Genomic DNA, 270937 nt, shown 5'->3' on the forward strand with positions numbered 1-270937 from the left:
TTGACAAAAACAGGTCATAAACGTTTCATTAATGTGTTCGACTGTGGGGAAGAGGGAGAATATGTGCCCTTTAAGATATCAGAAAAAAGAATAAAAGTTACCAAAGATGAGACCCTTGCAAAATATATCACTTCATAAATTAAACATTAAATGTACAGCATACAACTATGTATAAAGAAATGCAATGTGCATTATACTTTAGTTATTATAGTAACACATTTTCCTGTTTGGATCATGTTGAGTAAATGAATATGTAAAGTCATATGCTAGTTTGGATATCCCTGGTCAAATTATGTTATTTTATTTTTTTAAGAAAATATTATTGTAAGTTTGCGTTATATAAAATTATAGGATATTTAAAATGATATTTTTCTAATGTACATAGAGGATGCATACAATGCAAACAATACAAGTGCAGACTCATCTCATGGGTATTCGACAAAGTGCCGAAGTTCTCCAGAAAATGCAAACCTTTGTACACATGGTGCACACCAGTCAAAGTACAGACTGCCTGAATACATATACATACATACATACATATATAATATGTTAATCAGAAATGATTGTCCTTACCTGTTGGTGTATTATGGACTGAAAATATATGTTCCTGGTCAGTAAGTATTCAGGGTGTTGGGGCTGTAAAGCCTTAGGATGTTGTGGAGATGCTGTGGGGGTGACCTAAAGGGCTTTGTAGGAATATTAGATTATTGCACATGGGCATCATGATGACATCTGAGACATTAATGACCATCGTCTAATAGGATTAGAGCAGGAGTTTAATCAGCTTCACGAACCTGTCACAATGTGGAGATGACTGATGGGTCATATGGTTGCATGCATCTGTTAATCTACTGTAAATGTAGTTATGCACCATGTCTATTTATTGATAGAAAGTGAAAATATTAAATGTGACTTGTACAAAGTAAATATAGTCCAGGAATTGTCCTCACAACACTTTCTGGGAACCTGACCTTAAAGTAGACATATTATAAATATAAAATAAAATTTGGCCAGTGCATTAATGTGTGGATCTGGAGCCAATCCATACACTGTGAAACAAGACCACCCAGTCAGTTTAGAACTTTCCCGTCATCTAGGTCTCTCCAGTCACAGCACTATACTCGTGTTTACGTGAGAGTGCAAAGACAAAGTTAAACAGATACAAATTATGGAAAAATAAGATCACTGAGTAAAAACAGAGAAAAAAGAGAACAGAGCAAAAATGGCTAAAAAAAAAAAAGAACGGTAGTAGTAGGAGTAAAATTAGCTGCAGTAGATGTAGTTGTAGTAGCAATAATAGCAATAAGAGTAGTTCTTGTACTAGTAGCAGTAGTGCCAGTTATATTATTAGTAGTAATAGAAGTAGTAGCAGCAGCAGTTACAGTAGTAGTGGTTGTTGTTGGAGCAGCAGCATTAATAAAATTATTATTTATTATTATTATTGTACTAATATTTTGTGGCGGCACGATGGCGCAGCAGGTAGTGTCACACAGCAGTGTGCAGGTAGCAGTCACACAGCTCCAGGGACCTGGAGGTTGTGGGTTCGATTCCCGCTCCAGGTGACTGTCTGTGAGGAGTTGGTGTGTTCTCCACGTGTCCGCGTGGGTTTCCTCCGGGTGCTCCGGTTTCCTCCCACAGTCCAAAAACACATGTTGGTAGGTGGATTGGCGACTCAAAAGTGTCCATAGGTGTGAGTGAATGTGTTTGTGTTGCCCTGTGAAGGACTGGCGCCCCCTCCAGGGTGTATTCTCGCCTTGCGCCCAATGATTCCAGGTAGGCTCTGGACCCACTCTGAACTGGATAAACAGTTACAGATAATGAATGAATTTACAATATAATCATTCTCAGTTTTGATTGAGTACAATATAGCCACTCTGTGTTGGGACAGATAATTCTGGTGTAAGTGAACTTTCTCATGGCGATCACTAGATGGAGGTAAAAAATCAAGTATAGCTGATTGGCCAAGGTTTTTTTTTTTTTTACTAACAAAAGGGAAAGAGAGATATCCCTATCCTAAGCTGTGTGTGTGTGTGTGTGTTTAACAAGCCCCAAGGATTTTCCTCAAGGGGCAGTGAGTCACATTTACTTGATAAATATCTTCCAGAAGGGATTCCACACACTGTCTGAGGACCATTTCCCCCTCAGCATTGCGTAACCCTGCAAAAGTGTCAATTATGGGTCTTAAATGGAGGCGGAAATTATGCAGATGCCACATCCCAGAGGCCACTGCACCTGGCTGCCCACGTTTCTGGTCAGTTTACTTATGTTACAAAAGCAGCTGGAGTCCAAGTGGTTAACATTTGGTTCAGCTACTGTAAAAATTCCTGAAGCGTTTGACCCGATTTTACCCTGTTGACGCAGTAGTCTCCTTTGTTCTGCTCACATTTGTTTCGCAATACTCAGTGAAAGGCTCTGTTTTTTTTCTTTCTGGAACTCTCCAGGCCATTGTCGCTTTTTTCGGGTGGAAGAGAGTTCTCCTAGTTTTATTTCCTCCTCACTTTCCTCTTGACCTCATGTGGATTCCACCATTACTTCAGCATCGATCATGAAAGAGCATCCATCAGTGTTTACAAAACAAGAAGGCCTGCACAAACTCCCAACTTCTTTCCCACTGACTACCATTGTATTTTTTGTTTATGGAAGCCTGTTAAACCTGTTAAATCTTTGGTGCTCAGAACCCCCTCTGGACCACCACTGAGCAGGCCATAAAATTATGTACACCATCCAACCAAAACATGAAAATATCCTTGTTTCTACACTCATTTTCAATTCTTTCAGCTCTAATCACAATACATGAGCACTTTGTAGATTTGCAGTTACAGACTGTAGTCCATCTGTTGCTCTGCATACTTGTTAGTCCCCTATCACTCTGTTTTTCAATGCTCAGGACGCCCCCTACAGAGCAGGTATGATTTGGGTGGTGGATCATTATTAGCGCTGCAGTAACACTGACCTGGTGGTGGTGTGTTAGTGTGTTGTGCTGGTGCGAGTGGATCAGACTCAGCAGTGCTGCTGGAGTTTTTAAACTCTGTGACAAATATAAGTTATGATAAGAGGAAAATTCATGACCTATGTAAAAATGAAGTATGATTTTTGTTGGTACACAGAATTGAATATGAACTTGAGGTTTTGTAGTAACTGTCCTTTCATTAATATCTTTTATTTGACAAATAAATATGTACAGTTATTGAAATCAGTAAGAACCTCAAAACATCAGGAGCTGGATAATAGAATATGGGCTCTATAAAGTTTTCTATTTATTCTAAAAACAAATTCTACTGCCCTTTATTTATCTTTCATTAATAAGCTGTATTTTTCTACATCACATTTTTTTCACATCACATCACGTTTATATAAACGTGTCTGAGCTCCTGCTCTGGTCGGATAAAGCAGGAATTCTCATGTTGCTTATCTATAGAGCGGCTGGTTTCCTGACTGTGAGGCTCAGTACCTGGCTCGGCATGTCTGAGGAATGCAGTCTTGTGGTGTTGTGTAAGAAAAGAAAATCTGAGGAAGTGAAGAGTTGGTCTACTCATTAAGAAAAAAAGCTTTCCCTTAGCCATGCTGTGAGCTAAGTTGCTGATGGAGTTTGAATGTTTTTGGACCCAAACTTTTGCGGAAATGATGCTCTGTTCTGGTGAGCTCACTATTCTGGACACTGAGCAGTGAGGGATTCTGTGGTTTCTTAACGGAAATGACTGGAAAAAACTGGTTTGTTGCTGTTCACAAACACTGAAAACGTCAACTTTAAGGCGTTGACAGATCATGACACTTTAAATCATTTAAAAACACAGCAAAAGGAAATGAGGCCTAAGAACCATTGTGGAATAAGTGGAATTGTGTTATTTTGGAACTACTAATACATTCTAAATTATTAATGTCATTTAAATTATATTAAGTTACATTTAAAATATACATAGTATACTAGTCATTTGTTATTTTTGCCACTGAACTCTCTAAAACACACGTGCTTAACTTATTTAAAAAAAATTTTAAATGATATGTAGTATTACAAATTACAATACTTGTAAATTAGTATATGGTTCACACAATAAACATATCAATACATTTACACTTTTTCAGAAATGTGGTGAAAATAAAACAAGTTTAAAACAAGGTGGCAATAATGAAAAGCATTCTCAGTATATATTAAGTATAACTTAGAATTATTATATATTGATAGTGATTTAGTACAAATTAGTGTTTACAAAATACCATAAGTAGAGTTTTTATTTTCGCAAGGGCAGGACTTACAGGACAAAAAGACATACAGGTTTTTATGAAAAATGATATGTCTGTCATTTAAAAATTATTTTATTTAATATTAATGCCTTCACTGTTGTGTTTAAAGTCTACACATTTTGTAGACATTGCTAACTTTGGTCAAGGAAAGTTACAAAATAGTTCTTAAATTCTTGACATGAGCAATGGAAAATAATAAAATCTGTGTTATCTTTAATTAGACAAGCATCTCTCCCATTGGTCAGGACTCCAGGAGCTGCACCGGACACCTCATATCTCACTGCATATTTAGGACATGACTGTGGAATCAACAGTATATGCATTTCATACTAATAACTTACTGGAAATTCAGCAGCAGCTTTACTCTTTACTAAAAGAGACGCTGGAAAAATGTGGCACACAAAAGGGAATATACTGTATGTTAATATAAATCTGTGAACCTTCATGTGGATAATGGAGTGTCTACAGACTTTAGAGTTTAGTTTCTTAACGTCAGACATCCAAAATATATTCACTGAAATTTTTATTTGTTTAGAGCTAACACATACCACTAAAATTGCATGGGGGTAGAATTTAGCATGATCATAAAGTATTTTGTTTGTAGTAATGTAGTAGTAGTAGTAGTAGTAATGGCCAAAACTGAAGGCCTAGCGCTAATTATCAGGAACAAATAATAAATAAACGTTATAATATATTATTATTAATAATAATTATAACAACAATATAATTGATAATAATATTATATTAATATATAATATTAATAATAAAACTATATCTGAACTTATAAGCCAATTTCCCTGAAATGTGACACGTTAGGTCAAAAGCCGGGCTCCTTAAAAATTTAACGCATTCCTCATTCAAATCCACACTAGTCTTCCAGGTTTTACCATGTTTTAATAGTCACTGAAAACCAGGCCAATACTTAATTTAATTTCATTCTGTTTGTACTATGGTTATTACAACAACCCAGAAGTGTAAGTGTAGTATTTTAAGCACCGCCACTGGAAGCAACATCCGTAAAAACCCCCTTGGAGAATGTGGAAGAGGAACCAAGGCTCAAATGAGGAACTCCTCTTCATCTGGGCTACACCCAGGAGCTGGCAACTTCATCAGCAGAAATCTGGAAGTGTCTTTTGGCAGAAGTCTGAAGGGTGAGCATCAGACATTAATCTCACTTTTCATATAATATATGAAAATGTCTGTAATATAATGTCTGTAATATTTCTTTCAGAGGGGGCTCCCTTTAGATCTTTAAACTGAATTAGTTTAGTTGTTTGGTTAATTTATTTGGGCTCAAAGATGAAGAGTGTTCTGAGGTTTGAGTGGGTGCAAGTAGCAGTCACAGGGACAATCAATTAAAAGTGATCTGTCATAGGTCATCAATCACTGGATAACACTTCATGTGGTAACTAATCAAAGAGTAACCAATCACGTAATAATCATTTACAGGATAATCAATTACAGAGTAACCAATCACAGAATAACCCTTATGGGATAAGTAATCACAAAGTAACCAGTCACAGGACAGTCCTTCATGGGATATACCACTATACTAATGGTAATACTATTTGGGATAACAATCACAGGCTAACCTTTCACAGAGTAACTAATCACAAATTACCAATCACAGGTTCACCTTTCAGGAGGTATCTAATAACAAATAACCAATCACAAGATATCCCTTCATGGCATAACTAATCACAAATAACCAATCACATGAGAATCATTCATGGGATAACTAAGCACTAATTAACTATTCATGTGGTAACCCTACCTGATATTAATAAATTACACAGTAACCAATCCCAGTATAACCCTTCACGAAGTAACTAATCACAAATTAGTGAATCACAGGTTCACCTTTCAGGAGGTATCTAATCACAATCACAATGTAACCAGTCACAGGATTACTAATCACATGATCATCAAAATAGGATAAAGCTTTACAAGGTAACCATTCACAGGAAAAACAAACCAGAACAGTCAGTCACAACACATCCGAAGAACGAATATTGATTGTGTGTGACTCTGGTTGGGGATTTTCAGATGACACTTTTTCAAACTCTCTCAGCTGTGCTTTTTCAATTGTCTGTGGAACACATGCTCCGTGATGGAAAACCTGTTTAAAACACGTCACATTTTAACAGTGTGTTTAAAGTTTAAACATCAACAGTGTTTTGGTCAAATCTCCCATGAAATGTGTCCATCAATCATCTGTGGGGATTTTTACTGAACTATCGGACATTACCATATATGATTATATACATATACAGATATAAATTAATTGCTTCAGTCAATCATGATTCTGGCATGTTTGGAAATAAAGTGTGTGACCTGCTGAGGAATAACACGCTTATGTATTTTCTTGTATGTCGAAGAGACCTTGCAGTAAAAGGGGCATCATCATAATGCCCCTTTACAGAGTCTACTCTCTGGTCTGTTGTGTTTACCTAAAAAATGTATAGATCCATGAAATGAATATGAATATGAAATGTAGTCTCCAGAAGTTGATTAGCAGTCTGGATCATACCAGTAAGAGGGTGAGGTTTTTGGTAACATAAATGTGTGTATTTGGCAACGTAAATGTTAGTTAGCTAAATAATAGAATTGTGATTTTATGTTCTCCTGCAAGTGTGTTGAGATGTATTGTGGCATTGCAATAATGTCATTTTAGAATAAATTCCAGTAGAATCTGGAAGCAAGAGACTTTGTTGAAATGTTTTGTCCGGGTGGAGGAACTTATCTACAAAGTGTGTGTGGGGGCTTTACCGGGAGTAAAATCTCTGAGAGTGGACAATGCTACATGACCTGGACATTGGTTTTAAGTTGCCCAGATTAAACGTGAGCAGCTGCAGTGACTAGAGCCCCTCGGTCCAGGACGGAATGCAGGATGAGATAATGTCACTTCTTTAATGAAGTCATTTCATGCTTCAAAGACCAAAACAAAACACAATGCATTTTTCCCAAGGCACTTTCTTCATCTCTGCATCTGCCTTTCGGGGACAAATGTGTCTCAGCACGTCCTTCACTTCCTCAGAGCAAAGGCAAAATAAACTCATGGAGTCAACCAAGCTTATTTTATTCCTTGAATCAAGCTAACACTAAATCCTGGTTTTACAATACTGGCTTGCAAGAAAAACAAGCGCAGATCACTGTGTCTGAGAAGAGTCTATGTTCAGAATTCACAGGGATTTGCACAGTGATTTATAATTTTGCCCTGCTAGTAACAGATACTCTCTATTTATGTATTGCACATCAATAGAACTTGCTATAGTTTTTAGCAGAACATACAATGTTTACAGTAAATATCATACACACACACACACACACGCACACACACACACACACAAACACACAATGGATTGTTCAAACAGTGGCAAATAAGCTGGTTCAATTTCAGTGAGATTAAGTTAACTATTCCTTCCCATACAGAACATTTAAATCCTATCTGCAATTACTTCTGTTTGCATCAAAAGATTCCACATCTATAGATTCAGTCATCTGTGGATTGAAAATATTTAATTCAAAATTCCAAAAAAGCAAGGCTGGAATTTGCAGCTCTGAGCAATGTTCTATCTCTTTCCTTTAGAGAACATTGCTCTGGGTCATAAGCGCTTGTTCTTTAAATAATAATGAGCTGCTTACTGTTCACCCCGACCCTAGCGCGCAGCAGTGAGAAGCAGAAGCTCAGGTTTTGAGCCAATGTCTCTTCAATTTTTCATGCAAAACTATTATTTATCCACACTCTTTGTGTCTGTTTTGCTCCTCCTTGTACAAAAATACAGTATAGGCTATATCATAGTATATCAGTTTTTCCTCAGTTCCACTTCAACTGTTCATACTGAGTGACATTAAGGAGCTTGAGATATTAATATTCCTTTTTTAAAAAGCAAGGAATAGAGTGGTACACATTGTAGTTAGTTAATATACATTCCTCTGATTCCAGATATTTCTGGATTATTCCAGTTGGTTCATTTATCATCAACCGTTAATAGTGTAATAAGTGTCTGGATGGTGTGAAAACCAGAGGTGTGTTATTATGATGGAGACTATATATGACGAAAGTATGATCCAGAACAAATTACACCAGTGACCCCATATGTTCTGTGTTCTTGTACCGATACTCCCCTTGGGAAAGTGATACTACTCTATCTGTTCTATCAACACACGTCACTCTTCCACAAGCTGCTTAACAAGTCTCTCAGCATTAACAGATCATGATAATGTATGACAGGTGGAATGATACACTATGTCCACCGAGGGACATCATTCTGAAGAATACCTCAACATTAACTACAAGTTAAATGCATATTTCTGTGCTATGGAAAATGCCAATAGTGTTCTCTGGCTGCATGTTGGCACTGTCAACCATATACACTACACTGATCAGAGCATTTTATTAAATACTGCGTCTTAAGCATATGTAGCCCACATAATCACATTTAATCTAAATTTTAAATACACAGAATCATTATTTTAAATCGTTAAATACCATACAATTATAGGTAATCTTCTTAATATTGTAATTTTTTTTAGAAAACTGATCTGCTCTAATGACTAAGACATAATCGACAGGATTAACAGTGCACATTAGACCAGTTTTTTTTTTTAGCAAAAACAGACTATAAAGCAGCAAAAGTGTTTTTATTAAATCATGAACGTTGCCTTTAATTATTTTAACATGACTTGTTTAATGACATAAAAGTGACTCACTCTAAAACGTGTCTGTGTTTTCGGGGATAAAGTCACTGAGCTGAACTCCTGCACTATGTTTCAGCATCAGGGACATTCACCAGTTTTTTTTTTTTTTCCGTCTTTACTCTTGACTCAGGGAAAATCGGCTACGCAGCTGTGAGCCAGCTGTTTTTCCACAGCTTGTGATTTGTATTTGCGCAGTGAGCAGAATTCCGGCAGATCATCCGAGCATTCCCAGCTCACAAGAGGAGACAAGGCTTCATTCAGAGGCTTAAAAATACAGCTCAAAAACAAACACGGTTTTACTGGACATCTCTACACCAAACACATGGCTACAAATTAGCTGCCAGCACCCATGAGTCAGTGGGAAAACACAGTAGTAGCAAAGGGAAAGCAATTGTGGCTACGGTTTGTTGTTTTTGTGGTTAACCCAGGCAAAGAGTATGGTGTCCATGCAAAATGGTTACGGTCTTCTTTTATTGTGTAGATTTACATTTTCTTGCTTGTTATTTGTAGTTATGTCCGATCAAATATCTGCAAAAGTTAAACTTTAAACATAGTTAATCTTCTTCTCTAGGTCCCTAGTGGCCACTTTACCAACCAAATAGTAATCAGCTGAACAAATTAATGGGTAACATGGTGCTGCTTTAAGTGGTGCCTCTGCCACAGCTCCAGGCTCCTGGTTTCAGTCACTGTCTGTGAGGAGTGTGGTGTGTTCTGTCTGTGTCTGCATAGGTTTCCTGCAGGAGCTCAGGTTTCCTCCCAAAGTTTAAAAACATATCAAAGTCAGTTATAAACAGTATGCTACTTTAATAAAGTGGGAAAAATCATTTATCACATTGAGACAAGTACTGAGTTATATCCAAGTTCAGCTGATTGGTAATTTTGTTTTCAATTTTGGGCAGCACGGTGGCTTAGTGGTTAGCGCTGGGATCTTGGATTCAAGTCCTATCTAGGTGGATTTTCCTCCGGGGTTTCCGGTTTACTCCCACGGTCCAAAAAACATGGAGGGTAGGTGAATTGGCTTCTGTAATAAAATGTCCTGGTGTGTGAGTGAATGGGTGTGTATGTGAATGTCAGTCTGTAAGTGTGTGTGCCCAGATATGGATTGGCACTCTATCCTGGATGAAACCCTAGTGCCCAATGCAGTCCTCCAGGTGGACTGTCGTTCCTGGTCGAGGATACGCTGTGCGCATTTGGCTGCCGCTTCTTGCCAGTGTGTGTGTGGTTTGAGTGTTCTGAGCAGTGTGGATTGTAAAGCGTGCTTGGGTGTCTAGAAAGGTGCTATATAAGTGTAAAGATAGATAGATAGATAGATAGATAGATAGATAAATAGATAGATAGATAGATAGATAGATAGATAGATAGATAGATAGATAGATAGATAGATAGAAATTTGCCAAAATTGTCCATAAGGATCTAGATCATTTCTGTTTCCTTCATAACTTTGCGTGCAGTTACTAGCTTCAAGATAAGTGTTTAGATGAGGGAGAGTAGTGCATGTAGTGTAAACAATTGAATACAGCACTTTAGAATAATAGAAATCCAACAAACAGCTGAGAAATCTGTTTTACTTGGAGGATACAAAGGAGAGAGACTCAGGTGTCTATAAATCTCCCAAACTGAGTTTATTTTACCCAGTGTTTGAAGCCTGATTAATTTCCCTATTGCATTTCTTCCACATCCTATCGAGCTCTGTTTCTGTTTCAGTCTTTTTCTCCAGATTTAAAATAAATACAAAACCATTCACTTATTTTGTAAATTATGCTAATCACACAGTTTCCAGTGTTCACAGTTTGTCCTCAGACATTAAAGAAGCTTGCTTTGATTTGACATTACAGTAATATGAAATCTCCACTTCTGTTCTGGATTGTTCTGTATATATATATATAATTCACCCTCAGCAACAAACACTAACATACATCCCACTGTACTGATTTGTTTATGAATGAATATCAAAAAGAATGATCATATACAGTGGACAATCAATGAGAATCTTTTTCAACATTTACAGCCTACCCAGCGTGTGATATATTTATAATAATATATTACTTTTTTTTTTTTACAGCATTTTTAAGCATAGTGAACATGTTTGTATTTCTACCTTTTACACTGCTTGTTCCAACATTGTTTTCGCCATTGCTATGGAAACTGTCATATTGCAAAGCATTCTGGGCAAGTTCTAGTTCTTAAGTGGACATGTGTACTGACTTGTTCTCTCACCCTTCCCAGGGCTCATTTAGCACACTTCTCTTCCGGTAAGGCTCAAATGGAACAGCCCTTAAGGCAGAGTCAAGTATTCCCCAGAGAGGGGAAATGATAGAGGGCAAGTTACAATCAGAACTGAAACACAGGGAGAGAAAGGTGAGAGATTAGCATTATGAGCACAGCCAAACTTCTGACTTCACTACGCTGCCCCCTGGTGTTGTGGAAATCAGTTAATGTAAAAAAAAAAAAGTCAAAGTTCCGTAATTAATATTAGTTGACTCAAACATTTTAGGGGGGAGGGGGACAATTAAAAAATGGCCCCTCTTATTGCCCTCATCCACCTCCATCACCACCACCACTAAATGTAACCTGTGACCCATTAAATGAACAGTAGGTAGGATTTGGTATTTTTGCTCCGGGGCTCACCCTATAGTTGCAGAGCGTAATTCACATTTACGGCACTGTCCAGAAATAAAGGAAGAGGTGGGAGGGTGAAAGAGTGGTTGGGTTCCTAACTTCCTACAGAAGAGACATAGAGAGAGACATAGCGCAGTTTCTGAACATCGGAGCCTGGAGTAGCAAAGACAGAGGCTCCATTCTCCTTATTACTGCTCAGTGGAGCATCAAAATGATTATAAAGTTTTAAGGTATAAATAATACCTAGTGTTGCTTAAAAATGCTGTATCTATCCAGACATTCATAACCCTAACTACTGCTTTCCTTACTCACTGTTTATAAATTTGGAAATGTTCCATGTTAAAATGAACTTTGGAACAGGGCAAGATTTTCCAGCGTGGACATTTCCTGTGCTGATTCTACCAACGACGTGATGATACAACTGGCTTTTAACGTAATTCCCAAGACTAATATTTACATTGTCGTGTAAATAAAAGTGTTTAGACTTTAAAATGGCAAATTGCCACAGATTGACAGACTGAGTTATTTATTTGCTCACCTTAATTTTATGTGCACCTAAATCTTGTATCTGGATTTTGTCCTTTAATTTCCAAACACAGGATACTCTTCGGTCATGTTTCCTCAGCTACAGTGTAACTGCACTTTTAAACAAAGGGTTTGAACTTAAATGAATTAATCCTCATTCTGATGAAGGCTTTTGAACTGCAAAGGGTTATATTATTATTTATGCATAACAATGACAGCTGATGAATGCATAACAACGCATTACATCTTAAATAGTTCAGGGATTATTTTACTGCTCAGGGACATTTCAGATTTGAATGATATGGGCACAGTTTGAACAGTAAAACTGACATGTTTAACCAGAGGAGGATACACTTCACTGTCCACAACCTGAGGATCCAACGCACAGGAGGTTTGTCATGAGATGTCCTTTGCACTTATATATACATGCCAATATACATGCTCCACAACTGACTCAAAGCAAAGTCTCTTTACATTAAGGTACTTCAGAAGTGAACACTGAAGAAGCCATTTTGGAGATACCCATATTCTTGGACAGAGACCCTGTAAGTCCATGTTCAAAGCCCTGTGATGCAGATGTTTATAGGATTAGGTTGTGTAACCCATCCTCTGTCGTGTAATTGAAGGACTGACTAAGTGTGGATTTGAGTGGGTGGACCTGGTGCAGACAAGTGATGCAAGTTCAGTGAAGGTTTATTCCGTCTAAGATTTACGTCAGCTTTGACACTCCAGTGAAAACAAATAAACGTAGTGCGCTCCTAAGCAACAGGCCCCACAAGTCCCTCACATCCGCCTTACACTCGTCCAAATCCCACCCTCTCTACAGAGCTGTGGAGAGATTCACCAACTGCTTCAGAGCTTTACTACACACTCTGCTACGCTAGGAACAAGTCTACCACACATTCCTTTATCTAACAGTGGAAGTATCCATACTTCTACCTTTCCACACTGGCCAATTTATAGGAAACACCTCCACCTGCACTTCTGCACACTGGCCACTTTATTAGAAACACCTCTTTCTGCCTATAAACACCATCATTCTATTTCCTACAAAGACCCTTGTATTAGAGACACCCCACCACCACAGTGGCCACTTTATTAGAAACACCAACACTCCCTCCCCTATTTCTACCTCCACCTTACTGTCCACATTATTAAAATATTAGAAACATCCCCTTCCCCTTGCCAACACTGGCCACTTTATTAGAAACACCTAATATCCACTTATTCTCATTGCTCGCTTTACTAGTACCACTGCCATTCGACTTCAAATCTCTGGTCCTGAGATCTTTTCACTTTGTTAGAAATAGGCAGTGTGGTTCTGTGACCCGACAGTGACTGCCGATGAGCCACAGACTCAAACTGTACAACAACAATGTAGTGTACATCAGTACAGAGTGACTTGCTTTGAGTTGTGTGTAGTGATGTAGTGTTTGACTCAGTGGTGTGGTCTGTTTAAAGAGGTAATACATTGTTTTTGCAGAGATTTCTGTGACACATTCATTCACACATACACCTGTTGTGTAAATACATTCTTTCTCATCCAGCTTCCTTTCCCTTTGTTATGTATTGGCCGAGAGCTTGGTTGCCATGTGGTGCCTCAGTGTAGTTTGAAGTGACAGATGTTTTACTCATGTGCCACAAGCTGAGCTCATGCACAGGTATGAACTGTGATATCTGTGATGTATGTAAGTTTTGTAATCTCTGAGCTGAGTTCACACGCATGCTCTCTCTCTCTCTCTCTCTCTCTCTCTCTCTCTCTCTCTCTCTCTCTCTCTCACACACACACACACACACACACACACACACATAAATTTGCAATGCAGTTCTCCAGGGAAAGTTTCGGTGGCTGCTGGAGGTGCTGTTAATGGGGCCATCAGGGGGCTCTGGCCCTGTGTTCTGTGTCAATCCCAGTGCCTAACTGCAGGGACACTGTACTGAACAAATAGCATTGCTATTTTTTTTTGGAATAGAGTCTACCACTACTGCTACCAGAACAGTGTCTAATGCTTTCCATATGTCTTTCCACTGTATGGTACCTACTCCGCTCTTCTCAGCTCTGCTCGATTGGTACTGGGTTGGTTTTCCCCCTGTACAGCCCTTCTCGCCCCTTAAATGACATTGCAAAACCCTGTCTCTAACAGGAAATGTGATCTTTGGAAACCACAACAATGGCATTGGTAAGGCTAAGCGTTGTTTACTCACCGTGTATTGCCATGTTGATGTTGTTGTTGTTGTTTGGGACTGAACACCGCTCCGTCATCAGTTCAGACAGATTAGCAGAGTTTGCTTCTTCTTTGTTGCAGCGTCCAGCTCTCGCTGGATTCTTTCATCAGCCACCGATCCAAGAAGCGTTTGAACCTCTTCAAAAGACACATGGCATAATTTTACGAGCTGCCGTTGTGAGTCAGGTAAAAACAAATGTGATCTCTGCTGTAGCTGGAGATTTTACCTATGGAGAGTTTGTGCTGGATGTCTGCATTGCGTGGTGTAGAGTGACGACTCTCTCTGAGCAATCAGTGCTCTGCAAGGTTTACACTCCACAGTTTAATCAACACTTGCATGCTGTTCCAAGCAAGAATGAAAAAGAAACCTGTTCCATGTACCAGGTACCAGATTTACATAATGCAAAAGCAAAAAAGCCAAGTAAATCAGAGCCAATTTCTGACCTCCTCATCATCCCTACCATTAGTTACCTCAGACAAACCCTCTCATTTCCTTTCTACATAATAGCTGGTGTGTGGTTAAAATACTGATGCGTATTGACTGCCATTACATCTTCCAGATGGACACTTCACATTAGTGGTAGCTGTTGCAACTCCCTAATATCCTGAATCCCAAATGCTTTGGGGGTCTAGAAAATCACTGTAGAAGTGGAACTATCAGGCAGTCTTTCATTCCTGTGTGATATATGTGCTGTGATTTTCCTGGATGAGTATCACGGATTCTGACATATTAAACTGATTTATTGCAGCCTGAGGGCAACACTACGCTAGGTAGTGTTCAGGTTCTTTGACATATCCAAACTGAAGAAAGCCATGAGTTCCTGTGATTCATTGTTTCCACATGAATGGCACTGAATATAATTAACAATTAGAAGGTAAACTGTGTAAACTGAAAGATACAATTGTGTTGCTGTAATATATTTAATTTGGAAAAAGGTTACACATCACAGTCAAAGTTATTATTACATGTTGAAACAATTCTGTGAGGAACAGAGTGCATTCAACTGCATAAACTTTAGTGAGTTCAGGTACTGATGTTGGGTGATTTGTTCCGGATCAAACATCTCAATTCAAAGTATTGCATCAAGCTCTGTCACTCCAGAGTACCCAGTTGCACAGCTCTATAACCATCAAATTTACATATGACACAAAGAATTAAAGGCTTACATTCTTTTACAGCTGCTTCAGTGTCCCATTTCATGCTTTTCTAGTGTATGCAACTGAATATCTGTGTTCAGGGTGTATGCAGCTCACAGTTCCTGAATTCTCTAAATATAAGGGGCTTGTCTGCAGACGTTGTAACATAATGAAGGGGAATGTGAGAACCAACCCTGAAACTCCTCCACCTATACACTCCCATGCCTTCTAAATTTCTCTCCCATTTCTTTCCTATCACCTAAACCTTCACTTCCCACCACCACCCCATTTCTGAAAGCTTTCTCCTGCTAAGAGACAGAAGGGTCTGTCTTTCTTGCCCACAGCAAAACCACCAAGACCTCCCCACTCTCCTCACAGTTCTTAAGCTCAGTTTTGAGTGGGCCATGAACACAAATATTGTTTACAGGTGTGCACAAATTTGTTGTTACCCTTATTGCTTTGTTCCTCATGAAAAATGATGAACTAAAGTGCAGTGGTCTTTGAAAACCTCAGTGCCATTCACAATGGGAAGGAAATCATGCCAATATTAAAACAGACATGAAAACAATAAATTAAAATGCAAATACCTTTTCATCATTTCTTTGCCCATATGTGTGCACAAATATCATGTCAAAATTCAAATTAAATTAAATTAAAAAAGTGTCTTTTCGCTTAATTTTTAAAACTATGCTGGTAATGAAAAAGCTAATGAGGAAAAAGATATTAAACACTAGCTTAGCTTTTTTTAATGAACTGCATAATGAGTCAAAATGAGAATGAAAATGAAATATATATTTATTTTCAAATGCAGTATGCAACAGGTGCAACAGACAAAATTAAAATGAAAAATGAATAAATAAAAAAAGTGACCGTTTAAGATTCCATTTTCAGGTCTGTATGCATTTTCACCGAACAAAAGAAAATGAAAACAAAAAGCGCAACTTACTGCTGATGTAACTGTGTTTGTTAGGTAGTATCCCACATCTTGAATCTTATAATCATTCATTCAGTCATTCAGTCTTTTTAAATGAAGAACAGTAGTCAGTCTGCTGTCTGGTATCATCGTGTTCACCACACTGAACATAGGAGAGGCATGTCTGTAGACATCAGAGGTCAAATGATGGACAAGCATTTTAAAGGTAACAGCTGGAAGACCCTCTCCAAGCGGCGTGATGTTCCTTTGACACAATCAGGTTGTAAAAAGCGCTATTCAAATAAATTTCCCTTGATTTCACTACAGTTGCCGATATTCTTGAGAAGTTTAAGATCCATGGAACAGGACCCAAACTCCCTGGACATGGAAAATCAGCTGCAGATTGAACAGATGGTAGGGGTGAATGAAGAGCCAAGGAAAACTTCAAAAAAGATACAAGCTGACCTCAATGGTCAGGGTACATCACTGTCAGATCGCACCATCCATTCCTATTTGAGCAACTGTGGGTTCCAAGGAAAAAGACATCCAAAAACTTTGCATTAAAAAATATGAGCACATTCACTGTAGAGAAAAATTTAAATTCTTAAAATTAACAGAAAGTAACAATAAGTGTATAATAGTATATTAAAGTAAGAATTAAGAATATTATATATATATATATAATATATAATATATATATATATATATATATATATATATATATATATATATATATATATATATATATATATATATATATATATATATTGTTATATTGTTATATATAATGTTATATATATAATGTTTGCACAAGCCAGCGGTTTCTTTGGCTTCATAATCCTTCACAATATTCCTTTTAAATAAACAAGTAAACATGTGCACAATAAATTGTGTGTTCTCTGTGAAGGAAGCGTACTTAGGTTTGAAAAACATACAGCGGGAGATGCTAAACTAATGCATATGTCTGTAATCTGGGCTCAGCTATATGCCAACTTTCAGTGAAAGACTGAGGGCAGGACTTTTTGTTCCAGGTGGTTCTTTCTCAGTTTGACCTGTAACTGAATGTAAGCTTTGTTTTAGTTTATGGATGAATGCATCATCAGTAAGTCATAAATGTGATTTACCAGCGGTGTTTCAGGAAGGTGCGGTGTGTGAGGTTTCAGTTACTCACACTGCACTGAACACGGAGAGACAATGAGGCCAGAGTCTTATCTCACTGGGAGTGTATTGTGTGTGGGAGCATGTTTTGTATTTGTGTGTGTGTGTGTGTTGCCAGAGTTATCAATGTTGTGGTTGTGGTAATACAATAAAACATTCATTTCTTATATTGAATTTTAATGAGAAGACTTTACTATTTACAAATCCCAGTTCCAGAAAAGTTGGGACACTTCCTAAAAATGCAATAAAAACAAAATACAAAGCAAAAATAAAAATAAAGCTTTTATTCAACTTTAACAAAATTAGATTGATAGGTTTATAACAGTAACTTTTTAAGATATTGTTTGAGAAACTGTAACTCAACTGTGATGGACATAGCTACATGGGCTCAGGAGTAATCAGAAAAATTATGGTCATTTAACACAGTCTGCCTTATCAAAGAGGAAGTTATATATTCATTTTGTGCAGAACTGCCAAGTGAGATTTCTGGCCCAAAGTCATCTAAGATGGACCGTGAAGATTGGAAACCTCTTCTGTGTCAAACAAGTCCATGTTTCAGCTTGGTTTGGGGAAAAATAGACGTCAGGTTCTATGTGCAGACAATGACAAGTGTCACCAATGAAAAGTGCAAAAAAAAATCAGTGATGGCATGAGGGTGCATCAGTGCCCACCACATGGGTGATCATCAGATATGTGAAGGTATCATTGATGCAGAGGCTTATATTGGTATTTTTGAGAAATGTATGTTTTTCCAGGAACTACATGTCTTTTTCAGCAGAGCAATGCTAGGACTCATTCTGTACAAGGTACAACAGTATGGCTTCTTAGTCACAGAGAGCGTGTGCATGAATTATCGGCCTAACAGCATTCAAGATCTTCCTCCTACTGAAAATGTATGGTGCATCATGACGGGGAGAATCAAACAACGGCAAGTCTTGTAAATAACAAGAACGGGCAACATTTACACTTTAAAAACTGCAACAATTTGTTTATTCAGTTCCTAAACAATTAAACAGTATACTCCAAAGAAAAGGTGATATGACCAACATGCCTCTTTTGATGCCAGCTTTTTTTGAAAGTGCTGCAGGTAGCAGTTTATATACTATCAGAAAAACTGTCATTGTGGTGGGACCCTTTTCAGTGTAGTGGGACCCTCAAGAAATGGACCCATAACTTATTCTATCATAAACATACTGTATGGACCTATACATTATCTTATGCTACATTATTTAATGTGCAATATTGCTGATATACTAGATATAATAATTCACCCATCACAGTAAAAGTCAAAAGAGCAGTTATGTTTTGGGTGGTGGATCATTCTCAGTGCAGCAGTGGCACTGACTTTGTAGTGGCAATGTTAGTATGTATTGTATTGGTACCACACAGACAGAACTGGATCAGACACAGCAGTGCTGCTGGAGTTTTTAAACACTGTGCACCCTCACTGCCCACTCTAGACAAACCTGCCTTGCTGGAATACCTTGCTTTTGTAATCATTACAACCCTTATCATTGTCTTTAGCTACATGTGGGCATCAAATCTAACACTTTCAGGTAAATATTGTAAAATCGAACGAACACCTGCCACAAAGTTAGTTGTGCAACTAGGGAGCGGCGGATGTAGATATTACAATGGCTCAGACAGGGCTAGGCTCTTTATCTATGATTAAATATCAAGCATTCCTCATGCTACACTTGAGGAATGTAAACAACACAGATTGTCTGTGAACCATAACCAGATTCTGTAATCTTGTCTTAAAAGATTGTTTAACACTCAGTCACACGAACACGAAAAAAAGGTATGTTTTTAGTAATCTCATTCATTAATTTACCTTTTGTAATCATTTCAGGGCCATGATAGGTTGAGGGCCTCCCTGAAATCTTGGAGGACAGGGTGCCTGCATATCATGGTGCATTACACACTCATCCAGTCACTCACACACTCTGAACACCTGGAGACATTGAGTTCTCTGAAAACAGACAATCTGGACTGTTATCCGTGAAAGTTACAACTTTGTCTACTACAGAATATATGCAGTGTCTTCACAAAGAGGAGAATCAGACAACAGCACTTTTGAGCAGCTAAAGAGTGCTCATTTCACATCTTGACTTTACCCATCTGTTTTGCCTAGGGGTAGGGTGTTTTAATTCTTGTTGGAAAAGAGGGGTGGAGCTCAGGGGGAGGGAATTACACTCTTTCAAACTGAGAATTTTCAGGGGCACCCTTCAAACGAAGCACTATGAACATCTTGTGAATAAAAATGGACCACAAATGCAAGTGACCAAAGGAACCCACAAATGTTAGGATTTACTCCTTTAATAAACTATGATCACCAGTGTATTATTTTAGTTTCCTGTAGTTTCACTGCATTATGTCCCTATATTTCACAACAAGCATAAAACATTGCTAATATTTTGCAGATGTCTCAGAATTCTCATTTGCACCTTTCTAGCACCTGTGAATACTGCAAACTGTAAAATGGATCTGGAAGTTTCAAACAATAATGTTAAGAATAAGCACAGAGATTTAGGAGTGGGTGATAATATATTATTGTCCAGAAGCACTGATATAGCTGCTGAAGTGCTGCATTAGATTTTAAATGCTACACCCTATAACTCAGTTCCAAGGAGCAAGAAAACTCTCAAAAATGAGGAGAAAGGATAAAATTATGACATGGGATTCACCCAAAGTTGCTGCAAAAATTAGTATCCTCAGTTCCCAAACACTTAAAGATTGTCAGCCCACTTCTGTAGCAAATTTTGGAGCATGGTGCAGGCATCAAATTCTAAATTTGTTCATATTTATAAAATAAAATCTAGTTAAGTTAAAACACTGGAAAATGTTTATTTGTTCTTTGGTCATTAAACATATATTAAAGAGTATTAAAACATCAGAGATTCTTCTTTTTATTGCATTTTTACAAAAATTCACAACTTTTCCTGAACTGGGATTGTAGCTTATTGATCTCCTCCAAACTGGTAGCATTGTGTGACTGAGGGAGGGAGACCTAAATAAAATGTGAAAATATAGCCATGTGTTTAAGTAATACATGTCTGTCAGACTGGAAGCACGTGAGTGATGAAGGGTCTGTGAAATCACAGTGATTACAGCCACTCCTCCAGCTATTAGTGACTCATTCTTTTCTTTCTTATAACTCACAATCCACCTGATCCATCCATTACTCCTTTCCTCAGTCAACTTCTTCATGCATTCTTCTGTTATATTATTAACAGTTTGCTTCTGTATCCCTGCTATGGTAAAGAGCATAAAAATGTCTGTAGCAGTGCAGGCAAGACCGTGCATGCTTTTGGCACTGAGTCTAATGACAGGGCAAGTCCCTCTGTAACAGCTAGGGATGCCTGAGCTTTAATGGACCTTGTCTAACTGCCCTTTCTGGACTTTTTTTTTTTTTTTTTCAAACTCTCAGCCAATGATCCTGGTTTCCTGCCTGACCTCTTTGTCTGACTATGGTCAAGCCAAACCTAGCCCTCGTTATCTCCACAAAGCTCAGATTACATCTACCACAACATGATGTGGAAAAACTTAATGGAGAATTAGTGAAGCTCGACTATCAAGCCTTGATTCTATTGAATTTTGATGTAGTCCGAACTGACAAGCTGTGAAAAAACGTCCTCACTCATTAATCTCTGTTTTCCGCCTCATGTACTGGAGGGGGCTTTGTTCTTATCAAAGCTGGACTGCTTCCTGTCATTGTACATTGATAAAAAGTGGTTCAATTACGTCATTTGTACATCATTTCCACATCATGTTCATGACTTTTAAAGCTTATTCCTTACACAGAACCACTTATGATGTAATCACATTACAGTTATAGATTAATGTAATGTTATTTAATTATATTGTGTAGTATGGTAACTCAAGCAAGGAACTGAACCTTAGCCTTCTGCATACATTTCAAGCACCAAAAGAAGGACTCAGAGCAACCAGTTTCTGAAACTGAATTTGTATAAATGTAAATTACGCTTTACACAAATTGTTTCCTTTGTCGCGCAAGGCAGGAGCACACCCTGGAGGGGTGCCAGTCGTTCACAGGGCAACACATGCACACCTACGGACACTTTTGACGAGTCAATCCACCTGCCAATGTGTGTTTTTGGACCATGGGAGGAAACCGGAGCACCCGGAGGAAACCCACATGGACACGGGGAGAACACACCAAACTCCTCACAGACAGTCACCTGGAGGGGGAATTGAACCCCCAACCTCCAGGTCCCTGGAGCTGTGTGACTGTGACACTACCTGCTGTGGCACTGTGCTGCCTAAATAGAAACAATTGCATTATATATTTAAACCATCTTGTATTGTTCTACCACAGTAGGCTTCACAACCGCAGCCAAAAACTTTTCATGAATCTCATTCTTTCAGACCCTGTGCAGATTGCTCTTCAGTGAACATGCATCATGCAAGTTCAATGTATGATTTTTTAAGGAAATGTGAATTTTAGGGGCATCTGAGATGATGGTATCACCTGTTCTGCAACTAATTAAAATGCTGATTGTATCTGTGCAAGCCCGAGTATTTTAAAATAGTAATCAAGTGTAATAATGAGTAAAGAAATCTGCTGTATATTCAGTTATGTTTTAGCTGTTAATATTTTGACCTATTTCTATTTGGTGAAGTAGTTTTGCCAAGCAATAATTTGGCCACCCCAGAGCCCAGACCTCAGTGTCACTGAATGTGTTTGAGATTTTAAATTACCTTTAGTTGTTGAGGCTTCAGTGAAACTTTCTGATAAATATGTGTTCTCTAACATTCTTTACTCATAATGAATTTGGCTCTTTTGGCTGAAAATGACAAAAATGAAGGGTGGATTCGTAATCAGTGCAATATTACATAAGAATAATATGCATTAAATCAATATACTCATTGCCAAATATGCGTAGTGTTACATATTTAATTTACATGGAAATATAAGACTTGACTTTCTTTAGTATGCTGATGCAGTGTTACAGTAAATGTGAGCTTTACCAGCAGTGACGCATTGTTAAAACCATGTAAGGAAAAAGATTATTTAAACTGGAAAAGACAATGATACCGCAGTTATTTTCAGAAACATTCCCAACCACCGCTCACCACACAAGTAAATGTGAAGAGGCTCAGTGCCAAAGCCAAACTTAGTGAACAGCCCACTAATAAAATGTACTACTTCGATTTATCACCTCCCCAGTTTAAAGTGTCTTTATCTCTGTGATTAACACTGGGAAAGTGACCATGAATTGAACATTCTCTGTGTTTATACAAGAAATTCCACACCATATTCAGTCTCATAACTCAGATTGAAGGACAATCGATTGTGTTATAGACAAAACATTGTGAGCACCAAAGAAAATACACATGTATTATTAAGGAATGGTTTTAATATTACCTTATTTTGCATCTTTTTTGACCAACAATGTGATAAAGAATTGACCTGTATTGAATGGAAACGTATTCACTCATTCATCTTCTGTAACTGGTTCATCATAATCAGGGTCGTGGGTCCAGAGCCTACACTGATCACTGGGCTCAAGGCAGAAACACACATTTAAAAGGGTACCAGTCCCTCACAGTACATCACAGAAGAGTCTCTGCAGGTCAGGGTCTGGTCTGATAAGTCTTGTTTTCTTCTGTTTACACAGACATGTTTTACCTGGGTGGTTTGAAGGACCAGGGACACTGTGGGATGAAGATAAGCCAGTACAGGAGTGTGATTTACTGGACGATGTTCTGCTAGGAATCACAGGGTCCAAGCTTTAATGTGGAGGTCATTTTAATGTTCTGGTTTATCAGTGTAGATTTATATATTTTCAGTTTCATGCTCTTGTCCAGATTAAACTACACCCAACTATGTTGGTCCGGTCTCTCTCTGCTGACATCACCCTCAGTGTTAGATCTTTGGGCCTGGTTTGCATTATCCAAACACAGCTCCAATGAAATGGAGTTGGCTATGGGCCTGTTTGTTTTTTTCAGCCTGTTTTTTGCAGTGCAGTGTTGCCACTCCCTTTGAGCTTAAGTCTACATCCTGCAGATCTCATGCTGCTTTCTGCAGTTTCTGGAATAGGAAAAAAGCCCAGGTTTCTCCTTTATTCCATTTCTCTTCCAGTAATTTATACACACTAAGCCCCTTCCCAGAAAGTACCAGGCTTAACAGCATAGACACACGCACACCCCCACTTACTCACGTGTCTGTGATTGGATATGTTTTACTCAGTTTCACTTATGTAGTAGTCAAAACCCATGCAAATTCACAGCAAACAAGGGTTACGCTGGCCCCAGATTATGAACTTTTTGAGGGTTTAGGAACAATTATGTGTTATTATATAGCTGTTAGTTTTTTCCATACATTATAAAACCCTAATTAAATCTAAAGTTATATTCGAAAATGAGAACCCAAAGCAGTATTACAAATGGAAATGTATGTTATTTATGGGTTTTCATGTTTCTTCTTAAAGATCATCATCATCATCAGGTATGTCCTCATTTAAAGTATTTTATAAATCAGACCAATTAGTCACTCCGCACACAGCTTGGGGTCCTGGTTTCAATCCTCAATTTTCCACAGGTGTGAGTGACTGGGTGTGCGAGGCATTGTTCACAGATGTATGCAAGTGACTGGGTGAATGTGTGATGCAGTCCTGGAATGATACAGAATATTTTCCTGCATTAAACCTGATTATTCCAAGTCAGCTCCGGAATCAGTGCAGCACTGATCATAACTAATTGCCTAGAGATTATGAATGAAGGAATGTAATTTTTCAGTGCATTTTTCCCTTGCAGAAAAAGACTTGACATTCAATATGTAAGTTGTAAGTAGATTTAACTGGAATTAATGAAAGTTAGATTTTAGGATTTGACACGGTGCTGGACAGTATAACCAATAGTGTGACTCTCTTGACTGTGACTAAGATTGACTTTGACCATGTGTTTGCCATTTCCCAGTGAGCTTCTGTCTCATTTTTTCCAATCTCCTGCAGAATCCTGCAATTTCTGGCCCTGACTGAAAGTCTGAGATTTATGCCAGGAACTCATACATATTTACAAAACTCAAGAGACCATAAGCTAATTTTGGCCATTTATAAGTAATTTACATCCAAAGATTGAACATGCATATAGAAATTAAAGTTCATGAACAGATTAATTATGGTTGAAAAAGTCTGTTTATAATGTTGAAAAGTTCCAGTTTATAAAATGTTGAGAGCTGTAGAGATAAGGCCTCAGTAAGTACCTTAGTATTCTTAATTCCAATATGACTTTCTAGATTAAAACACTTAATCCTTAAAACTAATTATACCTTAACTTTACTGATATCTTAAATCCTCTGTTACATTAAATCTATTGATACATTAATGCTCCTTAATGCTCCTGCATATTTAATAACAGTGAAATTTAGACAGTCGTGTTGTGTTCTTCTGTTTGTTGCACTAACAGAAACTGCACCATGCTCATGCACATTTCAGCTTCAGTGAAGTTAACTTCTCATTAGTACTCTCCATCTTAAGAGGTGCAGTGTGCTAAGTGTGACATTAAATGAAAAAGTGAAAAAGTTAGGACACCCTATGCCCTTTAAGCTGGTAGTTCAAAAAGACAAATGTTTTCATGGGGTGTCCTAACTTTTTCACATGAGTGTATTATGCATTTGCACTCAGTGACAATGTGTCTGAAATGTAATTTTCATACTCATCACTTAGAAAGGTGGCAAAATTCAAATGCTAAGGGGAAACAGCACCTTTACAATTACATTACATCACCTCCCACTGTGCTCAGTCTGTGTCAAAATGTTTGTGAAAATGCAAAAAAGCTGATTGCATTTCTGCAGATTTCCACAACTGTCAATCATCCAGTGGACAAGGTTTCAGCTGAAAACAACAAAGATTTAGGTTCATTTCTATAGAACAAAAGTGAATGGAGGTACTCTATCCGTGTTGTCACTGGCTAGCCCCAATTGTATCCTGTTCTCCCATGGTCAGGACCACTACAGAGTATGTATTAAAAGTGTACATGATAAAGTGGACATTGTGCAGAATTTTCTTTGAATTTTGTAACTAAAACAAAATTAATACATATAATAAATATTTTTTTGTTCAACTGACAATTCTAATATAATAAAATATAGCACCGCTTTGTTTTGTCTCCTATACTGATCTGACTGTCCTTCAGCTCTATGCTATTTTCTGCTGCTGTTTTTCACTGAAGAGAATCTCTTCAGGAAAGAGAAGTCACTTAAAGATAACTTGTGTCATCTACATCATATCATTTATCCACAGCTAAACTGTGATTTGGAGCTGAGACAGCATTGCTATTTCTAGCAGGAGTTAACTATGGAATGTAAAGTGAAAATGTTTGTGCTGAACTCATAGAGAGGATTTTTTTGTTGTTGTCTGATTGTTTTGGCAGAGGATATAATTAGGGTTCAAGCACTCTAGTGCGTAGTTTAGTGTGGTTTCTGCGGTTTATACAGAGAGGCTCAGTTTAATTGGACTTCACAATGGACTTCCAGAAAGAATGCTGAAGCAGAATTACTGGGTTTTATTACTCACTGACCTTCCATATTATTAGAAACCCCTGCATATAAGTGATGTGCAGTTAGAGGCTGAAGCTCATCTGTTGATGCATCAGTTGTGTGGTTCATCGTCTCATTACTCACCACGGGTCACTTTCTAATTACAGAGCTACAGTTGTCTGGATATTTCTTGAATTTGGACCATTCTTAAGCTTAGTCATGAAAAAGTGTCTGCTGTGATCTGTTCAGCGGTGGTCTTCTAGTGGTCTTTTCCATTAAAGGGCTTATATTATGGAAAAATTGGAATGGATACTAAGCAACAAAATCATCATGTTTAGAATTCTTTTTGTGATGTTTTGATGTCACTAAAAGCAGTGTGTTTACAGTGATTCAGTCTGGATTGCTTTTTATCACAGCACAATATAAAGCACCCAGTTAACAAAATAACGTCTTTAGAATGTCCCAACATCCCTGAGACATTTGTTAAAGTTACAAAGATGTTGGGTCCCTGGGAATAATTTAAGGGATGTCTTTTCCTCTTCTCTCTATGGGCAGCAGTGGCCTACACATGTTTACATTTTTTTAACACCATCATGTTTGTGTTTGTCGCTTTCTGTCCCCTCAATGTCTGCAAAGAAACTTAGTCCTAAAATCTTGCACATAATTTTATACTGTCATTTGAATAACATGTCAGTGAATGATACAGGGACTCTTTAGCTTCCTACCAAATACCAGACGTCATATAAACGTTGAAATCTGAGCTCTCTTTGGTCCATCTGATTTGGTCCAAATGTAGCCCAAAGACAGATGCCTTTATTTTTTCAGACCATTTATTATATTTCAACCAGTTTTAGACGTAGAGGAACATCTTTTGTAGACATCTTTTCATCTTTCATATTTAACCAAATATAAACATAGTTGAGATGGCTGGCCAAATTGTCTTTTCAATATCTTTTCAACCTCTTTTCAATATCTTTTCATATCTTTTCAGTGTCTTTTCAATATCTTTTCAGTGTTTGCTGGGTGGGTTGGCAGCTTAAAACAAATCAGTTTATTTAGTATGAACAAAGGTGGGGAAGTGGTCATGGAAAAATGGATTGAAATGGAAAATCCAAGTGAATGTCATAAGTGTACCTCCGCAGTGCATACACATCAGAAAAAGTAAAGATGATTTAGCTTTGACAGAGTGGCTATTTCCATCAGGCGTAGGATGTAGACACTACAATCACCTCTTTTACTTATGATCCATTGTTGTTGGAGACTCATTGGCGCTCCATTATTCCAGGGAACATAGCCCAATGGCTCCTTAGCTCACTTTTACTCCTCTCTCCCACTGCATTTATCATGGTGAATTAAGATGCATGTGCAGGTGCTCCATTGCCCTCCATTGAATTCCTTCTTTCTATACTGAGGCTGTTTAACATGTTCAAGACCGTGTGAAACTCATTGCACAAAATCCAACAAAAATATGGTGGCCCTATGACAAAGTTGGATTCCAGCACATGTGGGATGTAGATGCTAAAATCACGTATAAAGTTTATACTTATGATCCATACTTTAATTATTTTACCCTTAGGCTCTGATTACAATGTGGTATCTTGTTGTTTATACCACAATGTCACTTAGCTCTGTAGCGTGAAAGTAAGAGTCTGGGGTTTCTGAAGAAAGTGAGCAGTATGCAACATGTACCTCACACTGGAAATTCCTTTATTACTACACAGGACAGATGTATGCAAGGACATGTCATGGTTTGGCAAGAGCTCCGGGAGCAGACAGACACACACAAGTACACACTCTTGTTCCATAGTTTCACAGGACTTTACATAGACTTCCATTCATTTTGTGGAGATACACTTCAACCTTTACAACTAACTACATTAACACACATTAAGAATGTTATGTTGTGGGTGCATTTTTTTTGCCTTCAGATGTAAAACACAATTGAAAATGCAATACATATCTGTATGGCAAACTCACACTAAAAAATTATCTCAGAAAGTGAGTCTAAATGGTACTTGACCTTATGCTTTTATTTGTTGCATCAGTGGCACTCATTTGGACCTTGGACCTGGAATTCTCTACAGCTGCTTTGTGAAACCAGTTGTCAAAAGCACTTTAGAAAACATAGAATTTTAAATTCAGTTGTGTTTACAGTGCTATTATTCATTCATTCATTCATTATCTGTAACCGCTTATCCAATTCAGGGTCGCGGGGGTCCAGAGCCTACCTGGAATACAGTGCTATTAATTGTTTATAAATCAATAAAATTCCTCAGAACTAAATATATTTCAGATTGGGTCAGAACCACACAAGAGTAGACAGCTTTCAGTCACAATGCCTGGGCCTGGAACAGACTTCCCGGAAGACACCAGATTCCACACCCCAAATACTGCAATCTTCAAGTCTAGACTAAAGACCTTCCTTTTTTCCTGTGCCTTTGAGTCGCGCTGCACTTAGAATCACACTTCACACTACGTCTATATTTTTTACATCTCTAATTTATTCTATTTCATTTTTCTTGTAATATTTTATTAAATGTCTTTTATTTTATTGCACTTTTATTTGTCTTTTATATTTTGTATTTGTTGTAATTCTTATTTGAATTGCTTTTAAGTTATTATCTTTGTACATTTTTTTTCTTCTACTGTAATTATACTGTTCTGTTATATAAAGCACTATGAATTGCCATTTTGTACATTTAATATGTTTATTTCATTTACTCATTCCCTACATTCTTCTATTTCTTTCCACAATGTCAGTAAAATACAGGGCCTGGAAACAGCAATGATGCAGCAACTGCTCCCACGCACTTACAGACAAACCCCTAATCATATCACAATAAGACACTGTTAGTTTGAGCATCAAGAACATTTTGTATGAAACTCCACAAAGGGTGAAGCTTATTAGGAGAGATGTGAGCTTGTGGATTTGCATCATTACCTGTATTTGTAAGTTTCTGTCCAGCACAAATATATATATAATCACAGACACACCTCCACAACTCCCAGGTTCACAAGGTCACTGCCTGTGAGGAGTATGGTTTCACTGCCTGTGAGGAGTATGGTTTCACTGCCTGTGAGGAGTATTGTTTGGTCTCCAGGTGCTTTGGTGTCCTCCCACAGTCCATAAACACAGGTTGTTATATGAATAGGGTGTGTGGCAGTGTCCACAGATGTGAGTGACTGTGTGTGTGTGAATGACTCTGGATGAGTGTGTGTGACCAGGTGAGTGTGTGGAACTATACACACTGTGTGAATTCTGTTAGGGCCAGTGAAGAACAGGGTGAAAACGTGTGCAGAGCAACAGAAGGATTACAGTCTGTAATTGTAGAACGATAAAGATGATCAGAGGAGCCAAAATGGGCTGATTGGTGTTTATTTTATTGTTTTTGTTATCTGTTGATATTTGCCTTAAGAAAACTCCTTAATCTGGTGAATAAAGATTCTGATTGATCTACTGTAATGATACATTTGCTTGTACAGGTTTAGGTTCCTCTGCCCACCTGTGTCTGTTTTTATAATGGAAAAGGGGACTTTGTAAAGGAATAATATATTAAAATTAATATCTAATATGCCCCCTCCTGGGTGTGTTCCCGCCTTGAGCCCAATGATTCTGTGTAGGCTCCGGGCTCACCACGACCCTGAACTGGATAAGCGGTTACAGATAATGAATGAATGAATGAATAATATGTAATATATTAATATCTTAATATGTTCACAGATGGATACGAAACAGCTCTTTTTATAAAAAACAAACATTTTATTGAAAACGTAATAGAATAGATCTTCCAAAAGAGTACAAATAATTTAGTAGAAAATTGATGGATTTATAAATAAATAAATAAATAAACAAATAAATTATGTCATAAATAACATTAATAGTCAGATTCATTTTGATCCCTTAGCAATATTCAAATAAGACCAAGCACTGTTGGTCATGCAGCTGTAATATTGCAGCGGTGAAATTCGTCACTTTCAGAGCTCAGAAGACCTTTCCTTTAGTAAAACAGTGGGATTGATTCCTCTGTGTCCAGCAGGGTCTGAGCTGGCGTTAACATTTGTTAAACTGGGGAACTGGATATCAGGCACTTTGAAGGACACAATGGGGCATGGTCCTTTAACATTGAGACACACTAGCTTCTTCAGTGAAGCGCTGTTGACAATATCGAAGCCCACTTTTCCGCCAAAAGTGCTGGGCATCCAGTACTCAGGGGAGCAGATGGGGTTACCCATCAGGCCTTTCAGGGAAAAGGGGGCACCCATTTCCACCATGGTCTCTCCAAACACAGCGTTAGGTCTGGGCTTCTCCACAAGGAGCCCAGAGTACAACTCCACAGCATCCACGTGTCCATACAGCTTCTCCAGCTCTAACGCCAGCTCTTTGTCTCCTAGAAGCAACAACAAATAAAAAACAACTTCAGTCTGGCATTCAGGTGCCTAATGAGTTCATAAACTTAGAAGAACTGACTAAGGAGGTTGTTTGAACTCACTGAAGATATGCTGATATTCATTATGTGACAAACAAACATATATATGTTGACTATGTTCTCTTTGGTTGGAGGGAAATGGTGACATAGGTTGTCAGAAACCTCTCACCTTCTATTCAGCTATCTGACCTTCAGACCCCTAAATCTCTTTGTTAGACTTGTATCCTGTACATACTTCACCCCCACTCTTATAACTCCACATTAGTTGTACATTAGTCACAGAATAACATGTTAATAATAAACCCAATATTCAAGGGATTTTGCACCATTTTGCACTTTGGCTAGGGTCAGTCTTACCTGTCAAGTCTTGGAAGGACATGTAAGGTCTCATATTGAACCGTTTCCTGTAAGCATTTAAGGACTGGTAGCGCATTTGTCTGCTCTGCTCCAGAACTTTAGTAGCCATCCCCTGAACTGCAGGAGGCAGGTTCCACCCTCCAGAAATCTGGACAGACACAAGAGAAAATCTGATATGAATACATTGCCAAAGTTTGAACACCCCTGGTCAAATTTTACAAAGAAAACAAACTTAAAATGACTTTTTGGTTTTGCTTATTTTAGCACACTGTGTCTGTTGATTTTGTTTTTAATCAGTGCTGATAACTTTTTAACTAAATTAATTGTCCTCTAACCTGTTAATTTATTAAATATCTGTAAATGTGGAATTATTTTCCACTTATAAAATGAACCCAACATGTCATTAGAACATAGTAAACATGGTAAACTAATAGCCAGGTGCTATTTTAATTCTGTTCTAAGTAAAAAGTGTGGGCACGCACCCTGCCAGCAGTCTGCTTGGTGAAGGACTCCACCAGGTTACTGATGCCATGCTCCGTCACTATGGAGTTGTTGAAGAGGAACTGGGGGAAGGAGTAGACCTGGTTCTGTATGTGAAATGCGTCGGGCATCAGCGGGTGCCAGTGGTAGAGTGTGTTGAACTCAGCGGCAATGCGATTCTGATACTGAAACTTCTGGTTAAAGAGGAGCTCTGGGTCAAACTTCAGCTTGAAGTGGTAGCCACTCAGGTGCTGGACGTAATCTTCAATCACGATTTTGATGGTCTGACCTGGAGGACACAGAAAGAGACCTAATTATTAAACTATTATATTTTGCTACTGTTTTGCTACTAATAATCTCCTCCAACATTTATGACATTGTTTATATCTCATACTGATGCCTGATAAAGGCAGAATATTGCATTATATCTTAAAAGGTTCTGGGGCTATTTTACTGCTCAGGGATATTTTTAAGAGCAGTACAATTCACTGAAACCAATTTGAAACATTCAGAAGTCCAGGTCTATGTGCGAGTGGTCAGTAGAGGCCGTATTTACTGACCGATGAGAATGAGGCGTGTGGTCTGGAAGATACGCTCATCGTCCCAGTCCGGATGCTCCTGCTTCATTATGTCACACACACGGTTGTGTTCTCTCAGCCAGAGGGTGGCATACATCATGAGGCCAGGGACCAGGCCGAAGGCTTCATGACCCACAGCAAAACGCTGCTGCTCTGAGACATGAGGAGGGTAGTGCATCTCAACTTGAACATCTTTAACCAGAGGAGGATATACCTCACCATCCACAACCTGAGGGTCCAACACACACAAGTTCAGTCAGATAAACGTACAGCATTTGTATTATAATATAATAGTTCTGTAAACAATCTCGATATAAAACCATAAAGCTCTTATTTTCCTTCTGTTACTTTCTATTAATATTTTTCAACCAATAAATAAAATAAATAAATTTAATAAAAGAAATAAAATTAGATAATGCCTTTTTGGCCTATTCCTATAAGCCACATCATTGGACAGCAACAATATACAAGAAAAGCAGTATTATACCTGATATTTCAGCTTTCCATCTTTAAAAAGCCTCAGTTTGTGCTGCTTCTCCAGGGTCTCGCCATAAATGTGACTCAAATCAACCTGAAACACAAGCAATAGTCAGTGGATTTTCTCCCCAATTGTTAGCACTTAACCTGTTATACTGTGGTCTGTGGATATAAACAGATTTTTCTTTCACAAGTATTTCCCATAGATTATAAGTGGAACTTACTCCATGGCCCAGAGATTTGGTGAAGGCAGGTCCTTTTTTCAAGTCAGATTTGAAGAACTGGTGAGTGAAATGCTGAGCAAAGAAAGCAAACATGAGGCTAGTGCCCTGAGGGTCTGGGGTGAACCTCTTCCTCAGGAGAACCTTCTGCACCACATCTTTAGCAGCTGGGAGAGCAGTTGTTCCTCCAGGGCAGTGTTTGGGCAGTGGTGGAAGTGTCCGAGTGTAGTACGACAGGTTTGAATACGCCTCCCAACTTTTGTAGTCATAATCTGAGTTGAACGTTGGAGGACTGTCGATCAAGTTGGCCCTTGCTGCAAATTCAGAAAAGTAAAGAAAAAAAAGTGAAACTATGAAGTAGAGGAAGACATGCTGGACAATGACAACATTTTTTTTCTGAGATAGTTTTAAAAACCTTTTAAAAATGGCTGCAAACTTTGGCTAATAAACTGTACATTCAAGGTAGACTAACACATTTTTTCTTCTATCATTCTCCTCTGATTCTGAGGTATCAGGCTTTCTTTGAATAAGAGAAGCAGAAACTACATTAACTAAACGTACATGTGAGCACATAACGCATTATAGCGTCTCTGATGAAGGAGATGTTGTTGATGATGTCCCAGATCCATTTGTAATGAGTCAGGATGTGATGCACCAGGTTTGGACTCGGCTTCAGGAAAGATTTGATCCTCGTGGACAGTTCAGCTAAAGACGAAAAGAAGCAAAATATATGACGTTAGAATTAAAATTTCCACAGTGAAGGTCATTGTTCACCTTCAATGGACACACTTTATGTGGAGAGAAACTTACGAATGGTGCAGTTTTCTCCATAGAAGCCTGTTCTGGTGCAGTCACACTCGTATGAGTCTGACCCTTTGGACAAACACACTCCTCTGTTCTGGCATGGCTGGACACAGCAAGGGTCCACTGCAAAAACATAAAATAAAATAAAAAGAAATTGGGTATCAGTTTTCAATTAATCTTTAGGAAATAATTATTATTTCTATAGTATATGGTGTCAGATAAGATTTTAATATAACAGATAAAATTAATATAGAAGGAAACAGAATGAAATAAAATGCGTATTGATATTTAAGGAAACAAAAAGTAGGAAAAAAATATAATTTCTGCCATCAAATGTTAAATGAGGCACATTGCAAATCTTTAGTCAAAAGAGAGGATATAAACCAATATAACAGCAGATACAATAAAATATTAAACTATATACTTTAAGGAAAAGAAAAGAGAAAGGACTTTTTCCTTGAAAGGAACCATATTATCAAGAAAAGAAACTCCAAAGACGTTTTTTTTCTTCAATATCAAATAATATGAAATTAAGGACATTTAAAAGTAATAGTAAAAATAAAGTGAGCACCAAAATGTGACTGTAATATTTAAGGTAAAATCAGGAAGTCCAAGTAAAAAGAAGCGGGAACAAAACGGCTCATACTCAGTGGATATTTAAGGTTGAAAAGTCGAAACCAGTCTACTTGTGAACAAAGAGATATAAAATGTAGTAAATATAAAGGCAGGTGGATTAACTTACGTCCAAAGCAGGAGAAGATGCTGATATTTAGGAGCAAGTAGAATAGAATGGTCTTCTTCATTCCTGGGAGAGGTTGTGGCTGCGCTGTGCAGAGAGCAGCTGTCTGTCTGTGGAGGGATCTCAGGGTCTGCGCTGCTGCGTATGCGTCTTCTGCTCAGAGCGCGAGAGCGTCTGCTTTTTAAAGAAGTGCTGTGTCGCGACGTCATCCATAAACTTCTGAGAACGTCACTACTTTTCACCCCTCCTTTCTGTTCATTATTTAGTTTTTCCTCCTCCAAAAATCTGTCTGTGTTTACTTAAGGTTTCCGTTCATTGCCCCGCCCCCTTCTCAACTACTACACTTTTCCATTCTTGCATAGTTACCAGTTATATCATTGTTATCGTTTAAACCGGTTAAAACTCCTCACTGAACACCAGAATTACAGACATAGAAAGACTTTTCAAAACATAAAAGTCTCTTAACACTTCATTCAGGACGTGCTTATCTTGAAGCCCCTTCTTGTGAGATGGCAGGATTGGTTTCTCAGGTCTATGATGTCAGAAACTCTGGCAATCAGGTTTTGCTTTTTGAGGCTGTATTTGAACGCTGTAATTGTAGAGGAAATGCTTAGCCATGTGGCAGAATGCCTATTTCATTTGGGATAGACATGCTAAACACCACCACATAAGCACAATGACACAAGGTCAGGCTAAACACTACCACACATATTCAGGCTAAATACCACCATATAGAAGGTGTGAGGGCGACACACACCCTCACACCTATGAACACTTTTGAGTCAACAATCCACATTCCAACGTGTGTTTTTGGACTGTGAGAGGAAGCCAGAAGCACCCAGAGGAAACCCACGCAGACACAGGGAGAACACACCAAACTCCTCACACACACAGTCACCCAGAGCAGGAACCCACAACCTCCAGGTCCCTAGAGCTGTGTGACTGCAACACGACCTGCTGCGACACCTTGCCGTCCCCATCAAAGAAATAAGTAAAATAAAAATAAAAACTGATTGCAAGACCTAAAATACATAGGTGCTAGGGTTAGTACCTCAATTTGAGTTGCAGTCACTGGTGATGTGAGCTCATACACTCCAGCAGTAGGAGTACCAGGATGAAGTCAAACATTACCTAGATATATTCACCTCTGCGTAAGTCTGAAGATGAATGACAGTGAAGTAATAAAACGTGAATCTGCAAGACATGAGTAGCGTCAGCCCTTCCAATTTTCCAAAAGACATACCTTATATGACCAAACTTTTGTGGGCACCTGCTGATCTATCTTTTAAAACCAAGAGTATTAAAAGTGTGTCCATCTTTGCTGCAGTAACAGCCTCCACTCTTATGAAATGCTTTACACTTGATGACAGAACATTGCTGTGAGATTTGATGGCATTTATTCATAGGAAAATGATTGCGTGAATGGTACAGTAACGTTATTGGTCACTAAAGGTACAAACAGTGTAAATGTATATTTAAAGGTACAACAGTGGCATTAAAGTCCAGTTGTGTTCCTTAAAGGTTCATTACATTCACTTCTCCAGATGGAGAGGGGGATATCTGTATTCTTAAATTATATAAATGTGTAAAATAAACAACATAATAAAAGTCCTGAAGATGAAATGGGGCGTATGAAATCAACACAAAATATACTATTAATATAGAATAAGGTACAATTATGTTCCCTAACTTAAGGTACAGAAAAGCAACAGTTAGGGTACCACCACAGTAGATCTGACTGTGTACAATGTATGCATATTAAAAAAGCTGGTTTAAAAGTTTGGCAATGGAAGAAAGTATAAATTTGACAAATGCCTTGAACCACGTGCGCCACACTGCGGTGAAAGAGTGAAGTGCAGTTGAAGTTAAGGGTACAAACATTTATAGGCAAGCGTATATATTCATATAAATGTTTGATATAAATATACTGAGGTAAAATAAAATTAATGAATAAATAAATAAATAAATAAATAAATAAATAAATAAAATAATTATTTGAAAAGAATTAACTTAAAAACGTTCACAATGTGACAAAGTTTCAGACATTTATCTGGAGGGTAAGTTTTTTTTTTTTACTTTTCAAGTCAAGGTAAACAACAATAATATTAAATTAACATCTTCTAAATGCAACAAACTTTTTTTTTCTGCCATTATATAATTAACTGAGCCATTTAAAGTAGATTTCCATTGAAAGTCCAGTGTTTAACTGAGTTGGGAACTAAATACAAACTCTAAAATGTTTAGGGATTAGGAAATTTGTCTTGTTGGAATAGTCTCTGTCTGAACAGAGATTAGTTTAGGGGTTTAGTCAATGACCAGAAGGGATTTTAACATTAATTGTCCATTACAATTTTCAAAACACAATACACTGTGTAAGATGTTATTTTACATTTTATTTGATGAGGTACATGTGTGTATAGGCCTTGTGTAAGCCAATTTTATGGTGTAAATTTTAAATAAAACTCATATTTAGTGTTTAAAGATAACTGCTTCCATAAAATACATTTCATGACAAATAGCAAACTACTAACAGTAGCACATTAATTAGTGTAGTGCATATTGCATGTATAGCATGTGTACTTTACATAAGGATGTGGTTTGGGATGCAGCCCATGTTCCTGTGTACAGTAAAAAAAAAAAGTCTGTTTCCTGTAATGCTCTTTAAAATGGGTGAATCAAAGTTTGGGCATGTCCCATATCTTTCATTATCACCACTCCTTCATTTTATTAAGTAGTTTTTGTCTCTTTGGCTTTTCTTCAATTTTCATATTTTATATGTTTCTGTGTGCAAGAGTCATTGTTTCTGGCTTATATTGCTACAAAAGTGTGTGGTGTAAAATTTAATCACTATTAAAGTTTCATTATAGATGTACAGGGTGTGTCAAAAGTCTCAGGACACACTTTTATTGCAGAAACGAAAGGGAAAATGAATAGTCCATATACAACCCGTATGATGAAAACAGTGGTTTAAAGTAAATTCTTCAGTCCCTCTAATTTTTTTTTACTTTCACCCATTCACACCAGTACATGAAGTTATTTGTTTTCCAAGAAAACAAACTCCCCTAATTCCTTAAAATGGTTTAGAAATAATTCCAAACCTTTACCTTCTTCCAGTGCATTGGGATCTATAAACATTAGCCCCTCCATCTACCCACACCTCTGCCACTCACCTGCAGCTTATGCTTACCAGGAAAGCCCCATGCCAACAACAGACCACATGCCTTATGTTTGTGATGTCAGAAATCCTGTCTATCTGAGTCTGTGTTTTTGAGATTGTTTTTAGTACTTCACAGTTTCAAAGTATTGCATGTTAAAGATGAATTTTATGAAATAAATAAAAAGAGATTTTAATGGCTAACAATGTATGTGTATTTCTTTAACAGGCGTGTCAGAGATAAAATGAAGGGAGGAGATATGAGTGCTGAGGGAGGAGTTAGAGTCAGGAGAGGTATTTTTTTCTCTGTATTTCTCCAGTTTGTCAGAAATTTTGGAGAGGAATGAGTTTTGCTCTAGGTCATGATTTTATTCCTCGGTAAAGGTACGTAAACTCGCGTGTAATTTATTAAAACAAACGCGTAAGAACATTATAAACCGTATTGTCTTGTTTTGGCTATTATGTCCGGCAAATGACTTAAACATCAGTTAACATGATTTCTTTTTGGAATTTTCCGTTCCATCTTAAATAGAGCGGCAGTTAACTTACAGGTAAAAGCAGCGCCATTTAAGGTGGAACGGGAAATTCGATTTAAAAAGCCATTTTCTGCTTTGTAAATATTATCAAATCTAGTTCGGAAGCATTTCGTGTCATATTTGTTTTATTTGTGGACCGAAAATCACCCATGTCGTGGAGAAATTTGCTTTAGTTAGGTTTTAAAAATGATTAGTTTTGGGTTTTTAACGTATGTCCTCTTTTCTGCTTTAAACTGGCTTTATTTCACTGTATAACCCTGGGTTCCGCACTAACCACTGAAGTTTGTTTCATTGCTTCACACAACCATCCACCTCTCTGCACAGAAACGCACTTAACAACTATATTAACTGAAATATTACGTCATTTAACTGTTTATCTGAGAACATTACGAATAACACAGGTGATCTGAAAGACCAGACATTTTTAATGTAATATTTATATTTTGTAGTCATTTTATGCATTTGAATTAATATGTCATTTAAGTACATAACACTTTCATTCATGTTTTCATTCACAGTGGTTGAATGTCTAAAGTTCAGTTTCAGAGAAAGTTACTCAGTCAGAATTAATCACACTAAGGGTGGATGGAATCAGAGCTCTGACTAAAAGTTCCTTAAAGAAAAGTATTAAACGACATATTTATAAATATTCTGATGCATGAGACATTGTTTTAAGAGATAAGGTTCAGGTCCAAACTTGATTTTTTTAAATCCAAGTTATTGGATTTTGTAACTTGTTTTAAAATTTGAAAATTAAACTGATGAATATATGATGACCATGCAAGATGATTCACTTCAATCCTCGAAGACACATCCCTCACTAAGTGCCATGCAGTTACACATTTCCACCAGAGAGGTCTATAAATCCTCCAATGTTACATGAAACAGTTTTCAAATAAATAGCAATAATTGCCAAAATGATATGATTTTACAGTATATTACAAGGCAGTTTGTTATATTTTTAATAGTGGAAACATAATCACCTTTTGCATGTGTAGTTTGTAATAAGATAAACTGGTGTTATTTTTTGTCTTACAGTTTCAAAGTAAAGATGAGATAAAAGCTCACACAAATAGTAAAAGAAAAACACAGTGTTTAGGGAAAGTAAAAAGAATAGACATGACTTATACAAGGATGAGAATGAATTTTTCTGTGAGAATTTCCTTTTCTTTTCATTAAATAATCTTCTCTTGTTTCCCCATACAGAGCTGACAGGTGCTTCCCAGAAGAATGAGTGGGGGCCTTTTCTGATTTCTAGATGCTTGATGTGATCTTTTCATTGCTGACAGAATGTCTGCCATAGATCCATATCAGTACATTATAGTAAGTCCTGAAATTTGTCTTATTCTCTGATGATTACTTTCTCTGCGTCAATGAGTCTAACAGGGGGATATTTCATTCTAAAGAGTCATTTGAGATTATACAGCATGCAGGCTGACTCAGAATTACAGTGCTCATTTGCATTTTCCTCTCAGAGTATTTTTCTGCACTTGGTCACACACATGGCCACAGTTTCCTGTGAATCTACAGTACGTTCAGATAGGCCAAGAGCCGTTTCCCAGCTGCTCCTTTCCTGGGATTCGATTGCAAATTCTAATTCTTGGAAATTCTTGGAGACTGTGCCTAGGAAATTATTCCCTGGTAGAATAAGTTACCACCCTATTAATGGCAAATTATACATGCTTCAGATTTTATACAATTTGAGGTCATGTGACTATTTGTTCGATAGATGTAATATATTTCAATGTAACCGTATATAATGGTAATAATATTTTTCTATTTAATTTGTATGTGTACATTATTTAACAGTATGTGTTTAATAAGATTTTGTATGTACACTAATCACTCAGAATTTTATAACCACCGTCTTGTTTTTACACTCATTTGCTGTCCATTCTCTCTACTCTACTGACCATACAAGAGCCCTTTGTAGTTCTACAATTACAGACTGTAGTCCATCTGTTGCTCTGCATACTTTGTTAGCCCCTTTTCACCCTGTTCTGGTCACCCTGGACCACTGAACAGCACAGTTGTGGTTTGTGTGATGGATGATTCTCAGCTCTGCAGTGACACTGACACTGTGACACTGTGGTGTGTTAGTGTGTGTTGTGCTGGTGCGAGTGGATCAGACGCAGCAGTGCTGCTGGAGTTTTTAAACCCCTCTGTGTCACTGCTGGCCTGAGAATAGTCCACCGACCAAAAACACCCAGCTGACAGCGTCCTGTGTCACTGATGAAGGACTAGAGGACGATGAACACACACTGTGCAGCTACAGATGGACTATTGTCTCTGATTTTACATCTACAAGGTGGACCAACCAGGTAGGAGTGTCTAACAGAGTGGACCATGAGTGGACACACACTCAGTCCCTCACACTAGTTTTTTTCTTTTCGTGTTGCCAGGTAGAGCACCAGTATTCACATAAGTTCCATGTGACTGTGTTGAGGGCAGAAAATGTCACTAAAGGAGCACTGGGAGACTTGTGTGAGTGAAGACAACTTTTTTGTTAGTTTGTTTGTTTTTATTAATATTATTATTATTTTCATATTTTACAAATGTGTAACAACAACCTCAAGATGCTTTATGTATGCATGTGTGTGTGTGCATGTGTCTCTGTGTGTGTTAGTTCCTATTTAGTATTTACTCATTTCCAAAAACGTTATCAATTTTCAGTGTACACTATGTAAGTATATACTGCTCTCTCTCTGGTATGTGTTTTTGTGTGTAGTGGACACACCGGATCCTTACGTGGAGCTTTCCATCCCCACGGCTCCGGAGTCGAGAAAACGAACACGTCACATAGACAACGACATCCATCCGAAATGGAATGAAAGTTTTGAATTCCTGCTGGACCCCCAACAGGACAATATTCTGGAGGTGAACACTCACACTCACACATCAAACAATGAGGAACAATATGTTTTTATGTGTTCTATATGATCACGTTATATAGGAGACTGACAGTCACAGCCACAGGCAAAAATGAATGTACGTGCATGTTAAGACACTAGTCGCAAATGTTTAAAAGGACTAGAAAATGACATTCTTTGTTGATTTTCCATATGGAAAATGGCTCATTTTCTGCAGGTAGCACATGTAAATATGGCATTTTCTGGAAAATAACATTGTGTTTTTTATGAACTGTAAATGGTAATCATGTAAATTGGGCCATAGCATATCGTCGCCTTCCAGTTAAAAACATGTAACTCCAAAAATAGTAACTTTACTGGAGACGGAACAACAAATTTTTAATTCATTGTAAGTCAATGCAAAAACATTTTATTTCAAGTAACTTTGGAGCATTTCTTTTGGTCCATTCATCTTGAAAGTTTCACGCAATGTGAAGGACTGATGTAGTAAACTAAATATCCACAAAAATGGAGACACGTTTTTTTTGGAACAGTATGTAAAACCACGTATAATACACAATGACTAATATTTCAATCGTATGGATTGACGTACATGCACCATACACCTCAACATACAGTGCTTTTTATACAGTGAATCCTGTGTGATCAAAATATCTCTCTTCCTTTCAGATGACATTAATGGATGCTAACTATGTGATGGACGAGACTCTGGGAACGGCTACATATTCCATCAACAACCTCAATATTGGGCAGGCAGAGACTGTGGCCATGCCTATAGGGAAGGTGAGCTGGAGAGTGTTCAAGGGGCAAAACAAGCATGGATAGAAATGCTTAAAAGCAACATCCATTATTTTAATCAAACAATACTTTCTAATAATATTCTGAGGATGTTTCCCTGCCATCAGCTGCTTTCCAGTCTGGAAACTGTTCTAATCAAAGCCTCAGTGTCTGTAAATGGTTAAAAAACAAAGGGTCTCTGGCTGATATACTAGGATTTTTCACTGCTCACAGCAGAGAAAAGTTATCCGGAGTTAATAAGCATGATCCGAGATGAGCATATAAGTCGGTAATATTGACTTATTCTTGCTGATTCAGATTACTTAATGTGGGCCTGACTCTAATTTCAAGAGAGTGCTAAATGCATGAAAGTAAACACAGAGTGAATATAATATAAAACTAAATAACTCAAGTTACATATGAGTTTCTGTGGTAATTCAAACAATGAATTAAAACTTACAGACAAGTTACACTTCAGCCACAGACAGTCAACAGTCATTCTTCCCTCAAATATACCGTTCCCCCTTAAAAGATATGGCTCTTCTGCACGTGAACAAACCTAAGAGAACAGCTGTTGCACAGAATTGTTGATGTAGCTGTTAATGCTATAATGTTGTATTAAGTGATGATCTTAATTTGCTTTTACTGAGGTTTTTTTTTTTTTTTGTTCTTCACCACCTTAGAAAATAACTGAGCTCCAGTTTCCATGAGCAGCTTGGCACAGAACAAGCTAGTCTAATATCCTTCAGCACAGATTCAACAGAGAACAAATAATGAAAGGACCTATTTAAGGTTTTTTTTAGAACTAGGCCCAATAAGATATTTTATAATGAGGTTATAGTTGGACAGAGTAAATCTTGCCGATTGCTGTGATGTATCTATTATGCCTATCAGGTAACGCCTTCCTGGGTTGTGAAGGCTAGACAACAAAGTGTAAACCTCAGGTTGGATCAAAATATTAAAGCACCATAAAGGCCACTAGGCTTCATCAGGGTGTATTAAAGTTTGTGAGGTTAGTGCCCTGGTCCAAGCCCTGAGGGAATGCACATAGAAAGAAGGTCTTAAAAACTGTTATCCTAGCATTTGGTTCTGGGGTGAGATGAGAAATTCTGCCAGTTATTTTACTGCAGATTTGAGCACTTGCCCAGTGAGAGGAGTTCCCAGATCACGTTGTGCTGGTACACGGACATGGTTCAATTATTACACTCACACAGTTGCTTAAAAATAAATAACACAATGCCACACTCAGTCCAAAGAGAGACCTGTGGAAAGTACAGCTAAAGGGTTGTAAAAGAAAATACGGAGTGCTAACATATTCCAAACTGGCACAGATACGTTGGCTGATCTAAGTAAACTATTGCTCCTTACAAGTTTGACTGTGGAAAGACCAGAAGATATATGGCACTGAGGTAAAAGCACAATGTTGCTGGCTCATTTTGTAAATCTAGACATGAACCAACATTTTAACGTTACTGTGCTACCTTGAAGGAGGAATATGAAAACCTCCCTTGCTTATTGCATGTTCACATTAATCTGTGAACCTTGAGTCCATCCAACCACACACTGTGAAATAAGACCATCCAGTCAGGTTCCTTAGTCAGAGAACATAATAAACAATGCATTCTAATTCTGCTCCGCTTCTGACGTCAAGTGCAGAGGTTTTAGAATTGCAGACGTTTCATTAAAGGAGCAATCTGTAATATATTTACTGTACTCAGTCATAAAATGTCTAGGGAGTGTGATCATAGATTAAGGAAACGGTCATAGCTAAAACACTGCTGCCTCTTATATAATTTCTGAAGCAGTATATTCTCTTTGAGAAGAGCCCAGTCTGGAGCAGAGCTCCTGTAATCCAGCCTTCTGTCCAATCATTTTACAGTCCAATCCCACCGCTGCCAGGTCTACAAACCTAGTGTCTTGGTGGAGGCAGTTTAGAAGCAGTAATATAGAACAGAGCCAGAGCTGGCTAATTTTCTCCTGAACAGGTAACAGCAAATCATTTCTGAAAAAAATATAGAAGTACAGACACCCATGTATAGATTAAAAGGTTATTTTAGGTTATGTGTTTCATATAAAAAGAGAGGCATAGCAACGTTTCAAAGGTGCCAGGACTGTGTTTTGTGTGTTTTATACGAAGAAGGTGAATAACGACATGATTAAAAAGTGTAAATTCCATGGTTTGTTTGTTTTAGAGAAATTCATGCAGATTCATGTGTGTTTCTCTGTGGTGTGTGTGTGTTTTAAACAAATTAAGGAATAAGAATTGTGTTTGAAAAGCCTTGCATATTCACCTATTTAAGGTGGAACAGAGAAATCAAGCTTGGCAGTACACAGCAAATATAAATGTTTCTCTAGTAAATAGTTATAGTGACATGATGTACACTTGGTCATGTGTTTTAAATGAATAAAAAGAGAAATAAGAAGTGTTTCAAAACGGTTTTTGTTTATAAAATCCAACGCTAGCATTTGCTTCACATAGCTGTTTATGGTGAAAATGAGTATTCAATAAGAAGTTGGAGAATAACACCAATAAGACTCTTAAACAGGTCCATTTAAGATGGAAATAAAAAGCTTGAATATGAAAATTTATGGCTGAAGAGAAAATAACACCAGCCTTGTCTAGTCTAAAATTTAAGGTGTTTTAGACAATAAATTCTTATAAATACAGGGAAAACGGCAGGGGCTCTTTCCATTTTTACATTTCACTTAGGTAAATATTTAGTGACATTACATATAATTGATTTGTGTGATTTAAACTGGTAAACTAGAATAGGAGTTGCTTCAGAAAGTTTCAAAAACTACAGCACTAGCTTTGGCTCCTAAGGTGGAAGGCCTTTAAGACACGTAGATGGACACGTATAAGGTGGAACGAAATTCACTACGAAACTGGACACCAGCCTTGTCTAGTCTAAATATTTAATGTGGATTTGGACAGTTAAGGCTTGTAAATGCAGGAAAATGGTGTAAATTTGTTGATTATGGCACTTTCTTCTTAGCTATTATGGTCCAAAGTTCTTAAACTTGTCTCTTGCTTTTTCGTTCATTTTTCTTAAACTGGCAGCCTGCTCGAGCTTCGAGTCGGGGAGGAGGCAGATAGCGCTCTCCATTGTTTTGAAACTGTATTATAGTTCTGGGTTTTAAGCGCTTGGTGTCAATGTTACAGATTGCTCCTTTAAGAACCAGAACTGTGTTCCACTGTGGAGAAGGAGGGGATGTGTGCCCTTTCTATTTTTAAGTAAGATTCTGAAAAAAATGGCCAAATATATTCGGTCAACTTGTGATTAAAAGTACATGTATTTCTGCATTATAAAGCAGTTAAAGGGTTGTTTGAATTAATTAAATGCCTTGGATTGTCAGTAGTTCCAGCTTCTAGTCAGTTTGCATTGCTTTAATTTCAGATTTTTTTTAGAGTTGAATAAACCTGGACCTCTAAGAGTTTTATTGCAATTACTAATCAGACTTAATATTTGTCTCTGTTAATAGCTTCAGAAATCAGTCAAACATTTCCTGAGTCTGCCCTTTTGATTCCAACTCATCAGCATATCATACACCAATCACATCCGCGGTTATGAGGCATTGAAGGCTGTATGTGACTTTGATGAATTTGTGTGTCCTTCTGCATTTTGTGTGAAACTGACCTATAGACACTCAGGAAATCACTAAGGTCTGACCATGTCACATCGTAAACCCTTCATTGTTTTTTTCACTTGGCTTTTGAGAAGCATGTGAAATTGTGTGCAGAAAGCTTGCTTCTGTAGCGGTTTTGGACAGTATCTATGAAGATATCAGGACTTTAAAGCCAGAGAGGTATGGTTCCTGATCATGGGGATCATGTTATAACTACATTTACATTTATGCATTTGGCAGACACTTTTATCCAAAGTGACTTACAAAAGAGGATCTAACATTCAAACTACAGCACAATTTATACAAAATACCTTACATTAAGTGCAATATGCCAGGAAGTAATAAGTGCATTAAAGAAACTCTCGGAAGAGCTGGGTCTTCAAGGATTTCTTGAATGCAGAGAGGGTTTCTGTTGCTCTGATAGTGCTTGGAAGCTCGTTCCACCAGCGTGGTACCAGAGATGAGAATAGCCTCGACTGACCTGTACGTGGAGTTGGTCGTGTTAGTTGCCGCTCCTTTGAGGAACGGAGAGGGCGGGCGCTAACGTAACATAACTATGTGCATCTAAAGACTTTCCTTGATGTCTAAAAAAATAACCACTGTATTTTTATGTTCCACCAGACCACCAAGGTGTACTTGGAGATGTTGCTGGAAGTGTGGTAAGTTCACTGTAATGTCTGTGTTCCATAAAAGTGATATAACAATCATTTTGTTAGTGACGTTTTTAATGATCCATGTCTGTTGGTGCCTTCGGTAGTTCATCCACTGACCTGCGCTTTAGCATGGCCCTGTGTGACCAGGAGAAAGTCTTCAGGGAAAAACGCAGAGACAGAGTCATGCTGGGCATCAAGGAGCTCCTAAAACATGAGAAACCAAGCTTCCTGCCCAGCTCGCCGAAGGAGGTGCGCTTTAATCAAACTTGAGTTTTTCTCTATTTTGTTTCATCGCACAAAGACGGTTTCCTACTAATCTTTTAGCTACAAACCACCGGCTGACTTTTTGGGTGAAGATTTCACAAAGAATGGATTTGTAGAAAGGATCCAAAGTGACTTAGAATACTGTCTAACAAGTGTCTAATAATTAATTATTAATATTTTCCTTTTCTCTGTTTAGTGGTAGCGATACATAGCTTTATGAGAGGAGAAGTTAGCAGACATCTCAGTTACCTTTGCATATCAACAGCTTATACCATGAAATATGGCATATAGTGTCACTGAAACAAGCATTGTATATAACATCCTTTGGATCATTTCCTAAACTTGAGTGAGTGAATGTGTCAATAAGCCAGTTCCTTGAAATGTTTCACATCTAAAAGCTCTTGTATTGTGAAGGAAAATTGTATGAATTTGACTTCACAATTACAGAATTTTTTATGGAGAGTCTATACAGTGTCGTTCAAAAGAAAATGTGTTTTTAAATCACCTTGTCTTAACGGTAAAGCTTTTTAATGTTTATATAATGTAGAAAACTGTCTTATATGCCTGATGTAACTGCCTAATTCTGAGTCTTGATACAGAAACAGAGTCATATTTGAGGCTTTCTGAACAGTATCTTATTGCAGCTCTGTTTGTACTCAGGTGCCCACCATAGCCATTGTGGGCTCAGGAGGTGGTTTCAGAGCCATGGTGGGCTTTTCTGGGGTCATGAAGGCTTTGTATGAATCTGGAGTGCTGGACTGTGCGACCTACGTGGCTGGACTTTCTGGATCCACTTGGTCTGTACTTTACAGTCTGTGTATATTTTGTTTTATTTCTGTGCTGCATTTTTTGCTGTGTCTTGAAGGGCCAGTTTTGCCGATTTTATATTTCTTGTAAGATAAAGACTACATGAATACAAAGAGTATGTTGCAGTACTTTCTAGTGGCCTGGATATATCAGAAATGTTTTAGTTTTAAACATACAGGGAACCCAAAGCAATTTGCTTCATTATACCTGTGAGCTTGAATTTAGAGAAACCAAATATAAAAATTAATGTTTGCTATGTTTTAGTGGTGAAAATGACTAATGTCCCCTTTAGTCCTGTCCTGAAAAGAGAAGCCAAATATAAACACATGAGAAACCTTATTCTGTGTTGCTGTGCTGCAAGCCAATACTGATAACACTATCAGTGTTATTACTGTGTTATTTCTGCATTCAGCCCTTCAGCTCACTTCCTCTTTCTCATCACTGCTTGCTGTGTAATGATAATACAGCGACATTACATAATACTCTGTCCATGACCAGCCAAATCTGACAGAGCCTGTTCAGCTGCTTTTTACTTTTTGCAAGAAATATTTTCAATGTTATACATTCATTTTGTTGCAGACATTTTTTATTATATCATAATAATATAGCTTTTATAATTTACAACAAAATATGTCTAATAATTTGTACAAATAATGTAAATAAGTTGTTTTGAATGTGCACAAAACTATGAATCATAATATACTGAATAGCATCAAGAATTATTTAATACATTAAAATCTATACATTAAAGTCTATAGATCATTAGAGTTTATTTAGCACTAAGTAACATTAGTTGTTTCCAAATAACCACGTAGTCACTGTACCTAAGTGTATGGTTTATTAGTTGTGAAAGTGTTTGAAGTGAATTGCATTTTCAGTGCTGTGTTCTCTGACCTGATATGGATCTGTGTGCGTGGGCATGCAGGTACATGTCAACTCTGTACTCCCACCCTGAGTTCCCGGAGAAAGGTCCTCGGGAGATAAACGAGGAGCTGATGAAGAGCGTGAGCAGCAGTCCTCTCAAACTGCTGATGCCGCTGCACATTAAGCGTTACATTAAAGCTCTGTGGAAGAAGAAAGCTGGAGGACAACCTGTCACCTTCACAGACATCTTCGGCATGTTGATCGGAGAAACTCTTATACCAGGGGTGAGATGTGCACACACGCAAACAGTCCAGTGCATCCAGTTATACGCAAAGATTTCTGTGACCCTCATAAAAGTGTTACATGCTTCATTGTTTCCCAAAGTTACACATCATTCTAAACTCTCTATGTCCCATTACAAGTATTGGTTAGAGATATATAAAGCCCCTTTGGACTGTGGAACAGTGGAACTGTGTTCTGTGCCCTGATTTAGCACTTTCACAACCTTTGGGATGATTTGAAGTGGCTTTTTTTTTTTTTTATCATTTTTTGATTTACTTATGCAACATCAGTAAATTACCTTACTGAAGCCTGTGTGGCTTAATCATATCATCATAGAAATGTTCCCACAACTAAGACTCAGATATGTAGAAGCTGTTATTGCTGCAAAGAAGACCAAAGTCCCAATTTGTACCCTTCCTTTCAGCAGAAATATTGGCTGAGCAAGTGTCTATAAACATTTGTGTGCACAAAAAATGGTAAGTTCACAAAATAAGTAAGAAAGCTTCTTGATTTTTAAAGCCTCAGCTACTCATTTTCATACTTGTCTTCTGACTGTTATCTCTCTGTGTTTGGTGCTGAACGAGCTTTGAAGATGCGCAGAGGGAACCACACAGGATTTTGTCTTTGGAGAGAATTTTAAAAATGATTTCTCTACAATTTTTTTTTCTCCTGTTTAAAGTAGTTTAGACCATTTATCGTGTAATGTTCACATGGCATGGAGGTCAGCTAATGTTTTAAAATTATATAAATAATGTAAATCAAACAGAAGATTGAGGCTGTGTGTATATACTACAATGCTGGAGGTTTCTGGACTGTGTCTGTGGGGAGGTTTATTTTGGGTACAAAGACTGCTTTGTACACCGTGAAAGATGCACTTTATGCAAATTACTGCGCTGGTACCTGGACGCCATTCATGTGAAAACGCTAGGCCGAAGATATCATTGAAAAGGAGACTGTGATATTTATATCTTTTCCTTTTTGCATGTGGACTGCTTTTCCTTCGTCTGTCAAAAACAATAGCAGTGTTTTTACATGGTGGTCATGGTGGAGCTCAGTTCCCTGTGTATTTTTGTAGAATGTAGCTGTTTGCATTAGGTTTTAATTTATGCTGTAAACGCAAAGTTGACGGACAGCTGCTTGTCCAACATTTCTTCTGAACGGAAGGGTATACACAGGTCATTTGTGTTTCTGCTCTTCTGGGAAGGCTTTACCCTAGATGCTGGGATGATTTGGTGGTATTTAGTTTTTGAAGATTAGTGAGGATAGGTCATCTAACGCTTTGTTCGTTTACAATACTGAGTGGGAACAAATTAGTTAATGTCTGTGTCTTCATTTCATTTATTAATCACTCTTTTTAAGTGCTGTCTACTAAGTTTTGGACATGCATTGTAGTTCCCAATGTCAGTTTAATGTCTTTCATAAATTTCTGACAACAGACAGTAATCATTAGAGATCCGAAGACTGCTTTTATAAATCTACAAATATTACTTATTATGGCTCAGTGTTTGATTTTAATTGATGGATTGCTGCAGTGCTGGAATAAAGTGCTGTTTAAAATTAGATTTATGGACCATGTGAACTAAAGCTGCAACAGCTGGAAATCATTAAGAAGAAGGGTATCTTCCAGGAAAATCTGTGAAGCTTTGCAGATAGCGAGGAAGAGGAATCCTCCTTTGAAAAGTTTTACGTAGGATTTTCAGCTTTGTTTAATGTTGAAAGTATTTCATTTGCTTTGCTTTATTAAATTTCTTTATTAATTACACTAATTAAATGCAATACTAAAAGTTTTTCAACATTTCTGCATAATTCAACCTGAAGTCTCCATGTTTACAGCCCAAATATAGCATTGTATTTACTATCCACAATCACTTGTGAACCTATAAATGTGTTCTGAGTTTATACAGGGCATGTCCATGATGGTTAAATAGTGGTAGGTATTAGGGCTGAAAGATTATTTATAATAAAGTTGCAATTTGTGATTGTGCAGTTTTATTTCCAGCCTGCATTAACAAGTTTTAAAACATTTGTGTACATGATTACAACCATAACGATATGACGGTCTGGCACTCTATATTCAGCGCTCACAGTTAAAGCCAGATATTCTTGGTCTTCTTGGTTGTAAAAACAGGCCTGGATCTTAATTTTAAGAATATATTTGCAATTCAAATCACATTTAGATTTGTCCCACATATTTTCAGCCCTGTTAGATATGAAAAACCTGCCCTGTAGCTTGTTACTGGCTTATAAGTCATATAGTACCTCGAGTATGTTTAACCAAATGCCCCACAAGGGGCGCTCCTCTGTGCTTTGCATCAGCGATACTGTGTGTCCTTGTTTTAGTTGTAGTCTGTTATCTCAATATTTAAAGTAGTTTAACTCAGACCTAAAGCCTTAAAAGTCCTGCGTAATATTTCTGCAATGTTTCCTTAACTTCACGTTCAGCTGTGGGTGGTTTTCACTGAACCTGCCAGTTTCGTTATCGCAGTGCAACAACATTTTGGCGTATCGGTGGCTGTACAAGCCTGGAACTCATCATTGTTGCATTATTTATATGTTTCCAGATTCTCAGCATCTGTAAATCAATATCATGTCACACATGGGTTTGTGCTGCTTAAAGTCCTCTGGTATTAAAAATGAATTTCCTCATCTGTTCCTGGTCCTGAAATATGTGGCGTGCTGACAAAATAGAGGCACACCCATGATCTCAGCTCATTTGTGGCCAGGAAAAAGCTGCAGTTTCAGTGTGTTTTGATGTGAGTTAGAAAAACATTCTTCATTCATTTACCGAACTTGTTCAAAGGCAAATGTATTTTTTTAGGCCTTATCCCTCAGAGTTAATGCTTCCTGATGTTGAACACTCATAACCTGGTTCAATACAAAGCTCTCTTATCAGTGTGGTCCACCAAAGGAAACCCTGTATCTCTAAAAAATAATCTGCTCTGTTCACATAAGTTCTTGAGAAGGTGTTTTGAGCTTTCCTTTACAGCCATAAATCATCTCGAGACAGGAACAGCGGAACTCTGGTCCTCCAGCAATGAAAAATGTGGATCTTTTAAAACTGGAATGACGAGACAGTGATGTTCTGTTTGCCGCGCGCGCATGTGTGTGTGCATGTGCGTGTGCGTGTTTCGTATGCTTGCCTCATTTTGCAGGAAAAGCCAAGAGAAAACAAAACCACTCAGTTTTAGATTCTGAGATTAGGTTTAAGATTATGATTATTAGGCTCAGAATATTATTCCATATAAATAAATATATTATTGCTTTTAAAGGTGACATTCAGTATTTAATTAAAAAAAAAACACTTTATTTATAAAATTCAGAAGATGTTTCTTCACAGTTTTCCAGTCTGTTTGTGTATTGGAAAATTGTCTAATGTGTTTATGAAATGGTAAAAAAAAAGACTCTCAGATCTGTCCAATATGCTAGGATTTTCTCTCTCTCTGCTCATGGCAGAGAAATGGCTAAGAGATCTCCAAATGTTGAAAATCATGAAAAGAGTTCTCCATAGGTGGGCAATATTGACAAATTTTTCTTTTTTAGATCATTTTTGTTGGAAATGAAATTTGAGAGGGTGCTAATTGCATAAAAGTATACAAAGACTGAAAATGCTACAGAACTAAACAACTCAAGTTACAGATGAGATTATGTGATAATTTAAACAAGTTAAACTTAATATATACCGTGTCACTTTAAAAGACGCTGAGCTTCTGAACGTAAACAAACCAGAGAGAACTGCAGTTCCTGTAGACATTACCTTTAATGTGAGTTGTAGATATGAGAGCTGTATTAATTGGCTAAAATAAAAATGAGGATGAAAGAGACCATTCATGAGACGATGTAGAATTTTGCACGAGACATATTTTGTTACTAAAATAATATATTCCATTTCCATTGTCCGTTTCCCTTGTCTACTTTGACAGCTTTTTCCTTCTTCTGTAAAATTACCATGACATATGCTTGTCTTTGGCGGCACGGTGGCGCAGCAGGTAGTGTCGCAGTCATACAGCTCCAGGGGCCTGGAGGTTGTGGGTTCGATTCCCACTCCGGGTGACTGTCTGTGAGGAGTTGGTGTGTTCTCCCCGTGTCTGCGTGGGTTTCCTCCGGGTGATCCGGTTTCCCCCCACAGTCCAAAATCACACGTTGGTAGGTGGATTGGTGTCCAAAGTGTCCGTAGGTGTGTGTGTCTGTGTTGCCCTGTGATACGCCCTCCAGGGTGTATTCCTGCCTTGCGCCCAATGATTCCAGGCGACCCTGAACTGGATAAGCGGTTACAGATAATGAATGAATGTTTGTCTTTGTTCAACAGCGGATGGACACAAAACTGAGCTCCATGCAGGAGAAGATTAATGCAGGTCAAAGCCCTCTTCCTCTCTTCACCTGCCTTCATGTCAAACCCAGAGTCTCTGAGCTCATGTTTGCTGGTAAGAAAATTGTTATTACAAAACATGTCATAAATTCTTTGGTTTTTATTCATTAATTCAAGTTCAACCTCTGGATTTCTACAGGTATTTCTGATTCTTTCTAAACATAAATATTTCAGTGCTATAACATGAATGCAGTATTCATTGCACAGTTCCATATGATTAGTGAATTATAGCAGCCTTTCACACAACAGAATAGAGTTCAGTTTCCAGCTCAGCCCGAAAACACAACATTATAGGTGTTAGTCATTACGCAAAAACCCTAACCCTGCATTAACCTACATCTGTAACATGACTCAGATTGAAAGTCATTCTGAATCTCTAATGTAGAGCAGTGGCCAATAACCATTTTACGTGCAAGATCACCTTTTGAAATCTGAACAAACGAACTATCTATCAGCATAGATAGCAGGTTTGAGCTACTTAAAATAAATAATTGAATAAATAAACATTGCTGTATATGTCCTCATAGACTCCAATAACATAAAATGAAACTATTTACTTTATTAATGTAATGCTGAGTGTTGGCTGTGGTGGTACTCAGTGCTTGAGGCTGTATACTGTCTGCAAGTTCTAAACAGGTGTTCTGACAAATTGTGCATGCTCATACCCACAATTTTGAATGTTTATATTGTTTTTCATAGTGAATTTTTTGTCCTTTTTGTGCATTTTACAATCGCTTACTGTTATTTGTTTCAGCATTCCAGGAATGTACATGCTGAATCAAATGTGCAAAAAATTATAAATATATAGCGTTAAACAATTTATTATTAAAGTACCTTATATTTGCCTTCATACAGGGATTTAGGCTCTCCTGCTTATAGTAGGAAGACACGCATCTTTTAAGTTATCAAAATATCCAACCTACTGTTTTTAGGTGACTGTACATATAAAAGTACACTATGGCAAGGTATGGCATTTCGACAAGGTAGCACAATTCAAAAGAACACCGGGGTGTAGTGTGACTCTTGCGTTATTGTAATTTGTAATCCGCATGTAATATTTGTATAATATCTCCCATTTTGAAACAAAATTGTTAGTGCCGCCACTGTGTTGGCTTAGACAGGGAAGAGAGAGTACAGAGCAGTAGCGTGTCATATTTGCAGACACATCCCTTTGTGACCGCGGCGTTATATGACCCTGCTCGATAAGCACTAGCTCGATAAACACGATTATTCTCAGCTTCACTGTACATCAATACTGGATTAATGAAGTCAGTTCAACTTGTTACAAATTCAGATGTGGTATGAAATATATGAGAAACACTAGAGTAAATGACTAAGACACCCAGACATTGGGCACGTCAGAATACTAAAGAAAATGCAGAAACGTCTGCTGTTCTGCTGTACCTTTATATGAAAATGACTTTAGTAAGTTACATAACTCATTGCTAGAAGCTGTCCATCATTTGCATTGTCAACACTATCCAACACAGGTCACAATACACAATAGAACTCTAGTATTGTCTCTGTGCATAGGCTCAGAAAAAACAACATAAAGTGAAAGTCCCAGTACTCGTTGAGATATCAGACAGTTCATCCTCCTGAGCCAGAGGAGATGCAGGCCAACCACATTTGTTTACATTTGTTTAAAGCGGTGGTGAATATGCAAATGCTGCGCATAGCTGCTGGAATAATGATTGACTTGGACATCTCCACTGACCCGAGTCGTCATCATCATCACACCAACTCAAATGTATCTATTATTATAGGAAGACTATTTTTAGAGTAGGCAGTTTGTCACACAACACTTTTGACTAAACAAAGTGGATTGTTAAGTTACAGTGGATTCATTAACAGACTTCATTCTGATGAATTACATGCGAGGCCCATTCAGCCCAATGAGGATAAATTCATAGGTTCATATGTTCATGTAAACATTTCCTTTTCTGGTAGAAACTGCAGGTGTCCTAACTTGATGTGTTTTTATCATCAGACTGGGTGGAGTTCAGTCCATATGAGATTGGCATGGCTAAGTATGGCACCTTCATGCCCCCTGAGCTTTTTGGCAGCAAGTTCTTCATGGGCAGCGTGGTGAAAAAGTATGAAGAGAACCCACTGCACTTCCTCATGGGTAAGAGTGCTGTTAGCCACATATCTGTAGCTCATGTCTGACCTTTTATTTTGTCTACAAAACAGCTACATCTACTCTGTTAGGGACTATGTGGGCAAAAACACAGCACACAGGTTTTATATTAAGGTCGGGTTAAACTGTAATTATAGTAGTAATCATAGTTTGGCATGAAAATATGTATTAATTAATATGTGAACATTAATTACTATGTGAATATTAATCCCCCCCCACACACACTCCAGATCTGGGTCAAAAGTCAGAAACAAAATTAATGGGGGGAAAAAAAACTTTGTGTGCTATAGTTTTGAAACTATAAAATGTAAGATCTGAATCTGAAAACATACAATTTGAAATATAAAAATAAAAATTAAGATCTCAAATATCAAAATCTCAAATGAAACTTAATAAAAAGAATAATTTATATTATGATAATATGTCATACAACCTTGCACTTATTTTAGCTTAAATACATCATGGTCATTTTTAAAGTTCAACATCAAACCTTACCATTTCCATTTCATATTTTGATTTTTCAGTTATTTTTTTCTCAAATTGACAACATTTTTGGCCCTTTTTTGTCTCCATAGTAATATACCTTTCATTCAATAACCATACACAGAATCATAAGTATGCATCATCTTCTCATATTATGATATCGCAGCTCTTAATGTGGAAGTCTTTAACCATCTGGCTGTCAGAATAAAGTGTTTAGTCATCCGGTTGCTTCAGGAGCATTTAGCCTGTGCAGACAGATATCAGGTATAGAGCACAATGTTTATAAACAGCCCACTGCACCAGGACCACTTCCATTACACTGAACCAAACAAGGCATTTCAGATCTGCATTTTAGGCGCCTGTGCTTTGAAAGTGTTTGTCCAAATGTAACCTTATCTGATTATCTGAATGACCTCAGAAAACCTAAACCTTCAAGTGATAAAGGAACAGCAGTAAAGTAACCATTCAGTAAAAATTTTAATTTCTTCTTAAATTAAGAGCAAAATAATAATAATAATAAAAATAAATGAATTGTTTCCTTTTGCTGCTTTATTTCCTCTGCTCTTTTGGGAAGGCTTTGCTCTTGATGCTGTTTGGATCTGATTACATTCAGTCGCATAACAATACATATTAGTGAGGTCAGGGGCTGATATGGCATCATTAGTTCTGGATCACAGACACCACTCCACTTCATCACGGTGCCGTGGGAGTTTTTATATAATCTGTTGGTCAAAATTGGTGCATTTCTCTTAATTCTTGTCCACAATGAGTGCACCTTCAAGTGCTTTAAAGGCATAATTCATGATTGGTAAAAAAAAATACTCACTTTATACAATTCAGAAGATGTTTCCTCACCATTTGTTGCTCTCCAGTCTGTTTATGCTGGAAATCGTTTGAATATATTTACATTTACAGCATTTAGCAGATGCTCTTATCCAGAGTGACTCACAAAAATGCTTAGCTTTCAGACAGAATATGTATACTAGCTAGTACAAATAATGTAGGGTCCAAGTTCTCTCTGAGCTCAGACCAGTGCTGATACTGAACATAACGTAGTAAGTGTAATAAACAATACATTCTACTCAGAGCTCAAACCTAGAAGGAAAACTAGTCAGTGCTCATACCAAGAAAGAAAGGCATTAAGTGCAGTATAATTGCAAAAACATGTTTACGAAGCCCCGGTGACTGGTGTTTAGAGAACTGGGCTTGTAACCGGTTCGATCCCCAGATCCTGCAGGGCATGACTAAAGTGCCCTTGAGCAAGGCTCCGAACTCCTAACTTCTCCCCAGGTGCCATGGCTAGGGCTGTCCACCATTCCGTCCACCAGTGAGCATATATGTGCTCACTGCCACCTAGTGTTCACTAGTAAATGTGTGTTTCAGTGCACGGATTGGGTTAAATGGGTTAAATCCTCAGTGTGCAATCACAGTGGCCAATAAAGTAATTCTAAATTCTGAGAATTTAGAATTGAGAATCACAGCAAGAGAAATGGATGTGAAGGGACAGTACATTCTTCTGAATTGTTTGTGTTGTGTGTGCATATATGTTGTAGGTGTATGGGGCAGTGCTTTCTCCATCCTGTTTAACAGGGTGCTGGGGGTAAAAGAGACCATAGACGGCAGCACGATGGAGGAGGAACTTGGTAAGCAGCGGTGTGATCAGTGATTCTCATCTCTTTGGAGTCGTTCTGCTTTTGGTCTTAAACTTGGATTCCTCTTAGATGATAATCTTTAAGACACAACACGCTTCTACAGTTGCATCTCCGGCATGCAGTTTTTATAAAATGTGACCTGTTAACCCATTAAATTGCAGGCTCTTAATCTCTGGTACCATTCAAGACACTTTTAGCATTGTTAGCCTCTATGGGTTTTTGAAAAGTGCTATGTAAATACAAGGAAACAATTATATTGTCATTAGTAGTAGTAGTAGTAGTATGATGATTCTATCACCTTAGAGAGCATATTATATATGTTTTTGCCTTTATTCCATAACCATTTTCAAAGATCTCTTTATCATTTAGAATCGAACACGCCCTTGTTTTGTTGCAGTGCCTTTAAGACTGATGTATGTAAATGAGATCTGTTCTGATGAGGCTGCAGTTTACAAGTTCTCTAGGTTAAAAATTGGATGTTTTGCCACCCTTAAATTTCATATTTAGGGGTTTATGGTTTTGATCTAATAATTATATAGTGCACCCCGTACTGTAGCTTGCTGCGATCAGCTGAAATCAAGCCAACTACTGAGTCCTGTAGTTTCCTTTTTCACTTTTTTTTCCCATTGCTGATACTGCTTCTGCTGGGATGTTTCACTGACATATCACTGTGATTGAATATTTTGTTATATATTATTATTATTATGTTAATTATTGAATGAGATCAATAATAAATTCCTGAGGGGCTTTTTACAAGACAATACAAAACAAGTAATATATATAGAAACAAATAAATGCCAGGGATGTCTCTTAAGTTTCTGAATGTCATCATCTGTTTTTTTTCTTGAATGGTGTTGGTCTTTATATTCTGAGCTCTGTCTCTCATATTTAGAGCAAATCAAAATGGAGCAGATTGTTGGAAATGACTCGACAGACAATGAAGAGGAACCACGTAGAAGTGAGCCACACAGAGCTATACACTATTATAGTTATATGTTAATTAATCTCTTGCTCTTGCTCTTTTTTGCACCTGTCAGTTTCTTGTTTTATCTGTTTGTCTCATTTTATATTTCTTGCATGTGATACTTTGTTTTTATCCCTCTCTTTCACCCCATTTTCTCTCTGCTGTTGCTCTCTCTCACTCTCTCTTTCCTTAATAATCAATAGTAATATCCTAAATACAATAATTTAATAAGAGTAATAACATGTAACTCATTGCAATAATCTCTCTCTCTCTCTCTCAGCTGGTACAGAGAGTGCGGAGGTGGAGGATGAACGTCAGCGTAATGCCCAGGCCAGTTGGGTTCAGCGGATGTTCTCCTCGATGGTTGGTGACTCGTCTCTCTTTAACACACGAGAGGGGCGAGCAGGGAAGGTTCATAACTTCATGCTGGGTCTGAACCTGAACTCCACGACTCCCTTTACTCCCTACAGCAGACTCATGCAACAGACCTCAGTCGAAGAGGAGGTGGATGCCATCACAGGTGAAAACAAAAACATTATTACATGAATGTTTAGAGATTTCTGTGTGCTATAATTTTGTCTTTTACTGGGTAAATTAAGTTGCATGCCATCTTTATTATTGGATGCACTGGGATAACGCATAACATATGACATTTCCATCCTGAGTGTTTGTGTTGCATTGATTACATTAAAATGGATCAGTACATGGAATTGAATCTCTCTGTGTTGTACAAGTTTATTTTAGCTCCAAATAAGATTGTAAATTATGCGCACACTCGCACACACAATTATTTGTATGTTAAGAAATCCATGGTCTTCTAAGTGTAATGCTCTTGCCGTTGGGAGGTCACGATTTGATACCCATTGACTCCTCTGCTATCCGAGGTCAGAGCCCTAGAGAAAGCCAATTTCCCTCTCTCAGGGTGAATAGGATGGTCCACGAACTCTCTCATCACACAAGCACAGCACAGATGATCGTGGGAGTTTGTTGTGACAGATCTGTAATGTTAGTGTTCTCACCCAAGCCACTATTAGCTGTTCAGTGACATTTGAAAAAAACAGTGGTTGGCTTCCTGTGTCTCAGAGTAAGCATGTGCTTGGCCTCACCCTCCTAAACTTTTGGCATTGTATTTGGGTTGGAAGGCCAAGCTTTCAGGGTAGTCATGTGACTACATAGTTGTGGTCACTTTTGTAAGTCACTCTGGGTAAGAGTGTCTGCTAAATGTTGTAAATGCAATAGTGTAGTATCAGTTTATATTTCTGTTTTCTATGTTTATTTATTCTTCTTTATCTGAGAGCAATCTGTATAATTTATTTTATGGTACTTTCCCTGCACTATTTTGTTTATTATTATAAGTTTTCAATAATGTTCTCAATTATTATAAGTTTTCAACAACATTCTAATGTATTGTACACAAAAAAAGGCTCAGAAATAACTGCATATGGTTTTATTATTATTATCAGTGAGAGTTAATATTACAAACCAAGTGCAATCCATTGACCTCCTGATCATTTATGATGCACATTGTGTGGAATCAGAGGAGTATCAAAGAACTAATGCAAGCGTAGGTGTAGAAAACCTGAAATGCAGCTTTGAGGAATAGTTTCTGGTGTCATTGGGTGGGTAAGGATTTACAGGAGATTATATTTAGAGTCTTTAATTAGAGACTTTAAACAGTGTAATGTCTCATTGCTGTTCATTAGCTCAAAACATGGTCTGAAAAATCCCAGAATTAGTTGATTTCTATTGTATTTGTACTACAAACAAGCATTAAAAAAACAACCCAGGAAAATGAATATATTCACACTGTGACATTTCATTGAAAATAAGATCACTAAGAGTTTCCAAAATTATGTAAATATAAAGATGGGTTTTATACAGTGATAGACAACACTGAGAAAGTTCTACACGCTATTTAAAAAGACCAAGACTTTGAAGTGGGATGTTCAATAATATAGTTTTCACATATGAGCTTTGGAAAATGTCAGGAAAATGAGGGCTGGACATGCACATGCAGCATACTTTGTACTATGGGGCTGGCAGGATGAATTCAGGTAAAGGTCGTTACAAATGTTATAGACGTTTGCGTTCACACACAACTCCTCAAGGGATAATGTCTAGTAATGTTCTGGGTTAGGGTGTTTGTTAGTAAGTGGCTTAAGACAAGGTTAAATGAGTGGTCATTAGCTCTTTTCTTCTGAAATGATTGATATGTATTGATATGTAGGTAGTTCTGCATTGCTTGCTGTTACAGTCCCTGCTCTTCTGGGAAGGACAAACTGATTATATTCAAACAATTAAACATTAGTGAGGTCTGTTACTAAGGTGTGCTGGTTAGTTCTGGCCTACAAACACAGCTCCAGATCCTAAATGTACTGGAATGAGCTGCATCTCTCCTGAGGAGACAGTTCTACTAGTCCTACATAGTCCAGTGCAAAGGGGTTTAAAGAACTCTAGCCAAAGATCGTCATTGAGCATGATGACCTTAGACTAATTACATACATATAAACAGGCTAGTTCTATAGAAGGGAAGTCAATGCAAGGTACATTTGAATTATGTGGCTGTTCTGGCTCATCTGCATGCCACTGCAGGTTTGGAACTATGAGATAGTTTCAGCTGACAGTAAGAAGTCAGACGGGGAGAGAGAGAAACAGAAGTCTGCTTCTCAGGGAAAAAAGAGCTGACATCTCAGACCAGGTCTGAACATAAATGAATATTTAAAACGGTCACTCTCTGAAAAAAATAATCATACCTCATACTTCCATTTTGCACTTTTCCATAGTTTGACCCAATTTACATGAATATTTCACTATAAATAAACCTGTAAAAAGGGTCCAAAAGCAAATTCAAATTTAGGCATGTAGGGCATGTCAAAAATGTAGTTGTCTTTTCCCTTTAACTACACAAGACTGAACACATCACAATAACATTTCATCCAATTCAAAAAATATTAAAATTTCTCCTTTTCTGCACACACACACTGTCTGGGAGGTTTAAAATCCACTCTTTCCACAGAACTCCACATAGTTTCTCAAACTGTGAGAAGAGTTTATTAAACTCCAAGAGATATTTTCCAGCTTATACGGTATAGGAAACTTGCACTGTATTTCTGAACGATTTATTCTTTTCAGTGAAATTGTTTTCTTGTCCAGTATAACAGTGTGTAGTTTTACACCATGCTATAACTGAGAAACACAGTCTAATAAACAGAAGAAATGTTGTGTCTGCACTGTGTCTGCTTTATTGTAAACAGAGGTCACCTAGCAGTTTGGACATAGTTTGTATAACGTTCACAGGAAGACATTAAATGAAATGTCTTTCACTCCAGTTCACTGCCAAGCATGGAATAGAAGGTAAAATGCCCCCACATTGGGCTGTGGAGCAGTGGAACTGAGTTCTCTGGAGTGATGGATGCCCAACAAAGGCCTTTGGGTTGAGTTGGAGTTGTTTGTAATCCAGAATTAATCATCCAATATCAGTACTCCATTTATTCTCTTGTGGCTGAAAGCAAACAAACACAGCAGTCTTCTCACAGCAATTTTCTCTTTTGGGAGAGTAGAAACTGTTACTACAGCAAAGAGGGACAATAATGAAGCAGTGTAGATTGGTGAAGAATATCAGTGTCAGTGATGCTTTCCTGATGCTTTGTCTCATAGATCCCAATGAATTTGAGAAAATCTACGAGCCTCTGGACGTCCGTAGCAAAAAGATCCATGTGGTGGACAGCGGTTTGACTTTTAACCTCCCATACCCACTTATCCTGCGCCCTCAACGTGGCGTCGACCTCATCATCTCCTTTGACTTTTCAGCTCGGCCCGGAGACGCCAGCCCTCCGTTTAAGGTCAGAAGCGCTTCCTCTTTTTTTTACTTAATAAACAACAGACTCAGTCACATAAATCCTCTGTATTGAATCTGACCTTTTACCCCTTAATATTAAAGGTACAATATGCCATTTCGCCACCACAATGTAGTCGTTTATTACTTTTAATGAAATAAGTTATTATTTTACATCACACTCAGATTCATATATAAGACCAGCATGGTGGTGCTGCAGGTTGTGTTGGATCCTTGGATCACTGTCTGAGGGATGTGGTGTGATCTCCCTGTGTCTGTGTGGGTTTCTTCTGGGTGCTCCTCCCGCTATTATGGGTTATGCAAAATTCTTGATATCTGTGAGTGACTGGGTGAGTGTGTGAAATGGTCCACAGGTGTGAGTGGCTGGGTGAGTATATGAAAGACTAGGTGAGTGTGTCTAATTGTCCACAGGTGTAAGTGTGTGATACACTGGGTGGGTTGGTGAAATTATCCAAAGGTGTGAGTGAGTGACTGTGTGTGTGGAACAGTCCATAATGAATGCGTGGTGCCCTATGATGGAGTGCCCAATGTGGCCTTCTAGCATTCACTCAGTGATTTGTTTTGATGTTGCAAAAGAACAAGGAAAGATTAGCTCTGTGGTATGAATGAACCAGTTTACGCTCCATAGAACCTGTTTAAAACAGGTTTGGTAGAGAATCTTATTCATCCAGACCACTAGGTGTCAGTTTTGCCACTGTTTACTAATGTGAAGAATAGATATCTCCAAATGCGTTGTTAGCTACATAAATCTCATTTATCATATCCAGTAACACAATTCATCTTACTTTTGTATGATCATAGGAATGACATATTTATTTTATTGTGAGCAAACACTCGAGTGTCATCTAAAGCATAATTGCTTTGGGCCATTAGACTCCCACCAAAATTAAATCCCACCAAATTATCACACTTTTAATTAAACATTATTATACTGTTTAATCAATTTAAAATTTCAATCATTTAAATCATTCATGCATGTCCTTAAACAGTGCTTAGTCATGGGGCTGTTCTTCACAGAATTTGTTCTACAGTCATTGCATAAAGAAGGAAGTTGAACAGTTTTCGTAACCACTTCCTCACATAAGCAAGAGCTTAAGTGTCTATGTTGTTTCAGAAATCAAGCAGCTTTTATTTCTGGTACATTTAGACTAGGACTAAGACCATAGCCCTATCTCAGACATGAGGACAGCTGTTTTTTTCAGCTGATGTTTCACAGAAGCCCTCCTCGTTGTGTAAGATGCTCAGATAGTGGGTATCCTATGAGTCTTGCAGTTCACAATCCTACACAGAGTAAAAACATATAAATATAGTGAATAAACAGCTGTAAGTGGCAAAGTGCTGCAGCACCAGAAGAAGATATAATGTGAAATGAAAATAATGAAATACATTTTTAAACTTTATGTATGTAGCACCTTTCTAAGCCAAGACTGCACAATGCGACAATGCAATTTCAATAAATAAAACAATAAGTAACACAGCATAAGAAACCCCTGCTCCAAAAGGTCACAAACACTGGGCCATGGGCTAGTACCAGGGTGTGGGTGGTTTGATGCAAGCTCCTCAAGGGATATTAGCAGCATAATTTTTATTGTTATAAATTTCAAATCCATAAATTTCAAATCTGTGTGTGTGTGTGTGTGTGTGTGTGTGTGTGTGTGTGTGTGTGTGTGTGTGTGTGTGTGTGTGTGTGTGTGTCTGTGTGTCTGTGTGTCTGTGTGTCTGTGTGTCTGTGTGTCTGTGTGTCTGTGTGTCTGTGTGTCTGTGTGTGTGTCTGTGTGTCTGTCTGTGTGTCTGTCTGTGTGTGAGAGAGACTGTATATGCGACTTATTAGTTTCTGAACCTCTCTCCCACTGGAACAAAAGGACAAACCACTGGAGCTAAAATGATGAAGGATTCCACTGTTAAAGTAAAGCCCTGCTGTAGTGTCCCTAAAGACACTGTGGCCATTTCTGCCCATGTATGTGTGTAAGGCTTGGTTTTCTGCTTCAGCAGACATCAAAACCAGGCATTGCGGTATAAATAAACTTGACGCTAAATACACACTGCACTTGTCACTAACAGAGTTAACACCAGTCTGTGACCACCTTGTCTCTGAAAATCGGGCCTAGGGCTCATGTTAGCACCGAGTTAACATTGTTGTGCTGCTGTATGTTGTGGCTGTAATATAACAAATACATTTGACAGCAGAATATAACAACACCCCACACTATATCTTTCTCCACCAACCCCTGCTCTGACAAAAAAATTCTGAGATTGTGTCCAGTCTGCAGTCATAAAACCATGGGAATCCCTGCCCTGCCCTGTCCTGAGAGAGACAGTACCAATAAAACACAACAAAGAAAATCAGACAAGGGAAACCCACACTAGTAGCTCATAAGAGCCCATGGTGACGTTATGTGCCACAAACACATTTACAGTGTAGTTCCCTACACAGCATTCTTCTTTCTTTTTTCTTTTTTTTTTGCATCACAATGTCTGTAAGTGACATTTACTGCAGATATTATGGAAAAATATTCCTCTTTCCCTGTGCTCTGTGAATCAGGAGCTGCTGCTGGCTGAGAAATGGGCACGAATGAATCACCTGCCATTCCCCAAGATTGACGTAAGAGTGTTTGACCGAGAGGGGCTGAAGGAGTGCTATGTGTTTAAACCTACAAAAGGAGAAAAACACTGTCCCACAGTCATCCACTTTGTCTTGGCCAACATCCACTTCAGAAACTTCAAAGAACCAGGTCAGAAATGTTTGCGAATTTGTCTTTTACTACCGCTTATTTTTTGTACTTCTGCTTAAAAATGATGCAACATCAGCTTCATCACAAAGGGTAGGAATCAAGCACAGGTTTGCTGAGTTAGTGATCAGGTGAACTAGCCCAGCCAGGAATTGAACACACAGAAAAGAAACAGAAACAGGGTTGATAGCAGAAAGTGGGGATTAGAATAATCATGCACAGAATTACAGGATTTACAACCAAACAAGAATTGCCAGTGTGTAAGTGCTCTGAGTCTGAGCTTAAAGCTAAATCAAATAGTCCTTGACTGCATCCCAATTGTGTACTTAACTCTAATTCTAACTAGTTTTTGAGTATGTAAAAAAGCAATTTAAGTGTTCTCAAATATGAGAACAGCGCATAATTAAAACCGGTCAGTTTGTGAGTGTATTTTTAATGGACACTATTGTACGTACAGTGCATTTCGAAATGCAGAGGGAGAAGTTACACACGTCTGAAATATCTAGAGAGAGAATATTATGAGCTGGTTTACAGGAGTTGTTAGAGGGTAGAATAAGTAAATTAGGTGTTAGTATATACAATAATACCTTGACTTACGAGTTTAATTCATAGTTTGCTCATATTTCAAATTATATTTCCCCCATTAAAATCAACTGAAATGCCAAACCACACCAATTTTTTAAAATGTTTTTAAATAAGGGAAATTGACTTTATACATAATATATATATATATATATATATATATATATATATATATATATATATATATATAAATACATGATAAAAGAGAATGTAAATAAATAAACTGGTTCTATTAAGTGTATTTACCTTGAAGATCACACAAAGATGTTGACAGAGGTGGAGGAGGTTGGCGGGGGAGATTGGGGGAGTATTTCTTTTCGTGCTCGCTTAACTTACTCGCTACACACTTAATGTGATGACAGAGATGCTTTCACGGTAAGTTATCCAAGTGAACTCAACCCTTGTTGGGCCAGCTAGGAGTGGGAGGCGTCATAAAGCTAAAAATCAACCAGGTGACGTCTTGTATCTCTGAAAATTCGTAAGTTGATTCACTAGTAAGTCATGGTTTCACTGTAGTATACTTCTTAAAGTATAAGTGCGTAATACCCAACTGGGACACCTTGACTGGAGCTGGGGTCAGGCTTAGACCTAAAACTCTGGTGATAGAGACTGTTTATTTAAACCAACACTAGGTAGTAGTTTTACCTTAAAATTACAGGTTCAAAATCATTGTGATGCTCCACTGAGCTGTAATAGGGAGAATAGAGCCTCTGTTTTTGCTACTCTAGGCTCAGCACTGCAGAAATTGTACTATGTAGCTTTAGAAGGAGGATAGGAAACCACACTCACACTCAAACTTGATTTCAGGAGAGTGATGTAAATGAGAATGACACTCTGCAACTGTAGGGGGGACTAGAAAAAAAATACCAATCTTACCTAATGTTTCTTTAACTCATATATTTTTAAATTAATTTATTAAAATAATAATTTTTTTTTATCTAGAAGACTGTTGTGCTAGCGTCAGCTAAACTGGTGTGTTTTCAGAGGCTTTGTATTTGAGGCAGACCAACATTACTGTAAACAATAAGCAGAGGCAAACGGAGCCTGAGGACATGCCCCGCAGACGCGTGGGGACATGTTTCTTTTGGGTTTGCAAAGTTAAAGCTCTCCAAAAGGTGTATGAGAGGGGTTTTTGATAACAACACTTTTAGTTAAGGTTAAAAAGAAACACCTCATATAGTTTCCTACACTGTTAGATGAGTAAAATATGTATTTAAAAAATATAATTAGAATTAACACCCTTAACCTCTGCCTTCCATGTCTCTTCTCTTAAAGGAGTGCCTAGACAGACGGATAAGGAGAAGGAGTTTGGTGACTTTGACATTTTTGATGATCCTGCGACTCCTTATTCTACCTTTAATTTCCAGTACTCCAACCAGGCTTTCAAACAGCTGCACGATCTGATGGAGTTTAACACACGTAACAACCTCGAGGTTTGAGCTTTTCCACTTTTCATGAGACATAACATATTTCTTAAAAGTAGAATAATGGATGTTGAATAAATGTGATTACTTTGTCTTAAGGCAGAAAGGTTTGGCAACAGGTAGAGTCGCTGTAACACAGCTCCTGGTCCAGGGGTGAGGGGTTCAATCCCTGCCTCAGGTCACTGCTGACTGGGAGAAGTTTAGTGTGTTCTCTTAGTGTCTGCATGGGTTTCTTCCCACAGCTCAAAAACACATGTTATGTCCCGGAGTGGTTTTATTCCCCCACTGAGCTTCTGGAGTGGGCTTAGTGAGCTTTTATTTCTACATGGAGTATACATATCGACCTTTATTCGCCCCATGGAGCTTGTGGAGCAAACTGAGTGAGGCTTAATCTCTCTTCAAGTCATCAACAAATAATTTTTGATTGATTATTGCCACTGAGTAGGTTGAATCGGTTTTAAAAAAAATAATATATATATATATTGAATGAAGCATATACAACCACTCTTTATTTTACGACCTGTTCTAATAAAATGTGAATGGCAGTGTGTCGTATTTTAGCATCATGAAATTACATGATCATTTGATTTTCTTCTTGTGATGTCCATTTTCAGGCTCAGAGGAAGAGCTTTGTGTGCTTTATTTGACAGGGTCAGATGAAATATTGCATGAAACTTAATAGATGTAAAATTTCATGCCTTCATTTGAAACACAGGATATTTCCCATGAGTCTAAATTACACTCATGGAGGTCTAATGAGGAGGATATACATTTTTACGGAAATATCAGTAACACTTGTGTGACAAAAGCTTTGGGCAGAACTAGACTTGCCCGGTCTTATTTAAAGTGAAGAAAGTGGGCGAAGTTTGAAGAGTTAAAACAATCTCCTCTTTCTTTGTATTGTGTTGCAGATAATAAAAGAGGCCATCAAAGAGAGCATACTACAGAGGAGGGAGAATCCGTCTCGCTGTGCAGTTTCCCTCTCGCTGAATGAGATTGAGAACAAAAGATTCCTGAAACGTGACAACAGCATAAAAAAAGACTCTTTGAAGAGATAACCCAAGAAAAAAGCTGAGTCACAGCTGTAGTGGGCTTTTACTGGACGATACATGACGAAAAACTGGATTCACACCTTTTAGGACACCATGTTGTTTCCTGAACACTGTCACATACACACTTTCTTACATACTTTATTTGTTTATTGCGGTGCATAGTCATTGCTTGGCATTAACAGATGTTTGCAGGACTTTGCACATCTGTGTGAGGGCATTAAGGACTGTTTTTTGTGTCTATGTGGCTACACAAGGAGGTTTGAGGAAATCATACATAACAGTCAATACATATATGCCCCATATATGCTGTGTCCCAATTGTAAACTAAACACTAATTGTGTAAACTGGAGAACAGAGTATATTCAGAAATGCCGACATGCTGTAACAGACTCTACCTTTCTGGGAAGCCTTGAGAAGTCTTTTCACTACATGTTCAAACATTGCTATTAGGATCTGATGCCATTCAGCCACAAGAGAATTACAGAGGTCAGGCTTAGGTGATGGATGAATAGATTTGGATCACACGCACCACTTCAACTCATCGAAAAGATACGATATAGAGCTCTGTCACTCCAGAGAACTCCAGTTCCACTGCTCCACAGCCCAAATGCTGTCGTCTGGGAGTTTGACACTTTATATAGCTTAGTTTATTGTTGCTGTCCAATTAAAAACATTTATCTCCAAAATAGCAACTTTACAGGAGGAAAAAACCCTTTTTAAATTTAAATGGAAAAAGATTTGACTTCTATTGGTCCATTCATCATGAAATATTTACACACTGTGAAAAACAGCAGCTGTATTCAAACGATGTAGTAAACTGAAAATAGAATAAAATGGAGATACATGCATTTAACTGGACAGCAACAATACAGAATACAGTTCTGTGCAAAAAATCAGAGCAACCCAAAACACGTTCAGTCCCTCATTCAGCTGTGTTTTATTTGCAATTGTTCTTCAATTCCTTTTCTCAGTTAGGTCTTCTCATCTCCATGAGCTGTTCTTTCAGTGGATGTGAGAGAGTGAAGCTTGATGTTTTAAAGGAATCCTGGTTTCTCTAGAGCTTATATTCACTTTTCGAACTTTGGTTTTGAAAAGTAATTTGGTCATCTCCATTCACCAATGAGCTGTAATGGGGAGATTAGAGCCTCTGTCGTGGCTACTGCAGGTCCAGCACTGCAGAAACTCCACTATGTAACTTCAGGAGGAGGGTAGGTAACCATCTCTCCACCCTACCCCTTGACTTACTAAATCTTACCTAGTGTTCATTTAGTCACCTCAGAAATATTTCCTGGAACATGACAGATTTGTACGTAAAGGGAAAGTCACAGTTCTCCCTGGTTGTTTACATTCTGAGGCTAAGCATCTGTTAAGGTGGAACGGTGGGTAAGGTGGAACGGTGGGTGGGAGAAAAACGGCAGTTGTTTGTACGTGGCCAAAGTGTAACTTGTCTGTAAGTTTTTATTCACTGTTTTAATTACCACAGAAACTCATTTGTAACTTGAGTTGTTTAGTTTTGTAGCACTTTCACAAATGGAGTTCACCGTCTCCCGAGTTTGGAGATATTTCCAACTTAACACAGGCATTCGAAACAGCTAAAATAAGTCAATATTACCCACCTATGGAGCAAGAATAGAGCAATATACCTAGATGCCTCTGCCAGAGAGAGAGCAAATGGTGAGGAAACATCTGAATTTTATAAAGTGTTTTGATTACAATCATGAACTACACCTTTTAATGGTGGTTTTGACTGGAAAATAAGTAAATAAAGGGTGGTCTCTGACTTCTGCACAGTGCTGTGTACAGTATTAGTGTTTAGTACATGGTTGGTACACAGCTGTAATAAGTTTATTATTGTTTACAGCACTAAAACCATGGGATTCATTTTGTAGCATGCAGTTATTCTGCTGTGACCTGGATTCTGAAGAAAAGAAAGCAAAGGTATTTGAAAAAGGATAGAATTACTCTGTGCCCCAAAGGGATGACTGGGAGAAAGAAAAGCACCGCCCCGGTTAGGGATGGGTTGAGAGTGATGGCGTGATGTGGCATGTTTAATACACATCACTTACTCTGCTCTCTCCATGACTCCCTGTTCACTGCCATTACACCTACATTCCTCCTAACACAGCGCCCTCTGTAGGTCAGACATATTGTTGACACCATCAGCCGCCCCGGAACTGTAAATGCCCATCTGCTTATCTTGATTTAACTGTATGATTATTAACTTAATATCCCTGTTTTTATGAAATGTACATGTTTTATACTGTAGACCAGTTCTGAATGCCATTGTACATGTATCCTTATTAGCAAAGCAATTAATCTTATTTATGAATCAATATTATTATATTATCTGTTCTATATGTGTAATAATTGAATTCTGTATTTGATTTTATGACTATATTTGTATATTTTATGATTATCACATTAATAGATTAAACACACGTGTTCAAAATTGTGTGTGTGTGTTTTTTCTGTCACACAGTCTGTATCTGAGAACAATTTAATGAAAAGTTTTAGGGAGTTGGCTGCAATAAAAGCTAGTTTTCTGGGAAAGCCCTATATTTTGGAACATTTCTGTGCAGATTTTATTGCGTTCATCCATAAGAGCATTAGTGAGGTCAAGTGACTTTCTGGATCACAAACACAACTCCAGAACAAATATTCAATAAAGAAGTCAATTAGATGAATAACTAGGATATTGGCCCTTTAAAACTGCACAGAATAGCAGAAGGTCATAAGTTACACTACAGCATTTAAAACATTTTAGTGCACCAACTGTGTTTGGTAGATTATTTCTTTGTTGTAACAATGCTTCTTGGCAATAAATCGTATACCTTTGGAAAGCCTGTTAATTTCCTTTTTAAATTGTGCCACATTTGTAAAGTACATGCATTTGTGGGATGAACAGCAGAGATGAGTATGTGGGTTACACCCATGAAAAGCTTGCCAAGTCCATACATTTTACAATTTTCCTTACATTTTGTGCTATTTTTATATAGTACACTACACGTGGGACAGTCTTGTTATAGTCATGGGTTTTTTTTAGATTGGAAACCTGAAAAACAAGGTTTTGGCTCCGCCCCGTGGTTAAAGTCCGGTAGTGCAGGATGATAAAGTTTGATTCACTATTCAGAATCGATTCTTTCAGTGAACCAAACTATCATTTAAACTAATTCATATTTACTATGGCGTGAAACGACTATTAAGCACTCAGCTAATTCGATACATTTCATGTCTCCCAAATAAAGATCGTTATTTTGCATTTACCAATCAAACCCTTTATTGAATCAGTTTTAAGTAACTTTCAATAATGGTGTTTGATGTACATTTTAGGCATAATTTATACATAAGATATTAAATAAATGACTTCCAACCCACATATTATTGACTGTTTTCCATCCTTGATTCATACAATGAACTTGAATGAACATGAAAAAATAATGTCTAATTTTCAGATTTTTTTGATTAACTCTATTAATAACATTATGTTTTGTGTTTAGCTTGTAATATCAGTAAATAAAAAAAACTGTTTTATGTCTCTCCCAATATTTTGGTCAACTCTGTTTCTTCTGTTTTGAAACCACAAAAGTCTGCGGTGTTCTAATAAAAAATCATGTGACCTGCACCCAGTAATGTCACTTATTTTGGTGGGCATCTGTTATAGCAATAATCTGATTTTTGAGACACTTTGAAAATAAAGAGATAATATCCGCAGAAGGAAGCTAAACGTGTAGTTTTTCCAAGGTATGGATGTTGTGTTCGTATTTCGCCATCTAGCGGCGACAGAATGCAACAAGTGCAGCATTTAAGGGGAAAGAGAAAATCCAAATGAATCATTGCCTATCCTTTGCTCTGAATTTTTTTCACTCGTATTTTGGCATCTGAATTTGATCTATCGAATTTGAGTAACTTCGAAATATACAGTTTGATTTTTTTTATCTGAATTTATTAACCTTGAATAATAACAGTGAAAACGTGTTCTTGAAAATTCACTAGTTCAATTCAAGAGCAATTATATTCAGATGCATAATTGCGAAGAAAAATATTCAGTGCCACAAATTCAGAGGTGGAAATCTAAAGACTTGAATTCAAAAGCAGCAAAATTTCAGTGCAAAAACTCAAAGGTGATAATGTTTCAAACTCTGATGAGACAGATTTGCTTCCATACATCTTCTGAATGTCAGTGAAGCATGTCATGCTTCTACTTTCATTATTTTGTACAGAATGTTGAGGATGCACCAATAGTAGATTAATTATTAGCTGAATTTGTTATTGTGATATTGCAATAAATCACCGTTTTTGTTTTAACAAATTATAATCTGAACAATAAAAACTATTCTGTCTGGACATGAGCCGTGGGGCTATTTACGGGTTTGCTCAGCGGACCAATCCTGCTTTAGGGTGAGATAAAGACCGCTCACTAAATTAACATACAGATGGAGAAATGTGGAAGTATGGAAATGTAGAATTGTGGAAATACAGAAATACACGTAGAGGGGTAATAATACAGAAAAAAATACTGAACAGGATAAGTGGTTACAGACAGTGAATGAATGTAGAAATAAAAATCAATTCAAGACATTTTATTTCTTATGCACAATTTCATGAAAAATATACAGTATGTAGTCATTTGTATATTTATTTTTGTAATATATTATTTATTTGTTCATTTTTCATTCTCCTTATATTTCTGTGTTCCTGTCCTGACATTTAACCTGAGGTACCTGTTCAACTGCATTTTACAATATCCAAAATGAAAAAATATCCACTGCCTCTCTTCAGTTTACTTCAAAAGCCATTCCCCCAACACATGACCTCACACTGCCAGACTACAGCTGGAGGAGTCCCAGAGTGAGAAAAAGAGAGAGGGAACACTGACTAAATGAGCATGGTTAATTTTTCTTCTACTCTATGTTAAGTTGTGAAATAACCATTACCATGGGACTGAGTGGAAGGACAAGAAACTGGGTCTGCCAATCACTGGATCACTCCAAGTTATTTGCACCCCAAGCGGATAAGTTTATTATATTTACTCCGCACACAAGAATAACAAAGTAAAAGAAAAAAAAGATACAAAAAAGAAAATAATAATAAAATATGCATATAGTGACATGCACTGGTTTCACAGCAGTCAGTAAGTTAAGGTTTGCAACTACTAGATTATTTCAAAACCTATAGCCCATAGACCTCTAGGACAGCTCTTTCCAGCCCCATCCCCTAATAACTCTACTCTTTTCCACTTTATAGGTTTTAGCCCCACCCCTATTTAGCCTGAGCCAAACCATTCTCCTCCTCCAGGTGGGACATCCTTGAAACTATGAATTCCTATTATCTAAATACACAAGATCTAATCAATTAAAAAAACGGTATATACCGGTATGTTTGTTAATGATAGATGTGTTTCTCCAGCAAATGTAGAAGATGAATATACTAAGCGCTGTCTTATCAAAAACTTTATTAGGGTAAAATTCCCCTCAGTGTCAGGAACACTGCATCTACAGAAGTGAAAGAGAAAGCAGATGGGAGCAGTGTCAACAAATATTACAGCCGTCAAAACATTTGACTCCTACTCTTTCGGTTTCAAACACCTCCAACTCATAAACACTTTCAGCATTTAAAGTCCGTTCTTTTCTCGTCAGTTTTTAAAGACCATCCGCTTCTAAACACCTTCAGCTTCTAAAGACCATCAGCTTCAAAAGACCATCAGCTTCTAAAGACCATCAGCTTCAGTTGTCATTTACTAAACACTGGGGATTTTTTGCCAAGCTGCAGAAAGTAGGTTTTACATTACAATTTTTGAAAATAGATAGGTATTTATTTAATATATTTTATAGTGTATTTCAATCTGAAAAAAATTGCAAAACTATTTTGATATTTTGTTCCGCATCAGGGTGGCACGGTGGCGCAGCAGGTAGTGTCGCAGTCACACAGCTCCAGGGACCAGGAGGTTGTGGGTTTGATTCCCGCGCTGGGTGACTGTCTGTGTTGTCCGCGTGGGTTTCCTCCGGGTGCTCTGGTTTCCTCCCACAGTCCAAAAACACACGTTGGTAGGTGGATTGGTGACTCAAAAGTGTGTGTCTGTGTGTTGCCCTGTGAAGGACTGGCGCCCCCTCCAGGGTGTATTCCCGCCTTGCGCCCAATGATTCCAGGTAGGCTCTGGACCCACTGCGACCCTGAACTGGATAAGGGTTACAGATAATGAATGTTCTGCATCATTTATTTGCACCTTTCCAATTTCTGCATATGTGGCACACAGATATTTCAAATAAAACATTTAATTTATTTAATTAATATAGGCTAACAGGAATAAAAAATGCAGCTTTTAAATATCACTCCATTTATTGAGGTTACACATTTACTGAAAACCTTTGAAAATCATTGTCGCCTTTATAGAGTTGTTTAATTAGGATACATTAGAAGGTAATTTAGCATGAACTACCCTTTTCAGGTCTTGCCAAAGCATTTCAGTTAGATACAAGTCAGGACTTTGTCTTGGCCACTCCAGAACCTTTATTTTGTTCCTTTTGAGCCATTTAGAGGTGGATCACTGTTCTGCTGCATGGCTCAACTCTCAAACAGATTGGTAGATATTGTCTTTCAGGATTTTCTGACAGAGAGCAGAATTCATTTATCTATCTAATATATCTCGTTGTCCAGGTCCTGCAGAATCAAAGCAGCCCTATACCATCACACTACCACCACTATATTTGACTGTGGATGTGAGGAACTTATATGAAAGACAGTGTTAGTTTTACACCAAATGTATGGAGAACCACGTCTTTTAGAAATGTCCACCTTTACCTCCTCAGTCCACAGAATATTGTTCAAAAATTTGGGGAGGTCACCTTAATATTTTTTTGGCAAATTTGAGACCAGCCTCTGGGTTCCCTATGTCAGGACAGGTTTGCACTTTGTAACTCTCTTGTGGATTCCAGTTCTTTGCCCATGCAGTGTCTTTCTTTAGGTGGACTGGTAGATTTATTTTTCTTTGTCAGTTGTAGTTTGTGAAAAGCTTTATTTAGTAGCTAATGGGACAATAACCTTCATATAGAGCCAGGGAGGACAACATTTCTCCTTCGATAGATGAAATAATCCTTTACTTGGTTTATTTTGTTTTAAAATTAGTTTAAAAAATGCAATAGTGACAAATATGCAAAAATAGAAGGGATTAGGAAAGGGCAAATACTGTCATTGCACTGTAACACATTTTATTTTTATTATTCTGTGTTTAAAAAGAATCCCTCAGTTACAGGAAGACCACACACTCCTGAATGATGAAGAGGCTACAAAACATTCTGGTAAGTAAATCTGTTTATTACTCAAACATATGAAATTATATATTCTTTAGCACTTCTTAATGTCACCATACTGAGGTCAATAGATTCAAGGGGGCTTAGTTTAAGTAATTAGTGGGAGTAATTAACATAAAATTCAGTTAAAGACTGTAGTCAATCTGTTTTTCCTTCAGAATTTCACCTTGTTCTTTATAATATATAAAAGTAATGGGGATAATTTAAACTTAGAAATTGGAATGATTATTTACTGAAACTGCTGTAAAACTGCTCACAGAAACTCAACCAGACAGTAAACTTGGTTTTACCAAGAAACACTTTCAAATCCTAGACTCACTGTTTTCATGTCACACATCTGATATTAATCTGTACTCACCTGGTATGAATCATGTTCATGTATACTTTGCTTATTATGAACTACATATTTATTAATCTACACCTTTTTTAAACATAAACAGAGAATCTGAATTTTGAATTCTGAACTGTAATTATCTAAAAGAGTTTAGACCATTTGACATATATATCATTATCTTGTGCTTCTGAATTTGTGAAGAGTTTGATTATACAACAACTAGTCCTACAGGTTTAACTTTCTGGGAAACACCTTGTCCTCACACAACTGATAGTCCAGTTCATTCAATCCACAAATGCCTTACAGTCTGTTGATCTCTAAGCAACAAGAATGTGTTCTCCATTTTGTGATGATCAAAATCCCCTTATAAACAAATACAAATGTGTAGAGTCATGCGTTCTCATGATTAAATAATCTGTAATTTCCTGATTACGCAAATGATTTTGCAGCTTTGTATTGTCAACAATGTCAGACATTTCTGTGTTTTGCAGATTATTAAAACAACTTTTACACGCTGAAATACTTCCAATACTAACAGCTGTCTGCACTTGAACCGGCCAATGTTAAATAAGGAAGCTGATAACAGTCATAAAATATAATAATTATATTATTTCCAGAAAGTTGCAACAAAATACAATGATGTGCAAAGCACTTAAACCCTACATTTTGTTTAACATATTACAAAGACAACATTTTTAATGTTGAAATTCAAAATGGGCAAATTTTGAAAAAAAAAATGTTGAAATATTATATTTGTTCTACTTTCATTTACAGAGTTTAAATGACTGTACACTGTCACATTATTTACATTTTGTTAAGTGTCCGAAATGTTCTGGAATTGGGGTTTGTACTTGTATTTTCAGACATTCCACCCTGCAAAAATTAATTTCAGAGTAGCCTTAAGACCCAAAGAAATAAATGGTTAGACTTTGCATTGCCCTCATAATTGCCAGGTTAATTTCATGTTTTCCTCCTAAATTTTTATTTGCAATAATAATAATAATAATAATAATAATAATAATAATAATCGCCTTGTGCCCAATGATTCCAAGTAGGCTCTGGACTCTGGACTGAATAAGCGGTTACAGATAATGAATAAATGATAATAATAATAATAATAATAATAATAATAATAATAATAATAATAATAATAATAATAATAATACAATTATATTCCTAATAATAAATAACACATATCCAGTTTCATAAAATTTTTCTTTCTGCATTAGGGGAGGTTGTTTGTGAATCTGAAGGGTCCACAGGGACAAGCATGTAAACATCAATCGAACAATGTGCCAGGTCCACCTCCTCCACCACCCCCACCATCACCATTACCACCAGAGCCACCCTTCTTTCCACCAGTGGGCCCAAGGTTTGATCCATGGCCTTATGCAGGGTCTGCATATGGAAGCAATGCCCCCTTTAGCCATTATAATGGTTATGGACACCATTTGCTTGGTTATGGGCAGAAGCACAAGCTTGGTCACTGGCATGTACAAGGACCATTTCACCATCATGGACAAGGTGAACATTAGTAGAAAAAGCAAAGCCAAGGTGAGAACACTAAGACTTACTAAATATTAATGAAACTACCATGTCCTGAAGAAGAATGATTAGCTGGATCATAACAGAGTAATCAGTGATTTATAAAAATAACCGACATGTATGTGATAAAAATTGATAAAACACAAGTGGCAGTTTTTGTTTTCTTGCATAATTTCAGAGATCAGAGGCTCAGCAGTGACTCCCACCAGACTGGATAAAGACACTCCACATATGAACTCAAAGCCTATCCTCTACTCTGACAGTGCTTTAACAATTTCCTTTTTCCTATATTGTCACTGTGCAATTAAAAACATCATTGTCTTTCATTCATTTGAACACAGCAGCTGTCCTTCACATTGTGTAAAATTTCATGATGAATGGACCAATAGAAATGCTCCAAAATTACTTGGAATATACTTGGAAATCTATTTGCACTGGCTTCCATTATACTTTAAGAAAGGTTTTTCCTCCTGTAAATTTACTATTTTGGAAGATACATGTTTTTCATTGGAGAGTGACGATATGTAAAACTGAATATCTATAATTTAGTGCAGAATAACCCATAACATCTATTTATAAAAAACGTTTACTGAAGAAAACTTTAAATTATTAATGAAAATCATCTGTATGTATGTAATTTTAATTTTACTAAATGTATATTTCTAAAATGTTCATTTTTTAAGCTTACATTTTTATCTTAATCACTCTCTTTGTACATAGCCCTGTAATATTTAAACAGCCAATCATTCATTAATCTTTACAGTAAAATCACCTGCAGCACCAAAATGTTACACCGATTATTAAATCTATATTTAAGAATGTCTCACATATAATACATTATTTTTGAATTATTGTATTTTTTCTTGTCTCCTTGGTATATAGTATTTGGAACATACATTTATGGTACCTACAATGGTACATATACAATGTAAGTTTTTCAGAAAATGTAAGGAAGTCTCTCAGTCCCCAAACTGGCAATTAACACAGAAAAAAACAAACATAAGAATAGGCTCTCTATTGGCTATTCTGCTAATGCAATTTATACAGTCATGGATATTTAAAATAGCTATATTCACAATATTTTGTGTACAGATAGTTGTGACTGTTCATAAACTAGTGCACAATCAGGTGTTTGTTGAGAGGTGGCAAGATCCTCCTATTGCCAAAACAATCTATTCCTCTCCACAGCAACAGCCTTGCTCAGATAAAGTAAACAGCAACAACTACAACTTTTTAGTATAATACTGTAGTGGAAATAGTATGCATTACTGGTGGCATTAGCACTACATAGCGGAATCAATGATAATTAATTATTATTTTATTAATAATTAATTATTTAATTCATTTTGATAATCTCCATGTTTGGGAGACATTAACTAATATGTAGTGTCCTTACCTGTCTTAATTTTAGCTTAGACAAGTAGGTCATCTTCACATATTATACAGCAGAATTAGCTAGAATTAATTACTATTAATGAATTATGCTCATTGACCCGCCGTGGGTTCTTGACTCTGAAATGGAATCTGAACTAGAAGTTATAATTCAATACAAGAAAGGTGCACACACAAACAAATAACCAAGGATTGTTTTTTTCACACAACTGGTTTATTAATTGTAATATCAAATAATGAATATTAATTAGACATTCATATAATAAAGTGGATTACAGCGAAATATGAGGGAACAGGGAGATTAATATATGAGGGAATTTCTTTATGATAATTATTACCCTAAGGTCTAAGAAAGGCTACTGTTTATCCCAGCAAACTTTCAGTACCAACCCATGAACCATGAGAGACGAGACCATGTGACCTTACGTATCCGGAGATCGACAGGGAGCTTGTTGCTGATGATGCCTTCCGGCACGACTTCCTGGAGAATTGCAGATGCGGGCCTTGTAGGTTGCAACCGCGAGCGTTCATTTTCTCCTGAGGCTTTCAGATGCAGCCGTCGGAGCTGGTGGTGTTCTGAAGGTCTCTGTGGGGATTCTTTGTTGTCGCTGATCTGCCGCCTTGTGAGAGAGAGACACGTCCATGCAGGTCTCTCCTAGGCAGGTTTCCTCATCTCAGAAGGTCATTCTGAGGGTGCGTGCAGCCGTCCTCTTCGTGGCGTTGTCGTCGTTTGGAGGGTCAGAGTCCTAAAGTTGCCTTCATGCTCTGGGTGTGGCGTTGAAATTTTGCGAGGGTTAAACTACAGCTTTTCTTAATCTGTAGTTTCTATCTGGACCACGCTTTAAAGACTGTTTAAGAAAGCCATGAGTCTGACGCCTGCAGAGTCATTTCCAAAACTCAGGTCATTTTACTCTTTTAGCCTTGAAAAAGGCTAAAAGAGATAACGCCCCAAGTATCTGGAGCCTTGAAGTGAAGAGTCGAACATCAGAGAAAAAGAGGAAGAAGCCTAAAAAGCTTAAAAGCTCAAAAAGCTAAAAAGCTTGTGTCATTTGGCCCCGAATACCTGACTCGTCCTCAATGATGGAGAATTGGAGCTTTTCTTGCTCCTGATTGGCTGTTATCTGTACCTTGGGAGTGGCATCACATATAATTTATGACACTTGACAAGACAAAGACTTGACCATCCCAACACAAAGTAATATCATTAAAAAAAAGACAACCATGTTCTATATAATTATTAACCAACTAAACACATAGTATGTGGCTACCTTGGTTCTACATAATTTCATATAAAACAAAAATGACTTTTAAACACATGTAAATTAGTTCCACCTATATTGATTGTCAAAACGGGATTAATTTCAAACAGTTGTGCACATATGTAACTTCAAATTGTTTTAAACCAATGGGAATTAAGGTTTGTGATTGTTTTGTTTAACAATCTTTCAAAAGGTGTGAGAGACTAGTTTTAATCAAGTTTGAGTCTGTTTGTCTCCGTGCATTTTGCAGAGATTCTCCTCTTGACCCTGAGACCTTGGGTCGTAAAAGTCCTGGAGTCCCTTCTTATAACAAATTAAATAAATCAGGGGCGGCAGGTTGTGGGTTCAAGTCCCGCTCAAGGTGACTATCTGTGAGGAGTTTGGTGTGAGAGAGAAAGAAAAAAAAACAGGAAGGTAAAGAGGTAGTTATGATATGCATAAATAAAATGTAATCTACATTTTGCACTCAAGAGTATAACACAGTGTATCACTAGAATAAATGATTAATACACTCCTGGACTCTGTAAAAAGAGTGAATTATGCGAGAAAATTTTGGCCAAATTTGATAATTTAGTTTAATTTGTTCTTAAAAGTTATTGAACTAAATTCCTGGATCTCTTAATATGTTCATTTTGACAGCATTAAATATATATACCTGTTGTAAATGAAAAATAAAATCAGTGTTTAAATATAATAAAAATGATCAAAAGCACATGTCACATAGAATACACATGCCTTATAACTAATCACATTTGAATATTGCAGCAGTGGTTCATTGCTCTCAAATAAAAACTTACCTCACAAAGCCTGTAAGAGTCTATCATGTGTCTGACACACTGTTGCCTGAAGCTGATGTATATCCTTCAGACCATCTCTCAAACCACTGGGATACTTTCTGGATAGATCTCTCGTTCTCATGTTCACAGTGTTCAGACAGAGCATCTGTGGAAAAAAGAATAGTACAAGACTTGTAAAACAGTTATTTAATCTTAACGTACCTAAACTTAACCCCTAACCATTAATACATTTCTATAAGTCGTTTATATAGTGCCCATGTGTGTAAAACTGAACATACTTCAATGTAAACACATTCAAAGCAACATCACACTGAAAAAAAAAACAATAATTATAATAATAATAATAATAATAATAATAATAATAATAATAATAATAATTAAAGATCTGCTGCTCACCACATCTGAGCTCACTCATCATTTCCAGAACTCTTCGCATTAATGCCTCTTCTCGTCTGCTCCACTCCCGATCAAGCATCTCTTTAATATTATCTTTCAGGGGCAGGGTACTTTTATCTGTATCATATAAAATAGCTAAAACATAACATTCTCTGGAGCAAATTAAGCAATTTAATACAAACACATTTACAGAAACTTTTTGTATTTTCTAACCTGGTGCTTCCTGCTCTTGTATTCTCTCCATCTCTCTTTCTCCAGCTTTCTCCCTCTCCCTTGGCACTGAGAATCATACACACACTCAAATATCAAATATCAATCAAATATCACAAACAAATAATAACGAGTGATTGAATTTAATAACAGACAAATAAATAGCATTTTTAAATAGAATCCTGAGCTGCTGTGGGTTAATCAGATTCAAAGTTGATAATTCTAATAATCTGTAACAATATTATGAATCATTTACAGATTCTGAGGATGTGATAGACACACACGATAACACAGGTGATAAGTGTGTTACTTTCATATTATACATATTAACAGCAGATATGATGGTATTAAAACTGCTAGACACACACAAGCATTTTTAGATAATTTTCTCCTCCCACAGCAGGTCATCTGGTTTAATATTAATTGTCCTCCTGGAAAAAGTCAGATATCTATTTAATCCCTATCTAGCATAAATAATATAAAGAGTGATGTGAGATTCAGTTCAATAAACATGATGAGTGCTATTAAAGATAATGTCAGACTGAAATTAAAATAATAATAATAATAATAATAATTAAAGATCTGCTGCTCACCACATCTGAGCTCACTCAACATTTCCAGAACTCTTCCCATTAATGCCTCTTCTCGTCTGGTCCACTCCCGATCAAGCATCTCTTTCATATTATCTTTAAGGGGCAGCGTACTTTTATCTGTGTTATATAAAATAATTAAATATTACTTTCCCCAAACCAAAAAAGTTGGACTTTTGTTAAATGCATAAAACAAGACTAAAGTTTTCCATCCATCCATCCATTATCTGTAACCGCTAATCCAATTCAGGGTCGCGGTGGGTCTAGACCAGGGGTGTCAAACCAGATCCACGGAGGGCCGTGTGGGTGCAGGTTTTCTTTCCATCCACGCAGAAGCCACACCTCATTCCACCTGTTTTTAATCATTGGATCTAATCAATAGATCTTGACTTTCAGTAGTGTGGGGCTTTTGCATGGTTGAAAAGAACACCTGCACCCACACGGCCCTCCGTGGATTTGGTTCGACACCCCTGGTCTAGAGCCTACCTGGAATTATTGGGCACAAGGCAGGAATACACCCTGGAGGGGGCGCCAGTCCTTCACAGGGCAACACAGACATACACACATTCACTCACACCTATGGACACTTTTGAGTTGCCAATCCACCTACCAACGTGTGTTTTTGGACCATGAGAGGAAACCGGAGCACCCAGAGGAAACCCATGCGGACACAGGGACAACACACCACACTCCTCACAAACAGTGTGTCTGTGTGTGTGTGTGTGTGTGTGTCACCCTGTGAAGGACTGGCACCCCTTCCAGGGTGTGTTCCCGCCTTGCGCCCAATGATTCTAGGTAGACTTGAACTGAATTGGATAAGTGGTTATAAAAAATGAATGAATAAACATCACAAAGAAAATATTTCAATCAACAGACAAAGTTGATTTTATTGTATTTATAAACATACCCTGGGAAAGAAGAAATATAAGAGTGAAGAGTATATACAGTGTTTTAGTTTTAACTTTTTAACCATTTCATTGTAAGCAGTTTAATACAAAAGTTATAAATGCATTATCCATCAAAGGGGGTTTAGAGAGAATTGTTAAACTATTCAACATTTCAAGATTGCAAAAATTTGACGGTCTCTTGTCCATTACACAGTGGAACATTCATGAATTCTGGAAAAAACTCTCAGTGACAACACTGGAAAATATTTCTTGGTGCTTGTTGTCAATAAACAAAATTTCAAGGGAATTAACAAATCACATTCTTGTTTTTAATGCATTTTACATGTCCCAACTTGGAAACATGATTTGTAAAATGTAGATATGAACTGATTTACTTACTGTGGGACACTGTTTGTGACACTTCTTCATCCCTGTGATCCTCTGTCAGAGTCCTTGAACTCGCCTCACTTACTACAAAGAACATGCCACATCTCTTATAACACTACAGGATATAACAAGTTACCACCGATGTCTGTAATATAAAAAACTCACTTTCAGGAGGGAAATCCATACTTCTATCTGCCCTTCTGGGGAATTCTGCGATCGTCTCTGAAACTCTGTTTAGAAACTGATTTTCTCTTCTTTTAAACTCTTCACCAAGTACCTGGGGCTCTGTGACAAATGGAATAAAGAGGTAAATCTACAATGAGAACTACTGGCTGTTTATTCTGTTAAAATAATCTACAGTCCAAAGGAGTGCTCATGACTATAAATGCTAGTGATATTAATTGTTTTGAAAGAGAACCAATCAGTTTAAGTGTACAGTCTTATTAAAATATTGTCTCTAATAAAATATGTTTAAAGATTCTCCCCTCACCACATCCTAGCTCGCTTAGTATTTCCTGGAATCTTGCCATTATCGCCTCTTCTCGTCTACTCCACTCCCGATCAAGCTTCTCTTTAACATGATCTTTCAGGTTCAAGGTTCTTTTCTCCTTTTCTTGACCTGGTCAAAAATGTACATGTTGTGACAGAATCAGATCGACATGTGCATGCAACTCAATTTAAGGATATCATATAAGGATTGTAGAAAACAAGACAATTCTGGACATGTTTCTGGATATCTAAATGTACAAATCAGATGGCAGTTTGATATAATGTAGAAGTGAACAGATTTACTCACTGCAGGACTGTATTTCAGACACTTTCTCATCACTGTGACCCTGCATCTGAGTCTTTGAACTCATCTCCCTTGCTTTAAAAACATGTTCATATTTTATTGTAGCAACACAGAATGTAATAAGTTAACAGATGACGTGTGTATTATAAAGAAACTCACACTCAGAGGGGACATCTGTAGACTTATCTGCTTTTCCAGCTATGAATTGTGAAAATCTGTTTAAAAGCTCCTTGTCCCTTCTTCGCCATTCTTCATCCACTAATCTGACAATATCCTGTAAATCTCTGGTGTCTGCCTGTGTGTCCACTTCTGGTCTTGCATTGATTTCATTGAATGTCTCTGTATTCAGTTGAAATGTACTGTTTCTAGCCATCATCTCATCAATCTTCTGGAGTAGCTCTGTAACCTGAACACGGTTCTCTCTGTCTTCATTGTTGAAGACGTGATATCTGTTCCCACATTTCTCAATCACCCACTGGAGAGCTTCTCCTTCGCTCTCAATGTGCTCCTCTATGGTCAGGTCTCCGAGAATGTCACCCGAGGTGAAAAGTACAATGGTGTTCCTCCACACTTGTTCTCCAAGAAGTCTCATATTTTCTTGAATGACTTTCCTCTGCTCCTCTTTAAATGAGGTGTCTGCAGGAATCACTAGGAGTAAGAAGGTTACGGCCTCCCCCACACTCTTCAGTATCTCAGACTTTATTGATTCTGGAGTGTACTGAGAGGGAAAGTACTTAAACCAGCTGGGTGTGTCCAGCACAGTAACTGGTCTCCTGTCCACCTCCCCGTGTGCTGTTACACATTTAAGAGTAGACTGACCAGTTAGAAATTCATTTCTGTTCAGGATGACATTACCAGCCGAACTCTTCCCAGAAATCACCCAACCCAGCAACGTGATCCTTAGCTCTGAGAGAAAAACAGGTACAGCATTAGAAAGAGATGCCTTTACCTGATTGCAAGTAAGGAAATCTTCTTCATTATGAATGGAAACCCTAATAAAGATGCATTTTAAAAGTTATAAACAATGTCAAAAGTGTTTTTATTTACAGTGTTATGAAAAAGTTTGGGCACTCCTGATCATTTTCAAGATTTTCCTCTATAAATCATTAGTCGTTTGGATCAGCAATTTCAGTTAAATACATCATATAGCAGACAAACACAGTGATCCAGCCTGGGTTTCTGGTCCTCAACTGGTCGCAGTGTGAGAGCATTCTATTTCAAACTCTGAATCCAAATCAATGCCCAGTCCTTCGGATATAATGTCTTGCTCACATATCATTCCACGTGTTTCAAGGCCCTCTTTCAATCCAATTAATTGCACGTTTCCGCTGACTCCTGTTCCCAAGGTCCTCAATATAAGTTTTTATAAGTTTGTCATTTCGTTAACTGCCACTCATCAGCCATGCAATAACATGCTCCATACCTGATAAACAGCCCTCAGCTTCTTCCAATCTTTCTTGCACCTCATTGAGCGTGATCTTTTTTAATTGGTTATGGATTAATTTATTTTTGATAATTGTGATGGAAATGTGTTTATATAAATGATTCATAATCAATAGAGATATTTAATCAGCAATGGCCACGCATGCTTGTGTAAACTAAAATTGTTTTATTCCTAATTCTCTGTGTGAGACCGCAGACTTATGTGTGTGTGTGTTTCAAATAACATATTGACACTTTACGTTCAATCAACTCCCTTTGTCTCCAGACCAAGGAGGTAGAGGGGGAGGCACAGGGCACGTCTGGAAAGGTGTTAGAAATACAGGAGATAGGAAAACTAGAAAACAAATAGTTGGAAACTCTGAGTTTTGGGAACAGGATACAGCGAAAGGTGACTGAAATGTAAAAGAGCGAACAGATGGTGAACTTCAAAGGGTTTTCCATGTATAAAAAGACACTGATCAAAAATGGTCAGCAGAGAGGTGTAAACAGCGTTGCGCGCACGTCCCTCTCTCACATTAATAAAAGCTGCCTTACTTGATGCCGACTCAGAGACTCAAGAGCTGTCTTATTTTCTGTCATGATTTTCCACCACATACATCAGTAGCCATTCCACATAAAGTGGAGTTAATCAGGTTGATTTCAGCAAACACAGTGTCCATATTTGTATATTGACTTGTCAGGATTTGTGGTGAGGTCTCGTTTCCAGCCGGACTTTGCCTCATGGCCATGTGACTCGAGTAAATTCATTAAACTACTAAAAAATATGGTCACATTTTTGTTCATTCACCAGGGACTCGAATTTGTTGCGAAATTGTGCAGTAAATAAACTTGATTAAATCATAAATTAACTGTATTGGTGGGTCTTTAGCTTTAAGGTGCTGCTAACTTGGTGTTCACACGTTACTCCGACATTTTGTTGTTTTATTTTTTCATGTTTTTAACCATAAACTTTTGGAAGTAATATTATGACAACAACAGATCCATTGTATCTTATTTGCTGGATCATTTGCCAGAGAGTGGGATGTTTTATTGGCTGCATCCACTGTGTTCACTCATAACATGTACCCACTTTATGGACAACTGAAGCACTGGGGAGGAAACCCTGCAGACAAAGGGAGCACAGGCTACACTACTCACAGATAGCAAATTCAAGGCAAGGTTTGAACCCAGGACCACACAGCAATTGAGCTGTTTGCTAATGACACTACCTGCAGTGCTACCATGTTGCACGGAAATAGAAAATTAGCTGAACATATTCCAAAGTGTGAAAAATATCCCTAAATGATTTCTTAACAACTAATTTGTAATGAAGAATATCAAAATGTTCCCTTTTTAAGACATCTGTGTAATTTCCAAGACATAGATTATTTTATGTCTTTCCTGATGCTGAAATGGAGGTGGATTATTTTATAGTATATTGATTTTTAAAACCCAGCTTAAAAGATATTTATGTAATTTACCCTCTTTGTTTAGATTTGTCCTTTGTTGTTGTAGTTTTAAAACTCTGGACTCTGCCTTGGCCGTCACTGTCTTCCTCCAATCATGAGCCTCCTCCAGTTTTTCTGCCTCAATTTTGAAGTAAGACCCATTATTTCTTCGTACAGTGTCCTCAATCTTCTCCAGCAGCTTCGTTACCTGAGATGTATCAATGTCTGCACTGTCAAACACATGATATCTGTTCCCACATCTTTCTATCACCCATTGGAGAGGTTTACCCTCTGTTTCAATATGCTCTTCTATTGTTCTGTCTCTAAGAGCATGGCCTCGAGTGAACACCACAAGAGCTTGAGTCCAGATCTGAGCACCCAGAAGTCCAAGGTGATCCTCTATAACTTTCCTGTGTTTCTCTGTGAATGGAACATCAATCTCAATGACCACTAGGACAGCGTGGGGCCCTGGATCACACAAAGAAACTCCTCGAACAAGCTCATGTTTCAGGAAGTGTGGAATGTCACTCAGGGAATAATGCTTCCACCAGCCTGGAGTGTCAACCAACGTCAGGTCTCTTCCATAAAGATTATCCCATACTTTCTTACACTGAGCAGTCCTCTTCTTATTTAGAAACAACTCTTTTCCAAACACAGCATTGATCAGCGAAGTCTTCCCTGAAAGCCTCCCCCCGAACACCACAACTCTCAGCTCTACAAAAAAGAGAACAAGTGATGGATGTTTAGAAGGATGAACATACACATGTTGTCGAAATGACAAGATTCCAGTGTTTATTAAATTCGACATATTATGAAAATATTATTTGTTTAATGTATGTGAACATTAATTTGGTGATCTAGATCCCATCAATCCACACAGTGTAAAATAATGAATGGTGCTTTGTGTCCGGCTCTAAACGACTTGAATTTGACACAGCTCAGCACACTTAAAGCCTGTCGCTTTTCAACTGGTAAGGCTTACCCTTGAAATGGAGTCGAAATTGTGATGTCGAAAAACCCAGTCTCTTACAGGAATCACTTTCTTTCAAAACCACAACAATGGCAGTGGGAAAGTTAGGCGCTGTTTACTCATTGTTCGTTTTTTATTATTCTTGTGTGGTTTTCGAATTTTGGACTAAACATGGCTCCATGTTCCATTTCTCACAGATCAATTTTACGTGTTGCACATTCATCTTTAACAGGAGCTTTTCGTTGGCCATCAGCCCAAGGAACATGCAAACCTCTTAAAAACAACCTCGAGATAAAGTTATGAGCTGCTGCTGTGAGTCCGATTAAAAAAAAAAAAAAAAAGTGAAATCTGCTGTAACTTAAGAAATTTTACAAGCAGAAGGTTTGTGCTGGGTTTGAATGAGCTCTGAATTTCATGGTGATAGACATGGCTCTGGCCAACCAGTGCTCTACAGAGTTTACACATCACCACCACTCAGGGAACAGGGAGCAGCCAAACCCTCTCTGCCAATGCCAAACAGCATTGAAGATTTTTTCATGGGCGCAACCCACATGCTCATCTATACTGCTCATCCCACACATGCAAGGTTCCTTACAAATGTCGCATCATTTAAAAGAAAAATTAACAGGCTTTCCAATAGTATAATATTTATTGCCAAGAAGCATTGTTACAACAAAGGAATAATCTACCAACACACAAATGTTCTTACTTTTTCTGCTATGCTTATAAAGTCAGCTAAATACCAGATATTTAATGTTCAACAGACATTCAGCAACTGAAAGGATCTATTGAAATGATCTATTTATGCACCTACATGAACGAGTGAACAAGAACAGCAACACACATATATCTTAAACATATAGGTGTAGTCTCCAAGAGAGAGATTAAACACAGTCCTCCTTTCAAAGAATATCACTAATAAACCACTGACATTTGGCCATTGGAAAAGCAAAAGAGCCATGCCAAGTTGAGTAGAATGGTCTAAGTTCCATGAAGTGGAAGAGTGCCATAAGACCACCAGGTCATTTGTAGGAAAGGAGTATATTATGTACCTTTGAAAGGTTTACAGGCTAACAATTTATAGACACTGTACCTGAGGGATTTCTCAAGTTTTTCTATTTGTGAAATGATTTTCATTCTATGGATGCATTTTGATTGTTTTACTTATGGCTAAAACAAAAATTTTCTTTTACAAATTTACATCAATGAGTTTATCTTCAGATTAATTTCAGTCTCAGAGATTTATAAAAAAGCATTAACAGTAATTAATGTGATATGTGGTTACTACGCATCGGTGGTGAATCCAATCAATATCAGATTTCTGTCCCCAGATTTTGATCAAGCTCTGTGTATCAACACAGCTATACTCTTCTATAGCTGAAGAGAACTACACTCTTCCATAGGATGCATTAAAGTTTGTGCTTGCGTCATAAATCCTGTAAACACAAGGTGAACATTGGTGAAACACAACTGAAAACTCTTAGGCACATGTTCATACTGAAACTAAAGCCCAAATATTCCATCCTGATGTTTGAATCACAACTAATGTTTGGCAGTGGATTATCAGTAACAGTGTATATGCAAATATAAACAGGGAACAAGCAGAACAGGTTCCAGTTGAATTTGTTAGGTTGCCTTCTAATATCCGCATAACATTAACTGTGAAATCAAAAAGCAACCTCACAAACAGCGCTGTAATCATGATTTGTGATTGCATGATGTAATCACATAAACATAGCACAAAAAACACAGGAAATTTGCGTTTGGTAGATTATTACTTTGTTGTAACAATGCATCTTGACACAAATATTATACCAGTGGAAAACAAGTTTAGCCTTTTAAATGGTGTCACATTTGTAAGAAACATGCATTTGTGGGATGAGCAGTAGAGCTGAGTATGTGGGTTACACCCATGAAAAATTTGCCAAACCCTCTCTGCCAAAGCTAAACATCTTTGGAGATTTTTTCATGGGCGCAACCCACATACTCATCTATACTGCTCATCCCACACATGCAAGGTTCCTTACAATAGTATAATATTTATTGCCAAGAAGCATTGTTACAACAAAGGAATAATCTACCAACACACAAATGTTCTTACTTTTTCTGCTATGCTTATAAAGTCAGCTAAATACCAGATATTTAATATTCAACAGACATTCAGCAACTGAAAGGATCTATTGAAATGATCTATTTATGCACCTACATGAATGAGTGAACAAGAACAGCAATACACACATATCTTAAACATAGGTGTAGTCTCCAAGAGAGAGATTAAACACAGTCCTCCTTTCAAAGAATATCGTTATTAAAAATGCTGTGTAGTCCAGGACTTGGCTTAATGCATGTCTATAAAACCAGCCCATAAGTTTAACTGTGTGCTTTTTGTGAGATTTGTTATTTAATAAAGATCCACCAAGTATTAAAAGTTTGTTTATCAAAGTTGTACCATTGAAAAGTGGTAGCTAGGGTGTTTTACTTCTTATTGATTAAACAGGTCTCATATTCTTATCTAATCTTATATAACTTTAGCAGTCATTGTACACAGGTATGGAACTTGCTAATTAAAGTCCACGTTTTAGTTACAAATATTTTAACAAATTTCAGGTGCTTGCAACTCAGTTGATATTTTCAACCGGTTATGACGAATGTGTACAAGAATAAACCTTTGTTAAAATCAATATAATGTAAACCCAGAGCGTATTATATGGGAACGTGTGTGCACTAATGTTATTCCACTGTAATCCCACTCACCCATTGATGTGCCTGGTCCACACTCCCCTCAGACCCCAGACTTCAGATCAAGTGTTCAGCACACAACGATCAGAACATGAACTTGTTTTCTGAATACTGAGAAGTGCGAAGAGTGACTGCGTCTTTGTGGTTTTCCTTTACTTTCGTTTCTAATTTACAGTAAACACAGATCCAGTTAATCAGGTTCACCTTCACCACCTGCTCCATCCTCGGCTATTCAACACAGAACAGTGTCTGAATGTGTTCCTGCTCTGTTCTCTGTTCTGCTCTGTTCTCTGTTCATTCAGAAATGAAAGCCCATATTTTCACTGAACAAGTTTCTAGAAACTTTATCCACTTTTCCTTCTGCAATCAAATGCATTAATATGGTATTTGTGCCCCACCCTTCCACAAAAACAGCCTCTGGGATGTTTAAATAACAACATTTATTTTTTCATTGATTATCTGTAATTGCTTATCCAGTTCAGGAATACACCCTGGAGGGGGCGCCAGTCCTTCACAGGGCAACGCAGACAGACACACATTCACACCTATGGACACTTTTGAGTCACCAATCCACGTATGCTTTTGGACTGTGGGAGGAAACCGGAGCACCCGGAGGAAACCCACGCGGACACGGGGAGGACACATCAACTCCTCACAGACAGTCACCCAGAGCGGGAATCGAACCCACAACCTCCAGGAGCTGTGTGAATGTGACACTACCTGCTGCGCCACCATGCTGCCCGAGACCAGGCTTTGTAAAACTAAAAAGCAAAAAGCAGATTTATTTACCATGGAGTGAACCAACTTACCTTACATCTAGCTGATAGAATGAGAATAGTGCAGAAATACATATACATTTATTAAATAAATATATAATACAGAAATGTATAAATGTGGGAACAAATATCAGTTCAAGACATTTAAATCTTGTGAACAATTTCATTTAAAATATGTAATTGTTTGTTTATTTATACGTTATTTATTTGTACATTTAATTTTTTTTTTATTTATGTCATTGTTCATATCCTGTCCTGACATTTAAACTGAGGTAACTGTTCAACTGCAGCCAACATTATTTAAAGCTAGAGTTAATAATTCTGTTGAAAGCAGTGAGTGGAAACTACATTTTAAAATATCCAACATAAAAATATCTGCTGCCTCTCTTTAGCTTTACTTCCAAAGACGTTCCCCCAACACATGACCTCAGACTGCCAGACTACAGCTGGAGGAGTCCCAGAGAAAGAGAAAAAATCTAAGAGCTAAAGAGTACATGGGCAGACTGAAAATCCCACACGTCTGCAAGTACAAAAGTGGGTATGAGGCAGGAGTCATCATACAAAATGTATTACATGTGAGTTATTACTTATTTTATCATACATTAGTATCAAAACTACAGGGTGGGCCATTTATATGGATACACCTTAATAAAATGGGAATGGTTGGTGATATTAATTTCCTGTTTGTGGCACATTAGTATATGGGAGGGGGGAAACTTTTCAAGATGGGTTGTGACCAAGCTGGCCATTTTGAAGTCTGCCATTTTGGATCCAACTTTTGTAACCCTCTTCTCCCACTCTTCACACTGATAGCAACACCACAGGAAAAATGCTAGCACAGGCATCCACTATCCAGGAACACTCAGATTAAAAATTAATGAAACTTCACATTCACAACAGAGAAATCAGTGACACACAGATAACAGACAATTACAGATGGATAAAAAAACAGGATAATCAACATGTATGACCTTGTATCATTTCAGAGACCAGTGACTCCCACCAGACGTATACATATGTACATAATAGTTTCAAATATATTTGTCTTGTAGTTCTGATAAACATTTGGAATATTTTATTAAAAATATACTTCCAAGTTTTGAGCAATATGATATATCTAAATAAAAAATTATCTACCAAAAGGTGATTATGTACTAATACAAATGTAACTTGTATGCTAAAGACACTTTAGCATAATTTCATCATAATCTGTAGTTAATGTATGTTATGCCCCCATCTGCAGATGTCCCTGAGGCACTTCCCTGTAGTTTTCCCTGTTGAGGACTGGGACTGTTTTTGGATTGGCATACTACGATACTTTATACTGCACTAGTATGTACTGCATACTACATACTACTTTTAGCCAAATTCTGTATGTGAGCAGTATATAGAATGCCATTCTGAATACAGCCAGTGTTACACAAAACAAAACACGGCTTTTCTAACTTTCTGTACACTGTAGTTAAATCTTCTGGTTAAGTTAGGGTTTACGGTTATGTTCAGGCAAATTTTTAAGGCTGCCTTAAAATAACAAAATAGTATACTATAGTACATTGATGTTAGTATACATATTACATATGTGAGAAATGTACTTCATCTTTACTTAGGTTTATTTAATAAACTGAATTTTCAGTTTACTTTATTTTGTAAATGCAGCAGGAGGACTCTGTGACAATCTAGGGTTTTTCACAAGAGGCGGCTTTATTTTTGAAGCTTCATGGCGTTATTTGCTTTGTTTGTTTGTGTACTGTATCACTTGCTAATGAAGAACAGCACACTCTGTGAGTGCTTTACGATCATACAATTAATTTGCAGATTTATTAAAAAACATTAATTAGTTAATTAATAAATTCATTCATTCATTCATTCATTGTCTGAAACCCTTTATCCAGTTCACACACTTGATGACTCAGTTCAGTTCCAGTTCACTCACACACTTACTAAAAAACACATTGCTTAATACATTTCCATTAATCAATCAGAAGAATAAACACAAAAAAATCTGTTGCCACTTACCTCCACAGCATAAAACAGACAGCAACAACCTCAACTTTGTTAATATAAAAAATATACAATTTTTATAACTGAAAAAAACAACAGCTTTTAAAGATAACAATTTGCTTCTGGTTTTGTAAAACATATACATATAAATTCCCCCAACTCCTATTAAAGAAAATGATACTGGTGGTTGCAAAAAATTGATAAATGATAGAAAGCCAAAGTTCTACAGTTCTGATCATGTTTGATTACTGCAGTAGTGGCTAAATGATCACATGAAATTTCACATCACAAAACCCAAAGAGTATGTCATGTGTCTGATACATTGCTGCCTGATATTGAAGCATATCCTTCAGAGCACCTGTCAAACCACTGGGACACTTTCTGTCTGGACCTCTCTTTCTCATGTTCAGATGGTTCTGACTGAGCCTCTGTGGAAATAGAACAAATAAAACAGTTTTATTCACACAGTTACAAACAGAACCACTGACTATTAATCAATTTCTATAATCTGTCATTTATAACATAGCTCATGTGTATAATGTTGAACATATTTCTATTTGCAAGACATTCAATCAACAAGTTCAGTATGATATAATAATAATAATAATACAATCCGGATTGCAAAAAAGTTGGGACACTAAACAAATTGTGAATAAAAACTGAATGCAACGATGTGGAGATGGCAAATGTCAATATTTTATTCGTAATAGAACATAGATGACAGATCAAAAGTTTAATCTGAGTAAATGTAACATTTTAAAGGAAAAATATGTTGATTCAAAATTTCACAGTGTCAACAAATCCCAAAAATGTTGGTACAAGTAGCAATAAGTGGCTGGAAAAAGGAAATTGAGCATATAACGAACAGCTGGATAACCAATTAACACTAATTTGGTCAATTGACAACATGATTGGGTATAAAAAGAGCTTCTCAGAGTGTCAGTGTCTTTCTGAAGCCAAGATGGTAAGAGGATCACCAATTTCACCATTGTTGCGCAGAAAGATAGGGCAGCAATACCAGAATGGTGTTACCCAGCATAAAATAGCAAAGACATTTAAGTTATCATCATCAACCATGCATAACATCATCAAAAGATTCAGAGAAAATTGCTGTGTGTAAGGGTCAAGGCTGTAAAACTCTACTGGATGCTCGTGATCTCCGGGCCCTTAAACGTCACTGCACCTCAAACAGGAATTCCACTGTCAAGGAAATAACAGAATGGGCTCAGGAATACTTCCAGAAAGCATTGTCAGTGAACACAATCCACCATGCCATCCACCATTGCCAGCTGAAACTCTACAGTGCAAAGAGGAAGCCATTTCTAAGCAAGCTCCACAAGCTCAGACGTTTGCACTGGGCCAGGGGTCTTTTAAAATGGAGCGTGGCAAAATGGAAGACTGTTCTGTGGTCAGATGAGTCACAATTTGAAGTTCCTTATGGAACACTGGGACGCCATGTCATCCGGACCAGAGAGGACAAGGATAACCCAAGTTGTTATCAATGCTCCGTTCAGAAGCCTGCATCACTGATGGTATGGGGTTGCATGTCTGGAAAGGCACCATTAATGCAGAGAACTATGTTCAGGCTCTAGAACAACATATGCTCCCATCTAGACGTCATCTCTTTCAGGGAAGACCCTGCATTTTTCAACAAGATAATGCCAGACCACATTCTGCAGCAATCACAACATCATGGCGACGTAGGAGAAGGATCCGGGTACTGAAATGGCCAGCCTGCAGTCCAGATCTTTTATCTATAGAGAACATTTGGCACATCATAAAGAGGAAGGTGCAACAAAGAAGGCCCAAGACGATTGAACAGTTAGAGGCCTGTGTTAGACATGAATGGGAGAGCATTCCTATTTCTAAACTTGAGAAACTGGTCTCCTCTGTCCCCAGATGTCTGTTGAGTGTTGTAAGAAGAAGGGGGGATGCCACACAGTGGTAAAAAATGGCCTTGTCCCAACTTTTTTGGGATTTGTTGATGCCATGAAATTTTGAAACAACATATTTTTCCCTTAAAATGATACATTCTCTCAGTTTAAACTTCTGATCTGTGATTTGTGTTCTATTCTGAATAAAATATTAGATGTTGGCACCTCCACATCATTGCATTTAGTTTTTATTCACAATTTGTTTAGTGTCCCAACTTTTTTGGAATCCGGTTTGTAGTAATAAACCGTTACCCCTATATGAATATTACAGAAGCTGTTAACACACATGCAAAGTGATGTACACCATTTCTAAACTGTCTTTGTTCATGTTGTAATTGTTATTTCATTTTGATGTCAAAGTAAAAATCAATACAAACACTGGAGAAGATAAAAAAACAGTTAACCATCTACTGCTCACCACATCGGTGCTCACTCAACATTTTCAGGAATCTTCCCATTAATGCCTCTTCTCGTCTGGTCCACTCCCGATCAAGCAGTGCTTTAATATGATCTTTCATTTGCAGGGTACTTTTATCTAAATTATAAAACACAGTTTAGAATACAGCAAAATCAGAAAAATCTTTGCGTGATATAACAAATCAAATTAGATGACATATTGATAAAAATCCATTTCCAGAAAAATGACATTGTCAAAAGCTCAAAGAAGAATCGGAATCATGTTTATGAATTATCATTATCTTCTTTGCCACTTAATCAATCTCAGGGTCACGGTGGCAACAGTGCGAGTAAAGCCCAGGCATCTCTGTTCCCCACACCAGAAGAACAACATCATCCGCATCCGGTTCTGGGAAATTGAACTTTGATCTTCCAGTCTCAAGTTTGCTTTTCTAACCTTAAGGCCATAACTGCTATATAAATAAAGATTATATATATATATATATATATATATATATATATATATATATATATATATATATATATATATAATATAACTTTATATATTTTATATATAACTTTATATAATTATATATATATATATATATAACTATATATATAGTTTTTTTCTGTATGTCTTCTCTTGTGCACTTTGTAAAGTATTGTGACACTACACTTTCCTTGTCTGGGATCATTAAAATTTTATGTTATTTTATCTTAAACTGAGAACAGGCAAATCTTCCACTTACAAAACAGCAGCAATTAATATCTTCAGTTCCCAAATACTTAATCAGTTTCACTAAAAAGAATAGAGATGTAGCACAGCTTGAAATGTATTTCTGTCCCAGTGTTTAGAGCATGTGTCAGGCATCAACATTTGTTTAAACGTTTTTATATTTCCAAAATACAATCAAGCTGCTCAATGACAAAATTGGAAATCTGCAACTAATCTTGAAGAGAATGAACACATCACAGATTCCTGTTTTATTACATTTTACAGTGTCCAAACTTCCTGGTGAAACGGTGTTTGTACAATGTAGAACTAAACTGATTTACTCACCGTGGGACTGTGACTCTATTTGAGACACTTCCTCATAGCAGTGATCCTCTGTCTGAGCCTTTGAACTTGTCTCACTTACTGCAAACAACATGTCATGATGTTTCTATTGTAAATTTAACAAGTTACAAACAGCTAATTATGTGGGTACTGTAAAGAAACTCACAGTTAAGAGGTTGTTCCATACTATCATCTGTCCTTCTGGGGAATTCAGCTATCGCCTCTAAAACTCTTTTTAGAAGCTCATTTTCCCTTTTTTTAAATTCTTCATCAAATACCTGGGCCTCTGTGAAACAGAAAAAATGTTAATAGAAAACCACTTGCTGCCTATTGCATTTGTATAATATTGATAATCCTGTATATATATATATATATATATATTTATATATATATATATATATATATATATATATATATATATATATATATTTATATATATATATATATATATATATATATATATATATATATATATATATAAATAAAGGTATCCATGAATATAAAAGCTGATGATGCTATAGGTTTTGCAAGGGATCTTATTGCAAGGAACAAAATGTTTTCTGTAGGAAAACAGCTGCTCACCACATCTGAGCTCATTAAACATTTCCTGGAAGCTTCTCATTACTACCCCTTCTCGCCTGCTCCACTCATGATTAAGCATCTCTGTAACTGGACCTTTCAGTTGCACCGTACTCTCCCCTTTTTCCTGACCTGGTGATGAAACACATATGACATATACTTGCCACACAAGAAGAATCCATGAGTTGCAAGTGACATCACTGTGTATTGTAGCTGCCATGTTTAGGATGTACTTACTACACATAAACACAACTGAAATAAAACCGATGTATAAATAGTTAGTGCTGTGTTCTGAAACCAGACAATTGGTATCCAACATACCACTAATGGAAAAAAAATCATATGACTTCACCCCATTGATACAAAAAAATTTAGAAATTTTTGGAAATCTTATTATCTAATTAATTAATCTAAACATAGCACAAAAAGGAAGGAAATTGTGTTTGGTAGATTATTCCTTTGTTGTAACAATGCTTCTTGATAATAAATCTTACAGGGTTGGAAAGCCTGTTAATTTCCCTTTTAAATGGTGCCACATTTGTAAGGAACATGCATTTGCACCCATGAAAAATTTGCCAAATCCTCTGCCTCTCTGCCAGTGCCAAAATTTGCTATTGACTCGTTTGTGTTTGGTGGATTGGATGATTGAAGTTTGAAGAAACAAAGAATTCTGGCAATTAAACAATGTATTCATTTAATAAACAAGAGCCTCAGCAGTGGGTGGAAGAATCATACACAGCAACAGCTTGGCACCTCCTCCTCATGCTTGTTAGCGGCCTGGTCACTCACTGCTGTGGGATGGTATCCCATTCTTCAATCAGCATTTGTCACACGTCAGCCAACGTGGTTGTGTTGGTCACGCTGCCATTAAAAGCACGTGCAAGCTGATCCTACAAGTGTTCAGTAGGGTTTAGGTAAGGACTGTTGGCAGGCCATTCCATCCTCTCCACTCCCAAATTCTGGAGGTAGTCTCTGACAAACCCAGCTCTGTGGGGGCGAGAGATGTCATCTTGGAGGATAGAGTAGGGTCCCAAACTGTGGAGATATGGGGTTGCCACTGGCAGAAGAATCTCAATTCGATATTTTCCTCCTTCCTCCTTTTTCCAGTGAGGGAGATGCTGCCCCACACCATCACACAAAATGAGCTGTTTGGCATTGGCAGAAAGGATTTGGCAAACTTTTCATGTTCCTTACAAGCTTGGCAAAGGGAAATTAACAGGCTTTCCAATTGTATAAGATTCATAGCCAAGGAGGATTTATACAACAAAGAAATAATTTACCAAACACAAATTTCCTTACTTTTTGTGTTATGTTAATTATTCAGATTAAACGACAATTACAGTATTCAGATAAACTCACTGCAGAACTGTAACTCTCTTTGGAACACTTCCTTATCACTGTGATTCTGCGTCGGAGTCTTTGAACTCGTCTCACTTACTGCAAAAACATGTCATGATATTTCTATTGTAACACTACAGATTTTAACATAATAAAAATGACTAATAGATGACGTGGGTGTTATAAAATACTTACCGTCAGGGGGTAAAGCCACATCTGTCTTTCTGGGGAATTCAGCAATCAACTTTAAAATTCTGTTATGAAACTCTTTGTCCCTTCTTCGCCATTCAATATCCACTAATCTAACAATGTCCTGTAAATCACTTTCAGCCTCGCTGGTGTCGGCCTGTGTGTCCACTTTTTGCCCTGCCTGAACTTCACCGACTGTCTCCGTATTCAGTTGAAATGAACAGATGCTAGCCATCATCTCATCAATCTTCTGGAGCAACTCTGTAACCTGAACACGGTTCTCTCTGTCTTGGTTGTTGAAGACATGATATCTGTTCCCACATTTCTCAATCACCCATTGGAGAGCTTCTCCTTCACTCTCAATGTGCTCCTCTATTGTCAGGTCTCCGAGCATGTCACCCGAGGTGAAAAGTACAATGGTGTGTCTCCACACTTGTTCTCCAAGAAGTCTCATATTCTCTTGAATGACCTTTCTCTGCTCCTCTTTAAATGAGGTGTCTGCAGGAATCACTAGGAGTAAGCAGGTTACGGCCTCACCCACACTCTTCAGTATCTCAGACTTTATCCATTCTGGAGTGTACTGAGAGGGAAAGAACTTAAACCAGCTGGGTGTGTCCAGCACAGTAACTGGTCTCTCGTCCACCTCCCCCTGTGCTCTTACACATTTAAGAGTAGACTGACCAGGAACAAATGCTTTTCTGTTGAGGATGACATTCCCAGCCGAGCTCTTCCCAGAAATCACCCAACCCAGCAACGTGATCCTTAGCTCTGAGAGAAAAACAGGTACAGCATTAGAAATCATCTTCATGATGAGTGGCATCCTTGATCAAGACTGATTAAAAACAATGTCCCTGAGGTTGAAAAGCACAGTCTTACACTGCAAATTTAAATCTATGACTTTACTAAAGTACATTTTGGGTACAAAAACAAAACACTATTTACATTCAACTATCATCATCTTCATCATCATATTTTGTGTTTAATTAATTTTAGTGTTGGGTTGGCAACAGGGCAACAAACAAAGATAAAATGTATATCAAAAAAAAGCTTCTCAGAACACTAGACTGACTACCCCAGAGAATATATTTTAGATATCTTGGAAATGAGAACACATAAGTAAACAAACAATTTTGGAAGTGTGTAAAAATATCTCTAAATGTTTTATGAAAAAACTGAAAGTAAAATTTCTCTAATAAAAGCATAAGTTTTAAAATGTTTTTAGCTCTGAAGGAAGATAAAGGTTACCGAGAACAATAAAAGGTAAAACATTTAGACTGATATGGACAATATTTATTGAGCTACATATACAGAATTAATGTCTCTCAGTATGGAATTTGGCCACCATATTTGCTAATGCAACAAGCCAGATGTCTTAGCAGGGGAGTTGTAGAGATTCCTAATGGTGCCCAGTGATAATCAATCCCATGCAGCTTGAATATTCTCATGCTTTTCCTACAGATTCTGCAGTACTGACAGCAAGTCCAACATCACCCCAACATTTTCAATCTGGCGAGATGCAGCTCGCCAGTATCTGTCTTCAAGGAAAGATACAGGGACAGAGACAGGGATGAGTGTTGTCCTGTTGGAATATCACAGTGGATTTTGCATTCAGGAAAGGTACGGCTACTGGTTGGTTGGTTTTAAAGGCAATCATTGTAGCCATCTGTGTGCATCTACCCCTACGTCTCACAAAAGCCTGCCAATGGTGCTGCATACAGATCATCACTGCTCACAGAAGGTTCGCAATCATGGCTCTTGGGTCACAAAGCAAATGTTACTGGTGTGTGTCTTCTTCTATCCGCCAATGGTGTAATATGACCATTATGATGCGCAAAATCCTGCTCTTAACCTGCCTAACTCTTTGATATACTATGACCCTATGCCCCCTCACACAAGCTCAGGGCCTTTAGATTCTTGTCTTCTAACTATTTCTATATTTATTTATTTGCATTTGTAAAGCAAAGTTGGGTTTGGGAAATGCACTATATAAGTGTAACCTATCCTTTTAACCCATCTTTAATATAAGTGCTAATGTTTATTGAGCTGTATGTAACTTACCCTCTTTTTTTAGATTCCTTTGTTGTAGTTTTAAAACTCTGGACTCTGCTTTGGCCTTCACAGTCTTCTTCCACTCAGCAACCTCCTCCAGTTTTTCTGCCTCAATTTTGAAGTAAGACCCATCATTTCTTTGTACAGTGTCCTCAATCTTTTCCAGCAGCTTCGTTACCTGATATGTATCAAAGTATGCACTGTCAAACACATGATATCTGTTCCCACATCTTTCTATCACCCACTGGAGAGATTCACCCTCTGTTTCAATGTGCTCTTCTATAGTTCTGTCCCTCAGAGCATAGCTTCTAGTGAACACCACGAGAGCATGTGTCCAGATCTGATCACCCAGAAGTCCAAGGTGATCCTCTACAGCTTTCCTGTGTTTCTCTGTGAATGGAATATCAATCTCAATGACCACTAGGACAGCGTGGGGCCCTGGATCACACAAAGAAACTCCTCGAACAAGCTCTTGTTTCAGAAAGTGTGCAGTGTCACTCAGGGGAAAGTGCTTCCACCAGCCTGGAGTGTCAACCAACGTCAGGTCTCTTCCACAAACATTATCCCTTACTTTCTTACACTGAGCTGTTCTCTTCTTATTTGGAAATAACTCTTTTCCAAACACAGCATTGATCAGCGTAGTCTTCCCTGAAAACTTCCCCCCGAACACCACCACTCTCAGGTCTACAAAAAAGAGAACAAGTGATGGATGTTTAGAAGGATGAACATACATATGTTGTCGAAATTACAAAATTCCAGGTTTTTTTTAATTGGATATATTATGAAAATATTATTTGTTTGATGTATGTGAACAGGGGTGGCATGGTGGCGCAGCAGGTAGCGTCGCAGTCACACAGCTCCAGGGACTCCAGGTCCAGAGCTCCAGTGTGTGTGTGTGTGTGTGTGTGTGAGAAGGACTGGCGCCCCCTTCAGGGTGTATTCCCGCCTTGCGCCCAATGATTCCAGGTAGGCTCTGGACCCCCGTGACCCTGAATTGGATAAGCGGTTACAGATAATGAATGAATGAATGAATGCATGTGAACATTAATTTGGGGATCTAGATCCCATCAATCCACACAGTGTAAAATAATGAATGGTGTTTTGTGTCCGGCTCTAAATGACTCGACTCGACACAGCTCAGCACACTTAAAGCCTGTGGCAAGGCTTACCTGTGAAATGGAGTCGAAATTGTGATGTCGAAAAACCCATTCTCTAACAGGAATCACTGTCTTTCAAAACCACAACAATGGCAGTTGTAAAGTTAGGCGCTCTTTACTCATTGGTCGTTATTTATTATTCGTGTGTTGTTTTCGATTTTTGGACTAAACATGGCTCCATGTTCCATTTCTCACAGATCATTTTTACGTGTTGCACATTCATCTTTCACAGGAGATCACAGGAGAAGTCTGCTAACTTAAGAGATTTTACAAGCAGAAGGTTTGTGCTGGGTTTGAATTTTGTGGTGATTGGCATGGCTCTGGCCAACCAGCGCTCTGCAGGGTTTACACATCACCATCACTCAGTGACCACAGAGCAGCCAATGCCAAACAGCTTTGAAGATTTTTTCATGGGCGCAACCCACGTACTCATTTCTACTGCTCATCCCACACATGCAAGGTTCCTTACAAATGTAGAATCATTTAAAAGAAAAATTAACAGGCTTTCCAATAGTATAATATTTATTGCCAAGAAGCATTGTTACAACAAAGGAATAATCTACCAACAAACACATTTTCTTACTTTTTCTGCTATGCTTATAAAGTCAGCTAAATACCAGATGTTTAATATTCATTCAGCATTCAGACATTCAGACATTCAGCAACTGAAAGGATCTATTGGAATTATCTATTTATGCACCTACGTGAATGAGTGAACAAGAACAGCAACACACATATATCTTAAACATATAGATGTAGTCTTCAAGAGAGAGATTAAACACAGTCCTCCTTTCAAAGAATATCACTAATAAACCATTATAAACCAGACATTTGGCCATTGGAAAAGCAAAAGAGCCATGCCAAGTTGAGTAGAATGGTCTAAGTTCCATGAAGTGGAAGAGCGACATAAGACCACCAGGTCACTTGTGGAAAAGGAGTATATTATGTACCTTTGAAAGGTTTACAGGCTAACAATTTATAGACACTGTACCCGAGGGATTTCTCAAGTTTTTCTATTTGTAAAATGATTTTCATTCTATGGATGCATTTTGATTGTTTTTCTTATGTTTAAAAACAATTTTCTTTTACAAAAATTACATCAGTGATTTTATATTCAGATTAATTTCAGTCTCAGAGATTTGTAAAAAAAAAAAAAAAGCATTAACAGTAATTAATGTGATATGTGGTTACTATGCATCGGTGGTGAATCAAATCAATATCAGATTTCTGTCCCCAGATTTTGATCAAGCTCTGTGTATCAACACAGCTATACTCTTCTATAGCTGAAGAGAACTACACTCTTCCATAGGATGCATTAAAGTTTGTGCTTGCGTCATAAATCCTGTAAACACAAGGTGAACATTGGTGAAACACAACTGAAAACTCTTAGGCACATGTTCATACTGAAACTAAAGCCCAAATATTCCATCCTGATGTTTGAATCACAACTAATGTTTGGCAGTGGATTATCAGTAACAGTGTATATGCAAATATAAACAGGGAACAAGCAGAACAGGTTCCAGTTGAATTTGTTAGGTTGCCTTCTAATATCCGCATAACATTAACTGTGAAATCAAAAAGCAACCTCACAAACAGAATGTTTACCAAATTTGCGTTTGGTAGATTATTCCTTTGTTGTAACAATGCATCTTATGCACCAACATTAATGAGTGAACAAGAACAGCAACACACATATATCTTAAACATATAGGTGTAGTCTCCAAGAGAGAGATTAAACACAGTCCTCCTTTCAAAGGAATATCATTGAAAATGCTGTGTAGTTCAGGACTGGGCTTAATGCATGTCTATAAAACCAGCCCATAAGTTTAACTGTGTACTTTTTGTGAGGATAGATTTGTTATTTAATAAAGAACCACCAAGTATTAAAAGTTTGTTTAAAAGTTGAAATGTGGTAGCTAGGGTGTTTTACTTCTCATTGATTAAACAGGTCTCATATTCTTATCTAATCTTATATAACTTTAGCAGTCATTGTACACAGGTATGGAACTTGCTAATTAAAGTCCACGTTTTAGTTACAATTATTTTAACAAATTTCTTGTGCTTGCAACTCAGTTGATATTTTCAACCGGTTATGACGAATGTGTACAAGAATATACCTTTGTTAAAATCAATATAATGTAAACCCAGAGAGTATCATATGGGAACGTATGTGCACTAATGTTATTCCACTGTAATCCCACTCACCCATTGATGTGCCTGATCTTCACTCCCCTCAGACCCCAGACTTCAGATCAAGTGTTCAGCACACAACGATCAGAACATGAACTTGTTTTCTGAATCCTGAGAAGTTAGAAGAGTGACTGCGTATTTGTGGTTTTCCTTTACTTTCTTTTCTAATTCACAGTAAACACAGATCCAGTTAATCAGGTTCACCTTCACCACCTGCTCCATCCCTTGCCATTCAACATAGAACCATGTCTGAACGTGTTCCTGCTCTCTTCTCTGTTCTGCTCTGTTCTCTGTTCATTCAGAAATGAAAGCCCATATTTTCACTGAACTAGTTTCTAAAAACTTTATCCAATTTTCCTTCTGAAATCAAATGCATTAATATGGAGTTTGTGCCCCACCTATCCACAAAAACAGCCTCTGGGATGTTTAAATAATGCTGCGTGGATCTATGCAATTAATCAAGGGTAGATATTGGTGGGAGAACATGTTTTCCGATATTTCTCAGGGTAAAATTCCTAGAAACCTCCCCGCTGGCAAACTTATTCCCTTACCAGTCCCATCTCTCCCATGGTCACATATAGCCGTAGATTTCATTACTGATTTACCCTTGTCACAAGGCCACACAGTTGTACTCACTATAATAGATAGGTTCTCACGTGGAGTCAGGTTTATCCCTTTTCCTAACCTCCCTATGGCTTTCCAAACTGCTGAGACTTTGTTTAACCAGGTCTTTCGTTTCTACGGTATCCCCAAGGATATAGTGTCAGATAGAGGGCCCCAGTTCACCTCTCGCGTGTGGTCAGCATTTTTTGAAATGTTAGGAGTGAACGTTAGCCTCACATCGGGGTATCGCCCCCAGTCTAATGCTCAGTGTGAGTGTATGAACCAAGAGTTCATAAAATTATATCTAAGAATATATTGTTTTGAGAATTAGGCTGACTGGTCCCAGTTCTTGCCATGGGCGGAAATTGTTCAGAACTGTCTAACAAGTTCTGTTACTGGTTTAACCCCGTTTCAGTGTATTTTAGGATTCCAACCCTTATGTTACGCTTATGGCCTGGACAGCTTCTCCCTCTGAGGTGCTTGCTGTAGATGATTGGATGCTGCGTAGTGAACAAGTGTGGGAGCAAACTCATCAGCGAATCGAGGATGCTATTCGCCGTCATAAGAGACAGGCAGACCACTGTCATGGTGAGACACCTGTGTATCTCATAGGGGACTGAGTCTGGCTCTCTCCCAGGGATTTCAGATTTTCAGAGGGGAGTAAAAAGTTGTTGCCCAAGTTTATTGGTCCATTTAAAGTAATTTGGAGAGTCAATGAGGTAACCTATAAACTTCACTTACCAGTTCAGTACCAAGTATCTAATACATTTCATGTCTCCCTTTTAAAGCCTGTGAACTCCGGTCCGTTAGACGAGTCTATGCCTGACAGCGTGCCTCCACCTGCAGCTAGTATTGAGGGGGCTCCTGTGTATGCGGTCCGACCGTTGCTGGATTCCAGGTGGAGGAGAGGTACACTCCAATCTAGTATATCCATCTAGTATATTGGGAGGGTTATGAGCCGGAGGAGAGTAGTTGGGTACTGGCTGGAGATGTGCTGGATCCTGGCCTGATGGAGGACTTCCACGAACGGCATCCAGAGAAACCTGGCCCCAGACCGAGAGGTCAGCCTTGGGGGCTTGTGAGGAGTCCCTCCGCGGGTTCCTCCAACATTTTTCCCAGAGGGTGCAATCCTAGGGATTCTTCTGATCCACACTGTGGGAGATCCACGGGGGCCCAACCGGAGGCTGCAGGAGGGGGGAGGTACGCTTGTCGTCTGCGTCCTCGTCTTTCGGTATCCTCAGACTCCTTGGGGGGTGTACTGTCACACCTATCGAGTCTCCTCACCTCTCTATGAACCCTTAAGACAGAGTGGACTTTACTTCCCATGATTCCACTTTGTCCCAAGTTCCTGTCACATGCCCGCGGTCAGCCAGTCAGGAGTGGCTTCCCCGTTCATCATCCCCTGAGTTCTCATCCATTTCACCTGTTTAACTCAGTTACAATGTATATGTAGGACAGAGTGTTATTGGCTCTTTGCGATGTGCTGTCTTCGGATGCATTAGGGAATACTGAGCTCCTATCACCGTGTTTCTATTGTGTTTGTACTTACCGTGTTCTCTGTTGTCTTCTGGGCTATGTAATTGAGACTGTTTGTTCTTGTCCTCAGTTCACCTGTGTATTGTGTTCTGCCTAGTCAATTTTCTTCCCCTTGTCAATAAAATCCTGTTTTCATCTGCAAGCGTCTGCAATGTTCCGGTTTCGTTACAGCAGCCAACATTATTTAAAGCTAGAGTTAATAATTCTGTTGAAAGCAGTGAGTGGAAACTACATTTTAAAATATCCAACATAAAAATATCTGCTGCCTCTCTTTAGCTTTACTTCCAAAAGACATTCCCCCAACACATGACCTCAGACTGCCAGACTACAGCTGGAGGAGTCCCAGAAAGAGAGAAAAAAATCTAAGAGCTAAAGAGTACATGGGCAGACTGAAAATGGCACATGTGTGTGAAAAGTCCAAAAGTGGGTATGAGGCAGAAGTCATCATACAAAATGTATTACATGTAGGTTATTACTTATTTTATCATACATTAGTACCAAAACTATTTATACCATCAGCTACGTAAAATTTTTGTTTATAAGTAGGTATTTATTTAAAAATATTTTACAGTGGATTTCAATCAGAAAGTAACTGCAAAACAATTAAAATATTTTGTTCTGCTTTGAACGTTTTCCCCCTTCCAATTTTCTTATATGTCTGCATATGTAACACACATGGATATTACAAAAATTACAAAGTAATTTTTAATTATTACAGTTAAAGTTCATGCAAATAAATGAAATGCAGCTTTTAAAATATCCATTATAATGGTCATGGGCACTACTATGGCCTTCAGCATCCTCTTGGTTATGGGCAGAGGCACGGGTTTGGTCACTGGCATGTACATGGTAATGCACAATTTCACCATCATAGACATGGCAAGCATTAGCAGAAAAAGAAAACCCAAAGAAGGAACACTCAGACTAAATATTAATGAAATTTCACATTCACAACAGAGAAATCAGTGACACACAGATAACAGACAATTACAGATGGATAAAAAACTTGTATGACCTTGTATCATTTCAGAGACCAGAAATCCAGCAGATCCCACCAGACATATACTTATGTAGATAGCAGTTTCAAATATATTTGTCTTGTAGTTCTGATAAATATTTGGAATATTTTATTAAAATATACTTCCAAGTTTTGAGCAATATGATCTCATATCTAAAATAAAAAATGATCTACCAAAAGGTGATTATGTACTAATACAAATGTAATTTGTATGCTAAAGACACTTTCCTTCATCATAATCTGTAGTTAATGTATGTTCACAAAGTGAGCCCCCACCTGCAGGTGTCCCTGATCCACTTCCCTGTAGTTTTCCCTGTTAAAGACTGCGGCTTTCAGATTGGCATACTACTATACTACGCACTGCATACTGCACTAGTATGTACTGCATACTACATACTACTTTTAGCCAAATTCTGTATGTGAGCAGTATATAGAATGCCATTCCAAATACAGACAGTGTTACACAAAACAAAACACGGCTTTTCTAACTTTCTGTACACTGTAGTTAAATCTTCTGGTTAAGTTAGGGTTTACGGTTATGTTCAGGCAAATTTTTAAGGATGCTTTCTAACCATTATAATCCATTACAATAATAAGTGGGACAGAAATATATAACTAATGTATTCTAGTTTACCTTTAGTGTTTTTGCAGTACAATACAATAAACCTCTCTTACACCTAAAATATATTTAAAGTGTAATTTTATAAACTAATTCTTTAAAAAAAATCGCAAAATAGTATACTATAGTACATTGATGTTAGTATACGTATTACTTATGTGAGAAATGTACTTTATGTTTACTTAATAAATTGAATATTCAGTTTACTTTATTTTGTAAAGGCAGCAGGAGGACCCTGTGACAATCTAGGGTTTTTCACAAGAGGCGACTTTATTTTTGAAGCTTCATGGCGTTATATGCTTTGTTTGTTTGTGTACTGTATCACTAGCTAATGAAGAACAGCACACTTTCTGTGAGTGCTTTATGGTCATGCAATTAATTTGCAGATCTATTTAAAAACATTAATTAGTTAATTAATTAATTCATTCATTCATTGTCTGAAACCGCTTATCTAGTTCAGGGGCGCATGGGTCCGTAACCTACCCGGAATCACTGGGCGCAAGGCAGGAACACACCCTGCAGGGGGTGCCAGTCCTTCGAAAGGAGACACACACTCACACATTCATTCACACACTTACTAAAAAACACGTTGCTTAATACATTTCCATTAATCAATCAGAAGAACATAAAAATATCTGTTGCCATTTACCTCCACAGCATAAAACAGACAGCAACAACCTCAACTTTGTTAGTATAAAAAATATACAATCCTTATAATTGAAAAAAAAAAACAGCTTTTAAAGATAACAATTTGCTTCTGGTTTTGTAAAACATATACATATAAATTTCCCCAACTTTCAGTATAGAAAACTATACTGGTGGTTGAGAAAAAGGGATAAATGATAAAAAGCTAAAGTTCTACAGTTCTGATCATGTTTGATTACTGCAGTAGTGGCTAAATGATCACATAAAATTTCACATCACAAACCACCAAAGAGTATGTCATGTGTCTGATACACTGCCGCCTGATATTGAAGCATATCCTTCAGAGCACCTGTCAAACCATTGGGACACTTTCTGTCTGGACCTCTCTTTCTCATGTTCAGATGGTTCTGACTGAGCCTCTGGGGAAACAAATAACAGAACAAATAAAACAGTTTTATTCACACAGTTACAAACAGAACCACTGACCATTAATCAATTTCTATAATCTGTCATTTACAACATTGCTCATGTGTATAATGTTGAACATATTTCTATTTACAGGACATTCAATCAACAAGTCCAGTATGATATAATAATAATAATCAGTTACCCCTATATGAATATTACGGAAACTGTTAACTAGAATATGCACACACACACAAAGTGATGTACACCATTTCTAAACTGTGTAATTGGTGCATGTTTATGCATGTGTGTTTATTTATGAGGGTGTCTTTGTTCATGTTGTAATTGTTATTTCATTTTGATGTCATTAAAAGTAAAAATCAATAAAAACATTGAAGAAGAAAAGAACAGTTAATGATCTGCTGCTCACCACATCGGGGCTCACTCAACATTTTCAGGAATCTTCCCATTAATGCCTCTTCTCGTCTGATCCATTCTCGATCAAGCAGCTCTTTAATATGGTCTTTCAGTTGCAGGGTACTTTTATCTAAATTATAAAACACAGTTTAGAATACAGCAAAATCCTAAAAATCTTTGCATGATTTAACAAATCAAATTAGATGACAAATTGATAAAAACCCATTTCCAGAATAATTGGACATTGTCAAAAGCTCAAAGAAGAATCAGAATCATGTTTATTAATGATCATCATCATCATCTTCTTTGCCACTTAATCAAACTCAGGGTCACGGTGGTCGCTGAAAGAAGCCCAGGCATCTCTGTTGCCCACAATTTCCTCTTCTTTTGGTCATTACCCAGAGCTCATGACCATAGGTGAGAGTGGTTATGTAGACTGACTGGTAAATTGAGAGCTGTGCTTTATGGCTCAGCTCTTCACCACGATGGTACACTACAGTGACGGCATCATTGCAGCCGCTGCACCTAATCTACCTCACAATCCCTCAAACTTCCCATCATTTGTGAACAAGAACCCGAGATTGGGGTAGGTTCTCACCCCCTACCTGAAGGGAGCATGCCATCTGTTTCCGGGAGATAACCATGGCCTCAGACTTAAAGGTGCTGATCAGCATACTGACCGCATCGCACTCAGCTGCATTTGTTCAAGTGAACATTGGAGGCCTCCATACAAAGAAGCCAGAAGAACAGCATCATCCAGTTCTGGGAATTGAACTTTGATCTTCCAGTCTCAAGTTTGCTTTTCTAACTTTAAGGCCACAACTGCTATATAAATAAAGATTATTTTTTATTATTATTATTAAGGGCTTGAGAGTAGCCCAAAAACCTGCTGTCACAGAATGCAGTCCTCCACAGACTGTTGACCAGAAGTCTTATATATATATAAGGTTTTTCTGTATGTCTTCTCTTGTGCACTATGTAAAGTATTGTGACACTACAGTTTCCTTTGGGATCAATAAAATTTTATATTATCTTAAACTAAGCACAGGCAAATCTTCCACTTCCGAAACAAAATTAATATCTTCAGTTCCCAAATACTTAATCAGTGTCACTAAAAAGAATAGAAGGGCAGCACAGTGGCGCATCAGGTAGTGTCGCAGTCACACAGCTCCAGGGGCCTGGAGGTTGTGGGTTCGATTCCCACTCCAGGTGACTGTCTGTGAGGAGTTGGTGTGTTCTCCCCGTGTCCGCGTGGGTTTCCTCCGGGTGCTCCGATTTCCTCCCACAGTCCAAAAACACACGTTGGTTGGTGGATTGGCGTGTGTGTGTTGCCCTGTGAAGGACTGACGCCTCCTCCAGGGTGTATTCCCACCTTGTGCCCAATGATTCCAGGTAGGCTCTGGATCAACTGCGACCCTGAACTGGATAAGCGCTTACAGATAATGAATGAATAAGAAGAATAGAGATGTAGCACAGCTTGAAATGTATTTCTGTCCCAGTGTTTAGAGCATGTGTCAGGCATCAAAATTTGTTTAAATGTGTTTATATTTCCAAAATACAATCAGGTTGCTCAATGATAACACTAGAAACCTGCAACTAATCTTGAAGAGAATGAACATCACAGATTCCTGTTTTATTACATTTTACAAAGTCTCCAAACTTCCTGGTGAAACCGTGTTTGTACAATATACAAACCGGATTCCAAAAAGTTGGGACACTAAAAAAAATTGTGAATAAAAACTGAATGCAATGATGTGGGGGTGCCAACATCTAATATTTTATTCAGAATAGAACACAAATCACAGATCAAAAGTTTAAACTGAGAGAATGTATCATTATAAGGGAAAAATATGTTGTTTCAAAATTTCATGGTATCAACAAATCCCAAGGCCATTTTTTACCACTGTGTGGCATCCCCCCCTTCTTCTTACAACACTCAACAGACGTCTAGGGACAGAGGACACCAGGTTCTCAAGTTTAGAAATAGGAATGCTCTCCCATTCATGTCTAATACAGGCCTCTAACTGTTCAATTATGTTCTTTATGATGCGCCAAATGTTCTCTATAGGTGAAAGATATGGACTGCAGGCTGGCCATTTCAGTACCCGGATCCTCCTCCTACGTAGCCATGATGTTGTGATTGCTGCAGAATGTGGTCTGGCATTATCTTGTTGAAAAATGCAGGGTCTTCCCTGAAAGAGATGATGTCTAGATTGGAACATATGTTGTTCTAGAACCTGAACATAGTTCTCTGCATTAATGGTGCCTTTCCAGACATGCAAGCTGCCCATGCCACAAGCACTCATGCAACCCCATACCATCAGTGATGCAGGCTTCTGAACGGAGCGTTGATAATAACTTGGGTTATCCTTGTCCTCTCTGGTCCGGATGACACGGCGTCCCAGTGTTCCATAAAGAATTGTTCAGCAATTGTTCCAGATTCTCTGAATCTTTTGATGATGTTATGCATGGTTGATGATGATAACTTAAAAGTCTTTGCTATTTTATGCTGGGTAACACCATTCTGGTATTGCTGCACTTTGATCCCACTCAGATTGCTGGGATCTTTCTGTGCAACAATGGTGGAATTGGTGATCCTCTTACCATCTGGGCTTCAGAGAGACACTGACACTCTGAGAAGCTCTTTTTATACCCAATCATGTTGTCAATTGACCTAATTAGTCTTAATTGGTCTTCCAGCTGTTCGTTATATGCTCAATTTCCTTTTTCCAGCCACTTATTGCTGCTTGTCCCAAATTTTTTGGGTTTTTATTGACACTGTGAAATTTTGAATCAACATATTTTTCTTTAAAATGTTACATTTACTCAGATTAAACTTTTGATCTGTCATCTATGTTATATTACGAATAAAATATTGACATTTGCCATCTCCACATCATTGCATTCAGTTTTTATTCACAATTTGTTTAGTGTCCCAAATTTTTTGGAATCTGGTTTGTAGAACTAAACTGATTTACTCACCGTGGGACTGTGACTCTATTTGTGACACTTTCTCATAGCACTGATCCTCTGTCTGAGCCTTTGAACTTGTCTCACTTACTGCAAAGAACATGTCATGACAATATTGTTGTAAATTTAACAAGTTACAAACAGCTAATTATGTTGGTATTGTAAAGAAACTCACAGTTAATATAGTGTTCCATACTATCATCTGTCCTTCTGGGGAATTCAACTATTGCCTCTGAAACTCTTTTTAGAAGCTCATTTTCCCTTTTTTTAAATACTTCATCAAATACCTGGGCCTCTGTGAAACAGAAAAAAATTAAATAGAAAACCACTGGCTGCCTATTGCATTTGTATACTATTGATAATCCTGTATATTATCCATGAATATAAAAGCTGATGATGCTACGGGTTTTGCAAGGGATTTTATTGCAAGGATCTTGTTAAGTGTATAGAACCAACAAAATGCTATCTGTAGGAAAACAGCTGCTCACCACATCTGAGCTCATTAAACATTTCCTGGAAGCTTCTCATTACTACCCCTTCTCGCCTGCTCCACTCATGATTAAGCATCTCTGTAACTGGACCTTTCATTTGCATTGTACTCTGCCGTTTTTCCTGACCTGGTGATGAAACACATATGACATATACTTGCCACACAAGAAGAATCCATGAGTTGCAAGTGACATCACTGTGTATTGTAGCAGCCATGTTTAGGACGTACTCACTACACGTAAACACAGTTGAAATAAAATGATGTATAAATAGTTATATTGGGGTTTTTTATGTCATTGGTGTGTTCTGAAACCAGAAAATTGGTATCCAACATACCGCTAACGGAAAAAAAATCATGTGACTTCACCCCATTGATACAACAAAATTTTGGAATTTTTGGAAATGTTATTAACAATCTTAAACATAGCACAAAAAGTAAGGAAATTGTGTTTGGTACATTATTCCTTTGTTGTAACAATGCTTCTTGGTAATAAATTTTACACGGTTGGAAAGCCTGTTAATTGCGCAATGCCAAAATTTGCTATTGACTCGTTTGGTGTTTGGTGGATTGGATGATTGAAGTTTGAAGAAACAAGACATACTAGCAATAAAAACAATGGTAAGATGGTATCCCATTCTTCAATCAGCATTTGTCACAAGTCAGCCAACATGGTTATGTTGGTCACTCTGGCATGAAAAGCACGTCCAAGCTGATCCCACAAGTGTTCAGTAGGGTTTAGGTAAGGACTGTGTGCAGGCCATTCCATCCTCTCCACTCCCAAATTCTGGAGGTAATCTCTGACAGACCCTGCTCTGTGGGGAGGGAGGGAGGGTTGTCATCTTGGAGGATAGAGTAGGGTCCTACACTGTGAAAATATGGGGTTGCCACTGGCTGCAGAATTCCAATTTGATATCTCTCTGCACTGAGATTGCCTCCAATGATGACATTCCTTTTTCCAGTGAGGGAGATGGAAATGCTGCCCCACACCATCACACAAAATGAGCTGTTTGGCATTGGCAGAAAGGCTTTGGCAAATTTTTCATGTTCCTTACAAGTGTGGCAAAGGGAAATTAACAGGATTTCCAATGGTATATTTATAGCCAAGGAGTATTTTTACAACAAAGAAATAATTTACCAAACACAAATTTCCTTAGTTTTTGTGCTATGTTAATTGTCCAGATTAAATGACAATTACAATATTCAGACAAACTCACTGCAGAACTGTAACTCTCTTTGGAACACTTCACCACAGTGACTCTGTGTCGGAGTCTTTGAACTCGTCTCACTTACTGCAAAAACATGTCGTGATAATTCTATTATAACACTACAGAATTCAACATAATAAAAATGACTAATAGATGACGTGGGTGTTATAAAATACTTACCGTCAGGGGGTAAATCCACATCTGTCTTTCTGGGGAATTTAGCAATCAATTTTAAAATTCTGTTATGAAACTCTTTGTCTCTTCTTCGCCATTCAGTATCCACTAATCTAACAATGTCCTGTAAATCACTCTCAGCCTCGCTGGTGTCGGCCTGTGTGTCCACTTTTTGCCCTGCCTGAACTTCACCGACTGTCTCCGTATTCAGTTGAAATGAACATATGCTAGCCATCATCTCATCAATCTTCTGGAGCAGCTCTGTAACCTGAACACGGTTCTCTCTGTCTTGGTTGTTGAAGACATGATATCTGTTCCCACATTTCTCAATCACCCACTGGAGAGCTTCTCCTTCACTCTCAATGTGCTCCTCTATGGTCGTGTCTCCGAGCATGTCACCTAAGGTGAAAAGTACAATGGTGTGTCTCCACACTTGTTCTCCAAGAAGTCTCATATTCTCTTGAATGACCTTTCTCTGCTCCTCTTTAAATGAGGTGTCTGCAGGAATCACTAGGAGTAAGCAGGTTACGGCCTCACCCACACTCTTCAGTATCTCAGACTTTATCCATTCTGGAGTGTACTGAGAGGGAAAGAACTTAAACCAGCTGGGTGTGTCCAGCACAGTAACTGGTCTCCCGTCCACCTCCCCCTGTGCTCTTACACATTTAAGAGTAGACTGACCAGGAGCAAATGCATTTCTGTTGAGCATGACATTCCCAGCCGAGCTCTTCCCAGAAATCACCCAACCCAGCAATGTGATCCTTAGCCCTATAGGGGAAAACATGTACAGCATTAGAAATCATCATCATGATGAGTGGCATCCTTGATCAAGACTGATTAAAACAATGTCCCTGAGGTTGAAAAGCACAGTCTTACACTGCAAATTTAAATCTATGACTTAACTAAAGTACATTTTGGGTACAACAAAAAAAAAAACACTTCTACACTATTTACATTCAACTATCATCATCATCATCATCATTATCATCATCATCTTATTTTGTGTTTAATCAATTTTAATGTTGGGGTGGCAACAGGGCAACAAACAAATATTTCTAAATGTTTTATGTAAAAACTGAAAGTAAAATTTCTCTAATAAATGCATAAGTTTTAAAATGTTTTTAGCTCTGAAGGAAGATAAAGGTTACTGAGAACAATAAAAGGTAAAACATTTAGACTGATATGGACAATATTTATTGAGCTACATATACAGAATTAATGTCTCTCAGTATGGCATTTGGCCACCATAGTTGCTAATGCAACAAGCCAGATGTCTTAGCAGGGAGTTGTAGAGATTCCTAATGGTGTCCAGTGATAATCAATCCCATGCAGCTTGAATATTCAGAATAAACAGATTTTGTAGTACTGACAGCACATCCAAAAGCACCCTGATATTTTCAATCTGGCATAGGTCTGACGATGCAGCTCGCCAGTATCAGTCTTCAAGGAAAGATCTTGAGACAGAGACAGGGATAAGTGTTGTCCTGTTGGAATAGCACAGTGGATTTTGCGTTCAGGAAAGGTAGGGCTACTGGTTGGTTGGTTTAAAAGGCAGTCATTGTAACGATCTGTGTGCATCTAGCCCTATGTCTCACAGCTGCCTGCCAATGATGCTGCATACAGATCATCACTGCTTACTAAAGGTTCGCAATCATGGCTCTTGGGTCACAAAGCACATGTCACTGGGTTTGTGAAATGCACTATATAAGTCTAACCTATTATTATTATTATTATTATTATTATTATCCTTTTAACCCATCTTTACTATAAGTGCTAATGTTTATTGAGCTGTATGTAACTTACCCTCTTTTTTTAGATTCCTTTGTTGTAGTTTTAAAACTCTGGACTCTGCTTTGGCCTTCACGGTCTTCTTCCACTCAGCAACCTTCTCCAGTTTTTCTGCTTCAATTTTGAAGTAAGACCCATTATTTCTTTGTACAGTGTCCTCAATCTTTTCCAGCAGCTTTGTTACCTGAGATGTATCAAAGACTGCACTGTCAAAGACATGATATCTGTTCCCACATCTTTCTATCACCCACTGGAGAGATTCACCCTCTGTTTCAATGTGCTCTTCTATTGTTCTGTCCCTCAGAGCATAGCTTCTAGTGAACACCACAAGAGCATGTGTCCAGATCTGATCACCCAGAAGTCCAAGGTGATTCTCTACAGCTTTCCTGTGTTTCTCTGTGAATGGAATATCAATCTCAATGACCACTAGGACAGCGTGGGGCCCTGGATCACACAAAGAAACTCCTCGAACAAGCTCTTGTTTCAGAAAGTGTGGAGTGTCATTCACGGGAAAGTGTTTCCACCAGCCTGGAGTGTCAACCAACGTCAGGTCTCTTCCACAAACATTATCCCTTACTTTCTTACACTGAGCCGTCCTCTTCTTATTTGGAAATAACTCTTTTCCAAACACAGCATTGATCAGCGAAGTCTTTCCAGAAAACTTCCCCCCGAACACCATGACTCTCAGCTCTACAAAAAAGTGATGGATACAGTTTTTTGAAGAATTTACAAGATTTCTGGGTTTATTAAAATGGACATCATATGAAAATATTACTTGTTCAATGTATGTGCACATTAATTTGGTGATCTGTAGTCTACTAATTCACACTGTAAAAATAGGCCACCCAGTCAGTTTTCTGTATGCTGCCTAAAACATGGGATAAAACAAGCCGTTCTGAGATTGCTCCACTACTGCCGTCAACTGCAGAGATTTTAGAACGGCCCCGCCCTGGGACCCATTTTTATGTGGGGTCCAAAAAAACAGAGCAAAACAGACACAATGAGTATGGAGAAAAAAGAACACAGAGTAAAAACTGAGAAAACAAGAATGGGGTGTAACTTCTAAAAACCTGAGCCTCTGCTCCTCGGTCCTCAGATCAAGGTGAAAAGCAGCTCATTATCATTTAAAGTAGGGGTATTTAATTGTATATGACTGTGGCTAAACACAGTTCTCTGTTTTTTTTATGGTCCAAATTTGGAATGGTGTGTTTGAGTAGAAATATTACTGTTTGTACATGAACTTGTCCTTAATTATATTTGATTTACTCTTTGAATTTTCCATTGAAACTCAGTTGTTTAGTTTTGTTGCATTTTCAGTAATGCAGTTAGGCATCTGCCAAATTTGGAGATATTTTGACCTTAAGTGATCCGAAACAGCAAACAAAAAAATAATAAAAACCTGTCCAGTCAAAAACCTGTACAGTATACTGTGTACAGATTTTTTTTTAAGTTAGGAACAGGGTGGCACGGTGGTGCAGCAGGTTGTGTCGCAGTCACACAGCTCCAGGGACCTGGAGGTTGTTGGTTCAAGTGCCACTCTGGGTGACTGTATGTGAGGAGTTTGGTGTGTTCTCCTTGTGTCTGTGTGGGTTTCCTCCCATGGTCTAAAAACAAACGTTGGTAGGTGTATTGGCGACTCAAAAAGTGTCAGTAGGTGTGAGTGAATGTGTGAGTGTGTGTGCTGCCCTGTGAAGGACTGGTGCCCCCTCCATGGTGTACACCTGCCTTGCGCCCATTCTGGGTAGGCTCCTGACCCACCCCGACCCTGAACCGGATAAGTGGTTACCAAAAATGAATGAATGAATGAATGAAAGTTAGGAATAGATTTTCCTTTCAATAAAGAACTACTGAATAGTAAATCATTGATATTTTCTAAGTGATTTATTTGAAAACATTCCATAAATTGCAACACTGCTACTTTAATTTACAACAACTATGATATGAAATTAGACAGCTTTACTTCATATTTATTAAATATATACCATGTCCTCTTTTGTAATCTGTTTTACCGGAATCAATGATTTTATAAATGTATTTATATAAAATATTTCAGACTGTAAAAATAAAATTGTTATTCTGGTGTGTTGTCAGTAATGTTCATGGGGCATTGGGGGGAGTTAGGTTCAGAAAACTTACACATTTAAAAATACTCAAACAGTCAAATACAACTTGCTGAATTTGGATACCCAAATGCAATTGCAAATGTGAGATTGATGTTGAATTATTATCAATGTCAGAGTTGTAGAGTTAATACAACGAGAATGTTAAATTAAAAATGTGTCATTTGTTTAGGTACTGAAGACTGTACAGAGAAATGCTAATACAAGTTTAGAATTTAAATTTGAATTATCTTTATGAATTTTGTTCACGAGTTGTTGGTGCTCGAAACAAAGTTTATATTTTCAAACTAGACTATGTTCTCTAATTTGTACAAAAGTAGGATTTATAAAACAGAACTGCTCGTGAACACGAAACGAAACCTAAGGCCCGAGTGCGTCATGTGAAAACTAACGACGATGTGAAGATCCTTCCACTGAAATCTTACCCATTTTATGTGATATTTCTGGTCCTCTCAGCCAAACCCCAGACTTCCGAACATATACTGGTCAGACGATGATCAGAAGCAGATTTAGATTCAAAACAAGGAATGAGAGGAAGGTGACCGCGTCTTCGTTCTTTTCCTGCACTTTCGTTTCTAAATTACAGGAAGAACAATTCCCTTTCAAAGCAGGAATCAGGTGCACCTTCACCTGTGCCCCACCCCTTCCACAGCCTCTACTTTTCTGAGGAGGATAGTTGTTGAAACATCGCTGCAAGAATCCGATTGCATTTTTCTCAGAGACTTTATAGCCTCATAAAATGAAAAAGTGAAAATCGGCTTTTAAAAATCTGGTACAGGTGAGAAGACGGCTGTGACTGAACTTTTGATTCATATTTTAAAACCGATTCCTTCAGTGAACTTAACCGCTTATTCTTTATTCATTCACTATGGAATGAACCGAAACATTGGCGTCAGTCTGATTCGACTCTCTAAAAATATCCAGAGATAATATTTAAATAGGGCGGTGCAGCAGGTAGTGTCGCAGTCACACAGCTCCAGGAACCTGGAGGTTGTGGGTTCGACTGCCGCTCCGGGTGACTGTCTGTGAGGAGTTGGTGTGTTTTCCCTGTGTCCGCGTGGGTTTGCTCCGGTTTGCTCCCACAGTTCAAAAACACACGTTGGTAGGTGGATTGGCGACTCAAAAGTGTGTGAATGTATGTGTGTCTGTGTTGCTCTGTGAAGGACTGGCGCCCCCTCCAGGGTGTGTTCCCGCCTTGCGCCCAATGATTCCAGGTAGGCTCTGGACCCACCGCGACCCTGAATTGGATAAGCAGTTACAGATAATGAATGAATGAATATTTTATTTTATTTACTATTTGATGATTTAAGTAATGTTTTAAGTCTTAAAAGGGAATTACAGTGAGATATAAGGGAGACATAGACAAGAAAGAAAGAAATCCCATTCCCAGGTCCCGAATATTGAAACTCGTGGTTGTGCAGTCCACAGCTGTGCATGTATGGGAGGATAATACGCAAGGTGGAAGAACACATGCGGGGATTTGGACTGAAGCTACTTTGCTAGATGTGGAATTTTAAAAGGAACAGTACTTGGGCTGCAACTGATGACGTTTTCCAAAAGCGAATTTACCCAGCTATAACCCTTTTGCAGCTAAAAACATTGTAATTGTCAAATATATCACAGATGTAGCATGTTAACTAGCATGTTTAATAAATAAAAAAAACATTTATTTTAGCCTAGCGTTAGTCGCTGAATGTAGATAAGGTTACATATATCTGTACTGCCTATATTACAGGGAAAAGAAACAGAAAAGTACAGGGTACTAAAATATGTTTAGCATTTCAGTAGATTCAGAACTGTAGTTACATGCCTTATTGGTAAAATATTTGTAATGTACCTGGTAACAAAATAATACATCTTCTGTCATACTTTTAACTGTACTTATTTTCTAAACCTAAGAGGTACTTATTTGTCTATGTAAAATGTTTGTAAGAACCACTAACACCTACTGTCAAACCCTTTATTACTCTATCCGTATTTCATCTTATGCCTTACTTAACAGGTACTTATTCTTTAAGTTGTTTGTAAAATGTTTGTAAGATACCCAGTGATCACAATATACATATCCTTTACTTACTCTGTACTTATTTTTTGTTACACCCTACTAAATGTGTACTTACTCCCAGGGGCGTCTTAGTGGGGTGAAATGTGGGCCTGAGTTACCAGGGCCCCAAGTGGGGGGAGGGCCCTTCAGGAGTCTGGAATTTTATTTTCCTTTAATTATTAGTAGTATTTGAAGATCACAATAAATGTAGCAGGTAGTGTCGCAGTCACACAGCTCCAGGGACCTGGAAGTAGTGGGTTCAAGTCCCGTTCCAGGAGACTGTCTGTGAGGAGTTTGGTGTGTCCTTCCCGTGTCCGCGTGGGTCTCCTCCGGGTGCTCCTGTTTCCAACACGTTGGTTGGTGACGTGTGTGTGTGTGTGTGTTGCCCTGTGAACGACTGGCGCCCCCTCCAGGGTGTACTCCTGCCTTGCGCCCAGTTATTCCAGGTAAGCTCTGGACCCACTGCGGCCCTGAACTGGATAAGTGGTTACAGATAATGAATGAATGAATAAATGTAGCAAACTAATTTAAATGTAATGCTTTGGGTAAATAAATCATTTGACTGATGGATTGAATTGTGTATAGTGTCTGAGGACAGGCACCCTCGCCTGTCTCACTAAATGTATTACTACAAATGTTTCAGTTTTACAATCTTTCATTTTTATCTTTAGCACGCTCTTGTACATAGTCATATAATATTTAAACATCCTTTAATTTTAACAGTGAAATCACCTGCAACACGAAAATGTCACCCCAATTATTAAATCTTTATTTATTTAAGAATATGTCAAATATTCTAAATAATTTCTGTATTATTGTATCTTTCCTTTTTCCTTTGTATATAATAATTGAAACAAATTAAAAGATGTTTATTTAAAATCATCACATCCACACAAGGACTATTTAAAAAACAAACAAGCAAAAAAAAACTATCCAAATGAAAACAGCTTGTCTGTCCTTGTCTGTGAGAAGCAGCTCAACCACAAAAGTCATGTCTTTCACAATTAAAAGTGTTATTGCTCATATTCTGCACTTCCATTATTCCACCAACAATGAATCCGACCTGGTCTCATCTATAGACAGCAGCGTTGGTGGCGGGGTCTGTGTGATGGTATTGTGGTGGGGCAACCGGTGCCCTTGAGCAAGGCACCTAACTCCCAACTGTTCCCCAGGCACAGGGGCTACCAACTACCCATTACTCCGGGCTCAATGCCCCCTAGTGTTCACTAGTGTGTGTTTCACTTCACAGATTGGGTTAAATGCGGGGAATAAATTCCTCTGTGTGTAAGCACTGTGGCCAATAAAGTGATTCTAATTCTAATTCTACTGGATAACCTCTAGTTCATTCTAATTCAAAATAATTTAATTAATAGCACAATTTGCTGAAATTAATTGCATTATCCTTTTTTTATTTTTATAACTGTAGCTTTTAATATTGCATATTTAAATGTAAAATAAGCAAATCAGTGTAAGATAAACAATGGAATTATATTTATATTAGTAGTGTCTATTGATTGAACACAGAGAGAAAGAGAGAGAGAAGATGAAGGGAAAGGGGTAGTTATGATATTCAATACATACAACAACATAAATAAATGTTATCTGCCTTCTACACTCAACAGTACTGACACCGTGTTTATATCACTAGAATAAACCACTAATATATAATTAGACTCCATATAAAGAGTGAATTATAGGAGAAAATTGTGGCCAAATTAGGTAAAATGATTAATTAGCTTTTAAAAAACTGCATTAAATTCTTGCATGTTAGCACTTTAATCATGTATCTAACACACTGTCGCCTGAAGCTGATGAATATCCTTCAGAGCATCTACTAAACCACTGGGATACTTTCTGGATGGACCTATCTTTCTCATGTTCACAGGGTTCAGACAGAGCATCTGTGGACAAAAGAATAGTGCAAGAGTCATATAACAGTTACTTAACCTTAACGTACCTAAATTTAACCTATAACTATTAATATATTTCTATAAGTCATTTATATAGTGCCCATTTGTGTAAAACTGAGCATATTTCAATTTAAACACATTCAAATCAATAACATCAGACTGAAAAAATACAATTAAATAATTACAGATCTGTTGCTCACCACATCTGAGCTCACTCAACATTTCCAGAACTCTTTCCATTCCAGTCTGCTCCACTCCAGATCAAGCATCTCTTTAATATTATCCTTCATGGGTAGGGTACTTTTATCTGTTTCATATAAAATGGTTAAAGCATAACATTCCCCAGACTAAATTAAGCAATTTAAAACAAACCCATTAACAGAAAATGTAGACTTTTTGTTAAATGCATAAAATAAGACAGGGGTGAGTCTAGGAACAGAGATTTAGGGATACAGTGAGCCTAGCAGCCCCTCAGACTCCATCCCCACCTTTATGAACATGGGAATGTCCACTGACATATGTTGTAAGTGTGCATTCTGGTAAAGCATTTAATAAAGAGAGAACGGATAACGTCCTTGAAATACATACGTTTATATTGTGAACAAGAAGTTTTTCTTTCTCAGCTTGACAGTTACTGTTTTGTTTACAACTATTCACTTCACGTCTATTTTCTTACCTGGTTCTTCCTGCTCTTGTACTCTCTCCATTTCTCTTTCTCCATCCCTCTCTCTCTCCCTTGGCACTGACAACCATACACAAATATACTGAATTTGACATAAACAGAAATAAACACAAATAAATAGCCAAACGAACAGAATCAAATTCACATTTATGACATGACATATACTGTGCTCTTCACTAACATTAACTGTCAAATTTCACACCTGCTTATTGAAATAAAAAATTTATCATAATAATAATAATAATTAAATATCAGTTGCTCACCACATCTGAGCTCAGTCAACATTTCCAGAACTCTTCGCATTAATGCCTCTTCTCGTCTGCTGCACTCCCGATCAAGCATCTCTTTAATATTATCTTTAAGGGACAGTCTTCTTTTATCTGTATTATATAAAATAGTTAAAACAGAACACCCCAGAGCAAATTTGGGTTGAAAAAAAAGTTTTTTTTTCATAACAAAATTACAAATAATAGACTTCAATTGTTACCATCCACCCACTTGTGTACTTACAGGATATTTTAATAGTTCAGAATACATCAATTCTGAAAACTTTCGGATAATCCAGACTAGATTACGTTCATCAGATGACAATTTAATACAAGTCCATTTCCAGAAAATTTTGAATCAATTTTGAATAATGGAAAATAAATTGTATTAATTGTTTTGAAACTTCACAACATGAAGTTTTGTTGTGAAACACACACTGGGACAGAATGAATATAAAACTGAACAGAACAGTCTAGTTTTAACATTTTTAACCATTTCACTATAAGCAGTTGAATAGAAAAGTTATAAACATTGTATCGAATAAAAAGAGAGTGTGTGTAGAGAGAACTGTAAAACTATTCAGCACTTTAAGACAGCAAAGAATAGGTCTTTCAGCCTCTATTGTCCAGTGGAACATTCAGGAATCTGGAGAAATCTCAGACTCAGTGACAACATGGAAAAATTTGTGCTTTTTGTCAATTAACAAAGTTTCAGGAGAATTAACAAAACACAGATTTTCCTCTCGGGATCTTCTCTGCAAACAGGGTTTGTACAATGTAGATTTGAACTGAATTACTCACTGTGGGACAGGGAATCTGTTTGTGACATTTCCTCATCCCTGTGATCCTCTGTCTTTGAACTCGTCTCACTTACTACAAAGTACACGTCATGATGTTTATATTGTAACACTATGGAATTTAACAAGTTACCAACAGCTAATGATGTCTGTAATATAAAGAAACTCACTGTTAGGAGGCATCCCTTTACTTCTATTTGTCCTTCTGGGGAACTCAGCTATTACCTCTGAAACTCTATTTAGAAACTCATTTTCTTTTCTTTTAAATTCTTCACCAAGTACCTGGGGCTCTGTGTAAAATGAACAAGTAGTTAAATATACAAGGACAACCACTGGCTGCTTATTATGTTTAATTAATCTATAGTTCATTCAAAGGAGTGCTAATGACTATAAATGTTAGTGATTTTAATTATTTTGAAAGAGAACCAATCAGTTTAAGTGTACAGTGTTACTAAAATACTGTCTCTATTAAAATATGTTTAAAGGTATTCCGCTCACCACATCCAAGCTCGCTTAAAATTTCCTGGTATCTTGCCATTATCGCCTCTTCTCGTCTACTCCACTCCCGATCAAGCTTCTCTTTAAAATGATCTTTCAGGTTCAAGGTTCTTTTCTCCTTTTCTTGACCTTCAACAGTTTACCTGTTGTGACAGTATAAGTCTGACAAGTGCATGCAGCACAATTTAAGGATATCATTCATTCATTCATTATCTGTAACCGCTTATCCAATTCAGGGTCACGGAGGGTCCAGAGCCTACCTGGAATCATTGTGCACAAGGCGGGGGCACACCCTGGAGGGGGCGCCAGTCCCCACAGGGCAATACAGACACACACACACATTCACTCACACTCACGGACACTTTTGAGTCGCCAATCCATCATATCAAGACAAAATAATTCTGGATATCTAAATGTACAAATCAGATGGCAGTTTAATATAGAGGTGTACGGATTTACTAAACTGCAGGACAGTATCTCTGTCTGACGCACTTTCTCATCACTGTGACCCTGCAGCTGAGTCTTTGAACTCATTTCCCTTGCTGCAAAAACATGTCAATATTTCATTGTAGCAACAGAATTTAACAAGTTAACAGATGATGTATGTAGTAAAAAGAAACTCACTCTCAGAGGGGACATCTTTACACCTATCTGTCTTTCTGTGGATTCCAGTTATGAGTTTTGAAAATCTGTTTAGAAGCTCCTCATCCCTTCTTCGCCATTCTTCATCCATTAATGTGACAATGTCCTGTAAATCACCCTCAGCCTCGCTGGTGTCTGCCTGTGTGTCCACTTCTGGTCTTGCATTCATTTCACTGAGTGTCTCAGTATTCAGTTGAAATGAACAGATGCTAGCCATCATCTTATCAATCTTCTGGAGCAGCTCTGTAACCTGAACACGGTTCTCTCTGTCATCATTGTTGAAGACGTGATATCTGTTCCCACATTTCTCAATCATCCACTGGAGAGCTTCGCCTTCACTCACAATGTGCTCCTCTATGGTCAGGTCTCCGAGCACAATGGTGTGTCTCCACACTTGTTCTCCAAGGAGTCTCATATTCTCTTGAATGACCTTTCTCTGCTCCTCTTTAAATGAGGTGTCTGCAGGAATCACTAGGAGTAAGCAGGTTACGGCCTCACCCACACTCTTCAGTATCTCAGACTTTATTGATTCTGGAGTGTACTGAGAGGGAAAGTACTTAAACCAGCTGGGTGTGTCCAGCACAGTAACTGGTCTCCCATCCACCTCCCCGTGTGCTGTTACACATTTAAGAGTAGACTGACCAGTAAGGAATGCATTTCTGTTTAGGATGACATTCCCGGTTGAGCTCTTCCCAGCAACAACCCAACCCAGCAAAGTGATCCTTAGCTCTGAGAGAAAAACAAGATGCTTTTATTAAGTAAAGAAATTATCTTCATTATGAGCAGCAGACTTGATAAATGTGTAGCTTGTTGCTGATCATATCATGAACAACAACAAAAAAATACCATTGCATTTGTTCAGGATTTAAATGGCCAAAGATTACACAAATGCTGTGGCTGCAGGTCTTAAGAGAGTGGGGTAGGCCCTGTGTGAAGCTCTAATGGACTGGCACAGGATATTTTACATCTTATCCTGTGTATGACTATTATTGTTAATGTAACTTACCCTCTTTGGTTAGATTTTTCTTTTGTTGCTGTAGTTTTAAAACTCTGGACTCTGCTTTGGCCTTCACAGTCTTCTTCCACTCAGCAGCTGCTTCTACTTTTTCTGCCCTAATTTGATACTAAGAACCATTATTTCTTTGTACAGTGTCCTCAATTTTTTCCAGCAGCTTCATTACCTGAGATGTGTCAAAGTCTGCACTGTCAAACACATGATATCTGTTCCCACATCTTTCCATCACCCACTGGAGAGGTTTCAATGTGAAACCCTCTGTTTCAATGTGCTCTTCTATTGTTCTGTCTTTCAGAGCATAGCTTCTAGTGAACACCACAAGTGTGTGTTTCCAGATCTGATCACCCAGAAGTCCAATGTGATTCTCTACAGCTTTCCTGTGTTTCTCTGTGAATGGAACATCAATCTCAATGACCACTAGGACAGCGTGGGGCCCTGGATCACACAAAGAAACTCCTCAAACAAGCTCGTGTTTCAGGAAGTTTGGAGTGTCATTCAAGGAATAATACTTCCACCAGCCTGGAGTGTCAACCAACGTCAGGTCTCTTCCACAAACATTATCCCTTACTTCCTTACACTGAGCTGTCCTCTTATTATTTGGAAGTAACTCATTTCCAAGCACAGCATTAATCAGTGAGGTCTTCCCTGAAAGCTTCCCCCAAACACCACGACTCTCAGCTCTACAAAAAAAGAGAACAAGTGCTGGATATTTAGATCGATAAAGAGATAAAAAAAATGTAACTGTTCAAGATTCCAGGGTTTATTTAAATTGGCATATTATGCAAATATTACTTGTTCGGTGCATGTGAACATTAATTTGGGGATCTAGGGTCCATCATTCAACAAAGTGTAAAATAAGATAACCAGATCACTTGTGGAAAACAAGCATATTATGTACCTTTTAAAGTTTTACAGTATAACAGATTATAGACCTAGCACCCAAGAGGTTTCCCATGGAGACCTTTATGATTTTCATACTATGAATGGATTTTAACTGTATTTTTATTATGTCTAAAACAACCATTATTTCATTTTAACCATTTTTTTTATTTTATCCCCACATGTCAGTTTCAAAGATTAAAAAAATTAACAGTGATTAATGTGGTATGCGGTTAGTCTATGCAACTTTGATTAATTAAATTCACATGCCAGGTTTCCCTTCCCTGACACTGATCAAGCTCAGTGTATCAACCCTGCTCTGAGTTTATTATCTACTTTCAGTCTAACAAAGAACTAACCTCTACCCTAAAAGATTCGCTCCTAATCTCCCATCCACAGCTTTTGATTGGCAGTGGTGTATCACTAACAGTGAATATGCAAATGTAAAAAGGTGTTCCAGCAGAACTTGTTGGTTGTCTCCTATATCCTCATAACAAAATTATCTGTGCAATCAAAAAGTGACCTGACAAATACTGCTGTAGTCCAGTTTTGAAAAACACACACACTGTATAAAGTTAGCTAAATGCCGGACATTGAACAACTTGAATTTAGCAGCTCTTGAGGGGTCTACATATGTACCTAATGGAATGAGTGAACAAGATCAACACACATGTCTTAAACATAAAGAAGTGGTCTCCCAGACAGGGATTAAGCCTAGTCCAAGACTATGTTCTACTTTCAATAGAAAATCACAATTCAAAATACAGTGTAGTCCAGGACTAGGCTTAATCCCTGTCTGTGAACCAACCCAAAAGTTTATTGTGTGGTATTTTTGTGAGTTGGGGATAGATTTGCTACTTAATAAATAACCACAGAGTAGAAAAGTGTGTACCATTGAAACATGTGTTTTATTCTTATTGATTAAACAGGCCTCATATTCTTATAATATTTTATATACAGATATTAAATCATAAACACTCATGTGGAGAACCCCCAAATGTACAAGAATAAACATTTGTTAACATCAGTGCATAAAAGTTAAAATAAGACAAAGTAAGTACGGAACGTAAGCCTAGAGAGTATCATGTGAGAAAAGACGCCGATGCAGTGTCATATTCCACACTAATCTCACTCACCCATAGATGTGTCTGGTCCTCACTCAGTCAGACCCCAGACTTTAGATCAAGTGTTCAGCACACAATGATCAGAACTTTAATTAGTTTTCTGGATCCTTAGAAGTGAGAGGACAGTGCCTCCGTCGTCATGCTTTTCATTTACTTCGTTTCTAATTCAGAGGAAGCACAGATCCGGTTAATCAGGTTCACCTTCACCACCTGCTCCATCCTTGGCCATTCAGCAAAGGACTGTGTCTGAATGTGTTCCTGCTCTGTTCTAAGTTCACACTCAGAAATTAAAGTCCACTTTTTCAGAAAGTACACTCACTGAACACAAGTAAACTTTTATCCACATTTCCTTCTGAAATCAAATGCATTAACATGGATTTTGTGTCTCAACATTTCACAGAAACAACTTCTACTCCTCTGTGATTTTGAAGTTATGCTGTGAGGATCCTTTTGCATTAATCCCAGAGACCTTAGGCTTTATATGATTAAAAAGTTATAATTGGCTCTTTAAAATCTTGTACAACATTCCTCGTCATTGGAAGTTTCATTCCTCAGGGTTTTTTTTAGTTGAAAAAACATCAATGGCTAACAGCGGATTGCAATCTTTTTCTCCTCCTTATGAAATAAATTTGGATACACTAGCCCCTAACTTTGACACTTTCTCCAGTGCAGGGGAGGGGTTGTATATGAGGAAAATATATCCATATTTCACATCTGTTTAATGGGACAACTATTCGGATACAGGAACAGTTGTTGCACTGATTGTGATAAACCCAAAAGCAAATAGATTAACTTAAATAAGTATTGGGACTTAACCAGGTTTGATGTTGTGAGAGGTAATATATTTCCACAAAGAGCTATCAGGAAGTGAAAGTGCTTGTGACTACCAGGGGACCAAAAGAGGAGGATAACATATGTAATGGAAAAGGAGAGAAGAGAGAAAAGAGGAAAAGGGGGGACAGTGGGATATAGAGTCCCAACAGGGCAGTGTTCTCCAGATAACTGGAGAACAGAGAGAAAATATATTGTGGGAGATTAAACCCAATGTTTAAACAACACAAAAGTAAGCAAAGAGCTTCTTTTGAAGAAGGAAATACCAATTACCAGCAAGGTCTGGCTTTTACAAACTCAAGACTGTGCTGAAGACACAGACTGAAGGCTTAATAAAGGGTATGACCCAGCTGTTGTCAATCGGGCTGATTAACACGGGTCCTGAGGTGTGGTCACCCCATGTTGGTGGGAGGACCACGGCACGGGCGGCCCCTTACAGGACCCCCCCTCGGCAGGGACGGCTCTTGAAGTACCCAGACCAGCTGCCCGATCATGTCGAAAGGTCAGAATGAGATCCGGATCCAAAATACGATTCGCAGGGACCCAAGAATGTTCTTCTGGACCATATCCTTCCCAGTCAACCAGGTATTGGATTCGACCCTGTACTCTGCCTGGGGCAGTTATTAGTCTGTGCTTAATCTCCTCAAATGCTGTCTGGGATTCATCAGTTCATCTAAAGGGACCTGGTCGCTTACAAGTCAAAGCCATAAGAGCAGTGGCCACTGAACCAAAGTTTCTGACAAACCGACGGTAGAAGTTTGCGAAGCCCAGAAAGTGTTGGACCACACGGAGAGTAGTAGGGCGAGGCCACTCAGCCACTGCTTTCAATTTGGCTGAATCCTAAACTACCCTTGGATACTACAAACCCCAAGAAGTGTACCACCGGTACCTGAAATTCAAGTTTTACAAAAACATGTTTCTCCAAGAGTAGTTGCAGAATACAGCGGACATGAATAACATGCTCCTTCAAGGTCTTCCTGAAAATGAGTTTGTCATCCAGGTAAACAAAGCATATAGGCCAGTGCGGGAGCATTCATTAAGCCAAATGGCATCACTAGATACTCATAGTGGCCAGTAGGGGTGATGAAAGCCGTCTTCCACTCATCCCCCCCAAATCCACACTAAATTATAAGTGCTCCTGAGGTCCAATTTAGTGAACACTGCAGCCTGCTCTAGGGTTTCAAAGGCTACGTTCATCAAGGGCAAGGGATAGTGGTCCTTGACAGTGATTTTATTGAGTCCTCTATAGTCTATGCACAGGTGCAAGCCCCCATCCTTCTTCCCTACAAAAAAGAATCCTGCACCAGTGGGAGACGTGGAAGGACGAATGAAGCCTTGTGCCAGAGACTCCTGAATATATTTTTCCATAGCCTCTTTCTCTGGGCCAGACAAGGAAAAGAGACATCCTCTTGGAGAGTTAGTACAGTTAGTAATTCAATGGCGCAGTCGAAATTCCGATGAGTTGATAAGACCTCCGTCTTTTGCTTACTGAAGACCTCATAGAGGCCATGATAGACAGTAGACACCTTACTTAAGCCAATCAGAACATCTATAGTGACATTTACAACAGTCGACTCTAGAAAAAGGCTACCAACATTTCAATGGATATTACCCACCCTGGACACACTCTGTTTTCCCTCTCCTCTCTAAAAAGAGATTCAGACAATTAAAAGTAAGGGCAAACCACCCATCCTAATGGACAAGCAATTGCACACGGCACTTTAAATAAAGCCTGTATATATTTTCTAGTGTTAATACCTCTGAATAATCTGTTGTTTTGCACTTGTATAGATTTTATCTTTTAATTGCTGCCTGAGAGAGGATGCTAAAACTGCATTTCACTGTTCTTGAACATTATTTTCTCAGTGACAATAAACGCTATTCTATTCTATAAAAGTACACTGATTTTCTAGGGGACCTGGGCTTAGACTGGATGGTTGACAGTGGGGTCCCCACTGTCAGATGGATTTGGAGGGCCAGTCAATTTGGGGATTGTGCCTCTGCAGCCAAGATAACCCTAAAATGATGGGCAACTCAGGAGCTCTTGTCAAGAAAAATTATATTCTCTCTGTGTGTTGGCCCACTTTGAGTACAACAGGCTTAGTTCGCTGGGTTATGGCTCCTGAGCGGAGAGAGAGGCTGTCTATGGCTGAAACCGATAGAGGCGTGGTAAGAGACTCAATTGTTGAACTAATTTTTGAGCCATAGTTATGTCCATGAAGTTACTTGCCGCGCCTGAGTCAACAAACGCTTTAACACGTTGTTCAGTGAAGGATTCTCCCCATAATATGGACACAGTTAAGAATAAGCCACTTGAATGAGGGCCAAGAATTGAACCTACCCTAGAGCCCCCTACCTGGGGACACATTCAATTTATGGTAATTTCCTCCATAGTACATACAAAGACCCAGACGACATTGGGTCGTGGCTTCCTGGGGTGTAAGGTGGGTACGACCCAGTTGCATGGGTTCACTCTTCTCCACTCTGGGAGGGGATCTGGAGTTTACTTACTCGACAATGATCCTGCAGGCGATTGTCAAGCCTCAGAGCGAGTTCATAAAGCTTCTCCAATGAGGCAGGAGGTTCATGGACTGCCATAAGGTCCTTAAGCTCTTCCTTGAGGCTTTGTTTATATACCGCCATGAGAGCCTGTGAATCCCACCCACTCTGTGGCAAGAATACGAAAGGCGATATTAAAATCTGCTATTGAACGGTTACCCTGACGTACACTAAGGAGAGAAGTGGCAGCCTCACTGGACCATACAGGATTGTCAAAAGTATGTTTCATAGCTTTAGAAAATTTCTGACATGGCACAGTCGGGTGAATCAGCCTCCCAAAGGGCTGTAGCCCAGGCTAACGCACGGTCAGACAGCAGGGAGATCATGTAGGCCACCCTGGCAGTTTCTGAAGGAAACCGGTTGGGAGCTTGCTGAATGGCCAGAAAGCAAATCTATTAGGCGCTGGGAGTGTAACATCAAAGGTGGAAATAGGAAGAGGCTGTACTGGTGGAGCAAAAGATGCAGTATCAGCCTGAGGTAGGGAAGTGAGTTGTTGCACTGCCACAGTCAGTTCTTGCATGTGTTTTCCAGCTCCCCTAAAGCTTCTCCATGTTTGCCCAGGCATGCCCCTTCAGCTAAAATAGGCTGCTGCATAGCTGGGTTCATTATGGCAGAGTCTTGCTGTAATGGGACAGCTATCCGGATACAGATAGTTGTTGCACTGATTGTGATAAACACAACAGCAAATAGAATAACTTAAATAAGTATTGGGGCTTAACCAGGTTTGATGTGATGATAGGTGATATATTTTCACAAAGAGCTATCAGGAAGTGAAAGTGCTTGTGAATACCAGGGGACCAAAAGAAGAGGATAACGAGAGGACAAGGAGAGAAGAGAGAAAATAATAGGATTTTTTTTAAAAGAGGAAAAGGGGAGGCATGGGATATAGAGTCCCAACAGGGCAGTGTTCTCCAGACAACTGGAGAACAGAGAAAATATGGGAGATTAAATCCAATGTTTAAAAGAAGCAAAGAGCTTCTTTTGAAGAAGGAAATACCAATTACCAGCAAGGTCTGGCTTTTACAAACTCAAGACTCTGCACTGAAGACACAGACTGAAAGCTTAATAAAGGGTAAAGAGGTGATAAACAAGGGTCCTGAGGTGTGGTCACCCCCTGTTGGTGGGAGGACCACTGCGCAGGCGGCCACTTACAATCTGTTTACATTAATGTGACTGAAATGTAAGAAGAGGCACTTTAGTGACTATTCTGCTAATGTAGATTGGATTTTTTCAATTTTTATAATCCCCCACATTTTCCTTGCCATATTTAGCTTCTCTGTGTGCAGATTGTTGAGACTGATTAGATGCTACTGAGAAATGAGAGATAACGGGGAGAGGTGGGAAGAATCTCCTGTTGCCACAATGATCCACTTACCTCCACAGCACTTTCTGTGTGGACCTCTCTTTCTCATGTTCAGACGGTTCAGACTGAGTCTCAGTAGAAAAAGAACAACTAAATAAGTGCAAAAGTCACATAGTTACAAACAGAACTGCTGACTATTAATACATTTCTATAATCTGTCATTTATAGCAGTGCTGAATTAATATAATTTGCTCATATAATGCCAAGTTGGGCGGCACGGTGGCGCAGCAGGTAGTGTCGTAGTCACACAGCTCCAGGGACCTGGAGGTTGTGGTTTCGATTCCCGCTCCGGGTGACTGTCTGTGAGGAGTTGGTGTGTTCTCCCCGTGTCCGCGTGGGTTTCCTCCGGGTGCTCCGGTTTCCTCCCACAGTCCAAAAACACATGTTAGTAGGTGGATTGGCGACTCAAAAAGTGTCCGTGTGTGTGAGTGAATGTGCTAGTGTTGCCCTGTGAAGGACTGGTGCCCCCTTGCGCCCAATGATTCCAGGTAGGCTCTGGACCCACCGCGACCCTGAATTGGATAAGCGGTTACAGATAATGAATGCCAAGTTATTACAATTTGCAAGAAATTAAATTATGACCTTAAAATAATAATAATAATAATAATAATAATAATTAATAATTAATTAATTAATAAATAAAAATTATTATTATTATTATGCTTCTCACCACATCTGAGCTCATTAATCATTTCTAGGTGTCTTCCCATTAACGCCTCTTTTCATCTGGTCAACTCCTGATGAAGCATCTCTTTAATGTGATTTTTCAGTTGCAGCAGTTTAGAATACAACACAATCTTAAATTGATCTGTGTGTGTGTGTGTTCCTTGTCCCTTATTACCCTTATATGAGGGTGTGTTCACGTTGTTGTATGTTTGTAAGCATGTTGCTGAGCTATACCCTAGCAATGACCCAGGATACCAGAGCAACAGCTTAGCAACATATTCGCATCCACCTAGGATATCATAGCATCAGCCTAGTGACACCATAGCGTACAATTAGCAAACTGAAGATATTTCATTGATCCATTCATAACTGCTTATTCAGTTCTGCATATTAGTGGGTCCAGAACCTGCATCGTGTTGTTATTTTAGCCTTAAACTACTTTTCTCAAAATGCTCACAAATTGGATATATTCAGAGTTTATATTAATTTTATTGTTTATTATAATTATATTGTATGGTACCTTAATGTACATAATGAAGCATAAAAATGTCTAAAATGTGATTGAAAAAAATGTGTGCATTCGGAGAATATACTTTTTCTAATGAAATTTTTGCCTCACTGCTTACTCACTCATTGATGTGCCTGGTCTTCTCATTTAGCCAGACCTTCATGTTTCAAATGAAGACGATAGTCAGAATTGTCTAGGCTGTTGTTTAAAACTATCAGAACTCATAGGACTGGGGCTGTGTCTTTATGATTTTCATTACTTTCTAGTTTACCAAAATCATGGTTCCGCTTTAGAAAAAGCGTTTAGAAGACATGAGCAACTTTACCACTGCTGCTACAAGAACTCCTCTCTGTCCTACATTCAACACTGAACAGTGTCTCTGTGTTCTTGCAAATTTTCTCTCACATGGTGTCAATATGAGAACTTTCAATAAGGTTTCTAGAAATGTATCCAGCTTTCCTTCTGAAATTAAATCTACCAAGGACTTTGGGTTCACCCCGTCGACAACCTCAACTCTTCTGGGAAATTTTGTAGTTGCATCACCTGAGGTTTATGAAAGTCTGCACTGTCAAACACATGATATCTGTTCCCACATCTTTCTATCACCCATTGGAGAGGTTCACCGTCTGTTTTAATGTGATCTTCTATAGGTCTGTTCCCCAAAGCATGGCCTCTAGTGAACACCACAAGAGCATGTGTCCAAATCTGACCACCCAAAAGTCCAATGTGATTCTCTACAGTTTTCCTGTGTTTCTCTGTGAATGGAATATCAATCTCAATGTCCACTAGGACAGCATGAGGTTTTAAAATAATATGTAGATTTGGGTTTTTGTTTTAGAATTTACACAATTTCATGGTTTATGGTAATGGGGTACAGATACATCAAGGATTTCCCAGGGAAAAAATTAATACATTTTCTCTTGGTAAAATAATGTTCATGGTGTGGTTATATTTTGAGAGTTTTAATGTTTGTTTATTTGTTTTATTTTGTTGTGACCAATTGTCCCTCTTTTCCCAAACACAGTTCTGGGGCTTTAATGAAATGTGATCTGTGACCTTTGCGCTCTCACATTAACGTGGGTACAGCACTGTGATTGGACAGACTCATTCATACTCAGTCTGATAATGTTCACAACCCTATGGGTCATGTATAAACACACAGCGAGCACGTGTTAAACATAATTTTAACTTCTTAGCATCATGTTCCCAATCATCCTAAATCTATTCCCGAAACAAAGACTCCCTCCTTATGTCCCTCCATAGCTCTTGATTGACCTCACTGCCTCACTAACACTGGACACTTTGTCAAGTATGTTGCTAGGCTGCAGCTGTTCCAGTAGAACAGGTTAGATTAGAATGTTCTGGGTTACCTTCTGATTTCTGCATGACAGGATTATCTGTGAAATCAAAAACAGGGCTTGAAAAACAGACAGATATATAGTTATCCAAGTACTGGACATTGAATATTCAACAGATATTCACCAGCTTTGAATTTCAGAATCAAGTGAAGGAGTGTTTATATTTACTTACATCTTTAACAGAATTACTAGAGCATGGAAAAGAGCAACAAACATCTTAAACAGATATAAAGTTTACTGAGTGAGTTTCTATATAAAACAAAAAAGTTGGCAAGTGGTAACTTTAAAAATGGTCCTGAAGCTGCCTGTTTATATGTAATATGTAATATGTTCTCTTCTGCACTCTTTTATTTGTATAAATCCTTTATATAATATATATAATAACTTAATAATAATTAATAATAATTAATTTTTTCAATATTGAATTACTTGAACATTGCATTGTGCTTCAAAGTTGGCAAATATCAAACATCCAATATCAAGATAACATTATGATAGGTGTAAAATGACAAATTTCTGCTGGGGATATTGAATGGGTGGTGGGTTAGCAGGGGTCAGGATTAATCCCATATACACATGTACAGGTGCATCTCAATAAATTCATTAAAATGAAACATATTAATGAAAATGTTACAGGAACACTAAGTTTGTGAAACAGAAATAAATGATAGAAATCCAATGGTAATGGACATGTTTCATTAATGCAGCAGTGGCTCACTGATCTCATAAAAACTCACATAAAGAAACTTTTGAAGAGTATGTCATTTGTCAGCTGCCTGAAGCTAGTGCATATCCATTAGAGCTCCTGTCCAACTTAGATTTAGTGCAGATTAACAATCACACTTAACATCTATTTATAAAAACTGATGAAAATATTTAAAAATCATTGAAATCATCTTTATATATGTAATTATTTTTTATTATTATTTAAATTATTCATTCATTCATTATCTGTAACCGCTCATCTGGGTCGAGTCCAGGAATCATTGGGCGCAAGGCGGGAATACACCCTGGAGGGGGCTATTTTAATTATTCTAAACGTATTGTCCTAAACCTTTCAGTTTTAAGTTTATTTTTTATCTTTATCACTCTCTTTATATATAACCCTGTAATATTAAACAGCCAATCATCCATTAATTTTTTACAGTGAAATCCCCTGCAGCACCAAAATTTCACCCCAATTATTAAAGCTATATTTATTTAAGAATATGTCAAATATTATAATAATGTATAGGTTATTGTATTTTTTTCTGTTTCTTTGTACATATTAATTGAAACATACATTAGAAGAAAATAATGTTTTAATAATTTAGTTTTAAAAAATCGCATCCACACAAGCACTATTTAAAACAAACAAACAAACAAACAAAAAACTGTCCAAATAAAAACAGCTGGTCTGCTCTTAAGTGTCTGGGAGAAGCAGCTCACTCAACCACAAAATCCATGTCTTTCACAATAAAAAATGTATTGCTCATATTCTGAACTTTATTGTTCCACTAACAGGGTTTGTTTGGTGGAAGTACTGGATACAGCAGTGACCTCTAGTGCATTCTAAGGCCTCTGTACATTGTAGTGTAATGTGTAAATATGCAACAGACCTGTTAGTAATGTTATTTAAATGATAAAATAAACAAATTAGTCTAAAATCAACACAATGGAATTATATTGATATTAGTAGTAATTTATTAGTAATAATTTATAAGTATTATATTAGTCTATAGATTAAAGAGAGAGAGCAAGACAGAAACAGAGAGGAGGAAGGGCAAGGGGTTGTTATGATATTCAATACATAAAACAACATAAATTAAATGTAATCTGCACTCAACAGTAGTGACACTGTTTATAACACTAGAATAGGCCACAAATACATCAATAGACTTGGTAAGAAGAGTGAATTATAGGAGGAGATTTTGGACAAATTTGGTAAAATTACTAATTTGCATTTAAAAAAATGAATACATTAAATTCCTGCATTTATTTTGACAACATTGAAAATATACAACTTTTGTCATTGAAAAAAATCAGATTTCAAATTTAATAAAAAAACTATTTCATGTCTGTAAACCTATACATATGTATTCTATCAAATTCTTTTTTTAAACAACACAGGATCCAAAATGAGGTTGGAAAATAAGATAAACAATAGAAAGCACATGCCTTATAGCTAATCACATGTGATTTTTACAGCAGTGGTTCATTTCTCTCACATAAAAACTCACATCACAAAACCTGTAAGAGTCTGTCATGTGTCTGAGGCTGAAGCTGATGCATATCCTTCAGACCATCTGTCAAACCACTGGGATACTTTCTGGATGGATCTCTCTTTCTCATGTTCAGACGTTTCAGACATAAACTCTGTGGAAAATAGAATAGGGCAAGAGTTGTATAAAAGTTACTTAATCTTAACCTACTTAGACTTAAGCCCTAAATATTAAAATATTTCTATAATCAGTAATTTATATAGAGCCTATGTGTGTAAAGCTGACCATATTTGAATTTAAAACACATTCAAAAGCAATAAAGTCAGATTGAAAAAAATTAATTAAATAAAGTTCATCTACTCACCACATCTGAGCTCACTCAACATTTCCAGAACTCTTCCCATTAATGCCTCTTCTCATCTACACCACTCTCGATCAAGCATCTCTTTCGTATGATCTTTCAGGGTCAGGGTACTTTTATCTGTATCATATAAAAATGTTCAAATACTAAAAATTAATAAATATAATACAAACACATTTCTAGAAAACATTTCCTGATGTTTTATTTATCTAACGAAATCACAGAGAAAATATATTTTCAGTTGTTACCATTCACCAGTTTGGGGAGTACTTTCAGGGTATTTTATTCTATAATAGTTAAGACTGCAAAATAATTCTAAAAACTTTTGGATAATCCAAAATTAGATTATATTCAACAGTTCAAATTAGATGACAATCTGATTCCAGTCCATTTCCAGAAAATGTGGACATTTTGAAAAATATAATAATAATAATAATAATAATAATAATAATAATAATAATAATAATAATAATAATAATCTGTGATGTGTTAATTGTTTGAAATTTCAAAACATCACAAATAAATTTCCCAGGTTTTCACTGACCAATTTGATTGTTTTTTGTATATATTAACTCACACTGGGATAGAAGGACTATAAGAGTGAAGAGTTTATATTCTATTTTTAACATTTTTAACCATTTCACCATAAGTAGTTGAATACAAAAGTTATAAAAGCAGCAGTGAGGGGTGGTGTAGAGAGAATTGTAAAACTGTTTAATAGTTCAAGAGAATAGAATTTGATGTAGGTCTTTCACTATCTGTTGTCCATAACAAAGGGGAACTTTCAGGCATCTGAAGAAACCTCGATCTAGTGAAAACATTGGAAAACTTTTCTATGTGCTGTTTGTCAATAAACAAAGTTTCAATACAATTAACAAAACACAGATTGCTGTTTTTAATGCATTTTACAACATGTCCCAACTTCTCTGGAAACAGGGTTTGAACAATGCTGAGGTGAACCGATTTACTCACCGAAGGACTGTGACTCTCTTTGTGACACTTCCTCATGCCTGTGATCCTATGTGGGAGTTTTTAAACTCGTCCCACTTACTGCAAAAAACATCACAAAGTTTCTATTGTAACATAATTTAACAAGTTACTAACAAAAAAATGCGGGTATTGTAAAGCAACTCACAGGTAGGAGGGTCATCAATACTTCTATCTGCCCTTCTGGGGAATTTAGCTATCGCCTCTGAAACTCTGTCTAGAAACTAATTTTCCTTTGTTTTGAATTCTTCAACAAGTACCTGGGGCTCTGTAAAAAGGACGAGATAAATTTAAAAGAACCACTAGTTGCTTATTCAATTTATAAGATATACAAAAGAGTTCTCATGAGTATAAATGTTGTTGATTTGAAATGCTTTGCAAGAGTTTAATTGTACAGTGTTGTTAAAATAATGTCTCTAATAAGATGTTTAAAGAGCTGCCGCTCACTACATCCGAGCTCACTCAACATTTCCTGAAATCTTGCTATTATCGCCTCTTCTCATCTACTCCACTCCCGATCAAGCACTTCTTTTACATGCTTTTTTAGTTTCAAGGTTCTTTTCTGCTTTTCTTGACCTGGTTACAGAATCAGACCGACATGTGCTTGCAACAGAATTTAACAATATCATATAAGGAGTGTAGAACACAGCACAATTCTAGACATGTTTCTGGATATCTAAATGTCCAAATCAGATGGCAGTTTAATACAACATAGAGGTGAACAGATTTACTCACTGCAGGAGTGTGTCTTTGTTTGATCACTGTGACCCTGCCTCTGAGACTTTGAACTCATCTCCTTTGCTGCAAAATCATGTTAATATTTCATTGTAGCAACACAGAATTTAACAAGTTAACAGATGATGTGTGTATTATAAAGAAACTCACGCTCAAAAGGGACATCTGTAGAATTCTCTGTCTTTCTGCGGACTCCAGTTATAAATTTTGAAAATCTGTTTAGAAGCTCTGCATCCCTTCTTCGCCATTCTTCATCCACTAATCTGACAATATCCTGTAAATCACTCTCAGCCTCACTGGTGCCTAACTGTGTGTCCACTTCTGGTCCTGCATGAAATTCACTGACTGTCTCCGTATTCAGTTGAAACGAACAGATGCTAGCCACCATCTCATCAATCTTCTGGAGCAGCTCTGTAACCTGAACACAGTTCTCTCTGTCTTCATTGTTGAAGACATGATATCTGTTCCCACATTTCTCAATCACCCACTGGAGAGCTTCCCCTTCACTCTCTATGTGCTCCTCTATGGTCAGGTCTCCGAGAATGTCACCCCAGGTGAAAAGTACAATGGTATGTCTCCACACATGTTCTCCAAGATATCTCTTCTCTTGAATGACCTTTCTCTGCTCCTCTTTAAATGAGGTGTCTGCAGGAATCACTAGGAGTAAGCAGGTTACGTCCTCACCCACACTCTTCAGTATCTCAGACTTTATCCATTCTGGAGTGTACTGAGAGGGAAAGTACTTAAACCAGCTGGGTGTTTCCAGCACAGTAACTGGTCTCCCGTCCACCTCCCTGTGTGCTGTTACATATTTAAGAGTAGACTGACCAGGAGCAAATGCTTTTCTGTTGAGGATGACATTCCCAGCCGAGCTCTTCCCAGAAATCACCCAACCCAGCAACGTGATCCTTAGCTCTGAGAGAAAAACAGGTACAGTATTAGAGAAAGAAAACAAAATGCTTTTATAAATGAGAGGAATCTTCTTCATTATGAGTGGCAACCTTGATAAAGATGGATATTAAAAGGTTATAAACAATGGGCTTTTATAAATCACTGTGGCTTTTATTTCAAATGTACAGTGTAAATTAAAGAAAAATATGACTGAACTATACTTACTGCATGAAAAAGTCTTATACATTTTTATTGTGTGTTTCACAATTATTTATTCTTTAATTGAGTCATAATCTCTAACCACTTATTTTGATCAGGGTCAAGGTGGGTCTGGAGTCTATCTGGAATCAGTGGACTCTAGGCAGCAATGCACTGTAGGCTCACACACTCACCCCTATGGACACATCTGCACAGCCAGTTCACCTACCAACATGTGTTTTTTCAATGTGGGATGAAACTGGAGCACCTGAAGGAAGCCCATTCAAACACTGGGAGAACACTCCTCACAGACAATCACCCTAGGTAGGGATTAAATCCACAACCCCAGCAACCTGGAGCTATATGACAGCAAACACTACCTGTTGCGCCACTATGCTACTGTATCACAATTGTTGCCATGTCTATTAATTCTTACAAACAAATTGTCATGTTCTCATATATATCTACTTCTTAAGCTCAAATATTACAAGTCCTTTGTACTAGTAGGGTGGATTGCCCTGTGCTCTCCTCCTTAATTATTAAAGAGAGAAGAGACCCCAAACATTAATCCACTTCCTTCTCACTCCACCTTTGCACTTAGCCTTTGTTTGCACCTTCATGTGGTGGCTCACCACATTGAAGGCTGTCCCAAACTGATTAATGTGGAGGGGTGTGACATATTCCTCACTCCAAGGAACTGCAGCTTAGAAAAACAGAGGAAACAATAAAAAAATATAGATTGCCTTAATTAATCAAACATTTATAGATTCAGATTCAGATTCAATTTATTCATCACATACAAAGTTATACAAGTACAACGTTGCAGCGAAATTACATTCCGTCTGTCCAAACGGGTTAGGTGTGCGAAACAGACGCGACGGCAGCAGGTGCCCGAGCCATCTTACAGTTAGAAAAAAACAGCTGGATTACAACAGGGAAGTGGTGGTAAAAAAAAAAAGGTCACAGACTGTGCCTTGGAAGCACAGTGTGGGTGCAGCAGATCTCCATAGTGACCATTCCTCTGGAGGAGTTGACTATCAGCAGCTTCTAGGCCGCTGATAGCTGGGGCAGCCAAAACAGAAAAAAAAATTCAGATTGTTAGAATCAGAGACCTGAGCTGAATTTTGAGCTAATAGTCCCTCTGATTCAAATCTCCGTTTTTGCACTGGTCTTCCAAATGTTCCATCCCATCCATCCATGGCATATCCAGCCGGCATCATTCCATCAGGGCAGGTGGTCTCCCCCGTGCCCAAGCTTCTCCTTTATAAGATGGTGTCAATAGTGTTGAGAGACCAGTTGACCAATTCCTTTTTTAATTTTCATTCGAAGAGCGGTGTTAAGAGAGACTCTGAGGGTAGACAAGACCAGAGAAGCTAAGCAGGAAAGATAAGGAGCGGAGAGGGAGAAAATGCGACCGCCTCCCACGAGAGCAAGAAAGAAAAAAAATACATTAAAAAATCATATATTATCATGGTGCTCTGATGAATTCTGTCACTGATTTTCTTGTTTGGAGATTCTGTAATAATAATGCAGTACAACAATGTTTCTCCATTGTTCACAAGCTCAGCAGGATGGCTCTGAGCCATTGGTCCATCAATTGACTGTCAAAACAGGGTCTTAAATCCGCAACTACAAAAAAAGATTCACACAAGCAGCAAAATGAATTATTTCCACCACCTTCAAAAACTCCCAGTGTCACATTTGGAACCTCAAAAAAAAGTCAGAGCAGCGAGGGAAGTGAGCTCGACAACAGCAGAATACAGCTCCATACATGAGGCAGAGGATCAACAGAAACTAACTCGAGCTCACATTGTGAAGCAGTCGATTTGAGGTCCGCCTCCTGAGCTGAGTGCAATGAGTTTGTCCGACATGGAAATGATGCGAGTTTGCAGGGTATTTATAGGGCTGAGCGGAGGAGTTCAGGCGTGGTTCTACTCCCAAAAGTTCATTACATAACTCAAATTTAAAAATTATTTGACATCCAGAAGTTTATGCCTCTCAGACCATTTGTGAGAAGCTCCAGTGAGGTGTTCCCCTGCCTTATGTGAAAGTTATAACTGGGTCATAGCAATGATACAGTATGTTAAACTTTTGACAAATGGACCATACTGGGAGCAGGCACAAAAAAGAACACAACAGTTCTCTATAGCACCTTGGTCAGCCACTAAACATCTTGGCATAATAGCTGATGCAGATCTATCATTTGATGAACACAATAGTGCATGCCTTTAGTAGTTCAAGGTTAGGTTATTGTAGGGCACTTCTTAGAATGTTCCAGGAAAAACCTTGGTAAACTGCATCCAGATTCCTCATCCACCCAGTTCTAGCAACCCTGCACTGGCTTTGAGTTCAACTTTATATTGATTAAAAAGAAAATGTACTTACATATAAATCCAGAGTGTACTTGACACACTCTGAGAATATTCACACTCTGAATGATTGCCATCTTGTCTGGGATGACTCTTATGGGAGAGTGACTGTCTGGGCATCCTGCTCACCTACTTTGAGACTTATCTGCACTCCATTCACAGTATCTGCTCCACTCCGCCCTTGAAACTTTGTGTGTGGTATATGTCCAACCAAAAATTGGATCTGTGATGGGGCTGATTCAGCGAAGACCTTTACTAAAGTCATCCACTATACAGATTTCAAGACTGCTTCTAGCTGCAGTTTAAAATGAAAGCTCATTTAGAATTTGTTTGACCAGAGGATGATTCATTCATTCATTATCAGTAACCGCTTATCCAGTTCAGGGTCGCGGTGGGTCCAGAGCCTACCTGGAATCATTGGACGCAAGGCGGGAATACACACTGGAGGGGGCGCCAGTCCTTCACAGGGCAACACAGACACACACACACACACATTCACTCACACACTTACACCTACGTCTTTTTTTCTTGTCTAGTTTTTGAGTCACCAATCCACCTACCAATGTGTGTTTTGGACTGTGGGAGGAAACTGGAGCACCCGGAGGAAACCCACATGGATACGGGGAGAACACTCTAACTCCTCACAGACAGTCACCCGAAGCGGGAATCGAACCCACAACCTCCAGGCACTACCTGCTGCGCCACCGTGCTGCCCTCCAGAGGAAGATGGGTTCCCCAATTGAATCTGGGTCCTTCCCAAGGTTTCTTCCAGGCTTAAGAAGTTTCTTTGCCACTGTTGACTTGCTCACATGGGGTAATTCATTTTGTTTTGTTTTCATTTTGAATATCTTTAAAGCCGCTTTGTGGCATCATCAGGTTGTAAAAAGCATTATACAAATAAACTTCACTTCACTTACTTGAGCTTTGTGAACTCAAGTTGGTGCCATGGCTTCTTTTTGAACTTTAAACTTTGTTTTAAAAGGGAATGTCTAAATGTTTTGGGAAAATGCAGCTCTAAACTCTGCATATTTTATGGTGGAATGGTATATTTGAGGGGACAGTTTGGAGACATTTCCATCTACTCTTTTTCAAAAGTTTAATTATAATGAAAAATCATGTAGTCATTCATAACCATGTAAACTTAATGCCATAATAATCAGAATAGAACAAAGCACTGAAAACAGGAATATAACAGGTTATACCAGCAAAGTGAGAAAAGAAGATATGCAGCCAATGCCAAGCTGGTTGCTATAGCTACAGTTGTGCATGCAATATGCAGAGATACATCCACTGCTAAAACACTACCCAAGTAGTCAGAAGAATGAGATGTGTTTTTGGCTGCACCCACTGTGTCTGCTACAACATGTATGCACCCCTCCCTCTAAACGCACACACACACACACACAGTCAGTCACTCACTCACAAACCTCAAATATCTTAACGTAACTTACCCTCTTTGGTTAGATTTTTCTTTTGTTGTTGTAGTTTTAAAACTCTGGACTCTGCTTTGGCCTTCACAGTCTTCTTCCACTCATCAGCTGCTTCTACTTTTTCTGCCCCAATTTGGAAGTAAGAACCCTTATTTCTTTGTACAGTGTCCTCAATCTTTTCCAGCAGCTTCGTTACCTGAGATGTATCAAAGTCTGCACTGTCAAACACATGATATCTGTTCCCACATCTTTCTATCACCCACTGGAGAGATTCACCCTCTGTTTCAATGTGCTCTTCTATAGTTCTGTCCCCCAAAGCATGGCATCTAGTGAACACCACAAGAGCATATGTCCAGATCTGACCACCCAAAAGTCCAAGGTGATCTTCTATAACTTGCCTGTGTTTCTCTGTGAATGGAATAGCAAGCTCAATGACCAATAGGACAGCGTGGGGCCCTGGATCACACAAAGAAACTCCTCGAACAAGCTCCTGTTTCAGGAAGTTTGGAATGTCACTCAGGGAATAATGCTTCCACCAGCCTGGAGTGTCAACCAACGTCAGGTCTCTTCCACAAACATTATCCCGTACTTTCTTACACTGAGCAGTCCTCTTTTTATTTGGAGGTGACTCATTTCCGAACACAGCATTGATCAGCAAGGTCTTCCCTGAAAGCCTCCCTCCCAGCACCACAGCTCTCAGCTCTACAAAAAAAAGAGAACAAGTGATGGAAGTTTAGATGAATAAACTGATCAAATGTTTTATAAAATTTATGTATGTAGGTTTATTAAAATCCATTAAAATTAAAACCATTGCCAGCAATTTCCAGTCATGCGCTTCACGCCTTACCAATCCTTAAAGCCTGCACATGCTCCTGACTATTTTCCCTCTCACACACAAACACAATCATATCATTACTACAACCACACTGCAATGCATTAACCTCTAGGCGTTTGCTGCCCAACAGTCATACTAAAACCCTTAGAACCTGATTATGTCTCTATGTATACTGACCCTGCAACAAGCTAAACTTACGCACTGATAGAATATGCTAGAGCTAGGGCCTTCTCCTATCCACTGTTCAAGATTTTGTGGATTTGGCTATCAGCACTGTCTCTCATGGGTTCCACTTCCTTCCTGCTTTTAACTGCTGCTGCTGCTTTTACCACTGCATCCTTAGATCCTTACAAAATCATGTCACAACTCACCTTGACAATTCATTAACTAAACTTGTGAGTGGTACTTCCAGTAAACCTCTCCCATACCATGTCGCACTACTTAAACACCATGACCCTTCTAGCCACTTCCTTATAGCATTGTTCATGACTCTTTCCATCCAAATTCCTACCAGGATGTAACAAATTCTCCTGTACTAAAACAGAACTGAATATCATCAAAACAAGCTTTGACCAGCCTCATAATCTTATCTAGTACCTGAAAAAATTCGGAAGGCTTTTCACATAAGGTTATGAGGCACTGAGCCAAATGCATTCGCTAAATCTAGGTAAACAACATGTAGACCCCATGTTCTCTTCCAAAGAGAATTGACTTTGTCATTTGATCCATAAGCTTAACAAACACTTACTAACTCAAAAATCAGTGTTTTGTTTCACAACAATGCTAATGATGACTGTGCTATAATGTTTGAAGAAGCTCAGTATAATCCAGAAGCACAGAAATTTCCCAGTGCTGCTCCAAACGGTCTGATAGGCATGTGTTAATGAAAAGTAGACTCTTATTAATCATGGTAAAAATGATCAAATATAACCACTAATAATACATTCTTCACAATGATAATTTGGTTGGAATGTAGGCCATATCAATATTGTTGTGCTTTCAATAAGATATCTTGTTTTGTCTTGGTTGTTTTTCCTTTAATTTTACATACATACAGTACAGCTGTTTATAAATTCAATAAAGTATGTTACTCAGTCTTTGGATTACTTACAACTATCCAAATCCAAAGACTGAGTAATAAACTTATAGGAATTCATTATTTATTACGCATCTTTCAACAATAATAAAATAAGACATTAACACTACACCCTTACAATTATTCATTGGTTGTGTAAGAAAGGTAATGTTTATATATACACAACTGCCACAAGTCAATGCATGCTTAAATGATTCATTTCTATAACAAAAAACATGTTGCATGTAGTTCTTAAAGACCTTTTAAAAACCTTTGTGTATAGCACCATAAACAGGTCTGGTTCTGTCAAAGAACTTTTATTAATCATAAAGATAAAACCCTTTTGCTTACAATATTCAGCTGTATTCTTTACCTTTTACTCAACTTGAATATCATAAATAAATGACAAGCAATGTCAGTGTAACTTTATTAGAATTTTCACAACTGTAAAAACATTAATTTATTACTTCTCAGATTCCTTTTTGGTGACAAAGATAAATTGCAAAAGTTGATAAAAATGTTAAAAGACTATCTGGACAGTTCCAAACTGAACTGTAGGGCCCTCACCTCAATTCTTAAGGCACAGATACTAGACTGCAGGGCACCTTAAACACCACAGTTCAGACAGTGTGTATAGTTTGATACTTTTAGAAACCTAGGCTGTCTGGTTCACTGTGATGTCCTGCTTTGTTTGAAATGCCCTACACAAAATAGGTATCGTAGTTATTTTCTTTCTTCTAACAAATATCTATAACTAATGCAGCTCAAATTGCTCTGTTTGAGCATTGTTTGGAATATTAAGAGAATGTCAGTGAGTTCTTTGAGATATTGTGTTAGATTATTGTGTATTTTGTAGTACAGCTGTATGCCTGGTGACCATGTAATAACTGTTTTGTTTTCAGTATTAATATTGTACCTTGTAAATATTGAGTACATTATATGGAGTACATTTTCAGCATTGTGTGATTTACAGACTTGTTTGTGGTTGGCTTAATATGTGAAATTCTTGCAATAAAAAGAGAATAACCATTTAACTGAAACCACATGTACTGAGAATGAATGTTTGCTTACATATAGGCTACTACTCACTTCCTAACAAGAGACATGACAGTAAATATGGGTTCATCAGTACAGCTCAGTGCTGGGGTGCTATATATTCCTCGCCTGGCATTAGGTTCATATTTCTCTACAGGGATTAGAGAGGCAGTGTGTGCACATCTGTGTTAGTAATGGGTGCAACTTAATGTAGAATACATTCATTACAAATTTGTCCTCAAATATTTGTACATATGGTGTATTTCTGAAATAAATTAAACTGAATAAATTAACTATATTAAAATAAATTGATAGCCCTTCGGCGGCACGGTTGTGAGGCAGGTAGTGATGCAGTCACACAGCTCCAGAAACCTGGGAGGTTGTGCGTTTGAGCCACACTCCATGTGATGTCTGTGAGGAGTTGGTAGGTGGATTGGCAACTCAGTATGAGAATGTGTGTGTGTGTGTGTGTGTGTGTGTTGTGTCGCCCTATGAGGGACTGGTATGTTCCTGCCTTGCACCCAGTGATTCCGATTAAGCTCCGGACTGGAGCCACCCTGAATTGGATAAGCAGTTTCAGACAATGAATGAATGAATGAATGATAGTCCTTCTGCAAATTCACATGCAAAATCCAGGTAAGAAGAGAGGGAGGCTTTCTGACAGCCAGTGTTATCCAATTCTGATCCTATCTACCTGTTCAAACAAACTTGATTCAACTAATTTTGTTAGAAGGTGTTCCAGGACCTGGTTCTGATGCCAAATCAAAGCATGTGTGATCATCTGAATGCAAAGAGTAATACATAATACTCTACAACAAGGACATACTTCTTTAAAGAATCATTTAAAACAATGCAAAGGAACTAGATGCAGTATATTGAACTTCTTTGAATATCTGTTTATATTCTTAGTTTTAAGTTGAGCCAAATTTCCTGAAAGGTTGCACCACTATCTTGGAATTCATTATACCATAACTAAATTACAATGAATTTCCATCTTATTAAGTTCACCTAACTTGTAGCTACATGCACTGACTCTGTTGTCATATACACCCACTATGACTGAGTGCTCATAGTAGGTTTGTGGAATATTATGATTATTTGCAAATTATTAGCACCATTTCTCCCATATCCATTAATGGAAAGGAGCTCCTTTAAATATTTTTTTGAATAATGGGCTATTTTCTATAGTGTTACTTAAGGGTTTACACATTTAAACTGGTTATAATCCAATACTGTGCTGAGTACAAAACAAATAATACAGTCCTTTAGTTCTGTAATCAAATTAAAATAATGATTGTAGACATGAGAGACCTAATGGATTTCATAAGTTTGCAGTTCACCCCATAATCAGATTACCAAAAATATATAATTAACATATTAACATATAAAGCTCTACATGGGCTTGCTCCTGAATATCTTCAAGATACAATTTCCTATTATGAGCCTCCACGTTCACTCAGATCACAGAATACTGGATTTTTAAATGTTCCCAGAATTCAGAAGGCCTCAGCTGGGGGAAGAGCCTTTTCTTATAAAGCCCCCCAACTCTGGAATGATCTTCCAAAAAATGTTCGGGACTCAGACACAGTCGCAATCTTCAAATGTAGGCTAAAAACTCATTTGTTTAGTTTATCATTTGGTAGCTAATGCTCCCCCATAGATAAAGGCGGCAGATCCGGGGGGTCCATGGACACAGGGAATTATAGTATACTGAGACGCTGGTGCTGTCGTCCCGCTGCTTCTCGCGATCACTCAGGTTTGTTGACGGTGGAGCGGAGGGATGCCAGTGTTTCAGGATGCTCCCGTGTCTGTGTGTCCTCCTGGTTCTCTCCTTTTAGTTAATGCTGTCATAGTCAGATCTGCCGGAGTCATTAGCCACACTCTGGAAATTTTCATATTTTCTACTTTACAAACACAAAACAGTTCAAAACTAATTCCATCCCTTTACATCTTTCCGAGTAAACGACTGCCCACCTGTCTGTCTGGACACTGATGGATGACTGTCGAGATCCTCCTCCACTCTTCAGACCAGCTGCCCACGCTCCAGCAACCACCAAGTGCCTTGAAGCTGTCCCTACACTGAAGTTCTCATGGACTACTAACTATCATCACCAGTAGATTGACCAGAGGAGGATGGGTCACCCCTTGTGAGCCTTGGTTCCTCCCAAGGTTTCTTCCTCAGCTGGGGGAGTTTTTCCTTGCCACTGTCGCCCCTGGCTTGCTCACTTGAGGGTTTTACATTTGTCTTTACATTTCATGTCAAATCTTGTCTTACTGGAATTCTGTGAAGCTGCTTTGTGACAACATCAGTTGTGAAAAGCGCTATATAAATAAATTTGATTTGATTTGATTTGATATTAGAAGTGCTATGTATTTCGTTTTCAATGAAACCTAATATTTTAAACTATATAACTAGTAGAGGGTACCTAGTTCTGATGGAGAGAAACTCAAATCACAAAGGCTGCTTTTCCTACATTCACCTTCCCACAAAACATAGGTCTCCCACTTGCTGCGTACGCCCCTCCCATTTGCTGGCCTCCGGCCTGCAGAGATAAGTAGTTGGGGAGATTCACTGGGTCCAGTTTATATACACTGCAGTGCATTGTGGGATTTCTTGAGTGCACTGAAAATTGTGTACTGTGGCTGTGTCCGAAATGGCTCTATTTATATTTTAAGGTACTAAACACATTGTTATTTTTCTCTGAGTGCTCAAATTGTAAAGTGAACTTCAAGCGTTGAGAGCAATGCAATTCAATGAGAGCAATTCTCCCACAATGTAATTTATAGCACACACAGAGAATAAAATACAGTTATTATATTTTGCCAAAGTACCACATCTTTTCGTTTCGCGGAGTAAATTTATTGAAAATAGGCGGATTGGCTGCAGCGGGCGCCTAAGACGCTAAGGGACCGTCGGCAAAGTGCGGAACTTATTTTAAAACGCAAACCATGCACATAGATGAGCAGCGAGCTAGTGATACTTATAAAGACTTTAAAAAACATAACGTACAACAAACGAGAGGCACACACCTATAGCCAACCTTAACAACCTTCTCAACTTTATTTATTTATACAAATGAATATTTAGTTTTAAGCAATGTAGACATTGTAAACATATGTAGTGCATTTATATCAAATAAACTGTGAAGCATCCATATTACTTACAAATTTTAAAACAATTGCGGTTCACAGAGATATATCTTACCAACATACTGTAAATTGTATTCCTAAAATGTGCCTCTCCTTAATTTAAATTATTTTTTTCTTTATAAAACTAATTGATAGTATCAGACATTTATATGACATAAAGATATAAAATCAATTGTAGCCAACAGAGACACATCTGACATTTTACAACCTTTAGTTTTTAAAAATGCGTCTTCTTTAAATTTTCATTAATTTTTTAAAGTTACAAATCGCTATGAAAAGATGTGGTATTTTGCCAAAATATAATAATTGTTGTTTTTTCTCTGATCCTCGGCGATTAAGCAAATGAACTTTCAGAGATTAGGACGTTACTTGTGAGCAAGAGGAGGGGCGAAACCCGAATATCCGCTGAATATCCAAAATAAATCTAACTTTACAGACCTAGGCTCGACTGCGTCTCACGGACGCCTCTGTGGAAAAATTCCACTAAAATCTCACTCACCCATTTTACATTATTCCTGGGTCTCTCTGTCAGACAGCACCAAGACTTCAGATCAGATGTTGTTCAGGCGATGATCAGAATCAAATTACGTTTCAAAACATCAGCAGTGAAATGACAAGGGAAATGGCTGCGTCTTCGCACTGTTGTGCGTTTTTTGTTTTCGCTTTTAAGCACCGATCTGCCCTAAGCCCTACTACCTTGCAGTGTTCACTGTGATGACATTATCTAAATGTATGCCTAAGGGGCGCATGTGTTTAAGGGATCGAGTGAAATTGGAACACTTCCCTCATCATTCATTATGTTATCACTACTGTTCTACATTTCAGTTGAGGTCCCAAAATCAGTGTTTTACTAGAGGCTCAATATAACAATATTTCACTAGAGACTTGAACCGAAATGGGTAGAAAGCTGTTGAGCTAATATAATCTATTGTCCATGTTTGGGGGCATTTCTCTCATTTTTTCTTATGTAATTAAATAATATCCAGATACTTTTTAAATCTTATTTCCTCAGGTGACTATAAATGTTTGCACAGTACTGTATATTCCTGACTTCTAAACAGGAATGAAACATCACCCTCACACTGTACCCTGAGCCTTAACTAGCAACGTGGTAATAGGAGAAGTGAGAACCTCATAACAACAAAGTAATCCAATCCACAGCGACAGCATGGACAATATAGACAGCAAATCTACTGTTTTTTAATATTTAAAAAAATCATATACAAATGTTATAATAAAAAAAAACAGCTTTTAAATATAATTGAAACACTTAACATCAGGTTTTATAAAACCTAAACATATGCATTCTCTCAACATTATTAAAGAAAAAAGAAAGTGGGACACTGGATCTGTCTTTCGCACATTCAGATGGTTCAGACAGAGCCTCTGATAACATATAATTATATATGAATATAAATATATAAATATCATTATTATATATAATAATTCTTATATATATATATGTGTGTGTGTGTGTGTGTGTGTGTGTGTGTGTGTGTGTGTGTGTGTGTGTGTGTGTGGATAAAATTGTGCCAATGTTTTAAAGCTGAACATACTTGAATTGACAAGACATTCAAAGCAACAACTTCAGTATGAAAAAAAAAAAAAAAAGAATCTGCTGCTAACCACATATCAGCTCACCAGCGGTGATTGCTCTAAGACTGCAAGGGAAGCTCAGCTTCTCCTAAAATGTCAAAAAATAAGTGATCAAATATATACTGTTGTGTGTACATGTCAGTGAATAAATATGCACTACAACGCACTCAACTTTTGTTCAGAATCAGCTTCTTATCACTGGTAAAGACGCGGCTTTCCTCTCAATCACTCCCACACTTCACAGTGATTTAAACAGTGAGGACGCTGAGCGTCCACAGAGTTCAATAGCGAAGTGCAGCGAAACGAGACGAGCCATTGGATAAATGCTGGGCTTTGTCCCGCCCATCGGACGCTCAGCGTCTCTGGGGGTCTATGGGGCAGTGGGCTGGCCTCGGCTGGCCCGGACGCTCAGCTTCTGCATGATGATTGGATGATCTGTCTGAGGCTGAATCCCTTTTTGATTGACAGCGAAATGAGCGAATCAACAATCCTTTGGTGTAAAGATCCGTGGGAGCACAATCGGACACACTTCACATGGGCCAAGGCCGTTTAAGCAGCCAAACTCTGCTGGCCATTGAGAGGACATTAGTCAAGTCCCTGGAAACGACGCCTTGTTGGTACGACAGGGTTAAAGAGCATTTTCTTAAAAAGGAACGGAGGGTAGAATTTACGTATAAATAAACCAACACATTTTATGATGTAGGCTGAAATTGAGCTTCCTCTCCTTGAAAGACCAGCATCCGCCACTGCAGCTCACTCATCATTTTCAGGAATCTTCTCATTACTGCCTCTTCTCGTCTGCTCCACTCCTTTCATTTAATTTTATCTGGATTAAATTAAATAGTTTATATAAACACAAAAACACAATTCTTAAATGTTTTAGACAATCCAATAAATATTACAATCAAAACACCAAATTAGACAACAATTTAATATCAACACATTTCCAGAAAAAATTGATATTTTGTAAAATGCAATAAAAACTATTGATAAAAGATTTTCAGTTGTGTCGCTGACAATTGACTGTATTTTTTATTTTTTAAATATAAACATTGGAATCTGACACTTGCAGCTGCTCAAAAATTTGTCAAGAGAAGTAAAATAAGGGTCAAGAGTTTATAGAATATTCAAGTTCCTTAGTGTTGAATGAATCCACTATAATGAGTGCAGGTGAATAGAAAAGGTATAATATAAAAGGGACATCCACCAAAGGCTCAGTCTCTGCAGCAGGAAGAGGGCATGGAGAGAACAGTCAAACTGTTAAATATTATTATTATTATTATTATTATTATTATTAAGAAATGGGAATTTTTTTTAACAAAAATTGGAATTAGATTATTTACTGAAACTCACTGAAATCATGTGGTGAATCTCAGCCAGGCAGTAAACTTGGTTGAGCCAAAAAACTTTCAAATCTAAGACTCACTGTTTTCATGTAAACACATCTCCTGATATTAATATGTACTCACCTGGTATGAAGCATGTTGGTTAATTCTACTTATACCTTATTTAAGCATAATCAGAGTTAAATCATAATTTTGAATTCTGAACTATTTTTAATTAAAAGAGTGCAGACATTTTGATATGTATGTAGTCATCACTATATTGTGCTTCTGAATTTGTGAAGAGTTTGGTTATACAAGAACTAGTCCTACAGGTTTAACTTTCTGAGAAACGCCTTGTCCTCACACTAATGAAAGTCCAGTTGATCCACAGATGCCTTTCTGCCTGTTTCTCTCTAATGCAACAAGAATGTGTCCTCCAATTTGTGATGGTCAAAATCTGCTTGTAAACAAATACAAATGTGTATAGAAGTGATGAGTTCTCATGGATAAATCATCTATAATTTCTTTACAATCATCTCTTTAATTTCCTTTATTCATTTACTTAATTTGTTTACAAGCTGAAATACTGAAATACTTCAAATACTAACAGCTATCTGCACTTGAACAGGTCGATTTTAAATAAGGAAGCTGACAATAGTCTTCAGAAATAATAATTATATTTACATTCAGTTATAGCCCCATTTACAAAAAAAAGTTGGTACACAAGGCAATGATGTGCAAATCATTTAAATCCGACATTTAATTTAAAATAATACAAAGAAAACATTTTAAATGTTGAAATTGAAAATGGGCAAAACATAAAACCATTAACTTTTTTTTGAGGTCATCAACCAAGTATTCACATACTTTATCCACTAGCACTATGAAGCTTTTATAGTTGCTCTCAATGAAGACCTGAGTGATCAGAATTTGTTTGAGGTTATTATTTTAGACTCATTATATTTGTCAATATCCTTGATTTTGATGAGAATCAGATCACAATTTATGACAAATTTATGCAGAAAACCATGAAATTCCAAAAGGTTCACATACACTTTCTTGCCACTGTATAAGTCCTGAAGAGGAAATGAATCAACACAACTCAAAAATATACAATTATATAGAATATGGTACAATTATACACCCTAAATATAAGCACTGAATATGTACCCTATGTAAGGAAGTCACTTAGTCCCCATACTGGCTTTCAACAAAGAAAAAAAATCACATGACAAACATAAGAATGGGTTGTCTAGTGGCTATTCTGCTAATACAATTTAAATCAACATGGATATTTAACATTTTCATATTCATACATTCATTTTTCCTACCATTGGTTCTCTTTGTTGTAGTGGAGTCAGTGATTTAATTATTATTTTATTAATAATTAATTGTTTAATTCATTTTGTTAAGCCCCCTGGTTGGGAGCCATTAAATAATATGTGGTGTCTTTACCTGTCCAGTTTCAGCTTGGACAAGGAGGCCATCATGTTGGGTGACATTACATATAATATAGTGGATTTAGTTAGAGTTAATTATTATTAATTAATTATTATGCTCATTGAACCACTGAAGGTTCTTCGCCGAAAGAAATAATTCCGTACAAGAAAGGTACACACACAAACAAAGAACAGGGACTGGTTTTATCACACAACTGTTATTAAAGGTAATATCCAATATTGAATATTGATTATACATTAATTTAATGAAATGGATTACAGCGATTATATGATGGACGAGGGAGATTAATATATGACGATGTAGCATTGTAGCAAGGGCCTTGTAGCATTGCATCTCTGCTTCCATTGGGCTTTTGGTCAGAGACACAGCCTTGGACTTGGCGACCACTCGGAGCACATGGCATTCTGAGGGTGTATGCGGGGATTCTCCTTCGTAGGGTCTGCTTCCTTGTGAGAGCCACTTTTTTCCAGCAAAGCTTGTGAGAGCTTTGCTGGATTAAACTATAGCTTTCTAATTTTGTTAACTGAAATAAAATAAAACTTTTCTGGCTATCTCTACATTTTCTTTCTCTGTTCTGGGTTCTCCACGAAGACTGTTTCCAACTGGAAAAGAAGTAGTGACTGGCTAAAGTGCTGAAGAGCTGAAGAGAGAGAGCAATATTTCCATGCCACTGGTTTTTAAACCCGGGCCTTAGGAACCCCGCCTTGAAGTCTTGATTGGTCCTCAGGGCTTGAGAGTTGCCCCGTCCTAATGTTGACTGGACGTTCTTTGACCAGAACCCCCTAGTGACATCACATTTAATTTACAACTAATCTTTGGACTATGGGAGGAAACCAGGGCTCCCGGAGGAAACCCAACACGGACATGGGGAGAACACACCAAACTCATCATAGACGTTCAACCGGAGCAGGACTTGAGCCTACAACCTCCAGGTCCCTGGAGCTGTGTGACTGCTTCATTACCTGCTGCGCCACCATGCCACACTCCATTTTTGATTATCCAACTGGAATTAAACTTTGCAACATTGTTTACCATGTGATAAACTTTTGAGGATAGTGGCTTTATTTATAGAAAGAAAGAGTTAGTTAAAAAGGAAAAGTGTTAGTTATGATATTCAGTACATACAAGAGCATAAATAAAATAAAATCTACCTGCTGCACTTAATAGTAGTGACACTGTGGTTACATTTCTAGAATAAACCAATAATTTGTAACTAGACTCTGATTAGGTCAAATTTGGTAAAATTATAAGTTAGCGTTATAAAAATTAAAGCATTGAATTCTTGTATATGTTAATATGTTTATTTTGACAGCACTAAAAATGTAAAAATGTAATTTTTAAAAATCAGACTTTTGTTTGTAAACCTATACATATATATTCTGTCAAATACGTTTGAAAATAAAACTGTACAGGAGCCAAAAATCAGGTTTAAAAATAAGGTAAATTATAGAAAGCACGTGCCACATAATTAATCGTTTGATTTTTGCTGCAGTGATTAACTGCTCTCACACAAAAACTCCCATCACAAAACCTGTAAGAGTCTGTCATGTGTCTGACACACTGTTGCTTGAAGCTGATGCATATCCTTCAGACCATCTCTCAAACCACTGGGATACTTTCTGGAAGGACCTCACTTTCTCATGTTCAGACGTTTCAGACATAACCTCTGTGGAAAAAAAGAATAGTGTTACAATTAAACAGTTACTTAACCTTAACCTCCTTAGGCTTAACCCCTAACTATTAAGATATTCTATAATCTGTCATTTATATAGAGCCTATGTGGGTAAAGCTGACCATTTTTTAATTTACAACACATTCAAAACAACGTCAGACTAGAATAAAAATATAATAATAATTAAAGATCTGCAGCTCACCACATCTGAGCTCACTCAACATTTCTAGGACTCTTCCCATTAATGCCTCTTCTCGTCTACACCACTCCCGATCAAGCATCTCTTTAATATGAGCTTTCAGGGGCAGGGTACTTTTATCTGTATCATATAAAATAGTTAAAATATTACAATATTACAAATTAAGCAATTTAATGCAAACATATTTCCAGAAGATGTTAAATTTTTATTAAATGTATAGAACAAGACAAAAGTGTTAATTTTCCTGAAGTTTTATTTAACGGACAAAAGCACAAAGCACAAAAAAAATATTTCAATTGTTACCACCCACCAGCTTGGAAAGCACATTCAGGGTTTTTTTTTATCTATAATAGTTCAGTTTACAACATAATTCTGAAAAAGTTTGTATAATCCAAACTAGAATACGTTCAACAGATCTTTCAGAAAATGTGGGCATAAATGTGAACAAAATAATAATAATAATAATAATAAGAAGAAGAAGAAGAAGAAGAAGAAGAAGAATCTGTGATGTGTTAATAGTTTTGAAACAACATCACAAAGAAAAGATTTCCCAGGTTTTCAATGACCACACATTGGGATAGAAGGGAGTGATTAGAGTGAAAAGTTTATAGAACATTCTAGTTTAAACGTTTTTAACCATTTCACTATAAGCAGTTCAATACAAAAGTTATAAACATTGTATTCATCAAAGGCTCAGTCTCTGCAGCAGTGAGGGGGTGTAGAGAGAATTGTAAAACTGTTCAACAGTTCAAGATAGCAAAGAATTTAGTGCAGGTATTTTACAGTCGAGAAATTTCAGTCTCTGTGACAACACTGGAAAACTTTGTGCTTTTTGTTAATAAACAAAATTTCAAGAAAATTAACAAATCACAGCTTCTTGATTATAATGCATTTTACAACATGTCCCAACATTTCTGGAAACAGGGTTTGAACAAAGCAGAGGTGAACTTATTGACTCACTGTGGGACTGTGACTCTGTTTGTGACTCTTCCTCTTTCCTGTGATCCTCTGTCGGTGTCTTTAAACTCATCTCACTTACTACAAAGAACACGTCATGATGTTTCTTTTTTAAAACTACAGACTTTAACATGTTACCAACAGATAATGACATGGGTAATATAAACAAACTCACATCCAGGAGGAAAATCCATACTGCTATTTGTCCTACTGGGGAATTCTGCTATCACCTCTGAAACTCTATTTAGAAACTGATTTTCTTTTCTTTTAAATTCTTCACCAAGTACCTGGGGCTCTGTGTAAATGGAATAAAGAGGTAAATATACAAGGAGAACCACTGGCTGCTTATTACGTTTAATTAATCTATAGTTCACCCAAAGGAGTGCTAATGAGTATAAATGTTGGTGATATTAAATGTATTGCAAGATAACTAATTAAGTGTACAGTGTTATTAAAATACTGTCTCTAATAAAATATGTTTAAAGATCTGCTACTCACCACATCCAAGCTCACTTAAAAACTCCTGGAACTTTCCCTTTATCGCATCTTCTCGTCTACCCCACTCCCGATCAAGCTTATTTTTAACATGCTCTTTCAGTTTCAAGGTTCTTTGCTCCTTTTCTTGACCTGGTCAACAGTTTACATTTTGTGACAGAATCAGACCGACATGTGTCTGTGTAATATTATATAAAGTGGATAGAATACAACACAATTCTGGAAATTTTTCTGGATATCTAATTGTAAAAGTCAGATGCCAGTTTAATGAAATGTAGAGGTGAACAGATTTACTCACTGCAGGATTGTGTCTTTGTTTGATCACTGTGACCCTGCATCTGAGTCTTTGAACTCATCTCCCTTGCTGCAAAAACATGTCAATGTTTTATTGCAACAAAAGAGAATTTAAAATGTTAACAGATGACGTGTGTATTATAAAGAAACTCACACTCAGAGGGGACATCTAAAGACCTATTTGTTTTTCTGTGGACTCCAGTTATGAATTTTGAAAGTTCTTCATCCCTTCTTCGCCATTCTTCATCCACTAATCTAACAATGTCCTGTAAATCACTCTCAGCCTCACTGAGAGCCTTACTCTCTGTATGTGTGCCCACTTTTGGTCTTGCATTAAATTCACTAACTGTCTCGGTATTCAGATAAAATGAACTATTTCTAGCCACCATCTCATCGATCTTCTGGAGCAGCTCTGTAACCTGAACACGGTTCTCTCTGTCTTCGTTGTTGAAGACGTGATATCTGTTCCCACATTTCTCAATCACCCACTGGAGAGCTTCTCCTTCACTCACAATGTGCTCCTCTATTGTCAGTTCTTCAAGCATGTCTCCCCAGGTGAAAAGTACAATGGTGTGTCTCCACACTTGTTCTCTAAGAAGTCTCATATGCTCTTGAATGACTTTTCTCTGCTCCTCTTTAAATGAGGTGTCTGCAGGAATCACTAGGAGTAAGCAGGTTACGGCCTCACCCACACTCTTCAGTATCTCAGACTTTATCCATTCTGGAGTGTACTGAGAGGGAAAGTACTTAAACCAGCTGGGTGTGTCCAGCACAGTAACTGGTCTCCCGTCCACCTCCCCATTTGCTGTTACACATTTAAGAGTAGACTGACCAGGAGCAAAGGCTTTTCTGTTCAGGATGACATTCCCAGCCGAGCTCTTCCCAGAAATCACCCAACCCAGCAACGTGATCCTTAGCTCTGAGAGAAAAACAGGTACAGTATTAGAGAGAGAAAACAAAATATCATTACCTGGAAACAGGTAAATGAATTTTTTGATAATAAGGTGCAACCTTGATAAACATTTTAGAAAGGTCATAATAAGGTTAATCTTACACTGAAAATAGAAAACGATTTATATATTCTTAAACTCTTTATCACAATATTGCCATCTCTACATTCTTACGAGCAAAACGTCATGTTTACCTCCCTTTCTTATGCTCACCTCAGAGTTTTGAAAGTCTTATGTTTGTGCCATGACTTCTTTCAAAACTTTAAATGTTATATTTAATTTTTCAAACATTCAATTCATTCATTCGCATAAGTCTGTATCCGCTTATCAAGTTCAGTGTTACGTTCATTCCAGATCTTACATGGAATCACTGGGCACAAGGCAAAAAAACACCTTGGACCATAGTCCATCACAGGGTAGCACACAAACACTAACACCTACAGGCACTTTTGAGTCGCCAATCCACCTACCAACGTGTGTTTCTGGACCATGAGAGGAAACCCACATGGACACGGGGAGAACACACCAAACTCCTCACAGACAGTCACCCAGAACAGAGCACCCTGGGGCTGTGTCAAAAGTTTAATTGTAACAGCAAATTCCCATAGTTATGCATAAGACAATTTTAGTAAAAACTCTGTTTGCTGGGACACAGTCGAAATGCATCAACTGCTATAGCACCACCCTGGTATTCAGGAGGTAGAAAAGTTGTGATAGAAGCTAGTCTTTTCTTTTATCTAATCCTGAATGTGAGAAGGGTGGCATAGTGGCCGAACATGTAGTGTCTCTGTCATACAGCTCCAGGCTCCTGGGCATTTTCTTTCTTTTTTTAATCCTTTATTAGTCCCACAGTGGGAACATTCACAGTGTACATGGTACAAAAAAGGTACACTGACCAGTTTACCAGTTAAATATTTTTATTTTAATTCTGATTCTGAAATCACGTAAGTATTGAAACTGTTCATTTTGATAATCATTTTAACCAATCTTTACAAAAAGTGCTAACATAAGTGTTTATGAATTTTAATGTCACTAAGAGCCCCTATATGTTCCCTCAACTGGATTCTCTGTTCATATTTAAAATTTAAATAATCTGAGACAATTTGATTTTCATTGTTCTGTCTCCACTGAAATTAAAGCAAAAACACAAAGATATGCCAGAAATTATTCTTACCATATATATTGTTAAATAAATGCTTTTGTTTGTACCTCTTCTTCCCTGTTCTCACAATAATATGAACATTGTTGAAAAATCTGTGCTATTTACAAAAAAAAGAGTATCAAACCTGTGTGCCATAGTGACAGGGGTATGGATGTGTGACAGCATTAATAACCAGGGGCTTTCATACCCAGAGAAATTGAAATTGCTTTATTTTCAATGATGTTTTTTTTTGTTTGTTTGTTTTTTTAAACCAAATGGCATTTAGCCTGCTTAACCAAGTATTTTAAGAACATTCCAAATGGTGTACCTAATATGTACCTACCAAATATTTTACTTTAATAAAGATAGATAAATTAAAAAATTGGCTTCTGTATTTTAACTTAAAATTCAAAATAGGAAAATCAAGTGACGGCATGTACATGGGTCAACTTACCCTCTTTGTTTAGATTTGTCTTTTGCTGTTGTAGTTTTAAAATTCTGGAATCAATCATCACAGTTTTCTTCCACTCAGCAACTGCCTCCAGTTTTTCTGGCTCCATTTTGAAGTAAAACCCATCATTTCTTTGTACTACATCCTCAATCTTTTCCAGCAGCTGCTTCACCTGACATTCATCAAAATCTGCACTGTCAAACACATGATATCTGTTCCCACATTTTTCTATCACCCACTGGAGAGATTCACCCTCTGTTTTAATGTGATCTTCTATAGTTCTGTCCCTCAGAGCATAGCTTCTAGTGAACACCACAAGAGCATGTGTCCAGATCTGATCACCCAGAAGTCCAATGTGATCCTCTACAGCTTTCCTGTGTTTCTCTGTGAATGGATTATCAATCTCAATGACCACTAGGACAGCGTGGGGCCCTGGATCACACAAATAAACTCCTCGAACAAGCTCCTGTTTTAGCAAATGTGGAGTGTCATTCACAGGAAAGTGCTTCCACCAGCCTGGAGTGTCAACCAACGTCAGGTCTCTTCCACAAACAGTATCCCTTACTTTCTTACACTGAGCTGTTTTCTTCTTATTTGGAAACAACTCTTTTCCAAACACAGCACTGATCAGCGAAGTCTTTCCAGAAAACTTCCACCCAAACACCACGACCCTCAGCTCTACAAAAAAAAAAAGAAATAGAATAAGTGATGGACCCTTAGATTGATACACAATAAAAGTGTGTATAAAACGTGTAAATGTCCTGAAATAATATGTTGCAGGTTTGGGGTTTAATTTGTAGCATTTACAAGATTTCAGGCATTACATACTAACAGATTATAGGATTTCACAGTGAACAAATATATACTTTATTCTTCAATTTGCATGTCATTGCACTCATGTAACTCTGCACAACTTAAGGTTTACAGGTATGACTCTAAGTGTGTGTGTGGTAGGAATGTGTGTTTTTTAGTACGTGGAATATATGTGCAGTGTGACCTACTGTAACTGAAAACAAATTCCTTGTATATGTGAGCATGTGTGGCCCAAACATTTTGATGATTATTATACATTTTCAGGGTATGGTTGTATTTCAAATATTTTTTTTTTATTTTAAAAAGCCATTATATAAAAACGTAAAGATGACATTAACCTATGGAGTAAATTTTGTCAAAAGTTCCACTAAAGCAAAACAAAATCTGTAAGTAACAGTCTTAAAATCAAAAGCAGAAAGTATATATTTTGAATGCAAAACAGAAAAAGATATATCAAAATTATATTTTAAAATGAATCTTGGTTATTGTATTACTCTTTGCAGTTTTTGATACTGATTTTTGTTTGCATTTTCCCTGTCTTTGCTTTCATTGCTTTGGTTTATTTTTTACTTTTCCAGTCAGGTATTTTGCTTCTGGAATCTCTCTTTGCTTCTGCTTCATTTTTTGCTTCTGATTTTTGAAACAAATTTCACATGTGGAAGAATATTAGAAGAAGGTGTCCTCCTTGAATCTCTACTGGTCAATGATTTGGTGCTCTGAAACTACCTAGTCACGCCCAACACGCCAGCCTTTTAGCTCTTTCAAATATAGCAGAACATTGCTTCTGTGGATTTCCATCACAGCTGTTACTTGCTCAGTTGTGTCAGGCTGTGGACAGTTGCTTAGTTCCTATCTGTTATAGTGTATATTTAAAATCTGTGCATCTGAATAATAGAGGATTAGAATGAGCAGACATTTGTGAGACCTGCTGTCAGAAAATAAAATTACATCTTTGAAATGCAGGAGAAATCACACAGAGCTCATGATTGATGAGAATGATTAAAAACATTTTGGGATCCTAATTTATAAAAATGACAGTTCTGGGGAAAAATCATGAAGGGAGGTTTTCTAAAATTTTATCAATCACAACAGGTGTTTACTTTGAGCTGCAACATGACTGGTGCTTGGAGCTTCCAGTGAGACATCACTGCCTCTACTCATCCACCACATCTGGAGTCATAGCAACTACAGCTGTAGAAACAGCTGAAATATGCATCATTTGTAGCAAAGCTTCAGGCTCATGGCTTTATGACCAAAAAACAAAACAACTTTTGCTATTATAGCAAGACTCAAACTGAAGAAGTTAATGCTGCTGCAGTTAGCAGTGTTTAGCTGAATTGTTTTCTTCTCTGGCTTTATAATAAGATGAAATAAAAACATGCACTGAAAATGTATGCACACAGTTGATTGTTTGTCAAGCCAGTTTTATTTAGTTGATTAAAACATCATTAAAATCATATATTGTCCTAGAATAATAGTTCAAACGCATATAATTTACATAAAACACTATTGGTACAAAAATATCTAATTAAAGTTAAAGCCTTTATACAACTTGAGGGGTGCTTTGGTAAACTGAATTTTAGCATTAGAAAGTTGGTAGAAACATAATTAATTGCTAAATAGTAGCACTGCAGAGTAGATATTGCAGATGGTCATATTCTTTCCCTACGTCAGTGTTTTCTCTCAGTTCAGTTGACTAGAATTTTAAAAAGCTTGCGTTGATGAAGTGTGCCAAATATTCATGCTTGTACTTAATGTAGGTATTATACCATCTAGATAAAGGCTTACACAATTTCCTGTGTTGTTGAATCCATACAAGAACACATTTATTAACAAACAATATATAGTAGCAAGTATGCCCAGAATATTATTTTATTTTAATTAGCCAAGTGTTTATTTATGCAGGACAAAATGTAATAATTAAATGCACAAATAAATCATGAAATAAACAAATAAATATTATATTATATATATATATATATATATATTATATATATAGACACACATTTACACCGTACATTTGGAAACTAATTATAATTATACGTTTCAATTGTACTGTTTTACATGAACATTCTATTGAATTGGATGGAGAGAATTCACTGATGTAATGAAGAGAAATATATGCATCTAAAATATCTACAAATCATTTAGCAATTAATTACAATGTTTGCATCAACATTTTAGTGCTAAAATTTACCTGCTGCTGTGGACTGAATAAAGCTCATTCCGCTGGTGGGGTAGGCATGGCTAGGTCCTAGAGGCGGTTTCAGAGCACCACATCAGTGGTCTGAAATCAGCAAACAAAAGTCAGCATCAAATAACTGCAAAGAGCATTAAGGTAATCAAGTATCTTTTAAAAATACACTTTTAATATATCTGTTTTGCATTCACAATATATACTTTCTGCTCCTAAGAATGATTCTTGCAGATTTATTTTTGATATTTGATACAAAGTTCACTCCATATTAACCATGTCTTTGTGCTTTCACATAAATGTGGGTCCAACACATTGGACAGACTCAGTCGAGGGGACAGGGCAATTCTAAAGTCTCTGCACTTAATTTTAGAAGCAGAGCATGTCCCCTTTTAATCATGAAAATTAAAATGAATTTTGTTGAATATTTATTAGACATAAAATGTTCAGTCTAACCCAATTCTGTTTCAAGAGTAATATTTTATTTCAGTCTGTATAGTCTATATAGGCCCTGTCTGTGATGCGAATCTATGGAAGCAAATCTGTCTCATCAGACATTGAAATATTACAAAGTCTGGTGAGACAGATTTGCTTCCATACGGATCCACATGCTTGGTGTCCCCACTGAATCTGATTCAAAGCCAGTTCAGTGTATCAACCCGGCTCTTATATTTTATTTTAGTTTATAAATGACACTCAATCTGATAAAAAACAAAATTCTTTCATAGGACCCATGAAAGATATTTCCAGCCAACTGCTGAAGGATACCACCTTTTTTTATCCACTGAAGACTGTACAGAGAAAGGCAAATGCTAATAAAAAAGTTGCATTTGAATTATGTCTGTTTTAAAATACCTTTCCTAAATTTCCTTAGTTCTTGATGTTATTCAAGCCTTTTCAAATTATTCCAGTCATTGCCTGAACATAAAAAAATGTGAGCTGATGATTAGTTAAAAATTGTAAGATGCATTCTATCTCCAACATTGCAGTTAAGTTCTGTGATCTCAGAATTTTTATATCCAAAACCAGAAAACTGGATAGTTTTGTATATCTATTGAATAAAAATCAGAAACAGTTTCATCTATGGCTGTAGAGGGAGTTATCCTTCAGGTATTGCTCTCAAAGGCAGAGGACATTTCTAAAAAGTTGCTGTAAATTTACAGCGAGTTTGCTACAGTATTTTAATGTATTTTTTAAATACAGTACTTTACTGTGTATTGCTATAGCTGTCAAAATCCTGATTATAACACTTTCGTCAACAAAGCTTATCACTAACTAACACAGCAACACATCAAAAAGGGCAACAACATGTTATTACTTACTAATCCAACACAAAAGAAAAGGTCTGTCTTGCGTCATGTCTCTCTCTTCAGCTCGAAGGCTTCCTCCACACACTCCCATGGCACTGTGAGTTCCAGCATGATAACATCCATTGTTGTCTCTGACACCAGGACAATGTCAGGTCTGAGGCATTGAGCTGTAGGCACTGGCCAGATCTAGCCACAGCACCACTAGGTCTCCTTTGTATTCCCTTGGCCCTCTGAGGAGCTGTGCAACCACGCCCGTGTGCTGCAAACACCCTGGAATCCAGGGATACCAACTTTGTGTGTGATGTGATGTGTCCTGCTCTTTTGGAATCCACACTCCTTCTGGAAATCACCACTGCTGCACTATTTTTCCCCTTCTCCAAATGATCTTCAAGATCTTCCAAAGCTGGAGTAGAAGCTTGGGACAGTGGTTGTAGATCTTGTAGGGTATTCCGCTAGGCCCTGGTGCTGACCTAGACCTTGCTTTCTGTACCACCTCATGAACTTCTTCCAGGCGTGGCTCCCTCAGATGAAAGGTCTCAGTAGACTCTGGTGTTATTACAGCCTCGAACTGCCCTAGCTCTTGGTCTCTGCCAGTGGAGCTCTCTCTTCTTCCCTGGCTTCCTTGTGTAGTCCCTTCAGGGCTTTCAGCTCTTTGCTGATGTTGTGAATCTCGACTGCCCTCTGGTTATTGGTGTAAGGCTGCTTCACTCTCCTTTCTTCCTCAACACCAATAATGAGTATGCCTGATATAAAATGATTATGCTAAAAATGTTGACACTGTGCTGGATGGTTTCCCTGATAGCAAGGAGATGGCGGACCATTGTTGGCCCACTGAGGGCAGAGTTGGAGGTCCACTAACTTTTTGCACAGCGTTTTCTGGGCGGACCGCTGGTGATTAGAACAGAATTTTAGACAAAATGCCACATTTTAGCACTTTTCCATTCAGTCCAGTTTACACGTTTTTTCCTTCATTGGGTTCTTTAGTTATTCTTTATAAATAAGATTAGTGAATAATTTTAATCAGGCACACTGTCAACATTTTTAGCATAATCATATTATATCAGGCTTATACTCGTTATTATATCTCTCATAGTTGTTGATAATATTTGTATTAGTTTGTTTTCCAGAATAAAAGTCTCTGTGGATTAAAAATCTGTTTGAGGAGATTATAAATGAGCTATATAGGACAGTAATCTGAGTGGTCCGATGATGGACCAGCAGTGGTCTACAGTCAGTGGTGAGCCAGCCTGTTTTATGTCAGTGGACTGATATATGCTCACTTTCTGGGTTACAATATAGAACAGCATACAAATATGAATAAATAGAAAAATGTTATTTAGCGGTCTATTTGATTTTATTGGCATAATAATAGACCCACGGTTAACATTGTTAACAAAAATAAACATATAAGTTAAATATCCTACTGGTTTTTTTTTTTTTTTTATGAATAATTTTGGCGATGGTTGCCCTTTTTTTGGCTTGAGCACCTGCCCCCAAAAGTGTCAGTGCACGTTTCGGTCACAGCCTGTTTTCGGACAACAACAAAATCCTAACGAAATGTATCTGTTCCAAATGAAATTATTATTTGGAACATATCTAATAAACATATCTGTTGGAAAAAATATTATTATTGCTACTGCGTTTTTATATGTCTGAGTCGTAGCGTTAAGACAATGGAAATGTAAATAAAAAAACTGCTTTGGCAAATGCAAATACAGGTTAAATCTGCATTTCACAAATTGCTTTTGCTGGAAACATAGTTTACACTCTTCAATCTAGGCTAAGTTGCTTGATATGTCTAAGAATAACATTTCATTAAAATAAATATAAAACTGCTCACTACTCAAAGAGAAACCTAAGGCTCAACTGCGTCACACGGACGCCTCTGTGGAAATATTCCACTGAAATCTCACTCACCCATTTTATATTAGATTCCTGGTCCTCTGTCAGACAGCAACAGGACTTCAGATCAGATGTTGTTCAGACGATGATCAGAATCAAATTTCGTTGCAAAACATCAGCAGTTCACCGTTTGAGAAGACGTCAGATTTTAGTGCGCGTATACTAGTAACAGAGCGGTGATCAATGCGCGTGAACAGCTTAAAGTAAGCCCTTCATTTTAAAGAAAGTGGTCAGACAACGTTGTCACAACGTAACCGTGTTTGCCGGGTAACGTATTTAAGCGGTTTATATATTGGTAATTTTTAATAAGTATACCAATATATATATATATATAAAACACTTCTTGATGTCACCATACTGAGGTCAATAGATTCAAGGGGGCTTAGTTTAAGTAATTAGTGGGAGTAATTTAAATCAAATTCAGTTAAAGATTGTAGTCAACCTGTTTTTGCCGCATAATTTCATCCTGTTCTTAATAATAACAACAACTACAACAATAATAATAATTATTATTATTATTTAAATAATTACATAAAAATAATAATTAATAATAATAATTATTATTATTGTTGTTGGTGTAGTTGTTGTTGTTATTATTAAGAAATGGGGATTTATTTTAACATTATAATTTATTTGAAACTCACTGAAATCATGTGGTAACACTGTTTACCACAACTCAGCCAGGTAGTAAACTTGGTTGAGTCAAAAAAACCTTCAAATCCTAGACTCACTGAGGACATCTCCTGATATTAATATGTACTCACATGGTATGAAGCATTTTGGTTAATTCTACTTATACCTTCATTCATTCATTCATTATCTGTAATCGCTTATCCAATTCAGGTTCGCAGTGGGTCCAGAGCCTCTCTCTACATTTTGTTTCTCTGTTCTGGGTTCTCCACTAAGACTGTTTCCAACTGGAAAAGAAGTAGTCACTGGCTAAAGTGCTGTAGAGCCGAAGAGATAAAGAGCAATATTTCTGCACCACTGCTTTTTAAACCCAGGCATTAGGAACCCCGCCTTGAAGTCTTGATTGGTCCTCAGGGCTTGAGAGTTGCCCTGTCCTAATGTTGACTGGACATTCTTTAGACCAGAACCCCCCTGGAGTAGTGACATCACATATAATTTACGACTAATCTTTGGACCTTGGGAGGAAACCGGGGCACCTGGAGGGAACCCACCCAGACATGGGGAGAACACACCAAACTCATCACAGACAGTCACCTGGAGTGGGACTTGAACTCACAATCTCCAGGTCCCTGGAGCTGTGTGATTGCTACACTACCTGCTGCACCACCGTGCCACACACCATTTTTGCTTATCCAACTGGAATTACATTTTGCAACATTGTTTACCATGTGATAACATTTTGAGGACTGTGGCTTTATTTATAGGAGAAGGGGAAAGAGATTTTTATGATATTCAGTACATACAACAGCATAAATAAAATGTAATCTAATTTCTGCACTCAACAGTAGAGACCCTGTGGTTACATCTCTAGAATAAACCACTATTATGTCACTAGACTCCGTAAACAGAGTGAATTATGGGAGAAAGTTGTGGCAAAATTTGGTAAAATGAAAAATTAGCTTTAAATTAGCTAAATAATTTTAAGCATTGAATTAATGTATATGTTAATACATTTATTTTGACTGCACTAAAAATGTACAAATGTAATTTAAAAAAAGTTTTATAATATATATAATTATAAATAGATAGATAGATAGATAGATAGATAGATAGATAGATAGATAGATAAAATAAAAAAATGGTTTAAGTTTGTAAACCTATACATATATATTCTGTCAAAAATGTTTAAAAATAAAACTACATAGGAGTTAAACATCAGGTTGAAAAATAAGGTCAATGATAGAAAGTACGTTCCACATAAGTAATCGTTTGATTTTTACAGCAGTGGTTCATTGCTCTCACATAAAATTCTGTCAAAAATGTTTAAAAATAAAACTACATAGGAGTTAAACATCAGGTTGAAAAATAAGGTCAATGATAGAAAGTACGTTCCACATAAGTAATCGTTTGATTTTTACAGCAGTGGTTCATTGCTCTCACATAAAAACTCACATCACAAAACCTTTAAGAGTCTGTCATGTGTCTGACACACTGTTGCTTGAAGCTGATGAATATCATTCAGACCATTTCTCAAACCACTGGGATACTTTCTGGAAGGATCTCTCTTTCTTATGTTCAGACGTTTCAGACATAACCTCTGTGGAAAAAAGAATAGTGTCATGAAACAGTTACTTGACCTTAACCTTAGACTTAACACCTAACTATTAAGATATTTCTATATTCTATAACATTTTTTAATTTACAACACATTCAAAACAATGTCAGACTAGAATAAAAACAAAATAATAATTAAAGATCTGCTGCTCACCACATCTGAGCTCACTCAACATTTCCAGAACTCTTCCCATTAACGCCTCTTCTCGTCTACACCACTCCCGATCAAGCATCTCTTTCGTATGATCTTTCAGGGGCAGGGTCCTTTATCTGTATCATATAAAATTGTTAAAATATTACAATATTACAAATTAAGCAATTTAACACAAACCCGTTTACAGAAAATTTCAATTTTTGTTAAATGTATAAAACAAGACAAGTGTTAATTTTCCTGAAGTTTTATTTAACGGACAAAAGCACAAAGGAAAGATTTCAATTGTTACCACCCACCAGCTTGGGGAGTACTTTCATGGTATTTTTATCTATAATAGTTCAGTATGCAATATAATTCTGAAAACTTTTGTATAATCCAATCTAGAATATGTTCAACAGATCAAATTATACAACAATTGAATCCAAATCCAATTTTCTGAAAATGTGGACATAAATAATAATAATAATAATAATAATGGGCGGGCAGCACGATGGCACAGCAGGTAGTGTCGCAGTCAGACAGCTCCAGGGACCGCTGGATTAAAAATAAATAAATTAATTAATAATAATAATAATAATCTGTGATGTGTTAATAGTTTTGAAACTTCACAACATCACAAAGAAAAGATTTCCCAGGTTTTCAATGATCAAGTTGATTGCACACATTGGGATAGAAGGAATATAAGAGTGAAAAGTTTATAGAACATTCTAGTTTAAACGTTTTTAACCATTTCACTACAAGCTGTACAATACAAAAGTTATAAACATTGTATTCATCAAAGGCTCAGTCTCTGCAGCAGTGAGGGGGTGTAGAGAGAATTGTAAAACTGTTTAACAGTTCAAGATGGCAAAGAATTTCATCATCTGTCGTCCATAACACAGTGGAACATTCAGGGAGTCTGGAGAAATCTCAGTTTCAGAGACAACATTGGAAAACTTGCTTTTTGTTAATAAACAAATCTCCAAGAGAATTAAAAAAAATCATAGATTATTTTAATGCATTTTACAACATGCCCAAACTTCTCTGGGAACAGGGGTTATACAATGTAGAGGTGAACTGATTTACTTACTTGACTGTGACTCTGTTTGTGACACTTCCTCATCGCTGTGATCCTCTGTTGGAGTCTTTGAACTCATCTCACTTACTACAAAGGACATGTCATGATGTTTCTTTTGTAAAACTACAGACTTTAACATGTTACCAACAGATAATGATGTGGTTAATATAAACAAACTCACATTCAGGAGGGAACTCCATACTATTATCTGCCCTTCTAGGTAATTCAGCTATCACCTCTGAAACTCTGTTTAGAAACGGTTTTTCCTTTCTTTTAAATTCTTCACCAAGTACCCAGGGCTCTGTGAAAAAGGAATAAGGGAAAAAATATACAAGGAAAACCACTGGTTGCTTATTCCATTTAAATAATCTATAGGTCATCCAAAAGAGTGAGTATAAATGCTGGTGATCATTAAATGTTTTACAAGAGAACCAATCAGTTGAAATGAACAGTGTCATTAAAATACTGTCTCTAGTATGTTATGTTTAAAGAGCTGCTGCTCACCACATCCAAGCTCGCTTAACGTTTCCTTGACATATCTAAATGTCCAAATCAGATGGCAGTTTAATATAATGTAGAAGTGAACAGATTTACTCACTGCAGGACTGTATTTCAGACACTTTCTCATCACTGTGACCCTGCATCTGAGTCTTTGATCACCCTTACTACAAAGACATGTTAATATTTTATTGTAGCAACACAGAATTAACATGTTAACAGATGATGTGTGTATTACAAAGAAACTCACACTCAGAGGAGACATCTGTAGACTTATCTGTCTTTCTGTGGACTCCAGCTATGAATTTTGATTATCTTTTTAGAAGATCCTCATCCCTTCTTCACCATTCTTCATCCACTAATCTGACAATATCCTGTAAATCACTCTCAGTCACGCTGGTGTCTGCTTGTGTGTCCACTTCTGGTCCTGCATGAAATTTACAGACTGTCTCCATATTCAGTTGAAATGTACTGTTTCTAGTCACCATCTCATCAATCTTCTGAAGCAGCTCTGTAACCTGAACGTGGTTCTTTCTGTCTTCATTGTTGAAGACGTGATATCTGTTCCCACATTTCTCAATCACCCACTGGAGAGCTTCTCCTTCACTCTCAATATGCTCCTCTATGGGTGAGTTTCGAGCATGTCACCTGAGGTGAAAAGTACAATGGTGTGTCTCCACAATTGTTCTCCAAGAAGTCTCATATTCTCTTGAATGTCTTGAATGTCTCTTGAAAAATGTGAGCATATGAAAAACATTTGAATCCACTTCTTCATAGATCAGGCATGGGACATTTCCCCAGAGGCAAGAATATAGAGACATGTGACTGTAATAAACAAATAATATAGAAAACATGTGACTGTAATAAACAAATAATACTGAGACATGAGAATTATTTTAAACAAATGAGTTTTATGGCAAAAAATATTAAAATGGCCAAAGGGATACTTGATTTTATAACTGGGGCCTGAACTGTAGAAAAAAAGGAGAATGGTGTAGCATGAGATTGTCTGGTACAGTATGATATACGACTTCCTTAGAAGACAAGGATACTTTTTAATTGGGCTCTTATGATATAGGACCATTTTGTGTCCTATGGAATGCAACCTAATAAAAAAAAATAGGAGGGACGAGATGATCTCACCCCAAAAGGTAACTATGTAAGCTGTGGTTGTGGCTTGTGTCTGTGTGAGTGAGTCCGCGGGAGGCCTTCTGGGACTGCTCCCCAATGCTTTAAGAAAATAAAGAACCTACTGATCTTCCAAGAGGTCGTCTTTCAAGTATTTTTTAAAAGAACTAGAAACTTTTATTTGAACTTATTCTTTCAATTATTATAGTTAGACTAGATACAAGATTAACATGTCGTGGTAACGACAGTGTGTCCAGCACAGTAACTGGTCTCCCATCCACCTCCCCCTGTGCTCTTATACATTTAAGAGTAGACTGACCAAGAGCAAATGCATTTCTATTGAGGATGACATTCCCAGCCGAGCTCTTCCCAGAAATCACTCAACCCAGCAACGTGATCCTTAGCTCTGAGAGAAAAACAGGTACAATGTTAGAGAGAGAAAACAAGATATCATTACCTGGAAACAGGTGAAGGAATTTTTTTGGTAATAAGGTGCAACCTTGATAAACATTTTAAAATGTTTATCAATGTTTAAAATAATAAGGCTAACCCACTCAAATAGGCCAGCCAGGGGCTTTCATACCCAGAGAAATTGAAACTGATTTATTTTTCAAGGATTTTTTTGTTTGTTTGTTTTGTTAAACCAAATGGCATTTAGCCTGCTTAACCAAGTATTTTAAGAACATTCCAAATTGTGTACCTAATACATACCTACCATATTTTCAGGGTATGGTTGTATTTAAAAAAATTTTTTTTTTACTTTTAAAAAGCCATCATTATAAAAACGTAAAGATGACATTAACCTATGGAGTGAATTTTGTCAAAAGTTCTACTAAAGCAAAAATAAATCTGTAAGTAACATTCTTAGAATCAAGACCAGAAAGTATATATTTTGAATGCAAAACAGAAAAGTATATATCAAAAGTATATTTTAAAATGATACTTGGTTATTGTATTACTCTTTGCAGTTTTTGATGCTGATTTTTGTTTGCATTTTCCCAGTTTTGCTTTCATTGCTTTGGTTTATTTTTTATTTTTCCAGTCAGGTATTTTGTTTCTGGAATCTCTTTTTGCTTCTGCTTCATTTACATATGGGATCTATTTGGATACATATTGTTGTGCATTGATGTAGGCAAAATTATAGGCAGGGACAAAAGCAGTGATTAAGATTATTATGAGTTTATTAAGAGCTTTGTAAATATTTCATAAGGTCACTCTTGATTTCAGGATTGCTATTGGCCACATTAATTAATTAATTAATTTGCTTAACCCACTTACACACAGAGTAAAGTGGCAGAAAAAAAGACCATATTAGTCACAGGTTCACAAGTTGTGAATTATTTATGATCTGGTAACCATTTTACACACCTACTAAACTCATAATAATCTTAATCACTGCTTATGTCCCTGCCTATAATTTTGCCTACAGCAATGCACAAAGATATGTAACACACAGTATCCAAATAGATCCAATATGTAAAGGATCTTAATTAATTTATGTATGACTAATGTGGTCATTAATGTATATCCTTTATTTCCTGAGATATTAAGCATTAATGTATGTATTAATTCACTATGAGGAGATCATTAATGACGTATTAATATATGATTATTTGTGCACCCGTATTGTAAAGTGTTACCATGTTTAAAGCACTAAGAAGCACTAAGTATTAAATATTTGTTTATCAAAATGGGTAGCTAGGATGTTTTCCTTGTTATTGATTAAACAGGTCCCATATTATTCTAATGTTTAAATACTATATATATATATTTAACCATAAACACTAATAATCATAGTGTTAGGCAATAAAGTACGAAGAGCAGGGGGCCCTGTGGCGACGTCCATGGAGGCTGGGACTTGTGCTGTTCACAGGGCACATACTGGAGCTGTTGAGAGTTTAGGGGGTCTGATGGGTGCACTCTTGAGGGACTTCTTCAACCGTAGATCCCCCAGAGCTGCGCCCCTGTTACCCTCACCTCCCATGTCCTGAAGTTTGAGGCTAACAGCCCCTACCCTCAACCCCCCACAAAAACTTTCCCCATGCCTGAGGGGGTAATCCTCCAGCGAGGGGGAGACTCCAGCACGCTGCTTTCGCCGGCACCTTCGACTCACGCTCAAGTAGACACCTTGTCCATAAGCTGCCTCGTCTGTACTCCTAGACTTGACTATAGCCTGGAATATAGATGCTTGGACTTCATTTAGCCTCTGAAAATAACCATCTGTACTAGCTGCGTCCTTTATTGGGTTGGACATTCTGTCAGGACTGAGCGGACTGACCAAGGCGGACGCACTTGCTATAACACAGTGACTTTATTTAAACAAAAGATAACAAAACAGAATACTTAAATAAAGAAAGACTGACACAGAGAGACGTGGACAGGATGACCTGGACAGAGGGGCTTAGACAGACAGAGAGGGAACTGGACTAACAGGAAACTGACAGACAAACCTAGACAGATAGAGCTAAACAGAGAAAGCTTAAACAGACTAAACCTAGACATAGAGATAGAAAGACAAACCTAGACAGAGAGAACTGAACAGAGACTTAAACAGAGAAAGCTAAACAGACTGAAACTAGACAGAGAACCAAACAGAACTAAACATGGAAGAGCTAAAGCAGACTAAACTTGAACACAGAAATAAACAGAGTAAACACACAAAGAGACAAGAGACAAAAGAGACAAAGTCTGACTTGGAGGGCATGAGAAACAGACAGACCAGAGAGCACAAAACAAAGGTGGAATGTTCAACAAACAGGAAGTGACACAAAGGAACTTAAATACACAACACAGACAAGGGACACCTGGAACAGACAACGAGGAGGCAGGATTACAAATGAGACAATGAGGAGGAGGAACAAAGGTGGGACTAGGGCGTAGACATGAACAATAACAAATAAAGCCATGTGGGAAAACAGACACGGCAGGACAAGAGCGTGACAAATAGATTGGTAAATTGGTGGGAAAGAACTCCTAATAACGAAACAATCCATTCTTCTCCACAGTGACAGCAACACCTACAGCTTTTATAAGTAGATACATATTATACAACTGTTATAACAAAAATCAGCTTTTAAATATAACAAAACAATTTGCATCAGTTTCCATATACAAACAATACAGCAGCCCAAAAAGGTAGTGAAAAAAGTGTAAATGAAAAAAGTGAGTATTACAGTGGTGATCATGTTTGATTTCTGCAGTAGGGGATCATTGATTTCGTATATAGTCACATCATGTGTCTGACACACTGTAGCCTGATGCTGATGAATATCCTTCAGAGCACCTCTCAAACCACTGAGACACTTTCTGTGTGGTTCTCTCTTTCTCATTTTCAGATGGTTCAGACAGAGCCTCTGTGGAAAACAAACCTCTGTCACCAACAGGGCAAGGTTACAAACAGAAACCCAGACTATTAAAAGTAATGTCTACAAATTTGGGGAAACACTGTTAAGTTGAAATGATATGTTTCATGAAAAAATGATTTTTGTTTGTATGTGGCTGTTTGTTTGCAAATTTTAATTTGTTTTTTTTTAATTGCCACAGAAACTCATTCAGCTGTTCAGTTTTGTAGCACATTCTGTCTGTATTTACTTTCATGCAGTTAGCATACTCCTGGATTTAGAGTCATTTCCACTGTAAGGGCGAATTTCACGATTTCAAAAGTCTAATGTGTTTAAGAAACCCCAGTGTCTGTAAATGGGTAAAAAACAGACTGTCTCTGTCTGGTATGCTAGTCTCTCTCTCTCTGCTCATGGCAGAGGCATATGGAATTTTTTAGTCAAATGTTAAAAAGCAAAAACCGAAATGTGGATATTGTTCTATTCCTGCTCCAAAGGTGGGCAATATTGACTTATTTTTACTCTTTCAGATCACTTAAGGTGGAAATGTCTCCAAATTCATGAGAGCACTAACTGCATGAAAATGAAAACATGAAAATGGTTCAGAATTACAACACAAATGAGTTTCTGTGGAAATGCAAACAGTGAATTAAAAACCTACAGACAAACCTCAGCCACATACAAACAATAGCCATTTCCCCTCTAAACATACCATTCCAGCGCTTCTGAACATACACAAACCAGAAAGAACTGCTTTTCCCCACAAAGATCTGCTGCTCACCATATATGGGTATTCTCATAATGTCCAGGACTCTTTCCATTAATGCGTCTTCTCGTCTGGACCACTCCTGCTCAAATATACCTTTAATATGATCTTCCAGTTGCAGGTTAAATTTATCTAGATTATAGAAAATATTTTAGAATATGAACACAATTCTTACAAATTTTGAAAACTGGATTACTTTTGTCTAAACAAATTAATCAACAGTCTAATGCAAAACAATTTCTAGAAAATGTGGGCAGTTTGTAAAATGAAAAACAAAAAAGGAATCTGTGTGAAGTTTAAAAAGAAAATATTTTCATAGATGTCAGTGGACAACGCTAAATATGAACATTTCAAATGCCTGCAACACACTTTAAAATGTTTGGACAGAGTCACTATTTTTTTAAGGGCGGCACAGTGGTGCAGCAGGTAGTGTCGCAGTCACACAGCTCCAGGGACCTGGAGGTTGTGGGTTCTAGTTGCGCTCCGGGTGACTGTCTGTGAGGAGTTTGGTATGTTCTCCCCGCGTCCGCGTGGTTTTCCTCCGGGTGCTACGGTGTCCTCCCATGGTCCGAAAACACACGTTGGTAGATGGATTGGTGACTCCAAAGTGTCCACAGGTGTGAATGTGTGAGTGTGTCTCTGTGTTGCCCTGTGAAGGACTGGCGCCCCCTCTAGGGTGTATTCCCGCCTTGCGCCCAATGATTCCAGCTAGGCTCTGGACCCACCGCAACCCTGAATTGGATAAGCGGTTACAGATAATGAATGAATTAACTTTTTTTTAAACTAATAATGCTTTTCCACCAATGAGGAACCAAACGGTTCCCTTTTGTGAACTTAATTTGGAACCTTTTGTGAACCTAATTTGGAACCTTATTGGTGCGTTTCCACTGCAGTGGAACTGGATGGTGTCATTGATAACATGTTTTAATTAAAAGATTATAGGAAATATAACAGCTTTTGTGTGCTTCAGGGGGTTGTGTTTAGCCCAAAACACATTGGCTACTTTTCTCTTGTGTTCACGAGCTCAGCAGGAGGGCTCAGATCTCTAAAGCAGCTAAAATCTTGTATCAAATGAGAATGAATAAAATATTGAAATGTTACAATATTATCACAGTCTCCTCAGTTCCCAAATGATTTAATGATGCCATTAAAAAGAAGGGTGATGTAACTGAACTTTCAGCACTGTGAAGGACTGGTGCCCCCTCCAGGGTGTATCCCTTGTGCCCAATGATTCTGGGTAGGCTCCAAACCCACCGCGACCCTGAACTGGATAAGCGGTTACAGATAATGAGCAATAATGGGTGAGTGAGAACTAAAATTTTAAACAAAATGCCCCAACTTCTCTGGAAACAAGGTTGGTATAATGTACAGGGGAACTGATTTACTCACTGCAGGAGAGCCACTCTGTTTGAGACACTTTCTTATCACTTTGATCCTGGGTCTGAATCTCTGAACTGATCTCACTTACTGCAATGAACATCATATTTTTATTGTAATGCTATAGACAGGTTAACAGGTTACAATAGCTAATTGTTAAAGTGGGTATTGTAAAGAAACTCACAGTCAGGCGGGCTTCCCATACTTCTATCTGTCCTTCTGGAAAATTCAGCTATCACCTCTGAAACTCTGTCTAGAAACTCCTGTGTGTCTGAAAAAAGTAATAAAGACTTTTATAATTAATGTCACTATAAATATTGCTCTTGAGTATACATGATGGTAATAGTTATTGTTTTTGCAAGAGAACCCATCAGTTTAAGTGTGCAGTATCATTAAAATAGCAGTTATATTGTTAAAGATCTGCTGCTCACCAAAACTGGTCTTCCTCCTTGCTTCCTAGAATCTTGCAATTATAGTTTCTTCTCGTCTGCTCCACTCCCAATCAAGCTTCTCTCTAATATGATCTTTCAGTTTAAGATGTATGTTCTCTGTTATATAACCTGCTCCAAAATGTTCATGTAGACACAGAAACACAGTGACATTGGCTTGCACCACATATTAGTATAGTGAATAATTCAACAAAATACTGACTATTTTTTTGGCATTCTTTTTTCAATAGGTTGTTTTCAGTCACATTGTTCAGATGACGCAAGAAATCCAGATGGAAGACAGAAAGGAGGTGACTGAGGGAGGAGCTTGTATTGTGCGAGTTTAAACGATATTATGCAAGAAATTTAAAAGCAGATAATAACATGTTAGACATGATGTTTTTGTAGAAAGATTTTTAACTGAATTGTAAGAGGGGCAGCATGGTGGCGCAGCAGGTGTCGCAGTCACACAGCTCCAGGGACCTGGAGGTTGTGGGTTCGATTCCCGCTCCGGGTGACTGTCTGTGAGGAGTTTGGTGTGTTTCCTCCCACAGTCCCAAAAGCACACGTTTGTAGGTGCATTGGCGACTCAAAAAAAAGTGTCGGTAGGTGTGAGTGAGTCTGTGTGTGTTACCCTGTGAAGGACTGGCGCCCCCTCCAAGGTGTATTCCTGCCTTGCGCCCAATGATTCCAGGTAGGCTCTGGACCCACCATGACCCTGAACTGGATAAGCGGTTACAGATAATGAATGAATGAATTGTAAGATTCAATGCTGTTAACTAAGCATTTGCATACTCCTCATGTCTGCCTCACTGCATTAGTTTGGTGCGTTGGTTAAAAATAACAACCCGGTCTCACACTTACTTGTGATATAGTCACATATACAGTGCCTTGCGAAAGTATTCGGCCCCCTTTAACTTTTCAAACTTTTGCGGGCTTCAAACATAAAGATATAAATTTTTAATTTTTTGTGAAGTATCAACAACAAGTGAGACACAATCGTGAAGTGGAATTAAATTTATTGGATGTGTCAAACTTTTTTAACAAATAAAAAACTGAAATATTATTCGGCCCCTTTACTTTCAGTGCAGCAAACTCACTCCAGAAGTTTGCTCTGAAGGATCCAATGTTGTCCCAAATGACTGATGATGATAAATAGAATCCACCTGTGTGTAATCAAGTCTCGGTATAAATGCTCTGTGATAGTCTCAGGGTTCTGTTCAAAGCGCAGAGAGCATCATGAAGACCAAGGAACACACCAGGCAGGTCGGAGATACTGTTGTGGAGAAGTTTAAAGCCGGATTTGGATACAATAAGATTTCCCAAGCTTTAAACATCCAGGAGCACTGTGCAAGCAATCATATTGAAATGGAAGGAGTATCAGACCACTGCAAATCTACAAAGCCCCGGCCATCTCTCTAAACTTTCATCTCAAACAAGGAGAAGACTGATCAGAGATGCAGCCAAAAGGACCATGATCACTCTGGATGAACTGAAGAGATCTACAGCTGAGGTTGGAGAGTCTGTCCATAGGACCACAATCAGTCATACACTGCACAAATCTGGCCTTTATGGAAGAGTGGCAAGAAGAAAGCCATTTTTCAAAGATATCCATAAAAAGTCTAATTTAAAGTTAGCCACAAGCCACCTGGGAGACACACCAAACATGTGGAAGAAGGTGCTCTGGTCAGATGAAACCAAAATCGAACTGTTTGGCCACAAAGCAAAATGATATGTTTGGCGTAAAAGCAACACAGCTCATCACCCTGAACACACCATCCCCACTGTCAAACATGGTGGTGGCAGCATCATGGTTTGGGTTTGCTTTTCGTCAACAGGGACAGGGAAGATGAATGGGGCCAAATACAGGAACATTCTGGAAGAAAACCCGTTGGAGTCTGCAAGAGACTGAGACTGGGACGGAGTTTATCTTCCAACAAGACAATGATCCAAAACATAAAGCCAAATCTACAATGGAATGGTTCACAAATAAATGTATCCAGGTGTTGGAATGGCCAAGTCAAAGTCCAGACCTGAATCCAATCGAGAATCTGTGGAAAGAGCTAAAGACTGCTGTTCACAAACGCTCTCCATCCAACCTCACTGAGCTCGAGCTGTTTTGCAAGGAAGAATGGGCAAGAATTTCAGTCTCTTGATGTGCAAAACTGATAGGGACATACCCCAAGCTACTTGCAGCTGTAATTTCAGCAAAAGGTGGCGATACAAAATATTAACGCAAGGGGGCCAAATAATATTGCATGCCCCACTTTTCAGCTTTTTATTTGTTAAAAAAGTTTGACACATCCAATAAATTTCATTCCACTTCACGATTGTGTCCCACTTGTTGTTGATTCTTCATAAAAAATTAAAATTTTATATCTTTATGTTTGAAATGTGGCAAAAGGTTGAAAAGTTGCAAAGGGGCCAAATACTTTCACAAGGCACTGTATAGGGGACTGCAATTTGTGACATAGTCACATATTTTTGACATTTTATGCGAGAATATCACGATCATAAGTGTATAGGTAATTACCATACAAACACTATGCAACAGTAACACGAAAACTCTTCCTCATTACAGGCGTCATTACTCATAACATAGAAAAAGGCATAATGCGAATTACATAACATAGGTTCTTATTCCATCAAAGGCATAAAGTATTTTATTATAATATTTCTATTAGGCATTGATTATTATTGGTGTCCTATTTTAGCTTTAACTCTAACGAGAACATTTCTTTCACTTAACGTTATTTTGACAAATTTTCAAAAGGTTAATACTGAAAAGGGCATTTCTCTAGCCATTATTTGCTTCGATATTTTAGCAAATAATTATTTAGTAACGTTATATTTTCCATAAATAAAAATAAGACTAACAGATGGTAATGACGCCTTAATGAGAAGGAGTTTTCGTGTTACTGTCGCATGACACGGGGCATGGATACGACGGTATGGTATGGTACTTGCCATATCACTTATCGTGATATTGTCGCATAAAATGTCAAAAATATGCGACTATGTCACGAATTGCAGTCCCCTATATATGTGACTATATCACGAATAGGTGTGTGACCGGGTTGAAAATAAACGTCCTCAGAAATCAGCAGGACTTCAGAAAATAAAAGCTACATGTACTCAGGTAAAAGGTAGGGGCAGTGTGGGCAAAAACTGCATCAGAATGCCAAAAGTTTTGAAGAAGGCCTTGTCAGAGACAAATATGCAATTACCTGCATCTTTCCCCGGTCTGCCCTCTGGAAAACTTCAGTTATAAGTGTAGCCCATAGGCAAGTACATGAGCACTTAGGGTAGGAATATACTTTGACCATATGTTTGCATAGACCACACAGTCTTCTTCAGAACCTTCAAGAATTGTGATACAGTTTTTGCCTGCACTGTGTACTGCACCTTGCGTACATGTAGCGTTTTTTTTCTGAGGACATGCACAACTGATGCACCAAATGTACTCCGGGATATGAAAAGCATCCATGGTGAATACATGAGCAGGTAGTTAACAAATATATCTCTACCCTTATGTTTATGACACAGACAGTAGTCCACGCGAATGCATGGTCACACAGCAAGTGCATCTCTATCCTTAGGTTTTAAGTTCATAGGTATATCTTTCTGTATATATTTCTGTCAAATTCTTTTACTTTACTCCCTCTTGAATGACAGCTTTTGGAACTGTATAATGTTCCTTGTGATTTATCACACAGGCTTTATTACAGTATCTCACAGACATTCCTGTGTATAAAATCACTTCTTGCCTCCATCAGCTGGTCACGCAACTTAGTCTATAAATGAGATGCCAATTTAATAAGAGGTGAACTAATTTACTTACTGCAGGACTGTGACTCTGTTTGAGACACGTTTTCATCGCTACGGAACTTCTTTGCTGGAGTCTTCCAACTGGAGTCAGCATAACTCAGCATAACAGGTCTCAATCATACTCTGAAATGATTTTATGCATGGCAAAAAAAAAGACCATCGTACACAACAATAATTTCCACTACACTGCATGCTTCTGGAGAATAAAGATTTTTTTTATGTCTGAACTGAAATCTGATTAAATTATACTCTAAAATGGCATGATTATAAAATTTTCAGATTTCAAAACAAAAATGACCAAAATATACACAGGCAAGTTCTATAATTAAAAACTGCTTATATATATATATATATATATATATATATATATATATATATATATATATATATATATATATATATAATTAAAACTGCCCATTAAAATATTTTTTTGTGTGTTTGTTTGTTTGTTTGTTTTTCCAGTATTAATTTAAAAATGTACTTCTTTTCCATCTTTTTCAAAAATGCCAATATTTATGGATCTTAATGGAACTTACCCACTTTGTTCAGATTAGTTTTTTGCTGTTGTAGTTTTAAAACTCTGCACTTTGGCCTTCACAGTCTTCTTCCACTCATCAGCCGCCTCCAGTTTTTCTGCCTCAGTTTGGAAGTAAGACCCATCATTTTTTTTGCATGTCCTCAATCTTTTCCAGCAGCTGTGTCACCTGAGATGTATCAAAGTCTGCACTGTCAAACACATGATATCTGTTCCCACATCTTTCTATCACCCACTGGAGAGATTCACCCTCTGTTTTAATGTACTCTTCTATAGTTCTGTCCCCCAAAGCATAGCTTCTAGTGAACACCACAAGAGCATGTGTCCAGATCTGATCATCCAGAAGTCCAAGGTGATCCTGTACAGCTTTCCTGTATTTCTCTGTGAATGGAATATCAATCTCAATGACCACTAGGATAGCGTGGGGCCCTGGATCACACAAATAAACTCCTCGAACAAGCTCGTGTTTCAGAAAGTGTGGAGTGTCACTCAGGGGAATGTGCTTCCACCAGCCTGGAGTGTCAACCAATGTCAGGTCTCTTCCACAAACATTATCCCATAATTTCTTACACTGAGCTGTCCTCTTCTTATTTGGAAACAACTCTTTTCTAAACACAGCATTGATCAGCGAGGTCTTCCCAGAAAACTTCCACCCAAACACCACGACCCTTAGGTCTACGGAAAGAGGAATGATTGATACACAGTACGACATATGTATATTTTCAAGACTTATGTCTAAATGACTTTAAAAAAATATGTAGATATTTGTTGTAGAACTTACACTTGAATATGTTGTAGTATTTACACAAATTTATGGTTTTATGGGATTTCCCAGGGAACAAATTGATAAAGTTTCTCTTTGTAAAATAATGTTTATGGTGTGGTTGTATTTTGACAGTTGTAAAGTTTGTTTGTTTGTTTTGTTTTGATGGGACAAATTGTCCCTCTTTTCCCAAACATAATTCTGGGGCTTTAATAAAATGTCTGTGACCTGCTTTGGTCAAAATACCATAAGGAAGAAACAGTACAGCAGCATTATTCAACATCTAAACAGCCCTGTTCTGAACATCCAGTCTCAGCACCTGTTCCTTTAAGTGATAATGTGATGCTCGCTTTTCACCCCGACCCAAGAATACAGCAGTGAGGAGCAAGGAGCCGAAGCTCTGGTTTTTAGCTGTTTTCACTTGGTTCTCTTTCTTCTCAGTTTTTACTCAGTGCTTATTTCTATGTACTCGTTGTGTCTGTGTTGCTGTGGTTAACCTTGTCTTCATGCTCTCACATAAATGCGGGTACAGCGCTGTGATTGGACAGACTCTGCCTGATAAAAAACAAAACCCTATGGGTCATGTATAAACATACAGTGAGCATGTGTTAAACATAACTGTAACTTCTTAGAACCATGTTCCTAATCCAATCATCCTAAAACTATTCCCAAAACAAAGAGTTCCTCAATAGCTCTTGATTGACATCACTGCCTCACTAACACTGGACATGTGAATGTAAACACTTTGTCAAGTATGTTCCTAGACTGCAGCTGTTCCCGGTTAGAGTAGAATATGTTTTGGGTTACCTTCTGATTTCTGCATGACAGGATTATCTGTGAAATCAAAAACAGGGCTTGAAAGACAGATATATAATTATCCAAGTACTGGACATTGAATATTCAACAGATATTCACCAACTTTGAATTTCAGAATCCAGTGAAAGAGTGTTTATATTTACTTACATCCTTAATAGAATTACTAGAGCATGGAAAAGAGCAACAAACATCTTAAAGAGATATAAAGTTTACTGAGTGAGTTTCTCAAAATGGTAACTTTAAAAATTGTCCTTAACAACCTGTTTATAATATGTCAAATGTTCTCTTCTGCACTCTCTTTTAATTGTTTAAATAATTTTTTTATATATTTTTATTGAATTTTATTGAATTACTTAAACATTGTATTGTGCTTCAAAGTTGGCAAATATCATTCATTCATTCATTCATTCATTCATTATCTGGAACCGCTTATCCAGTTCAGGTTGGCAAATGTCAAACCTCCAATATCAAGATATTATTATAGGTGTAAAATGATGAATTTCAGCTGGGGATGTTGAATGGGTGGTGGGTTAGCAAGGACCTTTGTCAGGATTAATCCCATATACACATGTACAGGTGCATCTCAATAAATTCATCAAAAAGTTCATTCATTTTTATCACACCTGTCTCTGTGGACACCTTGCTTCCTCCCTCACTTCATGCCGGATTACCACTTGAGTCTGTGAATTACTCTGGAGACTTTAGTTCCCATGGTTCAGCGGATGATCACATGACTCCATCAACCAATGGGAACTCTTTGGTGCTCTCCAGGTCACCTGAGTTTTAAGTTGCAGCTGTTTTGTATTTGACATAATCATTCAGTTACTATATAAACCCAGGCTTTTGCATCTGCCACTTGAGAAGTATTGCTAACTCTTTGTTACTTACTGAGCGAACCTGGTTTATGAAAGCCAACTTGTGTATGACTATTTCTTACGTTTCTCTTGACTGGTGGACTGCTATTGTTTGATACTTTGTGTTTTTGACCTCAGCCTGTACCTCACTATTCTTTAGATTGCCCTTTTGATTGTGACTGCTCTCTCTTTATGGTGTGCTTTGCACTTTAACTTCTCTGAAGTAAAACTGTTCCTGCTAAAAACACGCGAGCGTCTCTTCTGTTTACATAGCCTGACACATTTCAGTAATTCAATTTAAAAAGTGAAACTCATATCATATAGATCATTATAGAAAATTACAGTGATCTATTTCAAGCATTTATTTATTTTAATGTTCATGATTATGGCTTACAGCCTGTGAAAACCCAAAAGTCATAATCTCAGACAATTCATTATCTGTAACCGCTTATCTAGTTCAGGGTTGTGGTGGGTCCAGAGCCTACCTGGAATCATTGGGCTCAAGGCAGGAATACAGTCCTTCACAGGGCAACACACACACATTCACTCACACCATGGACACTTTTGAGTCACCAATCCACCTACCAATCCTCACAGACAGTCACCTGGAGCGGGACTCGAACCCACAACCTCCGGGTCCCTGGCGCTGTGTGACTGCTACACTACCTGCTGTGCTACTGTGCCGCCCCATCTCAGACAATTTGTATAATCAAAACACCTGCACTTCCTAATCCTTTAAAATGGTCCCTTAGTGTGGTTCAGTACACTACACAATCAAGGGGAAGACTGTTGACTTGACAGATGTCCAGAAGGCAGTCATTGACACCCTCTTGCTGTATCCAAGCATATTAATGGAAAGTTGAGTGGAAGGAAAACGTTTGGTAGAAAAAGGTGCAAAAGCAACAGGGAAAACCGCAGCCTTGAAAGGATTGTCAAGAAAAGGCCATTCAAGTATTTGAATTATGCCACAACTGTCGCATCCCTTGTATCAAAGTCACTCATGACCCAGAGAAAAGGCTAGAAGCATCTTACCTGGGCCAAGGAGAAAAAGGACTGGACAGTTGATCAGTGGTCCAAAGTCTTGTTTTCAGACGAAAGTCAATTTTGTATTTAATTTGGAAATCGATGAACCATAGTCTGGAGGAAGAGTGGAGAGGCACACAATCCAAGCTGCTTTAGGTTTAGTGTGAATTTACCACAATCGGTGATGGTTTGAAGAGCCATGTCATCTGCTGGTGTTGGTCCACTGTCTTATATCAAGTCCAAAGTCAGCGCAGCAGTCTACCAGGAAATTTTAGAGCATTTCATGCTTCCCTCTGCTGACAAGCTTTATGGAGATGCAGAATTCATTTTCCAGTTTGACTTGGCACCTGTCCACACGGCCAAAATTACCAATACCTGGTTTAATAACCACAGTATCACTGTGCTTGATTGGCCAGCAAACTCGCCCAACTTAAATCCCATAGAGAATCTATACCTGCTCTGTGGGGGTCCTGACCATTGATGAACATCGTGAAAGAGAGTGAACAATGTATGCAGAGCAACAGGTGGACTACAGTCTGTAACTGTAGATTTACAGAATGCTTCTGTATGGTCAGTGGAGCTAATAAAATGGACAATGATAGAAACATGATAGGTGCATCTAATCCAGTGACTGTTCAGGTTATGTATTAAATATCAAAACTAACACAAATGCACAAACCATACAGACACAGAGCCATGGTTTCATTGCCTTGGCATAGCATTTTATCCATTAAAGTTTCTGTGCCTAATGCGAAAGCTCTCCCTGAAGGTTCTACTCAGCAAATAAGGGATTCTAATTCAAAAGTCTTCAAAACTGAATTGAGATATTATAATGAAGTAAAAAAGAACGGTTTACTCAAGCCGGCCAGTTTGTCATGCATATCACAGTACACATTTATCTCCCTCCCAAAATAAGAGTAAGTACTAGCATTTTGTTTTTGTGATTACATTTTTAACAGACAGATATATATTTATAAATAAAATTCCATATATGGATTTTGGGCGGCATGGTGGCACAACAGAATCTGTAAAAGATATCCTGTAAAAAAGTAATCCTTTTAAAAGCTCTATAATTTTTTTCAAAATGTGACACATATTCAGAGCAAAATGTAAGCCCACAATGCGTCATATGAAAATGGACACCTATATGAAAATAGTTATACCGTTGAAATCTCGCTCACCCATTAATGTGTCTGGTTCTCTCTATCAGCCTGAGCCCCAGATTGTAAATCAAATGTTGAGCAGACAGTGATCAGAACCTGAATTTGTTTTCTGAATTATCAGAAATGAGAGGCTGTGTCTTCGTGGTTTTCCTGTACTTTCGTTTCTAATTCACACCTGTCAATATTATGAGTTAAAATTTTCCAGTGACCCGCCCCTGAGTTGTCACTATAAACATAGTCCTTAGTAGCCCTCATTTTTCAACAAGGGCACACACAGTGAATCATAAAAACCTGATGTTCCCATGATAGTTTGAACATGTCAGCTCCATTTTTGTCAAATCATATTTGAGTCACGTTCATTTGTGGTGCTAGATCAGGAGGTATGCAACCTGATTGTGAACAGCCAAATGGGAATTCATGCGTTTTTTGTCTGTTTTCATGAGCCTGGAGCTTTTGTATGAGTTTGCACCGAATTATGTAATAACATAATTTTGGGAGTAGGACCACGCCCGAACTCCTCCTCTCAACCCTTTATATACCCTGCAAATTCACGTCATTTCCGCGTCGGACAAACTTGCCTCATTTAGTTCAGGAGACGGATCTGGACTCGACTGCTTCACGACGTCAGCTCGCTCCTCTGCGCTGGGTCATTCCTGCTGATCCCCAAATTCGGAGCCGTGTTCGGCCTTTATCAAGCCCACTGAGCCTCCTGTTTTAAACTTGCTCCGGCTACCCAGCTCACAGGGAACGTTCCCACCACTTTGGCTAACGTTACTTAAAGGTTCTCCTAATGTTGGAAGCAAACGTTCTTACAGTAACATCAATGAAACGTTCCATAAACGTTATTAGACCTTGATAAAAGTTCTCCTAGTGTTAGTCTGAAACGTTCCATGTGAACGTTACATGAACGTTCTTTTAGCGTTTTTAAATAAATGGTATATGGTGCAATATGGTATTCTTCAGACATATTTGGAAAGAGTCACCTGTTTTACATCAATGTTTGAGATAGGTTAGACATTGAAAATGTGGATCCAGTGATTGTGTTCAACTACATAGCTACATTTTTTTGTCTTATATTTAATTCAATAATATATTTAAGATAATCTATTACTTTTTATATTTTACTTTTTCCTAAATTTTCCCAACTGAAATGTAATAAAAAGTGCTGTTAGGAGAAATAACACATTTTCCACCGTGCAGCCCCTTTTGCATATTGTTGCCAAGGTTACAGAGATTTGGCGGTTAGAGGAAACCGGAGATGTTTTATCTGGATGGATACAGTTTGTACGGTCCATTCTAGACGGGAACCTCTAATGGCAAGGTAAGAAGTGAGGAATAAAATAATGTTTTTGATGTTATTACCTGTTTTATGAAATTTTTGTGAGGTTACAAATACATCCCATTGGTGTAGCTAGTACATTTTAGCTAGCTAACTGATTTTAGTTTAAGAGGGCAAACATAAGTTAACCCTATGAACCCTAAGCTATTAAAGATAAAAATACACAATAAAGATTTATTTAAGCTTTTTAGTTTATATTTGTTAATCTAATGCATTATTATTTGATGTGAAACCAAAAAAACCCTTGAAAACCTATAAATCAATAATAGGAATATGTTTTTGCTGATGACTCAGTTTTCTGCCCAGAGACAGCGTGAGATGACGTCATTTGAGTCAAAACGAAATTGAAAGTAAACGCCGTCTGTTTCTTCCTTTGCAGCGTCTTTTATTTTGATAATAGCGAGTATAATTACACCATTTCATGACGAATATGACACACAAATTTTGAAGGAGCACCTTGGTTTTTAGGTGTTTTTTCACACTGGATTACTCCCAGAGGCTTCACAGCACCGCGATGAGAGCGCTATTTTTAGAAACGGTAGGATCTGCGCTTTCTAACGGTATATGGAGCTCACAGACGCATTCAGACATTCAAGACTTACAAAGCTGGTTATATAAGGTGTGTTCTACCCCGCTCATTGCGGGGTTCGAGTTATTTGGTTAATGGCTATTTACCGTTAGCTTACATTAGCTATCTCGCTAGCTAACGCCGCATTAGTCCTGAGGTAAAAAAATATTTTTATATGTGGCACTGCCATTTAGCTAACACAACACATAGCAAAAAAATAAAATAAAAAATATAAATAAATAAAAAAGAAAAAAACGCACTGGTTATATCCGCCGGTATATCTCAAGTATTAGCTACAGGTCCAAAACCGACAGTCAGTGTACCAGTGTACCAAGTCTCTGATTTTCATTGATTTTGCTAATATGTAATTCCATTCGATAAATAAGTATTTTTGGTCGAGGGATAGATACCTTGCCAGGACAGTTGTAATGAACAAATATAGTTAGCTATTAGCTATCGCTAGCTAGCGAAAACTAGCTAGCTACAGTATAGATATTAAAATTTTTCACTGAGCCACATTTGCGTTAATGTGTACATACATCCGTCAAATGGACAGACTCTCATGATTAAGAGGATTATGCTCTAATGCGATGTCTAAAAGATGAAATCCGAAAGAAATGGTTATTCCAAATGTCTCATCCTCAAATAAACCCCAAAACCGTTGCGTCTCGAAGCCTGAAGTACTCAGAAGCGACTAACACAAAAAGTATACCAGCACTTACCTTAGTTTGTTGCCTTCAAAACGAGACCAAATTTGAGTATTTCCGTCAAACCATTCGTTAGTAATCCTCATGTTTGTGTAAAGAGTACAAGCAATAAAAGTACAATTAATTAATTAATTAATTCATTCATTCATTATCTGTAACTGCTTATCCAATTCAGGGTCACGGTGGGTCCAGAGCCTACCTGGAATCATTGGGCGCAAAGCGGGAATACACCCTGGAGGGGGCGCCAGTCCTTCACAGGGCAACACAGACACACACACATTCACTCACACACTCACACCTACGGACACTTTTTGAGTCGCCAATCCACCTACCAACGTGTGTTTTTGGACTGTGGGAGGAAACCAGAGCACCCGGAGGAAACCCACGCGGGCACAGGGAGAACACACCAACTCCTCACAGTACAATAAATAATTATAATTAAAAAAAAATAGATAAAATATCCCCCATGAGCTCATAAGTGACATACCGCCGTGTAGCTCTCGGCTTTCCAATGACACATCAATCAATTCTGAAGACCAGTCAGGCAGAGTTATTGCAATGCACCAACACAGACCCATATTTAAACAGAACGCATTTGTTTTCAGCGACTAACAGACCCAGACACTGTGAGACGACTCAAATGGTTTTATTTGGCAGCCTCAAGCTCAACAACAATGGTCAAGACAATAAAACTTTTCAAAGCTTAGATTTCTTTTACTAGATGCATTTCCCCCACTGATGCTGACTCCCAATGCCTCTGGCATTTAAAGGGACAATACTGGTTTAGAAACACGTGTAAACAACAGAAAAAAACTAGATAAATTGGAAAAAATACACCATAACAAATGGTTTTTTCCTGTTTGGTAAGGGGAAAAGGCCACTTGGAGAGGTGCATGAAACTAGTTTCTACATTGTAAGATATTGGTTTAAGTGCAGACAAGATAAATATGCTGTATTTCTGCAGTAAAGTGGTGAGCTTGGGGTCTTTAGAGACTCCAAAGGGACACTTGAAGAGGCCACCTGCTCACTGTCTACTCCAGTGAATAACTTCATTAGGATGTATCAACTTCAAAGAAAAGCCTACTTTTTGGATGTTTGTTTATTCAGATTTTGATTACTTAACATACATTTCAATTTTTATAAATGGTTATTCTTACAAATTTTAATGGTTTTCTGTAAAGTTCAATCATGATACTGCCACTAGTTTATTCCAGAACAGGAAGCTTCCAGATTTGGGTATGTAATTTCAAAAAAAAAAAAAAAAGCCTGGATTTTTTTAAGAGGTAATATTACCATTAAATCGTGAACTCGTTATCTAGCTAACTCAAGGTAAGTTGATTGCCAGTAAACTGCCAGTAAGCTAAATAAATGTAGCTGTTAGAATAGTTAATCGTTAGCCAGGTATGTGCAGCTATGCTTGAATATAAATATTTATATAAATGTAAACATTTTCACACAGTGGACAGCACATAGGGAATATGAAGGCTTTTGAGATTGAGCATGTATTTTGCTCAGCTGTCTTCACACTGCAGGCTAAGAACACTCATACACAAAGCAAGATCACTCAACTTTGTGTTTTAACTTTTGTGTTTTTATTTGTTTTAAATAGGATAACTAAATAGGATAACTTGGGATAACATTCATAGGAGTGAATGTTCTAGTTCTCTTTATTAAGTACATATAAAGTCACAGATGTATTTTAGATGTTGAGGAACGCTGTTATGCCACTTAAAAGTTAAAAGGCAGAATGTAATAATACTGATAGTAATAAACAATTTATAGAGCAGTTGATACATCAATAAAGAACGAACATTGGATACATAAAAGTTAAGATTATTAAGTATAATGCAATTATTATTGTTGATATATGATTGTTATTAAACACACTGAACCAATAAAACAGATTAAGTAAAAAATATACAAAAATTTGAATTTTAGTTAATGCTACTATATATGTAATCACTGGTATATTTCATCTCTTAATTTCTCTCTTTTTTCTTTCTTTCACTGAGACAAGGCTGTTTCACCACATGGAAAGTGATTTGGTATATTGGATTTGAGGCTACTTTTTTGTGTAGGTGGATATTTAGAGTGTCAGCATGTCAGCACAGCAAAACTACAACACACTCTGGAAGAGAGCGAAAAGAGCTCAAAAAAAAAAAAGTGGTGTCAGAGGTGGTTAGCATGGGTGCAAACACTAACAGTGCAGAGTTTTAGCATAGAGCAGTGCGTTGAGGAAATGCATACTGAAATTTGTAATTGCGAAGTGCGGGGGGCTTGTGCAAATTCTGACAGTTCTGATAAAGATTATCATTTGGAATGTTCAGAAGTTGATAGTCCATCCTCCTTAAGAGACAGGCTTGCCAAATGGACCAATGAATTTCAAATCTAACATAATGCAGTTGACAGTCTTCTTAAGATTCTTCGAGAACGTAACCCAGAACTCCCTAGGACAGCAAGAACATTACTTGGCACTTGTGAGACTGTTAGCTTCGAAAAGAAATCTGGAATGAATTATGTCTGTTTTGACATTAAGGAGCAGATGTCCAAATACCTAAATATGTATCCCAGAAGTGCCATTACACAGATAGACTGCCTGGACATTTCCTTGAACATTGATGGCTTACCACTGTTCAAAAGCAGTAACCAGAATCTGTGGCCTGTTTTGTGCAAATTTAACTTATCTCCACCTGTTGTTTTCCCTCTTGTTCTTTGCCTTGGTTCGTCAAAGCCAAACAATCTTGATTTTCTTACAGATGTTGTTCATGCCCTTGCTGAAGTACTCTAGAGTGGAATAGAGACTGACAGCAGGCTCATAAAAGTTATATTGCGTTGTGTAAAATGTGATGCTCCAGCAAAAGCATTCATTAGGTGCACAAAGCCTTACTTGGGTTACTATGGCTGTGATAAATGTACACAGCCAGGTTTATGGGATGGCAGTCGAATTATTTATCCAGAGACGACTAATTTAACTTTGAGAACAGATGCATCTTTCCGTGAGCAGTTTCAGGAAGAGCACCATGTGCCTTCGGTTGTATCACCTTTTTGTATGCTCCAAATGGACATGGTTCAGCGGTTCCCTGCAGATTATATGTACCAGTGTTGTCTTGGGGTAATTCGTAAAATGATTGTTTTGTGGTTGCGAGGAAAACTCGCAAACAGATTATCATCTGGCCAAATAAGGAACATCAGTTCCCGACTTATTGGTTTAAGACCTTTCATACCAGATGTTTTCACAAGGAAGCCGCGTGGTCTGGACGAGATTGACCGGTGGAAAGCCACTGAATTGAGACAGTTTGCCCTTTACACAGGAAAAATTGTACTCAAAGGCATTTTGTCTGATGCTTTGTATGAGCATTTTATGTTGTTTAGTGTGGCTTTATCAATTGCTGTATGTCCAAGGTTGGCAAAGCAGTACAATGGTTATGCACAGGATTTGTTGGTGCTCTTTGTTGAGGAGGGTAGGAAGTTGTATGGAGATGAGTTTCTTGTGTACAATGTGCACTCTATGGTCCATCTGGCCTCTGATGCATATGTATATGGTGGACTTGATGAGTGCAGTGCTTTTCCCTTTGAAAATTACCTGCACCAGCTGAAAAGATTGGTTAGGTCAGGTAGGAACCTGCTCTCACAAATTGTGAAAAGACTTAGTGAGATTGATAAACACAGAGAGGATCTGCAAAAAAGTCCCAAAGCTCGTGTACAAACCCGAAAACCCAACAATGCTTTTTCCCTGAGTGACATGCAGTGTTGTGAGGTTGTGTCTGTTGTAAATGCATCAGGGGGTGGTGAAAAAATGCTGCTTTGTCGTGTTTATGACAAACTTGAGCCCTATTTCACACAGCCTTGTGACTCTAGGTTGATTGGTGTTTACAAGGCCACAGTGAAAGACACTGTCATGAAAAAGCTGCCAGAGAGGCATTTAGTTAAACAGACATTAATTGAGGGAGAGAGTGGTACCCGGGTTGTCCTCACAGTGCTCCACTCATGCTAAGCTCACTCACTTACCCTTGTCCTTACCCCACACCTTTTTTTGTCTCACCAATACCTGCAACACTGCTCACTGACACTTGTATATAGTTCAAACATTTTTGTATATACATCCAAGGACATGTACTTTTCAACACAACAACCAGGTAAGATAATAGTTTGCCACAGCCACGTGGTACATAAAGAGAATTTTGTCTAAAAATTTGCTCTAAGCCTCTCTACCTCTTGCTTTTTCAGTCATCAACTTCAGATTTACTCAGCACTTCATAAACTAATGGAACACACCACGAGCCATCCCTGCCTTTATAATGAAAGTCCTTCTCAGAACAACCCAGCCAATAAATACTAGAGAATTGATACTCCAAAATAAACATATTGAACATTATGAACATGTTACAGTATTATTGGTAAGAGTAGTTGTAGAGAGTATTCTGGCACTCTTTCAGAAATGCCAATGAGTATTAGGAGCCTCTGCTGTGCTGTTAAGGCAAGCCTTACTGCATTTTTTCCCCCAGATTTCTCACTGCTACACAATAATTAAATTCATTCAGGACAACACTGTAGACGTTGTTCCATCCACATGGATAGAGATAACAAAGGAGGTATTTCAATAATATTATTTGATATCTTTTATACTTTGAAATGTCTGTCAGCAGTCATCAGTAGGTGTAACTAAGATGTAAGAGGGTTTTAGTAATGTATATTTGTATGTATATATGTACAGTTTTCTGTGAACAGCTGTGGCCTCGTCGAGAGTTAATCTGTAGAACTGCTCGCCTTCTTAATGTGTTTGAGACCATAACTGGGGTTGTGCAGACTTAGGGGCTGGTACACAGTTCTATACAGTGAATAGCCCTATTCCACCAATGACAAATGGGAAGATGTGTCCAGTCTTTTGACTGCTATTAATTCAGACATGTTTGTTTTTGGCGGCACAGTGGGGCAGCAGGTAGTGTCGCAGTCACACAGCTCCAGGGGCCTGGAGGTTGTGGGTTCGATTCCCGCTCCGGGTGACTGTCTGTGAGGAGTTGTCCCCGTGTCCACGTGGGTTTCCTCTGGGTGCTCTGGTTTCCTCCCACAGTCCAAAAACACTTTGGTAGGTGGATTGGCGACTCAAAAGTGTTCGTGTGTGTGTGTCTGTGTTGCCCTGTGAAGGACTGGCGCCCCCTCCAGGGTGTATTCCCGCCTTGCGCCCAATGATTCCAGGTAGGCTATGGACCCACCGCGACCCTGAATTGGAAAAGCGGTTACAGATAATGAATGAATGAATGTTTGTTTTTGTCATTTAGTATGTTTCCAGTGCATATTTTAAAATTTACACATGGTGACTTTTTACTTTGTACTTAGAAATAAGAACAAAGAAAATATACTCATAAGCATATTATATAGGTATAATTGAAACAAAGATATTAAGTCATCACAAAATAATAATACTTTATTACAAAACAGTTATAGCTTTGAGAAGTCAACAGAGAGAAGTAATTAGATTTTTGCAACTTTACGATTAAATTTTGACCTATTCCTCTGCAAAACATCTTCAATTTCCTAAGATTCCAGGTCTCTCTCTGATGAATCTGCTAGATGGAATTTCAAAATTCTCCATAACATTTCAAGGGGTTTATTTTGGCTGTTTGTCTTGTACTTTTCTGATGAGATCTAATATTCTCTAACTTCTCCAGATGCATTTCTCCCCTCACTGACATGTAATGCCACATACTTTAGAAAGTTCCTTTAGCATTAATATGTAGAACCTGATTTGTTTTGTTTGAAAAATAAGTGTACATATATGTGATTTTTTTTTTATATTAATAGAGTAAGCTTATGAATGCATACTTTTTTGTTAAAAGTCACAAGATACATGTGTAGACTCCGAAAAATATATGTACTGGAAATATATTAAATAATATGAAATAAATATGGCAGCACGGTGGAGCAGCAGGTAGTGTCGCAGTCTGGTGCTCTGGTTTCCTCCCACAGTCCAAAAAAAAAACACACGTTGGTAGGTGGATTGGCGACTCAAAAAGTATCCGTGTGTGAGTGAATGTGTGTGTGTCTGTGTTGCCCTGTGGGGGACTGGCGCCCACTCCGGGGTGTATTCCCACCTTGCGCCCAGTGATTTCGGGTGGGCTCTGGACACACCGCGACCCTGAACTGGATAAGCGGTTACAGATAATGAATGAATGAAATAAATATTTCAGACAACTATGAAGAAGCCAGGGCAAAGGCAAATCAGGCGACTATGACCTCAAACTTAGAAAGTGATGAAAAGCACATGCCACGCAGACCAATAAGAATGCCTGCACGTTACAGAAGAGAGTTGGATAGTGGTAAATACTTGTAGACACTTAAATGCTGTTCTGTGCCTAAAATCAATAAATTGCTTTTTTATGTTCTTGTATTTTATAATATGCAATATCCACATTTTGTTACATGGAACATTTAAATTTGCCCAAAAATTTATTTTTCTTCCAAAATAGATGATGATGCAGACCTTCCGGTACACAAGAAATTACAGATTTCAAGCACACCCACTTGTGAGTTAATTTTCTTGTTGACACATTTTACTCAGGCAAAATGCTTTTATTCATGCAAACCGTATTGTGATTTGATATTTACGGGTTTATTACATTGTATCAATTTGTAGTCAGACCAAGAACTGAACTTTTTAGTGACAGGACTGGGCCAATACATTCATGTGAGTATTATTTTTATTCTTATATATCAGATTTTTAAAATTCTTAGACTTACAAGCTGGTTAGGTACACCACTCCTGATTTTACACTGACTGGTCATTTTTACCATGTAATCTACCATACATGTATATTTTGTATGTTTCCAATTACTGACTACTTATCTGTTGTTGCACAGTTTATCAGCACTATCCCTCCTCCATTGGTCACTAGAAAAAAAATATCCCACTGTTGACCTGATATTATTGGATTGATGGAAAATTGATCACAGCATTGGCACTTAGGGGTGGCATGGAAGTGTGTGCTGAGCTGGCCTAAGAGTATCTAAAAACCTATATGTCACTGCAGGGTGTTGAATGGTCAAACATTCAGCCAGCCAGCTGACCCTTGTTTTGAAACTGATCAATTATGATTGGTGAAAGGATGACTAATTGTACAAAATCTATAGTTTCTAACTGTACATTTATAAGGTGTGCTAACAGGTTAGATGTGATCATCCTGACAACTTGTTGACTTAACTGTTCAGCAATGAAGCCATAAGGTTGATGTAAACTAATCACTGATCATGTGATTGTGGCAATAACAACATGAGAACTCAGAGAAGGTTATTGGTAAGGAGCCAGGTCATTTCAGGGTCTGTATCTCTGGATTTTGACTTTGTTCTAACATTTCTTCACAGATCTACAATGCTTCAAATCAGATATTGAACATAGTTATCTCAATAAATAAAAAGTCAAGTGTCTTTGGAGGAGGAGCATATTGCCCTATAAATTTGGGATAGTATGGAAAATGCAATTAAAAGGTGCAAACGTATAAAGTGCCTCTTTATAAAGTGAAAGGGGTTTATAAAACTGTCCAATAAGTGTAGCTACTACAAGCTGTACCTACTAAACTGGCAATTGTAGATATTCTCATAATAATCCATTAGTATGATAATGCATTAGTGTAATGTTGTAAGTCACCTTGTAGGAAATAATTTATACAGATATTTTTTAACTATCTTGTTCAGTGGGTCTGTCCACAGATGCCCCTCAAGCAGAGGCCACTGTGAGCTCAAGGGGAATGCAAACTCATGGTGAGAAATTCAGAGTAAATAAGCATTTTCATTTTTTTTAGTAGTATAGTTACATTAGACTGACTGTGATAATCTTAGAATAACTCTCTTTATCTTGAGGTAGGTGCACACTGGTGCATTGATGTTTTTATTGGTCATTCATTCTAACTTAACACTTTTTCTTGGAAATAAAAATATACCTGCTACAGGATTGTGTGTGGATTGTTGAGCCTTATTTTTTGCAATGGAACAATGACCATGAAAATAGGACTCATAGGGATCAGTTAAGTTAAAGTTAACAGAGACGAGTTGAAAACTGTTAGCTTAGTACTTGATACATGAGTTAGCTGTCTTGTGTTTGACGGGTCATTTAGAGCAGTTGTGAAACTGAACCAGAACAGAATAGAAGATTGATCTCAATGGTAGAATGAAAAGAACACCAACAGAAGTTATGAATGATTTAAAGTTCTTTTGTGGAGTTATTTACTTTTCTAAAAATAGTATTTTTGCCTTCTTTTTCAGACATTCTACCAGCATTTGTTCATACAGCAGCAAGTACATCTGAGCAAACTGCACTGGGTGAGTATGTTTTGTTGCACTTAACCCCATAAATGGCCAGGACAAACCAGCAGACCAAAAAAAAAAACCTCACCCACTTTGTATTGTCATCCATGGACAGCCTAGTATTTTAAAGCTTTGGATGTATATTTACTGCAGTTTAACTCCCATAACATTTTGTTTTGCTTTCCTTTGTCAGTTTTAATTTATTAATTAAACAAATTTCAGATGATTCTGCACTGAAGAAGATGGAGCGTGCCCTATCTGTTCGCTTGGATAACATGGAACAGAAATTTTCCAACATCGAAAACACTCACTCAGTAGGATGCAAAATCTTTTTATGTGATAATACTTAAAAGATATTTACAATGCATTTCAGATCAGTCACCTGAGTCTCCTTGGAGGAAATACACCAGGCGAAGCTTTCAGGAGAGCTTTGCCAACTGTTGCCACAAATAATGTATGGTGCCAGTTTAGCATGAACGGTCGTAAGGGAAAAATGAGATTTGAGGATATGGAGATCTGCAGTGTCATTATTCGTATGTATTTCACAATTTCTTAGGGGTGTCACAATACACATAGTAATATTCATTTTTTTTATTTTCGATACCAGGGTTTCGATACAATATAAGCTGTGTATCAAATACATTAATATTTCATTTAAAACAATTTGCTGAGCCATTTGTCAACCCGTTGTACTGAGTTGTAGCCAACTGCAGAGCGGGAAATAGTTCTCAGACGTGCTATAACTTCATGCTACATCTAGTGGCATGATGTATAATAGGAATGTTGTGTTTTATGACGATGCCGTAGAAGTGTTAAGAGCTACTGGGGAAACAACTATTGTTTTGGTTAGCCTGTTGGATGATTAGCTGGATGTAAAATGGCTAGCGGAGAGAGTAAGACTGAGCTGGAACAACCAAAGTCATCCTTGCATCCATCTCCTGTTTGGGAATATTTTAGTCTGAATTACTAAAATCACTTGAAACAAGGAAAAATGTCTAGAAATAAGTTTACGATAAAAAAGTTTACTATTTTGTCTAAATGAGAAATTGCTTTCAGATCATTTTGCTTGACAAGTTACTATTTTTGTGCAGTGTAAGCATCCTCCCTTTTTTTTTTTTAAATCAGCCTTGAGTTATTTTGACTCTTTGGTGTCGTCTTTTTAAAAAATCTGTCTTCTACCCAGGTTCAGTGTCTTGGGTGTACCCTGGGAGTTCTCGGGTTCATATGCACAATCCTTCTCTTCCCATATTTGATAAGTTGAATCATTGGCAGAAGAATATGTCCAAATGCTTCAATGCATGTTTTAGAAATACAGTTCTGTGCTTCTGTTATAGCAGAGGAATTTTGTGTGAAGTTAAGGAACGTAGATGATAGTGAAGTTCTTTTCTTGTTCTTCGTGAAATTTGTGTGAAATCTTTCTAAGCAATAGCAATATCTTTTATAATGTCACCAGATGCAGTTTACATTTTTTGCAGCATTAACACATGTAATCTTTAAATATGTATAAATACAATACCAAAATTCATGTGTGTCAATTTTAAATGGATGTATGCTCTGGAAGTACAAAAGTGGGACCCTTCTTATTATGATGCACCCACTGCTGACACAACGTTCTTTTTTTGTTTGTGAAATCTCCATAAAAAAGCACTGAATATTGAATAAGATGTTCTGGAGTAGGTGCACATGAGCCTAAGCTCACTATGCCCAATGCCAAGTTTGGGATCAAAGGGTTCATAGCCCCCCAGCACTCAGTTGTTGCGCAAGGGAACTGCATTCTCTGGAGTGATGGAGCTCTGTCCAATATCTTTGGGATGAGCTGGAGCAGAGTTTGTGATCCTGATCTGATCATCCAACATCAGTACCTTATTAATATTCTTGTGGCTAAATGCCATCAGATCCTCACAGCAGTGTTCCAACATCTAGTGTAAAGCCAATATGTAGAGGCTGTTACTGCAGCAAAGGGGAGTAAACTCCTTGTTGTTACTCTTGATTTTGTAAGAAATATTGGATGAGCAAGTGTTCCAATACTATGGTCCAATAACAAAAACAAAGATGTCTAGCGCTTCATAGCCGTAACAAGTATGTCGGCAGGAGTACATATACATTGGAAGCAAAACCATAAGAAATGAAAAAAGAAAGAAAATCACAGCTTTGTACAATTTGGTTTTTGTGTTTTAGAGGCTTGCCGGGTCATGCACCCCAAGGTGGCATCTAAGGTATTTGAAGACTGTATTGGGGACACCTTAAAATATGCACCACACAGGGGAACAAGGGTAAGTCACATAACTGGTTATCAATAGGCTTTTTTTCTTTTTATTTATTTAAAGAAACATGTCAAACTCAAAGGCAGGGGTGTCCACACTTTTTTCAAAGGGGGCCAATCTGGATCATATGAACGTCTTAGAGGGCCAGTCTCTCTTTTCAAATATATTATACATACATTATTTATAACAGTGTATTCAAAACATGAAAAACACAAATGTACAAAACAGTTTCAGATTTTCCTCTAGAATTTTTTTCAGCAGTGGTGGCAGGAACCCTCAACCCCCCAACACCCATGGAGGTATATTTTGTGCAAAACCCCTGTGCACCTGTGACAATGAAATTTGTAGTTGTAGAAAATAGTCACACAGTAAATTTGAAGTCACAAAGAAAATCACTTCAGGAGTTGCAAACCTGTAGATATTTTTTCTTCTCCTACAAGTACAGCTTAAAAGTTACACCTTCACAAACTCTTTGTGCAGATGCACAAATCCAGTTCTAGACACACAAGCATAAAAACATCATACGCTCACAGTTTTGCTCCAGTTGCAGCAGTAAATATGGTGCAAAACATATTTGCACACTCGTATAAAACTTGCACATTCGCAAGTTAAAATACTAGTAATTTGTATGGGGAGGAATAAAACAAATACATGTGTAAGTTGGGGTCAGACTTGGTCATATGATTAATCCTTTTTAAAAATGAACACATTAGCCTTGACAGCACTATTTTAAAGCTTATATGTAGAATCTAAACAGGCTTCATTCATTAGGCAGTATGTGCCACACTGAAAGAAACATTCTAAATGTTTTCAATGGTGAAAAAATCTACACAGATGGGTTCTGTGAATGTTATCCTAACTTAAATATTAAGCAAACTCAACAAATTACTGTTGAGGGAACATTCCAAAGCAACCAAAATAGAACATTATGGGAACGTTCTAAGAACATTATTTTGCAACGTTCTAAGAAAGGAAACATTCCCGGAACGTTTTTGTAACTTGAGAAAAAAAACTGGACAAATTCACGTTGAGGGAACATTCCAGTGCAACGTTCCCACAACCAAAATGGAACGTTCTGAGAACGTAATTTTGTTAGCTGGGTATGGGACTTCGACTGTTCTATGCTCTGCTGTCTTACCCGCACCGGATCGGTGCTCTGTTCTCCTGCTTCTCCTCCCACTGCATTCGGCCTCCCGAAGTGACCCCCTGCATCTGCCTTCGACGCTGGCGCAAGGCTTCGAGCCTCCCGTTACCTACCTCCGGCTACGCTGCTACGAGACTGCCTCGTGTTTTGGGGAACGCGAATCTACCGTCGTCACGGCTGCTGCTCCACAGCTACTAGCTCTACAGCGCCTTGAGACTCCCACTTCCTCCTCTCCGGCAGAACAGCCTCGACGTTCCAGTAATGTCCTCCGAAACAATGGCATCCCCTTCATTCACTCAGCTAAAGAGAGAAACCCATCTGCCGGTGTAAGGAGCCCCTGCGCAGCAATGCGATGATGTCACAACCTTCTAGCTCCGACTCAACGCCCCCTGCTGGAGCATTCTTCGTCTTCCTGTTACCCTTCCTGGTTGTGTCTAAGCTGGAGACATTAGCCTCAATGTCTTATAGTCTTTGCTGTCTCACAGGTCGGTGCCTGGGCTGTTTTGATAATAATATAATTATTTGAGCTGCATTGAATAATGGCTTAGAATCTACAATATTTATGCACATCTCCAGGGCAGTAGTTTACCTACACTGCTTGCCAAGATGGTCCTATCTGAAATGTTGGAAAAGAAAGCAGGCAGCATGTTTAAGCCTCTATTCCAAATCGGCTCCTCTTTCCACTTTCTGAACACTGCCTTGATTGACAGCATTGCACCCATTTAGACACAGCCCTCCCAGTTCGTTTCGTTCTCTCTTATCCTCTCTACGCATCATCCCACCCCTCCCTTTCTCTTCCTCTACATCTGTCTCTACGCATCATCCCACCCCTCCCTTTCTCTTCCTCTACATCTGTCTCTACGCATCAACCCATCCCTCCCTTCACTTCCCTTCATCATCCCACCTCTTGCATACCAGCAGCTTGCATACTTCATGGACGCTCATCCCAACCTCTTCAATTTGCGGCCGTGTCATACCCTGCCTCTAACATTACAATTCTCATTTTTCTACTTAGGTGCTGCTGCAGACCCTCATCCTGACTCCTCTGCTGCTGTGCTTCTCCCACCCTCTGGCTTCCAGTTTATACTCTCTTTTCAGATGCTGCTGTGGACTATCATACCAGACCCTCCTCTGTGCTTCCTTGCTGCTCACACTCTACAGCTTCTATCTTCTGCTCTGTTTTCAGGTGCTTTGGTGGACCTTCATTCCCCACTTTTTGCTGCTGCACTACTCCGAGTCTCTGACTTTCCAGCTCATCGTTTTCCCGGGTGCCGTTACGGGCCATGTCCTAATCCTCTCCTTTGCGGCTGTCCCGCACCCGTCTCTTCCTTTACAGCACAACCTCTCTCCTGATGTGGACCTTCATCCTAATTCCCTTCCCCTTGTGGTTTCGCTGCATCATGCCTCTTCCTTTACAGCCCTCCTCTCTCATGCCACAGACCTTTGTCCCAACCCCATAGCTTTGCGGCCGCACCACCCGCCTCCAACTTCTCAGCTTGCTGCACTCTCTCCTCAGAAAATGCTGTGGACGCTCATCCCTATGCCTTCCCCTCACAAACAAACGGCGCCCTGCGTCCACTGTACGGCTTGCACTCTCTCCTGCTGGATCTTACCTTCTGCTTCTGCTTGCAGCTAAGCTTCTTCTAGCGACTGCACCTCACACTGCCTCTTATGGTACAGTTTGTACTAATTCTTCCAGCAGCTACAGGCTTTCAACCTGACCTCTCCTCTTCACGATCATGCTGCTCCGAGCCCCTAAGTTCCAGCTTATGCTCTCTTCTCAGGCGTGGCCTTGGACCAGCCCCCTATCCAGCACTCAGGCCCTTGACGCCACCTCAAATTCAATTCACCCTCTCACATTCAGCCTTGTCGCTCTCAGCTTCTAACTTTCCAGCTCGTGCCAGCAAGGACCTTAATCTTTCATCTCTCGCTAGCAACAGCACCTCACCCTGCCTCCTATGGTACTCTTCGCACTGATTCCTCCAGGCTCTGTGGACCTTCAACCTGTCCTCCTATCTTCACAACCACGCTGCTATCTAGCCCCTAAGTTCCAGCTTATGCCCTCTCCCCAGGTTACCTTGGACCAGCACTCAGGCACTTGACGCCACCTCTGGCACCTGTTTTTCATCACCCTCTAGGCATCTTCGTTATCTTTGAGTCAACTTTCTACCTTGCTTCCTTGCTTGAGCTCCTCAGCACCTTTTGGATTTTTCTCTTTCAGAGTTTTCTCCCGTGTGACAAACTGCCTTCTCTCTATCTCGCCTTTCCTGCGGTGCTGACCTTTCTGGGCTTCTTAACTGGCCTCATCTGTCATCCCTCTAGATCACCATTCCGTTCTCAATTCCCTCTATGTCATTGGAACTGCACCACCAGGGCACACCTGCCAACAAAGCACATCTCGCTTTAATAATGCTGCCCCTCTGTAGTACTTGACTTCAAGGCTGCTACTAATCCACTTTCTACCTATTGTTGCCTGCCTCAGACCCCTGACTATTACCCAATCACCATCAATTACACTGAAGTAGAAATTGGACTTAGCAACACTCTGTCCAGTGCATCCAGCCTGATGCACTATCATGGTGGCCCCAGATAAATGTTACTATTATTACACCATAGCTTAATGACATTTAGCTGGTTATACTTTAAAATTCTATTATTAGTTGATCAATTTGATTTCTGCTGACACGATGATCTTGTCCATCTTAAGACCAACTCTGACTCTATCACATTTCGTAATCATCACCCTTTTACCGCTGCGGCAACTGAATACTCAAATTACCAGTCACGGTAGAATTTCCGTTATCATAATCAATAAAGGACATTCAATTTACTCATGCTATTTCTCTACCGTCTCATATGAAACTCAGTCATGCACCAGTTTATTAAAGGTAGTTCATTCAAACACTCACTAACCCCTTTCATGCACCTACACACAATCAGGACACCAATCAAACCCTTGACCAGAGTACCTGAACCTGTCCATTCTGTAGCACTTAATGACCATCATTCCTGTAAATTTTTGGGGGTCCGGCTTCATACACATTCATAAGCCGCCCTGAACTCTTCCCCAAAGACTTCTGAGTTTACCTCCCCGTTTCAGCCTCTACGGGCGTGGTCCGTACTAGCAAAGCGAAGTTATGTAATAACATAATTTTGTGAGTAGGACCACACCCGAACTCCTCCTCTCAGCCCTATATATACCCTGCAAATTCACGCCATTTCCGCGTCTGACAAACTTGCCTCATTTAGTTCAGGAGATGGATCTCGACTGCTTCACAACGTCAGCTCGCTCCTCCGGTCTGGGTAATTCCTGCTGATCCCCATATTCGGAGCCGTGTTCTGCCTTTATCAAGGCCACTGAGCCTCCTGTTTTAAACTTGCTCCCGCCTCCACTCCGTCTCCATCCTTTTCTTCATACGCATTCATAAGCCGCCCTGAACTCTTCCCCAAAGACTTCTGAGCTCACCTCCTCGTTTCAGCCTGTACGGGCGTGGTCCGTGCTAGCAAAATGACACTTATATTTATGAATGTAAAAGGTCAAAGCAGCCAAATCTGATCTGAGAAAAAAAATCAAAATCAATGAATGAGGCTTGTAAGATAAACCTTATTATATCATTATTGCTAAATGTAATATTTTTTTTATTTATTCTGCTTTTGACAAGGTTACATGCATGCTTATGCTTTAAACTGGACATTTTTTCTGTAGGCTGTCTAGTGGCTATTGTGCTGATGCAATGTAAACATTTGTAAACAATGTGGTCATTTGTGTTTTCTGTGTGTGCATATGGTTGTGACTGTGTTCAGGTACTTCTGGGCAACAGAAGAGGTGAGGTGAGGTGGAGATAATAATTAAAATAAATAAAAAAGAATAAAATCCACAACAGCAGCTTTGCACAGACAAAATAGCCAGTGTTTTTATTATATAAACATCCATATCTGTTATGATTTTTTTTTTAATCTGTAAAAAAGTAATTGAAACAATTTGCTTCAGATATTGTAAAACATTTTCATATACATTCCCTGAAACATATTAATGAAAATGTTACAGGAACACTGAGTTTGTGAAATAGGGATAAATGATAGAAATCCAATGGTACTGGAAATGTTTCATTAATGCAGCAGTGGCTCACTGATCTCATAAAAACTCACATAAAGGAAATTTGAAGAGTATGTCATGTGTCTGACAGACTGCTGCCTGAAGCTGATGCATATCCATTAGAACACATATCCAGCCACCGGGACACTTTCTGTGAATCTCTCTTTCTCACATTCAGACGGTTCAGACAGAGCCTCTGTGGAAAACGGAAAAGAGAACAGTGCAAAAGTCACAAACAAAACACAGTTATAACCCTAAACCTAAAGTGTAAAAATTATTTTTTAATAATTGAAGTTATGTAATAACATAATTTTGGGAGTAGGTCCACGCCCAAACTCCTCCTGTCAGCCCTAAATATAATCAGTAAATTCACGTCATTTCAGCGTCGGATAAACTCGCTTCATTTAGTTCATTTAGACGGATCTCAACTCGACTGCTTCACTACGTCAGCTCACTCCTCCACACTGAGTCATTCCCACTGATCCTCGTATTCAGAGCCATGTTCGGCCATTATCAAACCCACCAAGCCTCCTGTTTTAAAACTTGCTCCCACCTCCACCCCGTCTCCACCCTTTTCTCATATTCATTTATCCAGCGGGGCTCCAGCTTCATACGCATTCATAAGCCGCCCTTTACTCCTCCCCAAAGACTTCTGAGTTCACCTCCCTGTTTCAGCCTCTTCGGGCTTGGTCCATACTAGCAAAATATACTTTTAAATAAAATTGTTCCCATGTTTATAAAACTGGACATATTTTAACTTACAAGATATTCAAAGCTACTTTAGTATAAAATTTAAATATATATATATATGTTAAACATCTGCTACTCAGCATATCTGAGATCACTCATCATATTCAGGAATCTTCCCATTAACGCCTCTTCTTGTCTGCTCCACTCAGGATCAAGCATTTCTTTAATATGATCTTTCAGATGTAGGGAAATTTTATCTGGAATATATGAAATAGTTTAAATATATACACAAAATATAGTCCGATTTTATTGCATTTTACTAAATGCCCCAATTTAAAAGAAATACAATGATTTTCAATTGTGTCATAGAAAATTGATTATATTTTGTAAATATAATAATTATAAAAGTATTTGGAATCCGACACCTTCAGCTGCTCAAACAAGTGGGAACTGAGGTAAAATAAGAGTCAAGAGTTGATAGAATATTCAAGCTCCTTAGTTTTACGTATTCCACTATAATGAGTGAAGGTGATTAGAATGTAAGGTATAATGTAAAAGGGGAATCAACCAAAGGCTCAGTCTCTGCAGCAGAAAGGGCATGTAAAGAGAACTGCAACACAGATCTTTCACCATCTACTGTCCAAAACACTGTAGAAGTTTCTGGACGACACTAACAAATATGCATGACCTTCGAGTCCTCAGACAGCACTGCATGCTTCAGTAATAAATATAGCCACATGGGATTGTCAGGATTCTATAAAATGGCTGTCACAGACCACAGTGCTCCACAGACCAACTGAGGACTTTTATTAAGTGAGAATGTGTAAATCTTCCACTTTAAAAACTGCAACAATTAGCATATTCAGGTCCTAAATGCTTAATGAATGTAATTAAAATGGAAGGTGTTGTAAAACAGTAGGAAACCTACCTTTGTCACAGATTTTGCAGCATGTTGTAGGCATCAAATTTTTAAGTGTTTATATTTACAAAATCCAACAAAATCTTTCCGTGACATGAAACCATATTTATATAACGCAGAGGTGAACTGATTTATTCACTGCAGGACTGTGACTCTGTTTGTGACACATCTTCATCGCTGTGATCCTCTGTCTCAGTCTTTGAACTTATGTCACGTACTGAAAAGAACATGTCATAATGTTTTTTGTTGTAACTCTAGAAAAAGTATCAGATTACCAACAGATAATGATGTGGGTATTTTAAAGAAACTCACAGCAAGGAGGATCATTCATGCTTCCATCTGTCCTTCTAGGGAATCCAGCTATTGCCTCTGAAACTTTGATTAGAAGCTAATTTCCAAGCCTTTTAAATTCTTCATTAAATATCTGGTCCTCTGTGAACAAAAACTATATCTTAGTAAATATACAAAGAAAAACCCTGGCTGCTTATTCCATTTATATAAATCTGTACTTCATCCAAAAGACTGTCCATGAGTATAAATACTGAAGATACTATAATTTTTGCAAGAGAATTTTTCAAGCATATAACATAAATAAAATAAGCTCACTGGGGGGAAAAATAGTGACTTGTGATAGAAAATTATACCTATCAACATGTAATGCCTCCATGAGCATGAATAAAAGCTCTGATTTAATTTGGCATGGATTGGACAACTTTCTGGATATAAGCAACATGAATGTTCAGCCATTCTGGCATCACAGAATTGTGCAGTTCGACCAAATTTCACTGATGATTTTCAAGAGGATTACAATCTTGGGACTATGCTGGCCAGTCCAGATGTGTGAATGTTCCTGAATGTTCATCATGTTAATCATATCTGCAGCCCTGTAAATGCAAGAACTATCATTTTGTAGAGACTGTGGTTCAATTATTCTGTTACTTCACCCAAAGGACCGATTTCTGCATAGATAAAACACCCAGAACTTCACAGTCCTCATTGAAGTTTAGCATCATTCACATACAGACAAGCATAAGCTTCATCTGACCCGAAAACATGTTTCCAGTCGTGAACTGCCCCATTTTTTGTGGGGGTTTTTTTGGCCGTTATAACCGGGCAACACAGAAGTGAACAAAGGCCTCTTGCGTGATGCTCTGCACCGTATGTTCATGGTCTGCAGTTCCCTGTGGTGTGTTCTTTCAGAAATTATTAATGAAGGACCTGTGCTGACTTTAAATGCAGTTCTTGCTGGAAGCAATTCTCATTCATTAGCTGTGAAACACTGAAAACTGGCAGCATGTCTCAGTCAGTTTCATATTTCTGCCACAATTCCACAATTCTGAGGAAAATCTGGATTTTGTTTTTCTGCTGTGGGTTGACCTATATGACTATACACTTATATACACGTGCTAATTTAGCAACATCCATCACACGGTAGCCTTTCGTACACAAATGCAATCGTTCATTTTACCAATGATTAGCATTTGCTTTTTGACCCATTTACCACATATCAAACAAGACATTCACTGCACTGCACCACCTCTTCTCAATTTATGAATCACGTAACACACCCAACAGGTATTTATAACCAGATCGTCCTCACCTAATGCCATCTACTGGAGTCTGAAATGCCTACCTCCTTAAACATGAAAGGTGACTAATTTTTGTTTGGAGAGCTCACTGTAAGGAAATAGAGTTAAAGCTCTGCTGCTGTCCAAATCTGAGTTTGCTGAATATTGTATAATGCTCATGTGTACAATGCCAATTATATAGAATTTAAAAGGCATTTAATTAAACAACTCTATAGACTATATAAACAACTATACAAATATATAGAGTTAAAATTGATATTGAACTTTTACAATGTGATCCTCTGCAGCTTTCCTGTGTTTCTCTGTGAATGGAATATCAATCTCAATGATCACTAGAACAGCGTGGGGCCCTGGATCACACAAAGAAACTCATCGAACAAGCTCCTGTTTCAGAAAGTGTGGAATGTCACTCAGGGGAATGTGCTTCCACCAGCCTGGAGTGTCAACCAACGTCAGGTCTCTTCCACAAACATTATCCCTTACTTTCTTACACTGAGCTGTTTTCTTCTTATTTGGAGGTGACTCATTTCCAAACACATCGTTGATCAGCGAGGTCTTCCCTGAAAGCTTCCCCCCAAACACCACAAATCTCAGCTCTACAAAAAAGAGACAAGTGATGGATGTCTAGATGGGTAAAGAGAAATGAGTATATTATGTACCTTTTAAAGGTTTACAGGATAACAGATTATAGACATTGCACCCGAGAGATTTCCCATGGAGACTTTCATGATCTTCATACTATGAATGGGTTTTAACTGTATTTTTCTTATGTCTAAAAAAAGCATTTTTTCTTTTCAACTATTTTTTTAAATTTCATCTCCACATGTCAGTTTCAAAGTTTCAAAAAATTAACAGTGATTAATGTGGTATGTGGTTAGTCTATGCAACTGTGATGAATTAAATTCACATGCCAGGTTTCCCTTCCCTGACTCTGATCAAGCTCAGTGTACCAAGCCTGCTCTAAGTTTATCTAATTTCAGTCTAACAAAGAAATAAAATATACCCTAAAAGATTCCCTACTGACCTCCCATCCACAGCCTTTGATTGGCAGTTGTGTATCACTAACAGTGAATATGCAAATGTAAACAGGTGTTCCAGTAGAACTTGTTGGTTGTCTCCTATATCCTCATAACAAAATTATCTGTGCAATCAGAAAGTGACCTGACAAACACTGCTGTAGCCCAGTTTTGAAAAACACACATACTGTATAAAGTTAGCTAAATACCAGACATTTAATATTCTACATTGAACAACTTGAATTTAACAGGTCTGGAGGTGTCTATTTATGTACCTACGGGAATAAGTGAACATGAAGAGCAACACACATATCTTAAACATAGAGGGGTGGTCTCCCAGACAGGGATTAAGCCTAGTCCTAGACTATGTTCTCCTTTCAATAGAAAATCACATTTCAAAATACAGTGTAGTCCAGGACTAGGCTTAATCCATGTCTGTGAACCAACCCAAAAGTTTACTGTGTGCTCTTTTTGTAAGTTGGGGATAGACTTGCTACTTAATAAATAACCACTGAGTAGCAAAGTGGTTTATCAAAGGTGTACCACTGAAAAATGATAGCTAGAGTGTTTTACTTCAAGTTGATTAAACAGGTCTCATACTCTTCTAAATATATATATATATATATATAAAACCATAAACACTAATAATTGTAGTGTTAGGCAAAAAAAGTTTTTTGTTAACATCAGTACATAAAACTCAAAATAAGACATAAAATCAAAGTGTAACGCAAGCCCAGAGAGTATCATATGAGAAAAACACAGATGCAGTGACATATTCCACTGTAATCTCACTCACCCGTGTCTGGTCCTCACTCGGTCAGACCCCAGACTTCAGATCAAAGGTTCAGCACACAATAATCAGAACCTGAATTAGTTTTCTGGATCCTTAGAAGTGAGAGGACAGTGGCTACATCTTCGTGGTTTTCCTTTACTTTCATTTCTAATTCAGAGGAAGCACAGATCCAGTTAATCAGGTTCACTTTCACCACCTGCTCCATCCCCTGCCATTCAACACAGAACCATGTCTGAACATGTCCCTGCTCTGATCTCGGTTCACATTCAGAAATTAAAGTCCACATTTTCAGAAAGTACACTCACTGAACACAAGTAAACTTTTATCCACATTTCCTTCTGAAATCAAGTGCATTAATATGGAGTTTGTGTCCCAACCTTTCACAGAAACAGCCTCTACTCCTCTGTGATGTGGGAGTAATGCTGTGAGGATCCTTTTGCATTAAGCCCAGAGACCTTAGGCTTTATATAATTAAAAAGCTAAAATCAGCTCTTTAAAATGTGGTACAAAGTGTAACGGCAGCTGTGATTGGAAGTTTAATTCCTTTTACCGTTTACTATTTTTTTTTTAGTATAGACTTAACTTCAGCAACCTCAGCTGAACAGATTTACTCACTGCAGGACCGTGTCTCTGTTTGATCACTGTGAGCCTTAGTCTTTGAACTCGTCTTCTTTGCTGCAAAAACATGTCATATTTTTTTGTAGCAATACAAAATGTAACAAGTTAACAGATGATTTGTTAAAAAGAAACTCACACTCAGAGGGGACATATCCCCATCTGTCTCTCTGTGGATTCCAGCAATGAATTTTGAAAATCTTTTTAGTTCTTCTTCTCTTCTTCTTCTCTTCTTCGCCATTCTTCATCCACTACTCTGACCTGTAATATCCTGTAAATCACTCTCAGCCTCGCTGGTGTCTGCTTGGTGTCTTTTTTTTTTTTTTTAGTATATTTTTATATATAAAGTATATATTTTTTTTAAGTATAGGCTTAACCTCAGCAATCTTGAGAACATCTGGTACAACAATAATGATTAAAACATTGTAAAAAAACCCAAAAAGAACTATCTAAAATTTGTTTCAAAAATGAGGTTGGCATTGGATCTAAATTAAAAGTTGAGAAATTATCTTAAGTAGTTCTAGATAGAGATATCATTCCAAGATCTTGCATTGTGGTTAAAAAAATAGAGCATGATCTAATAGCATAGAGCATTGAAACAAATTGCATGATTCACATTTTGATATGCATGCTTCCAATAGGATTTAAAAGGTGGTCTAGGGCTAAGAATAAAAACTTTGGATTGTTACCATTTTCATTAATTATCTTTGAAAATTATCTTTGTAATTGCCTCTGGTTTCAAAAAGTCTTATATTTTTTGATACAGCTTTTAAGAATTTTATTATGTACATTGTGTGTTTTTCTTCCACACTCTTTCAGCCCTACAACATGTTCATTAAAGTTGTTCAGTTTTCCATGTCATTTTCCTAATGAGATCCATTTTCCTGTGCTGATCACATCTTTACATTAAATATTTACATTAGAGGAGCTCATACATAATGAGTTTAATATTTCCATGATCCATAGTTAAGCAGCTTTATACTGACATGAAGAACACAAAACTAATACAGAACTAAAAAGAAAGAAACTCTTCATATGTTTGATTTATAAAAACACATTATACAAGTTTACATGAGTTTTATTTTCTCATAAATGAGAGACAGGATTAAGATGTGGATTAAGAAGTTGCACACATTTTGTTTCCGCATAATTTTTTTTAAACAAAACTCAAATGCTTTGACCAGGCCATTTCCGTGTCCTAAACACGTCAAATTAGAATGAATATACTTTGGACTTTAGTCTACGGATCATTTTCAAAGGCCAGAGTCAATTCCAATCTGTCCACAAAGACAGTCGCATTGACAGATCGGATATGGATCAGACCGTAATACCATATATGAAAGAGGCCCAAATATGATTTTAAGTCAGATTCAATGCTCAACTGCCACTGAGAAATGAGAGGTGACGGGAAATATGGGAAGAATCTCTTGTTGCCAAAATGATCCACTTACCTCCACAGCAACGGGCATTCTCAGACAAATCAGACAGTAACAACTACAGCATTTTTAGTAAATCTTATCAATAATTGAAATAAATCAGCTTTAAAAGATAAAAACAATTTGCTTCAGAGTTTGCAAACCATATACATATAAATCAACCTTAGTATATAAAACTATTCAGGAGGTTGAGAAAAAGGAATAAATTATAGAAAGCCCAAGTACTACAGTGCTGATCACGTTTGATTATTGCAGCAGTGGCTCATTGATCTCATCATGAAACCCTAAAGAGTATGTCATGTGTCTGACACACTGTCGCCTGAAACTGAAGCATATGCTTCAGAGCACCTCTCAAACCACTGGGACACTTTCTGTCTGGACAGCTCTTTCTCATCTTCAGACGGTTCTGATTGAGCCTCTGTGGAAACAGAACAAATAAATAAGTGCAAAAGTCAAAGTTACAACAGAACTGCTGATTATTAATCCATTTTTATAACCTGTCATTTATAACAATGCTCACATGTATAATGCTGAATGCAAGACTTTCAATCATAATAATTATAATCTATGTGCAGATTGTTGAGACTGTTCAGCTGCTACTGAGAAATGAGAGGTAACAGGGGAGAGGTGGGAAGAATCTCCTGTTGCCAAAATGATCCACTTACCTCCACAGCAACGGCTATTCTCAGACAAATCAGACAGTAACAACTACAGCATTTTTAATATATATAAATATTATACAAATAAAATTTAAATGAATCAGCTTTTAACAATTTAAAAACAATTTGCTTCAGGGTTTGTAAACCATATACATATAAATCAACCTTATTAAAGAAAAAAGGAGGTTGTGAAAAAAGGGTTAAATGATAGAAAGCCCAAGTACTACAGTGCTCAATTATTCAAATTTGCAAAACATTCAATCATGATCTTAAAATCATTATTATTATTATTATTATTATTATTATTATTATTAGAAGTAGTAGTAGTAGTAGTAGTAGTATAAACTATTATTGGTCTGCAACTCACCACATCTGAACTCATTCATCATTTCCAGGAGTCTTCCCATTAATGCCTCTTCTCGTCTGGTCAACTCCAGATGAAGCATCTTTTTCATATGGTCTTTCAGTTGCAGGGTGTTTTGATCTACGTTATATAACAGTTTAGAATACAACACAATCCTTTGATGATTTAACAAATAAAATTAGATAACAAATTGATACAAACCAATTTCCAGAAAAGTTGGACATTGACAAAAGCTCAAAGAAGAATAAAAATCACCTATATTAATCGCGTCCGGGAAATAGTCTGCATTTAACCCATCCAGCGAACACACTAGGGGCAGTAAGCATACATGTGCACACAATAGCAGTCTGCCAACCACTTGAACACTCAGGGATCAGTCTGGGCTCAAGGGCACTTCAGCCCTGGAAGAATTCTTTTCCCAGGCGGTCCTGGGAACTGAAATGGGAAGTGATACTCCAGTCTCAAGCTTGCTTTTCTACCCTTAAGGCCACAGCTGCCAGAAAAGAAATCCAGTGCTGTTACTGACCAAGCTGATTGTATTTTGTAAAAACAGACATATTTAATATTTGACACTCGCTCCAAAAAATTTGAGACAGAAGTGAAGTCACCATGTTACATAGTTTTGGGAGCCAGACCACACCCCAATTACCTCTCCACCACTCCATTTATACCCTTTTACGCTCACTCCATCAACATTGCCCCCACCACCACCCTGTCGCCTCCCTTCTTCTCTTTGACTAATTAAGCCCTGTGCATGCATCCAAGAAATCTAGCCCAAACCTTCTGAGTTTGCTCCCTCTCTGACGTTTCTCTGGGCATGGTTTATGCTAAGTGCTGAGGAAAGTAAAATAATAGAAGTTTATAGAATATTCAAATATCATAGTTTTTACCCACTCTATCCACTATAAGCAGAAGAATATAAAAGGCATTAAAGCAGTGTACACCAAAGGCTCAGTCTATGCAGCCAAAAAGAGGTGCTGAGAGAACTGTCAAACAGTTCATAAACAACATTTCTCAGCACTTCCATCCACTTTCTCAGTTTTTCCATTCCTTCCTGTGGAAAGTTCTGAAATTTCAGATAAATCGTAGTCTATTTCAGGTAAGGCCTAACACCACTGTCAAATGTGCCATCATGCTATTATATTAAATATAGCCACAAGGACTTGAGACTCTAGAAACCTATTGTCACACAACACAGTCCTCCACAGACAGTAGACCAGATGAAGTCTTGTATAAAGTGAGAACAGGCAAATCTTCCACTTGCAAAACTGCAACAATTAATATCGTCAGTTTCTAAATACTTAATCAATGTCACTAAAAAGAATGGAAATATAACATAGATGGAAACATGGCTCTGTCACAGCTTTTTTGGAGCATGCTTCAGGCATCAAATTTAAAATATGTTTATATTTTCAAAACATAAATCGAGTTGCTCAGTGACAACATTGGAAATCTGAAAAATACCTTGAAGAGAATTAATGCATCGTAGGTTCCTGTATTACTACATTTTATAATATGTCCAATTCTCTGGAAATGGGGTACAATGTAGAAGTGAACTGATTTACTCACTGCGGGTATGTGACTCTGTTTGAGACACTTCCTCATGACAGAGATCCTCTGTCAAAGTCTTTGAACTCATCTCACTTACTGCAAAGTATATGTCATGATGTTTCTATTGTAACACTAAATAATTTAACATGTGACTAACAGATAATTATGTGGGTAATAAAACTCACATCCAGGAGGGAACTCCATACTTCTATCTGTCCTTCTGGGGAATTCTGCTATCGCCTCTGAAACTCTGTTTAGAAACTGATTTTGTTTTCGTTTTAATTCTTCACCAAGTACCTGGGACTCTGTGAAACAGAAACAAAGAAGCATATATAAAAAGCTATAAACATAAATATATAAATGGCTATTTAATTTGTATGCATGTGTGTGTGTGCGTGTGTGTGTATCTCAAAGTAAATATCTTACATTTTATGCCACTAAATTATGAAAATCTGCATTTCATTTTGGTTTATATGAGAATAAATCCTTAATGTGTCTGAACAAATCTCCCTGTTCCGCACAGCTCTCCAAGTGACACACAGCGGCACCGTTGCTAGGAGATGAATGGACACAGTCGCTGTGTGAAAGCAACTGAAATTTTTCTCTCCCTAAATCCATTTATACCAAAGGTTGACTTTTTTATCAACAGTTGTGTGAATTTGAGACTGTAAGTAATCTCTTTCACTTCTTAGAACCGTTATGAATTAACAAAACTGATTTGTACTATTTAGCATTTGTTGTATTTGAGTCATCAGTAACTACTATTCATTCATATAAACTGTTTACAGATCTGTAGATGTCAAAAATCACTCACTAAAGGTGATTGTCAGTTGGAGATTTATTACACCCAATACATGAAGTGAGGTCAAAACAAGAAGGAATATTCCAAAACCCAAAAATCAGTACAGAGAGATAAATAAGTCCAAAAGACAAAAACAAGCATCAGACTAGAAGTCAGGAAAACAAAACTGCAGCCTGTTTAAGAAACAGGTGATTCAGAATTGCAGAAATAGCTCAAACTCTACTCTGCAACTATGTAGACAAACCAGAGAGCTTAAAGGATCACTATGTAATAATACTACCTTAAAATTACAGCTTCAAAATCATTGTGATTTTCCACTGACCTGTAATAGGGAGAATAGAGACACTATCCTTGCTACTCTCAGCTCAGCACTGCGGAAACTGCACTATGTATATTTTGGAGGAGGGTAGGAAACCAATCCTTCCCTCCCTCTCCCTACCAATTTCAGTACAGTGCTGTAAAAGTTAATTGCACTTTGGGGGAGCCCCAGGAGCAGAAAAAAATATATAAATCTTACCTAGTGTTCCTAAATGATTAAAAAATTATGTTCTGGTGCAAAGAACACACTAAAGGCCAATTTATGCTTTTGTGTTGATTCAATGCAGAGCCTATGCCGTAACCTGCACAAGTGTCCTCTGCCACTGTGAAAGGTTATACTTGTGCGTTGGCATCTGCGTCTCTCTGTAATTACACCGCTAAACCACTAGGGCTGAATTTCAAACATCTTCTTCCTCCCTATGTAGAACACAATGTATTCGTTTTGTGGTACTAGTTTTACGAATCTTTAAAGTGCACTATTTGGGGAGTGAAGTGTAGAGGATTTAATATTTCTGGACTTCTTGACGTGAGACCATGTTCATCTGACTACAGACCAATCACAGTCATTGTGGTCTGTGTAGATGCGGAGAGTTACATTTCTGGAGAGGTGCTCCTCAGGCTGCGCTGCCAACGACATAGGTTCAACACAGAAGCATAAACTGGGCTTAATACTCAGGAGACAGCGACCTCTGTTGGTTTGAAGGGGCAGCATCTGGGTGTTTGTTATAGTTGTTATAATATCATTCATTGTATTTCATCTTTGGCCATTTCTGCTGTGTTCATCAGTGTCACAGTAATTCATGTCATTCTGTTAAAAGACTGGGGAACCAAGAGTGACACTACAGTCTTTTCACCTATAACGTGTTAAGCATGAGTCTTGTTACAAAAATGATAATAGGACATTAGAGTCATAATACATCATGGTATTTTTCCTTTTGATAATTATGTACATTTAAAGGTAAATACTTTTGTACTTTTACTCAAGTAGAGATCTACAACGAGGATTTTTACTTTTACTGAAGTAATATTTTGCCTTGAGTATCTGTACTTTAACTCAATTTCTGTACTTTGTCGACCACTGGAAAATAGATAGAGTGAATAATTGGTTTCTCACCACATTTGAGCTCGTTAAACTTTTCCTGGAATCTTCTCATTACCGCTTCTTCTCGTCTGCTCCACTCATGATTAAGCATCTCAGTAATTGGACCTTTCAGTTGCAGGGTACACTGCCCTTTTTGATGACCTGGTCATGAAACAGAAGAATACTGAAATATACTACAAGAAGAATCCATGGGTTGCAGGTGATGTCATTGTGTATAGTAGGTGCCATATTACACACAATTCAACTAAAACCTGTGACATTTATCTGCCTCAAGTGAATTTTCCTCCTCATTATGCAACGTTGTGGGATCCCTTACGCCCTGACGCAAAGAGGCTTTTGTGTTTTTGAGTGTTGAGAGACACTCTTCAGCACAGGGGACAGGAGCTGTGTATGGGATACACTTAGCTCTCTTTCGTATCAGTTTACATTACAAATCAGATAATCAGAACCCAATATGGTGCTAATGCCAAAAACATCATGTGACTTCACCCCATAGATACAACACAATTTTGGAAATCTTTTTAACAATTGAATTCTCCAGATTAGATCACAATTAATTACAATATTCAGACAAACTCACTGCAGATTTGCAACTCTGTTTGAGACAATTCATCGCCATGGTCATCCTGAGTCTTTGAACTCAGCTCACTTACTGCAAAAACATGTCATAGTATTTCAATTGTAATACTACAGAATTTAACAAGAAAGAATTCATTGATCGATGTGGGTGTAATAAAATACTCACCGTCAGGGAGGAAATCCACATCTGCCTTTCTGGGGAATTCAGCAATCAATTTTAAAATTCTGTTATGAAACTCTTTGTCCTTTCTTCGCCATTCAATATCAACTAATCTGACAATGTCCTGTAAATCACTCTCAGCCTCGTTGGTGTCTTCTTGTGTGTCCATGTCTTGCCCTGCCTGAACATCACTGACTGTCTCAGTATTCAGATGAAATGAACTGTTTCTAACCATCATCTCACTGATCTTCTGGAGCAGCTCTGTAACCTGAACACGGTTCTCTCTGTCTTCATTGTTGAAAACGTGATATCTGTTCCCACATTTCTCAATCACCCACTGAAGAGCTTCTCCTTCACTCTCAATGTGCTCCTCTATGCTCATATCTTCAAGCATGTCACCACAGGTGAAAAGTACAATGGTGTGTCTCCACACTTGTTCTCCAAGAAGTCTCATATTCTCTTCAGTTACCTTTCTCTGCTCCTCTTTAAATGAGGTGTCTGCAGGAATCACTAGGAGTAAGCAGGTTACGGCCTCACCCACACTCTTCAGTATCTCAGAATGTATCCATTTTGGAGTGTACTGAGAGGGAAAGTACTTAAACCAACTGGGTGTGTCCAGCACAGTAACTGGTCTCCCGTCCACCTCCCCGTGTGCTGTTACACATTTAAGAGTAGACTGACCAGGAGCAAATGCCTTTCTGTTCAGGATGACATTCCCAGCCAAACTCTTCCCAGCAATCACCCAACCCAGCAACGTGATCCTTAGCTCTGAGAGAAAAATAGGTACAACATTAGAATTCATCCTTATGATCAGTGGCACCCTTGATCAAGACCATAATTAAAATATCCTGTCTTACACTGCAAATGTAAATTTATGATTTTAAAAAATTACAAGACGATGCCAGGCCAGCCAGGAGTTATACAAACACTGGTGGTCAGTAGGAATGGAATATTTTACAGAAATAAGACTTTTTTCGTAGGTATTATCTTTTTCCTGAATGTAAGAAAATTAAGTAAATAATAAAAAAAGCAAAATTGAATATCAAAAATAAGCTTCTGTTGTTCTCAGAACACTAGGCTGGCCACCCCAGAAGCAAGGCCTCAGCATCAGTGAATGTGCTTTTTAGATATTTTGGGAATGGGAACAGAAAATTTAAAAATTTTGGAAGTGCATAAAAATATCTCAAAATACAGGGTGGGCCATTTATATGGATACACCTTAATAAAATGGGAATGGTTGGTAATATTAACTTCCTGTTTGTGGCCCAATAGTATATGGGAGGGGGGGGGGGACTTTTCAAGATGGGTGGTGACCATGGTGGCCATTTTGAAGCCGGCCATTTTGGATCCAACTTTTGTTTTTTCAATAGGAAGTGGGTCATGTGACACATCAAACTTAATAGGAATTTCACAAGAAAAACAATGGTGTGCTTACATTGGTTTTAACCAAGCTTTAATCTTTCATGTGTTACTTACAAGTTTCTGACCACTTATAAAATGTGTTCAAAGTGCTACCCATTGTGTTTGATTGTCAATGCTACCCTCTTCTCCCACTCTTCACACACTGATAGCAACACCGCAGGAGAAATGCTAGCACAGGCTTCCAGTATCCTTAGTTTCAGGTGCTGCACATCTCGTATCTTCACAGCATAGACAATTGCCTTCAGATTACCCCAAAGACAAAAGTCTAAGGAGGTCAGATCAGGAGACCTTGGGGCCATTCAACTGGCCCACGACGACCAATCCACTTTCCAGGAAACTGTTCATCTAGGAATGCCTGGACCTGACACCCATAATGTGGTGGTGCACCGTCTTGCTGGAAAAACTCAGGGAATGTGCCAGCTTCAGTGCATAAAGAGGAAAACACATCATCATGTAGCAATTTTGCATATCCAGTGGCCTTGAGGTTTCCATTGATGAAGATGGCCCCACTATATTTCTACCCCTTATACCACACCATACCATCAAGAGTGCAGCACCTGAAACTACGTATACTGGAAGCCTGTGCTAGCATTTCTCCTGTGGTGTTGCTATCAGTGTGAAGAGTGAGAGAAGAGGGTTGCATTGACAATCCAACACAATGGGCAGCACTTTGAACACATTTTAAAAGTGGTCAGAAATTTGTAAATACCTCATGAAAGAATAAAGTTTTCTTGTGAAATTCCCAATAAGTTTTATGTGTCACATGACACTCTTCCCATTGAAAAAACAAAAGTTGAATCCAAAATGGCTGACTTCAAAATGGCCACCATGGTCACCATCTTGAAAAGTTTCCCCCCTTCCATATACTAATGTGCCACAAACAGGAAGTTAATATCACGAACCATTGCCATTTTAGTAAGGTGTATCCATATAAATGGCCCACCCTGTATTTTACTGAAAGGGTCACAGTGGCCCAGCAGGTAGTGTCGTAGTCACACAACTCCAGTGACATGCACCTGCATTTCTTACTGGTTCAAGTCCCGCTCCGAGTGACTATCTGTAAGAAGTTTGGTGTGTTCTCCCCGTGTCCGCGTGGGTTTCCTCCAGGTGCTCCCACAGTCCAAAAACACACGTTGGTAGGTGGATTGGCGACTCAAAAGTGTCCGTAGGTGTGAATGTGTGTGTGTGTCTCTGTGTTGCCCTGTGAAGGACTGGCGCCCCCTCCAGGGTGTATTCCCGCCTTGCACCCAATGATTCCAGGTAGGCTCTGGAACCCCTGCGACCCTGAATTGGATAAGCGGTTACAGATAATGAATGAATGAATCTCTCATAGAGAATTTTTAGATGCTGAGAGATTTTGAGAATTTTTCTCTAAATATTCTCACTTTATTCTCAAAATATTCTTACTTTATTTCATTAAAAATTCTGACTTTATTCTAGAAATATTCAGACTTAATTCTTGGATGTTTCTGACTTCCAAGTGAGCAGTCCAGTGTCAGTTTTATTCCAGGTGACTGTTCTGACATTGTAACTGCATTTTCAGGATAAAGTTTTGTAACTGTGATTTTTATTTTTATGTCAGAATATTGACGGTTGAGAAAAGCTGTGCTAGACTTCAGATGAAATTTAGAAATAAATATAAGTATAATATAAGTTACTGGGAACTACAAATTATAAAACATGTAGACTGATAAAGATACAATACTGTATCTGAATATGGCCATGCCAATAAAGCTTAGTGAATTTACAGATATGGACCCATTTTTACTGAACTACACATACAGAAGTAGTGTCTCTTGTTGGGCTCCCAGACATCTTGGCAGGGAGTGTAGAGGTTCCTTATGGTGTCCTGCTATAAACCATCCCATGCAGCTTGAATATTCTCATGTAGATCCTACAGATTTTGCAGTACTGACTTGACCTGTCATGATTGCCATTTTTTGTGGTGATATATTGTCCCAGAAATAATTGCTATAAACTATATTATTGTCATTTGAATACCATTTCATGTCACTGATAAAATGATAATATAACAGCATAATAGTGCATCTACAAAACCACAAACAATACAATTTTGGCAAAAAAATGTAGTTACTTAGATTATTCAGACTTAGGAATCTCCGGTTTCCTCCCACAGTCCAAAAACACACGTTGGTAGGTGGATTGGCGACTCAAAAGTGTCCGTAGGTGTGAGTGAATGTGTGTGTGTGTCTGTGTTGCCCTGTGAAGGACTGGCGCCCCCTTCAGGGTGTATTCCCGCCTTGCGCTCAATGACTCCAGGTAGTCAAGAAGCGTTACAGATAATGAATGAATGAAAGGATTATTTTTTTATGTTGCGTGTATTTATCTTATTAGCACATATTTAGTATAAGTGCTAATGATTATTGAGCTGTATGTAACTTACCCTCTTTGTTTAGATTCCTTTGCTGTAGTTTTAAAACTCTGGACTCTGCTTTGGCCTTCACAGTCATCTTCCACTCAACAGCCACCTCCAGTTTTTCTGCCTCAATTTGGAAGTAAGACCCATCATTTCTATGTACTATGCCCTCAATCTTTTCCAGCAGCTTCATTACCTGAGATGTATCAAAGTCTGCATTGTCAAACACATGATATCTGTTCCCACATCTTTCTATCACCCACTGGAGAGGTTCACCCTCTGTTTCAATGTGTTCTTCTATAGTTCTGTCCCTCAGAGCATAGCTTCTAGTGAACACGATAAGAGCATGTGTCCAGATCTGATCACCCAGAAGTCCAAGGTGATCCTCTACAGCTTTCCTGTGTTTCTCTGTGAATGGAAGATCAATCTCAATGACCACTAGGACAGCGTGGGGACCTGGATCACACAAATAAACTCCTCGAACTAGCTCCTGTTTCAGAAAGTCTGGTGTGTCACTCAGGGGAAAGTGCTTCCACCAGCCTGGAGTGTCAACCAACGTCAGGTCTCTTCCACAAACATTATCCCATACTTTCTTACACTGAGCAGTTCTCTTCTTATTTGGAAACAACTCTTTTCCAAACACAGCATTGATCAGTGTAGTCTTCCCAGAAAACTTCCCCCCGAATACCACAACTCTCAGGTCTACAAAAAACAGAACAAATAACGGATGTTAGGGAGGATAAACAGAATAATCAAGAACATTACAAAAACATGTGAAAACTAATTTGAGGACCTGGAGCCTACAAATCCAGTGTTACATAAGATCACCAGTTACTAGTAGATAAGTTGTATAATATGTACCCTTTGTGAGTGTCAGTCAGATTTCTTTTCCTGCAGTAGTAGGCAATTCTTAGCCATGTTAAGTGGCAATAGGTATTAGATTCTGCCTAGATTCTGATCAAGCTCAGATTATCAACCCTGCTCTGAGTTTATTAACCCTGCTCTTGTGTTGGTAGATTATTTCTTTGTTGTAACAATGTTTCTTGGCAATAAATCTTATACAATTGGAAAGCCTGTTCATTTCCCTTTTAAATGGTGCCACATTTGTAAGGAACATGCATTTGTGGCATTATCAGCAGAACTGAGTATGTGGGTTGTGCCCATGAAAAATTTGCCAAATCCTCTCTGCCAATAGCAAACAGCTTATTCTGCCATTGATTCGTTTGGTACCGTGTTTCCCCGAAAGTAAGACAGTGTCTTACATTCTTTTTACCCCCGAAAGTCCCACTATGTCTTACTTTCGGGGTATGTCTTATATTGGTAAAAAATGTCGATTTTTGTTTTAACCATAAAATTAACATTTATTAACAACCTGAACAGTATGGTATTCACCATAAAACAGTTTTATAAAAGCAAGTGCCAAGAATGTCTTGTTACAACCGTATCATGACGGTATTTCCATGTATAACATGTAAAACAATGAAAAACGGTAAGAACGAACAGTTTGAATATGTTATACTGGAAGATAAAACAATTTATTCCAACCACCGGAGCGGGAATCGAACCCACAACCTCCAGGTCCCTGGAGCTGTGTGGCTGCGACACTACCTGCTGCTATCAAGTTTGAATTACGTGATATAGGATTTTACCCATATTTTCCACTTATCAGAGTGACTGTTTTGTTTTTTTCAGAGCATTTCTCAAAGTCCTTGCCCTGTTGTTATAGCTAAATGTTTGCTTTAATTTTTAGTAAATTCTTTTAAAAGTTATATCATAAAAGAGCAAACTGCTTTCAAGTTGTATGAGTTAACATATATTTTATTGAAAAATGTGGATAATACCCATGCAATTTTAGTTTTAAATTCATTCATTCATTGTCTCTATTCCTTATCTAGTTAAAGGTCACGGTCGGTCTGAAGCCTCCCTGGAATCACTGGGTTCAAGGCAGGAACACACCCTGGAGGAGGCATTCCTTCATTCCTCTCTCTTTTAACCCAAACTCAGAGCCAAACTCGCAGCTGTGGTGGGCAAATGGGCTTGTGCCCCCCTCCACCCATTTTCAGAGTGTGACATCAGTAGTCAGTGAGCTCCCAGAGCGCCTCCTCCCTGTGGCTCTTTAAAATGCAGAAAAAAATTACTTTTGTCCTTGTTCTTAAAGACACAGAACAGAAATTTCACACACCAAACAAACGTCATAAATACTGCCCTCATTTTGAGATACCGTCCATCTATTTTTAAATATTGCAGTATACACTATTAGGTTATACCCCCAATCTCTTATTGTACAAATATGGGACAATTCCGTATTTTACAGGAAATTTGTTAACCCAAAGATATGTCTTTAATATGAAGTTATGACATTCTGCTCACCATATCTGAGCTCACTCAATATTTCCATGAATCTTGCCATTAATGCCTCTTCTCGTCTGGTCCACTCTCGATCAAGCATCTCTTTAATTTGATCTTTCGGTTGCAGGGTACCTCTATCTGTATAATAAAAAAGTTCAAAATACAATTCTGAAAACCTTTGGAATATCCAAAATAATTACATTTAACAGACAAAATGGGTTGACAATTTGATACATACCCATTTCCAAAAAGATCTAATTAAAGAAACAAACTAAAAAAAAACAAAAAATCTGTTGTGCATTAGTTCTCTTAAGCCTTTATTTAGCCTCAAAATTTTTAATTTTCATAAAACTAGTTAATTGTATTTTACAAATCTAAAGAATAAAACATCTAAACATCTAAAACATCTAAACATATAAACCACTCCACTGTAAGCAGAAAAAATAAAATATATAAAAGGGGATCCACTTAAGGCTTAAACTCTGCAGCAGACAGAGGATATGGATAGAAGTGTCAACACATCCCAATTTTTTTTTATTTAAATTTATAAAATGTCCCAACTCTTTCCGGTAAATGTGACTTGTACAACTTAGAGAAAAAAATTATTTACTCACTGAGGGACTTTGAATCACTTTGAGACACTTTCTCATCACTTTGGTCCTTTGTCGTTAAACTTGTCCCACTTACTGCAAAGATCATGTTGTGTTATTTTTATTGTAATGCTCCAAAATGAACAAATTACAAATACAAATAATGTAGGTACAATAAAGTAACTCACACTCAGGAGTGAAAGGCATACTTCTATCTGCCCTTCTGGGGAAATCAGATATCATTTCGGAAACTCTCTTTAGTAGCTCCTTGTCCCTTTTTATGATTTCTTCATCAAATACATGGGCCTCTGTAATAACAAAGACGTAAATATACAAAGAAAACCACTGTCTGCTTATTCAGTCTTTACAGAAGTAGAATTATTCCATCCAATTGAAAATTAGGTTTATTACCAAATTAACACCCTTCCTTGGATCACCACCTTAACATAGTATAGGGGTTTGCGTGCCTGTGTGAGCCAAGGAGCTATGTTGTCGGGGGCAATAGCCCCTGGTAGGGTCTCCCAAGGCAAATTAGTCCTAGGTGATGGGCCAGACAAAAAGTGATCCGCAAAGACCAAGATGAAGAGATTAAAAACAGGCACACAGCTTCCCTTGCCCAGAGTAGGGTTACCGGGTCCTCACCCTGGAGCCAGGCCTGGGGGAGGGGCTCCTTGGCGAGTGCCTGGTGACCGGCTTTCACTCATGGGGTCCGGCCAGGCTCAGCCCGAAGGAGCAACATGGGTCCACTCTCCCATGGGCCCACCAACTGTGGGAGATGTAGTAATCCGGGTCTGGTGCATTGTGGATCAGGTGGCAGCTGAGGTCGGGGGCCCTGGCGTTCTGATCCTTGGTTACTGAAACTGGCTCTTGAAACATGAAAGGTAACCTCTCTGGTGGGAAAAGAGCCTGAGCTGGTGCGCAAGGTTGAGAGGTACCGGCTAGATATAGTTGGGCACAACTCGACACACAGTATGGGCTCTGGAAACAATCTTCTTGAGAGGGGCTGGATGCTCTTTTACTCTGGAGTTGCCCAGGTTGAGAGGCGTAAGGCAGGAGTGGGCTTACTCATAGCCCCCCGGCTTAGCGCCTGTATGTTGGGGTTTACCCCAGTGAATGAGAGGGAAATTCCCCTGCACCTTCGGGTTGGGGAAAGGGCTCTGATGGTTGTTTGTGCTTATGCACCAAACAGCAGTTTAGAGTACCAGGCCTTCTTGGGGACCCTAGAGTGGGTGCTGGAGAGTACTCATTCTGGGGACTCCATTGTTCTGCTGGGGGACTTCAACACTCACATGGGTAATGACAGTGAAACCTGGAGGAGTGGGAATCCCCGCACTCGGTGGTGGATGCCCCGGGTGAGGGAGGCTGTCAAGCTGAAGAAAGAGTCCTATCGAGCCTGGTTGGCTCGGGGGACTCCAGAGGCAGCTGACATCTACAGAGGAGCCAGGCAGCTCGCGATTTCGGCTGTCACTGAGGCAAAAACTCTGGTTTGGGACGAGTTCGGTGAGGACATGGAAAACGACTTTCGGTCGGCTCCAAGAAGTTTCTGGCAAACCATCAGGCGACTCAGGAAGGGAAAGCGGTTTTCCACCAACACTGTATATGGTGGGGGTGGGGAGTTGTTGACCTTGACTGGGGACGTCATTAGGCGGTGGAAGGAATACTTCGAGGATCTTCTCAATCCCACCAGCACATCTTCCACAGTCTATAACTGGGGCTGAGGTGGCCGAGTTGGTAGGAAAACTCCTTGGCAGTAGACTGGAGTGGTGGTTCCCCTTTTTAAGAAGGGTGATCGGAGGGTGTGTTCCAACTATAAGGGGATCACACTCCTCAGCTCTCAGCTCCTCCTGACTCTTCAATGCCAAGTTTCTAACACATTTTTCACATTTTTCAAGAGTGTGAAGCGGTAGGGATGAGGATCAGCACCTCCAAGTCCGAGTCCATGGTACTCAGTCGGAAAAGGGTGGAGTGCTCTCTCCAAGTTGGAAGTGAGATCCTGCCTCAAGTGGAGGAGTTTAAATACTCGGGGTCTTGTTAACAAATGAGGGAAAGATGAAGCGGGAGATTGACAGATGGATTGGTGCAGCATCAGAAGTAATGCGGGGTCTGTACCGGTCCGTTGTGGTGAAGAGAGAGCTGAGCAGAAAAGCTCTCCATTTACCATTCAATCTACGTCCCAACCCTCACCTATGGTCACAAGCTTTGGGTAGTGACCGAAAGAACGAGATTGTGGGTACAAGCGGCTGGAATGAGTTTTCTCCGTAGGGTGTCTAAACTCTCCCTTAGAGACAGGGTTAGGAGCTCGGACATCCAGGAGAGACTCGGAGTGGAGCCGCTGCTCCTCCATGTTCAGACGAGCCAGTTGAGGTGGTTCGGGCATCTGGTCAGGATGCCTCCTGGATGCCTTCCTGGTGAGGTGTTCCGGGCATGTCCAATGGTGAGGAGGCCCCGGGGCAGACCAAGAACGCGCTGGAGAGACTACATGTCTCGACTGGCCTGGGAACGCCTCAGTATACCCCTGGAGGAGCTGGAAGCAGTGGCTGGGCAGAGGGAGGTCTGGGTTTCTTTACTCGGACTGCTTCAACCGCTGAACTAGCTCAACATGATACAACAACCAATTCACAAGTTTTTTTTTCTCAAGATTCAAAATAAAGTGACACTTTCATTGCAGTTATAAAATTATTCACCCCCTTCAATGTCTTGTTGGACCTTGAGCTATGCTTAGGATCATTGTCCTATTGGAAGGTACAATGATGTCCAAACTTCAGCTTCATCAGGGAAGGCATCATATATTCTCAGTTTCCTGATACTTTTTTTTTTAATCCATCTTGATTTCCACACATCTCCAGAGGAAGCAAGTCATCTCTAGAACAACAGCAAGCTACCGCCATGTTTCAATATATGGAGGGTGTTCTTTTCACGAAGCTTAGTTCTACAAATCACTCATTTATTTGGTTGTGAGGCAAATTGTGAGCCAAATTGGAGCCAACATTTCTCATGCTTTTGGGTCAGTAGGTGCACACAGGTGCACAAGATGTGCAGTAGTGCACATCTTGGAGTCTAGGCATGGAGAACTTGAGTTTATATGTGTCTTACTGTACAAACGGAATCCTTAATGCCTGTTACCAAAAAATCATGCTGCAGGTTTTTTGCAGTTGCTCAAATGGTATTGACTACTTGCTTTCTTAGAAATCTGGTGGAAACCGTCAGTGATAACATCCTTTTTCTATCCAGTGTAAAGTTTTTCTTTAATTATGAACATGTAAACTATGCTCACAAATGTATATCTTGGAACATTCATTGCCTTTGCTACCTTTTGTATCCTTCTCTTTGTTTGTCATTCACTTTTACAGCACTGTCCTTAAATAAAAGGTAGTGGGATGTTCCCTACCCTACTCAAATTTATAGTGCAGTCTCTGTAGTGCTAAAATAAAAATATTACCTTGTGTTCCTTTATATTTCTGTTGCTGAGCACATCTGACCTTGCTCAGCACTTCCTGGAATCTTCTCATTACAGCCTCTTCTCGTCTTCTCCACTCTTGATTAAGTGTCTCAGCAATTTGTTCTTTCAGTTGCAGAGTTCTTTTCTCATTTTCATTACCTGGTCCAAAATGTACATATAGCAACAGAAGAATATTTACATATTCTTGCAGCACAATTTTACAATATCGTATAAAATTGTAGAATACAACACAATTCTTGAATGTTTCTGACAATCTTTCTGTCCAAATTAGATAATTATTAATTACAATATAGAAATAAAGTAATTTACAAAATTTCAGTTCTGTTTGGAGAATTTCTTCATCGGCTTGTTTCTGCATCTTAGAACAACTTGTCACACTTGCTGCCAATATATGACATGATATTTCTACTGTTACATTTCAATTTAACAAATTAACTATATCTAGTAGGTAATGTACTATTAAAAAAAATGAAAAAACTCACAATCTGAAGGGAAATCCATATCTGTATTTCTGGGGAATGTGGTTATTGTCTCTGAAATTCTATTAAGAAACTCTTTGTCCCTTCTACGCCATTCTTCATCCACTAATCTGACAGTATCCAGTAAATCACTCTCAGCCTCGCTGGTGTCTTCTTGTGTGTCCATTTCTGGCTCTTCATGAATTTCACAGACTGTCTCAGTATTCAGATGAAATAAACTATTTCTAGTCACCATCTCATCAATCTTCTGGAGCAGCTCTGTAACCTGAACACGGTTCTCTCTGTCTTCATTGTTGAAGATGTGATATCTGTTCCCACATTTCTCAATTACCCACTGGAGAGCTTCTCCTTCACTCTCAATGTGCTCCTCTATGGTCATATCTTCAAGCATGTCACCACAAGTGAAAAGTACAATGGTGTGTCTCCACACTTGTTCTCCAAGAAGTCTCATATTCTCTTCAGTTACCTTTCTCTGCTCCTCTTTAAATGAGGTGTCTGCAGGAATCACTAGGAGTAAGCAGGTTACGGCCTCACCCACACTCTTCAGTATCTCAGACTTTATCCATTCTGGAGTGTACTGAGAGGGAAAGTACTTAAACCAGCTGGGGGTGTCCAGCACAGTAACTGGTCTCCCGTCCACCTCACCATGGTCACTTACACATTGCAGAGTACTTTGATCAGCAACAAATGCTTTTCTATTTAGGATGACATTCCCAGCCAAACTCTTCCCAGCAATCACCCAACCCAGCAACGTGATACTTAGCCCTGAGGGACAAACAGGTACAATATTAAGAATCTTCTTCATAATCAGTGGTACCCTTGATCAAGATAAAATAGCTCATAAACAATGTCTTGGAATTTCAAAAGCTCATTCTTACAAAATATAAACTCCCCAAAATGTAGATGAATGTAAATGAAAACAGAATGCAATGATTTGCACCATCTAATAGACTCATATTTTCCTCACAGTAGAGCACAGCACATAGAACATAATGTCAGATGTTGAAAGTGAGATTATTTAACCAAAGGTAGTCTCTTAGAAGGAAAGATGGACTGAGGCTGACCAATCTGTGAGAAAAAAAAATTTTAAAACCACATCTGCTTCCATCCAGACTATGTCTCTTTTAGGGAAGGCCTGGCATGTTTCAGCAAGAGTGCTGAACCACACACTGGATCCATCACAACAGCATGACTTTGCAGTCTGGGTGCTGAACTGGCCACCTGCAGTCCACACCTTTCAGTGAAAATGAAGTGGGGATGCTAAACAGTGTTAGACATGGCCCTGTTATTTTTTTTAGAAGCCTTGATGTCATCTATTTCAATATGATTTTTCATGAAATCTCATTTTCATTATATGTGGTCTATGTTCTATATTTACATACTGCACAGCATCTCAAGTTTTTTGGAATAGGGGATGTAAACCACTTAACTGAAATAAATTTTGCGTACAGCAACAAATATTTTTTTACAGAATTTAAATTCAGCTCAAATGAGTAGACAAACCACATGCCGAAGTTCAGAAAACAGGTAAATGAAGTCATATGCAAGAAGCTAGAATACAGGCAGAGAAATTCCAGGGAAGTTCTTTGAAAAACAGGAGCAAAACATTTGAAACACTAGTGAAAAAAACCTTGTGTGCAAAATCTCTATCCAAAATTGTTGTGAAGGCAGCACCAAATTCTGTGCAGAATTAATGTAATTGTTTGCCAACCATCAAGAAGGGATGAACATGATTGGTTAGCACAAATTACAAATTAGCTGGAGATGTTTAAATACTGCTTCATAAACCTGTAAAGATCTGGTTGCTGTTCAGGGACTTGTCTTCAATTCTGACATGTAAACACAGTATTAACAAAAAAAATGCCTCCAGGAGTAAACAGGGACAGACGGTGGCAACTGCTGCAGCAATATTATACTAGGGTGACCCCTTGAATGACAACTGGGGAAACTGGAAGAACACAATCTGAGACAGTCCAAAGCATGAGGTGCAGGGTGATTAGTGGACACAGTGTAAGTCCTTCCTCACAAGGTGATATCCAACTCCACAAGGTATTGAAGAACTCCTATCCTCCTTTTGGAAACCAGCAAACTACAGGCAGCGTAGAGCAGAGTGTCTTCAGTTTTGATCAGGAATAATAGTTTGTGAATGAGCATCTACTCTACATGTTTCAGCAAAGAGTCATGATTTTTATTTCACATTCCTTTACTTTGTATATATCCTTTATACTGATTAAAAAAAATCTATTCTTGCATAACTTGTTTAATGCATTCAAATTCCACTGAGTTAGAAATCAATATAGTCACACCCCTTCTACAACCATTTTGAAAAGAACAATAGAATATATCAGTATAGCCAAACCGCCCAAGCTTCTCACCTTACTTTCCAGATAAATGTATTTCTTGTAAGTATATAATCTGTGATTTATCATTCTTTAATTTGCACATCATTTCCGTCATTTAATTGGATTATTCAGACAATTAACATCCAGTGACAGTATTTTAATATTATTCTCTATTATACCTGATTATGGGATTGTTTAGTAGTTCAAACTCAAATGTGTAATTAACACTGGACCCTCAATTGAACATGGAACTTTGTGACTTCCAAAGTAAAGGGTGACATTTGCCATTCTCTGTTTTCCCTGTTGGTGGGTGGAGGGTAGAATGCCTCATAACTATAGGGGCCCTCCCTAGTAATGAAAAAATTCTCACTTCTAGAAATGTCCACTTACATGGGCGATTTCCTGAATTGGTTTTGAGAACTTGAATTCCATCATAAGTTTTTCTAAATGTATGTCCCAAAGACAACATTCTGGAAGAGCAAATCACTCCAAAAGGAAAATAGGGTGAATAAATAAATAACCTTAATATTGTCTTCAATTTAAAAATAATTCTCTTCTAAAGAAGAGAATTCTAAATCCTCTTCTAAATCCCTTTAAAGCCAAACGTATCAAATATGATACATGATCTTTGGGGCTAGCTCTTTCATCTTCTAATGAAAAGAAATATCAAAACAGCATTCCATCCTTTTTGGGCAAGTGTTTTGAGTTCATTAATGAACTGTGAATGATGTGGAGGCATTTCCATGCATTTACCCACTCATTACTTAATTGTTGCTATCATCATGAAAACACATGAGAAAATCTCAGGGTCTCAGGGTTTGCTAAACTGTAGCAATGTTACTTGTAGTAAAACTAAGCTTTTTTGTTCCATTTCACAGATATTGTGTATTCTACCTGTCAAATGCTCATTAATTATAATAAATATTCAGAAAATTATATGTTTTTACAGTTGAGCAACACTCAACAGGTGAGTGTGGGAGGTCTGTTGACCTCATACCATAAGCCAAGGTTCAGACAGTAGTTCCTATAAATATGGAAACACGGTTGTGCAGATCAACAAAAAAGATCCTTTGTGGTTTTGGTGTTTTTATTACCACCAGTATATGAAATGTAAAAAGGTCAGAATGAAGAACAGCATGTTCATTAGTCAAGGACCTCTGGAGCAGTGTTTCCCATCGGCTCAATTTTGTGTTTTCCTGAGAAGTTCTGAAGAACAGAGACAGTCACTTGATACTGATTGTTTAACTGAAATTAATCAAATTTAAGAAAAAATTGTAAAGTCTAAAGAACAGTTTTGAATGATGCAGTGAACTAAATTAAAGACCAATTAAAGAAAAAATATATTGTTAAATGCCTAAATATGATTCATTCAAAATTTTTAGTTAAAGGGCCACATAATGTGTGATATTCAAAAAATGTTTTATTGTATTATTATTTAATGTGTCAGGCTTTAAATGGTTAACTCTTAATCCATTTCTGACATAGCAAGTCTCTTCTGAACTCTGAGATGTTTTCTTGTGCGCTGAGCTGCTCTGATCTGGAGGCCTGGAATCAGATCCCCTTCTCCTTTAAAACTGCTATAATTGGCCTTTATGACTTACGCTTCTCCATGATGTCTGTTGCATAGTCATTATTAAAGTAAAGTCGGTTGACATCAGTTTCAACAATCTGCTGCCAGGTTTTCCTTAGAACCAACTATTAAACATGAAACTGCAGGAAGTTCACTATTATTGATCTCGGAGATGAGGCTTTGGAATCAGTGCTCTGTGTGCCCTCTGAATTTGGAGCTCAACCTCATCAGGCAGATCAATATGGTTTTTGATTAACTCACTTAGCAATTCAGTGATCAACTTTCATTCTCTTCCTTCTGGAACTCCATAAATTCATAGGTTATTTCTTCTAGAGTGGCTCTCCAAGCCAACTATCTTATTCAGCATCTCCTTGTTCTTTCTAAGCACTGTTAGCAGAGTCTTTCATTCAGAATCTTTCATTTCCAGCCAGGCTGATTCCAGGTCTAATATCCGCATTTCCCACAAAGATCGCATCCGCAATCTTTACATTTTGATTCTCTCAAAACTTCCTCTTTACACAAAAGGAGGTCTTCTTTAACTTCTTTAGTTTTGTTACTTCAATTTTGAATTCACTTAAATCCCACCTTATATCCCATTTAATGTCTTTTAGCTCTTCATGAAGCTGCTTTTGAGCAGTGTAACTTGGATGTCACTAGCCTCTGCATTAAATCTTCCCCATGTTCAACTTTTTCGAAGGAAGTAGAATCAAAAGGTGGCCATGCAGAAGCTAGAATCTAGAGAAGTGAAAGATTTCCTGGCAAAAGCTGTGGGCAATGGAGTCAAGTCGTATTAAGTTTTTGCTGAGAACAACTTACAGCATCCTTCCAACTCTACAAAATCTTGGACAGTAGGTAGGTGAAGACCCTTGTTGTAGATTATGTACAGGGGTTGAAACATTATGGTGTAACAGAACCAAATAAAGAAGAGTGGCCAACAATGAATTTAAGCAACATTAATTCAAATGCTTAACTTTACATGGATATTACATTTTCTTATGACCCATTAGAACTAAAAATGGATGTTTGGCTCCTTTAAACCAATGATATCATTCCTCAATGTCGAATTTAACAGCTAATGGTTCCTGAAACTCTATGCTGCAATTACTCTCTGTGGTTTTGAGTTTGCAAGGGGAAAAAGGGACAGGATGTAACTTAGTTTTTCCAAACTTAGGAGTTCCAAAACATTTGCAATAATATTGCCCAGACTCTAACTGAAGAAGTTTCAGGGGTTTTAGAAATAGTGGCAGAAGTACAGGCAGTTTTCAATCTATTAAAATCTTGGTCAACATGCTCATTTTAAAGAATAAATTAAGCATTTAGATAGTAAAACTGGTGTGGAGGCTGATATACTGCTAAAACTTCTAATAAACCTAGGGTAGAAATTGGCAAAGCCTAGTAACCTCTATGTATTTGACTGAGTCAGATCTAGGCCCGTTTACTACTGCCTCCACTGTGTTATTCATAAAAATAGCCCCTGGAATAATATAACCAAAAGTGAGAAGTGATTTATGTGAGTCAGTAGAATAAATCAAGAGATGGGTAATGATGAAGTAACCCAGCATATCTCTTTTGTTAAATAAAGCATGAAAAACTGAGGGGGTGTTAGAGAGGCCAAATGGCATTACAGTTTACTTACTGTGCTCCTTTCATTGCACTCTCTTGTGCATTTCTACACATGGCTAGAGACTCTCATCATTTTTCTTAACAAAGAAAAATCTTGATGCAACTGGATGCAACCTTTGGTGGGTGCTGAACACTCCATAATACTTCAATAATGAACACTTCTAAAAATATATCCAAATATAGTTCAGGAATCTTAACGATATTGTCATTATTAAGGATTTCTACAGATGTTTACAGTGTTGCAACCTTTGGGGTATTCTAAACAGCTTTTTAAACCAAAAAAATATCATACACAAAAAGCGAGAGTACATCTGAGAAATGCTTGGAATGCTCTATGAAAAACAAGCTCCCAAAATCTCCCAAAGACAAATACAAACACTCTGGTTAAATACATGAAAACACAGGTGTATGGCATCAGTATTCTGGTGAAGAAGACCAGAGAGCCAGATACTTGGACTCCAGATTAGGTTTCCCTGAAGCATTCTAGGAAATGTAGTTTGCAGAGTTGATTGGAGCTGACAGAGCACTGGCAGGTCCAGGAAGCCTGACCTACCCCTATAAGTTCTTATGAACAATATAGCATGTTCCCATACGTATGTCCCAAATGTTGATAAAGTTGTATCTGGTACACCAAAGACACTCTGTTGTTCTTGAGGACCATTTAATGCAGGGGTTAGCATGTGTAAAGACACAGTACACAGCCCTTGTGAACCAAGTTCTGACAGCAAGGAAAACAACTTATTAGGTTAGAAAAAAATCTGAGCTCAGTGGAATTTAATTCTTTTGGTTCTCAGCACTCAGCAAGAAGAGAAATAGATGTTTTGCCATGGTTATGCATCATGTAAGTCATTTTTAGTAAACATTGTTGCTTCATTGTGGCATGACAGAGATACATCCACTTCTGGAGCATCGCCATGCTACTCAGTAGGTATGGAAGTTGCTAAAGAAGCTGGTTCTGTCTTTAGAACCATGGATTCATCTGCCCAGATCTGAGACCTCAACATCCGTTAACGTGTATTAGAAATCTTGGAAATGAAAAGCACATTGGAATAGATGATTTCTGTTTTTTTTCCTGATGCTGAAATAAAAATTCTGTATTTAAATATTTGATTTTTCTTTCAGTGCAGGTCTGATATTTATGATTATGTTGAAATCACAATCTTTACTAAAAGTGCTAATGTTCATGAATCTTAATGTGACTTACCCTCTTTGTTTACATTTGTTCTTTGTTGCTGTAGTTTTAAAACTCTGGACTCTGCTTCTGTTGTCATGGTCTTCTTCCACTCAGCAACCGCCTCCAGTTTTTCTGCCTCAATTTGGAAGTAAGAACCATAATTTTTGTGTACTATGCCCTCAATCTTCTCCAGTAGCTGTGTGACCTGAGATGTATCAAACTCTGCTGTGTCAAACACATGATATCTGTTCCCACATCTTTCTATCACCCACTGGAGAGGTTCACCCTCTGTTTCAATGTGCTCTTCTATAGTTCTGTCCCCCAAAGCATAGCTTCTAGTGAACACCACAAGAGCATGTGTCCAGATCTGATCACCCAGAAGTCCAAGGTGATCCTCTACAGCTTTCCTGTGTTTCTCTGTGAATGGAATATCAATCTCAATGACCACTAGGACAGCGTGGGGCCCTGGATCACACAAATAAACTCCTCGAACGAGCTCCTGTTTCAGAAAGTGTGGAGTGTCACTCAGGGGAAAGTGCTTCCACCAGCCTGGAGTGTCAACCAACGTCAGGTCTCTTCCACAAACATTATCCTGTACTTTCTTACACTGAGCAGTCCTCTTCTTATTTGGAAGTGACTCATTTCCAAACACAGCATTGATCAGTGAGGTCTTCCCAGAAAACTTCCCCCCGAACACCACAACTCTCAGCTCTACAAAAAAGAGAACAAATGATGAATGTTTAATGGGATACACAGATAAAAGTTTTGTAGCATTTACAAAATATAATGGTTTATTAATGGGGTCACATAATGAAAATCACATGTTCAGTGCATGTTCACTTTAAAGAGAGGACCTGGAGCCCACCTATGCACTGTCAGCCTGCAATTAAACTTGATGAGATTGATTACAATTTTATGTATGTTGTTTGGTAGCATTTGCAGTTTACATAGTGAGTTCCACAGGGGACAAATCAATACATTTTCTCTTTGATTTTCATAGCATGGTTGTATTTTAACACACTGCAAACTCTAATGTTCAAGCTAATTAACTGGATTGAGTAATTCTAACTTAAAATATATTGAAAATTTGCACTCAGTTTAACAATTAAATTTTCAACAATTTGTTTTTTTCTATTCTATTTCTATTCAATTTCTATTGAAACTAATTAAACTGGGCTTCAATTTCTCACTTTTCAATCTGGGCAAAAATTAGCAAAGGCAGGGGCAAGGATATAATACCCAAAATATTAGGAAGCTATAAACTGATTCCTGTGTAGATAAGGCAGCAAAATGCTGTCTTAATAATGATGTGGAATAGCATTTGATTAACATTGATGAAAGAACATTAACATTAACTACAGAAAGCACTGCTAAGGGTGGCATATATCTTATTTTACTATTCAGTGCAACAGTATGCAGTTTGGTATGGAGTAACGCCTGGACACATAAGAACATTACGTGTCCAGTCGTAAAGTATGCACTTGTTCATGTACTGAGACAATTTTTTTTCCGTGTACAGGCGGCATGTTTTTACATCTACAGAGGTATTTTTTTATGGGTGCAGACTTAATTGTACAATATCTTGGCCTTTTCACTAAAGTTGCAACATTCTGCCAGTAAATGGCAATATTTACTTACACATTGAATAAAGTTGCAAAGTGAACGTGAATGTTTTATTAACCTGTTGCTTTATCTCATTATAATCTGTAGGATATTTTCTGTAGTCTGATTACCTTAGGTTTGATTGTTATGATAAATATAGTATGATGTAAATATACATTTATAGTATTAAACACCATTAGGATATTCATTTGAAGAATCAATAAATTTAATAAAAAAATAATTCAATTCAAAATATAAAACAAAACTAAAGCAAAATCAGTATGAAGACACATGTATTAAATGTAATGCTAATAAATCTGTAAACACTCTAAAAATGATCCAGACCGGTAATTGTTATTTCGGTCAATAACAAGCAGCCATAATAATTTAGACATGAATTTTTTCCTGTACCATGGTCAGAAGAAGCATAAATATCTGGTTCTCACGCTGCCATGGTCATGTGTGTATTACAGTGCCTGTATGCGCATATAATCTATTCCACAGCTATAGCAGCAATTACTGAAAACAATAATAATAATAATAATAATAATAATAAAAATAATAAATAATTAATATTATTATTATTGTTATTATTATTATTGTTGTTGTTGTTGTTGTTGTTATTGTTATTATATATGTATTGCCATATTCAAGATACAACCATAACATTAGAACAGATCATGTTAAGTCTAATAACTCTCAATAACTAAATGGTAAACAACCAGCATTCTGGGCCAGCATTTAATGAGGAAAATCGTGAATAATATTACACATCTGAGTGAGAAGAAAATATGTGAAGCGTTAGGTTATCAAATCAAATTCATTTTTATAATGCTTTTTGAAACTGATATTGTCACAAAGCAGCTTCACAGAAATCCAGTAAAGATAAAAGTTTTAAAACGAGACATAAATCCCCAAGTTGAGCAAATCAGGGGCAACAGTGGCAGGAAAAAATCTTGGGAGGAGCTAAAGCTCACAAGGGGGGACCTCCTCATTTGGTCAGACCACCTACAAATTATTGACAATCACATAAGTATGCTGTTATTATTATGTGTACTGATACAATCATAGTAGTAATAATAGATCATGAAACCAGTGATGATGGTGATAATACATAATTATTGCAGTGACCATTGTGAGTTTTTCTTTCCTTAACGGAAGGGTACCAACAATTTTATCCACGTACATAAAACGAAAATCCGCTTTTATGGCTCTGTACTCAGATTCACATCCGGAACTGGCCAGCCTTGTGCAGTCCGCAAATACTCTTCTGAAATTCAAAAGAAAATTTCGAAGAGCCATTTTGTTGAACAAGTAAACAGTAGTACATCATTGTCACATGAGCCTTTTAGTTAAGAGTACAGTGGGTATGAAGTGTGTGCTCTCATGTGCAAATAGCTTAGTGCTACGTTTACATGTGTCAGTACTTAGTAGGCAATAAATTGTATGTGTCTCATGAACATAGGAAGCCAAACGTTGCGCATTGTCAGCATTTGTCATGGTCCCTTATTCAAATGCATTCATATTATAGTTCACTGATAGGCTATAAGGTGTGAAGAAGCGTAATATTTTTTATAAGTCCAGGCGTTAGAATTAAGACGATTTTGGCCCTAAATGCATGCCATAGTGATCTGCCAGTCAGATGGAATGTGTATGGCAAGCCGGTTTAGCACTGCATCGCTTTCTTCTGACTATCTCTAATTAAATACTGGATATCTACAACAGAGATTTGACTAGTAACAATTATATTTTGACTAGTCACAATCACAATTTAAAATATCTGTATGTACAATCTGACTAGCAAGAACAAATATTTAATTTGACAAATCAAAAAGACATATTCAGATATCGGATAGTCATTGTTTGTAATCATTTCATTCATTTTAACAGTTTTTTAGCTTATTTTTTATTTACATCGTAATATCACCAATTGATGCTCCATCAATGAGAAATGGTCATAAGTTTATTTACATGTCAGGGACTGGAAAAAACAGGAAAAGCTTACCAACGCTGAAGTTGGCTTTTATTCGCCAGCTTCTTATTCAGATTTTCTGTTCCACCTTAAATGGTGCAGTGATTGCATGCTGTCACCAATAGTTGATAATATATGAAAATGACTTCCATAATGTGGAAATATTACATTGCTTAATATTGGTCAAAAAGGCAACTACATTTTAGAAATAATCTCAAAAAAGCACCCCACGACTAATATTATATATATATATATATATATATATATATATATATATATATATATATATATATATGACTATACAGACTATGTAAAACCAAATAATAGTAACCCCTATAATATGCATATGGAAACTGGATTATGGATTATGTAAATCAGCTACGGTTTGACTAGTCAGAATAATAATTTAAGATATCTACAATCGCATTCTGACTAGTCATTACTTTCATTCAAGATATTTATCATTTCATTTCAGATATCTTATAATATATTTAAGATATCCTTAATATAGAGGGAATCTTTAATTGGAATTATGACTAGTAAGAACAAAAGGCAAGATATCTCCAATTTACTTTTTGACTAGTGGTAATTTAATTGTAGATATCTGAAATGTAAGTTTATACTTCTGAAATATAAGTTTATAAATTTCAGATATCTTGAACTGGAGCTTGTCGAAATGTAATTAAATATATCTCCGATTTTTATTTCGCCTAGTCGAAATATAATTAGAGATATCTTAATTTATAATAGTGTTTAGTCATAAATGAATTGCAGATATCTGTAATGTAAATCCAGTAACACGATTTAATGTTAAAACTGCTTGCCATAGAACGTGTGCCTTCTCACGTAAAGATAGACGAAGAGCAGCTCTCAGCAACTGACAAACTGCACACATCAAAAACACTCAAACACGTTACTCGTCGTCTGTGGACTTTTCATAATAAGAGTCTTTTAACTTTATTTACTGTATACACTTCTGGATTGCTAACAGTGCCCTTAAATTGACATCGAGAAAATAAAAGTCTTATTTACAATAAATAAATGACAGCACTGCATTATTTGTGATTTTAAATACTATTTAATGTGTATAAACTATTAATATAAAATTAGGGTCTATAAAACTACTAAATCAAACATGACAATAACAAAATTTACTTTGCTGAAAAATCGGTTTTAGATTTAGAAATGATATACAAAAAAAAAAAAAACAATTATATTGTATATAATATATATATAATTATATATAAATATATATATAATTAAATTCATTTCTATTAAATGTACTAGAAAACCAAAACCATTTGCTTATTTTACAGGTTCTTTCATGTGTAATTTTCTATAATACGTTTTAATCAAAAAGTGATTGTGTTAGTTTCACAGCTGAGTGTAATACACTGAAAAACTATGAATTAAGCTAAAACTGGAACCCAGTTCTTTGCATTGTATTGAATTTGAAATAATTTATGTGAAGGCTTGTTTTACAACTGAGTTTTAGGTCCACTATATATATATATATATACAGCAGAATCACTGCTGAGAATCACTGCATGTAAACAGTCAATGGCAGAATAAGCTGTTTGGCATTGGAAGAGAGGATTTGGCAAATTTTTCATGGGCACAACCCACATAATCAGCTCTCCTGCTCATCCCACAAGTGCATGTCCTTAAATGCAGCACCATTTAAAAAGGAAATTAACAGGCTTTCCAAGTGGTGTAAGATTTATTACCAAGAAGCATTCACAAAAATATTCACAAAAGCTGTGTTTTTAAATTTAATGACAGAACTTAGTATTCCTTAGTACTTATTTCAGTATTTTCATTAAGTGAGAATGTAATGTTTACATAAGTTTTATTTGTTAAATAAAGTCAGTAATAGCCAACAAGCTTTTTTTGACAGAAAACAAAAATCACACGTTGATAAATTCTATATTTATTTACTTATTTATTGTGCAAGCTGAAAATAATTGCCATGTGTGAATGAATGGTGTATTCTGTCTTTTATTTAAAATCAGCCAACTTCGAGGACTGTCAGAATACGACATAGGCTCAACTCTGTGCTGACATTGGCTTTCTGGGTCATTATTATGAGATAAGCATCTTGTTATTATGAGACACGTATCTCGGAATTGCTAAATTATGTGTCAATAACAGCTTTCGACCGCAGTAAAGCTGACTCTGTGTTTGATATTCGCCAGACATTCATCCACGAATATCCTGGTTATTAAAAAAAATAAAAAATACACGTCTAATGACTATTTAAATGCAATTACTACATATTGTGAACTTATTCACACACACAGGCCTTCAATGTTTTTACTGCTACAAGATGTGAACATATCATTATCTGATTATCCGAGTTGTTTCTGGCCGAGAAGCGCTTTAGTGACGCAACGTATTATCAAAATAAAGGTCTTGGTAAACGCCGAGGTGCGCTGTGAGTTGGTGCTCAAATCGCTCAAATTAGCAATTAGGCCACTTTACAGGAAAATAAGCCCAAACACATAAAATAGTACATGGACGACGAACTACACACAAGTGGCATGACCCAGTGAAACCATGGCTCAGTGACTCTTGTGTAGAACAGTATTGGTATTAGCGACAGAATAAAGACACATATCTAATAAAAACATATCTCAGATAATTATGATATTATCTCATAATAACTAGATGCTAATCTCATAATAATGAGGATTTTTGTTTTCATGTGTGGCAGTAATACGCTTTTGTAAACAGGCGCCTTAAATAACTGTCTGACTCGCTACCAAAAGGCGTTAACCTTGGTGGCATTTTCACAATAAATTTTGAGAAAAAATTATATTTTGGTTCCTGACAAGCTACATTCTTCTCCTATCTAATGTTTTTTTTAGTATGTTTCAGTCTGTAGGATCAGTCAAACACAGTTTCGATTCGAGACGTAAAGAAAATCGTGGAGAAGTGAAACATATTAAACAGCAGATTCATCTAGAGAGGGAAGAGAAACACTTCTTTGGGCTTTGCCTCATGATCTTTAGGGTATTTTGTCTAAAGAAGTCAAAGACTTTCCATTAAGACCCAGAACTTTGTTTATTTGTGGAAAAGGGTCAGAGAATATGGATGTATATGAGAGATTATTGTGTATCCCAGCAGCACTGCTGTGTGTGATCTTAACACACCACCAACTAATCTGTGTTTCTACACTACTGAGAATGATCCAACACCCAAATAATATCTGTTCTGTTTGGTTCCTGTGGGGGTCCTGACCACTGAAGACTATGGTGAATGGGGAATTACCAAAGTATGCAGAGCTACAGTGTATTTGTAGAACTACAAAGTACTCATTTAACATCAATGGAGCTGAGAGAATGGACGGTGAGTATAGAAATTAGGTGGTAGTAATGATATGGCTTATTAGTGGATGACTATGCTACATATTATTTATAATTTCAGTACTGTTGTACTGTTCAGCTGTGATAATCACTGGCTGGGAACAGTGTTGAACAGGATTCAATCCTCGATTTAAAAAAAAAAAAAACATTTGCTGCTCTCCAGTTGGTCTGGAAACTGATCTGATGTGTTTACAAAGCCCTAGTGACAGTAAACAAGCTTAAAAGCAAAGTGGCTGGGTCAGACACCTGGGTTTGACTCTCTCTGGTCATGGCAGAGTAACAGCAAAGAGAGAGCCCTCCAAACATTGAAAAACATGCATAATATTGAATTATTTTTTGCTGTGTCAGATTATTTTGTTAGGAACCCACTTTTTATTTTATATAGATTGCTAATTGCATGAAAGTAAACACAGAATGAAAGTGTGTTTGAATGAAAACAATTCGATTTAAAAATGAGTTTCTGTATTAATTCAAACAGTAAATAAAATCTTACAGACAAGCTGAACTCCAGAGCTTTAGAACATAAAAAACAAGAGAGAACTGCAGTTCACCAGAAGCATAGATATTGACTTGATAAAACTTGTTGTTTATCCTGTGACTTCTTAATGATTGTGATGTTCCACTAAGCTGTAATAAGGAGTATAGTGTCTCTGTGGCTGCTATGTGGGGTCCACTGCTGGTTTACTGGACTAATCAACTTCTGAATCACAGGGCGGAGGACTCTCACAAGAAATGCGTAATGCGGCACAAATCTCCTAGAAACAAGAAGAATCTAGCTCTGTATTCCCAGTACTGACATTATTTGGCAGAGAGAGCAAGGAGGAGAGAGTGAGAGAGAGAGAGAGAATGAGCAGCCGTACAAGAGTTAATACTGGACTGAATTTACACAGCAGAGTGAGCTGAAAAAGACATGAGCACACAAGGTGGAGTATTTGTTGCCATTTGTCTTATTTTGTTTACAAAAGTGTTATAATCAGGTTTTACAGATTCTGGTAATAGGTGCTTTTATCTTGTTGCTGTGTGAATTAAATGACTGGACTTCCACTTCGTGTCGCCTGCTGTCTTTAGCTGGATTAGCTCACTTTTTAGCATTGGATATTAATTCTGCTTTACTGTCAGTTGCTGTGGTTATAACGACTATTGTACAACCGGCTAAAGTTACACTTTACGATTGTAATAACTTGGTCCAGTGTGTATTATGAGACTTGATTTCAAGACAGTACTCTAAAAGTGAATTACACTCAATTGTGTAATTGTGTGCAGATATATTGTGGTAGGGTTTTAGCACAGACACTGAGAGACACTGTGAGAGCGTAATGGAAGAATTATTATAAAACAAGCTAACACTTTGAATAAATGCTTTGCCTTTAAATGACAATCAATCAAACTATATATTGAAATTAAATTAAATTTGAGGCATAAGAGGACAATAGAGGCAGTGGGACAAAAGAAATGATGGGAACACTAAATTTACTTGCATTTTGAAAAATATTTGAAGTAAATATTTTTATAAATGTGTTATAAGATTACTTCAATTATACAAAACATAACATTTTTGTATAATATGTATATTATACTTAATATAATAATTATATTTTTATTTTAAAAATATGTGGTGACACAAAAATATTTGTGAAATATTTTGTAAACAGGATAAATTAGTTATAAATACATGTATGAATGTCTCAATTAAGATATTAATTAGTTCTGCCTCAGATTCAGAGTGTCTGCTGGTTTCAGGGCAATGAAATAAAAATATATCGACACACACACTCACTCCCACTGTTCATCAGTAAAAGTCCATCCCACATCGTTGTGCCATACATTTCTATGTCAGATTAAGGAGGAATTATGACTGTCTAACAAAGTACTGTAAATCAAAGAGATTTTTCCTTTCAATGATATGGAATTTAGCACAATCTCTTGTAGACAAACATTTCTTAAAATGTAATGTTAAATTGTAGATGTTGAAAACAAATACATTTTACAATTTGATGATATGTACAATAATAACCTTTTAAACAAGAAATCATTATAAAAATATTCAAAAGTGACACAAAATTAACTTGAAATGTACAGTGCTAAAATGGAAACCTCTATTGAAAATTTTTTGAACTGAAATATTTTGACTCTGCTCACTCACCCATTGATGTCTCTAGCTTTCTTACTGTTCTTCAGACTTCAATATGAGCAAAAAACCCAACTCCTCTACAAATTTCCTGACAAGTGCTCAACAAGTCATGTGTATATTTACCACTTCTGCTTTAGCAGAAATCTGTCATACATTCAGCACAGAATTGTCTAGATGTGTTCTTGTGATGTTCTGTCTCATGTGTTGTAATCATGTGAAATGAAGATCCCCCTGATAACTTCTACTTAGGGACCAAAGATTTCTAGAAACCTTCCCTCTGAAATCAAATCTAACAGGGACTTTGTGCTCCACCACATTCAAAAGTAACAGCCTCTACTCTTCTGGAATGTATTTGTGAAATATTGTTGTGTGGATCTGATTGCATTCTGCCCTGAGATCTTAGCTTAAATAATATGAAAAAGCAAGAACAGTCCTTTAAAGGAGCCATATAATTAAAAATATTACTTGTTCAGTACATTAAAGTGTGGAGACCACCAACACACACACTGGGAAACAAGACCACGCAGCCAGTTCTCTGTGTGCTAAGTCAGAAAACATGAGGTAAAAAGAGTCGTTCAGATGCTGCTCCGCTTCTGATGTCAAGTACAGCGACTTTAGAATTGCCCCGCCCCATCATCTGAGTTGCAAAGATAAAGTTAAACACAGCAAAACAGAAACAACGAGCAAAAACCATTAAAGGCTTTATTGATCCTGAAGGAAATTGAAGTATAATGTTCTCTGTGGAATTATTATGTTATCTGGGGAATTTTGAAATAATATTTATCATGCACATTCAGTTCCTTCTTAATAGAATCCTTGAAATATACTGAAAGATAAAGATGGCTCTTATTCCACAGATATGAGATCACAGACGTCCAGAACATCTTTATTTTCATTCATTCATTATTTATCGCGGTGGGTCCAGAGCCTACCTGGAATCAATGGGCGCAAGGTGGGAACACATCCTGGAGGGGGCGCCAGTCCTTCACAGGGCAACACACACACACAGTCACACATTCACTCACACACGCACACCTACGGACACTTTTGAGTCACCAATCCACCTACTGAAGATAAAAATGTTCTCTTGGACCGTTCTCAAAGTAATTAAAATTTAGAAAATATCAAAAAGGTCCAAAATACACCCTCCCTCTTCGGGGAGACGTGTTCATTCCGGAAGAGTCGCAGACACCAGTTGAGTGAAGTTCAAAGCAAATCAAAGTATTCATTTAACAATACTGGATCCAGGAGAACTATACATCGAAAAGAGTTTAATGCCCCTCCCAAGTAAAAGCTCTGACCTCTCTAGGTCTGACTCCGACAGTTATACCCCATACGACGTATACTCTGCCGGTGAGGTGTTTTCTGGCTGATTAGCGTATATTAATATGCATAATTTAACGTGTTAGTACTCAGCTCTTCACGTGCAAGATTCAAGTGCATGCCGTGACCCCGAAGACATTCGTTATGGCCAGGCTGACAATGGGCCTTTCTTCCCAAGACTCCTCTCCCGTGAGACCAAAATTTAGGGAGACACTAATGCACTTCAAGGTCAACAACATGCCCCTACACTTCAGCCCTTTTAATATTTAAGGATATTTGTTCAAAAACACAAAGTAATAAAATTGTTTCCCACGTCAGTTCCGCCTTATGACGTGTCCCCAAGACACGTCATCACACTCTAGGTCCTCCAAACATGTTTTTGACATGTGTTTAACCTGTGAGAGCGAAAACCTGTCCGGCAGCCAACCAAATTTTTGACAGGAAAAATTTTCTCACAGCCCCTTCTGCCCCCAGGCGGCCAAAATTTTAACCATGTCAACAGGAAGAAGTAACATTATTTCCCTGTTTGTTATCTCCCAGTCTACTTGTTCTACAACAGTAATTCCTCCTGCTCTTCCTCACACTCCAATATGGGTAACATATATGGTGGTGGAGAATCTCTGCCCTCCATCATACGTGTTATTGTTCTCTCTATCAGGGACCTAATACAGGGCACACAGCAGCATCCGCACGTGACTAGAATAGCGGCGAATACCGCTACGGCTGAAGCCATAGATATGAACACGCCTTTCCATTGTCCGAAAGTTTTCTCTAGCCACTTAGTGATTGGATTGTCTACTCCCGTGTTTTCTGCCATCTCTCTAGACAGGGATTTTAAGGCTATTAAGGCTTTAGTCACCTTTCCATCTGGGGCCGTATTATTTGGAATTACAGTACAGCATACATCTCCGAACATATGACAAACGCCACCCTGATTAGCGAGTACCATATCTAAAGCTATACGATTTTGTATGGTCATTAGTGAAGTTGCAGATAGTTGTTCTGATAAACCAGTTATTGCTGCTCCAGTGATGTTAGCCAGTCTCATTACTTGGTAATTTACGTAATTAATTCTATCAACGTTCTTGTTTGGTGTGATCCAAATGAAAATACTTTCCCATCCGGCCGCTATCTGATCTACCAATTTATGTTCGTCTGGCACTCCGCGGGGAATTCCTATCGCGTCTAAATAAGTGGGCGTGTTTTTAGTTAAGTCGAAGTCATAGTCACCTGATCGTCTAGGCCTATTGTGATTAGGAGTGGGTTTGTGCGTGCCATACATAGTGATTGGGGAAATTAGTCTGACCATAGCACAGAGGCCGCGACTATCCGTGGGTAGTCTTAGCAATAGAGTTAACCCTCCGCAATAATAATACAGTCCTGCTCTAGCCCATGGCCCTATAGAGTTACCGGAGTCATGATTGAATATAGTGTGGCACCATTTAGGATTTATGTTACCTGTTAAGTGTTTTGCACTTCATGTCTCGTCACCTGCTGTATGGTTAAAACAAGTGAAGTTACCTGATTCAGGAATCTTGAATGGCCCTGAGCCAGTGTTGTTTGCTATGACTGGAAAAATGTTTACCAAGGCAGTACAATTAGCGGGATTGGCCATACGTGTTAAGTTAATCATACACTTAAACCTTATTGGGTCTTCCCTCGGGAATAATGGGGCTGGACCTAAAAACAATGTTGGTCTGGCTGCAGCACATGCTATGCACCCATCCATGTTAGCTTCTCTGGCTTGCGCATTTATCCATCTATTCCATAAGTTACTCCCTTCAAAACCTGTGCTTAATTTTACAATTTGTTCGGTTGTCCATGTAGAATAATCTGTTCCCAATATAGACTGATTCCCCCCACTGTTGTCTGTCATGTTTTTTGTGTCCTTAACGGTGTCGGCTGTTGGTCTATTTCTAACTCTGACCTTAATCCATCCCACAGGGTCATTACCACTTACATCTACCCCGACCCCTATGAAAAATGCTGAAGACTTTTCCCCATTAGGGTCGGCTTGCCACTCCAATGCAATAGTTATTAAATTGGTTATTGGACCATTATCCTTCTGTATGTTAAGTTTTTCCCATTTCTCCCATTCACGACTCGCCCAATGTGTAGTCGGATTCCAATTAACATGTGTTGACCTCATCACATCTTCCCACTTGTTACAGGGTCTAGCCTTATAAGCTGCTCGGTCGGTGTTATGATTACATTTGGTATTGTCGTCACGAGACCAACACAAATACACCGGCTCCCCCTTATGCCCCAGCTGATTTGTACCACATTTAACCACTTCACATAAGTTCACTGTCCATGCGGTTGTCTCACCCCAATAATAGTCTAATTCTATACCTCCCCAGCGTCTGATGCATTTTGATTTAGGCTGAGAGATGGTTGATCGTTTGGTTCTGTTTAGCTGTGAGGTCGGATCTTTAATTGTCGCGTTTGCCAGGGGTACGATCGCTGAAATATTGACAACTGTTCCCTCTACCGTTGTTAATTGTTCCTGCATGGAGACAATGGCCAGTGTTATTATCATTATACCCAATAGAGTAATGGTTATGGTTACCCGGAGCCATATCGGAATATCTGGAGGAAGTACTGGTTGGTAATGGTGTCTGTATTTTGTCCTGTCCTACCCCCTTTTTCCATACCAAGCCATTATTAAACAATCAATGTGTTTCCCCACTAAGTTTCCCCAAGTAAAGTATTATCTATACTCTATATGTGTAAGTGTCAAAGTTACAGGGTGCGTTTTTTTTTATTTATTTTTTTTATTTTTATTTTTTTTACAAATTCGTTTAGAAATTTCAACCTGCAAGGAAAGAAGAAGGAAAAAATTAAGAGTCCAAGCAACCTGTAAAGAAGAAGAGTCCACGACAACCTGTAAAGAAAATAATAATGTGTTCTGGATCTTCAAGAGCTTCAGACAGCTCTCCGGTGATACCTGTCGTTCGCAGAGTGTCCAGCTGGCACTTGTTACTAATTAGATGCTTGCTGCTGCTTCTGGTGCTCCTCTGGTGGCAGTGCTGGCTTGCACTGAGACAGGTGGTACCATGAGCTGCCTTTGCCCTGGAGTCGTACCGCGTGGCTGGTTCTCTCTGTCACCCGGAATGGGCCTGTCCAGCGAGGCTCTGACCACTTTCGCTTAATGGCTCTCAGATACACCCATGGAGCCACGGCCACCTCGGGAGGTATCTCATGCTCCTCGTCTCCTCCTCTGTTTCTCTGTACCTACACAGATAGTTCCTCACACACTGATTTTAGTTTCAAAAACAGTTGACGATACTCATCTGTGTTTGTCCCAGGCGAGCCCGCATCAGGACTCAGTCTTGTTTTTGGGCCTGGGAATGCTACGCCTCTGACCAGTTCAAATGGGGAGAAGCCTGTGCTTCTATTAATAGAGCTCCGAATACTGATCAGGGCAATTGGTAGGGCATCTAGCCAATACATGCCCGTGGTCAGTGTAATCTTAGCTAATTTGGATTTCAAATTTTGATTCATCCTCTCCACCTGACCTTGTGAGGCAGGATGATACACACAACCATAGCTATGGCGCAGCCCCAACGACTGCTCCACCCACTGCAGTGTTTTGCTCGTGAAATGACTCCCGTTATCTGAGAAAAGTTTCCTAAGAAAACCCATGATTCGGAATCCAACAATTAATCAGAAACTTACAGACTGATTTTGCATCTTCCCTCAGAGTGGGGACTGCCTCTACCCACCCCGAGAATCGATCTACAACGACCAGGAGATATCTATATCTCCTAATGGGGTCAATCATATCTGTGTAATCCATTTGAATCTCGTGTCCATGAGAATCTGGCAATGGAAACCTTCCTGGAGCTAGTTTAAATGCTTTTGCTACGTTCTGAGTGTTACAAATCTGACATTTAGTGATGTAATCAACCACTAATGCTGACATGAATGGGTGCCACCATTGTTTTAGATTTTCCAGTGTCTGTCGTCTTCCTACGTGCGCTACTGTATGTGCTTCTTCTAAAACTGCTTCTGCTAGTGACATTGGTAAAACTACTTGTCCTTCCTGTGACGTCCACACCTGACTGTTTGGGCTAGCCCACTTTGCTAGCCATACTGACTTTACTGAGTGTGTGTGACTGATACTGGTTTCCCTGTGCTTGTGACATATCCAACCTGCTTCCTGTGTGGAATGTCTACATGTGCGGCTGTCACTACGTACGCTGAGTCACTATAAATAGTGACGTCCCTTCCTTCTGCCACTTCTAATGCTGAAATTACTGCTAGTAGTTCTGCCTTCTGTGCTGATGGATTTTGTTTCACTTCCTCTGCTATGACTGTCTGAAACTCATGTGTTTCCCCCTTTGCTTCCTGAACTACTGCGTATCCTGCTCTGACTTCACCTGTATCTGCCCTGTACCCACACCCATCTGTCCATAAATTCCATGACCCTGGAATGGGTGTGGCTTGTAAATCTGGTCTTACTTTTCCTTACCTTTCTACCTGTTCCTCACACTCATGTGGTGGACCTTCCAGCATCCCATCTGCCATGTTGACTCCTTCGTGTGTGTAGGTGATGTTGGGTGCAGTCAATGCTTTGTGAATGCGTCTCTGTCGCAATGGAGTGAGTGTGATCATCTGTGAGTTTATGTACGCTACTACTCCGTGTGTGGTTAGAATGCGCAATGGGTATCCTGCTACCAGATGTGCTGTTTTCTGGACTAATTTGGTGAGTCCTGCTACATGTCTTGTGCACTGTGGTTGTCTCCTCTCTATAAGGTCCAATGGGACACTTAAATACATTAGTACTGCTCTACCTTCCCCCTTTTTCTGAAACAGTACACCATTTATCACAGTGTCTGTTTCAGAAACATCCATGTAAAAAGGTAGTGAATAGTCAGGTCTGGCTAAGTCAACTGCAGCAGATAAGGCTTGTTTAACATCTATAAACGCCTGTTCTGACTCCACCGTCCAAGTGAGCTTACCAGACAAATTTCTCATCCCTAGAGATTTCACCATGTCTCTAAGAGGTTGCGTTCGTCCGACAAAGTCAGGAATGTATTGTCTTCTGTAGCCAGTCAGTCCTAAAAATGCTAACATGTCTTTCACCGTTTCTGGTCTTGTGTGTGACAGTATAGCGGACCGGTGTGTGGCGGACATGCCCGTGGAACCCTGTGTTACTACTCTCCCTAAGAAAGTAACCCTAGATCTGCAGCACTGTAATTTCTGTTTGGATACTTTTGTAGTGTAACATATATATATATTAATTTATAATTTGTTTTATAGCGTTGACCTTATTCAAACTCCTCCAATCTCTGATATTTGACTTAATGAAATTAATTAAAGTTTATAATTGGCTTAAGCAATTAAAACGTTAATAATTAGTTTGAGAATGAGTAATAATCATGCTAAGTGAGTACGTCAGGATTTTCAGAAATTCTAATGAACAAACTGCACACACTGTAATTTCAAATAATGAAAGTTTTATTAACAAAGAGAAGGGTATTTACTGAACATAGCGTGATCTTGAAATCTCACGGCATCGAAGCAGGGGAAGCCTATTCGATTGCGGCGATACGCTAGGCGCTCTAACTTGTGACTAATGTGTTACTAACTAAGGTTTAATTAATACAAAATTTATCAAGAACTTAATTCGAATTTCAGCTCTGGAAATGCATAAGTTTAGCTTACTTTTTCGTCGATTTTCACCACTCGTTTGGATGCAGAGGCTCTTTGAGGTCCTGGGAGTGAAGGCGTCTCACTTAGTCTCGCGGTTCTTACCGCAGAAGCATCCAGGCTGAGTTAGCGTGGAGGTCTTTCTTCGTTGATTGAGTTGTCTCGGGTGTACCCGGAGTGTGATGACGCAGGTGGCAGGATCCTCTCTTCGGCCTTCGGTCCGGAGTGGGAGAGTCCAAAGTATGGACGTCTTGGACGAAAGGTTCGCTAGTTACTGCAGCTCCAGAACTGAAAATTGTTTCAATAAACTCACTTATTCTCAGACTTTCTGGTATCTCGGCAGTGTTTCCTTACTCTGGCCACGAATAAGTTCACCTGCTTCGATCAGTCGTGAGATTAAACTTAGATTGGGCTATAAGACATAAACACGATTAAAAGAAAAGAAGATATTCAATTTACTCGACGTATTAGTAAAACTTCATACTCTTAGCTAATTTCAAGACGTCTCTTGTGAGCTTTTTCTGAAGTCTTGAGATTTTTCTTTGTTTCGTTGTCGGCATGGAGAGGAAAGCGTCTCTTTGTTGTTTCAAAGTTTCTCGGATTTTCTCGCCGTTGTTGTCGTCTTATCTTCTCCGTGAAATGTTACTTCTGTTCTGTCGAGCTCTCGTGATTCTTCTTCTCTTCTCTCTTCACTGATCTCCGTTGAGCTGCTCTGTGTTTTCAAAGCTAGCGCGGTCACGCCCTAACGGGAGGTGTCCTTTTCCTGATTGGGCACAAATTCAGGCTCACGTGACTGACTTCATGAGACAGAAAAGGGGGAAGGCTGGATCAGAGATTTAAACAATAAGTAATAAGATAGACATTTCCCGTATCTAAATTTCCTATTCGTATTAGTAACATACAACAATGAGTATACTGGGTTATTAATATCAAACAGTTCCATAAGGTTTCATCTTTAGTACGTTGTTTTACGTCCAATTCGTGATGATACGCTGGAAAAAAAATATTAATCCGTTTTCTCTTATTCAGAGGTAGAACTTCTTTTCATGATAGAAACAATCAACAATATACAACATTTCATTAGGAGGTAGACATTCATCTGAGGGTACAGAAAGTGACATTAATACATTTGTTTATACACAAATAATCAGAGTTTGATTATTTTCCGCTATAGTTTTAGGCGACTCCGAGCGAGGCGTAGTTTCGCCAGTGTCCATTTGGGGTCGCTGTTGGTCCATGTGTAGGTTGTCGTTTAGATGAGTCAATGGGGTTCAACTCGAGGTCACCCCTTCTGAACATCTGCTGATTCCCGTGGGAGATAACGAGAGACATTGAGGTGCCACTTCGTCATAAACGGGATTATAACCCTTCCTTTTGTTTGAGGTTCCTGTCTCTTAAAAGCATTATAAAATAGGTTATCTCCTGAAGAGAGGGGGTCGTTGGGGCCATGTTACTTGAAAGTGTCCTTCTCAAGTCCTTTGATGTTTAGCTTTAAGTGGGTGTTTGTGTGTGTGTGTGTTTGTGGGGGTGCAGGGTCCTGGCACCCCTGTGGTTCGTGGAGTGCTGACTTCGGGACCAGACGAAGGTCCTGGTCAGAGTGAGAAAGGTTTAATTTAAAGCCTTTCATTTCATTATTTCTTCATTGTCCGGTATTCATATTTGGCCCATACTCCACTACACTTTGTACCCCGCGTCTGCTAAACATTGAAGAACCGCCTTGGTGGCTTCAAGGCAGATTTCCGGTGTTTTAGCCGCCAAAGCAAGATCATCAACATTTTGTATCAATAAGGAGCCTTCTGGCAGTTGGCATGAGTCCAGACTCCGCCTCAGGGCCTGATTGAACAATCCTGGAGACAGAGCAAAACCTTGAGGTAATCTAGTGTATCTGTATCGTATGCCTTTGTGTGTGAATGCACATATATCTCTGCAGTGTTCCACCAGCGGAATACAGAAAAATGCGTTAGCCAAGTCAATGCAAGTGAACCATTTCATGTCTGGACCTAGTTCCGACAGAGCGGTGTACAGGTTAGGAACCGGAACAGTGGCAGTAGCTAATGCTGCATTCACGGCTCTTAGATCATGGGCCATTCTGATTGGCATGGTTCCAAGACTCCGGCCTCCACCAAAGCCTGGACCGTTTTATCCAAGGATTCAACAGCATCTGGCTTGTGTTTATATTGGGGTATCCAAATTGGTTGTGTAATATTCATACAAAAAGAGACAGGTGTCTGATTAGTGTATCCTACATCATCTGGGCCTGTGGACCACAATGTGTCAGGTAGTGATGCCAATAATGCCTCCGTCTGTGGATGATCAGAGTCCTCACAACCATGGTATCTAGGCAGCAATTGATGGTGCAATGTGACTTGGATGGGTGAGTTATCAGGGATGTGATATGTCTGTGTTGACTGTGAAAACATGACGCCGGGCAGCTGGGTCCGGATCCAATCCGTGGCCTCATTTGCTCTTTTTACCATAGGGCCCAACTGCTTGGCCTCGTGCCTCGGATGGAGAGCTAGTGAAATGTGTGGGGCCGCCGTGTCAGACAGTTTGTACCAATTGTGTTGTTGTGGTGTTAGTGAGACAGGAGATGCCACCCCTTCAGGACCCACATAAATCCCTGTGGTGTCAACCGACCACTCTGTGCCCTCTAATTCTGTTTGAAAAGTTTCATAGTAAGTTAAATCTCCCCCTACATCATAGAACAGGGTGACATGGAATGCGTCGGGCAGAGGGACGTAGGGTGCCATGGCTGTAATCCAAGGCGACCACTGTTGGAACAAGTCAATTAGTGGTGGTGACGGGTCTGTCTGTCCAGTCACTAAACCCCAGTAAATGTCTACCGACTCATCCTGCTGAGGCCTCATCAGGTACATAACATCAGTGTACCCCACCACCGCCACAGTTTTGTGTCCGTCCAACCACGTAAGTATAATCCCATCTGGTTGACATAAAATAGTGACTCCTATTTTTATCAACAAGTCTCTACCACAAATGTTCAAGGGTGCTTGTGGTGCAATTAAAAATGAATGTGACACAGTCTATGTACCAGTGCTGACTGGCAAGTGTCTTGATTTTGGCAGTGATGTAGGTTTCCCCGAGAAGCCCCTCACTTGCACAGTGTGTTCGCTCATCAGGTGTGCGGGTAATACTGTGTTGATGGCTGACCATGTGGCTCCCATGTCTACCAGAAAAAGGATTTCGGAAGCCCCCACAGTTAATGACAGCATGGGTTCTGCCCTGGCCCTGCTGTCCTGGTGCTCCTCTGGGCCCCGTCAATGTCCACCCCACGGCTCCATGCTGTATTGGCCAGCAGGAAGATGTGATGGCTCCGGTTTTGGTGCCGCCTGTGGGTGTGGTGCCTGGTGTGGATAGCTGGTGTTGGTAAAGAGTGGTGCCCTACATTGTGCTGCCCAGTGGTCCATGGCTCCACATCTTAGGCACGCCCCGGTCTGGCGGCGGACCCTGCCCCTCCACGTACCATTGCCCCGCCCCCTGCCCCCTGAGTAGGGCTGGTATGGGAAATATGGACTTGGTCCATAATTGTACGGTGGGTTTTGTGGTGGCCCTGGTTGGGTTGGCATGTATGTTTGTGTGTTCATGTATGTTTGTGGTGGTTGTATATTTGGTTGTGGTAGTGCAGTCATAGGCATCATGTTGTCAGACTTTGTTTGCTTTTTGTTATCATTTATAGATTTCCTGGCTTCTGCTAGTTGAGCAGTTAGTAGTTCTCTTTCTAACTTAACTGTCTCCTTGTCTTTCTTATCTAATTTTGCCTTATATTTGTTCATGTGGAACAAAACGTGTCTAACCCACAGGTCATGTGGTGCGTCAGGGCCCATATCAGGATCGTCCTCAATTTTGTCCTTTATGAGGGCGGGCAAGCCTTTCAAAACTGCAGTTCTAAACCAAACCACCTGCTGTCCCCTAGCAGGGTGAACCCCTGTAGTGTTAGTCCAATCCTCAACTGCTTTACCCATATAGTCCCCTGGGCTGAGTTTTTCATCCCAGGCATATGATGGGATTGTGGATGCTGCTCTGGTAGGCCACATTTCTCTCATAGCGTCAGTGAGGCGCTGCGAGTGAGCGTGGAAGAGATCATAGTTTGGTTGAGTAGATGTCTGAGCCTGTCTCTCTATTTCAGCTGCTTCCATTGAAGTAGTAGACCTTTTAATAATGTTTCTAAAATCCCCTAGTGCTAGAGTCATGCCACCTGTCAGACTGTCCAGCTTTCTAATCCAAGCAGCCGCTCCACTACATAGAGGCGGAAGCTGGTGGGCCAAAGTCTGTGCATCAGTTAGTGATAATGGTACATATTTATATGTTGCTGTGCTAGTGGCCACTAATGGAAGCATAGTGCCGACGTTAGTGTCAGTCCTATACCTGTCAGGCGGGTGTCGGTGTCTGGTGCTTTGTCTCAGAATGTCCGTTCTGTCTGCATGAGGTGAGGTGTGCATGTCGCGTTCTAAAGTCTGTTGTTGTAATTCCAATTGTCTCTTTTCTTCTAGTTTGAGGTTTTCCACGGTACGCAATGTATGGTTCAAATCAGTCATCCGTCTACCACCACGTCGTCCGTTCGCACTGTCCTCATCATCTGTGTAGTGGAGTATGGACCGAATATGAATAACGGATGAAAAATTAAAATGAAAAATGAAGAAATGAAAAGTTTTGAATTAAAACTTTTCCAGTCTGAAGGGGACCTTTCGTCTGAATCCAACATTCCACAAACCGCAGGGGGCAAAGACCCCACAACACGCACACACCTAACATCAAAGACTGGAGAAGAACACTTTCAAGTGACACATGGCCCCAACACCCCCTTTTCTCTTTTAACTAACAGGAACAAAGAAGAGAGCTTTTACGGCCCGTTTTTATGACAATGGCACCTAAATGTCTCTCCTTATCTCGAGCCCACTAAACAAGGCCAGCAAATGTTTAAACCAAAAGTGACCTCGGTTGAACCCCCGTGAATCACCCCATCAACAACGTGGACCAACAGCGACCCCAAATGGACACTGGCGAAACCACGCCTCGCTCGGGGTCGTCTAAACAATAACGAAAATGAGGTCAAATCCTGATTAAATGTGTATAAACAAATGTATTAATGTCACTTTCAATGCCCCCAGATGAATGCCCACCTTCTAATGAAATGATGTATATTGCTGATTGTTTCTATCATGAAAAGAAGTTCTGTCTCTGACTAGAGAAAACGGATTAATGTTTTTCTAACGTATCATCATGAATTGGACGTAAACAACGTAACCAAGATGAAATATTATATGTTTGATAAATAATCCAGGACACTCATTGTGGTATGTTACTAATATGAATAGGAAATTTAGATACGGGAAATGTCTATCTTATTACTTATTGTTTAAATCTCTCTAATCCAGCCTTCCCCCTTTTCTGTCTCATGAAGTCAGTCACGTGAGCCTGAACTCGCGTCCAATCAGAAAAGAACGCCTCCCATTAGGGCGTGACCGCGCTGACTTTGAAAAACAGCAGCTCGACTGCTCACAGTTCAGTTACGAGAGCTCGACAGCAGTTACGAGAGTTCAGTCCCGAAAGCTCGACAGAAGTAACGGACCACGAAAGAAAGCGGAAAAGAGAGGACGCCGACGACAACAACAACGAGAAGATCCGAGAAACTTTGAAACAACAAAGAAACGCTTTCTTCTCCACGCCGACAACGAAACAAAGAAAATTCTCAGACTTCAGAAAAAGCTCACAAGAGACGTCTTGACTTAGCTGATCGTATGAAGTTTTAATAATGCGTCGAGCGTTTTGAATATCTCTTTTCTTTTAATCTTGTTTATGTTTTATTACCCATCGAAGTGTGATCTCACGAGTGATCAAAGTAGGTGAAACTTATTTGTGGCCAGAATAAGATATCAACCTTTTGATTAGTCGATAGCAGATATATTAACGTTATAAGCTGATTCCTGAAGACATTACTCCTGGAAAACTGAACAACGAGACGAGCTAATACTCGGAGAAAGCCGCTCCATTCCGGTGGAAACCAGCCACACCTTTGAAACTCTAAAAGAGGGGAAACCTCGATCGACGCAGCTCTGCCTGAAAGCCGAGAGCTTACAACTCAACAGGAAAGAAATCTCCTCCACAAGCGGGCCTGTCTCTCACCACGTGGGAACGACGAGAACAACCCCAGAACTCGAAGATTAAACAGCAGGACGCGACGGCTCGGTGAAACGGCGAACGAGTAAGCTAGCGTATTTAACACCTTTTCCAGGAGCTAATGTCTAAGTAAACCCTCTTTATAATTTATCATTTATTAACCTTAGTTAGCAACAATTTAATCACAAGACAGCAGCGCCTAGCCCACCTTAAGGTCAAAATCGGGTTTCCCTGCGGTGATACCGTGAGATTATAAGGCTAAGCTATGTTAATTAAATATCTTCTCTTTATTAATAAAACTCTCATTATTTGAAGTCACAGTGTTTGCAATTTGTTCATTATTTTCCTGAAAATCCTGACGTACTCATTTAGCATGATTATTATTCATTCTCAAACTAATTATTAATGTTTTAATTGCCTAAGCCAATTATAAATTTTAATTAATATCATTAAGTCAAATATCAGAGATTGGAGGAGTTTGAATAAGGTCAACGCTATAAAACAAATTATAAATATATATATATATGTTACACTACATATATATAATAAAAATTTATTGGCGCCCACGCGAGGCCAGGAAAAAGGCTTTTAATGTACAAACTGTGAAACACTGAAACAATCTCAGCTTGAGTTTATGAAATACTTTCCTCTGTTGTGTTGCTGAATAACGATTGAGATTCAAAGCTTGATGTGGGCAATTTCGTCTTGTGTTTGTTACTTTTGAAAAACTGTTGTGATATATACCGGTTAGAAAATAAGCTTAGTTGTTTTTGAAGAGCGCGGCTCTGCGCCATTTTGCATGCATTAAATTGAGGCCTGGGCACGTCTAAACTGCGCGAAACTCCGCTTTTAAGACTTTGCCGTCGGTTCGACCCCTCAGCCGCGGATTCCGGCGAGAGACCACCGAACCGAACACCTCCATTCGTTTTAAACTGGGTCGCTACCAGCGTTAATAACGAGATCGCGTGCTAGGCGATTGGGAGGTTATTAAACAGCCGAAAATACGGCTTGTGTGAAGAGCGATCTGCTCTTGTCAGCTGTTCCTGTTAGACTGAACTCGTATTCAGAAAAGGAACGAACCCCTTTGAAGGGGCGGAGCTGAAACTAAGGAGGGAAATTCAAAACGCCCCCAAAACAGAGGAAGACAAATTCCCTCTTGTGGTATAAGTGCGTAATTGCAGGGAAAAATACTTTTCATTTCAAAATACTACATAACTAGCGTCTATTGAAGCGTGTCCTCCCGTGCTCCTCCTTGTGGTCAAGTGGTGCTACCCTTGACGGTTGATTCCCGTACACCCTCTAGTGGTTGGGAGGTTGTCCGCCGAGACAACATAAGTGTTTAGCAGCCCTCTGGTGTTTAAAAGTTGTCATTACAGATGAAATTCTTTTAAAATACCTTAGTGTAAAATCTCTGTTCCCCTTTTAAAATTTTTATTTTTATTTTTGATAGAGTATCTGAGCGTTTAAAATCTTTATCCCATTTTAGATTTTAACTTGATAACACCCTCTAGTGTTGAAACTTCCCGCTACAGTGGAAATTCCCATTTGTGTTATTGTCTGCTCGTACCGTGTCTATTGGGATTCCCACCAGCGCCTACTGGTGTCCATTGTTGCTGTTGCATTGTAACTTGCTTGTCGCCCTCTGGTGTCCTAGTCTGGTATTACAATTTAAGTTCAACTTAAATACTGAAGCTCGCTGTTGCCATTCAGACTTACCTTCAGTACCCTCTGGTGGAGAAAACTTGCTATCGCAATTGAAATTGTCGACCAGTTCACACTGATAAGACCTGGTATCACAGCTCTAGTGGCTGTCTCTAAACTCTGCACATCTGAATAATTACAAGTAAAGGCTTGGAAGCATAATAAGTTGATACAACTACAGCAGACAGTACGCAGTAATTAGAGATTGACACTTTAACTTGATACCAGATCACAAACGCAGTTAAAAGAGAGAGTCTTTTAATCTTGCTATTCTTAATAATTCTTCAATTCAGAAAAGTCTTTTACTTTCATAATTCCTTAATTGGAAATTATATCTAGTAATAAATCTTACTTAAATTTAAAATTCTTTAATCCAAATTTTTCGACAATTCTTTAATAAAATATGTTTAATAATTTTAATTATTGGAAAAATTTTATTAATAAAATTTTTTTTCTCTCTTCTTACTCACTTGCGTATAGCAACTTTCATTCCACCCTCTCCTACTAACAGACTTCCCTTAGAGATTCACAAGTGAACTCTAACACCATACATACTAGCAGTTACTCTTAGAGCACTCGGTACAGGTGAAATTAGTTCGATTTAGTTAGGAAAGGGATTAACAGAATTAATTCGAACTAAATAGAAGTAAGTTACACCTCGCAGTTAAAACACAGCCAACATGGCAGAAGGAACCTTTCCCTCGGAAGTATATGTAGAAGGTTTGTGGGATGAGGCATTCTCTGTTCTGACCAGCATCACCAGTGATGTGATGCCTGGATTCGCAGAGACTGTGCAGAAGACCTCCCTGGTCGGCCGTGACCACATGGTGGCTAAGTGGATAGAGAACCACCTAACCCACATGGCCAAGGGCAAGTCCCTAACGAAGGCATTAGGTCAAATAGCCATCCTCGCTTTAGTACAGCTCAGAACCAGCGAATGTGAGCTCGAGGTATCACAGCGACAGCAGGCAAAGGTAGAGGCAGAGTTAAGTCAACTTCAAAGCGAAATAGCTGAAGGGAACACACTGCCCCAGGTCACACCTGATGTGCCACCTAGTGCCGCTACAGAAAGACAAGGCCAGCAGGAAGATAGTGAGGATCAGGAACCAGACTCAGGGACCGTAACCTTTAGAGCTGCTGCAGCACCTCCTCTGGTATCAACGGGTATTTCACCTTCCCCTGTGTCTCCTGTCAGCCGTCCCTTACACCGCCCTGCTAGACCCAGAGCACTGCAACCCAGTGTCTGGTCCCCTCAACCTTTACCCTCTCACGGTCCCTCATACAAGGACCTAGATAAAATCGCGCGTAATATAACCCGCTTTGATCCCAAACCCGACGGTTCTAATGATATCTTTTCCTACCTAAAAGATATTGACTTCTACCTCCAAAGGTTCCCCGGGATCACCATAGATGACAGACTATACGTGATTAAACTGACCTCCAACCGAGACGTCAGTAACTTCATTGAACGTCAGCCAGACTATGTAAAAGCGCGATATGATGTGCTGTGCCAAGCATTGGAGGAAGAATTCTCCAACCACCTGTCACAGACTGGACTGGCCGCTGCTTTGAACATAAAACAGCAACGCCAGGAATCCCCTCAGCAATATTATAACCAACTTAGACAGGCGTACTTCGGACCTAGAAATGACTCCGGAATGGAGGAAGAGTTAAATTTCAAATCACTATTTATCCAAAACCTCCATCCCCACACCAGTCATCAGTTGGGAGTCTCAGCTTGCCCTCGCACCCTGTCTAGCAGACAGCTGCGCGATTTAGCACTCAGAGGTTTCCTAAAATCCCAACAAATTCCCAACAGGCGGTCCGAAATACCCCAAGTCTTCAATGTCGACTCCAACTCCCCACATTTAGAGTTAGAAGGTGCCACCCAGGCCGATCCACAAAGATCCGCCCTGGATCCTTCCTCCACCCCATGGACTAATGAGGGCCCGAAACCTCATCCGCCCTCACACCAATACAAGCGCTACCCTCCTCGCAGGCCAGACAGAAATCACGACAAAGATTTCTGGAACCCTCGGGACAGGGCTGGGTATGGTCGTGACTATTACCCTGTAGAAAACCGCGGTGCGGGCCGTGGAAAACCATCACATCCCCATAAGGGATATGAGCGAACAGCTCCGAACCAGCTTTCTGATTCCAATAGAGAAAAGAAAGAGAAATACTGGTATCAAAATAAAGAAAATCACGCTAAAGACAAGCTTAAAGGCAAGGAATTCAACTCTAAGGAGTTAGAGGATATCCGCCGAATGCTTGCAATGATCTGTAAAGAGAAAAAGAAAAAACCTGACGTTCTTTCTATCACCTCTGTGCAGTCTAACCCAAAGCCATCCTCTAACACCCCAGAAATGTTAGAGAGTTATGTAGGAGAAGTGACAAGCGAAGCTCCGTCTTCCAGCGCACCGTGCAATCTCCTCGTGACCCAAACAAACACTGAAGACCCAATGATACAGGGGGGTGACTCGCAACCACCCTCCATTTCTGTTTTGGTTGTTCAGTTAGACGGTAAAGAAGGTTTAACGCCAAATGACCCTTCAGTCATTGAAGGCGACACACCCGTCCGACAATTCATGGGACACTTAACTGAGAAAGGGGTTGCATGCAAATTCTATTTGTCCACCATTGTGGAGAGAGGGCTAGTACATGAGGCCCTGTTGGACACTGCATCAGATGTCACGCTCATGTCTTCCGCCTTGTTCCACCAGGTTCGAGCCATTGCGCGGCGTGAAAATCGCGAGATACAGCTCCAAAACTGTTCTCTTAAAATTCAGCCATACTCACATGCAGGCCTCACTATCCAATCTATGGCACTAATACACTTAGCCATTGGGCCAATGACGTTAGTGCATCCAGTCCATGTGTCTCCTCTCGAAACAATTCCCTTCCTCATCGGCAAAGATCTCCTTAATCGATTCGAACCACTGATTGATTTCAAAAGGTCAAAGATCTGGGCACAAGTGCGTGAGCCTTTACCCATCTGCACCCCACACCACCGGGAAGCTCAGTGTTGCCGTCTCGAAATCCGGCCTGAATCAATAGGAGATCCACCAAGTCAGATCCCTCACTTCGAGGAAGAGGAAACTGAGCCCAAGGCGGCCACACCAGAGACAGCAGTCTCTCCCTGGCCCCCTAGTGCCATGTTAGAACAACGGAACACATTCCTGTGCACTTTCACACAGCCGTCCACAACAGACGCTCCCGGCCTTCCCATCGTGAATGGTCTCACAATACAGGACTATCATGTGGACAATGCAGTTCTGGCTCTGTGGACTGACAAGTCCGCTATAAGCCAAACCCTCTTTAACGCTCTGCGCCTCACTCAACCAAATATTCCTTTGGTGAGCAGTCCTTGTCGCTTTCCTCTTAACCTGACATCAAAAGCTATGTCACCCACTGATGGAATTTGCACTTTAACTGTCCAGTGGAAGAAAAGGGTAATCACCCATTACTTCTTAGTCGTCCCTGACTTGCCGCACGACGTTTACATTGGAAGTGACTTCTTGGTGCGCCTCGACGTCCACGTAGACACCCTCAATAGCGTGCTGTGATCTTTGACTGATGTTTCAACGGAAACCTGGTCCTCCGATCTCAGCAACCTAGGCTCAGGACAAACTATTCCCGAGGTATGTCAGGTCACTAACCAAGGTTCACTTGTGGTACCTGCGAACACAGCAAATGTACCCATCCGCTTAGTCATGCGACCTGGCCAACACTTAAGCCACGCGCATGCACTTTTCCAACCATCACCTCAGTTCTTCGAACTAGGCCTCACCCTCGAAGCCACACCTTTGGTGGAAACACGAGCAAGATCCACCTATCTATTCGTACGGAACGAAACCACTCAACCCTTGACGATCCCTCACTCATCCCCTCTGGGTTGGTTAGTCAGTACGAAATTCCATGACTTCGAGTTGCAAATTCCGATCATAGGACCAATGCCTGGATCCCTTCTTCTTGATCATCCAGAATCAAAGGTGTTCTACACTCATCCGACAAGAGCGGTTGCTCTCTTCTCAGCTCTGGACATGAGTAACGACGCCATTTGCAGGATAGATCTCGCTGACGACAATCAAATGACGGTCACGGTTCTTTCTTTAGATTCATTCCCGGAATCCTCCCAGGAACCATCTCTTCTTCCCGAAGGGGGAGAAAACACTTCAAATCCACGTACTTCGAAAGAACTATCTGACTCCGAATTCCGTATCCAAGTCGAACAAGTTCTAAAGGAGGCCGACGCCCTCCAAAGCAAAGAAGAACGTGAGAAACTCTGTGAAGTGCTCCTTAAATATCAAAAATCTTTTTCCAAAGATTCAACGGACTGTGGTCTCACTGACATTCATTCAGTGCACATTCCCACTCGTCCAGGAGCACCACCCACGTTTGTCCGCCAATACAAAATTCCGTTGGCATCCTATGAACCGGTACAAGAAATCATTGATGACTTGCTGAAAAAGGGCATAATTCGACCCTGCAACAGCACATATTCGGCACCATTATGGCCCGTCATAAAACCAAATGGTAAATGGCGCTTAACCATCGACTATCGGAAACTAAATCAACAAGTTCCCTTGTCTCGATGGCTGATGACACGATTGGAGCAAGAACTTCCCTCGGTCCGAAACGCTAAATACTTTTCCACCATCGATGTAGCCTCTGGCTTCTGGACCATCCCGGTGCAAGCAGAAGGCCAACACAAGCTCGCTTTTACTTTCGCAAACCGACAGTACACATTCACTCGGTGCCCTTTTGGATATGCCAACTCACCCGCGGAGTTTAACATCTTCTTAAATAAAGCATGCCCTGATGCCCGCGAGCGAGGCACCCTCATATATGTGGATGACATACTCATGCGTAACCACTCCCTACAGGCACACATTGACGAGATTGATCATGTTCTTGACCAGCTTACAACAGCAGGTGCGAAAATATCACTCTCCAAATGTCAGTGGTGCAGAACAAAAGTGAATTACGTCGGTCTGCTCGTAAGCACTGATGGTGTTGAACCACAAGTGAGTCGAGTGCAAGGGGTAACAAACCTCACAGCACCCAACAATCTTAAGGAACTCCGCAGTTTCTTAGGAGTATGCAACTACTCACGACAATTCATAGAGAACTATGCGGACCTAGCTCGTCCACTTTATGACATCCTGAAAAAGGATACTCCGTTCACCTGGGGCGAAGCCCAGGAACACGCCATGCAGGCACTGAAATCGAAACTGTGCACGGCTCCATGCCTTGCCTATCCTGACAGTAGCAAAGAATTCTACCTAGAAGTAGGGTTCTCGGACCACTGTCTCAGCTCTGGTCTGTATCAATTACACGACAGAGAAAAACGTGTCATAGCCTATGCTAGTAAAACTATGCTGGCTGCCGAAAACAAATACAGTGACTGCGAAAAAGCACTACTAGCAACAGTGTGGGCAGTCAAACATTTCTCCAACTACCTAGGTGGTCAGAAGGTGATTGTTGAAACTCATCATCAACCAGTCACTTTCCTAAACAGCCAACGAATTCGAGAGGGTGTAGTAACTAACGCTCGAGTAGCATCCTGGCTAATGGCTCTCCAAAGCTTTGACTTAGAGGTACGTTACGCGCAAAACTACAAGAGCCCCCTAGGCACAGGCCTTGCTTCCTGCAGGCGATGTGAAGGAGACATGCCTTCCCAAGTGCCACAAACTCCAGAAACCCTCTTACCTACCATGGCTAACCACCACTATTTCGATCCTAACACATGCAAAGACCTTGTCACTGCATATGTAGATGGTTGTTCGTTCCGCCGAGAACACACCCTGATGGCAGGGGTGGGTATTATCGGAATAAACGGATGGCCTCACGAACCCCTAAGTTTCAAATTGGGTGCTCAGTCCTCCCAATATGCTGAAATAGCAGGAATTCTCATCACAATCCAGTCTGCGGTCCAGAAAAGCATAAAAACGTTGGTGATCTGCACAGACTCCAACTACGCGCGCCTAAGCTTCACATGCCACTTGAGACTGTGGAAAACCAACAACTACACCACGTCAAACAAAAAGCCAGTTAAACACAAAGAGCTTTTCGCGGCATGCGAACACTTGGTAGACACACATGACCTGCAGATCTACTGGAAGAAAGTGAAGGGTCACTCCCGAGTCCCGGGAGATGACAAAGAATTCAATGATCAAGCAGACAGCTTAGCCAAACAAGGGGCCCGCGAAGGCACATCGTGGACATTCGATCCCTCCCTTTATCCAATCCCACCCGACATCGAAGTCCTAGCTGTCACACGGTCTCGAACTGTAACAAAGGCGTCGCCTGACAATGCCAAAACTACCATTGTCTCTATTAACCCTGCTTTTTCGGACGCTGACTTAGATACTCTCCAAGCTCGAGACCCATCCATTTCTAAAATGCTTAGCCATATCTCTGACCCATCTACTAATCCCATCGCAGCACAGGATCTTGACACCATACCAGGCCTTAAAGACCTATACGGCGCCAGAGCGTCCCTCCAAGTCGTCAAAGGCTTGCTAGTTCATGCCACTGACTCGCACACTTCACCTACGTTCGTGGTTCCTCAGTGCCACAGGGGGGTGATGCTGATGCACGCCCATGACTCCCCATCTGCGGGACACAAAGGGGTCAAAGCAACACACTACGCGCTCCGGCAGGTGGCATATTGGCCCCACATGGTAAAAGATGTGGCTGACTACATTAAAGGCTGTCTGGTATGTTGCCAATTTCAACCCTCGAATCCTCTTCATAGAGCCCCCTTGCAAAAGAAAGGAGTATCCTTCCCTTGGTCAAACCTCCAGATAGACTGGGTTGGACCACTCACTCGAACAGTAACAGGTAACAAGTACTTCCTCACAGTCACGTGTGCATTCACTAAATGGGTAGAATGCCTCCCCGCACCGAATGACACAGCACTAACCACTGCATACATACTGATGAACCATGTCTTCTCACGGTTTGGCCTACCCAGCCGTGTCGACTCTGACAGAGGGACACATTTCACAGCTGAGGTCATGCAACAGCTCTGGCAACTCTTAGGAGTAAAAGCCAGCCTTCACATTAGCTACCATCCTCAAAGCTCAGGTCAGGTAGAGCGCGCCAACCGAACTGTTGTTAGCATACTGAAAAAGTACGTAGCAGCAAATCAACGAGACTGGGATGTCAAACTACCCCTCGTACTGATGGCCATACGGGCAACCCCACACGACGTGGTCGGGGTCTCACCCTTTGAGTTGATGACAGGGAGACAAATGACTCTGCCTCTACATCTGTTATATCAGCCAGGTGAAGCTAGCATAGCCGTAGCCTACACCACTCATCAGTATATGGAGGATCTGCAGAAACACCTCAAAGCCACCTTTGCCTTTGCCCAGCAGAAACTGGAAAAAAGTGCAGAAGGTCGCAAAGCGTACTACGATCACAAAGCATCCCACGATGAACTCCAAATAGGGGACAAAGTATGGTACTACATCTTTGTCCAACCTGTTGGAAGGTCGCGAAAAACAGGGGGGAATTTGGCCCGCAAATTCCTACCCCGATGGTCCGGTCCCTATAAGATAACAGACAAACTGTCCCCCGTTGTTTACAGGATCAAAATAAACAAAGCTCGGGGCAGTACTGAACTCAAATGGGTCCACCGCAACCAAATCCGACCACACACAACCCCCATGGGACTTGTAGGGGATACTAACGCTTGTGTTAGATCATAAACGACAGAACCAAAGGCAGGAAGGGTGTTAGTTAACGAACAACTACAACCTTCTACTCACACCTTAGTTCTCCTATCCCCTTTTTCTTTTTCTCTCACTCTTTAGCAGGCAACGAGCTTCTAACCAGACTGAGGACACTCAGGGTGCAAGACCCTAGTCCCTCATCGTCAATTATTATAGAGTGTTTACCCTAGGAAACTTTTATCAAAAGGGGGGTATCGAAAAAAAATTTTATATAATTTGTCTAAACGACTCGCCGTAAATACCCTAAATCTAACCATGAGCATCTCTTCCGGTAGGATGGCCCCGCTACTCATTCTCCTGATCGTCGGCTCCCTAGGAACCGCCGTGCTCCCTGAAGTGATTGAACCGGGTCCTGACTCAGGAATAATACTGAAAGACCAGCCGGGACTGCTAATCACTAATTGCCGCCTCCATACCCAGAGAGTATTTGTACGGTTGAATCCCGCCGAAGCGTGTAGCAAAAACCTACCGATAACCACTCTGCAGACTGGCCGGAATGGAGTTAGATGGACTGAGGAAGCTATCAGCCATGCTGAAGCAGACGTAACTCACATGCTCCGCCAGCTACAAAAGTTCACCGTAACGCAATCAGAACTAAATGGTTTCAATAAACGACCTAAACGCTTCATAGGTGGATTGTTAATGGCAGCTGCAACTGTGGGATCACTACTGAGTCTCGGAACGTCCGCCGTCAATGCCGTCAATGTAGCCACTGTTAAACGTCAAGTAGGGGAATTGCAAGCGGAAATTCCGAACATTTAAACCCAATTAGACAAACAGCAGCAGCACCTGCAAACCATTGGGCAAACCCTACGTGGCACCGTCGTAGTGCTCAACGCTCACAGTGTCGCCTTGAACAAAACGCTCCAGACGGTTAACTCCATGCTTTCAGTAGTACAACTTGACCTTGCCCACATCCAGCTTGTGAATATGTTATTGTCTGATATGCTACAAGAAATCAGCTCCTCTGTAGATAGCCTAGCCATGGGGAGAATTCCTCCCTACCTGGTGCCTCTATCCTTAGTACAGGAGATTTTATCTACAGCAACTCGAGAAGTAGTTACTGACCTCCAGGCCCACCTAGCCTATACCTTAGGTAGCGCCATCCCAATTTATGTTAATCCTCAAGACCGAGAATTAGCATTCATTATTAACCTTCCCATAATGGCGCCTGAAAACATATACCGTTTGAAAGATGTTGTCAACGTTGGTTTCTGGCAAGATTCTGCCTACGTTCGTGTGAAAACAACATCTCTTGTAGCATACCAAGACGATAACCCTGACCTATATCTGGTACCCAATTTGCTTATGTGCACACTCACTAAAGACATTCACTACTTGTGCCCTAGCAAACCTTTCATTCGTGACAGCGCAAATGGGATCTGTGGCCTTAAGCCTATGATGAGTAATACTCAATGCCCGGTAGTCGTCACACCCCGACGTTTGGTAACCAGTACTCAAGCTGAAATTGTTGGAAATCGTTGGTTGGTTAACACCCCCTTTAGAGAGGCCCTACTAACCTATGATCAACATGACACCTCAGAAAGGGTACTCCTTCCTAGCCAAACCTTCTGGGTAGACGTCCCCGTAAACGCAATCTTACATGTAGGAGACCTGGCCCTGTATCACCTAAACCCTGACCAATATGAGAGCGACATAGAAATCTCAGAGTTCTTCTCCAAACACACCATCGAGCTAGATACTAAAACACTAACTCGCCTAGAATATGAGGGAACCCAAGTCATTGACCTAACCCCCATAGATAACACTCTTAGAGAACTGTCGTCTCAACCCCTATGGCCAGTTCAGCCTGTCACCTATGCATGGTCCACCCCGGACACCTTACTAGTTACCCTGGTAGGATTAGGATATCTTTTGACCTTTGGTATAGCTTGGTTCTATTTCAAACGCACTCGAGCCCTCCAGAGCAGGTTAGAAACTTGGTCCAATAAAATGGTTAAATTCGTTAGACATAAAAGAGCCCAGAGAGGTGAACCCCCAAGTTTTAGATATGAAGCCGAAGGCCATGTCGAAGAATCAGCTCTCGAGGTTGCGTTTGAACAAGACCTACCCCTAAATAATTAGGATCCCTTCAGCATGCAAACATACACATTCCATATACACCCATACATTAATAGGAATACATCAGCTCTGGAAATGTGTTTGAATATGCTTGCTGATCTCACCTTCCTCCACAGCAAAGGTTCTTTTCAGCTCCATGATCCCTGACGAACCATAAAACTGAAAAGAAAGGGGGGAATGTAGTGGAGTATGGACCGAATATGAATAACGGATGAAAAATTAAAATGAAAAATGAAGAAATGAAAAGTTTTGAATTAAAACTTTTCCAGTCTGAAGGGGACCTTTCGTCTGAATCCAACATTCCACAAACCGCAGGGGGCAAAGACCCCGCAACACGCACACACCTAACATCAAAGACTGGAGAAGAACACTTTCAAGTGACACATGGCCCCAACACCCCCTTTTCTCTTTTAACTAACAGGAACAAAGAAGAGAGCTTTTACGGCCCGTTTTTATGACAATGGCACCTAAATGTCTCTCCTTATCTCGAGCCCACTAAATAAGGCCAGCAAATGTTTAAACCAAAAGTGACCTCGGTTGAACCCCCGTGAATCACCCCATCAACAACGTGGACCAACAGCGACCCCAAATGGACACTGGCGAAACCACGCCTCGCTCGGGGTCGTCTAAACAATAACGAAAATGAGGTCAAATCCTGATTAAATGTGTATAAACAAATGTATTAATGTCACTTTCAATGCCCCCAGATGAATGCCCACCTTCTAATGAAATGATGTATATTGCTGATTGTTTCTATCATGAAAAGAAGTTCTGTCTCTGACTAGAGAAAACGGATTAATGTTTTTCTAACGTATCATCATGAATTGGACGTAAACAACGTAACCAAGATGAAATATTATATGTTTGATAAATAATCCAGGACACTCATTGTGGTATGTTACTAATATGAATAGGAAATTTAGATAGGGGAAATGTCTATCTTATTACTTATTGTTTAAATCTCTCTAATCCAGCCTTCCCCCTTTTCTGTCTCATGAAGTCAGTCACGTGAGCCTGAACTCGCGTCCAATCAGAAAAGAACGCCTCCCATTAGGGCGTGACCGCGCTGACTTTGAAAAACAGCAGCTCGACTGCTCACAGTTCAGTTACGAGAGCTCGACAGCAGTTACGAGAGCTCGACAGCAGTTACGAGAGTTCAGTCCCGAGAGCTCGACAGAAGTAATGGACCACGAAAGAAAGCGGAAAAGAGAGGACGCCGACGACAACAACAACGAGAAGATCCGAGAAACTTTGAAACAACAAAGAAACGCTTTCTTCTCCACGCCGACAACGAAACAAAGAAAATTCTCAGACTTCAGAAAAAGCTCACAAGAGACGTCTTGACTTAGCTGATCGTATGAAGTTTTAATAATGCGTCGAGCGTTTTGAATATCTCTTTTCTTTTAATCTTGTTTATGTTTTATTACCCATCGAAGTGTGATCTCACGAGTGATCAAAGTAGGTGAAACTTATTTGTGGCCAGAATAAGATATCAACCTTTTGATTAGTCGATAGCAGATATATTAACGTTATAAGCTGATTCCTGAAGACATTACTCCTGGAAAACTGAACAACGAGACGAGCTAATACTCGGAGAAAGCCGCTCCATTCCGGTGGAAACCAGCCACGCCTGTGAAACTCTAAAAGAGGGGAAACCTCGATCGACGCAGCTCTGCCTGAAAGCCGAGAGCTTACAACTCAACAGGAAAGAAATCTCCTCCACAAGCGGGCCTGTCTCTCACCACGTGGGAACGACGAGAACAACCCCAGAACTCGAAGATTAAACAGCAGGACGCGACGGCTCGGTGAAACGGCGAACGAGTAAGCTAGCGTATTTAACACCTTTTCCAGGAGCTAATGTCTAAGTAAACCCTCTTTATAATTTATCATTTATTAACCTTAGTTAGCAACAATTTAATCACAAGACAGCAGCGCCTAGCCCACCTTAAGGTCAAAATCGGGTTTCCCTGCGGTGATACCGTGAGATTATAAGGCTAAGCTATGTTAATTAAATATCTTCTCTTTATTAATAAAACTCTCATTATTTGAAATCACAGTGTTTGCAATTTGTTCATTATTTTCCTGAAAATCCTGACGTACTCATTTAGCATGATTATTATTCATTCTCAAACTAATTATTAATGTTTTAATTGCCTAAGCCAATTATAAATTTTAATTAATATCATTAAGTCAAATATCAGAGATTGGAGGAGTTTGAATAAGGTCAACGCTATAAAACAAATTATAAATATATATATATATATGTTACACCACATCTGTTATATGTCCCTCATCATGGTCAGAGTCATCAGTTGTGACATGGCCCTCTAAATCTGCTTTAATCCTGATGTTTTGTTTAGTTTTTTGTGGCAT

At 38.4% G+C, this 270937-nt stretch overlaps 7 protein-coding genes and 3 long non-coding RNA genes across 16 annotated transcripts; 3 read left to right on the forward strand and 7 right to left on the reverse strand.

The window, feature by feature from the left end:
- Window positions 1-29798: 29798 nt before the first annotated feature.
- Window positions 29799-34273, reverse strand: ptgs2a (prostaglandin-endoperoxide synthase 2a). The gene is made up of 9 exons (XM_066677716.1): window positions 34110-34273; window positions 33374-33490; window positions 33125-33268; window positions 32567-32877; window positions 32353-32436; window positions 31848-32094; window positions 31290-31576; window positions 30808-30955; window positions 29799-30411 (listed from the first exon to the last, which is right to left on the reverse strand). Exons 1-9 carry the CDS (start codon window positions 34168-34170, stop codon window positions 29999-30001), a joined length of 1812 nt encoding a protein of 603 aa, XP_066533813.1. The 5' UTR covers window positions 34171-34273; the 3' UTR covers window positions 29799-29998.
- A 3265-nt stretch (window positions 34274-37538) lies between these two features.
- Window positions 37539-69624, forward strand: pla2g4aa (phospholipase A2, group IVAa (cytosolic, calcium-dependent)). Its single transcript, XM_066661769.1, has 18 exons — window positions 37539-37644; window positions 39003-39119; window positions 40199-40280; window positions 40525-40673; window positions 41336-41449; window positions 45692-45729; window positions 45828-45972; window positions 46648-46784; window positions 47720-47942; window positions 52247-52361; window positions 54297-54434; window positions 56483-56572; window positions 57474-57539; window positions 57826-58065; window positions 61203-61387; window positions 63944-64133; window positions 65988-66145; window positions 67048-69624. Exons 2-18 carry the CDS (start codon window positions 39087-39089, stop codon window positions 67192-67194), a joined length of 2250 nt encoding a protein of 749 aa, XP_066517866.1. The 5' UTR covers window positions 37539-37644; window positions 39003-39086; the 3' UTR covers window positions 67195-69624.
- A 3171-nt stretch (window positions 69625-72795) lies between these two features.
- On the forward strand, window positions 72796-77109 carry LOC136691278 (uncharacterized). 2 transcript variants are annotated; one of them, XR_010801900.1, is made up of 5 exons: window positions 72796-72960; window positions 73076-73334; window positions 74422-74483; window positions 76059-76383; window positions 76553-77109. It is a non-coding gene; the product is annotated as an uncharacterized lncRNA (long non-coding RNA). The 2 variants fall into 2 exon arrangements; XR_010801882.1 differs by having other exon boundaries at window positions 73076-73232.
- Window positions 77110-77980: 871 nt separating this feature from the next.
- Window positions 77981-103481, reverse strand: LOC136708629 (uncharacterized). The gene is made up of 20 exons (XM_066683342.1): window positions 103346-103481; window positions 99993-100667; window positions 97941-98702; window positions 97767-97844; window positions 96411-96539; window positions 95995-96114; window positions 95832-95909; window positions 94794-94910; window positions 92771-92869; window positions 85989-86669; window positions 83245-83991; window positions 83089-83160; window positions 82783-82911; window positions 82458-82577; window positions 82305-82376; window positions 81022-81138; window positions 80432-80497; window positions 80219-80335; window positions 79823-79967; window positions 77981-79394 (listed from the first exon to the last, which is right to left on the reverse strand). The coding sequence occupies exons 1-19, from the start codon at window positions 103347-103349 to the stop codon at window positions 79846-79848; spliced, it is 4305 nt and encodes a 1434-aa protein (XP_066539439.1). The 5' UTR covers window positions 103350-103481; the 3' UTR covers window positions 77981-79394; window positions 79823-79845.
- A 2564-nt stretch (window positions 103482-106045) lies between these two features.
- LOC136687378 (GTPase IMAP family member 8-like) lies at window positions 106046-117880 on the reverse strand. Its single transcript, XM_066661770.1, has 9 exons — window positions 117746-117880; window positions 115216-115890; window positions 113419-114180; window positions 113248-113322; window positions 112032-112160; window positions 111719-111838; window positions 111556-111633; window positions 108587-108703; window positions 106046-108170 (listed from the first exon to the last, which is right to left on the reverse strand). The coding sequence occupies exons 1-9, from the start codon at window positions 117747-117749 to the stop codon at window positions 108049-108051; spliced, it is 2082 nt and encodes a 693-aa protein (XP_066517867.1). The 5' UTR covers window positions 117750-117880; the 3' UTR covers window positions 106046-108048.
- A 2297-nt stretch (window positions 117881-120177) lies between these two features.
- Window positions 120178-144900, reverse strand: LOC136708702 (GTPase IMAP family member 8-like). Its single transcript, XM_066683470.1, has 12 exons — window positions 144876-144900; window positions 143656-144336; window positions 138897-139661; window positions 125292-125627; window positions 124142-124888; window positions 123518-123660; window positions 123190-123309; window positions 123024-123095; window positions 122220-122336; window positions 121951-122016; window positions 121475-121581; window positions 120178-121265 (listed from the first exon to the last, which is right to left on the reverse strand). Exons 1-6 carry the CDS (start codon window positions 144898-144900, stop codon window positions 123620-123622), a joined length of 2595 nt encoding a protein of 864 aa, XP_066539567.1. The 3' UTR covers window positions 120178-121265; window positions 121475-121581; window positions 121951-122016; window positions 122220-122336; window positions 123024-123095; window positions 123190-123309; window positions 123518-123619.
- An 8471-nt stretch (window positions 144901-153371) lies between these two features.
- Window positions 153372-166685, reverse strand: LOC136687393 (uncharacterized). 4 transcript variants are annotated; one of them, XM_066661804.1, is made up of 10 exons: window positions 166505-166685; window positions 164600-165475; window positions 160274-160948; window positions 158561-158647; window positions 157733-157798; window positions 157438-157566; window positions 157115-157234; window positions 156943-157020; window positions 155986-156102; window positions 153372-155777 (listed from the first exon to the last, which is right to left on the reverse strand). In XM_066661804.1, exons 2-10 carry the CDS (start codon window positions 164676-164678, stop codon window positions 155656-155658), a joined length of 1473 nt encoding a protein of 490 aa, XP_066517901.1. In that variant the 5' UTR covers window positions 164679-165475; window positions 166505-166685; the 3' UTR covers window positions 153372-155655. The 4 variants fall into 4 exon arrangements, with proteins under 4 accessions (XP_066517901.1, XP_066517874.1, XP_066517882.1 ...); XM_066661777.1 differs by having other exon boundaries at window positions 157883-158647; XM_066661785.1 differs by lacking the exon at window positions 166505-166685 and having other exon boundaries at window positions 157883-158647; window positions 164600-165595.
- A 20976-nt stretch (window positions 166686-187661) lies between these two features.
- On the forward strand, window positions 187662-197693 carry LOC136704823 (uncharacterized). Of its 2 annotated transcripts, none has more exons than XR_010803986.1 (6): window positions 187662-187782; window positions 195543-195599; window positions 195710-195760; window positions 196765-196830; window positions 197332-197388; window positions 197596-197693. It is a non-coding gene; the product is annotated as an uncharacterized lncRNA (long non-coding RNA). The 2 variants fall into 2 exon arrangements; XR_010803987.1 differs by having other exon boundaries at window positions 196780-196830.
- A 7023-nt stretch (window positions 197694-204716) lies between these two features.
- Window positions 204717-210198, reverse strand: LOC136704812 (uncharacterized). Its single transcript, XR_010803985.1, has 5 exons — window positions 209888-210198; window positions 208567-208671; window positions 206799-206918; window positions 206496-206703; window positions 204717-205824 (listed from the first exon to the last, which is right to left on the reverse strand). It is a non-coding gene; the product is annotated as an uncharacterized lncRNA (long non-coding RNA).
- A 1164-nt stretch (window positions 210199-211362) lies between these two features.
- LOC136702606 (GTPase IMAP family member 8-like) lies at window positions 211363-238519 on the reverse strand. 2 transcript variants are annotated; one of them, XM_066677738.1, is made up of 16 exons: window positions 238464-238492; window positions 237645-237728; window positions 234887-235567; window positions 228151-228912; window positions 227648-227806; window positions 224397-224516; window positions 224233-224304; window positions 223640-223756; window positions 221297-221971; window positions 217477-218238; window positions 217312-217383; window positions 216744-216872; window positions 214695-214814; window positions 214528-214605; window positions 212962-213078; window positions 211363-212353 (listed from the first exon to the last, which is right to left on the reverse strand). In XM_066677738.1, the coding sequence occupies exons 3-16, from the start codon at window positions 234951-234953 to the stop codon at window positions 212232-212234; spliced, it is 3372 nt and encodes a 1123-aa protein (XP_066533835.1). In that variant the 5' UTR covers window positions 234954-235567; window positions 237645-237728; window positions 238464-238492; the 3' UTR covers window positions 211363-212231. The 2 variants fall into 2 exon arrangements, with proteins under 2 accessions (XP_066533835.1, XP_066533843.1); XM_066677746.1 differs by lacking the exon at window positions 237645-237728 and having other exon boundaries at window positions 238464-238519.
- Between the last annotated feature and the right edge of the window lie 32418 nt (window positions 238520-270937).

Source organism: Hoplias malabaricus, chromosome 1, assembly GCF_029633855.1.
Source record: "Hoplias malabaricus isolate fHopMal1 chromosome 1, fHopMal1.hap1, whole genome shotgun sequence".
Taxonomy (NCBI): domain Eukaryota; kingdom Metazoa; phylum Chordata; class Actinopteri; order Characiformes; family Erythrinidae; genus Hoplias; species Hoplias malabaricus.

Coding starts and splice junctions, on each gene's coding strand:
- LOC136687378 (XM_066661770.1), bottom strand. Junction 108,704..111,555: donor AATAGAGTCACAGTCCCACG/GTGAGTAAATCA, acceptor TTTATAATTTAG/ATAAAAGTACCCTGCAACTG. Junction 108,171..108,586: donor GTTGAGTGAGCCCCGATGTG/GTGAGCAGCAGA, acceptor TTGTTTCCCCAG/AGGCTCAGTCAGAACCATCT.
- pla2g4aa (XM_066661769.1), top strand. CDS start 39,087: ATGTCTGCCATAGATCCATATCAGTACATTATA. Junction 47,943..52,246: donor GAGAAACTCTTATACCAGGG/GTGAGATGTGCA, acceptor TTTGTTCAACAG/CGGATGGACACAAAACTGAG. Junction 58,066..61,202: donor GGAGGTGGATGCCATCACAG/GTGAAAACAAAA, acceptor TTTGTCTCATAG/ATCCCAATGAATTTGAGAAA.
- LOC136708702 (XM_066683470.1), bottom strand. CDS start 144,900: ATGGTATGGGAGAGGTTTACTGGAA. Junction 139,662..143,655: donor GAAAAATCTAACCAAAGAGG/GTAAGTTACGTT, acceptor TTTTTCTCTCAG/AGCTAAGGATCACGTTGCTG. Junction 123,661..124,141: donor TAAAGATGTCCCCTCTGAGA/GTGAGTTTCTTT, acceptor CTGTCACAACAG/GTAAACTGTTGAAGGTCAAG.
- LOC136708629 (XM_066683342.1), bottom strand. Junction 82,377..82,457: donor TATGGATTTCCCTCCTGAAA/GTGAGTTTTTTA, acceptor TGTTCTTTGTAG/TAAGTGAGGCGAGTTCAAGG. Junction 81,139..82,304: donor GTCACAAACAGTGTCCCACA/GTAAGTAAATCA, acceptor TATATAACACAG/ATAAAAGTACGCTGCCCCTT.
- LOC136702606 (XM_066677746.1), bottom strand. CDS start 234,953: ATGACAACAGAAGCAGAGTCCAGAGTTTTAAAACTACAGCAACAAAGA. Junction 228,913..234,886: donor AACAAATGTAAACAAAGAGG/GTAAGTCACATT, acceptor TTTGTCCCTCAG/GGCTAAGTATCACGTTGCTG. Junction 218,239..221,296: donor AAGGAATCTAAACAAAGAGG/GTAAGTTACATA, acceptor TTTTTCTCTCAG/AGCTAAGGATCACGTTGCTG.
- ptgs2a (XM_066677716.1), bottom strand. CDS start 34,170: ATGAAGAAGACCATTCTATTCTACTTGCTCCTAAATATCAGCATCTTC. Junction 33,491..34,109: donor CATCTTCTCCTGCTTTGGAC/GTAAGTTAATCC, acceptor ATGTTTTTGCAG/TGGACCCTTGCTGTGTCCAG. Junction 30,956..31,289: donor CCAAGCAGACTGCTGGCAGG/GTGCGTGCCCAC, acceptor GTGTCTGTCCAG/ATTTCTGGAGGGTGGAACCT.
- LOC136687393 (XM_066661777.1), bottom strand. CDS start 164,678: ATGGGAGTGTGTGGAGGAAGCCTTCGAGCTGAAGAGAGAGACATGACG. Junction 158,648..160,273: donor GACAAATCTAAACAAAGAGG/GTAAGTTGACCC, acceptor TTTTTCTCTCAG/AGCTAAGGATCACGTTGCTG. Junction 155,778..155,985: donor GTTGAGTGAGCTCAGATGTG/GTGAGCTGCAGA, acceptor TTTTTTCCACAG/AGGTTATGTCTGAAACGTCT.